The 242,281-nt window shown below is 44.5% G+C and overlaps 2 protein-coding genes and 2 non-coding genes across 17 annotated transcripts; 1 reads left to right on the forward strand and 3 right to left on the reverse strand.

The window, feature by feature from the left end:
- Positions 1-32,425: 32,425 nt before the first annotated feature.
- On the reverse strand, positions 32,426-68,163 carry CIZ1 (CDKN1A interacting zinc finger protein 1). Of its 2 annotated transcripts, none has more exons than XM_088453331.1 (16): positions 68,004-68,163; positions 57,305-57,457; positions 57,094-57,221; positions 56,678-56,841; positions 54,215-54,356; positions 47,863-47,929; positions 43,198-43,238; positions 42,741-42,781; positions 42,484-42,654; positions 41,734-41,867; positions 41,353-41,440; positions 40,652-40,765; positions 38,770-38,934; positions 36,867-36,933; positions 36,305-36,426; positions 32,426-33,418 (listed from the first exon to the last, which is right to left on the reverse strand). In XM_088453331.1, the coding sequence occupies exons 2-16, from the start codon at positions 57,439-57,441 to the stop codon at positions 33,029-33,031; spliced, it is 1,971 nt and encodes a 656-aa protein (XP_088309457.1). In that variant the 5' UTR covers positions 57,442-57,457; positions 68,004-68,163; the 3' UTR covers positions 32,426-33,028. The 2 variants fall into 2 exon arrangements, with proteins under 2 accessions (XP_088309457.1, XP_088309458.1); XM_088453332.1 differs by lacking the exon at positions 68,004-68,163 and adding an exon at positions 67,834-67,927.
- Positions 68,164-96,412: 28,249 nt separating this feature from the next.
- Positions 96,413-228,211, forward strand: DNM1 (dynamin 1). Of its 13 annotated transcripts, none has more exons than XM_088453342.1 (23): positions 96,413-96,773; positions 152,879-152,952; positions 157,327-157,476; positions 157,928-158,131; positions 159,120-159,218; positions 165,289-165,449; positions 168,943-169,085; positions 171,164-171,299; positions 172,392-172,459; positions 180,676-180,814; positions 191,314-191,400; positions 192,669-192,739; positions 193,786-193,837; positions 196,668-196,679; positions 199,277-199,390; positions 210,002-210,111; positions 210,695-210,806; positions 212,138-212,308; positions 212,913-213,154; positions 213,325-213,540; positions 214,346-214,363; positions 221,337-221,373; positions 227,365-227,401. In XM_088453342.1, the coding sequence occupies exons 1-21, from the start codon at positions 96,613-96,615 to the stop codon at positions 214,359-214,361; spliced, it is 2,538 nt and encodes an 845-aa protein (XP_088309468.1). In that variant the 5' UTR covers positions 96,413-96,612; the 3' UTR covers positions 214,362-214,363; positions 221,337-221,373; positions 227,365-227,401. The 13 variants fall into 13 exon arrangements, with proteins under 13 accessions (XP_088309468.1, XP_088309469.1, XP_088309467.1 ...); XM_088453343.1 differs by lacking the exon at positions 227,365-227,401 and adding an exon at positions 225,085-225,102; XM_088453341.1 differs by lacking the exon at positions 221,337-221,373 and having other exon boundaries at positions 227,365-228,211.
- TRNAR-UCU (transfer RNA arginine (anticodon UCU)) lies at positions 127,648-127,733 on the reverse strand. The gene is given in 2 exon segments: positions 127,648-127,683; positions 127,697-127,733. It is a non-coding gene; the product is annotated as a tRNA-Arg (tRNA).
- TRNAR-UCU (transfer RNA arginine (anticodon UCU)) lies at positions 141,237-141,322 on the reverse strand. The gene is given in 2 exon segments: positions 141,237-141,272; positions 141,286-141,322. It is a non-coding gene; the product is annotated as a tRNA-Arg (tRNA).
- Positions 228,212-242,281: the final 14,070 nt, after the last annotated feature.

Consider the following 242,281-nt stretch of genomic DNA (forward strand, 5'->3'; position numbering starts at 1 on the left):
GCGACGGTGGGTCGGCGCATTCGCGGGCTCTTAGTCGCGGTATTTTTTCTGAAAATACCGCGAGTAGAGTGCGGATGGGATCCGCAGGGACAGAGCTTTATCACAAGCTCTGTCCCTGCAAGGGATTTATAGTAAATCCCTGTGATACTGCCTGAATTCGCAATGCAAATTCACTCGGTAATATCACACTACAATTCACATTCAATATGCGGATTGTAGTAAATAGAGCCCCTTATGTCTGTCACTGTTCATTACTGACATGACACATTGTATAATTACATATCTGCCATTCTTTCTTGTAACGTCAGTGAGTATATGCCTAATACCTGTATATTTATCACAGGCACCGGGAAGACCTTCACTATGATGGGCAATGGCCATGAGCCCGGAGTGATATTTCGCGCTCTGAAAGATCTATATAAGACCATTGAGGTGCAGAGAGGGCAGAATATATTCTCAGTGTCAGTGTCCTATGCTGAGGTAATATGTGAGGAATATGTGCTTGGTTTGAGGAAGTGGTCAGGATGGGAACAGGCAGAAGGAGAAAGAATTGAAAATAATTGAAATAATAGTATCTGCAATCACTGTATCTGTGTACACTATATGGAACATTCCACTTAAGCATTTAATAAATGTGTAAAAAAAAGGGTAATGCTACTTAATAATATACTAATAACACTATGAATCCACATCTCTACCCCATGTCTGCGTTATTGTGCGCTATACACACTTATTACACCTGACATACACCTGCAGTAAATGCTGTATATCAGCTGGATGCATCTTGAGATGATTCTGGTCCAACAAGTGCATGAAATAAGCTTTATATATGTCCTCTTTATGTACATTCTGCGCACATATGCGGCCAACTATAAATGAACCCGCTACATTTAATAACATGTAATTAGGCATTACTAGCAATTACCAGGCCAATAACAAAGTTTGAGGGGGCAACTAAGATGCCCTACTCTGCTTTTTTGAAAATGCATGGGGACTGGTGCAGAACTGAGGGCCTGATTCAGACCCGGACGCTATTTGCGGACGGTCGTTCCAAAAAAGGGGCCGGCTATTTAAATTGAGCGCTCGCTCTTTGCGGTTTGTTGATGCCTCTATGTCTGAACGAGCGAACGAAAAATGCGCTCGCTATTTTGTAAAGACGCCCCTTTGCCGTTCGCAACACACATCATCTCCGGTATTTATTAGATTAATCGGGAACATCGATAGGCATCTGAACTGCTCACAGTGGTTGTGGTAGCTTTTTCCTACCGCTATCACTGCGAGCAGTTCAGGCTAAAAGACAACCAAGTGACGTGGTCGATGACGCTCCTTTACTAATTATGCACTCCAATTAAACACCCTTTTGACCGTTAGGCACGCCTGCGTTCGGATCTCCACTCCCCCGTTTTCAAGCACCTTCCCCTGTTACCACCCACAAACGGTATTCTGTCAATCAAATTAGCAGCCCCTCGCTGTTTTGCGAGCGCACGATTTCCGACCACAATGACTGGTTTGCGCATGCGCATTACGAATTTACGACCCATACGCATGCGCAGTTGTGCGAACATCGCTCAGAGCGAACGAGCGGCTCTGAATCAGGCCCTGAGAGCTAAGATGGGCCCCTGTCCTATATGTACATTCCCCCAAAAAATCTTTCTTCATGATATACAGTATCTGGAGAACCACAAGTAACACAGCCCTTTCCAGAGAGTAAATGTAGATTACACACTTGACGTGCTTGTACTGCAGACAGTGATTATTCCTTGGATCACAGAGAGTGATTATTCCTTTATTACATTTCCAAGTCTACAATGAAACCATTCGGGATCTGCTAAGACCGTCCTCTGGATGTTTGAACCTTAGAGAGGATCCCTACGGCAACACCAGGATAGAAGGGATTGCAGAGTTCTTCCCCAGCAGTCCGGAGGAGGTGACTATCATTAGCCTGTGCTACCCTTATGCAGCGTCCATGCTTCAGTACTAGTCATTCCTGTCTATATTATTATTATCTTTTATTTATAAGGCACCTCAAGGGTTCTGCAGCACTGAACAAGGGGGATACAAATGACAATAGGTTATATAAGTACAGACTAATATAAACAGTGTTGCTGTCTATAAAGAACCTATTAATGTGTGAATGAATAAGCCGAGCCCATGACTATGTGATCGCTGGTGTAGTGACCCTGCTGTAGCTATAACACATGGGCAAGTGTAACTTTATGAGATGTTTTGTGTAACCACAAGAGTGTTGGTGCATCTATATTACTTTCTTTTTCAGGCCATCGCATTACTGACTAAAGGGAATAAGCGCCGCTCTAAGGCAGCCACAGCTGCCAATAAGAACTCATCCCGCTCCCATGCTGTTGTACAAGTCACCGTAAAGCAGACGAGCAATGATGGAGTGTGCACGGGCCGGCTGTACATGGTAGACCTGGCAGGATCAGAGCGAGCATGCCAGGTATCACTTGTATTTACATATCATTATCATTTCTTTGTATTTCCCCTGCAATGCCAAAGAGGTAAATATCGTTAATTTGCTATCCTGCTGCAGTGTTCATGCTTCACCACTAGATGTCACTGTCTACTCTACAGAGAGAATATTGTCTGTCACACCAGTCCCTGGCCCATTGCAGCTTACTCTCTAAATTCTTTAACACACACACTCACATACAGGGATCCAATTTTTTGATCCGCCTCCAAGTAACCTGCTAGTATGATTTTGGAGGAAACCAGAGCACCCAGAGATAACCCACGCAGCACGCCTGGGTGTGTGCCTACTATCCGCTCTAAGGGAATGCCTCTGCAATCTAGGTAACAATCAACAGATGTGCACTGTGCAAGAGTTTGTTCCTGATCTGCTCTGTATGATGAGGAGCAGTGGTGCACCAACACCATACATATTATGCTAGGGACAACACCCATCCTCCCAACTCCTCCCCTTCACCTTTATATTCTTCCACTGCTCTGCAAATGCCGCCACCTTGCTTGGTAAAGTTAAACCCTGATAAAAATCTAGGTGCACTCGCACACAGATCCGTAACAGGGCATAATTGCACCCTGGGCCACCCCCACCCCCTGGGCACACCATGTCATGATGTTGTATGTACGCCCTGGAGCTGCGAGCTGAAATGGAGCGCTGGCAGCTGATCGCGCCCGACAGGAGCAACAATTGAATAGCTCCGTCGGGCGCGAAGGGGGCTGAAAACAATTGAATTCTGCCCTAAGTGCTTGTACCACATCCTCACTGTGACTGGAGTCAGATGTGTCTTCATTATCTTTTCTGTTTCTATATCACTAAGGGCCTGATTCAGAGCCGCTCGTAAGCGGCCGCTCGTTCACTCCGAGCGATGTTCGCACATATGCGTATGGGTTTTAGTACGCATGCGCGAACCAGTCAGTGCGGTCGAAAATCATGTGCTCGCAAAATAGTGAATGCCTACTAATTTGAGTGACAGAATGAGGCGTTTGTGGGTGGTAACAGGGGAAGGTGCTTGAAAACGGGGAGTGGAGATCCGAACGACGGCGTGCCAAACGGTCAAAACGGGCGTTTTAAGGGTGTGCATAATTAACAAAGCAGCGTCATTGACCACGTCACTTGGTTGTCTTTTAGCCTGAACTGCTCGCATGATTGCGGTAGGAAAATCCAACCACAAGCACTGCAAGCAGTTCAGACGCCTTTCGATGTACCCGATTAATCTAATAGCGGAGATGACGTAGGATGCGAGCGGCCAGGGGGCGTTTTTTCCTAAATAGTGAGCGCATGTTTTGTTCGCTCGTTCAGACATAGAGGCGTCAACAGACCGCAAAGAGCGAGCGCTTAATTTAAATAGCCAGCCCCTTTTTATGAACGAGCGTCCGCAAATAGCGTCCGGCTCTGAATCAGGCCCTAAGAACACTGGCCAAACCTTTAAAGAAAGTGGCTATATAAACCGCTCCCTTCTGGCCCTAAGGAACTGCATTATGGCGCTACGCAAGAGACCAGGCGGCCATATCAATTATCGGGACAGCAAATTGACCTGGCTGCTAAAGGTATGTTATTACTATGAGATTTCCTACACACATATGATAATACAATGATGTCAGGGACAGTGGGCCTGATTCAGAGCTGAACGCTCTGACCAGAGCACTCGCTCTGAATCAGGGCCCTCCTACCTTTTTTTGGAGCGTCCTCATGGACACTCGCATAGCTGTGGGTTACCACCTACAGCTATAGCGAGCCTCCATGACGATGGTCGCGATGGTCTTGACCATCGCGCTTGCGACGGAGACCCTGCGGTAGGGTCTCGCTGCCGCAAGCCCTGGAGTGATTTTGGCTCTGTCAGAGCCCAAATCACTCCCACTGACATCACTAGTGATGTCAGTGGGGCCGGCTTGAGACGGTAGGCGTTCCCATGGGAACGCCTCCATCTGGCAGGCACGCCCCCGGCACGCCCACCAAAGGGGGCGTGCTGTCAATCAACATCGACAGCACGCCCCCTTTAGTGCAAGACCGGGAGCGATGGTGAGCCTGTCGCTCGCCGGGTCTCGCGCATGCGCATGACGGAGCTCCCTCCATCGTGCGCATGCGCAGTGGGGAACATCGACCCGCTTGCGAGCGTCCTGCCGCTCGCAAGCGGGTCTGAATGACCCCCAGTGATTTGAGAGAAGGGCCCGTGTGCAGTCTCCATGCAGCCTCCCCCTTCTCTTACAGGCACATGCACTAATTATACTCTGGCACTGCGCTTTCTCTACTGGGCATGTGCAGGACTTTGGAAATATGGCACCCATGTCATTTTCCCGGTGACTACATTGGTGACTACAGCAGCATAGGCAGAGTGTTAAGTATAAGTTATGGGTGCAGGGTGTGCGGTGTGAGACCACTGGACATCTACACCGTATACCCTGCACCCATTATAGATACACCCAGGGGCTTATTTATAATGGGTGCAGGGTGTGCAGTTCAGGGGGGGTCCGCACCGCACACCCTGCACCCATACTTTTTTTTTTATACTTACCACTAATAAGTCCCACGGAGTAGCACTGCGGCCATTTTCCCGATGTTTTGCACATGTGCAGTAGGAAGCCACCAGGAAAATGGCTGCCACACCATTTTCCTGGTGACTTACGACATACTTGGTGCACTGTTCTCAGATATTTTGATACTATTTTAATGGGTGACAATTAGTCATTCTTTACCCATATCCGGTTAAAAAAATTGTGCAATATACATATAAAACAAATATTGATAAAATCACAAACATATAATAACCAGAAATTGCTAAGAAAAGAATGCAATCATATCACATATATCTGTAAATAGCATCTACTAGACATCACATGTCAGCAATATTGCTCCTAACACATCGTTCTGTTGTGTTATCTCAGATAATAGCTGCAATCAACCATGATATTAGTAATTAGTGCAATCATTTGTTTCTCACAAACATAGTATAAAGCAATAGTAGTAGATCTATAAGCTGCTCATTACAATGTGTAAGGATTCCTCAGTGATCTCTCCTATAACCAGAGCTTTATCTATCACAGGGGGCACTGAGTGGCAGGAGCAGAATGGTGATGATCACACACATCAGCCCTGCGGATGCTGCCTATGAAGACTCTCGCAGCACACTCACCTATGGGAGCAAGGCCAAGTACATCAAAACACTGGTGAGTAGCCCCAAAGGGTAACTGTATCTGTTACTGGGTATAACTGTGGTGGAACAAGGAATTTATTATTAAATAAAACTAACATTAGGAACATTCTAAATCAGTTTTATTAGAAGATTGGTTGGAATGTGATCTTTTAGTTTCTATTAGAAATTCAGCTGCCACTTAAAATATGTTAAAAATATCTACTACAGGCTCAATCAGTGATAAAAGCTACACCTGTGGTATTACATGTCTGTGTAAGGACACGTAGGTTACCCATCCATAATCTCCTGTCTCCCTGTGTACTCTGAGTGTGCTGGTACCCAGTAACTAAAGGTGGGTACACACCTGAAAGATATATCTGCAGATTGAGTGATATGCAGATATATCTCTTTATATCAGGGTTGTTAAACTCGGGCCATCCAGCTGCAGTGGAACTACACATCCCAGCATGCACTGCCACAGTTAGCATGCCCTAATAGCGAAACTGTAGCTTTGCATGCTGAGATGTGTAGTTCCACTGCAGCTGGATAGCCAGAGTTTGACACCACTGCTTTAGATGATGGTCGTTCATACACACGGGTCGGCCAGCTGCTGGTCCCGCTGGCAAGGAGGTTGGCCGGGGCCGCCCCCTCCCTGCGGCTGCCGCTGTGTGTGTACGGGCGGTCTGTACACACTTGCTGATGGACAGATATGTCTGCAGATATATCTGTCCATCATCTGTGCAGCACAGCCAATGCGGTATGTCTGTGAACGACACGGCCAACGGCCAGCAGATTATACTGGCCGACCAATTGATCGGCTAGTGTGTACCCAGCAATAACTCTCTGCTGTTTACCATTCCTCCTGCAGGTGGAGAGGAACCATGTTTGTGCCCCCCACAAAATCCCTGTGGCTACAAGAGAAGACAAAGTGCAGCTGAAAGACCCTTGTCCTCCAGGTATTTTTGTATCTTATATTGAAAAGTTTAAGAGGTCGGTTTATCATAGTTGTGCACTAACAATCTGCATCACCACTTAATGCAGCAATACAGATTGTAGTTACACCACAACTTACCATGCTGGGTGGTTGGGAGGTATGTACATATGCTGGTCATTACAGTTACAGATTAGGCAAAGGAAGCAACTGACCCAGGAAAAATAGGAAGAAATAGGGGTTTACACTTCCAAACTATAATCCATTGACTAACTGATGCAAAACATATACCAGACATAGTAGTAACTGTACTATTACTGTATTATTTTCCATAGAGCCAGCCCATAAGGACAAAGCCCTAAGTTCCAGTAACACTGGTCCTGTGAGAAGCTCTGAGTAAGTAAAGATATTACTGAACAATAACTAACAATGTGATTTATGGATAGAAATGTAAAATGTTGAAAATTTGTGTCATTTATAGATAAGAATAGATTGTTATGAAGTATTTGTTTAGCTATTACTATATAAATGTTAATCCTAATACACCATAATATGTAGATATGGGTACATTATTATATTATATTAACCTTAGCTATTGTTACATTCTCTTGGAGTCCTTTAGGTGCAAATGTGTCTGTTTTCTCTTTTCAGGGCTTTGCTGCCTAAATTGTCATCCGTGGTCCATATGCCAAGAAAACACCTGGCAGTACCTGAGGCCGTGGTCTCTATGCCAAGAAAACACCTGGCAGTACCTGAGGCCGTGATCCCTATGCCAAGAAAACACCTTGCAGTACCTGAGGCCGTGGTCCCTATGCCAAGAAAACACCTGGCAGTACCTGAGAGCGTGGTCTCTATGCCAAGAAAACACCTGGCAGTACCTGAGGCCGTGGTCCCTATGGCAAGAAAACACCTGGCAGTACCTAAGGCTGTGGTGCCTATGCCAAGAAAACAACTGGCAATACCTGAGGTAAGTGCTCTCAGTGTCATTGTGGTTACTTACCTTTTCCTTATGTCCTAGTATTTATATATCTCTTTGTCATACAATGTAATGCTTATTACACTGACATTTACATCTTATATTACTCCACAAGTGTCACAATTTATACACAATATGAGAAAGGAAAAATAGGTTTCTTGTAATACAAATGATCTTACAAAATCATAGTCCATTATAATTGCAAATTAAATAAAAATAATTAGTAGTGGACAATTCCATGGCCACGATTCTATTCAAAGTGATGATGAATAGCCCAGGGAGGGAGCTATCAGAGCTAATCAATTCAGCCTGATGTTTGGCCCGACTAAAGGGTTTCTTCTTGCACCCTCCTGAAATCCGACAAAAGTGCGCTAACAGCCTTGCTGCCGGGACTTCATTTCGGAGAATGCCGGTTGTCGTGACTAAACACCCATGTTAAGCCGACTTAACAGTGAATAGAATCGCGGCCAATAAGATAAGCTAAATATATAAAACTAAGAAATGTGAACAAAAGCATGAAAAACCTCCAGATAAAATTAGTGAAACAAATACATTCCAATTATATATAATATATCTAGTCATCCATTGTAGTATTATATAATTAAATACTGAAATTCTATTAGAAATTCAGCTGCCAATTAAAATATGTTAGAAATATCTACTATAGGCTCAATCAGTGATAAAAGCTACACCTGTGGTATTACATGTCTGTGTGAGGACACGTAGGTTACCCATCCATAATCTCCTGTCTCTGAGTGTGCCGGTGCCCAGTAACTAACTCTCTGCTGTCCTCCCTTCCTCCTGCAGGTGAAGGCGCACCATCTGAGTCTGGCCCACAAGATCCCTGAAGGCGCCAGAGCAACCAATGTTCAGCTGAGACTCGTCCTCCAGGTATTCTTGTACCATGTAATTAATAGTTTAAGGGGTCTGTTTATTATAGCTGTGCACTAACAATCTGCATCACAGCTTATCCCAGCAATACAAGTTGTAGTTACCCCTCAAGTTACCATGCTGGGACAGTTGGGACGTGTGTACATATGCTGGTCTATACCAGTACCAGGGACATTGTTCTTATGAGATGCACGTACGTACATTGTGCTGATATCACATGAACAATATGTTACAATGGGAATTATGGATAAAAATTTAACATAACGAAAAATAGTGTAATTTATAGATAAGAATAGATTATTATGAAACATTTTTAGCTAGTTCTATTTAAATGTTCATCATATACCATAACAGGGCCATAACTAGGGTGTAACATGCCCTGAGGGCGGAACCGGCTGCCCGACGCAATCTCTATATGCCACTGGGCGCCCACTGCTATGTATTAGTAACAGTGCACCTGGCTACATAACTGTAGCTGCAGCCCTGCCTGTCACTCTCTGGTTGCTCCGCCTCCTGACCCGTCTGCAGGGATGGGAGAGATGTCATGGCGTCTCTCCTCAGCGCCCACAGTTCCTAGAGAAGCTGTTTGTAGGAAGTTGGAACATGGGCGTGCAGGAGATGGCGGCAGTGGCGTGACAGGTCCGGCGTCAGTATCCTACATAGAAGGGCCCAGTGTGAGTGTCACTATGACACACAGGACTCCAGTGCACAGTGACAGCAGGTAAATAGGTTACACATATCACAGTGTCCTCATACTGACAGTTATACCATTATACCTATATTACAGCTAATATATAAATGTATAGTATGTATGCAGCAGTCAGGGACTCACTGGAACCACATATATTATACTATGTTACTTTATACCATGGGGATATTTTTCATCTACACAACAGATTTCATGTCAGTAATGTAATGTAAGGACACTACTGCCAGCCTGTACTATTAGGGAATGGTGTCCTACAGAGAGTAATATACTGTGTTCTTCCATCTATGGGCCTGATTCACTACAGATCACAATACTGTGTACACACGTAGTTCAACTGCGATAACAAACTAATCCACTGCGATCACAATGCAAACTCAGCACTACATAAGGACGCCCACTTTACCATACGCACATCTATAATACTCAGCACTACATAAGGTGCCCACTTTACCATACACACATCTATAATACTCAGCACTACATAAAGACGCCCACTCTACCATACGCACATCCATAATACTCACCACTACATAAGGACGCCCACTTTACCATACACACATCCATAATACTCAGCACTACATAAGGACACCCACTCTACCATACGCACATCCATAATACTCAGCACTACATAAGGACGCCCACTTTACCATACGCACATCCATAATACTCAGCACTACATAAGGACGCCCACTTTACCATACACACATCCATAATACTCAGCACTACATAAGGACGCCCACTTTACCATACACACATCCATAATACTCAGCACTACATAAGGACGCCCACTTTACCATACACACATCCATAATACTCAGCACTACATAAGGACGCCCACTTTACCATACACACATCCATAATACTCAGCACTACATAAGGACGCCCACTTTACCATACACACATCCATAATACTCAGCACTACATAAGGACACCCACTTTACCATACACACATCCATAATACTCAGCACTACATAAGGACACCCACTTTACCATACACACATCCATAATACTCAGCACTACATAAGGACGCCCACTTTACCATACGCACATCCATAATACTCAGCACTACATAAGGACGCCCACTCTACCATACGCACATCCATAATACTCAGCACTACATAAGGACGCCCACTCTACCATACGCACATCCATAATACTCAGCACTACATAAGGACGCCCACTTTACCATACACACACCCATAATACTCTGCACTACATAAGGACGCCCACTTTACCATACACACATCCATAATACTCAGCACTACATAAGGACGCCCACTTTACCATACACACATCCAAAATACTCAGCACTACATAAGGACGCCCACTTTACCATACACACATCCATAATACTCAGCACTACATAAAGACGCCCACTTTACCATACGCACATCCATAATACTCAGCACTACATAAGGACGCCCACTTTACCATACGCACATCCATAATACTCAGCACTACATAAGGACGCCCACTTTACCATACGCACATCCATAATACTCAGCACTACATAAGGACGCCCACTTTACCATACACACATCCATAATACTCAGCACTACATAAAGACGCCCACTTTACCATACACACATCCATAATACTCAGCACTACATAAGGACGCCCACTTTACCATACGCACATCCATAATACTCAGCACTACATAAGGACGCCCACTTTACCATACTCCCATCCATAATACTCAGCACTACATAAGGACGCCCACTTTACCATACTCCCATCCATAATACTCAGCACTACATAAGGACGCCCACTTTACCATACTCCCATCCATAATACTCAGCACTACATAAGGACGCCCACTTTACCATACTCCCATACATAATACTCAGCACTACATAAGGTGCCCACTTTACCATACTCCCATCCATAATACTCAGCAGAATAGCAAAACCATCAGTACAAACGAGTACCATCGCACCCATACACACACTTGCACAAGCCCTGACCTTACTCGGAAATTGCTAACAGCCACGCACGCTATGAGACCTCAGGCTGGGTATGGCTTCGCAGTGACTAATTTATGCACGCCCCTGAAATGGCGAGTGAACGCACTGGCACACTTGCATTTCCCCGACCACCCTCCACAAACGGCACTTCCTGTCAATCACTCTGCGATGGGTCTGCGTAGCCTCTGCGATCACACTCCTGATCTTAGTGGCCAGCTGGCACACTGTGATACGTATGCATGCGCAAAATGCAACAATCTGCCGATTGCGTGCGTATTATCAACTGAGATCCAAGCTGAGCAGGCCCTATGTACATACTTTCCAGCTATTAAACGCACAAAATGGTGACAAACAATATTAACAGCCAAGAGCCCCAGGACCAGCCTGGTACAGTATCATTTGCCATGGCCCCTCCAGTGTTACACACGAACAGTAATATCAAAATATGACATGGGGGGGGACACTGGCCTTCATTCAGAGGCAGCCGTAAGGTCCACGACCGCACGGCTGCCTCGATGTTTGTCAAGTGCGCATGCGCACGAGGGAGCCGGCTCCTTTGTGCGCATGCGTGAGACCCGCTACGACCGACAGCGCCGGTCGTAACGGGTCTCTTGGCAAAGGGGGCGAGCTGTCGATGTTGATTGACAGCTCGCCCCGTTTGGAAGACGGGCCGGGGGCGTGGCAGCCCAAACGGAGGCGTTCCCCTGGGAACGCCTACCGTTTGGGGGAGGCCCCACTGACATCATTAGTGATGTCAGTGGAGAGCTTCCGGCTCTGACAGAGCCAGAAGCTCTCCGGGGCTTAAGACAACTGAGACCCTACCCTAGGGTCTCGTCGTAAGCCCTGATGGTCGCGATGGTCTCTGACCATCGCGACCACCACCCTAGCGGTCATTAGAGCTGTGGGTGTAAACCCACAGCCTAACGACCGAAACAGAGGCGGCCGGTCAGGATGCAAGCGGCCGCCCAGTTTCTGAGCGACCGCTTGCATCCTCCAACCGCCTCTGAATGAGGCCCACAATGTCTAACCTTCATAGCTACCATATCTAATTACATCCCCTTTTACAGTCCACACACAACCTCACACATCGTCTTTCTCTCTCATCCTCATGACATTTGGTCGATATTCCTGTGTGACTGGATCATGCTGCCAACCAAGAAACTCTGCATTCTGGCTGGACCAAAATGCAATATATAGCACCTATCCTTGTGTATCAATGCCTATTTCCCTATAGATTGTAAGCTTGCAAGCAGGGCCTTCCTACCTATATATCTGTCTGTTATTACCCAGTTTTGTTCTATTAATGCTTACAATTGTAAAGCGCAACGGACTATGCTGCGCTATATAAGAAACTGTTAATAAATAAATAATACATAAATAATAGTTACAGCTCTGCCAAAATATCTAGTTATGGATCCCATTCATATACTAATCTTTTCATCTCAGTAACTATCATAGAGCATATTACATTTTACTGAATATGTCACTGTAATATATTTATTTTTCTGTATAATGATATAGAATAACTGATGAGTATAAAATGAGGAGGACAATGTCCCAATGACGTGTATCAGCCTCATTAAGTTGTATAATGTTCTCATGGAGTCATTTAGGTAGTATGGTGTCTGTTTTCTCTTTTAGGGGTTTGCGGTATAAATTGCCCCCCGTGATCTCTATGCCAAGGAAACATCTGGCAATACTGTAAGTGCTCTCAGTGTAATTGTGGCTACACTCACTTTCCTTAAGAATTAGCATTTATACAACCCAGCACTCGGGATCCCAGCAGGCAGAATCCCGACACCGGCATCCAGACAGGGTTAGGATACTGACACCTTTTGGTAAGTATCCTAACCCTCCCTCCCTGCACCCTAACCTCCCCCTAGTGCCTAACCCTAACCCGCCCCCTAGTGCCTAACCCTAACCCCACTACTTACCGCAGGGATGCCGGCACCAGGATTCTGAGCCCTGGCATCCCGATTGCTGGTATTTAAACTACCTCCCAATTATACATCTCTTTGTCATACCAATATAATTCTTATTACACTGACATTTGTATCTCATATTACTCCTCGTGTATCATCATTTATACACAATTTGGAGAAGGAAAAATAAGTTTCTTGTAATGGAAATGACCTGGCAGAAACATTGGGGGTCATTCAGACCCACTCGTGAGCGGCAGTACGCTCGCAAGTGGGTCGATGATCTCCACTGCGCATGCGCACGACGGAGGGAGCTCCGTCGTGCGCATGCGCGAGACCCGGCGAGCGAAGGACTTTCCATCGCTCCGGGTCTCGTACCAAAGGGGGCGTGCTGTCGACGTTGATTGGCAGCACGCCCCCTTTGGAGGGCGTTCCGGGGGCGTGCCTGCCAGACGGAGGCGTTCCTATGGGAACGCCTACCGTCTGAAGCCGGCCCCACTGACATCACTAGTGATGTCAGTGGGAGTGATTTTGGCTCTGATAGAGCCAAAATCACTCCTGGCCTTGCGGTTGAGAAACCCGACCACAGGGTTTCACTCGCAAGTCCGATGGTCGCGATGGTCAAGACCATCGCGACCATCTTGTTGGACGCTCGTATATGCTGTGGGTGGTGACCCACAGCTATACGAGCGTCCAGGAGGACGCTCCATTTTAATGGAGGTGGGCCCTGATTCAGAGCGAGCGCTCTGGTAAGAGCGTCCGGCTCTGAATCAGGGCCATAGTCCATTATAGTTGTAAATGAAATAAAAATAATTGTCAGTCTTACATTTATTGTGTCCAGCAGTGGACAGGTCCATTAGATAAGCTAAATATATAAAACTAAGAAATGTGAACAGAAGCATGGAAAAAAACTGATAGATTCCAATAATATATATCTAGTCATTCATTATAATGTTTTAGAATGCTTGTTGTAAAATATGCTCTATTTCTATTTAATTAATAATTAATTCAATAGAAATGTAATTAATCCTGCCCTTGAGCATAGTTACCCTTCCCACCTCTTCCCCAAATGCTTACCCTCTTCATGTCACCCCCTTGTGCCATTTGAATGTAAGCTCTCACTAGCAGGGCCCTCCTTACTTTTGGCTACTATACTAAAAAGAGTCCATTCTGGTCAGTACCATGCAGGACCCCTTCATTTAAAAATTCTCAGTCACATATATATTGCGGATCTTAATTTCTCCATAAATGTAACTATATTAGCATGTGAATTATACTAAGCAGACCCCAATCTGGTGGCCAGTATACTAAGAAGACCCTAATCTGGTGGCCAGTATACTAAGAAGATCCTAATCTGGTGACCAGTATACTAAGCAGATCCTAATCTGGTGGCCAGTATACTAAGCAGATCCCAATCTGGTGGCCAGTATACTAAGCAGATCCTAATCTGTTGGCCAGTAAACTAAGCAGATCCTAATCTGGCGACCAGTATACTAAGCCGATACCAATCTGGCGACCAGTATACTAAGCAGATACCAATCTGGTGACCAGTATACTAAGCAGACCCCAATCTGGTGGCCAGTATACTAAGAAGACCCTAATCTGGTGGCCAGTATACTAAGAAGACCCTAATCTGGTGACCAGTATACTAAGCAGACCCCAATCTGGTGGCCAGTATACTAAGCAGATCCCAAACTGGTGGCCAGTATACTAAGGAGACCTTAGTGTGGTAGTATGTATACTAAGAAGACCCCTATCTGGTGGCCAGTATACTAAGCAGACCCCAATCTGGTGGCCAGTATACTAAGAAGACCCTAATCTGGTGGCCAGTATACTAAGAAGACCCTAATCTGGTGACCAGTATACTAAGCAGACCCCAATCTGGTGGCCAGTATACTAAGCAGATCCCAAACTGGTGGCCAGTATACTAAGGAGACCCTAGTGTGGTGGTATGTATACTAAGAAGACCCCGATCTGGTGGCCAGTATACTAAACAGATCCTAATCTGGTGGCCAGTATACTAAGGAGACCCTAATCTGGTGGTCTGTATACTAAGAAGACCCCGATCTGGTGGCCAGTATACGAAGGAGACCCCAATCTGGTGGTCAGTATACGAAGCAGACCCCAATCTGGTGGCCAGTATACTAAGCAGACCCCAATCTGGTGGCCAGTATACTAAGCAGACCCCAATCTGGTGGGCAGTATACTAAGCAGATCCCAATCTGGGGGCCAGTATACTAAGCAAGACCCCAATCTGGTGGCCAGATTTTCCTGTAGATAAAAATTATTACTAAGAAGACCCCAATCTGGTGGCCAGTATACTAAGCAAGACCCCAATCTGGTGGCCGGTATACTAAGCAGATCCCAATCTGGTGGCCAGTATACTAAACAGATCCTAATCTGGTGGCCAGTATACTAAACAGACCCTAATCTGGTGGCCAGTATACTAAGAAGACCCCAATCTGGTGGCCAGTATACTAAGCAAGACCCCAATCTGGTGGCCAGTACACTAAGCAGATCCCAATCTGGTGGCCAGTATACTAAGCAGATTCTAATCTGGTGGGCAGTATACTAAGCAGACCCCAATCTGGTGGCCAGTATACTAAGCAGATCCCAATCTGGTGGCCAGTATACTAAGCAGATCCTAATCTGGTGGCCAGTATACTAAGCAAGACCCCAATCTGGTGGCCAGTATACTAAGCAGATCACAATCTGGTGGGCAGTATACTAAGCAGATCCTAATCTGGTGGCCAGTATACTAAGGAGACCCTAATCTGGTGGCCAGTATACTAAGCAAGACCCCAATCTGGTGGCCAGATTTTCCTGTAGATAAAAAATTATTAAAATGTATTTGCCTTAAAAATTAAGATCATTTCATTAAATTACAAATATTTTCCTGTGGATTCCGTATACTGTATAACACAATCCCATTGGATTACATATTCAAATTTGGGATAAAAATTACTTTGTTTACATAAGTAAAACTCTGATTGCTTACACTTTGTCCTTACACACTGTACTTTCCATTAGAATTCTTTGGGGCATTGTATTCTGGTTACAATTTCCCTGTCATTGGTGTTATTTTCAGAGTATTCTCACTATTATTAAAATCAGAAATGTTTAATTCTTCCTATGAGTTGATGATCTAAAACTTTCATTGAATTCCCTTTAGATGAAGACGACAGCTCATTGTAGCGCACGTTCTGTCATCCATCTGGAATGTGCCCATAGAAGGTGATGAAAAGATCCGCTTGGGCCGAGGCCATCTCCTTGCTGCATTGTCCAATAACGCCATCGGCCACTTATCAAATAACATCTTATAAAATTAAATAAACATCATTGGTGATATTAGTGGTTTCAATTCATTACATTTCAGAATTAATTTTATTGTGATTTTATTTTATTCCTTTACAACTTGAGGTGGACCTTTATAGACATGCCAAAAAGAAAGACAAGAGAGTTATACCATTGGTGTGCTCCTGGATAGAGGTAGTTGACTTTCTGAAAGATCCAATTACTCCAATTTGGATTTAATCAGAATTATTTTGGGACGGTATGCATCAATCATAGCACGCATGCCAGCATAAATAACGCAGGTATGCATGGATTAATATCGCACTGGGTAGCTCTACCGGTAGTAGTGCATACACCGCATGGGACACTGGGAGGGATCCGATAAGACCCAAAGAGAGGCTTATAGGCTTGGCTCGGACTTGCCCCCTGCTGTTGTACGGGTTAAATCTGGGCATTCCTGACCTATTTCCTTTGCTTTTTATTTTGGACCTCGATTTGCTGTGTTATATGAGTGACTTTGTCCCATCAATATATTATAGCGCTATGTTTTCCGATGTTGAGTGCTGATTACCTTATTTTTCTTTAATGTCCGGTTTATATTTGAATGTTCCATAATATTTTATCTCACCAATACTGGGGATAATAATATACTGTGTATGTTTGTACTCACCTCTTCTGTATGGTGAACTGTTATTTCTGGGTTGGGTACGGGATCCAGCGGACACTACCTACCTGTCAACATACTCTAGGTGAGCGCTTAGTGCACATTCTCTGCATCCGGGCGGACAGGAATGAAATCTTCCCCCTCGACACGGATAAACTTTAATAATAGATATCCACAGTAACTAGAGCTGTTTCTATATAGATCAGAGGCAGCGCCACAATTCTATTGTTTTTATATATATATATATCTATATAAAATTATAAATACATACATACATACATACATACACTGAGCCTGACGTAAGTTAAACACTGAAATGTTGATCATTGCAGCTGCCAGTTTGTAGTGTTTTTATTTGCATGTCCTGAGTTCTGCACCTTGTCTGCTGGGGTGTAATATATATATATACACATACACACACACACACACACACACACACAGTATATATAGAGAGAGAATACTTTACATCCACCAAAGAAGAATTTTGACGTTATTTATTTAAGTGTAAGCTAATTCTATTTGAATCACATACGTGTGGTGGCAAGGTACAGGGCCAGATTAAGGTCTGTGTGGGCCCCTGGGCAACAAATTTGTGGGGGCCCCTATATACCACCGTTTCATGTCACCCTAGGAACATTTTTTTTCCCTTTTTATTTGCCTTTGGCCCTAGTAATAAGGCCCCTCTTGCAATGCCCACTGTAGTAGTGGCCCCCAGTAATGGTCTCCCCTATCCAGTGCTCATTGTAGTAGTCCCCCTATGCAGTGCCCCCTGTAGTGGTCCTCCTATGCAGTCCCCCTTATATAATGCCCCCAGTAGTGGTCCCCTATACAGTGCCCCAGGTAGTGCCCCTTATATAGTGCCTCCAGACCCAGTAGTGGGCCCCCTATGCAGTACCCCTTATATAGTGCCCCCAGTCGTAGTCCCCCCAGTGCCCCCATGAAGAGGCCCCTCTATACAGTGACCCCTTTAGCGGCCCACCCTATGCAGTGCCCTCACACACACGAAAAAAAAAATAACTTACCTGAATCCCCGCTGACGCAACCGCCGCTGTCCGTTCCGAGTTCCGGCTCTTCTCCTGCACTATGGGAGAGACGTCAGCGTCATGCCGTCTCTCTCATCATCACACGCTGCGGGGGGAGCTGGCAGGCTCAGCTCATGTATGAGCTCCCTCCGTTGACGCAGCAGCCAATGAGAGTCTGAGACACTCTCATTGCCTGCTATAACACACAGCTGCCGCCGGCAGCTGTGTGTTTGTCACTGTGTAGTGTGGCCGCGCTCACTGCGGTCTACACTACACTATCGGCGGGGACACTAGCAGCGGGTGCAAGTCACCAGCTGTACCGCTGCTAGTGGGGGCCCTTCCAAGTGGGGGGGCCCAGGGACGGCCGCCCCTGTCGCTCCCCCCCCTTAATCCGGCCCAGACAGGGTATACAAGTAAGCTCCCCCTTACATGTATTTGGACAACTCCCCGACCCCCTAGGGGTCAGGGCATATGTGAAATCCAACATGCTAGATTTTACATGTTTGCGGATCACGATCAAAATATGTTCAGCGTTGAAAGAGACTGGCGTTGGAGTTCTGACCTGCCAGGCCCCAATTAACACTCATTGGCCTAGGCCAGTGTTGGCTAACCTTGACACTCCAGCTGTTGTGGAACTATATATCCCAACATGCCCTGCCACAGTTTTAGCATGCCCTAATAACAAAACTGTAGCAGTGTAGAGTCTGTATATCCCAATGTATTTTAAGGAAAGAATTGATTACAAGTTATATTTTAATTCATGTTAATAGTTTCATATTTCTACTAAAAATGTGACCCACAAAGGAATCACTTGCTGCATATTGACCTAGACCAATGAGTGTTATTTGAGTACTTGGTATTCGATTCCATGGAGCACCTTCAACTCATCTTACCCTGAAAATAAATTATGTTATGGGATTGGAAGACATTGCTGGTTATTTAATACGGATCTGATTTCTCTAGCGCTTGTGCGAGATATTAAGGTGCGTACACACGGGTCGATTTTTTTAACAATTTGCCGTTAACGACAAATCGTTAAAAAAAAAAAGAGTTCAGTATTTGCCCCAAAACGATGAACGAAAACTACAAATGCGCGCTGCCGTTTGTAGTTTTCGTTCATCGTCCGAACTTCCTGTCCAACCTGACGATATTGTCAGGTTGGACATGTTCGAGGATGAGGGAGGGAGCCCAGCACTGACGATATTCATTCAGGGCGCACATCGTCCCATGTGTAAGCACCTTTACTCTTGTTTGTGATAGACCTTGGGAGGACCCAGTGTTCCTGCTTCAGATCCAGATAGTACAGGTGTCCAACAGCAGAGATATATTCCTATCATCTTGAATACATTGAATACAAGGTATTAGAATTGCCTTTAAAAATGATACTACACTACAGCCCAAAAGCAAAGGCATGCTGCTTTTACATTAATCCTTATTTGTTTTCAGAGCGCCAGCCACACCTTGTTCAAAGTAGAAGGGCGCTAACCATTGTATTTAGTAGCAAAACGTAAATAATATGAGATATGGTAAGAACTTACCCTTGTTATCTCTATTTCTACGAAGTCCATAGGGTTCCACAGGATACCTCGGGTATAGGTGTGACGTCAGTCGCAGGGCACCAAAGAGTTAAGCTTTCAGCCTCCCAGGATGCACTAGGTCCCCCTCCTATACCCCGCCCCCGGGCCAAGGCACCTCAGTTAGTTACCAAGCCATAGGCCGGAGGAGGAGAAGGAAGAGAGAGAACAAAGATCTGGACACATACAAGAATCACATTCTCACCAGAGGGAGACGGAAAACCGGTGACCAGAGCAAAGCCCATCTGCAGCACAGGTGCGACAGGGCGGGAGTCCTGTGGAACCCTATGGACTTCGTAGAAATAGAGATAACAAGGGTAAGTTCTTACCATATCTCATATTTTCTACTTCAGGGTCCATAGGGTATCCACAGGATACCTTGGGGATGTCCCAAAGCAGTATCCTTTAAGGGTGGGGACGCTCCTGTGCAGAAAGGAGAATCCGCCGCCCGAAGGAAGCATCCTGAGAGGCGAAGGTGTCAAACCTGTAATACCTCACGAAGGTATGGACAGAAGACCACGTAGCAGCCTTGCAGATCTGAACTGCCGAGGCACCACGTCGAGCTGCCCACGAAGGACCCACAGACCTAGTGGAATGAGCCTTCAGAGAAGGAGGGACCGGTAGGCCTTCATGAAGATAAGCTTCAGAAATAGCCATACGGATCCAGGCTGCCAAAGTTTGCTTTGAAGCAGGCCAACCCTTTTTACGGAAGCCAAAGAGGACAAACAAAGCGTCCGACTTCCTAAACGAAGAAGTGCGGTCAACATAAGTCCTTAAGGCCCGCACAACATCCAATGAGGCCTCACCCACGGAAAGACCCGGTGAGTTAAAGGCCGGAACAACTATTTCCTCGTTAATATGAAACTGGGAAATAACTTTGGGAAGAAACTCGGGCCGAGTGCGGAGCACTGCCCTGTTCCCATAAAAAACCAAGAAAGGGGGTCTACAAGAAAGAGCCCCTAACTCAGAAACACGTCTGGCCGAAGCAATAGCCAGAAGGAAAACAGTCTTAGCTGTTAGCCATTTAAGATCCACTGAGCCCAGTGGTTCAAACGGCGGTCCTTGGAGAGCCCTCAGGACCACAGCCAAATCCCAAGGCGCCACAGGTGGAACAAAGGGCGGCTGAATGCGGAGAACACCCTGCATAAAGGTGCGCACATCCGGGATTGTAGCAATCCTACGGTGAAACCAGACAGATAGGGCCGAAACCTGTACCTTCAAAGAAGCAAGGCGAAGCCCATGATCTAGTCCCGCTTGCAGGAAGGCGAGAATCCGAGACAGACGAAACTCCCGCGGTGCATAACCTCTCGGTCGACACCACTGGAAGAACGTATGCCACACGCGATGGTATATCCTCGCGGAAGACGGTTTCCGAGCTCGTAACATGGTACGCACCACAGAGCTGGAAAACCCCCGGGACCTCAGCATGGCCGTCTCAACAGCCACGCCGTCAAAGACAGCCGAGTCAGGTCCGGGTGAAGGCAAGGACCCTGAGACAGAAGGTCCGGTCGTAGCGGCAACCGCAGAGGAATGTCCACGGACAGACCCTGAAGGTCTGAGAACCAGTGCCGTCTGGGCCACGCGGGAGCTATCAACAGGAGCGTCCCTCCTTCCTGTTTGAATTTCCGGATTACCCGTGGAAGAAGGGAGACCGGAGGGAACAGGTATGCGAACCGGAACGTCCACCGGACGGACAGAGCATCCACCAGAGACGCCCCTTTGTCTCTTGTGCGAGACCCGTACACCGGCAACTTGTTGTTGTGCCGGGACGCCATGAGGTCGATTTCTGGAAGACCCCACCTGTCCACCAGTAGTTGAAAAACGTCCGGGTGCAGGGACCATTCCCCCGGATGAACGTCCTGGCGACTTAGAAAGTCCGCCTCCCAATTGAGCACTCCCGGGATGAAGACCGCTGATATGGCCGGAAGATTGCGCTCCGCCCAAACCAGGATCCGAGAGACCTCTACAAGAGCCGCCCGACTGCGAGTTCCTCCTTGCCTGTTTATGTAGGCCACGGTGGTAGCGTTGTCCGACTGGACCTGCACCGGGCGACCCTGGAGAAACCGCTGTGCCTGCTGGAGAGCATTGAAGACCGCACGGAGTTCCAAGATATTTATTGGAAGCTCCGCTTCTGTCGGCGTCCACCTGCCCTGGAACAAGTGTGGACCCGAAACTGCTCCCCAGCCCCGAAGACTGGCGTCCGTTGTCAACAGGACCCAATTTGGAACCCAGAACGGACGTCCCTTGTTGAGGTGGGTCGTCTGTAACCACCACGTAAGGGACAGGCGAACCTCCTGGGTGAGCACAATCGTCTGGGACTTCAGAGACTGAGTCAGCCCGTTCCACTTGGACAGGATCAGGTGCTGCAGAGGTCTGGAGTGAAACTGGGCGTATTCCACCATGTCGAACACCGACACCATGGAGCCCAGTAACCTCATCGCCGAGTGTAAGGACACCCGGCGGCTGTGCAGACAACTGCGCACCCTTGACTGTAAAGCAGAGATCTTATCCTCCGTCACGAAGATCCTTTGCTGTCCCGAGTCCAATAAGGCTCCAAGATGCAGAATCCTCCGAGACGGGATTAGAGTGGACTTCTGCCAGTTGATTAGCCAGCCGTGCCGTTGCAGCAGTGCAATGGTCAGGTCCAAGTGGCGTAACAGGAGCTCTGGAGATCCTGCCACCAATAACAGGTCGTCCAAATACGGCAACATGCGGACTCCCTGCAGCCGCAGAGAAGCCGCCATGACCGCCATCACCTTGGTGAAAACACGTGGTGCTGTTGCCAGGCCAAAAGGTAACGCCCGAAACTGGAAGTGGTCGCTGCTGATTGCAAACCTGAGGAACTGTTGATGGCGCCAAAGAATAGGGACATGCAGGTAAGCGTCCTGTATGTCCAATGACACCAAGTAGTCCCCAGGTTCCAGCGCCAGAATGATGGACCGTAGGGTCTCCATCCGAAACTTCGGGACCCGCAAAGACTTGTTGAGTGCTTTGAGGTTGAGTATCGGACGATATGACCCATTGGGTTTCTGTACCAAAAATAGATTTGAATAGAAACCCTGGCCCCTCTGGGAGAATGGAACCGCCACTATAACTCCAGCCTGGAGCATAGTGTGCAATACCTTCCGCAGCTCCGTAGCCTTGTTCCGGTCTGATGGGAGACCCGTGGTGAAGAAGCGAGCCGGGGGTCTGTGCCGGAAGGAGAGGGCGTATCCGTGGGAAACCACCTCCAGAACCCAAGTGTCTGTCGTAGTGGTCGACCAACACTGGGCGAACTGTAGCAGGCGGCCTCCCACCCTGGGATCCCCCAAAGGGAGGCCCGGACCGTCAGGCCGCAGGCTTGTCATCTGGCTTGGGGGCCGGACGTCTGGTACTCCATGCCTGCTTCCGGGGCTTGACCGATTTCTTAGGGCCAGCCTGTCGAGGAAACGACTGTGGTTTGGGCCTGCCCTGGGCCCTAGATGACCGAAAGGACGATGGTCCCGAACCAGAAGGAGCAGCGGCCGACGGGAGACAGGCAGATTTGGCTGCCGCCAGCGTGGCCACAATCTTATCCAGATCCGGACCGAAGAGAACTTCTCCGGTAAACGGCAACGCTTCCAGACCTTTCTTGGAATCTGCGTCCGCCTTCCAGGATCGCAGCCACAAGGTGCGACGAGCAGCTACCGCTGCTGAAGAAATTCTAGACACCAGAGTACTAATGTCTAGAGCCGCCTCGTTGATGTAGGTGGCCGAATCACGGAGATTGCCAATCAACTCCGCCTGATCGGCCGGACAGTCGGATTCAAAAGAAGCCTCTAATGAATCCGCCCAGCGCTCCATCGCTCTGGCAACCCAGCAAATGGCCATAGCCGGCCGTGCTGCCCCCCCTGCAAGGGAATAAGCGGACTTCAGGCAGATTTCTACCTTGCGGTCCGTAGCATCCTTAAGGGAGGACATGGATGGCATCGGCAATGTGGCACTACGGACAAGACGGGTCACGTGAGAATCCACCTGTGGAGGGGATTCCCACTTAGCAAAATAATTATCCGCGAACGGATAAGCCACCGCCAGGCGTCTCTGCGGCTGGTATCTTTTGCCAGGTTGTTTCCACGCCTCCTCTAAATGGTCCACCAACTGACCCGAAAGAGGAAAGACTGTGGCATCGCCCTTCACATCTTTGAAAAAGGCATACTTAGATTTAGCCGCTGGGGGAACTTCGTCCTCAATCACCAAGGCTGTGCGGACCGCCCGAATAAGTCCAGGAATATATACTTTGGACTTAGCATCAGCGTCCTTAGTATGGAGAGGTTCCTGATCGTAAGGATCTAGAATCTCCCCATCATCAGACGTCCCTTCGTCATCCTCATAAGGAGTGGACAGAGACGCCACCGGCCTTTTATGAGACCGCATCACAGACTCCCCTTGCAACACATCCGACAAGTGCTGTACAGAACTTGTCAGGGAGTTAACCCACGCTGGCTCCTGAGAACCCGGGAGCGGGGAAATAGGGAGACTGTGGGGTACCACCAATTGTCGTGGGAACCCCTGCATGGGTGACGACACCACAGACTGCTGGGACAAACCCATCGGAGTAAACGCGGGCTGCGGAGCTAACTGGCCCACTAAAGCTGTTAACGCCTGAGCGAAACAAGCCCAGGGCGGCTCCTGTACCGGTGCTGTAACCGTAATAGGCCGCGCCATGGACAAACACTGCCGGCAAAGGCCCTCCGCGCTACCCTCCCCCTCCGCTAACGGTACTTTGCACGTGGTACACTGTAGCCGGAGGGGAAAATCACTTTCAGACATGATGGCACCACGTATGTGACCTCTCTCACCAATTAAGTATTAAATAGGCGAGAGACCACCCTGCAGCACCGCACCGCAAGGGCTTTAGCAGAAAGAACAGGGACAGTAATAAAGCTGACAGTTTAGAGAAGAAAAGATTACAGGCAGCAGCGCTAGCACAGTCACATACAATGCAGAAAAATAACAATTCCTGCACTAACAGCGCTGATCACTCAACTACACAGACACAGGGCCTGGTAGGACACAGCGCTGCATACACAGACCTGACCACAGCGGAGGAGAGGTATGCGGGGGGACCCAGACCACGATGCTTCCGTCCAGCGCTTCCAGCAGCGTTCACCATGCGTTCTGGAGAAGATGGCCGCCGAGGAGCAGAGAGGAGGCTGGCCTGGGGGAGGAGCGCTGCCACAGGACCAGTCGGCAGCATGCAGAGAGGGCTGTGTGCAGCGGGGGAGGCGCCGGCTGTGAGACAGGGAAGGCGCGCTCCCCTGGCATGCATTTAACCCCTGGGACGCCGCAGCGCTACCGCTCTGCTGCGGTCCGCTGTCCCAGGGGGTAGTGGAAGCGCAGGTTGGTCGCCTGGCTCCACGCTGCAGCCAGTCCCTAGGGAGCCCCCTGCCTGGGGACTTAGGACCATGTGATCAGCGGGGACCCACCGCGGGACCCCGCTGCTTACCTCTGTCCCCCTTGAATCCGGCCATGGTCCGGAGCATCTGGGGTCACCGCTAGCTGTGACCCCAGACGCCCACCAGCATCCCCGGATCAGTACCGGCGTTCTGGTACCGGCGGGGTGTAGGGAAGACAGCATGGACGTCAGGACTGACTGTCCATGCTGTTCATCCAGATGTGCAGCCACAGCTGCATGAAGAATAAGCTTCAGGGGCTCTTCTAGCCCCCACTCCAACAGGTGCACCCGACTCCGGCCGGGCACCAAACTAAACTGAGGTGCCTTGGCCCGGGGGCGGGGTATAGGAGGGGGACCTAGTGCATCCTGGGAGGCTGAAAGCTTAACTCTTTGGTGCCCTGCGACTGACGTCACACCTATACCCGAGGTATCCTGTGGATACCCTATGGACCCTGAAGTAGAAAAATGTATTAATTGACATTTTGGTTCCCACAGCATCATGATATATATATATATATATATATTATAATATAGAACGCACGTGTTCGCATGTGTACTGTATTAACTTCTGGCTTCACGCTGCGCTATCATATGTTCTGTGATCTGTAATTTGGCCAGCGTCTTCATTGCTACTATGTTGAACACTTTGGGATAGGGATGACAATCGACTATTATTAATCATCGATGGTTTATGGCCGATGTCAAATGCTTTTACCATTGATGGGGAAGAACCAGATGGTTTCCCTCCATCGATGGTAAAGCATAAACGAATATTTTTTTTTTGCAAGGTTCAGGAACACAGATCATAGCCCCACCCCCATGTTCTGACTGGCCAGTCAGTCAAAGAACAGGGATGACCATCAGTTGGTGAAACCATCAATGTTCATCCATTGCATAGTTGGCTACCATCGATGGCCACTTGCTAAATTACCATCGATGGTAACCACACCTTGTGAACGGTGTCTATTAGCACAAGAGTATGCACTAGGCCGCTTTTGTGACCAAATTACAGGACAGATCATCACGTTCTGGTTTCATGGCAGAGTGGAGTGCATTGGTATCGGAAAATACGTAGTTGCGGTTTCCTGTGAGTGGTGGTGAGAGGTGGAGATTGTTTGCAATAATTTAGTCCTTTAATAAATAGTTTATGGGTAAGCCATTTCTACTTTCTTCCATGATATTGTTGCAGCCTTAAAAATGGTTCATGTTGGAACCAAAACATTGACCCTGCCCATCAACAGGACGGGACATTGTTGCGGGCGCAATAAAGTTCAGTTTAAGCGCTCAAACTGATGACTTTTTGGTCATTTCTGCCCACCAGCTTGGGGGGCTGAGAGCATAAATGTCAGCGCTGGTAGCTGTGCACACCCAAAGGGAGCAACATTGACTTGCTCCACCGGGCGCAAATCTAGTGGCCACCAGCGCAGAACACACCTGAATTCCTGCCATAGCAGAATTAGCCTATATATAGAGGATATTAACGATCGCCCTTCTTGCATGAACTTCGCATAATGAATGAGTATCACTTAGGGCAGCTTCCCAGCTAATTTTTGGTGACATGTTTGGTACTTTGGAAATCAGATGCTGATGTTGTGTAGCCACATGATCTGAATTACCATAGATAATATCATCGGGTTTAAGATATTAAGGGGCAGATGTTCTAAGCTCTAGAAAGTGATAAGCTTCCAGCCACTCAGCTCCTAACTGTCATGTTACAGGCTGTGTTTGAAAAATGACAGTTAGGAGCTGATTGGTTGGCAGATTATCACTCCCCAATTGCGCACTTTCCAGAGCCTAGTCATCTGCCCCTAAGTCCTGTGATGTTATCCAGAACAATTCAGATAAGCTTCATATTGTTTGAATTCCTGTAGGCATAATGCAATAGGATACTTTTTTTCCTATGAGTAAATTGTTTTATGGTAACGCACAGATAGCTTGAGGATTTGACAAAGATTTGAGAGTCATGATGGGATTCAGAAGAGCCTTCATCTTTTATTTATTGCCAATAGGCATTAAATTGGCACAGTTTGATTAGTGTGAATTGCTTGTACCTGTTACACTGTGATCCCTCTCACCTTAATAATCCTATAACAAATAATATACATCACTAATCAAAGTCCCTTTAAAGATAATCATTTGGAATGTGGATCAAAAAATGGGAGTCATCGTTCTCCTTAAATATTACCCTCTGAGGCAGAGGTTCCCAAACGCTGTCCTCAAAGCTCCCCAATAGACAGGTTTTAGAAATATCCATGGTTGAGCACAGGTGGTTAAATTAAATGGACTGAGGTACTAATAAATCCACCTGTGCTCAACCATGGATCTCTCTAAAACCTGAACTGCTGGGGAGACTTGAGGACCGCGTTTGGGAACCTCTGATCTGGGGTAATAAAGCAGCCATTTGCAGGTTACAAAGTCTAAGTCATGGATACGGGGAAAGTTGATTATTGCTATTAAAGACATTGAATACGGCTCTATTAGAGCGGACCTGCGATACTTTTCCGCCTCCCAGACTTTTTGCCTACATCACGTGTTTTGTAGGCAGAAAAGTATCGCGCGCGTGCCCGCTTTACCCCATATTCAATATGCAAGTACGCAAAAACGGGACCCAGCGAAACTTGAACAGGCGGAAAGTACTGTCAGATTTGGGGAAATCAGCCAGACACCCCCCAAAAGATGCTCTTACATGGGGGTTAGCTATGGTTACCCCCGATTTGGCTTGCTGAAGGTATTTGGGGTTTTCAACTGGCTCAATAGCTGCTATATAGCGTTTTTGTATAAGTGATGCAGAATAGTATTCAGGATTATTTTTTGCTTAAAATAACATCCCACCAAATTTGGGGTACTTGAAAATGGGGGTCAGCATATTTAAAAGTTGCTAAAGTTGAAAAAAAAAATCATGCAAAATCCACCTTCCGCAAGCACCTGCAATCAAAAAAAACACCTGGGGCATACTTGGGGACCCTCCCAGAGTCAAGTAGTTTTTAAGTTTGTCCCCCAACATTTTTTTTTTTACGCCCCCAAATTCAGTCATTTTTTGGGGTGTTTTTTTTTTTTAAATTTACACAGTTCACCTTTGGGGGACTGTCTGAAGGCTGCAGGGGGGTTCCCGCAACGTTGCACCCCAAAACCCCAATTCTGCACATTTTTACATCTCCTATTCATAGGCAAAACTTTTTTGCCTATTACATTGCATTGACTTTCCGCCTAGGCAAAAAGTCTTCCAAATTGAATACGGAGTAAAGTCAAAACAGCCGAAAATGATGAAGTCATCGGCCAAAAACACTCGGAAACGGCTTTTCGCCTCAAATTGAATACGGGCCATAGCCTGATACCGAGTCACACGCACAGGGGCTGTAGTCGCCATCAGCCAGTTACTACTTTATGCTAATGCAAGAATCCGGAGGGCTAATGCAGGGGTTTGTGCGTCTGCAAGCCGAAATCCGTGCCGACCTTGATGTTTTACCAGACGTACTTGCGCCAGCCCCATGGTAAGAGACCTGTCAGGTACAGACCTTCCCTTCCACGTGCGCACGGAGCTATTGCTACACGCCCACGACACTTCCACGCGACGGGGTAAGTCTGTGCACTTGCATTGCTGCCGCCCCGAAGCAACCGGTGTCACGGAAATACACATCCGGCCTTGTTCTGCTGACATTGAAAAATTGGTACATTCGTATCTGTGTGCGCGCTGTATGCAAAACTCATCGTGTGCGCTTCTACTCAGAGATCCGTCCTACTTGGAATCAACCATGTAAGTCAAGGCCCCCATACATCAGTAATTGATTGTGTATAAAAATCTTTCCCTTTTTCAATCGATTGTGGCATCTCTGCAATCTACCAATCAATTGAAAAAGGGAAAGAATTTTAAACACAATCGATTGTGGCATCTCTGCAATCTACCAATCGATTGAAAAAGGGAAAGAATTTTAAACACAATCGATGGTAGATTGCAGAGATGCCACAATCGATTGTGTTTAAAATTCTTTCCCTTTTTCAATCGATTGTGGCATCTCTGCAATCTACCATCGATTGTGTTTAAAATTCTTTCCCTTTTTCAATCAATTGCAAATTGCATGATTGCTGCAATCAATTACTGATGTATGGGGGCCTTAAAGTAAATCTTACCTTGAAAATAGAACATAACCCATACCAATGTTGTTATGAATGCACCTGTAATTAAGCTAATTGAGTGTGAGCTGAAGCCATTCAGGGCAGCGAGATAGGTTGCAACCTAACGAATACTGACAATAGACTGCAAGACTTTCGGGGCTACCTGTGTATGGCCCAATAATAGCTGTCCCTGCATACAATGAACATTAATGGTCGTGCAGTAGCCAGCCGTGAATGATAATCACTCAGTGTATGAGCAGTTTAACTCCAGATTGGATTTCCTGCTGCAGAATGCAGACGCATTGCAGTTACAGCGACTGTCGGCAGTCTTACACATCAACACTCTGGGGACTACACGGCTCACGTTTGGAGCCACAGGTTGCTCAAGGCTGAGTAAGAGCCACGAAATCTATACTTCAGCGGAGCTAGGGGTTATGCATTTATATACACACAGACATTTTACTCAGACAACGCCACTCTTAAGTCACTACAATTTCATATTTATTATTCTAAAAAGAAGTTTAGAAATGACATGTAATCGCTGTAAAAGTTGTACAAGGACCATAAAGTAGATGGAGCAGAAAATTCTGAAGTGAAAACCTGTATTTCTCAGCTAGAAAGCCAAACAGCAGGTCAGTATAAAGGTCACAACACTTACAGTGCACCAGTCACCTATACAGGACGGAGGCAGCCATTTTGCACCTTGTGTCTCACGAGTCAGTAATGTGGCTAGTTCCTAGTGAGATAAAAAGCTGTCGGCAATTTCTGATGTGTCAACATTTTGTACCAGCGACTTGATATACCGAACCAAGCGTCTCACCTATGCCCACACCCAAGAGTTAGCTAGGGCAAATGAGGGCGCAAAGGAGAAGGTGCATCTCCACCACATACTCCCCGTCAACGTGTGGCATTAGGGGTGCAACAGGTTATTCATCTATAATGGCCAAATCAGTCACCAGCTTTGAACCCAATCAAACATTTCTAAAAGGTATTGTGGACCAACGCAATACTGTAAATTGCGTTTCCACCACCAGGAACCAGGCGCCACTGGTGTGACTTTATGTAAGAATGGTGCCAGCATCGCTCCAGCACATAGAGGCACATTGCCCTATAATGTCACTTTATAATGGGGTTTCCATCTTTGTTTTTGTCCACTACCTGTACCATTATAGACGGCGATTACCGCCATGACGCTGCGTAGATTATATATCACCACTACGGTAATGAAGCTGAATTTAAATATTCGACTAATCAATTTCAAAACATTACAGGCGTATTTAGTTGTTTAAACGTTCGTTCTTACTGCCACGAGAAGATTCATTTAAATAATCGGCTCAGTACAGGTAACTATTACGCCTCCTCTTTTGGAATGTGTAGTCTCATTTAAAAAAAATTAAATTATATATAAATGGTCATTCACTTGTTACTAGGATTTAGGGCAAGTGGAGAGCAGACATGCCGCCAATTGTAGATGATGATTTTATTAATACTTTTCCCCAAACACATCTGATAATTTAATTTTACCGTGTCCGTTCTCTCCAATATAGTAGAAACTGCACACCTTGGTCACATGTATATTCTGGTGCTCACTAGTGTGTTGATGCTCCAGTGAGCCAGACCTCACTACACAGCAATAATATAAGCTACCGCCCTCCGAATAGTTTAAGATTCTTACGTTATATTTATTCATCTTGACCCCTACAAAATAATGTATTTGTAATGGGGTGAGAGAAGGGATATAGGGCCTGATTCAGACCCACTCGCGAGCGGCTGTCCGCTCGCAAGTGGGTCGATGTTATGCACTGAGCATGCGCACGACGGAGGGAGCTCCGTCGTGCGCATGCGCCAGACGGAGCGAGCGAAGGAAAGTCCTTCGCTCGTTGTGTCCGATCAAAGGGGGCGTGCTGTCAATGTTGATTGACAGCACGCCCCCTTTGGTAGGCGTGCCGGGGGCGTGCCTCCGACGGGGGCGTTCCCACGGGAACGCCTCCCGTCAGAAGCCGGCCCACTGACATCACTAGTGATGTCAGTGGGAGTGATTTTGGCTCTGATAGAGCCAAAATCACTCCGGAGCTTGCGGTTGAAAACCTCAACCGCAGGCTCCGGCTCGCAATTTCGATGGTCGCGATGGTCTCGACCATCGCGGCCATCACGAAGCACGCTCGTATAGCCTGTGGGTGGTGACCCACAGCTATACGAGCGTCCAGGAGGACGCTCCATGAAAATGGAGCCCGGCCCTCATTCAGAGCGTGCGCTCTGCTCAGAGCGTACGGCTCTGAATGAGGGCCATAGTTACCATCCCGGTGCCGGAATCCCGACAGCACTCAGAATCCCGGCTCCAGAATCCCGATGGTAAGTATTAAGGGGCATACACACGTAACGATTTTTTGAACGATTTAACTATAACGACATCGTTGAAAAAAATCGTTCAGTTGCAACGAAGAACGATTAGCGTTCATGCGCGTTACCTTTTGTAGTTCATTCTGACTGACCAACTGAACGATTTTCATTAAGGAAAGTTACAAAATAGTTTGTAGTTCAGAAAATCTAACAGATAATTGTTCATAAAATCGTTGGTAACAAAATCTTTATGTGTATGCAGCTTTAAGGCCCCCATACACTGCACGCTCTACGTGCCGATCCGATGGATAGGCGCGATATAGGTGCTATATCGTGCCGTGTATGGGCACGATATCGTACCAGATATCGTGCTGCGCTCTCCCGCGGGGTCGTACATCGCATCCCCAGGTCTTTCAGCAAAACCATCTGATCTAGGATGCGATGTACGATCCCATTCAGATGAAGGAGGGGGAAGACGGCATATTGTGCGGTCTGCAGGGACCACACGATTGCCGGCAGTGACAGCACGATCCGTCTGCCAACGGACCGGCGGTCACCCTGTACGGCCAACTTTAGGGTTAGGCCACTGGAAAGGTGGATTAGAGTTAGGGGGAAAGTCGTTCAGGCGTCGGGATTCTGACTTTGGGGTTGGGGTTAGTTAATGAGATCGTAGGTGAAATCGGTCAAATCGTTGATCTAGCAAGTCTGACCGTGTGTATGCACCATTAGGGGGATGGTCGTTCAGGGGGTCGGGATTCTGACTGACTGTATTCTGACAGCCAACACCTCGACCGCCTGGATCCCGTACCCACCCCTGAGAGAAAACAAACATGTACAGCATGGCCTTTATAGAACCAAATTGACAACAGAGTACTGTTGCGGACACAATGTTTCTTTTTAATCCTCCTTCCCTCAGCATGGATTGAGTATGCTTTCTATTGCCAATCCCAATATGGCAGCCTCTGCTACGCTTCCTGACAAAAAAAAAAAATATGACGTACTAAGGTGTCTTTCTATATTTTACTGCAGGAGAAGTAAAAATTGGACATGAGTATATTTAAAACACAGTTGATTACGGGGATAAAGAATACAGCTGGACAGATATAGGTCTGCTATCTATTCCAGACAGTTGTTGAAAGCAGTCATCTTTTAAACATCTACCTAGGAAAGTTTCCCCTTCCCTATCAGTGTCCCTCTGGGACAGTGCAGAAGCTGGTATTTGAAACACACTTACAATGTAGGGAACAGCTCTGTGCAGGTTGGAGTGGGACATTAGGAATTCTGAAGAAACTTACTCGTTTGCTATGCTTTGCTATTTCAGCTCTTTGGCCCTAAATCAGAATCATGTTGGCCAATGTCTAAGAAATATTGGAGGGTTTTTTTTTTTTTTTTACTTCTCATAATGTAAGGCAAAACTACATTTTCCACTACAGCCTTATTAAATAGGAACGTTTCATAAACAAGGTAAAACTAAACTGTGAATTCTACCATCATATATAAAAACTTAATGTTTGGGTCTCGCCATCCTTTAACTACTTGGCTGCTGTATCTCCCAGTGAATGGAGCAGCCCGATTCTAATCAACAAGTAGTGCCCGGACTATTACCCCTCTATCTGACTTTGTGGCGAGAGGAACGCCTGCAGGTCGCTGAGGTTTCGTCACCGCAGGTTGTCTCTTCTTGTCTTTGCTCCGAATTCCCTTCCGCTTGAGCGAGCAGCGCTTCTGGCTCCAGCAGGCAACCCGCATCCTCCTCACTTGTACCCACAGTGTCAAAGACCGTAATGGAACCTTCATTAGTACCAGCACTGGCACCAAGCTCATCGGCCACTGCAATACTTCCTTTTGCGCAGTGTACTTTTCCCAGCTTTGTTGGTTTAGTGCCATCGCCTTCCAAACCAACAATCCCGACGTGCTTCTGGTTTTCATTTTCATCCTCCTGTGGTTCCTGGGAAGAAGTCTCAGCCCGCATCTGTCCTCGGCTCTTCACTGCTTTGCATCTCTGCAAAGAAAGTGGAACAAGAGTTACAAAACGCCAGTGCAGGAGTGAGTCCTGGTGTCCTCCTTATCAGGACAGGACAGGATGGAAGCGGTATGATTTACCGCTGGACCCCTGCCCGGCGGTTGGAATCCTGACACCAGGGGGCCGGCAGAGAAGGAAATCCCAATAGTCGACGGTAAGTATTAGCTAACCTGTTTCTAACCCTAACCTTCCCCCCCAGTGCCTAACCCTAATCCCCCCCCCTTCCCCGCAGCCTAAACCTAAGTCCCTGGGGGGGTGCCTAACCCTAACCCCCCCCCCTTCCCCTAGTCTCCCCTTCCCCTAGCCTAACCCTAACCTCTTGGGGGGGTGCCTAACCCTAAGTCCCCCCCGGGAGCCCTATAGCTAACCCTCCCCCCCCCCCCGCTGCTCTCCGCAGCGGTGCCCGGCATCAATTAGATCGGGATGCCGAGCGCCGGTCTCGGTAAAATGACAGGCGTCTAAGATTTAGGCGCCTGTCATTTAACCCTCGCTGGAATAAAGCAGTTGGGAAGCCGGCAGTCGGGATTAGGTCCGCCGGCTTCCTGACTGCATAGCGACAGGATAGTGTCCTGTCCTATCATACAGTAAACCAGGGCCAGACTGTACAGTTTCAAATTATTCTGCCGCGCTGGACGTCAGATTTTTTGTAAATGAAATACAGACGTCAGTCCCACATCAGTTTACGGCATGTAGGTGGTCTGTAATGAGTGCAATTCTCCTGGTGCTGTCCAGGTGGCATAGGCAATATATTACATTATTGAGACACAAAAGGACCATTATAATAACTGATGCAAAAAAAAAAAGTGCATCTGCTTAAAGTAACCAGATGTTCGCATTTATGCTATAAAGCACACACACACACACACACACACACACACACACACTTTGCATGGTGCCTTTTTAGTCCCCAAGTATAATGTGTCTTTCCTACCATGGGTACAGTAAGAAAGGGAGACTAACTGATCATTTATTACATATTTATCATTGTGCAGACTAAAACACATCCTGCCAGAGACATATAGACGTTGCTATAAATCGTGTACATCCTAATGTATCACACGCGCATAAGGTTTTAGGATTTCATGTCTGTAGGAATCACACTGTTATTCAACGTAGACACAAACGTTACAACCCAGAAGTTTGTTTGAAATGACGGCTTCTCACACCTTACACTTCCCAGCACAAGGCAGCATGTACCATCGTCAGGCATCATACAATTATATACCTACGTAATAGAAGGAACTAGGGCGATTCTGCACTACACTGTAAAGGGAAGTATTTGGTTATCATAAAGAAAATCCGACAATATGAGGGTATAGGTCCGCCATGCTATAGATGTTATAATGGGTCATCCCACTGAAGTTGGTGGTACCCCCAGAGCAGTGATCACTCAGGTTTTAAAAATGGTCGGGTCCTGCAGGACGCACGGTGTACGTGCACCGGAGCAGCCGGCCCAATAACATCCTCAGCATCTCCCACCCAATCACCGCGGGCGACAGAGTCTCCTCATCCAATTACTGCCAGAGACCTTAGTCCTTCCCTCCCCACCCACATTCCTCTCCGCTCGGCAATGGGCATCCTCCTTGGCAACGGCCTCCCCCTCCAGCAGCCCGCTCTCCATTCCCGACTCCTTCAGCCAGCTCTCTGCATGCAGGAGGCCAGGGAGGTGGACACTGCCCGGGACAGGAGGCAGCTGAAACTCTACACCTGGCTGAGCTGGGGCTGCTGCTCAAGCTAGAGGCTTACAACAGTGACCCAACTGGAGACTCCCAGCAGGATGAAGGCGGTAACCACTGCCCTAACTATCTACCCTTACCACCTCCCTACCCCAAGTACTGTGCCAGCTGCTATCCTGACCCCCTTCCCTGCCACCATTATCTGCCCCTAAAACCCCTCCTTGCCCCCCAGTACAGCCCCAGCTGCTATCTACCCTGCCTCCTCCCTAGCGTAACCCTCTCATTGCTCCCAGTACTGCCTCAGCTGCTATCTACCCTGCCTCCTCCCTAGCGTAACCCTCTCATTGCTCCCATTACTGCCTCAGCTGCTATCTACCCTTGCCCCCTCCCTACCCCCAGCACTGTCACAACTGATGTCTGCACCTACCCCTTCACTACCCCTAGTCCTGCCTGTCCTTACTCCCTCTATCCAAACTTCTCCCTGCCTTTACCCCCCCAGCTCTACCCCGACTGCCGCTTGCCCTTACCCCTCTACCCACACCACTTTCCCAACTGCTGCTGCCCCCCCCCCCCCAATAATGTGATGGGCCCTAGAAACAGTGGAATAGGATCCCAATTCTTTTATTTTTTGGTAGGGGTTTTCGCTGAGCACAATCAAGCAGAGTCCTGTATATATACACATGTAGCACAAAACTGCATATGCGAGTTTCAAAATAAAATCGCTATTGAAAGTTTTCCACCTCATCTTATCAGATTACCCATCTACATGTCATTGTATTGGATAGATGCCCGCCCACCTACAGTGATTGCCTAACAATCAGACAAGTGACTGTACTGTAAAGTGTGTGCCCAGCAGTATTCCCGGAGAGTCAGTATGATCGTTTACGCTTTCATCAGATCCTACTTGCTATGTGGGACAGATCTGCACTACGGTATAGAACGCCTGGCTTGACGCTGTGCACATACAAAGCTATTAATTCAACGAGCAGATGCTGAATGCTGTAGGATGGCAGGGAAATAAGCAGAAGCTCATAATGGTAATATAAAATGGTATGATAGATGGAAACACAGTGATCTAAAATAACAGCTAAGAATAATGGAGAGAGAGTGGTCAAGTGACAGCAAAGAGAGAAGTGAGAGCGTCAAAACAAAACAGGAGCCAGGCCATGCAACAGGAGAAGGGTCTAACCTGGACGTTCTGAAAATGCACCAGGGACTTGCAGTGTGTGAGCCGGGCAGCAGAGTCACTAGGATAGAATTTGTGACACAGCCTGCAGAGATAACCCGCGACGGGAACCATATAATCCAGGCCTGTGAAACGGGAGGGCAAATCACAGAATGGATATCAAAAGGGAAACACGAAATTAAAGAACAGAGAAGAGAGCGTGTTAACGGAAACAGAGGAGAGAGATGAAGGGGACGGATGGATGTTTCACAGATGACAGACAATGCACAGGACTAACGGCAGACTCCTATACAGCCAACGTGATAGGGGACAGTTCCAGCAGGAAACAGACAGACAATGCACAGGACTAACGGCAGACTCCTATACAGCCAATGTGATAGAGGACAGTTCCAGCAGGAAACAGACAAACAAAAAAGGAAGAATGTTTCTTTTTGAAAAGCAGAATGAGAGAGCAATGTCGATGGTGTAGATCTCCCCTGACTACGAGGCTTCGTCCGACCCATCAAACCTGTAATAACTGCAGTAAAAGCGTAAAGCGGACACGGGGGGGGCCCAAAGTACTCACCATAGGCGGTGTCCGATTTATACTCTTCGCCTTGTTCAAGATCAGCAAAACTGTCCTCTCCTTGAACCTGCACGAAATCAAGTTTGAAAAGCAGCTCATATAGGCTTAAAGGGAAAAATGGCCAATAGAAACAAAAAACAATGGAAAGCAATGCAATGGATATCACATGTTTAAGTCATGAGAAGGCTTCAGTGTCTGTACCACCGGCATATTGTATAGTGCAGAACAATTGTCTAGAGCAGGAGATCCACTCCAGTCCTCAAACACCAGCAACAGGCCATGTTTTGCGGCTCACTAATCAAGCACAGGTGAGTTCATCTTTTTTGCTGGGTCAATAATTATGGTAGTGTCTAGATGCCCTTCACCGAGCGGACCCCGACGTCATCAGTTACTGTCCTACATCATTCCTTACTATCCACGTGGACAGAGTAGGAATATAAACATGTGGTGAATATAGCGAGCCACTATGCCCGAAGCGTGGTGAACGAAGCAAGCCCAACAAATTTCTTTTGGTGGCCTTTATGGGCATGGAAACGCACTTCCGTCCTCACTGCACGTCACTTCCAGGGCCTTAGGATGAAGGGGAAATAAGCTCAACCCAGTCATTAGCTCTCCTGCTTCCACAGACATCCTCGGCCTGTTGGGGGTACTTGAGGGTTGAGAACCCCTGGTCAGGCGCCAGGGATTAGGAATGGTCTTGGAGAAATAATGGTTGCCTTTATCAGGTCTGCACAGATGGTGATAAGGCCCAAAGCTGGAATCTACAGATGTGTCCTCATACATCTAGCCTCGATACCCCATGGGCCGTGAGATGCCCGAGTGAGTCGCCAGGTCCTGTGCGTCTATGCTAGTGCCGGGCGTGTTTCTCGCCCCAAAAATGCGTCTAAATCACACTGTGATGCGACTAGGATGCACCAAGAGACTGCACTCATAAATTTGATAAGTGACACTTGTATATCTGTGTGCGACTAAGTCTGTATACGCAGCACAACGGAACTTGGTGTGGAAAAAGCCGCTGCCTCTGTATTGTAACACTTAGTATACAGATTCAGAGACCCAGTCGCACACACATTTAAAAGTGTCATCTATCAAATTAATCAGCAGTGTCTGCCGGTGTGTCCAAATCACATCACATTGTGAATTAGACGCATTTTCAGGCAAAGACGGCGCCCGGCGCTACCAGAGTTGTATGGGATGTGCGAGGAAACATCTGTAGGTCAAGAAGCCAAGAGCGTATACAGGGAGAACCGAAAAGCTTACAGGAAAATACATGAACATGAAAGGTGTGACTGCCTACATAGCGTGAGAAGAGGGAGAGACCAGGACCCTTGTGCAGTCAGCTATGTATAGGATCTGGAGAGGAACCTGCGCTGTTACCTAATTACTGAACGTATCAATGGCAGGCATTTACTACATCATCGTATTACAAATACGTTTCTTTACAGGTGGGGAAAGCAATTATACAATAACTATATATATCTATATAAATATATTACACATATATACAAAGACTGCCCAATATAATTCAACAGGCAGGCTCTATGCTCCAACAAGGACTTGCATAGCTCGGAAGAGCAGTTGGGGACACTTATGAAGTACACAGGAGAACAGCGATGCTGCCTGCAGGCTCTAACCAGACTGTAGTCATTATCGTAGCGCTGTTTAGTAAATAAAAACTTATTGGTTACTAATGAGCAACAAGAAAGTTGGACCTTTGCACTAGTTTTCAGAAATGTCTCCAAGTGTGTTGTTAGCGGCAATGGGATTAAAGAGCATGCATGTTTAATTCTAACCACTCCATGTGAATAATGCACCATATAACAGAATTGGTTTAAATCTATATTATACTTTAAAGACCCGTTTAATAAATGAATTTGCGATTTTTAATTAATTCATTTTTTACCGGAAGACATTCAGTGTCCTCGGAAATGTCATCTGCGCTGACTCCCTCTTCTTCCTCTTCATCATCTTCGTCGTCGTCCTCTTCCTCAAAACAGCCCACGGCGTCCACTGTGATCAGCTCCTCGGACTCCTCCAGGCTCCATGGTTCCTTCTCACGAAGCCGGACCTATAGAGGATCACACAAGCGAGTCAGTGACTTGTGACATCAGGTAAACTCCTGCAGTAATGTGTGCTGGGTTCAAGCTATAGACAGACATTAAAAAGACAAAGGGGTCTGTTTACTAAGCAGTGTTAGGAGACAGAGAGAAAAGTGATAAGGTGCCAGCCAATCAGCTCCTTACTGCCATCTCACAGGCTGTGTTTGAAAAATGACAGTTAGGAGCTGATTGGCTGGCACCTTATCACTTTTCACTCTGTCTCCTAACACTGCTTAGTAACTAGACCCCAAAGACTTATAGAATACATTTACTAAAAACTGATAGGAATAATAGCGGTAACATGTATTGGTTTAGTCTTAAGGTGGGTATACACCTGACAGATATATCTGCAGATGATGGTCGTTCATTCGTTCATACACACTGAACGGCCATCATCTGCTTGTGCCCTCGGGTCCCAGCGGCCGGGACCCTGCGGCGGGTCGGAGGCGTGTCCCGTCCCCCTCCTCGCTGCTGCCGCGTGTGTACCTGCCGATGGACAGATATGTCTGCAGACATATCTGTCCATGGTCTATGCAGTATGCAAGAAGAAAGGGAAGATTCTGCACAGAGCCGATTTTCTCAAATTCGATCAATATTATCCACAAGGGACCAACCATACGTGATCATTGCTTACAAATAAGATCATTCAGAAAATTGTTGGTGGTGCTCCCATAGCCCAAAGAACAATACATACAAAAACAAAGAGAAAAGTAGGGCTAGTTGTTGGGGCACACTTAGAAAACTATAATAAAATATAACTTTTATTCAATATATTTAAATAAAATGTGAGGTAAAACTATAATAAAATATAACTTTTATTCGATATATTTAAATAAAATGTGAGGTACCGGAATTCCCCAAGAAGAAACAAAACTATAAGAGTATAAATGTAAAATGGATCTAATAAGGTCCTGAGGTGATCCTCTGGCGAAATACTAAATAATTAATGATCGTACCCCAAGTGTGTCAGTCAGAGCACCACGAACCATACTCTTATTCGTGTATCCTATTTATGGTTAAACACCTTTACCTTTTTTTGATCACGAATACTATACCCATTGGTACGATCATTAATTATTTAGTATTTCGCCAGAGGATCACCTCAGGACCTTATTAGATCCATTTTACATTTATACTCTTATAGTTTTGTTTCTTCTTGGGGAATTCCGGTACCTCACATTTTATTTAAATATATCGAATAAAAGTTATATTTTATTATAGTTTTCTAAGTGTGCCCCAACAACTAGCCCTACTTTTCTCTTTGTTTTTGTATGCATGGTCTATGCAGCACAGCCAATGCAATATGTCGGATAACAACGACGTTCACCGACATACCGCGGGTACACACCGGCCGACGTGCAGCAGATATATTGGCCGATCAACTGATCGTCCGATGTATCAGTCAGTGTGTACCCAGCATTAGAAGATGAGCGCTAACTAAACCGGTCTCTCTCTTTTACAGCGACATTTACAGATTACCGGAGACATTAGATAAAGTGTACTCTTGCAGAAAAGCCCTTAAGCCGGGATGTGGCATAACAAAGGCAAAAAAGCCTGGGACATACAAGGTATTAGCAGTTATCACTGCTAGAAGCCAGGGAAGGTAAAACAACGGGCACATAAAAACTCTTGGGAGAAGGATTAAATATGTCGGCCCTTTTGAAATTTTGTGCGCTCTCCCCTTACCTCCTGCGACTTCTGCTTGTGCCCAGGAGACTTCATGTGCTCCACAAACTTCCGAGGGGTCTTAAAGTGGCGGCTGCAGACTGTACAGAATGGTCTCAGGGAGCGTTTTGCCATCTGAAAAGATTGAGAGACTGTCAGTGTGGATCACCGTAATCTTATGTGGCAAAAGGATTGGTGGGATTGTATCTGGCTCTAGGCCATTTACGAATATACACACGGTCTAGTCACAGGTGGCCAAGCATGATGCAGGATTGTCTCTGCTCTTAATACTGCGTACAGTATGTACCAACAGCCACTGCTCCCAAAGGAGGGGAAAATGAGTGCGCACTTAACTACTTACGCTGGGTTCGTGCTATGCGATATGTCGTTCAATCAGCCGACGAACGTCATATCGCATAGTGCATCGGTGGGTGTGTACAGACGATATGGCTGTGAACGACATAATTCAAAGACATTTCACATATCGGCCCTGCAGCACAGCCAATGCAGATACAACGGCACATCTGGCTGTGTGTACACTGGCTGCAGGGACCCACCAATGACTGACATCTCACCTGTGCAGGCAAATGTTAAATGCCCACCCAGATGTGATGTCAGCGCAGACGCATTGAGCAGTAGATTAGTAAGTGTGTATTGTCTTACCAATCTTCCGCTCAAAATTACCACTACTCACTGGTTTCCAGACATCATGCTAAAATTACCTTGTGTTCCGGAGTCCGGCGATGCTTTATAAGGTCACAGCTGAAATGAACCTGACAGACGTTGCACCATCTCATCTGTTTCTTTTTACTGCACGGAAAACAGAAATGTTCCTCATCCATCAGGGTATCACAGTAAAGTCCATGCGGCCCGTTATAGGCCAGTAGGAAGCGCTGGTACTTTTTGTGGTTCCATTTATGCCTGGTGTCTGGCAGTGCCGCCTTGTAACAGGGTCACAACCTGCAACTCCTGAACTACAACACCCCACATAAATCTACCCAACCCTAGCTACCTGGGTATTCTGGGAATGCCCAATTCTAGACTCAATTAGGAAAAGCAGACTTCCCGATTACATACTGGCACATCGCGTTTTTGGTCCTTACCCATCTCGGCACACCATGCCAACCTGGCTGTCTTTTGCAGTGGGCATAAGGGTGACCAGACAGGCGTTGCTGATATGTTGGATCTCTTGGATCTTCTGCTGGTGCTGAGCGTTCACCAGGTGAGACTGGAAATTCTGGAACAAAAATGGTTGCACGTGTCAGCACTACACCTGACTGCCCGCTTCACTTTACATTACACCGGGTTCATACAGAAGCTGCACTTTGCATTTACACTTATTGGCTCCTTTAGGGCAATGCATCTCAGCAGGCCAGGTTTTCTTATATTGTACAATACAAAGGTTACTGTCCATCCTTTACAGTAGAGTTTATATATTGCATGCTCCTACAAGCGTTTATAATAGTTCTTATATAGTACAGTATATTGTACTTAGTGACTTTTCCATTACTAATATAAGGCACACACATATATACGTGTAACAAGAGAAACTACAGCATATTTCAATGCCACAATTTTTAATACTTATCCACAATACAAAATTATTTTTGACAGTGCGAGATCAGAAGTCTATATTCATACATACACCGGTGCGCCTCGGCGCACAATCTCTAGCTTTGTCCTGCTCTATTATATACTAGCTGTGATTCGGTTCAGTCATTCAAACACCCACACACACAAAAATCTACACAAAAATGCGTATATACAATTTCTTAGAGCACTGGATCTCATAAAACCATCGGCCAGATTTACTGCGACACTTAACCCGTTGGATTTCTCTCACAGTACGATACCTGAAGAGTGTGGTAGCTGGTTTTGCAGATGTAACAGCAGAATCTGGGGCCGCTATACGCGGAGCTTCCGGACGTACCGCCTTTCTCTGCGCGGGCAGGCTGCAGGGCAGTGGTGCGACTCTCGCTCCTGCGCTGGATGGTCACTTTCAAAGCACGTCCGCCACCTATCCCCTACCAAGAGACAAAGCGCAACTTAATCATCAGGAAATGGAAGGAGCCCGGGCAATGCATAAGTCGTCCATTTCCTTCACACCAACCTCGGGAGACTGCGACTCCACACTGCGCTCCTCAGCCTCTTCTGTAATAAGGAACGCAAGGAAGACAAATAACAGAACCATTAAAGGGGTTAACGGGGTGTATTGGGAGTTGTGTATGCTGGGAAGAAGTATTTAGATGACTACAGATAAAAGTTAATTGTAACCAGTGTTGAAGATACTGGGCCTTATAGAGAGTTGATTACACACAATGGAGGCGGACATTTTGTGGGTTGAGACAATATTCATGAGAACACAAATCATCAATTCAGGAACCAATGCAATCTGACTAGGAATGCCTCAGTCACTGGTTACTAGTGAGCGGATTACTGGACTCACCGACAAAATGGCTGCCACCACTCTGTACAGGTGACATATGTGCCCTGTAGTCGAATCAAACATATGTTGGATAATTTAAGGCTCAGTCCCTAAAAACCTGACAGAAAAGATCTTTATTTACCTTCTGCGGGAAAAGCTGCTTCATCTGTAAGGGTCTCCGAGCTGTTAAGAGATCAGACATACATGTATTAGCCATATTACTGGGGTGAGGGAGAAAAAAAAAACCTATCAAAATCTCCTAAAGGATCTTGTGCTGACACCAACTGAAATACAAATCATTTAACAGCATGTGCAGAGCTTGCAAGTCATAATATATTGCTTTAACTTGATCAATCTTCCTTCTGTGCCTTTCAGTCATGCAAATATCATCAGGCTGTTATCACAAGGGTGGTTCAATAAACACAGTAGATAAAGGTAAAATGTATTCAACTCTTACATATGCATATAATCAATAGTATGGCCTTGGTACAGTATGGCCTTGTCCTCATAGTCCTTCCACCCAGGTGTTTCTTCAATCGTCCAAAGAGATGGAAATCAAGGTCAGGGCTGTATGGTAGATCCATAACCACTCACGCGTGTGGCCATGCGATATCGTGAAGCAATACGAAGCTTGTTCGCAGCAACCCAGCTTGTTTTCAACAAACTGCCCTCCACAAACGGCTCAATGTGTCTCAATAGCGGACAGAGGGGAGAAATCAACAAGACCACCACCCTCGTGGTCCCAAAACATGGTCGCCACAACATTCTTTGCTGATGAGCGGTTTTAATTTTTTTTTAAGGTGGGGACGATGTCTGTTTCCATGTCATGGATGCTTGCTTAGTCTACCGTGTCACATGATGCACCAAGGTTTCATCGCCTGTAATACGCTGCAGGAACTGCACTCTCTCCTCACAGTGCCGTATGAAGTTATGCGAACTCCTGCAAGTTGCTTCGGTACCTAGCGTGAGCACTTTTTCCTATACTATAGTTGTTCATGAACCATGTTGTGCACAGCACCCACTGAGATGTTCAGTTCCTCAGCAACATCACTAACTCAAATGCGCCTGTCCTCCTGAATCAGACCTTCAATGCGGCACAAATTGTTATCTGTGGTGGACGCGCTTGGTCGGCCGGATCGCTGCTCATCTTGAACGCCTTTCCTGACGTTATTAAAGGCAGTGAACCAAACCTGAACCTGCTTCCGTGACGTCATCACCGAACACCTTGAAAAGTTGGCGATGAATTTCAGCTGCTGCTGTGCCCTTATACACAGAAATCTGCTCATACTGCGCACCTCAATGTTTGACCACGTCTCCGCCAGCCCCGCCACCTTACATCTGACGTTAAGACAGTATGACTGACATGAGGCGCAGTTTAATGGTGGCGAGGGGAAGCAGTGGTCTACCTGCTCCGGCTTGGCAGGAAATTAGAATGAAAGAACATTGCACATGTGAGGTCTTGTTACCTTACTTATTGAACCAACCTCTTAGTTTTCATTGCCTTGGAACAGAATAGATCTCGGCTGTGCCACATGTATTGGAAAAGGTAGGTTGCTGACAGCAACTGGTATCAGGCATTGAGAATGAAAGATTAGCACAGGGAAACGGCTATGGTTAAACTGGACGCAAGGATCAGCAACAAGGAAGATGCAGGACAGCGGCGGCAAGTGGTTAAGAGAAACCTCTGTAGACTTTGCTACTTTCAACGTGGGAAGACAGAGGTTAGTCTCTGGGAGACGTAATGAGCGAATCTCAGCAGCCGGAATAGCGCATCACAGGATCTAGGACAAGATGTGTGTGAGAGAGATAGGAGTGTGCAATTTGCAGTGTGGTGAGCCACACTTAGTATGGTCACAATTATGCTACTGGTTTGTGTTGCGTCTTTTTATATAATAAAAGGGTGCATTATTTCACCCACTATTTGCCTAGATTCCTTATCTCACCCATGTCAATGTATCGAGAAGGCCAGGAAGACACATAAGGGAAATCAATTGGCCACTGGACTTAACCCAGGAGCTAAAAGCCTGCGGTAAGTGCCGAAGCTATTCAATTACTGCCCGTGTTGAGGGCTCACTTAATGCGGATTTCTGTTTGCACCTCGGGAGGGTGTGAACGGATATCTGCGTTAAGTGCACCCTCAGTGCTTACCGTGCACAGTAATTGCATAGTTCGGCAGACTTAAGCCGCGTATCCACTACACAATATAAATGAACGATTGAACAATAACGATATAGTTATCGCTCATCGTCCGTAATACTGTGCAATGGATATGCCGTCAACGACAAGCGATGCAAACTCCCGCTGGTCGTTGACGCCGTCGCTCATCGCCCAAACCTGATGTCCAACCTGACGATATCGTGTTTGTGCAGATTCGGGAATGAGGGAGGGTGGCGCACTGAATGTCCACTGCACAGTATAATGAACCATTAAACGATAACGTTATCATTCATTAATAGTGTAGTGGATACGCGGCTTAATCCCGGGATCTATGGATTAGCGTGCGCTAGCTGAGGGGTTTACAACGGGACATAATTGAATAGCTCCTGGCACTTAACCTGGAACCTGAAAGCCTGCGCTAAGTTCCGCGGTTCATTTAATTTCTCCATAAGGTCTGACCTATAGGTAGAGTAGCTGACTGGCAAGGGCAAAAAAGCTAAACATGATCCAGATATCCACCCAGGCTCCACAAACCACTATGATAATAAGTACATGACTGAAAGCACAGCGGTGTTCTCCCCAGGCTGTTTTCTGCGGGCACATCGCCGGCAGAAACAGCCTGCCGCCCGGCACTTTTCCCCGCCGACCCCTGTTGTGAAACGCTGGCCTCTGAAGTGACCGGAGGCTAAAGAAGCCTCCGATCGCTTCAGAGGTCAGTGTTCCTAGTGATGCACTGTGCGAGTGATGTCATGACGTCACCTGCGACGTGAGGAGCCTGCCCCGTGCGCCTGCTGGATCTAGTCAGATCCAGTCAGCGCGAGGCTGTGGGAGCGGCCAGCAAGTAAAGGTAAGTGCTGGGCTGGGGGGCACTGCATAAGAGGCCAGCCCGGGGGCACTGCATAAGGGACCAGTCTGGGGGCACTACATAGGGGTACTACTTCAGCCAGGGGGCAATGCATAAGGGTAAAGTTAAACTACAGGGGGCAATGCATAAAGGGGAAAAATACAGGGGGCACTGTATAATGGACACTTTTGACTGAGAGCCAGTGGGGGAGCAGCCTGAGACCTGTCGGGCTGGATTGGTAAGGGAGATACCCCTTTTCCCGGCGCGCACATAATTGCGAAGGCCACCACCCGGCTACTTTTGGATGCCACCCGGCTCGAAAAAATTTCTGGGGAGAACACTGCACAGCATAAACACAGAAAAACCTTCGTATTCTGTACAACTTGCAAAGCTCTGTACAAGCCAAAAAATGAGTCGGTTAAAGGTGGAAAACCCTTCAGAATATAGGACTTCAGCATTTTGCATTATACTCTGGGCAAATTCTTTCCAGATCGATTCTATCTTTTAGGTCTCTTAATGCAGTTTATATGTACACATTCATCAACATGTATTATACATTACTCTAAAATTCTAAAATGTGACACTTAAGGCCCCAACACATGGAACGATACAGCGGGCAATCCAACGAATTGGAACGATATAGCAGCTATATTGTTCAGCATGTAGGCTCAATATCGTCTGCCGCGCGCTCCCGTGGGGTTGTCCGTCGCTTCTCCAGTCCAGAGATCTGAAGAAGCGATGAACGATCCCATTCAGGTCTATTGGTGGGGAGAGGGGTGGGGCATTTTGGCCGGTTGGGGACCGGATCGCTACGTGTCGCCCGTCGAATCATTGGTCGCATCGCTGGGTACACATCGTGCCGTGTGTACCCAGCTTTAGAAAGATCTAACCCCACCCCACTGCCCACTGTGACAGATGTCAGGGTGGTCTAGCTTATAGATGCACAGTGCAATCTTCTCCCTGAGCCCCGCTATATTTTGGAGCTTCTTATTAGAGTGTCAGCAGCTAATTAGAGAAAAAGGTGCTTCATGCAATTACAAATAAAAAAAAACGTCCCCCATCCTTTATCACGGTAACATAGGATTGTGGAAGTTGGGTTAGAACAGAAGGATTTTCTGAGACAGGGCTACCAGCAAACATTCTCTAAGGGTGGGCACACACTAGGAACATATCTGCGCGATATGTCGTTTCCAGGCAAATTGGAGCAACATATTGAGCGGATTGTACAGTGTGTACGCCCGATTGCACGCTCCCACGGGTCATACACGATATTCTCTGGTTGGCCGTTCTGCATGGCCAAATCAGGAGATCTTGTGTATGATGTGGTGCAATTCAATAAAGAACGGAACAAGATATCGTTCCGTCGTTCATAGGATTGCACAGTGTGTAAGGGCAATCTCACTTTGTCCGGGAATTCCCCACCATCGTACAGATTGCCCGTCGTTCTAGTGTGTGCCCACCCTAAGTTTTACTAGAACAAAAAAAAAAAACCCACACAACTACAATCTGGTTGCTATAAGTTACCGCACCAGTGCACAATGCACCATTGTACTAATTAAGCTAAATATTTTTAAACGATCAGTGTTCAAGTATCAAGGACAAAGATGAAAACAAGCTTTACATATACAGGCAGATTATAGTATGAGGAGTTAGATTATAGTACACGAGTGAGAGACAAGGAGGAGAATAAAGACATGCAAACAACCACCAACCAGAACGCTAGACAACACATAACAGGAGGATGTGACAATGAACAGAGGGAGGTGTGGGAGGGACTTTAGTACAGCTCAGTTAGCTTAAAGTTACCTCCTTGCTCTCTTGGCTGATGGCTCAAGGGGGTCGGTAATGCTGCATTCAGTTAGATTTTCATTATCTGCAATGACAAGTGTGAGAGAGCCGGCAGGGTTCGAGAGCCGAAGGGAGAAAATTAGCCACCAAAAGATACAATGGGGAGAAATACAATGCAAAGACCAGCGACACCCCAAAAATAGATGTCAGTCCATTCTGTGATGTAATAGGACAATCTATAACTTCTCTATACAGCATATAAACAAGAACATAAGAAGGTGGAATGGCCTTTACTCTCCAGACCGCTCTCTGTGCTGTTAAGTGCCCCCCCTCCTTATATCTGTAACTAGGAAGCTGCACTAATCTACTTTTATTGACTAATTTGCTCCGTCATCAAGAGTTTTGCAGACAGTCCAACAACAAGTATTTTTGGGTGTTGTGTAACTGTTAAGTCAAGATACTGACGAAATTAAATCAGTTCATACAACTTGCCTTTACATGCAATTATATGGTTGTTTTTCATTTTACTCTACCTATAATTCCTAATAAATTGGATTAGATGTCTTCCTAGCAACTCAGGAAACGCAGTAATAAAATCATTAACGATACACGATAGTGAAGTAGTATGACAGCCAGTATTAGGATAAAGGAGCTATGGCTTGTTGCCATCGCATTTTTTGATGCCGGAAGCCCGGCAAATATTCGATGCCAGGTTTCCGATGTCCATCCCTACTTTAAACTGGATCTGCCAACTATGAATAACTTTATATAGTACCTACATATTATGTAGCGCTTTACAGGGAATATTTAGGCATTCACATCAGTCCCTGCCCCTGTGGACTTACAATCTAAATTCCCTGCCATACAGAGTTCTTAAATGTATTATTATTTTATAGAGTCTGTAACACACACCTCTAACTCTGTATATAGAATAGTCTTGGAGCATAAATCAGGGTTGCATAAAATTGGCTTTTTTTAAAAAATAAAATCAAAAACGGATTTGATTTAATCAGATTTTTTAATTTTTTTAAATAAACGTTTAAACATTTAAAACGTTTACTTAAAATTAAAAAAAAAAAAAAAATCCTAAGTAAACGTTTTAAATGTTTAAACGTTTATTTAAAAAAAAAAAAAAAAAAATTGAATAATAAAATCCTGTTTCAATCAAATACATACTGTTTTTTTTTTTTTTTTTAAATCCAAATTGTATGTAACCCTGGCAGCATAACCTATGATTTCATCAGAGGCAAAAAAATTGTAGGTTAGAGGGAAAAATTAGTCGGTTTTGTTAATAATTCAATGTTCCAGCAAAACAGGAGAGAACTCACACTGAGACCAACAGAGGATATAAAAGAGCTAACGGTTTTCAAATATGACTTTGTATAGAAAGACTCACGTACCTATCAGATCATCTTATTTCTTATATATACCATTGAATTTTATTGATCTCATTAAGTGATACTTTTAAGAGTACATGAATGTATCATACAGTCAGAATATTTGTGGACACATTAACTGCAGAACTGTACTTTTTTTTTTCCTTGTTTTTCAAGAGGTTTGCCTAATATTGAGCAGCTACTTGCGACCAAGTATTCTATAGATAAATATACACACTATATTATTCTTCTTCTCTGTTAATAGCCACATTTGATGCTGGTAATTATAAAACTTTTTAATTTTCACTATCATCTGATGTGATTGTGTTCTTTTGTAATTTTTGTTGTACATAACTGGGGACTACGGATACCAGCCTAGGAGACTGCTCATTGCCGTTTCCATGATATTAGGTCTCCCAAAAGGAGTCAGGGCATCAGAGTACTGGAGAGAAGCTTTCAACACCCTTGTCAGAGATTGCCTGTTTTTGCAAGGAAGGGCTCTAAAGATCCAGTCAGATAATGCCAAGGTGAAATACTTCAGTCATCATGGTGGCACCAAGAGTGCCCTGGTCATGAGAGAAACCAGCAGGATTATGTGATGGGCAGAGCAAAACTTTCAAGCCATAGCAGTGGTGATCAGCGTTGCATGGAGAACTAGGAAGCAGGTTTAGTCAGTAGGCATCTCCCTCCACAACAGGGGATGGTCCAGTCACATGAAAGTCTTCCATATTGAATTTGGATTATTAACCAGATATGGACATGAAGGCATTTTGTTGAACCACAAGCTGGAGCACCACTTCTCCAGGACAAAGTATCCAAAACTGGTCTCAGAAGACACCAGGCCGGAACCTTTGGACTTCCATTGTATATACCTATATCCACCATTAGCAATGCTTCAACAAGTGATAAGGAAGGTAAAAAGAGAGGGTGTCCAGGTGACAACTGAGGCACCAGACTGGCCGATAGGGTTATGGTACATGGACATTCTGAGCATGGCGGTTTGTCTCTCAGACCAGATCTACTAAGTCAGCGACTTGCTCATCACCAAAGGATTACCTTGGCTGGCTTAAATGGCATGGTTACTGAAGCAATGATCTTTAGCGCTAAGGGTTTCCTGAACAGCAGGATTCGGACAGAGGTCAATGTTTTTTGACAATGTTCTGGAAGACCTACATCTTCTGCTGTGAAAGGAAGAGGGTTTCCTAACTAATCTTTTAATTTGGCCACTTTCTTCTCTTGTTGCAGCACTGTTTGGAGGGGAGCTTGAGGTTTGGCTTCCTGGAAGGATCAGGATTCTGCCATATAGCCTTTATTTCAGAAACAAATAAAAAATGTAATTTCAACCAGAATTGCAGACCTTCTTAAACTGTGCAGCCTCCTGGTAGAGCCTTTGAAACCATTGGATTTGTGGGAGATGACATGGAAGACTACATTTCTCCTAGTCATCTCCATAGCCAGGAGAATTTCAGAGCTGGGGTTTAAGTCTAGTACATCTCCTGTTCTCATTTTTTATGAATACATGGCTGTTCTTTGGCCTTAGATTTCCTTGCAACCTTAAGGGGCAGATTCAAACAGATGCGGTAACATTTTTGTTTACCGTGGCTTTACAATGCTGAACGCACAATTCAATTAAAAAAGGCTCATCCCAGTAATCACATGGTTGCTTTCTACAATGTTAGCCACATAAAGTGTGGGGAAAATTGGGTAAATCAGCCTGTACCTCCCAAAAAGTGTAAACTAACATTGGATAACAGTATAGAAGTCTGTTAGTGGCCAAAAGTAAAGTATTTGGGGCTCTTAAAAGTTGTCAAGTTGCTAATTTTTGCATTTTTGTAATAGGTTCTCCACTGGGTTGCCAGCAGCTGTAATAGTGCAGTTTTATGGACATCTTTGGGATGTCCCCAGTGTTTATAGTATCCATGGATAAAATATTTTTTTGGGTGCACCCAGTTAAATATATTTCTCAATGGGGGTCAATGGACACTCTCACCCTTTACACAGTTTTTGATCTTTACGTTCTCCTTGTTGGTTAGTGTTCCTGTTGAAAAAAATCTTGTTCTCTCAGACTTGTTAAGGACACGGCTGCCACTGGAGCCCTGGAACCAGCATCCAGCTTCTGCGGGCACTTTTGAAAAATGTAAGCTTATAAAGGGGAGGGGACCACCAGTATGAACTTTGGAGGGAGTTTGAAAGTGCCCATATGATCCCTCGCATAAGACCATGCTGGGATCCATCATCTTTCACAGCCAGTATCCTTTGTCCATCACCTTAACATGCGATACGGAACTTTAAATTATGCCGCAGGACTCGCATGTTATTTTTTATTACATACAACTGTATTACAGAACCATACAAGCTCGGTGTAAAAAAACAAAAAACAAACAAACAACATCTGCATGGTGCTGACTCCAGGGATGGTGCTTGCTACGGGGAGTAGCAGATGAGTGTTACAGTAGGTGGTAGAGGTCGTTAATACTTCCACTTCTTAGTGGCTGAAATACAGCATTTACGAAAGCTGGCTTTAAACACAGAGCTGCTTGTTTTGTGCAAAGTTGAAAAGAAACAGATTTTGGCTTTTACGCTCCCCTTCTGACTTGCTTATTACAACAGCCGGCCCATGTCCTAGCTGCTTTTCCCTCTGCAACTCAGCTAACGCTGCAGAGGTGGCAATATGGCTGAAATACGGCAATTCAACTTGAGGCAGAGTGAAATATTTACTGTTTGTAGCTTCTACATAACAAGATTTGAGAAATGGCCAGTAACTTAGGGAGTGTATGCATTCAGTATACAATATTTCATACATTTCACAGTACAGGAAAGTTTTACACTTGTGTTTGTGAAACAACTAATACTGTGTGTATTTAGAATTTCAGATTTTTATATAGTTCATTTTTATAGCAGCTGGTAGTGGGTGATAAAGAACGCTCATATGCCGATCCTCAAATCGCACCGAAGAGCCCCGTGTGGCGCGCAATGGACTTTGCAACTTAGCCACGCCAGAGTCTTATTCGCCTCTCTAATGCGGCCAATGTACTATGTAGGGGTGCACTGAATAATGACCCTGGCATGCCATGTAGCTGCTGTGTGCCACTCACTAATCTGGGTAAAAAGAGGTCCAACATAAGTGACCCGCACTATGCCTCCCACCTCGTATCCTGGTCCTTAATCTGCAACTTTATACCAATTCCTTTTGCAGCAAAAGTACCAACATAATGTTCCTAGGACACTATGGGGTCGATTCAGACCCGGACGCCAAGCTGTGCTCTCTCGCAGCCAAAAGGAGAGGGGTATGCAAATTCCGCGATCGCACTGTCTGGTGTAAGGACGCCCTCTGTGTCTTAGAGAGCAACGGCAGAGTGAACGCGCGCCGGTATAAAGACGCCCACTTTTCTTTCTTAGCACACGTCATCTCCAGGAAGTGTATGAATAATCAGAACCATCGAGAGCCATCGGAGCAGCACGCAGCGCTTGAGGTAGACACTACCCCACCGCAAGCACTGCGATCACTGCAGGCTGAAATACAACCAAGTGACGAGTACAATGACGCTTCCAAGCTAATTATGCACACTCATAAAACTTTGTTTTGACGCTCAGACACGCCTGCGTTCGCAGCACCACTCCAGTGTGTGTACTACGAGCGCACAATTCCCGATCACAGTGACTGGTTTGTGCATGCGTATTTTGCCGCATACGCAGACGGGTGACAATCGCCCATAGCGTGCGTCCGCGGCTTAGCGAAAGGGTCTGAATCGGGCCATATATGCGACTAAAAGGCAAATAGGATGCAAAATTTGGGGAAAGGTACCAAACTCCAGTAATCACTACCCAGGGCGGAGCATCTAAGTCACGCCACGTGGTGCAAAAGAAACGGTAGGTGGATGAGTGACAGAAACAGACATGGGAGCCTAAGATGTGTGGAAGAACCATAGGCAATTATTTTATTTTTTGTAAACAAAAAGGTCACTGAACAAATAGCCAATTATGTTCCCCAGGGGTATAGTTACTAAAGTGCAGGTTTTTAGAAGTGGAGATGTTGCCCGTAACAACCAGATTCTAGCCATTATCTTCTAGAAGGTGTTAAGATAAATGTTAAGTAGACTCTGATTGGTTGCTATGGGCAACATCTCCACTTCTAAGAACCCGCACTTTCATAACTATACCCCCTAGTGTGATTGACCTGAAATCTATATTATTTCTACTGCAACGTTTTCAGAGTAAATTATAGTATTGCTGGATACATCAATATGAAATCTATGAAATACTTGCAGATAAACGGAGGTATTGCTATCGGTTACGTCATCTGTTATGCGCCAATGTAACCAACATGGACAGAGGCGTTTCTAGATATGAGGGGGCCCGTGTGCAGTCTCCGACACGGGCCCCCTCCTCTGTCCGGCAGCGCACTGAGCTGTGCGTGGCCAGCGCCGGAGTTATAGACTCTGGGCACTAGAGTGCGCCCAGAGTCTATATAGAGGACGCGCTGGTCACCGGGAAAATGGACATTTTCCAGTCATTTTTACAGCACCGGACCCACACGCCGACGTGGGTCTCCGGAGAGGTAAGTAATTCTATGGGTGCAGGGTGTGCGGTGAGGAGCCCCCCTGGACCCAGGGGCCCGTGTTCCTGCACCCATTATAGATATGCCCCTGAACATGGATAAGAAGGGACAGGAAAATCACTCCATCACAAATAAAATAATTAAGACAACAAAATCTCCACCACACTTTTTGGAGGTGAGCGCAATTCCTTGTATTGCTGAATGAGGTGTTAAATGACCACAGATTAAATTCAGTATACACATTATTAATATTACCCGTTAAGCTTGATGGTACAATACAACCAATATGGAACTGGATCATATATTATTGCCATGTTGTGAATAAAGCATGGTTTGTTAGTTAGGGAAGCAATACCAATAAAAAAAAGCCAATCGAATGAAAAAATAAAAGCATGATCGCTGCCTATTCCATCCATCACAATGGGGCTTTCCTCACCTTTTAAGGTCTCATCCGCCTCGGACGCGATAGGTGGAAGCTCTGCGTTTCCTCTTGCAGAGTTGGAATCGTTGTTGTATTTGGTTGGGAAGGATGAACCCTGTTCCCGATCCCTCTTACTGTCATGGCTCTTGTAGTGATCCTTTATGAAGACATAGAATTGCAGGAATTAAACTGCATGTTTTAGAGGTCACGTATGACCAGTATTAGACAAAGATGGTGTAAGTCTTCTGTAGGTTTGGAAAAATTGAATTAGACATAAGCAAAAACCATGTAAACACAAATCTAACAAGGCAATACCACCCTGAAGAGCCAGTGCGAGCCCTGGTTGGCACTCAAGGTGGCAACATTGGGTACAGCATCCTTGGCTCCTCAGACCTGGAGTATGGTATCATAGCCAAGCTCTCAGCCCAATACATACAAGCTGCTAGATGTTTTTCCTTTAGTTGTCTTCACTCTAGCACCTGTCACAACCCGTGCAGTTCCTCTTTTCTGTCAGGGGTGTCGCTCTTCTCTGGTGCTTCTAGGACACTCTGGCCTGTAGATCAGAAGTTTATTGCATCAGCTGCAGAGAGCAACACCACAGGCAGAAAAGAGGAACTGCATGGGTTGTGACAAGTGCAGGGTGCTAGAATGAACAGTACTTTAGGTCAGCAGCTGGTACTCCTGGTGAGGGCACTAAAAACACTGGATGAGTGATAGGCTACCTAATTCAGTGGTTTAGGCCTTCTAGGCAACCACCTAGATTTGCTTAATTGCTCTTGCCAGCCCTGAGGCTCTGTCCACACCATGTTGGGTGACACAGAGCATTTGTCAAGAGGGGAAGATTCTGCACTATAAGAAACTAGTGTTCCCACTAGGCTGTTTTAGCAGGGTGCCGTGCCCTACCCATTATGCAAATGCAGAAATGTGCACTGCGAGATCACAACAGAGGAGTCACCAAGTTGAAACGGTATTTGGTGCTCGATCAGGCCACATGTAGCCACATAGACTGGACCAGCCGCCTGGATATAACCTAGTTCCCTGGAAGTGTACAACACAATGGAGGAGGGAGGACTGTGAGGCTTCTTTTCAATGCTGCTGGAAAACCTAGATGCACGTCCTCCAGCACAGTAGTCTATAGGGCATGTAAAGGAAAAATAAGCTGCTCGGAGCCCCCCAAGCCTGGAGCGAGACAGTAATCACAAGATGAGCGAAGAAGACCCCACAGGAGTAAGTGCCAGACCCTTAGTCTGCTGTGCAGGGTGCGGTTTCTATATGGGGCTCATGTTGCTTGGCTGGATATAGTGAATCAATTATATGGTGTAAATGCACACGGTATGGCACAGTTAAAGCCTGTCTGCTCTATGAATGGGCTGCAGCACTGTTGCCATGTTACGGGCAGGGTTTCATCCATACACTGGGAGAATCCCTGTAATTAATAATAGCCTGTGGGTATCGGATGGCAGCATGTGGCAGGTGACATTACCATCCATCATGTAATGTTAGTGTTTATGTTCATTTATAGGTAATGGTCAAAATATTTGCCAAATGGGGGCACTACTGTGTGGCATGATCTGATTTGGGGCATTATATTACATACAACGTAATACATTATATCCGTTTATTACAATAACTGTATATTTCAGCTGTAGCAAGTCGTCACGTCCAAAATATTTCCAAATTTAAATATGACCACCTCAGCGATCAGCACCTTGCCTGAAAATAAATCCCAGAATGAGCACTAAGATCCCGATTACCTGTAAGTAAAAATGATAGCCCTTCAGGTTACACTTCTAAATGGTTGGAAGAACAACTTCACATTAATAAATTTAAACCCCAGATATCACCAAATGAGTCAATAGTAAAGAAAACCAAAAGGCAGTCAAATAGACCAACTATTTAAAGGTCAACAGTGTCTAGGTATGAATCAAATGGTCAACAGGTCAAAGCACAATAGGTCGACATGGATGAAGATCAACAGGTACAAAAAAAAGATTGACATGGTCACAAGGCCGACACTTTTTTTTATAGGGTTAGGGTCTAGAAGAGACGGTTAGGCACTTATCCTTTCAGTTAGGCAACAGGAGGGACGGTTAGGGTTAGGCACATACCCCGATGGTTAGGGTTAGGCACCAAGGGGAGAGTTAGGTTGAAGATTAGGGTTAGAAAAAAAAAAAACACGCATTGACCATTCCAATGTCGACCCTTTGTACCTGTCGACCTATTTGCCTGTCTACCGTTTGGTGTCGATCTTTTGACTGTTTATCTAAACAGTGTAGATCTTTTAATCCACACCCAAGAAAACCGTATATGGAGTTTGTTAGTAGACACAAAAACATATCGACACAGATTTTTTTTTTTTTTTTTTTTAAATATTGCTTCTGCTTAGTGACCAATGAAATTATTATTTATCTACTTTGAAATCCAGATCCGGGTTACTGGAGTCAGCAGATACATAAAAAAGGCTGTGCCCGTTCTCACCTTGTGATAAACGCGGGGCTGTTGAAAAGAAAGTGGAGGAAAAGCCATATTTGGAGCCTTCACCGTAACTCCCATGGGAGGGATACCCAGGATGGAGTGTCTTGTTCCCGCAGGAAAGAACTGAGGCATTGGGGGCGCCACCATGTTGAGCCCACGGAGATTACCTGCAAAGGGAACAGTTGCAGATTAAGCTAGTTTATTTAAAAGGGAGTCCAGAAAAGTTTTGTTAACAAGAATAAAAAGAGCCTTATGGATATTATGCTTTATTCGTTCAACGACAGACTGCGTCAGTAGGGGAAAAGAGATGGCTCTACAACGGAACTAGAGGGGTAATGGGTCCTAAGCATCATCTGAAGGCTATGAGAATTACCAAATGACTAGAGAAGCCTCCTGCATTGGACCAACACAATATTTACCCTGCATCTGCTGCATCAGCAAAGCGCGCTGTAACATGGTGTGAGTATTAAGAAGCCTGGCAGGGTTTGCTCCTCGCAGGTTCAACATCTGCTGTGACTGTTGGTGTTGACCTGGATTTGGCATAGGCCTGTTGAAGAGAGGATGTTAGTGGAAGGAAGATTAGAGGCGGATCAGCAACAAATAAGAGGACAGGGTGCGGGCTATCCTTACCTGGGAGCTGCATGCTGGGCAGGGATTGGGTGCTGCGCTGTCTGTGGATGGCGTGGAGGCTGCTGCTGCTGTTGCTGCTGCTGCAGGAGATGTTGAAGCTGCATCAGCTGATGGAACTGCTGCTGCTGGTTAAACATCTTGTCCCTGAAGAGTCTAATGGGGAAAGGACGGGAGGTGATCAAGTAAAATCAGCCTTTATATATCTATACATGAACTCCCAGTATACTCTGATTAATATCACATGCAAACATCTCCTTGGAAATCTGTCATATACAAAGTTACACAATATTGCTTCATCGATTTAATGTTGGCTATGAGACTGGAATCCTGCTGTAGTTCATGGGACAGATAGCATACGTCGGTCACATTGGACCTTTATTCATGGAAGTTACACTAGCGGTGGATACTTTTCTTTTCATACTAATAATAACATGTTCCAAGTAAGTCTTCTCTATCATACTTGCAGAGAACGTCTAGCATTATGCCACCATATGGCCTAAGAAACAGGGGTTTGATCCCACACCTACTGTAGGTGCCAAATTAGACCCTGAGGCTATTGCTCATTCTAGCACCCTGCAGTTACTCTTTCCTGCCTGGGGTGTCGCTCTCAGCTCTTTAGCACAGCTGATGCAACCGGGTTGCGTATGAAATTCCTACGGCCGGGAAGACGTCTGACAAAATCCCAACGCCGCATATACCGACTGAGGCTGGTAAGTACCCTAACCCTCCCCACCTAACCCTCCGTTAGTGGTGCCCAACCCTAACCTCCCCCCATAGGTGCCTAAACCTAACCCCCCCCCTCCCCACACTCTAAACTTAACCCTCCCGGGGTGGTGCATAACCCCAAGACCCCCCAGGAGTCCCTAAACCTAACCATCCCCCTCCAGCGGCTAAGTGCTAACACTGCCCAGCTTACCTTCGCTCGGGAAGCTGTCTGTCTAGATTTCAACGTCGGGATTTCGACGCCTGTCTTTAGTCCCGCGTCGGGATTTAGACAGACAGCCTCCCAGCCGTCGCAATTTTGACTGTATCCCGATGCAACCAACTTATGAGAAACAGGCTAGAGGGTGCTAGCAGCACCAGAGCAGAGAGCGACACCCCAGGCAGAAGAGAGGAACTGCACTGGTTGTTACAGGTGCAGGTGCTAGAATGAACTCGAGAAGCCTCTTACTGGGTTATTCAATTCCGAGGGAAGTGCCGCCTGGCATCTCCGCGATACCCGGCTGTGCACATTATCAGCCAATTAAGGTAGTGCTGATGTCACAAGTTCTCCCTCACACCTCTAGAACGCGAGGAAACTTGTGGTGCCATTGTGCGCGATTTCCCGTTCTGGAATGGCACATAGTGTTAAAGTCGGGAATTGAATTATCCCCTTAGAGCAGTTGCAAGAACACATTCTTAATATTTAAATCCATTTCTAATTATCACTAAACTGTACGATGATATGGGGCCAAGTTATCACTTACAATATAGCTTAATAACAAGAGATATGGTAAGAACTTACCTTTGTTATCTCTGTTTCTACGAAGTCCATAGGGTCCACAGGGTTGACCTTGGGGTATAGGTTGGGAACCAAATCCGGGCACCACGCAGTTAAAGCTTTTAGCTCCCAGGATGCACTGGGTCCACTCTCCCTATAACCCCACCCCCAAGCCAGAGGCACCTCAGTTTGTAAGTAGCCAAAGGCCGGAGGAGGAGAGAAAAAGAGAGAGAAAACTGGAACACTCAATAACCATACTCACCGAAATGGGAGACGGAAAACCGGTGACCAGCCACACAGCCCATATGAAGCCAGGTGCGTCAGGGCGGGCGCCCTGTGGACCCTATGGACTTCGTAGAAACAGAGATAACAAAGGTAAGTTCTTACCATATCTCTTGTTTTCTACTTCAGGGTCCATAGGGGGTCCACAGGGTTGACCTTGGGGATGTCCCAAAGCAGTTCAACCAAGGGTGGGGACGCTCCTGTGCTGAGAGGAGAATCCGTCGCCAAAAAGGAAGCATCCTGAGAGGCAAAGGAAACCAATGCCTAGAACTTTAAAAAGGTGTGGACAGAAGACCACGTGGCCACCTAGTAAGGCAAAACAGCCGAGGCGCCACAGCGAGCCGCACACGAGGGTCACATGGCCCGAGAAAAAACAAGCATCAACAACAGGAAGGCCTACCCATGGGTAGGCCCCTGAGGAAGACCTACGAGGCCATCCAAGTCAACATTTGGTTATAGGCCGGCCATCCTTTCCTGTGAAAACCAGAAATCTCAGACCACCAATAAGGAGTCCGATTTCCGTAAGGAACCTGAACGGATCACATAAATCCAAAGAGGCCAGACCACAGTCAATGAGGCCACACCAGCCGAGAGGACTGGGGACAGAATGGCCGTACCATAAGTTCCAGAATAATATGGAACCTGAAAACCACTAAGAAGAAACACAGGGCGAGAGCAACTCCCACCCTGACATGATGCCCTCCAGAAGAGGGAGCTACATGAGAACGCTCCCAATTCAGACACTCTCCTGGTTGATATAAACACCCTGAGAGAAAGAGAGAGCCTAAGCAATAGACCATGTAATGGCTATCACAACCAGCGGTTCCATTGACTGTCCCCGGAGGTAACGAAGAACCACTACTTACTCCCAAGGAGTCCCTAGGGAGGACAAATGGAGGCATAATCAAGAAAACACTCCAAAGGATGAACTGGATACCAGAGTGAAGCAATTCCATATCTTAACCATACTGACAGTGTAGAGATCCGCACTGTCAGGAAGACCAGGCCAAGTGTGAAACCCAAGCCAGCCGGAAGGAATGCCAGAATATCTGGAAATCCTGGACACCGGAGGATTGTATCGACAGGTACAATACCATAAGATTTATGGCTGCCACAGTTTGTGGTAGGTCCCAGCAAAAGCTGATCCATGTGCTCTAATCATTCCAACGATGACAAAGCCAGGGAAGCCGTAAGACCACTGTAAGGACACAGTCAAAGACAAACGACCCAGGTCCAAGGCAAAACCAAGGACCCTGAGACAACAGGTCCGGGCAGTGAAGCATCAGGGATGGAGTATCGATGTAGAGACTCCGAAGATCCAAGTACCCCTGACATCTGGGGCAAGCAGGAACCACCAGCAGGAAAGCATCTCCGTCTCGATTGAAAACACTTCCAAAGACCTCGAGGAAGAAGGGAGACCGGAGAACACAGGTACACAAAGTGGAAGGACCACTTCACCGACAAAGAGTCGCTGAAGTTTGCTTCAGAATCCCCAGAGCTGAACTGTAACACCCTAGTGTGATAAAGTCAGAAGGCCATGAGGGTCACCTCAGGGGGGCCCCCCCTGCTCACCAGGAGATGAAACCTCTCTTGGCGAAGAGACTAGTCCCCGGGATGCACGTCGTGACGGCTGAGGACTCCCGCTTCCCAATGGAGAGCTCCTGAAATGAACGCTGCCGAGATGGTCGGGAGGAGACCCTCGGACTATGTCCGAATATGTGACATACCTGTCATTGCCACCCAACGAACAGTGTTGCTAAAAAGGAAGCCACTGTCCTGACCCTGTCGGACTGAACCTTTTCAGGTTCACCGGGAAACAAGAGTTATGCCAGAGTAAGTTAATTGACAGGGTGGAATCGACAGACGTCCAACTGCACTGAAAAGGATTCGGTCCAGACACTGTCCCTAGCAAAGAAAACCCTGGACGAGATGGCCATAGCCACCCGGACAGGGACCGACTTGCCTCCGGAGAGAGCATCATCGTTTGAACAGTTATCCGACAGAAAAAACTCATTCCATCTGGAGATGAGCCAATTATGGAAAGGCCTGGAATGGAACTGAGCCCATTCCACCATGCATCCCAGAGTGTAAAGACATCTGTCGACTGCGCAGACAACCATGTACTCCTAATGGAAGAGAGGAGATTCCGTCTTACGCCAGAAGAATTCTCAGATTCTGAGAACCCAGCAGGGATCCTAGATGAAGAATACCCAGAGAGGGATGCAGGGAGGACTTTTTCCCCGTTGATTAAACGTCTGCACCCTGAAGAAGCCACAGTCATCCTGACCTGGCCGTAAAGTACCCCGGTGATCCCGCTAAGAGCAGGAGGCCGTCCAGGTACAGGAGCATTGGGATATACTGAACAGAAGAACTGTCAGAAAATCCAAAACGCTGGTAAACCCCTGTGGGGCTGAGGACAGTCCCAACAGGCAGAGCCCGAAAAATTGTAAGTGTTGCTGTGATACAGCAAACCTCAGCCCATGCTGAGGAAAGGTCTCTGTAAGTACCCGTAGGCACGCGTCCTGTATATCCAGTGATACCCTAAAGTCCCCAGGTTCCAAACATCGTATGATGGAGCATAGGGATTTCCTCCTGAGCCCAGGTAGCTTTAGGAACTGGTTCAGGGAATTGAGACAGAGAACAGGCCAAAGAGGACCATTCAGCCACCGCACCAGAAAGAAAACAGAACAACCAGTCCCTCACTGAGATAGTGGGGATGGCCCAATTAGCTCCGCTTACCGCAACAACTGCATAGCTTTCTGGATCTGTAAGGCCCTTGTAAAGAGGGCGTACCCTCCTACCCACGTAGCCGCGGCAACTTGACACTAATACCGGGCGAACTGAGAAAATCGGTATCTCCCAGTTGTAGGCCTGTCCCGTCAGACTGAAGAGATATCCGTAGGTTCAGAAGCAGGATCGGCTGGCAGTCCAGGCCTGCTCGGTACTGGATATGTCGGCCCTTGTAGATGCCGACAGTCTACGAAGAAACAGACCTTTAGGCTGACCGAGAGGACAAAAAAGACTTAACAGACTTAGTCTGAGGCCTTGTAGTGTGCATAGCTGAAAGCGGTAAACTTGTCGTTAGTAATACTGCCAATGTTACTACAATCTTGTCAAGGTCAGGACCAAACAATATCAACCCTAAAGATGGTATCTGCACCTCTGCATTCTCAGAGCGCAGCCATAGGGTATTACGGAGGATACAGTCGCAGCCGGAACTCTGAAAGTTAGGAGACTGGTATCCAATATAGGCATGTCCACCTATGACAACTGCATATATTACATGAGCGACCAAATACATTTGAACCCCCGACGTGTTGGAGGGGAAAAAACGTTACAAATGCATCAACCCAATATGCAATAGTATTAACCAACCATGCTATAGCCATGGTAGGATGGGTAACAACTCCCGAAAGCAAGTATACTGATTTCAGGCAGAGTTACCACCTACGGATCCGAAGAATCCGACCACGCAGGAATGGGAGGCGTAGTAACGTCTGTAATCAGACGAGTAACACGCCCATCCCCCCCAGGAGGGGCTCGTGATGCCCTCAGGGAATTTGGGACAGGAGGCCAAACACTGTTGTAACACCTCCTATCTGGCAACAGCCAGAGTCCCGCTATGCGATCCACCCGCTAGTCAGCAACAGGTAACCCGAAGGCACGCAATACTGAGGGTGTATGATACAGGTGCAGGTCAACATTCACTCTAACCAGAATGGACCTGCTACCAGCCCTAAAGCAGGGATAATAATACCTGAAATAGGCTTCCCCCCGTGTAAGAGGGAAAGAGCCCCGAACAGTACCCAGTTCACGGCAGAGCCAACTGGGAAGTAACCACAGGGCGTCAACCACGCCAATTAGCGTTTCGTAGAAAACGACATCCACCCAGGGTGGCTGTTGTGGTAATCCCTGCAAGGGGAATGACAGACTATTGTGGCACCAGGGGGAATTCATATACTGCAAAAAACCCCTGCAGGGAGCGGTAGTCTGTGTCACAGGGGAAGAGTGCAAGAAGCTGCGAGATACCCTGAGATGAAAAGGGCAGTATGGTGAAGTAACCCCAAGTGAGGTACAACAATGGGGCCCGCCCGGCGATCCGCAATTGAGAGGATCCCGAGAAAACAAACCGCCCAAGGGGGTCGTGAAAGAGGCCGGCACCAGATGACGCCACATACAGAACCCTTTATGAGTCAAATCCTCCGCACTAACACCTGCAGCACATGACTTGCAGGATAGTAAAAATGGGTGCAGTATAACGCTCTATCTCCTGGTCAGACATATCTGACCCATCTTGGCGGAAATATTAAGCAGCACTATACTGGTCCTGACTGATGCCAAAAATAGCTGCAGGGACCCATTTTCAGCGTATGCAACACACAGTTCCATCTAAAATATGGCAACGTGCAGCACGCAACAGTATGTGACAAACCACACAAATATTAACAAGTATATAAATGTGAGGTCTCAGAACCACCCTAAGTACAGCTGTATTAGGGCAGATAAAGAAAAGGGATAGATATACACTGACAGGTGAGAGAATAAAGTACAGTCAGCACTAGCATAAGTCACATACAATGCAGATATATACATATATACATAAACATGTCATATAATATACTGCACTATTACACTGCATTCAACTGCCCAGATTCAGTGTCTGGGAAGGCTACAGCGCTGTGTACACTGACCTGATGGTGAGGTACGCAGGGGGACTGGACTCACTGCCATCTCCAGAGATTTCTGCTGCACCACAGAGATAAAATGGCCGCTGGAGACCTCAGAAGAAGCGTGGCCCGCGGAGGAAGCAGCTCAGCGACGCCAGACTATGGATACTGAAAGGCGCGCTGAGCTGAGGGGAGGAGCCGCTGTAACAGGGAAGGCTGCCTCCCCTGGCCGGCTATTAACCCCCGGGACGCCGGCTCCCTGCACCGATCGTTAAGTCCCTGGTGGTCTAGTGGACACACGGGGTATGGGGGGCCCGCCGCCACTGCCGGCGCCTCCGGTCTGTCCCCTGAGACCGGAGGCACAGGACTGCATTTGAAATGCGCGGATCACCGCAAGCGGTGATCCGCGACCTTACCTGCTCCCCGTGGATCCGGCAGCAGTCCTGGGCGCCCGCAGAGTCCGGCTAGTACAGACTCTGGGGTCCCGCTGAGATCCCCAGATCTGTACTGGCGTCTCAGCGCCAGCGGGGTGACGGAGCGGCAGCTTAGACGTCCTATGGACAGTCCGACGCTGCCGCTCTGAAGAGTCCAAAGTCTATGAAAAAACTTTGTCCCTAAAAAAATAAAATAAGCTTAGGGGCTGCTAATCAGCTCCCCCTGCGCTAACGGTGACCCGACTCCGGCCGGGCACCAACTTAAACTGAGGTGCCTCTGGCTTGGGGGTGGGGTTATAGGGAGAGTGGACCCAGTGCATCCTGGGAGCTAAAAGCTTTAACTGCGTGGTGCCCGGATTTGGTTCCCAACCTATACCCCAAGGTCAACCCTGTGGACCCCCTATGGACCCTGAAGTAGAAACGTAGGTTCTCAGACTCGGTCCTCAGGACCCCAAGTAGTACATGTTTTCCAGGTCTCCTCACAGAATCACAAGTTAATTAATTAGCTCCACTTGTGGATCTTTAAAATGTTAAAGAAAATGAAAGAAGAGAAAATAAAATTTAAAATGTGTCAGTGAGTAATGACTACACCTGTGTATCTGCTAGGTGACCTGGAAAACGTGACCTGTGTATCTGCTAGGTGACCTGTGTGTGGTCCTGAGGACAGAGTTTGAGAACCACTGGCTTAATATAACTGCAAGCATCAAAGGTATGAAAGTGAAATAGGAGTTTAAAGATTTGCTGTGCAGGCAATTTAAGCTGTTGCTCTGTTATCTCAAACTCAGACACTGCCTGAAGTGTCCTTTAATAGACCTAAGAGCCCCACATACGGAGCGATATAGCGGCCGATCCGACGGTTGTGAACGATATCTCCGCTATATCGTTCCGTGTGTGGGCATGAGATCGTCCGCTGCGCGCCCCCGTGGGGTGGTCCGTCGCTTTTCCAGATATTTCTGCTTGTTTAATTGATCTGGGGGGGGAATCAACGAACGATCCCATGCAGTGCTATGCGGTTGGGGGAGGGGGTGCGGTCAGCCACCGGATTGCTCCGTGCGTAGGGACCGCCCCATATGTCAGCCGTCGGAACGGCCGTCGCATCGCAAGCTGCATATCGCACCGTGTATGGGGCCATTTACAGTAAGATCCCTATTGTATATTTGCATCTAAAATGACAACTGGTTTAACACAGCCAAATAATATTCTTAAAACAGCAATGATTAAAGTGGTCATCACTCTGGAAAAACAGTGTCCTCTGTGGACAGAGCCCGGCCAGAACTCCTATATACAGAATACTGGATATACAATTGGAGGGGACGGACACTTTAACATCTAAGCTGTTCCTCAATGGGGGTCTATGATCACTATTTTTAGATCTGCTAAATCTGCACTCACCACAACTTACATGGGAAAGAACTAGGGCCACTAACATGGACAGCTCATCTAAGAGACTCTAGGATGTGTTTAAAAGCCAGAACCAAAACTGTACATTGAAAAAGCCAGATCTATACTAAATACAATGGAAAAAGCCAAAACCATACTAAAAACAGTTGAAAAAGCTGGAACCACGGAACATTTAGGCCCGTATTCAATACCAGGCGATAATTTATCGCCGATGACGTCATTTTCGCCTATTGTCATTATTCCCGTATTAAATTACAAAGATGTTTCGCCATTGCGAAAAGTCAATGTAAAAAAACTCATTTTTCTCCAGCCGATAGCTGGCGAAAAAAAGTGCAGAATTGGGGTTATGGGGTGCAGGCTTTAAAAAAAAAAAGCCTGCACCCTGGGAATGGCTCCTAAAATTAATGCATGTTAAAAAAAGATTTTAAAAAAATTAAAAAAAACAGACACCCCCCAAAAAAAAAATAATTATATTTTGGGGTTAAAAAAAAAAAAAAAAAAGAAAAAATTTGGGGAAAGACTTCTAAAATAGTTACATTTAATCCAGAGAGGTTCCAAAGTATGCGGCAGGTGTTTTCTTCAATGTGGGCGATAGCTGCAGGTGCATTTTTGCAGTATTTTAAAAAATAATTTTAGGGACATAAAAATATGCTTGCACCCATTTTCAAGAACCCTAAATTTGATGGCCAGACTTATTTTTCCCCAAAAAAATAGCTAAATGCTCTTCTGCATCAACTTCTTCAAAGGCGCATTTATTCACCTGCCGTGGCTATTTAAAAACCCTACTTCCCTTCAGCATGCAAAAACAGGGGTACCCATAGTGATCCCTTATGTCTGGACATCTTTAGGGGGGTCCAAGGATGATTACCCAAAAATTTACACATTTTTTCGCCGGGTCCCGTTTTCACATCCATGGAAATTGAATACGGGAATAAGCGGGCACGCGCCCGATACTTTTCCGCCTGAAAAACAGGCGAAGGAGACGAAAAGTCCTGCAGTCAAAAAGTCTTTTCTTTTTCGCCTCAAATTGAATACGGACCTTAGTGTGGTTTCGGCTTTTCTGCGCATGTATGAATTCAGTATGGATTTCTCTTTTTAAAATATATTGAGTATGGATACGGCTTTTACCCTCTTCCGTAAAACTACATTTTGCCATTCAGTTGTCTTTGTTATTAATATCTTCATTTTTGTGACAACTGGATGAGAGTGTAATGGTGGGTACACACTGGGCGATATTACTGAGCGACTGCACGATTACGACATCGTAATCGTGCAATCGCTCAGTAATTGTGCACAAATCATGCACTTTTATGTCGGAAACGACAAGCGATGCGCACTCCCGCTGGTCGTTTCCGACATTGTCCATCGCCTGAACATGCAGCACAATCGGACGACCTCGTCAGGTTGCTGCATGTTGGGGAATGGGGGAGAGAGCCCGGCGCTGAACGATATCGTTAATGATATCGTTCAGCGGCTGTGCTCAATGTCATGAACGACACTGAGCACAGCCTGCCGGGGACACACTACACAATATCGCTCAGGGAGCATATCGTGTAGTGTGTACGCACCTTAAATGTTGTATTGTAAACTGTATGTTATGTTTAGCAGAATATTAAGTGTAACAATTAATAATACAACACTTTGAGGGATACAAAGACTGAGTCAGTATATTAGTAACAGTCAAGAAGTGAATGTTAAACATGTCTAAATACCAGCAAAAATATTGAATAATAAATCATACAAAATAATGCTCAGTAATATCTGTACCATAAAGATTTGTGATTCATTTAAAATGATAGACATATTACAATATACTCCTTTATATTCGTATGTGGTCTTCAGGTCACAAAAGGGACAGAAATTAAAGAGGAATGCAGAATAAAAAGCTATAATAAAGTATGTGTAATAGGTCACCCTCCATTCCCAATTAACATGGCTCTACACCTGCCTCCAACTATGCATGTAACATGTATGTGTTAGCACCCATCTCATAGCATGCCATTATCATGCATCCTCCTTGCCCATGAGCCACTCATGTAACATGTATGTGTCAGCCTCTAGCTCATAAGCCTGTACATAGCATCCCATTACATGTTCATCCATTACTAAATCATGCATCCCCCTTACACATACACCACTACACATGTATCATGTGTCAGCCTCCATCTCATAGCCTGTGCTTAGCATGCCATTACGTTCATCCATTACTAAATCATGTATGATCCTTTTGCACATGCACCACCACACGTTACATGTATGTCTTACCCAAGCTACCTTATACAGCATGTAATGTCATCGCTCCCTTCTTATAACATGCATGTGCTCTCCTACCATAGGACATGCATACAGCTCCCCTGCATTGTACATGCCCCCCATGGAGCCCGCCCACTACATCCATGTAATCCCATGTAAGCGGCCGCTGCCAGACCTCTTACCGGCTCGGGATGAGCGTTATATAAGCGGCTGAGCGCAGCTGGGGCTTCCTCGCAGTCCTCCTGCTTTATCCCTGACATGCACAGGCGGCGGCCTCCTACTGCTGCTGCACCACAACAGGGACAATGGCGGAGTGGCCGGGACATCCAGGCTGAGCGCCCTCTGCTGGCGAGGCGGACCCTCTGCAGACAGGCAGCATCTTATGAATCTCATTCACCTCTCAAGGGTGGTACAGTACAGTACTACAGTAACCATTACACTGTGCTCCCTCTCTGGAGGAGGCCCACAGACCAGGCACTGTCTATGTAGAGCTGTATGTATAATAGAGTAGGTCAGGCTCTTTGTTAGCACTGTACAGGTTACAATTAAGAAATTATGGTATGTGTATTGTATACTAGTCTATGCTATTTGTTGTTCACCAGCCAGCTTTCTCTCACTAAAAAAATAATGTGGAGGGTGCATGGGTGCAAATAATGTGGAGGGTGCATGGGTGCAAATAATGTGATGGGTGCAAATCATGGGGAGAGTGCATTGGTGAAGATAATGTGGAGGGTGCATGGGTGCAAATAATGTGGAGGGTGCATGGGTGAATATAATGTGGAGGGTGCATGGGTGAAGATAATGTGGAGGGTTCATGGGTGAAAATAATGTGGAGGGTGCATGGGTGAAGATAATGTGGAGGGTGCATAGGTGCAAATAATGTGGAGGGTGCATAGGTGCAAATAATGTGGAGAGTGTATGGGGGAAAATATTGTGGAGGGTGCATGGGTGAAAATAATGTGCAAAGTGCATGGGTGAAAATATTGTGGAGGGTGCATGGGTGAAAATAATGTGGAGGGTTCATGGGTGAAAATAATGTGGAGGGTGCATGGGTGAAAATAATGTGGAGGGTGCATGGGTGAAGATAATGTGGGTGCATGGGTGAAGATAATGTGGAGGGTGCATGGGTGAAGATAATGTGGAGGGTGCATGGGTGAAAATATTGTGGAGGGTGCATGGGTGAAGATAATGTGGAGGGTGCATGGGTGAAAATATTGTGGAGGGTGCATGGGTGAAAATAATGTGGAGGGTGCATGGGTGAAAATAATGTGGAGGGTGCATGGGTGAAAATAATGTGGAGGGTGTATGGGTGAAAATAATGTGGAGGGTTCATGGGTGAAAATATTGTGGAGGGTGCATGGGTGAAAATAATGTGGAGGGTGCATGGGTGAAAATAATGTGGAGGGTGCATGGGTGAAAATAATGTGGAGGGTGCATGGGTGAAGATAATGTGGAGGGTGCATGGGTGAAGATAATGTGGAGGGTGCATGGGTGAAAATAATGTGGAGGGTGCATGGGTGAAAATAATGTGGAGGGTGCATGGGTGAAAATATTGTGGAGGGTGCATGGGTGAAAATATTGTGGAGGGTGCATGGGTGAAAATAATGTGGAGGGTGCATGGGTGAAGATAATGTGGAGGGTGCATGGGTGAAAATATTGTGGAGGGTGCATGGGTGAAAATAATGTGGAGGGTGCATGGGTGAAGATAATGTGGAGGGTGCATGGGTGAAAATATTGTGGAGGGTGCATGGGTGAAAATAATGTGGAGGGTGCATGGGTGAAAATAATGTGGAGGGTGCATGGGTGAAAATAATGTGGAGGGTGTATGGGTGAAAATAATGTGGAGGGTTCATGGGTGAAAATATTGTGGAGGGTGCATGGGTGAAAATAATGTGGAGGGTGCATGGGTGAAAATAATGTGGAGGGTGCATGGGTGAAAATAATGTGGAGGGTGCATGGGTGAAGATAATGTGGAGGGTGCATGGGTGAAGATAATGTGGAGGGTGCATGGGTGAAAATAATGTGGAGGGTGCATGGGTGAAAATAATGTGGAGGGTGCATGGGTGAAAATATTGTGGAGGGTGCATGGGTGAAAATAATGTGGAGGGTGCATGGGTGAAAATAATGTGGAGGGTGCATGGGTGAAGATAATGTGGAGGGTGCATGGGTGAAGATAATGTGGAGGGTGCATGGGTGAAAATATTGTGGAGGGTGCATGGGTGAAAATAATGTGCAGAGTGCATGGGTGAAAATAATGTGGAGAGTGCATGGGTGAAAATAATGTGGAGAGTGCATGGGTGAAGATAATGTGGAGGGTGCATAGGTATGGTATGATGTGTTCTCTGACTACTTTATATGATATATACGTTGTAATGCCTTTCAATGTCCCAAATACATATACTGTGTAGAAATTGGGCCCAGTCTGATTTTGGAACTTATTTAATTTTACAGTAGGAGCAAATCCAGCTTTATAACTGAGATATAATCTGTATGTATTATTATTGGATTTGATCCTAAATGTAAATGCATGCATATGTGAATAATATGGGCACGCAAGATAGAATGCGGCAGCATCTAGCGATTATCTGCAGACTGTGCATGCACCGTGGCGAGCATACGCATCTGTGAGCAATTGTGAGTCGGACGCATCTCGGACGTTTCTCTCCGTTCATGAAATGGGCGTAACCGGGTTGCAACTGGCAGTAGCGTCACTGGGGTTGGTATCACCCAGGGCCCCTACTCACCTTGACGCCCCCACCTGCGTATCACGCCTGTAAATCCATGTCCCCCTAGTCGTATGACACTTTGGGGGTGTGACCATGCATCACTCCCCTTAACTCGCCACTTTGGGTGTTTTCCCAGGGCTTCGGGAGCTGCTGGGCCCACCACGGCCTCTCTGGGTACAGCGTGGATGAGGCACGCATGCGCACGTCATCTTTCACTGCTATCATCGCTGCTTGGTGGCACCAAATAGCAGAGCTGCTCTGCTGTTTTGGTGTCGCCCCGTCGGATGGTGTCACCCGGTGCGCTGTCTTTAGACGCATCTTCAGTCGCACCATCTGACTGTCTGAAATTAAAGAATAGAAACAAGGGCGCCCTCTAGTGCAACATGTACAGACAAACCCAAGAGTCACACAATATTCAATTGAATCTACCTTGTATACCAATATGAAAATCATTATGTAATCATTATAAGCTTAATATTATCCAACCAGTAAATCCTCCCAGTATCTCAAAGAGATGTGTATGGTGTAATATGTCTTAAAGCATCAATATATAAAAATATAGTAGGTATGCACATACTTACGTGTGATGTTGCTATAGGGCCTGATTCAGCAAGGATCGCTTATGCAATCGAGTACGCAGACGGCCGATTGTTGCATACAGTGCATGCGTATGAATTTCAGTGCGCGTGCGCAAATGCCTAATCGCCCTAATTGCATCAGCGTTCCTTACTGAATCAGGCTCTGAGTCTGGTTGACGGCAAGGGCAAAGGTTCAGGGGAGGAGTCTGAGCCCTGGCGGGTACTGTTGTAGATCTGGAGCTGAGGGAGGCTGAGAAATACAGACAAAGATAATGTAGGACATATTATGAGAGAGTTAAGCTGGGTACACACTGAGCAATGTGTACCCAGCTGATATGTACACATCAGAATGATGTAATGATCACTCGTTTCATCCTTCATTGCACTGCATGGCGCCACGTGCGATATCATCAGATTTGGTGTGCAGCACATCAAACCTGAAGACGTTGCACGCGACCGCGGGAGCGCGCATATCATGCGTACACTCTGCACAATAGCATGATATTATGTCGTTAAAATTTGTCCAGATCGACCAAATTGTAATGACATTGTCACAGTGTGTCCAGTACACACCTTTAGAATACCATGCAAAAATTCACCCTTCAAATGCAATGTTGGCTGTTGAAAATGCCATTACAAAGACTTTCTCTGCATTCAGAGCAAAGTCATGGAGGAGAGTTGTGTTTTATTTGCTATTTAACTCAGATTAATTGACCATCTGAGGCCTAAGGGTCTCATTCAGATGTTACCCAAATGCGCATGCGCACGACGGAGGCGCCTCCATCGTGCGCATGCGCGAGACCCGGCGAGCGACGGGGAAACCGTCTCGCACCAAACGGGGCGTGCTGTCGATGGTGAGTGACAGCACGCCCCCTTTGGTGGGCGTGCTGGGGGCGTGGCTGCCCAGACAGGAACGCCTACCGTCTGGGTCCGGCCCCACAGACATCACTAGTGATGTCAGTGGGAGTGTTTTTGGCTCTGATAGAGCCAAAAGCACTCCTGGGCTTGCGGCAGCGAGACCCTACCGCAAGGTCTCGTCGCAAGCCCGATGGTCGCGATGGTCTTGACCATTGCGACCATCTTTTTGGCCGCTCGTATAAGCTGTGGGTGGTCACCCACAGCAATGCGAGCGGCCAGGAGGCTGCTCCATTTTAAGCTAGGCCGGCCCTGATTCAGAGCGAGCGCTCTGGTCAGAGCGTCCGGCTCTGAATCAGGCCCTAAGACCAATGATAGAGTTAACAGGTTTTGCTGGGGATAAAGTATCGGCCGCGTGCCCACGTATTCCCGTATTCAATTAGGAATCGGCGAAAACGGGACCCGGTGGAAAGGTAAGTAGCAAAGTCCTGTCACTTTTTGGGGAAATCAGCCTGTCACCCCCCAAAAGATGTACTAACTTGGGGAATCCCTATGGGTACCCGCGAAAAGCCCTGCTAAAGGTATTTAGGGTTTTTAAATGGTGTCGGCAGGTGCTTTAATGCGTCTTTAACAAAGTAGTGAAGAATAGCATTTAGCAAAAAAAAAAAAAACAAACTAGTACCATCAAATTTGGGGTACATGAAAATGGGTGCAAGCATATTTCCCTAAAGTGAACTTTTAAAAATCATTAAAAATCCTCCTGCCGCAACCGACCGCATTCTAAAAAACACCTGCCGCATACTTGGGGAACCCCCCTGGGTCTATTTCGCTAGTTTATAAGTTTGACCCCAATGGGTTTTTTTCGCCCCCAAAACGAAAGTACATTTTTTTGGAGAATCCTGTTGAACTTTTTAAAAAATTTTTGACACAGAATACCAGTAGGGGACATTGCAATGGGTGCAGGGTACTTTTTTTCACTTTGTACCCCAAAACACCAATTCTGCATTTCTTATCGCCACCTAATCACAGGAAAAAAGTTATCCCCAGTTTTTGCCAAAGTCTTTTTGTACCTGCGAAAAATCTTTGAAATTGAATATGGGGAAAAGTCAAAACGGCGAAAATGACGTCATCGGCAATAAATTTTCGCCGATAACTGCTTTTTTGCAGCCTAATTGAATATGGTCCCATTTATTGTAGACACAACCTGGCCGAGCCCAGTAGCAATAATCTTATGTAATACTTTTTTTTTATGCAAACTGTTTTTATTGAAAAAGGACCAAGCAATTCCAAATAAAATACAAATATAGTAAATGTATACACATATAAACAATTGCTTATTCCATTTTAAACAATACAAAAAATTTTCAACATAAAAAGATCACTGCAAAAATGCCAAATATATCAATCAATAACCCAAATAAAAGTATAAGAGAAATAAAAAATAAAAAGAGTAAACAAGAAAAAAAAAAAGGAGACAGAGGGAGGATAGTCAGAAGGGATTGAGCTGGAGACAAACAGGGGTATATTAGAGGGGACAATTTATCGTTGTCTGGACTAGAATTAATGTATATACTTGTGGGTGTTCTCAGACTTAGGACGCTGCAGAAACGGATGTAGTAAGTACACCATTGAAATTATTGTATAATATGGAGTCTTTAAACATCAACCAAGGTAGCCAAATGGCAGTAAAGTCGGTAGGTCTACCTTTAGAGAAAGACACAATGTCCTCCATATCCATATAATAATCTATTCTCTTAAACCAGTCTTTAATGGAGGGAGGAGAAGTAGATTTCCATAAAACAGGAATGACGGCTTTAGCCGCGTTGTTTAGATGCCGTAATAGGGAATTCTTATATGAAGCTGTGGAAGAGGAGGTCATGTTCAAAATCCAAAACTGAGGGTCTCTGGGGACCTCCCCTCCAATAATTGACTTAGAACATTCAAATACATTCCTCCAAAATGGGACCAGGGAAGGACAATGCCACCATATATGTAGAAGGCTACCCAGAGCCGAATTGCATCTCCAGCAATTCTTTGTAACCTGCGGGAACATTTTATTTAGAAGGACAGGGTATCTATACCAGCGTGATAGAACTTTGTAAAGAGTTTCAAAAGTAGCTACACAAGATGAACTAGCAAATGTATTATTAAAAACCACCTCCCAATCAATGTCCTGAACTGTATCTTGAAGTTCTTTTTCCCATGCTTTTGTGAATAATGGGGGCAGTTTAAACAAATTTCCAATAATTACTGAATATAAAGTAGATGTAGTATGAGACGGAGTTTGTGGGGCTAAACATAAAGATTCAAATAAAGTGGGGGACCTATTGAGATCAGAAAGTTTGCATGAGGAGGTAATAAAATGTCTTACTTGAAGATATTTCCAAAATTCAGACTGGGGAAAGTCCCAAGACTCTTGGAGTTCTGTGAAAGGAAGCACCCCGGACGAACAAACCACCTGACCCATTCGAAAGAGGCCTTTAGTCAACCAGTTTTTAAAGGAAAGTATGTGGAGTCCCGGGGAAAAGTCATGGTTGCCTAAAAAGGATGTGAGAGGGGAAACAATGGACGAAATATGGGGGAGACGACAAAGTATCTTCCAACAACGCAAAGTGGGTGTAATGGTAGGGTGTGTAATGGTTGGGAGCTTGGGGAGCCAAGGGACAATTTCTGTAGCCTGACCCAGACTGCTTTCCTCCATCATAATCCACTGCTTGGAACCTTTTGCTCTGGACCACTCCAAAACACGATTAAGCATGATAGCGCGATAATAGCTAGTAATGTGAGGAAGCTGCAAACCACCATCACGTTTACGGCGGTATAGAATAGCATGCTTAAAGTGTGGTGTGGAACTGCTCCAAACAAACCTACGGATGAGACACTCCACTTCCACAAACCAAGATGAGGGTACATGAATTGGAAGGGTTTGCATAAGATATAGAATTTTGGGTAACGAGTTCATTTTCACCACGTTGATTCTACCTATCCAGGATAGACGTGAGGAGCTCCATTTAGTATAATCATTACGACTAACTTGTAATAATGGCGTAAAATTATTCAAGAACAATTGGGAAAGATCTTTGGTCAGGTAGACTCCCAAATATTTAAATCTAGTAGGGTGCCAAACAAAGGAGAAGGACTGTTCCAAACAGTTTATCAAGGTCGGAGGTGCAGTCAAGTTCATAGCCACAGATTTAGATTGATTAATTTAAAAATTTGAAAACATACCAAATTTCTGGAATTCTAGTAGAAGGTTCGGGAGAGAAATAACCGGATTAGTAATCAATGCTAGAAGGTCGTCTGCAAATAGGGCTAGTTTATGTTCCTGTCCGCCGATGTGGATACCCAAGATGTTCTTATTAAGTCGAATGGCCCTCGCCAGAGCCTCCATACAGAGAATGAATAAAAGAGGGGAGAGTGGGCATCCCTGCCTCGTGCCATTTGATATGTTGAACGAATCAGAGAGGGACCCGTTGACTCTGATTCTCGCTGAGGGGGCATCATATAAAGCCAAAATTCTATGCAAACAGGCCGACTCCAAACCCAAGTGGCGCAGAAGGCCGGACATAAACTTCCAGTCAACCCTGTCGAAAGCCTTCTCTGCATCAGTCGATAATATAATAGACTGTGAGGATTAAAGAGAGGCATGGTGTATTAAACTAATAACTTTAGTGGTATTATCTCTAGCCTCGCGGCCTAGGACAAAACCCGCCTGGTCATCGTGAATCAATTTGGGCAGAAGAAGTTTCACCCGGTTGGCCAAGAGTTTAGCAAAAATCTTTAAGTCGATGTTGAGGAGTGAGATAGGCCTGTAACTAGGACATAAGGTGGGGTCCTTACCTTCTTTAGGCAGGACAGTGATATGTGCCTCAAGCGATTGTTTAGAGAAACGAGTCCTATCTGAAATTTAGTTAAAAGCAGGAGTTAGGATGGGAGTCAGTCTATCCTTAAAAGCCTTATAGTAGGTTGAAGGGAATCCATCTGGACCGGGGCTTTTACCAGCTGGAGAAGAGGAAATCGCCTGGTCAACTTCTTCAACAAGAAAAGGCGAATCGAGCGTATCAACTTCTTCTTGAGATAGCATGAGATAATTAAGTGAATGGAGGTATGATGATATTGCTTCTTGATGATTGAAAGTATCAGAGTTATGGCCTGCGTTTTTTAAATTGTAAAGCTTAGTATAGTAGGAACGAAAGGACTCAGCAATTTTTTTAGTCTCATTGTGGGTCTGACCATTTTCGTCTTTTATGGCTTGTATGAATGTGACTGCACGCTGCTCACGTAATGCCTTAGCCAACATCTTACCCGGTTTATTTCCCCATTGATAGAAGCGATTGCAGCATTTCCGATATGACAACTTAATTTTATCAATGGAAAGTCTATGGAGGGCAGCTCTAGCTTCCTCTAATTTAGAATAATAATGAGGAGATAAAGAGGCTTTGTGTGATGTTTCTAGGGATTTGATCTCAGCCAGAAGGGCATCTCTTTGTTGTGTTTTCTGTTTTTTTAGATAAGAACCTAATTGTATACATTTACCCCGCAGAACACATTTATGTGCTTCCCAGACCGTTACTTTGGAAATGTCGTCTTGGTCATTTTGTTCAATATAAGAATCTAAAGAGGACTCAATCTGGGATTTACAATAAGCATCTTGTAGGAGAAGATCATTGAAACGCCATGACCAAGGGTTGAGCGAGTGCTGGGGGAGGGAGAGTGTAAGAAAAACTGGTGCATGAGCAGACCATGTGATCGATCCTATTGAAGTATCAGATATGAGGTGTAAATGTCGATGGCTTAAAAATAAATAATCAATTCTTGAATAAGTGTGGTGTGGGCGAGAAAAAAAGGCGAAATATGATTCAGCTGGATGGGCAATTCGCCAGGAATCAGCCAGTTGGTGATCGTGAAGGGTGCGTCTCACCCGTCTGAACTCCTTCCCTGGCCTATGAGATGCTTTATTGGAAGTATCTCGGAAAGGATCAAGGGTCCAATTTAAATCACCTCCCACAACTATAATCCCTTCCAAAAAAGTGTCGGCTTTATACAAAACAGAAGCAATAAAGGAAGGCTGTCCAGAATTGGGCTTGTAAAGATTTAAAAAAGAAAAACGCTGATGATGAATTGTGCATTTAACGAGAAGTCCTCTACCCTCAACAAGTCTATATATGGAAATATCGGAAATCGGGAGGTGGCGAGCAAACAAAATAGCAACACCTAAGGTTTTGCTCGCTGAATTATCGCTGGTAAATGCGTGTGGGTAATAATAATTCTTTAAGGGAGGGGCATGACCATTTTTATAATGCGTTTCTTGTACAAGAGCAATATCAACTTTATCCGCACGAAAAGACCGAAGCATTTGGGATTTTTTTTCTGGGATATTTAATCCTTTAGCGTTAATACTAACAATTTTTAATCCAGGCTTTTGACTAGACATAAATATTCAATGTGAAAGAAGCAGAACATACAACCCACCTAAACATATCATTGGTCATCCACCTACACAAGTCTCCCTTAGGGGTAAAGAGGTATGGGAAAAGGAGAAAAGGAAGGAAAGGGGGAAAGGTAATACAAGGAAAAGAAAAGAAAAAAAACAACATAATCGCAAATAGAAAATACACATGTAAAAGAGTAAATATAGATCAAAAATGAAACATCGGAATTCTGCATCTGGATATCCAGGAGACAAAAATCTGCTCCATTTCCAGGATATTGTAGAATGCAGCACTGAGGGGTTCGGAGGGACGGTAACAGAAACAACCCATTCAAACATAATAATATAAAATAAAGTTGAATTAACTCCTTTTAAAGAAATATCAGAAAGAACTGTACATATAGAAAACTGATAGACACATAATGTCAAAATATCACCGAAACTACTATAATTATTTAGAAATATAGTAAGAACAACATAATAAGTATTATATATAGAATTAGGATCTAAATCCTTATTAGACAAGGAAGAGTCTAATGCGAGACGAGATGATCAGGTCTCTTCTGAATGTGCTGGTATAGACAGACGTCTTGTCTTCCGCTTTGAATTGGATACTCGCTGCCAACGTTCGCCTTCTGAGGGTCGGGAAGCAATCACTAAAGGGCTGTATAAGGCCTCCCAGTCAGGAAGTGGCACTGGGTCTATACCCAAAGTTGAGAATAAGGAGGGGAGATCTGTTGGTGTATGGATAGCGATACTTTTCCCATTGTGGGTGACTTGAATATTGAATGGAAAAGCCCAGCAATATCTCAGGGAGTGTTTGCGAAGCTGTTCCATTAGTGGTCTCAAGGTTTACCGTTGTTGCAAAGTATGCCAGGATAGATCCAGAAACAGCTGAATCTCATCTCCGTTAAAGTCAACCTCTTCAAGTTGGCGTACCTTCTGCAGGATGGCTTCTTTTTGGGTGTGATAGTGAAGGCGGCAAATGACATCACGGGGTTTGTCTGTAGGTAGACCTCTAGGACGGAGAGCACGATGTGCTCTATCAAACAGGATCTCACTATTAGGGTCCAGACCAAGAATCTCACCAAAGATCTTCGTGAGTGCTTCCGTAAGATTGGGCTGAGTAACATCCTCAGGGAGGCCTCGTACTCTGATGTTGTTGCGTCTACCGCGATTATCTAAGTCATCTATACGTGATTTAGGAGAACGAATCTCGGACTGTTGATGAGAAAGAACATCTGTGAATTGTTGAAAAGCATCATCGGACGCCTCTTTATGATCTTCTCGTTCGTCTACCCTATTTGACAGTTCAGCCATATCCGATTGAATGGTAGCCACTTCTTGGCGTATAGTAGCCTGAATTCTGGTCTCCAAAGATTGGAAATCCTGTTTCGTAGGTAATGATCTAACATGAGAAAGGATTTCACTGATCTCTTCGCGTATAGTAGAAGCAGGAGTATTAGGAGGTTGAGTATTTTCCGGTGATAACCTGTCTGGGGAGTAAGATATAGTAAGGGAAGATGGCGTTGAAGTTGCCCCTGATGCATTTGTACCAGCGGACTTTAGGAACTGACGCATATCTTGATGAGATCCGCTGTCAGTTCTACTACCTACTTCCGACTTGGACCTTTGTTTCTTGTCTTTCCCCATTCTGGATTTAAGACTTACAGTAAGTATGTATCATGAGCAGCAATCTGTGTACAATTCTCATTTATTCAAACAGTTAGGAGAAAATACGGGTCATCTCTAGGCACCGTCCCTCCTATGGACCTAGGCAGCCATCTGGAATATCATCACATCATATCAGAGAACAGAACAGAACTTGACATGATCTCGTATCAGAACAGGAAGATACAACCCATAAGGTTGTCTAGATTATGATGAATTTCAATCAAGCCACCACCAGAGGGAGCTAGAGGTGCTATAATTGTGGGTGAATGTAGAAGCAATGCAGAACCACATGAAAAATTACTGTTCAGCAATATAGTTGTAATAAATGACCACAGTGTGATTCAATTGGCACTACCCTGTCAATATCTGTGCAATAAAGCACAGCACCAATAATAAAGAAACTAGTGGCTCCTGTGTATAAATTAAAGATTCACTTGAAAATAATAGCCATGTGACAGGGGTATTTGTGCAAGAGTTAAGTATTCTGTCTGTTGGTTGATAGGGGAACAACTGCTGGGTGGCTGAAGGGGAAGGGAGTGAGGATGGCCAGGAAGCAGCGCAGCCTGAGAAGCAGCAGCAGTATTATTATATTCAGCTCCCTAACTGCATCCAGGCTATGCAGGGTGTACCAAGATGGCGGACTCCCCTCTTTTGCAGACCCAGGCAGCCTCCAGGCGTCTATTCTGGACCGGGAGGGCAGGTAAACATGATCCTATGGGTACCCGGCAGCCGCGTCAGCAGGGGAGACCTCAGGGGAGACCGCAGCAGTGGGCGTCAGTGCCATCGCGCAGCCCGCGATCAGCCGGCTGCCGCGGAAATTGAGGTCCCGGCTTCTATGGAGCTTATAGGCCACAGCCTGCAAGAGGGTAGGAGACCCTCTCCGGCTCCGTTGCTGCTAACACCGGGGGCTCACAGGTGTCGGGCGGCAACAGGGAGCCCACAGGGGACACTGGATCAGGGTGAGGATGACCAAAGGGGTAATTTAATGCCTCTTTTTTTTAAGAGCCCCTTCAGACCACGTCTTCTTCAGATGGCCGCCAAGCCACGCCCCCCTTATGTAATACTTTAACGTTCACTGTTATAGATAACTGGAGTATAAATTGGGGTCTTAGCTTTAGGCAGGGCCGGCTCCAGGGGCCGGAGCACCCTGTGCCAGCCCCTCCAGTGTGCCCTCTCTTCGCGTGCGGCTGGAAATGGGGGTGTGGCCTAATTACCATAGGTCACGCCCCCTACATGACGTTATTAGGAGGCGTGTCCGCCTCCAAATAACGTCAGGCTGGGGGGAGCCTCACTAGCTGGGCTTCCCCCAGCTCTCTCCCGTCACTGAATGCATGCGCGCAGCATCCATTCAGAGTCTCCAGGGTCTGGCACCGCCACACAGCTGCGGGAGTGGGGGGTCCCCAACCTCCCGATTTAACCACCCGCGGGCCACTTCGGGATGGTGAGGAGGGGTGCGCCCCCTATGGGTGGGGCCCCTATGCGACCGCTGAGGTCGAACACCCCTAGAGCCGGTCCTGGCTTTAGGGGTGACTATACTCTTAACACACGGGTCATACTGCATTGCATTCATAAAAGAAGAGAGTAAAGAAGGGAGCTGACTGATCTGCGTATCTTTTGTAGTACAAGAGTCCAGAAGATTTGATAGATGTGGAGGTGTTGCTCATAGCAACCATTCGGTTTATAGCTATCATTTATCTGGTACATTCTAGAAAATGATAGTTAGAATCTGATTGGTTGGTTGGAGGATAACCAAGAAAGGTTATATGATTGTATGTAAGGGGAGGTCTGTATGAGGCTTTCATAGGGGCCTATTAATCATCACTTAATTTCTAAAGAAGCAAGGGAAAAAAATGACAATTTTCACCTGCAACTGTAGAATTAAGTTATCGGGCCATTCATCAAGAAGGTGAAGCAGGAGATATCACAGATACCTCCCGCTTACCTTTCTCTAGCGGATTGGCCCGCTATCCCCAAACACTAGTATCACACATATCTCCTGCTTACCCTTCCTCTTGCGGATTGGCCCACTGTCCCCATACATAAGTATCACAGATATCTACTACTTACCTTCCTCTCCCGGAGTAGCCCACTGTCCCAGACACTAGTATCACAGATATCGCCGACTTACCTTCCTCTCCTGGAATGACCTGCTGTCCCCATACACTAGTATCACAGATATCTCCTACTTACCTTCCTCTTGCGGAATGACCCCCTGTCCCCATACACTAGTATCACAGATATCTACTACTTACCTTCCTCTCCCGGAGTAGCCCGCTATCCCAGACACTAGTATCACAGATATCGCCGACCTTCCTCTCCTGGAATGACCCGCTGTCCCCATACACTAGTATCACAGATATCTACTACTTACCTTCCTCTCCCAGAGTAGCCCGCTGTCCCAGACACTAGTATCACAGATATCGCCGACTTACTTTCCTCTCCTGGAATGGCCCGCTGTTCCCATACACTAGTATCACACATATCTCCTGCTTACCTTCCTCTTGTGGAATGGCCCGCTATCCCCATACACTAGTATCACAGATTTCTCCTGCTTACCTTTCTCTCCCGGAATGGCCCGCTGTCCCCATACACTAGTATGCACACAAATCTCCTACTTACCTTCCTCTTGCAGAATGGCCCGCTGTTCCCATACACTAGTGTCACACATATTTCCTACTTACCTTCCTCTATTTTAAATTTAGCAAGGGAGGCCACAAATGCAGATTCGGCCACAGATCAGCAAATTAATTACTTTATTCTCTGTGTATGTTACCATCAATTTGATGTGTAGTAGTCTGTTTTTTAAAGTATAAAGTAGCATTGATACATTTGTAGTGTAATCCTTTTTTTTTGTTTCATTTTGTACATATATGTAATTTTTAAATTGTTTTTGTGTTGCAAAAAACATAATTTAGTTTATGCACTTTTTACCTTGCCATAACTACATTGTGCAGCAACCCTTGGCACAGTTTTCAACATTTAATGTGCCAAATTTTTTGCTATGCATGTACGGATCTGTACTTCTCTTTCAGCTAGAGGTCAGTTAGTGTCCATTTTAATATATATATATATATTTTTATTTTATTTTTCTGGGCAAATTTTATAAAAATACTTAAATAATTTGTAAAATTCCCAACAGATCCCGGATGTTGTCAGAGCTCATGATTCAAGAGCTGGAAGAGGCCCGCTTACATTTATTCCACCTGGATGGCTGCTTCCACAACCTCATATTTTTGTTGAGGAACAATTGACGGGCACATTGTATTTTTTTTATGGAAATGTACCTTGTTTTGGTATTAAATTTCGGTTTTGTTAAATCACAGTCATTATTCACTGATAACCACATTCTGAACCAACTGATTTTGTATATTTTGCATGGTAAACAATATTTTTTTTTACAGATTTAAGTTATTGACATCCATTGTCATTTCAATGGGTAACAGTAACACCACATTGCTATTGTTTTTTGTTTTTTTTTAGTTTAATTTTTTTTTTTTAAACAAACCAAAAACAAAAAAAACATTGCAGGTTAGCCCTACTACCCATATCTAGCATATGTTATGAATGCATTTTGTTAACATTGGGCCTAAGGGAAAATTCAATTTAAAAAACAATAAAGGATGTATAAGTTTTTCTGCACTTTTCTCAAACACATTCACACACACAATAATGAAATGTATCTGTATCTTGGTTTTGTTAAAAAAACAAAATTAAAATGTATGTGATATAGGAATGTGCACTGGCTAAAAATTTGAATAAAAGAAACCAAAATTACTTACAGAACAAGGAAATTTATTTACAACAACAAAAAACAAAACAAATGAGGGAAACAAAAACATCAAGAGCTGGGAGAAGATGGAACATCACAACATGTCCAATTCCATCCAAAGTGTGGTATTTCCAAATGCAACATACAATGGGACTGATAATGTGGCGATGATGGATTTTGGAGGGGAAGAAGGGATGTTGTTATTAAAAAAAATCAAATAAAATTTTAGCATAAATAAAATAAAAAGAGTTTATAAAAAAAAATTTTTAGCATACATGCCATCATTTCAATATTAAAACATTGCTAATCATCTAAACATAAATGGGCTAAATATGCCCCCAAAAAAACACAACAAATATAAAAGAAACAAGCAACAACAGCATCGCGGATGGCCCCCCTGGACACTCCCACACCACCTACCTCCGGGAGGCCATCCTCCGGCAAGGCATCCTCTGGCTGCATTGTGACTTGACTCCTTATAGCGATGTTATGAAAGATCCCACACAGGACCACAATCTTCAAAACCATCTCCAGCGAATACATGAGTTCGCCACCAGACCGGTGGAGGCATCTGAATCGGCCCTTTAATAGGCCTATACAGTGCTCCACCGCCTGCCTGGTGGCATGAAAATAATGCGGCATTATATTGTGTTTGTGGCCCTGGTGTGGAGGCCAAATAAGGAGTCAGCAGCCAGGGCGTGCAAGGATATTCACTGTCTCCTGCACAAAATGATTTTGAAAAATACTGTACATATCAGAACAAATCAGTGACATCAAGTTAATTTGAGCAACACAGCAACATATTTTACTTACCCAGAAGCCATGCATCACCAGCTTGCAGAGTGAATGCCGAATCACAAACGCGTCATGGGCACTCCCTGGAAATTTGGCATTCAGGGACAGGATCTGGAGGATGAAAGTGTTTTCTGTTCCTATAGATAGCCTCCTGCAATGCAGGAGGCTGAAGTGCTATGTGAGTGTCATCCACTACCCCTATGATGTGTAGAAAGCCAGTAATTTCTAGAAACTGCTGCTTTACCACACCAAGGGCTGCCATATTCAATGGCATACTGATAAAATTTCCAATTTTTAAAAAAAGGCATATATGATGCGCCTCAGGATCCACGAAAAGGATGGCTGGGTTATCCCAGCCACCACACCCACTGTGGTCTGGAAGGACCCTGAGGTGCAGAAGTGTAACACTGACAACAACTGCGTTAGTGGTGGGATTGCTGTAGGAATGTTAATTTCACCTTCTAGATCACTCTCTATTAATGAGAGAGCGTCTAGGATAATGTTTGTGAGAACCAAAAAGGGTGACATGTGTTCTATATATCTGGGGACTTGCACGCCTCCTCTGCCTAGGAGGATGAATAGGTAGGTAGGGGTGTGAGAGCATCGCCACAATCAAATCTCCAACAGCTCTCTGAAATGTAAACAAACATTTTTAATTTTGGTGATAATTTTTTTTACATTTATAAAAAAAATTAACTTCAGCCGAATGTAGATTAATCTTACAGGGTTGGAAAGGGACATCTTGGCTTGCTCCTACATGTTTTTTTTAAAGTAAAGAAAAAAAACAAAATTATTATTAATTGAAAAAACAGAGAAAAGAAAACCATGCCCTCCTAACAAATAAGACTGCTAGACATTTTAGTAATAAAAAACATGGCCTGCTAATAAAGATTAATAGATATTTCAATAGTGACAAACATGGCCTGCTAGGACAACATCAACACAAGAGCAGCATGCAGTACTCATATACATGTACATATCTGCCCAAAATAAAAACACAAGAATAAGTACAAGAAAGGGGAAGTCCACAAATTTACAATTACAATGTGTAGACCCTCAAGATGTATAACCCAGTGATGAAGAGACTGGCCCAAGCCAAGGGAGATGCAGGCAGAGGCAGTCACCGTTCACGAAGAAGAAGATGGAGGTTTTTGGTTGGCATGTGCATGGAGCAAATTGTCCATGCACCAAGAAATATGGGGGCTGCACAGAAGGAGAGGATTTGGAACAAGATAGCCAGTGCTGTCAATGTGGAGGGGAACATCGTCAGAACCACTATTGAGGTGAAGAGATGGTACGTTATTGAGAATCAGAATGTTTTTAAAAATATATATATTTTTTTTAAAAACTAACAAAAACAAATTCATGACAGATGGACCAACTTCAAGTACCGGCTGAAGAAGAAGCTTGCAAATAGGGCTCAGCATGCCATGGGGGCAGGTGGTGGTTCCACCCCTGAGTCGCTAGATTTAACTTATTTGGAAGAGATGGCTCAGGGGTGTGTGCAGGAAGAGGAGGTGGTCAGCGTGTCTAATATGGACACAGACATGCCTGACTTTGCAGCTCCACATGGTGTTGAAGGTAATTTTTGAATTTTACAAAAAAAAAAATTGTCTGGTTTCCAGAAACAACTTGACATACACAATATGATTATTTGTTATTTGCTTCTTTACAGAACCAGAGGAGGAAGATCTGCTCCCAGCAGATCTGGAGGGTGTGCAGTGAGATGAAGCAAATAATCCATCTGTGGACACCACTCCTGGGACACCACCCTCGCAGGCCATGGCCCTCCTCACCGAGTTGGTCAACCAGACTCAGCAGAATACATCAGTTCTGCTGAGGATGGAGGCCACTATGGTGAGGATGGTGGAGGCCCTGGAGAGATCTGGTGCCGCCCATAATCGTATGGCTGCTGCCCAGGAGCAGGCCAACCAACTTGCCATGTTGGAGCCATCCTCCCTTCCTGCTATTCCATCAAGGACCACCACCTCTGGCAGCCCAGCAGCCAGCCCCCAACCTATGCCAAGCCCTATGCCTAGGACAGAGCCATTACCATCCCGCTCTGGCCAGGCCAGTTGGCGTGTTACACGCCAGTCAACTACTGCCGAGCTTGCCCAAAAAGCAGAGGCCTAAATAAGGCAAAAGATAGCACTGGCTATCTTGTTTTTCATCCATTCCTGTGCAGTCCCCATATTTCTTGCAACCAAAACTTCCATCTCCTTCCTCGTGAATTTTTAATGATTTTAATTTGTTTTATATATTGCATTTTATTTGACTGTAAATTATTTTTTTGCCATGATTTTAAATGGCCAAAAAAAACACAAATATATTTAAAAATTAATATTAAACACCATATATATATATTTTTGTTAATTTTCAAAAAATAATACGCAGGGTTAATAATCCCAGGTAAAAGGTAATTGCTTACAAACAACATTTATACAAAAGTATAAAAAAATACTATTTTCTGGATAATTTACAATACAAACATGTTTCGAAATCCAGCAGCAGTAAATTGTTTAATGAAGCAAATTCGGACCTGCAAATGTACCTGAGCAATTGGGCACCCAATTAGTCTTGTTATTAACAACAAGTTTGCAAACTATTAGGTGTTTGCATTGTGGGCTTCTAAATAGCAACATCACTAGTAACATCAGTTACATTAGGTACTAACGAAAATACTATCGGTCTTGCGGGAGACCATACCCTACCACAAGCTGGACGATCATCCCGACCTGAAACCTGCTAGCAGAGTGACGTATTACTACTTCCGCTCTTCGTTCTCTCTCGCAGCAGATAATTTATGTATGCCCCTAAAACGCTGTGCGTATGGTGTGGCACGCCTGCGTTTTTAGACCACCACCCCCGTCACCACCCACAAACGGCCCTTCCTGTCGATCAACTATCGGAAGTCACTTCCTGCTCGCAGTCCGTATGAGCGAACGAATACCTGATCGCAAGGACTCGGTCACACATGCGCATAATAAAGCATACAAATGCGCAGTGGCACAACATCGGCCTTATACGAGCGAGCGGCGGCTTGCGAGAGGGTCTGAATCAGGCCCTAAGTTTCTTTAGTTCTCAATAAAATAATTTTATTAAAGAATAATGTTGACTCAATGCTCTTTCTTGATCAACACTAATGGAGCATACACACGGTCAGATTGTCAGATGAACGATTTGAACGATTTTTGACTGCATTAAAATGAATTGAATCGTCCAAGTCTGACTGCAAACACATCAGATGTCAGATATCGTTATCTGACCATCGGGAACGCGCATCGTTCAAATCGTTCATCTGACAGATATGTCAGATTTTCCTTCAGATATGAACGATTTAATGATTTTTTTAAATCGTTATCGTTCAGATCTGAAGAAAAATCTGACCGTGTGTATGCTCCATAAGTGTTAGCCTACAGTATATAGCAATAAATGTCAATTATATTCAGTAAACCGGACATAAAAGGCATCTTTTAAAGATGCATGTCATGCTGTATTAAGATAATACGTCTTTTGGTTATCCTAATATGGTAAATAACACAGCATGAATCATATTCTTGAAGTTTACTCTATGCTAAGTTATAATTAAAGTCTAAGGGCTCCTCTCGGGCCACTTACAGCTGTGTTTAAACTCTGCAGAAAATATAATTATTTCATCAATATAACAGTGTTTAAATCGTGTTCTTAATATCACACCCTTTTACGTAATCAAAGCTCAACATATTCACATGTATCATATAATGTAACACCGTTATAGGGCTGTATTCAATTTGAGGCGAAAAGCCATTTTCGCGTGTTTTTGGCAGAAACTTTTCGCCGATGACGTCATTTTCGCCTGTTTTGACTTTACTCCGTATTCAATTTGGAAGACTTTTCGCCTAGGCGGAAAGTCATTGCAATGTAATAGGCGGAAAAGTTTCGCCTATGAATAGCAGGCGGAAAAAAGTGCAGAATTGGGGTTTTGGGGTGCAACGTTGCGGAAACCCTCGTGCAGCCTTCAGACAGTCCCCCAAAGGTAAACTGTGTAAATTTTTTTTAAAAAGACTTAAGAACATTTTGGGGGCAAAAAATAAAAAATTTGGTGGGACAAAGTTAAAAACTAGCGAACTTGACTATGGGGGGTCCCCAAGTAAGCCCCAGGTGTTTTTTTCATTGCAGGGGCTTGCGGCAGGTGGATTTTTTAAACTTAACTTTAGCAACTTTAAAATATGCTGGCCCCCATTTTCAAGTACCCCAAATTTGCTGGGATAAGTTATTTTCTGCAAAATAAACTCCTGAATACTCTTCTGCACCACTTATACAAAAACGCTATTTAGCAGCTATTGAGCCCGTTTAAAACATCAAGGGCCCCATTTACAAACGAAGGGAAATACCAGCGGGAATTTTCGTTTAGTATCACTGTGATACAAACGAAAATTCCACTGGTATTTAGTAATACTTACCCCTCCGGCGAGGTCCCGCGAAGTCCAGCGGAATCCTCGTCCTCGACGAGGTCCTCTGCTGGGCTGCTGGCAGCCTAACGCTGCCAGCGACGGGACTCCATTTTTATGCGCATGCGCGACGGTCCGTCTGCGCATGTGCATGACAGGGAGACCCGGCAGTGCCTGGAAGGCTTCGTTGAAGCCGGAAAGGCACCGCCGGGTCTCCATTGCTGGCAATAGGGCCCGCATCGCTCTCACCATCTTTTAGATGGCGAGAGCGATGCTGTACAAACAGCGGTAATCTTAGATTACCGCTGTTTACTAAATACAGCAAGAAGGTATAACCCCTTTAGCGAACGCTAAAGGGGTTATATTTCGTTTGTAAATGGGGCCCCAAATGTTGAAATGATCCTGAAATACATTAAATCCATTAAGAACGAATATGTAACAAAAGCGTCCTGTTTGCAAAGACAACCCAGTATTAAAAATACTATGGGTGATAGCTCTTCTAATTTCTTACAGTTGACACATGATACAGCGTATAGTATGTGGAACTATGATATATGCTGCCAGAGCGGTTCGCATATACTGCGCTATTTGATAAATTTATTAAGATGATACTCAATTGTTATTCTCAATATAATATACAGTAACTTTAAGTGATCTAAAATGCTGTAATGTCCGCTATCAGGTGTGAAGTGCCACGGCATCCGCTTACAAGCGACACTACATGCATTATCCGGTCTTTAAATGAGGTACCAGACACTTTATATACTTTTTCCTTTTTTTACAACATAGCAATTCACAGTCTTATTAAAATAGGGAAACACAAGCAGCGTGTCCTCCCTAGCCTGACGCGCGTTTCGCCAGTAGCTTAGTCATAGGAGCCAACCCGTACTGCGGGCTGTCATGCATTTTAAAGGGACAGACGAGCAATCCCTGTCCTCCAAGTATGATTGATATCTCTCTCCTCCTGTCCCATGTGACTGACAGGAGTTTCACCAAATAGGACATACCTGTCAGCTTTTTCATTGGCTGCTCATCTTCTGCAGTGAAAATCATTCTACTGAGATAACGAACAGAATTGTACATAATATTTATAGGTAGAAATACTCAAATCCTTACTATTGCCATAAAGTGAGTTAGCTATTATTCATAACTTTACTGTTTATCCATGATTTTTATAATAAGAAATTCATATATTATTCACTTAAATATTCCTGATGTAAAACTTAATTCTCAATTTAATAAATAATTAAGAGGGCTATTAGTATAACCATTCCCCATAGCGACTAATTATAATCTATATTACACATCATATGTGATAATATTAAATCAATTGTGTATATTTATAAATTCAATCAATCATTCATGTTATATACAGTACATATCTCATATATTGATACAAAAAGTGATAGCAGTATAGTAAATACATACTATTATATGTGTACATAAAGTGATAAAATTATAATAATAATATAATTAGCTTATATTGTGTATGTGTACTATAAGTGAGTGTATTCTACTAATAATTATGTGTTTTTGTAGCTTTATTGGTTGGGAATTATAATGTGCAAATCACATCAACCTCACAGTGAAACCAATTATGCAAAATTAATAAAATTATGATTAAGAACCCAAGCAAGTGTATAAATGATAAAATAAATTATTTATGTTTAGTGATGCGTCATAACATATTAGACATGTAACATATTAAGATCCATCTGTTATGATGAATAAATTTCATGTTATCGAATCACTTTTCGAACTGCATTGTCTTATAAAAAGACACCATAGTTGATAAATTCATTGAGTCCTATTGGGTTCATTCCTCCCATCTTATATGTCCATCTACTTTCTTTACGTTATAAAGATGAAGGGAAAAAGGAAGGGGATGATCAGTTGGCGCTGACGACCAAGCGTCTGGTTCAATGGAGTAGTCAACTCCCAACAAAGGCTTGTAACAAAAAAGAGAGGGGTGTGAACCGCGCTAAATATATCTAATGAATACACTGATATATATAAATGAAAAGCACAAATAATACCTTGTACAGATCAATGAATTAAAACATGAATAGTAATAATATTCTGTCAAACATAAACAATTAATATTCTATATGGCTTGATCGATATAATCAATGTATTTAATTCCTCAAAATATAAAAAGTACATTTATTGGTGTGCACAAGGAGGTTTAAACATATCTGGTATGTAAACATACACAGGCACAGATAAAAAGTATTTGTAAAAAGAGATCCTGAAATCAAGAATCTCTAGGTATAGATGACCAATTCCGTCCACAAGATGATAATTATATAAAAAATCTCTAAGAAAGAGTAATAGTCTCAATCCAAATGGTGGTGCCAATTTGGTGCCAACAATCACTGGCCTAGGGTGTCTCCGGAATAATGTCCAGCTATTATATTATATAATGTGCTTTTCATTTATATATATCAGTGTATTCATTAGATATATTTAGTGCGGTTCACACCCCTCTCTACTTTCTTTACGTAGCAATTCCTGTGTGAGGTCTTCCCCTCTAATACCAAGTTGGACTTTTTCGATACCGAAGGCCTTCAATAGATAAGGATTGTTCTGATGAGTCATGGAAGTGTCGTGCAACAACTTCATCTTTGTCAGATCAGAGATACTGTTCCTGATGGTCCCCACATGTTCCAATATCCTCTGCTTTAGAGGTCTTGTGGTCATACCTATGTAGTTTTTATTACATGGACATTTGATGCAGTATACTACCCCTGATGTATTACAGTTAATATACTCCTGGATTTTATGGACTATTTGGAATTTATCCGTGAATCCCTTAATTGTTTCCATAAATTGACAGGCCTTGCATCCACCACATTTATATGATCCAATTATTGTTGGTAGTCTTTTGTGTTTATTGGTAAAATGGCTGTGTACAAGATGGTCTCTCAAATTGCGCGTTCTTCTCCACGACATCTGGATTTTTGATTTAAGGGTCTTTGCTAGGTCCAGATCAAGCATTAACACATGCCAGTGTTTTTGCAAAATTGTTTGGATCTCTCTCCATTCCTTACAGAATTCACCAATGACTCTAACCTCTATAGAGTCTTCCTTCTTGGAATAAATCAATTGTTGTCTGTTCTTCTGATCTACTTCAAATTTGTATTTTTTTTTATAGATCTTCTGCTATATCCCCCTATCAATAGGTCTGAGACTTAATTCTTGGCATCTGGTCTTATATTGTGTCAGGTTAGAACAGTTCCGCTTCAGTCGCATAAACTCTCCCTTCGGTGTCCCTCTGAGAATAGGGGGAAAGTGGGAACTATTGTGGTGGAGTAAACTATTAGTTGCCACTAGTATCACAGATATCTCCTGCTTACCTTTCTCTAGCAGATTGGCCCGCTGTCCCCATACACTAGTATCACAGATATCTCCTGCTTACCTTTCTCTAGCGGATTGGCCCCCTGTCCCCATACACTAGTATCACAGATATCTCCTGCTTACCTTTCTCTAGCGGATTGGCCCGCTGTCCCCATACACTAGTATCACAGATATCTCCTACTTACCTTCCTCTTGCGGAATGGCCCGCTGTCCCCATACATTAGTATCCGAAAATACAATATTTTCAGAGATTGACTGCAGGAGCATGCGCCATCCAAATATGGCATTTGCTCCCACTTGTGTATTGCAACCCACTCCTTCACTATGGGAAGGAGGTTCGGGTTGCGGCCGGACGTCAGGGCTCTTGTGCGCATGTGCGACCTGTAGGTCACGCATGCGCACTTGTCTCACTGCTCCGAAAGGAGCAGTAAAACACTTTAGGGAGACAGCTTATTTTCAGATCAGCTGTCTCCGTGCCGGAGCAAAGGTGAATTGCTCCTGCACTCGCGGCGAGATGGAATGTTAATTATCGGGGTCCCAATAATTAACATAATGAATAGGCCCCATAATGAGAACATTATGCAATGACAACAATGCGGCAATGCTCCCCACTCTTCAAAATAGTTCAGAGCTACAATATTTACAATATCTACATAAACAAATCACTTTGGTGCTTACATATGTCATGGGGGCCTCCTCTTCTAGTCATTGCTGTGTTAATTAATACAGACTTAGGGCCCTATTTAACAACAAGTGACAAGCCGTTTATCACTCTTTTTTAAGGCTGTGGGGCCCATTTATCAAAATTTATTTTAAGTAAAATCCCCGGGGGTTCACCTCAAATACTAAGTATCCCCGGATGTATTATGGAGGGACCACAGCAGGTATCTCCATTACAAAGCCCCTCCCCATGCCGGGGTGTATACAGATGGGTCACCGGGTCCGGGAGGCTTGCCTGCCTTTCTGGGGGGAGGGGGGGGGAGCGGCACCCGATTTTCGGGAGGCACCCGGACGAATCTGGAGGGTAAGCAAGTATGGGTTAGGGTTAGGCACTAGGGAGAGGGTTGGGGTTAGGCATTAAGGAGGGAAGGTTAGGTTTAGGGTGCGGGGTGGGGAGGTTCGGTTTAGGCACTAAGGGGTGGAGGGTTAGGTTTAGGCACTAACGGGAGGGTTAGGGGTAGGAAAAGGGTTAGGATACTGACCGACAAGTGTCGGCGCCCTAACGCTGTCTGTGGGCGTCCTTATGTTATTCAGCGATCGCAATGCAAATACAACCATTTACATATCACCATTGATATTAGCAACTGCATTGTGTGCGTATAAGCAGAATAGCGACCCGTAGTGAGTCAGGCCCTGTAACAGGAAGTCAGCTGGTACACCAGTGACACTGCATAGCAACTTTGGTTGCATTTCACATGTGGCGGGAGTATATTGCGGACGGTGCATTAACCCCAATGCTTTCACTTTTGGTTAACATGAGTAAATAAAGCAGATAGCGTAAACATGGGTCGTAGACACCGTTTAAGTGCACATGTTCACATCTTCTTATTTTACTAGCGTTATAGAATGCTAGCAAGTGCCCGATTATTGACGCTAATGGGTAAGGAAGTGTCCTGATCCGGAGAATGTTAGTGCTCTGAAAAATGCGATGAAAAAAAATCTATAGCTGCTGAAATATTTCAGCTGTCATTTTCTCTGGGGTTAACCCTCATTTCATACAAATAATTGGGTCTATTTATTAAGCAAGGGTGATTATGTCACACTGATAGAAAACCAAATGTCATTGATGAACAGAAGTACACTTACCACTCACCAGGCCAGTGCAGAGAGCCTATGCGAACGCGAGAGTCGGCATTACAGAGTTACATATGCACAGGCGGAGGGACGACTGGAAATAAAAAATGGGTTTTCAGTTCCACTTGTTAAAATAAAAAGTATGAAAAGAAATTAAACAGAATAAGTGAAATTTAGTTTTTTGGGGGGTTTTTTTCAATTATTTTAATATAGAGGAAACATTTCTTTTTATTGGGATGTAGTTTATAGACCGGTGGGCTAAATGCCTCCGGTCTATATTCCGACAGCAGAAGCCCGACAAGAAGCCCAGTACTGACGCCTATCTTAATCCCGACACCGGAATGCTGTAGGACGCCGGACTGATCGAGGTAAGTCTAGCCATCCTTAGCACTTAGGCGCAGGGGGAGGTTTAGTTTAGGCCCCCCTGGGGGGACTTAGGGTTAGGCACCCCCCAGGAAGGGTTAGTTAGGCTAGGGGAAGGTGGGGTTAGAGTTAGGCACAACTTGGGGGAGGTTAGGGGGGTAGGCACCCCCCTGGGAGGGTTAGGATTAGGCACCCCCGGGGGGGGGTGGACTTAGGGTTAGGCACCACCCTGGGAGTTTTAGGGTTAGGCACACTAAGGGAGGGTTAGAGTTAGGGAGGCAGAAGGGTAGGGTTAGGGTACTTACATGCTCCGTCGGGATTCTCCTCTGTCGAGCTTCCGGCGCTGGCTATTGAGCCGCTGGGATTTCATACCCAACCTTTTTATTTGCTGTTTAACTCAGATTAATCATCCATTTAGTATTATCCCAGGCCTGATGACCAGTGATAGAGTCAACACGATATAGACTAATTCATATAGACTTAACTTCGCCCAGCCCAGTAGCAAGATCCCTATGTAATACTCTAAGGTTCATTGCTGGTATAAATAACTGGAGGATAAATTTGGGTCTTGCTTTAGGGATGACTATAATTTTAGCTTTTCTAGCTAGAGTCCAAATACTGGCTTATTCTGTGGTTGCAATTAGTGTGTTGTGCAGTGCAGTCATAGGGGGGGATTCAGAGATAGGCGTAGCGTACACAGCAACTCTATGTTTGTAGATGCTGCAGGAAGCCTTTTGTATAAATAGGAGCCTCTTGTATGCTTGTGTGATCCGCTGCTGTCTCCCGAGTACACAGCATCAGATCACTTGCGAGAACATCGACCATCTGGATAATAACCCTTGGGTTTGCATACAACTCTAAATCAGGCCCACTGTGTATATAATAGGGATGGCCATTGAATGGGTGACTATCGATGCCGTTGGTACTTTACACCAATGCCAGGAAACCATTGATGGTTTAAACTTCCGATGAGTATCGCAATTGTGGAACCCAGGAATGCAGCATGCCAGTCAGGGAAAGGGCGGAGCATCAGTGGTGGAGCTAAGCGATGCACGCCATGCAACGGAAATAAAAACCCATTGCTGCATCTCTTCCATCGATGGCGGAGACACAACAGACCTCCACCATTGATGGCAAAGCCATTAACCATCGGTATAGCATATACTGTATGTGCAGCTGTTTTCTAGATGTTTATTCCCAGTTCGACCCTGTAAATTGCAATAAAGACTAATCTATATGTAAAAATGTATGTAAGAAAGACTGCAAATATGTAGATGTGTGTCTAGGGGTTAATTTCACACCAGTATACACAGGAGTGTATCTAGGGATCCGTGCACCCCTGGCAAGGTAATGGACTGGCGCCCCCCTCCCCCCATAATTTCTGGAAGTGCCCTCCAGTAGTAGTCCTCCCTATGCAATGCCCCCAGTAGTAGTCCCCTCTATGCAGTGCCCCCAGTAGTAGTCCCCTCTATGCAGTGCCCCCAGTAGTAGTCCCCTCTATGCAGTGCCCCCAGTAATAGTCCACCCTATGCAGTGCCCCAGTAGCAGTCCCCTCTATGCAGTGCCCCCAGTAGTAGTCCACCCTATGCAGTGCCCCCAGTAGTAGTCCCCTCTATGCAGTTCCCCCAGTAGCAGTCCACCCTATGCAGTGCCCCCAGTAGTAGTCCCCTCTATGAGGTTCCCCCAGTAGTCCACCCTATGCAGTGCCCCCAGTAGTAGTCCACCCTATGCAGTGCCCCCAGTAGTAGTCCCTTCTATGCAGTTCCCCCAGCAGTAGTCCCCTCTATGCAGTGTCCCCAGTAGTAGTCCACCCTATGCAGTGCCCTCAGTAATAGTCCCCCTAAGCAGTGCCCCCAGTAGTAGTCCACCCTATGCAGTGCCTCCAGTTGCAACTATCCCCCCCATAACTTGCCCCAGTAGCAGTTCCCACAATACAGTGCCCCCAGTAGCATCCAACCCCCCCATAACGTGCCCCCAGTAGCGGCCCCCACAATACAGTGCCCCCAGTAGTGTCCATCCCCCCATAACGTTCCCCCAGTAGCGGCCCCCACAATACAGTGCCCCCGGTAGTGTCCATCCCCCCATAATGTGCCCCCAGTAATGGCCACCTCCTATACAGTGCCCCCTAGTAGCCACACTCCCCCACTGTGCTGTGCCAGAAAAAATAAAAGCAACTTTCCTGATCCCCGCTCCTGCCGACGACCGCCGCTGTCCACTACTCTGGGCCCACTCTCGCTCTGCACTATGGGATGGGAGAGATGTCATGACACCTCTCCCATCACCTGCTGCGGGGGGGGGGAGCTGGAAGGCGGAGCTCATGGGTGAGCTCCAGCTGGCTCCCTCTGTGGACGCAGCAGCCAATGAGAGTCTGTCTGACTCTCATTGGCTAGCTGCTATAACAAACAGCCACCACTGGCGGCTGTGCGTTTGTAAACTGTGTAGGGCAGACCGCTCTCACTGCAGTCTGCCCTACACTTAGGGCCCGGGGGACTAGTGGGGTAGTCCACCCATTGGCTGCTGGTGGCACTGCCGGATGGCGCCCCCCCCCCCCCCTTTTGGCCGGCGTCCCTGGCGAGTGCCATCCTGGCCAATGGGTAGATACGCCCCCTGAGTATGCACAATACAGCAGGCTCTATGTTTCTGTGTAAGCCACCCAGGCTTCCAAGCTGGTTGCGTCGAAAAAGCATCAACATCATCAAGTAAAATGAATAGAAACAATGATAGAACTACAGTTCCCGTGATCCTCCATGGTGGCCTGCGGCTAAGTCTGCGTTGTCATTACCCACTCGCGCCCCCTGCCGGTACAAGATGGTCATGGCAGTTTAAATCCCCCAGGAGCTGCTCGCTGGCTACGCTTGAGCTGGCAGTCTGGGGAAGCGCTAAGAGCAGAGCCAGAGCAGAAGGAGAAGCAGGACCGGCGAGATCTCAGGGGTCCTGCACATCCAGCTGCGACAGTCACCGGGCATAAGGTGCCAGAGGCCAGTACCCAGACTGACACAGCCAGGAGGCAGCCTGCAAGATGGGCAACCGAGGGATGGAAGAGCTGATTCCGCTGGTAAACCGCCTCCAGGATGCCTTCTCAGCCATCGGACAGAATGCCAACCTAGACCTGCCCCAGATCGCTGTCGTTGGGGGTCAGAGCGCTGGGAAGAGCTCTGTCCTGGAGAATTTCGTCGGCAGGTAAGCAGAGGCAGCCTTGGTATGTGTGTGTGTGTGCACCATTCATTGCAGACTGGATTAGAGAAAGCAGATTTACAGTATATGGAGCTGTGCTATTGTGTCCTAGAGGTCCCTGGTACCATGTCTCTAGCTGCACAGTCTATAGCTGCCCTTTAACAGAACAATGAATAATGCATATCTACAGAAAGTGACACCTTTGGCATTATTCACCTTGAGCCTTTAGTGACTGATGATAGAGAGCAGGATTATCACAAGGGGGCTCCCTACATTCATTCATGTCAGCACTCATCTTATTGTCCTGCTCCTCTTCCTTCTCGGGGGCTTTTGTTGTGTTTTATACATATTATCGTTTAAGCATCATAATATTTATTTTCTATGTAATATTTATCTCAGAGGTTAATGAGCAAAAGAAAAAGAGGGGGGGGTTTAGAGGAAAAAATGGAGGAGGTCCTGAAGGATACAGTACAGTATGTCACTCCTGCAATGGAGGAGAAGGGAGGGGGCAATGACCAAACCAATGTCATCTGTTCACAGTGCATGGTGCATTTATTGTATTCAGTCTCTTTCCTTCCATGGTAAATACACATACGGAATATACAGGGGGGGGGGGGGGGTCAGTCATGGTGGTATGGCAGGGATGGGGAATTCTGAAAAATGCCCACTTACCTGTCGTACCAGAAAATCGTGTATATGTATCCATGAGTAAGCATATGTACATGCAGACACACACCATATATATATATATATACTGTCTGCTATCCCTAGCTATAATTTGTGGTTACTCATAATCGCACACATTGTGTTTGTGATTGGGACGTGGACACTCTTTGTGTTGTGTGTATGGAGCAATAGGCGCTAACAGACATAAGGATGTGTGTCCTGGATGTGCTTTCAAGGTGACACACGGATGTGCAGACTCCATCATTGTCCATGTTGTCACATGTACACAAATATATATGGATGGGGGTAGGACGATCACATACTCACCAGCACGCGTTTTTTCTCATCTTAATAGGATATGTCGCAGCATTTGCAGTCAGACAATGCAGCATAAACATTTATACTGTACAATCAGTACAATCAGGCTCGCACAAGGACGGAGGATGCGATTCCTGGGTATATCTTGGTTTGCTGTTCTTTAACAGAGGGTTTAGCAGAGCATTGACGGGTTAAATGGGATTACATACTGTGAAGGTACAGGCTCTGGGGATCTGACAGCATAGAGCTGATAGCAGCTGGTGCCTGCACAATATTCCTGTGTCACAGATTGTGCGTGGAAGTGTGTGTGAGATGTGTCTATAACCACGCCATGTGTGTCCTGCGTAAGGGAACACATCATAAATGTTTGTGTTTATACTATCTATCTATCTATCTATCTATCTATCTATCTATCTATCTATCTATCTATCTCAAGTCTATCTATCTATCTCATATCTATCTATCTATCTATCTATCTATCTATCTATCTATCTATCTATCTATCTCAAGTCTATCTATCTATCTATCTATCTATCTATCTATCTATCTATCTATCTATCTATCTATCATCTCACATATCTATTATTATTATTATTATCATCATCATCCTTTATATGGTGCAATAAGGGGTCTGCAACGCCTTACAAGGTACATAAAAAGATATAGTATGAACAAAACATGAAAAAAAGAGATGTACAGTACAAAACATAGCAGAACAAGGATAAGGTTTATTAAACATTGCTGCAGCAGTGGTCATAAGACCCAAATAAGCAGCAGGGCGGCCAATCCCAAAGGTTTGGTGCCGTTGTTGGCGGTGGGTAAGGAGATGATAGTATAAGTGAGGGAAGGAAAAGCACATGAGGGAAGAGGGCCCTGCTCGTGAGAGCTTACAGTGGCCGGCAGACAGGGGTGACACTGAGGAGAGACGATGAGCAAGGAGCATGGAGCTGTAGGTTAGGATGAGAGTTTGAAGGCTTTAATGAAGAAGTGAGTCTTGAGAGCACATTTGAAGCTTTGTGGAGAGCCTGATAGGAAGAGGGAGAGAGTTCCAGAGGTAGGGAGCAGCACTGACAAAGTCTTGGAGGCGGGAGTGGGAGGAAGTAATCAGTTGGCAGGAGAGGTGGCATTCAAGGGAGATAGGGTCAGAGATGCAAATGGGAGAGGAATGGGTGAGGGCTTTGTAAATGAGTGAGAAATTTGAATTTGGTTCTGAAGCGAATTGGGAGCCAGTGTAGGAGAGGGGAGGCAGATGTAGTGCGTTCGTAGAGGAAGATGGGCCGGGAATTCTGCACTGAGGACAGATTGGAGAGGAGAGAGTTGGGAGACATGGAGGCCAGATAGGAGGAGGTTACAGTAGTCCAGTCTAGAGAAGACCAGTGAGAGTGGATGAGGATCTTAGTTACCACCAGTGTGATGGAAACGGCAGGATTGACCGACTATCTATCTATCTCTCTATCTATCTGTCTGTCTGTCTTCTGCAGATCTGTGATAAACTCCGACTCTATAATTAAAATGATCTGGATAATGTCAATAATATCTACATTTCTTTATGCATTAAGCTGCCCAAGAACAGGTCTGTGCTGTGTGTAGTACTCTTGAGTTGCAGGCGTCTCAGGGACATGTGTCAGAGTGTGTATATTTGTAGGTGGTGATAACACTTGTGTCTTATAGTGTAGCAGGATACACAGCTCACAGATATGTACAATGGTTGGTCCGAAATATCTTTTCCTGGAAGCCACTGTGCCAGGATGTCTGCAGATAGAGGGGACCCTGGGGATCCTGCCGTGCAAGACCATGTTTTATGGCTCCTTCTGTTAAATAACGAGAAGCTGTAATATAACTATTACAATAGCGTACATAGAATAGTGCACATTAGAAGACCATATTACTATGTCAAGGCGTCCACTTTGGTCTAATCAAGATGTCACTTGGATGGGTGCTCTGTCCCTGGTATCACAGTATTCTTAGCATTTATATAGAAAGCGACAATATGTTATGTTGTTCTTTTAGGGGGTCACAATACAATCAAATGATGTACGAGTGCATGAAACAGAAGTTACAGATGGCCTTGCTCATATGAGATTATAATCTAAAAGGTGTGAGAACAAGTGATACATAAAGTAGCGGGATAACAATTGTAGCTGTTCATTCTTCAGATTGATTAAAGGCCCCCATACACGGTGCGATATAGCAGCTGATCCGATGGATTGGAACGATATCGCTGCTATATCGTTCCCTGTGTGGGTATGATATCGGCCAGTGCGCGCTTCCGTGGGATCGTACATCGATCCACCAGATCTTTCTGCATGTTCAGTTGATCTGGGGAAGCCATGTACGTTCCCATGCAGCGCTATGCGAGTGGCGGAGGGGGGTGCGTGGGAACCGCCCGATACGTCGGCCATCAGATCGCAATGTGCATATTGCACAGTGTATGGGGGCCTTAACTGTTTTTGTTTGTTGGATTGTGAGGGCAAAATTTACAAAGCGGCGGTTTGACGGCGGCTTCCATTCTGTTCTAAACCCCGGCGGTTTGGTGGCGGGTTCTATTCTGTTCTAAACCCCGGCGGTTTGGTGGCGGGTTCTATTCTGTTCTAAACCCCGGGGGTTTGGTGGTGGTTTTGCAGCAGTTTCTAAATGACAGCCCTGTTCTATTCTATTCTAAAAGTGTTTTGATGGCAGTTTTGCAGCGGTTTTGGCCTTAGTAAATCTGCAGATAGCAAAACCTCCACCAAACCACAGTCAAAACACATTTTAGAATAGAATAGGGCTGTCATTTAGAAACTGCTGCAAAACCACCACCAAGGTTTAGAACAGAATAGAAACCACCATAAACCCCTGCTTAGTAAATGTTGCCCTTAGTATTATTATTATTATCAGTTATTTATACACTCCGCAGCGCTTTACAGAGAATATTTGGCCATTCACATCAGTCCCTGCCCCAGTGGAGCTTACAATCTATGTTCCCTATCACATGTACACACACATACACACTAGCGATAATTTGTGTTGGGAGCCAATTAACCTACCAGTATATTTTTGGAGTGTGGGAGGAAACCGGAGCACCCGGAGGAATATACAAACTCCACACAGGTAGGGCCGTGGTGGGAATTGAACCCATGACCTCAGTGCTGTGAGGCAGTAACGCTAACCATTACACCATCTGAGTATCTGTACACAGTGTAGCATTGACCAGCTAGGTAGGTTGCTTCAGCCAGGTGGGAACATTGCCCAGTTTGGTGGGAGCTTCCAACAGATCAGGTCTCTCTTACCACCAGCTTTATACATTTTCGGAACCCATGTTGTCTTATGCTATCCCACACCAGTCCTCATTACAGTCTCATCACTCCCTATCCTGACCTGCAAGAGATTGATGCAGGGTTGGTTAAGGCAAGAGCCACCAACATGCAGGAATACATTGCAACACAGCGGCCGCACAACTTTTCCAATCTTGTACCCCCTTCCTTCTGAGACCCCAAAAGCCATGCGCTGGCAATGGAAGTCGAGGGTATGCGTCCAAAAGGCTCCCACTGCGGGGGGAGATAAGACAGACCTAGGAGAGGACGATCTGCCACCGGGAGCGGGTAAGTAGTATTGTAGCAGAGGGGTGGGGGAGGGGAGAGCAGAGTGTGGGCAGGACGAGCAACTGCAGCACCGCGGGGAGCGGACGGCGTATGCCGAATCTAATATACTAGTATATTATAAATATATTATTTATTTTTATCCAGGGGTCTTCAACCTTGGCCCCAGCTGCTATGGAACCACAGATCCCAGGATGCCCTGCCACAGTTTTAGCATGCTGTTATATCAAAACGGTGGCAAGGCATGCTGGGATGTGTAGTTCCACAGCAGCTGGAGGGCCAAGGTTGAAGACCCATGTAATGTAAGCAAACAAAATTAATGTCTCCTCTTAAATTTTTAGGCCTGTTTAAACAGACATAATAGTGATTACTACTTTTCCTTTAATAACAATGTATTTTTTTTGTTAATCAGTTTCTAGTGAATAAAACTTTGGAGGTATTTTTGGAGAGAAAAATACTTTAGCATTAATATATGGCCACCAGGGCACTGTTTCATTGGATCCATCTCCAAAAAATTAGTTACAGATGTGTCCTTACACACGTTTGCTGCAGCCGAGCGAAAATGCCCCACCTGGGCGCGCCAGGTCCCGCGAGACTCTGCTAGCGCCAGGCATCTTTTTTTTACCGAAAATGCGTCTAAAGCTGGGTACACACTGGAGCGATGTCGGGACGATTTGCTGGTTCATACAGACTAATCGCCTAGTGTGTGCTCTCAATGTGCGGGTGCAAGCGGTCGCTAGCAGCGTCAGGTTTGACGTGCTGCACATCAACCCCGCCGATTTCGCATGTGACCTTATGTATGTTAATGAAGAGCGGAACGAGTCAGTGGTAAAGTAGAAATAAATCATTTTAAATACTTTTGCGCTGCGTCGTGTGAGTTTGCTATTATCTTTTCTTTATTCCTCTGTCATATCTCTGAGCGATTACTATGTAACTGTGTGGAGGAATATTAAGATACAGTACAGTATTTTAGAAGGATAAATGCTACTGTAGAAATAACATATATCTGTAGTAGCAGGGACTATAAAACAATATAACCATAAATGTAAAACGCGCAGGAAGTCAGCTAGCCCTCTCTGCGGCTCTGCCCGAGCAGCGCTGCAGTCACCAAGCACCGGCTGGAGAATAACGCATTTTACACGGGGACAGTCACAAGTAACAATTGATGATCATCTAAAGCTAGAAAACCTAAAGATCGCCACATGCTAGAAATGTAACGTAGCGAGAATGCAGTACAGAAAATACAGGCACCTTTCACTGCTTGTACTCAGTCTATACTCCATACTACATTTCCCTTGTATGATTTACAGTCATTGTAATAAGGGCTGTATTCAGAGGCGGCCGTACGGCCGCCTCGATGTTTGTCTAGTGCGCATGCGCACGAGGGAGCCGGCTCCTTCGTGCGCATGCGTGAGACCCGCTACGACCGACAACACTCCCACAAGTCGGGGCAGTTATATGCGATCAGATTGTCACTGCCCCGAAAAGCCTAATTTCACGGAAAGACAGATCCAGCCAAGTTCCGTATGACTTGGAACAAGACGCTCAATCAAAACAACTGGCCAGATTTAACCACCTCCCTGATGCCTCCCAGTCACCGACCAGGAACGCCTCCTACACTTCTGCTACTGTGCGTCCATATCTGTACTGTGACTGTGCATGTACAACATCGGGACGCCTGCGTGGTGCAACTCAGACGATTGCATAACATACTTATCTACTCTCCCGGAAGTTGCGGGATTTTCGGGGAGCACCCCCGTTAGAGTATCCGAATCTCCAGTGTCCTGCCCACCTAGTGAAGGGGGCAGGATGGGGAGATAATTGCCGGGAATAGCAACATAAATGTTGGGCATTGCGTCCCCATATGGAGAGGGCGGGACTAAATTACGTGAAAATGCGTCATTTAGCCTCCTTGCATGTTTCACGCCAGTTTGCTGTGATGGGGGCGGGGCCTAGAGACATAGGAACTTGGCCCCGCCCCCCTAAAGTGGCCTGCTGTGTCTGCTCTCTGGGCATCTCTCGTAAAACATCGCTCCACCGCACCCGACATCGGCACTGCGACCTGCTCAGAATCGGACTTGTACTGTGCAATAGACTATGTAGAATGCTGAGTGTACCTCAGACCAGCTTACAATTATGTTTATATGGGACTTGATACACTGAAAATGATACCACATATTTTCTATAGTTAACAGTTTCAAATATGATTCAAGTTCTACACTTACCGATCACCTGGGTTACCGTGAGATTTTACACGGGCTGAAAACGATTTTCACACATATGTGTCATAAAAGAATTTTAATGGCTACTTATGGTTGGGATGTGACCATCCACAGCTTGTGCGAGCGGCCTGGCAATGGTCGCGATTAACGCAACCATCGGGCTTGCGACGATACCCTGTGGTAGGGTCTCAGCTCCCGCAAGCCCGAGTAGACTTCCTCTCTAATAGAGCAGGAAGTCCACTACTGACATCACGAGTGATGTCAGTAGGGCCGCCCACAAACGGCAGACGTTCCTAATGGAACGCCTGCATTTGTGCAGCCACCCCCCCTCCCCGCCTACAAAACGGGACGAGCTGTCAATCAACATCGACAGCCGCCCCGTCTTGTAGCAAGCCCCGGAGCGACTGATCTTCAGTCGCTTGCTGGTGCTCGCGCATGCGCAGAGGGGGACCATCAACGCGCTTGCGAGCGGGTCTGAATCAGGCCCTGTGGTTGTAATTATGATGTAGTAAGGGATAGGGGAGGGGGCAAAAAGAAAAAAAAGGGGGGGAGGGGATTCGCGCACAGGAACTGTAGTGTACTGTATAAAGGGCCTGATAGACGCTAATGCGATTTTTACGCAGATCGAGTGATTGTTTGATATTGTACATGCGTATAAGGCGCACGTGATGCAATTGTCTTGCAATTCCTCACGCACAGAAGATCCACTCGCAAAGTCAGTGACAGGTTGTCAGCGTTTGGGGAGGTAACGGGGAGAGGGTTAATAAAAGACAGGCGTGTCTGTTTAACCGCCGTTACATGGGCGTGCATAAATTATCCCTGGCAATCTCCTACGCAGCATGAGAACCTTCTGGTTAGACCTGCTGCAAGGGTACAATGGCCACTCAATGTGCATCGATGTTACCGATTTTTACGCAGGTAAGCGACGACATATGCATATGAGAAGGCAGCGGTGGGCGTCCCTATGATCGGGTAACCTTTGGTACTATTAGCATATTTTCGCAGCTACGTTCCAGGCGAAATTGCAGCTGTGATCGCATTAGCTTCCTTCGCTGAATCAGGCCCAAGTACGTAGATACAATATGCAAAAATTTACAGTGTTCTCAGAGGAAACAGCCCACTGCCCAGCACTTACCCCCACCGCATTCCCGGTCACCCTCCGCCTCCTGATGTGGAACGCTGGCCTCTGAAGTGACCGGAGGCTAAAGAAGCCTCCAGTCGCTTCAGAGGCCAGCGTTCCCAGTGATGCACTGCGTGGGTGACGTCATGACGTCACCTGCGACGTTAAGAGCTTACTCTGCACGCCTGCTAGATCCAGTCACAGCGAGGCAGCGGGAGTGGGATAGCCGCGCATGTGCAGGTAAGTTCTGGGCTGGGACCAGTCTGGGGGCACTGCATATGGAGTCAGTCTGGGGGCATTGCATAAGGGGAAAGTCTGGGGGCACTGCATAAGGGGCCAATCTGGGGCCACTGCAAAAGGGGCCAATCTGGGGGCACTGCATAAGGGGCCAGTCTGGGGGCACTGCATAAGGGGCCAATCTGGGGGCACTGCATAAGGGGCCAGTCTGGGGGCACTGCATATGGGGCCAGTCTGGGGGCACTGCATATGGGGCCAGTCTGGGGGCACTGCAAAAGGGGCCAATCTGGGGGCACTGCAAAAGGGGCCAATCTGGGGCACTGCATAAGGGGCCAGTCTGGGGGCACTGCATATGGGGCCAGTCTGGGGGCACTGCATAAGGGGCCAGTCTGGGGGCACTGCATAAGGGGCCAGTCTGGGGGCTGGAAAATTTTTCTATGGAGAACACTGATTTATATAATAATGCAAAAAGCTGTCCACTAAATAAATTAAGATTAGAGGGGCCCCCAAAGTTATATATTGTTAGGACACAAGGCAGCAAAAGAAAACTCTCGGTAGAGGGTCACACTCCAAACAGTAAATGTAGATTTCTGATAATCAGTGAATAGTTATACATAAATCTGTGGTTGAATTATTTTTCCTTGAATCTTTAATAAAAAGTTAATTTAATGTCATAGAGATAATATACAGTTTGGAGTGTGCCCCCCTACCAAGAGTTTTCTTTCTTTTGTGTTGTTGTAATTAATAAGTGCACATACAAAATCCATTACAAATAGCACAAAACTGCCAAATGCAGCTGCTTTCTGTAATAAACTGTAATTGACTAAAACTGTAATTTGAACAAAAGATTCCAGGCGCGCCAAATTAACAGTAAGCACTTTATTAAATGAAAAATAATCTTTCTTTCTTATTGTTTAGTCCGTAGAAAAAAAGAAAAGAAAAGAAAATGCAATATTCCATTTATAAAATGACCCGCTCGCACAATGTCGCTGACTGGCGCTATATGATTAAAGTCTTTACCGCAAAGATCTTCTTGCGCACTCTCCGCCCGCCTCCTTTGACTCCGCCTCCCTCTCCTTTGCAGTTTCTCCAGAGCAGTTCTCCACTGCAGCTGTAATCAAAGGCCGGGAGCCCCCCTGAGAGACGGTATGGGCCAGAAGCTGAGATGGGCACATGTTGTCCCCTGTAAATTTAGCGTGTTGAACCCCATATGCTGAGTCACACGCATTGTAAGAGGTGTCCTGCTCCGCACCTGTAGCAATGTGTGCCAGGTTTACTTCAGTCATATGGGTATTTGCGTGCAGCATTTTTTTCTTTTGAGAAACACGCAGTACAAATGTGCGCATTTCACACTACTTATACCCCCCAACTGTCCCGACTTTAGCTGGAGAGTCCCTATTTAAGAACATTGTCCCAGTGCCATAATCGACCAGGACTGAATTGTCTGGGAGGTATGTCCGTTCGCTGCTGCTCTGCGCTGCTGTGTGCGGCAGTGAAAGGGCGGTAGGAGAGGGATGATAGAGATCACATATGATCTGTATGTAACATGTGAGGTCCTGTAATGGGATGGGTATGGGATCCCGCGCTCGGGCACCTGGCGGTCAGAATTCTGATACCGACACCTGACGGTAAGTATCCTAACTCTACCCCTACTCCTAAACCTAACCCTCCCTCCCCACAGCCTAAACCTAACGCCCCCACAGCCTAATCCTAACCCTCTACCCATCCCCCTTCCCTCAATGCTTACCGTCAGGATACTGGATTCTGACTGGTGTTGGGATGCCGGATTCTGGCTGGTGTTGGGATTCTGGATTCTGGCTAGTGTTGGGATGCCGGATCCTGGCTGGTGTTGGGATGCCGGATTCTGGCTGGTGTTGCAATGCTGGATTCTGACTGGTGTTGGGATGCCGGATTCTGACTGGTGTTGGGATGCCGGATCCTGACTGGTGTTGGGATGCCGGATCCTGACTGGTGTTGGGATGCCGGATCCTGACTGGTGTTGGGATGCCGGATCCTGACTGGTGTTGCGATGCCGGCTTCTGACTGGTGTTGCGATACCGGATTCTGACTGGTGTTGGGATGCCGGATTCTGGCTGGTGTTGGGATGCCGGATTCTGGCTGGTGTTGCTATGCCGGATTCTGACTGGTGTTGGGATGCCGGCTTCTGACTGGTGTTGCGATACCGGATTCTGACTGGTGTTGGGATGCCGGATTCTGGCTGGTGTTGGGATGCCGGATTCTGGCTGGTGTTGCTATGCCGGATTCTGACTGGTGTTGGGATGCCGGATTCTGGCTGGTGTTGGGATGCCGGATTCTGACTGGTGTTGGGATGTCGGATTCTGGCTGGTGTTGGGTTGCCGGATTCTGACTGGCGTTGGGATGCCGGTATTCTGGGCGCTGGCATCCTGACAGGCGGGACATAAGCTACATCCCCCTGTAATTATTATATGCTTGTGATCACTGTGTTGCATCTCAATAAATGTAGATTAATTCCACTTACAGACGCATTTGCAGACCCCTCACTGATGACGTTCTTCATTAGTTTCCTTAGCTAAGGCCCAGAGGTACTACAGCTGCCATTTATACTCTTGACACAAGAAACGTGGCCGGGGCAGGGTGAATTTCTAATATTAATGGTACTGAGCTCAGGAGAACAGCTAGTGGTTACATGAGCTTTAATGCACTGTGGGCCTGATTCACTACCGTACGCAACTGCGTATGTAGTAGCGATTACGCGCGCAGTTCAACATCGTTAGCATGCTAATCCATTGCAATCGCTATACCGTCGCAGTGCTACATAAGGACGCCCACTTTGCTCACCACACATCCGTAATGTTTAGCAAGACTGCAAAACCATCGGTACAATTGAGTACCATCGCAGCCTCGCGCACACTTACACAAGCCCTGACCTTACTCAGAAATTGCTAATAACCACGCACGCTATGAGACCTCAGGCTGCGTAGACCATTGCAGTGGACAACGTGTGCAATGGCGTTGAAATGGCACGCCTGCATATTCACCCGATCCCCCCCCCCCTCGGTCACCACCCCAAACGGCACTTCCTGTCAGTCACTCTGCGATGGGTCTGCGTAGTCACTGCGATCGCAGTCCCGATCGCGATAACTAGCTTGCACACTCGCACTGCGATGCATGCGCAGTACGCAACAATCAGCCGACAGCGTGTGTAATCACAGTTGCGTACGGTAGTGAATCCTTGTGGCAGTGATAAACCCTTTTTTACTTTGTGGTCACAATGGGATGCAATTATGGGCCCGATTCAGAGCCGCTCGTTCGCTCCGAGCGATGTTTGCCAAACTGCGCATGCGTACGGATCGTTATACGCATGCGCGAACCGGTCAGTGCGGTCAAAATTCATGTGCTCGCAAAATAGCGAATGCCTGATAATTTGAGTGACAGGAGGAGGCGTATGTGGGTGGTAACAGGTGAAGGTGCTTGAAAACGGGGAGTGGAGATCCGATCGCAGGCGTGCTTAAAGGTCAAAACGGGCATTTTATGGGTGTGCATAATTAAAACAGCAGCGTCATTGAGCACGTCACTGGGTTATTTTATAGCCAGAACTGCTCGCAAAATTGTGGTAGCAAAAACCAACCACAAGAATAGCGAGCAATTCATACCCTGGTCGATGTACTTGATTAATCTAATAAATAGCGGACATGACGTAGGATGCGAGCGGCCAGGGGGCGTAGTTTCCCAAAAAACGACCGCAAGTTTTGTTCGCTCGTTCAGACCTAGAGGCGTGAACAGACCGCAAAGAGCGAATGGTTCATTTGAATAGCCACCCTTTTTTTTGAACGAACGACCGCAAATAGCGACCGGCTCTGAATCAGGCCCTATGTCAATATTTAAACACTCACGGGTATATTTACTAATGTTTGATTTTTGATCGAAGTTGTGTTTCTGGGGCTAAATTACACATTTACTAATACTTAAAAAAAAAAAAAAAATTACAAAATTGTCTGTTAGTAAATGTGTGATTTAGCCCCAGAAACACAACATCGATTTTAAATTGCTTAAAATTGACCTTTAGTAAATATACCTTTTAGTCTCCCCTCTCCCTGTTTATTCAGTTCTTGAGGTGCAAGGCAATTTGAATCTTCTAATTTTAAAACATCACTTATTACAACAGAGATATACAAATTAGATTCTGCTTAGCAAAAATTGCTCTCAGTCGGAAAAAGCCCCCCCCAAAAATAGTCACGTGGATAATGGATTTGACGGGAATTGTCGAACCTACTTGTCAACATTAGGCAACAATTTGTCAGCTAAATTATAATACAGTACTACAGTACATTGGGTTTATGTACTACTGACACACATGGCTTGCATTAAAAAGGGTTATGCTCAATTTAAATCCATTCACTAACCTTCTATTTAATGTTACTGCTTTCTTATGAAATATATTAAACGAGATGTCCAGTAATTATTTAGGGTTCTATTTATTAATACTGCTACAAAATGATTTTCTGTTGCGGCTTATTGCAGTGGTAGTAAATCGTCTTTATAGAGAAAAAAAAAAAATTGCCGGGGCACCTGAGCTCCTAGTTCCAGATTAATAATAATAAAAATAAATAAAAAATGTTTCTTATTAATTAGAAAAATTAAAAAAAAATTATATATATATTTTAGTTTTTTTTTTTTTTTTTTAATAATAAATCTCCTGCTTACATCATCCTGAGTTAAGGTTAAGCTGGGTACACATCAGTGACGTGTGGTGAGGTGAATGGCTGGGGTGGCACACATGGAGATGGGTCTGAGTGCTGGGAGCCTGTCTCACCCTCTACTCACTGTAACTCTCCCCTCACTACACTAATCTTAAGTGTCCATTGATTCTCCTACCTGCATCACTGTGTCTTCTCTTGCTGCTGCTGACTCCAATCTCTAAACACTGCAGTACACTTCCTGGTCACATGACACATCCAAGGTGCCCATCAGTGCTCAAGGCCCCACCCCATAACTCAGAGGCATTCCTCTATTAGCTCTCTTTCTGTGCAGCTTACTGGCCGTGGTTTGGCTCCGCCCCCAGCTCTGCAAGCAATGTCTGACTGACTGACTATTCAGAAGCGAGGCTGAGCTGTTGCTGCCTCATCTCTCGCTAATCAGCTGAAATATGTATAGCGTGTATGTAGCTGTGTTAGCCTATAAACGGCTTCAAATGCTCCTGCAACAGTCAGATCGGGAGGTCAGGATCTGATGGACTGCACACGCTATGTCGTTCCCCATCTCTCGATCCCGTTGAAGACATCAAACACTGGGCGGGATCCATCCCTCCACTGATTGCATGCAAAGCAATGTTTATTATCACCATATGCATGAGCATTTGTGGTTAAAACCGCAAAGGACAACTCTTCTGATAAGAGCTGTCCTTTGTGGTGTGAGAACTTCCGGGTTTATGACCCAGGAGACCTATAGATGGCGTGGTCTATCGGGAACAAGCTCGGGAAGGTTTCGCTTTCTGGGGCTTGATGCATATTGGGAATGCGATCCCTCCTTCATACATACGGGGGATACTTAGTATTTGAGGTAAACCCCCAAATACAGGTGTTTTCGGGGATTTTACCTCAAATACACTTTGATAAATGGGCCCCTTAATGAATCCACTATCAGCGCAGAGAAACAAATGTAGTTATGTACATTTCGGCATCCTGGTCGCTCCCCACAGGTGTATTTTTCCGGCCATCCCCCATGCGTCATTGTTTGCACGTGTCTGTGGGCCATTTGTCAAGTACATTTCATCTCACAATAATCTGCTCAGAGTAGAAAAGGCACAGGATTTCCCATAGTAAACAACCAATATAACATGATTTTCCACCATGTTACTTCTCCTCAACTTCCCCCTGTACCTAATGTTATATTGCATGCAGTTCTGTCTTTCTCTGTCATTGATGTTTGAATTCACACTCAATATTGTTATATATATCTGACGTTTCTCTAGAACAGCTGGCTTGTATGAGACAATCATACAGGTACCCAACTAAACTGCAGAAGGTCCTGTGGCCAGGTTAGTGTCACCCTGGTCTAATAAGTAGTTGGAATGGACTAGACTGGTGATACAAGGGGGTAGATTTACTAAAACTTCTAAAAATAAAGTGTTGGTGTTGCCTATAGCAACCAATCAGATTCTGTCTATCATTATCTAGGATGCAATACAGAAATTAAAGCTATAATGGGTTACTATGGGCAACACCAGCATTTTTTAGAAGCTCTAGTAAATCTACCCCAAGGTCCAGGAAGGGGTGTTATAATACACAAGCAATGACGGTGTCATGACCTAGTCCTTGAGATTTCCAGTTAGGGTACTGGGAGTCGAGGGGACTAGATGGGGAGGCAGAAGTAAACGAGGAGGAAGTATATAAGGCTTCCTCATCGGCTAATTCCGGGTGTTTATGAGACCTGACCAGAGGCATGGGGTCTAACTCGTTGGTGGTTTTCACCAGTGACCCCTCCAAGTGGGATATGGTCTAAGCTGCGCCCAAGGAGCAGGTTGCGGCCCACTGGTCAGGGACCCAGGATTTAGCAACTGACAGGAAGATAGCTGAGTGGCTGGAGATTAACACTATAGAATATCAGTAGTAACCGATACTCAATAACACCGTAGAATATCGGTGGGAACCGAAGTAGGATAACTCTGGAAAATATCGGTAGTGACCAATGTTGAACAACACTGGAGAATATCGGTAGTGACCGATGTAGCACACTGGAGAATATTGGTAGTGACCAATGTAGCACACTGAAGAATATCAGTAGTGACCGATGCTGGTAACACTGGAAAATATCAGTAATGACTGATGCTGGTAACACTGGAGAATATCAGTAGTGACCGATGCAGGTAACATTGGAGAATATCAGTAATGACTGATGCTGGTAACACTGGAGAGTATCGGTAGTGACCGATGCTGGTAACACTGGAGAGTATCGGTAGTGACCGATGCTGGTAACACTGTAGAGTATCAGTAATGACTGTTGCTGGTAACACTGGAGAATATCGGTAGTGACCGATGCTGGTAACACTGGAGAATATCCATAGTGACCGATGTAGCACACTGGAGAATATCGGTAGTGACCGAAACTGGTAACACTCGAGAATATTGGTAGTGACCGATGCTGGTAACACTGGAGAATATCGGTAATGACTGATGCTGGTAACACTGGAGAAACACAGTACAGAGTCTGGAGTAGCGCCCTAAAGATACAACAGCGTGGAGCCTGGAACAGCGATCCGATGCAAGCAACTTCCTGTTCCTGGAGTCCTGCTTTATACCCTTAGGTAGCTGGTCATTGGACGAGATAGTCAGCTGTGAGACTGCAATGCTACCATTGGTGGAAAGTCTGGTCAGGTGAGAAAGACAACATGGCTGCGCCCATGACTGCAGCCGTGGGAACTCCGCAATAGAGAATCGCATGGAAGTCGCCCTGGGGAGAATACTCAGCGTGTCACCTGCCCCTGACGCCCACCACGCTGCTAGTCAGGGAAAGCCGGTGCCTCGGTGAGTAACAGCCTATCCCAGGCTGAATCCTGACAGACGGTAGAACAACTTCCTGTTTCCGGAAAATTACGTTTGTTGTCTATTTACGAAGACTTGGATGGAGATAAAGTGAACGGAGATAAAGTACCAGCCAATCAGCTCCTAACTGCCATGTCACAGGCTGTGTTTGAAAAATGACAGTTAGGAGCTAATTGGTTGGGACTTTATTTCCTTTCACTTTATCTCCATCCAAGGCTTAGTAAATAGACCCCTATTGAACAACAATATAGCAACCTGGATGGACCATGTTGCCGGATCCCCAGACCACTACATCACACCAGAGGGGTCCGGAGCAGCAGGAGGAAATCCTTTGTACAGAACCGATTTCCCCCTTTATAGCCAGGGGACAGAAGCGGACGGCACGGTTACATGGGATGCGACCGGGTAGGTGAAAGCCCAACTGGCTGCTGTAAGTGGTTAATGGGGCATTAGCACATGGTCTAAGTTTAGGAAGGACGTATGGACAGAATTGCAGGCTGTGCAGAGTTTGCATACACGATAATACACCTATTATCTTTTGCACCTGTGATAGGACTGGTAATACGGACACATAGATACGTGCAACTCTTGATGCACTTTTCCTCGTGCACACAATGTGGGTGTAATTGCCCCTGATTTGCATTCAATTTTGCACCAGCCCCAATAGCTTCAACTTTCAGTTAAATAAAATGGACGCCTTATTTTACTCCCTGTCCTGTTCATCTTTCACATTCAGCTGTGTTTCTCCCACTTTTAGATGCAGCGCCCGCAATGTGACATTTATCTGTAATGACAGTCTCCACTTTGCTGACTTGTTTCCATGGGAACAGATGAATTTTACTCCCCCATCAGTTTCTGGGAAGGAAACGAGAGTCCTTAGGACCCAGCCCAGCCATGTTATTGGCTGCAAGGCACTCGTGTCTTATACATGGGATATTTTATTTTACGGGGGCTGGGTGGTGGAAGCAACTGCTCATCCTTGGTTGTTTATATCTTGTATATAGCAGTTTTGTTCTCACCGTAATCCTTGTACAAAACATACATCCCTGCAACTCAGAGCCCTTTCAATGATAAATAGCATGTACTTGTTATTAATAACAACATAGGATAATGTCACGCGGGGGCTTTATACAAACTATCATTATACTAGTATTTTTGACCCATCATTCAATGGGTTACTGGGCAGTGTGGTCGGCGCTGCAGGGTTCCCTACATCCCTTCGCTCTTATCCATTTTCAGACTTTTCCCATCTCTCCTCCGCAGCAGTAGGAGCGGGTTACGCGCCTCCTCCCACTGCGCATTTTAGAGACCGGACAGAGTATTCATGATTATTATAGATATTTTGATCAAGAAACATGGCAGCAGCTGTCACAGTAGCTAAGAGACAATGGCCCTCATTCAGAGGCGCTCGCAAGAAGCCAGAGCTCGTTCTGAATGAGGGCGGCCGCTTCTATTTTTTAGTGCGGCCTCCTGGTCGCTAGCTAAGCTGTGGGTTACTACCCACAGTTTAGCGACCGACCAGGGTGATGGTCGCGATGGTCAAGACCATCGCGACCATCGGGGCTTGCGACAAGACCCTAAGGTTGGGTCTTGGCAACCGCAAGCCCCAGGGAGCTTCCTGCTCTGATCGAGCAGGAAGCTCCCCACTGACATCACTGCTGATGTCAGTGCGGCCGCCCACAAAACGGCAGGCGTTCGCTTCCGTTTGTGTAGCCACCCCCCCCCGCCCCGCCTACAAAACGGGCCGAGCTGTCGATCAACATTGACAGCCGACCCTTTTGTAGTGAGCTCCGGAGCAAGAGAGTTTCTCTCTCGCTCCGGGGCTTGCGCACCATCGACCTGCTTGCGAGCACTCAGGCACTTGCTTGCGGGTCTGAATGAGACCCTCTGTCACTAGAGGTGGAACTGGCTGTAAAACACAGTTGATGATTTGGTATAATATGGCACTTCTCGATGGGGGGGCCTATTAATGGGAGGTCGTTTTCCAATTATTATATTCCTTTACACCACACGTTTTGTGGAATGCGCCAGAATTATTGACCCTTATATTATTAACTAGGTTTTTTTCCATGATTTCGTACTATAATTCTTAACTGTATTTTCCTGTTTTGCATTGTTGGATTGCAATTTCCACTTGTTGCCTTTGAGTCATGTTGCTCTCTGTCAATAGTTATGGAAGTCTATTACTGTAGTACTCCTGGTTTGTTCTTTATGGTGGAGTTGTTTCTTTGGTAATCTCATTACTTCCTTATTTTTGATATTTACAATATATTTATAACTCTATTCTGTTTGTTGGAAACTAAACGTTTCTCTTCTTTATGTGTGAATTAAACATTTTATTTAAAAAAAATAAATAAATTGAGAGATACTTGGAAATAGGTGAGAACCTCATAGAGCCATTATAAATCCTGTCAGGATTCTGGATTTATTAAAAAACAAACTGTGGTTTACCAGATTGGCTTACCTGTAATGGGTGCAGTATGTGCACATAGGCCCACCCCGCACCCATATAATTTTACTTACCTTACGGGAGTTCTGGGTTGTCAGGTACTACTGAGGAGCAGAAATCACCGGCAAAATGGGGGGTGGCAGCCATTTTCCCGAAGATTTCCACATGCCAGAGGGGCATGTGCTGCCCCTTAAACTGCCCCTGCAGATGGACAGTGGTAACCCTAGTCCTAGTGTTTATGTTGCCTATGATCCGCAGGCAAAAGAATAAATGCCATGTTTCAATGACTAAATCATGTACATGACAAAAGCCAATATGTTTCTTTCTATATTTTAATGACATTGATGCAGGGCCCCAATACACTGTTATCTTGCTGGTTCCTTGTGTTCTCACCTTGCATCAAGTGACATTACAAGTGGAGGTGTTTATATTACTGACGTTTTGGAGAGACAAAAAAAGCAAAAAAGGAAAATAAAAAAAAGGATAATGTGATTCCCTTTGGAAAACCCACATGATTTTCTGTTGGAAGTGTTGGAGATAAATCATATTAGCAGTTATGTTCACTTATATTTCATTAACAATGATGTAGAGATATTGGGTAGATCAGGGCATATTATTAAGTTATGTTCTTTTGATGTTCTGTTCTAATTCTGTCCACACAGATCAATAGGAGTTTAATCTCTCAGGAGGCCTGTGAGGAGGGCTTGTGTTGTTTCACTAGTATGTACAATCCAATGGCATCCTGTGAGCAGGAAAAGCAATTAGCCGGAGAAGAAGATTGGTAAACATAAAACCTTCATCTATGTTTGCATATAGAGAACTTGAAGAGGTTTAGCTGATACCAAAACAGCAGGGGTATGCAAACAGCCGTCTGACCAAATGGTGTGACTGAACCTAAGCAGGGATCAAAGGCATCCCCATATTCTGTTTATTTTTGACTACATATTAATATTTCTACCACAGCTAGGAGTTCCAAAACTCATAGACTTATACCTGAAGTCTGGATGCTGGGCTGGCGTGAATTGAGAGTCCCTAAGCTGTATTGTTTGGGGGATTTGAGGTATCTGACCAATCACACATCCCAGTGCAGTCTTGTTTGCAATTATTTTGTAGCTTAAATAATGGTGGTTAATGTGAACATACCATATTTCATGTGGCTCTTACACAGGGGAAATTATGTACAGTTATTTGTATTTAGGATTAAAAGCTACATTGGAGGTCCTAGCATGGACCCTCAGTTTTTATTCAACTAGCAAGTCATCAGGGACTGGGTTATAACATCACTATGGGGGGGAAGTATGGAAGCATTTTGCTCTGTGTCAGACTTGGGGGATCAATTCTAAGTTGAAGCCTGAACCTGCATTTCCTGCCATTCCCCAGACCCAGAATAAACCGAGTGTAATTTTGTGTACGTCTCTCCTTATTGTTTTGAAATTGCAACACACGTTTGTCTATGTAATCTTCAAATCTTTTTATTCATATAATTTCTGAAACTAAGTATTGTATTTTCTCTGTTAATAAAGTGTTCCGTTTATTAGTCTATTTTCTTATATACTCCAGAACCCAGTCTTTGGAGAAGCTATTAGATTGCTAAGGTTACGCTATTACTATTACTGATTGCTAGGAGAAGTGGGAGACCAAATGATTCCAATCCGGACGCAATTGTATTTCTGATTTTGCTGCCTTCCCATATCCATCCGATGACATGCAATAATGTAAACATCGGAAACATTGATGCAGAACGGGTGCCCAACGAACTTCTGAGTAAGTCTGACCTGTCTCAAACAGAGTGAGTCTCCTGACATGCAGAGGATTCTCCAGCTGTGAACATGGATCGCAGTGGCTAATATATGGACTTTTAGAAAGTCACATTTGCGGGACGAAACGTGTCAGACTCCTCCCATTAACTCTTTTTATCTTGTTCCTGCATGGAGTGTTTAATTGATTTACTTGTATTCCTATAAACCACTCAGAGGTTTATTTATCCAGATGACAGCTGAACATTCAGCATTCTTAATATGTTGGCATTAAAAGCACTGCAGGTTGAGTCTCCCATATCCGAAAATCCAAAAACCGAAATATTCCAAAAACCGGAATATTTCAGGGCATCTGTGACGTCACGACGTGACCTAACGTCATGACGTCACTAGTATAGTGGCCAATGAATAGCGGCGTGGGCGTGGTCCACATGCCAGGCCACCCCCAGCAGCACCCGCCGGACCCCCAGTGGCAGCCGCCGGACCCTTCTGCGTCACCCGCCGGTCCCCTCGTGACACCCGCCACACCCGCTGCACCCTTTCACCTTACCCGCCGGACCCTTCCGCCTCACTCGCCGGACCCCTCACGACACCTGCTCCACCCGCCGGACCACCACAACATCCACAGCACCCGCGCGACACCTTCCGGACCCACCCGCAGCACACACCAGGCCTCCCGTTGTGCTCCCCCTCAGGTATTCCGAAAACCGTAATAATCCAAAATCCGAAATGCTCCTGGTCCCGAGCATTTCGGATATGGGAGACTCAACCTATATTATCTTAATTATTTTTCCTGCCAATATATGGACGTCCAGAAAACAGTGTTTAAAGGACCCAACACGCCTGCGTTTCTATAGCCAACCCCTCCCCCCGTTACCTCCCCAAACGCCAACTATCTGTCAATCAGATTGCGAGTAAACCCTCTTTGTGACCGAAATCGCAATTCCAACGCTGCTCGTGCACAATGCGACTTATAGGCATACGCAATGGCGGACAATCGCTCAATCTGTGTAAAACATCGACTTTGCACCCGGATCGGAATCAGGCCTTGAGTGTTAGTTTGTGTCGCAGAGACTGCGCCATTGTGATAGAGTATAAGAGGACCAGTGGCCCCTTCGTAGTTTCCACGGTCTGTGGAAGAAGAGAGGTGTATGGTATAACGGGCAGAGTAATAGAATATTAATTGCGAGTATTATTTTAGGCTGTGCCCTCACTACAGAAGGACTTGGGTACCTGTGCGATCGCAGTCCTGGCACTAGTGTAGTACCAGTCAGGGTGATACGGTTATTGGTTCTGACCGAGTCTCATCAAATCAGGGATACCTATTGGGGTTCCTGAGCAATAATTACATACTTTCATTCATACACCCAATGAAAACAACTAAAACATATAATATTTGGTAACAGCTTTAATGATATTTCACATCACATGCCAGGGCCGGATTAAGGAGGGGGGGGGAGACAGAGGCGGTCGTTCCAGGGTCCTCACACAGGGTCCATGTGACCCTGCCGAGAACAGGTCTCCAGCGGCACCTGTTCTTGGATGGGGCCGGGCTCAGAAGCTGCGGCTATTCTATTGCATGCAGCAGCACAGATGCACAGCGGCTCCCGAGTCCCCTCATCAGTGTCATGTGACACATGTCTGTGACGCTGAGGAGGGAACCCAGGAGCAGCTCTGCAGGCCGGGACACATCAGGTAAGAGAGGCTCCGTATGGGCCTAGAGGGGGGGGATGGGACGTAGGCACAGGCGCCGTGTGGCTTGCGGGGGAGGTAGGCACAGGCGCCGTGTGGCTTGGAGGGGGCCTCCACAACTTAGTTGCCCCGGGGCCTCCACAAGCCTTAATCTGTCCCTGTCTCATCCCGTCAGCGATGTCCTGGCAAACTGCAAACGCCACACTCATTTTAAAATTTCTGCAGGCTGGACAATAAATTAAGCGGGATGCACTGGGCTTATGTAAGTCTGGAACCAGGAAAAGGACATTTCCTGCCCACTCACCACCTCAGGAGTGTCTTGAGAGACAGCGAGAGATATTTGCAAGAGGATATTTCAGGTGTGACCAGAAATAACAGAGAATCATATCCTGGGGGCTGTTTGTTATGTTTGATAGATCACTTGGTGCGCCATGTCCGGAATTGTAATTCATCGCAGAACCTCATCTCAGGAAGGCTAGGCGGTCCAGGAAGAATGTAATAGGAATCCCAGATTCCAGATACTGAGATGAGTTGCTGAGGTGAGAGGAAAGATAAGATGACTGCGGGTTGGTAATAGAAATCCACAGGTCCCGGTATAATTAACAAGAAAGACTCAGGAACGGCTGCCTACTCATAGGCCTTGGCACTGTTTAGCTCTCCCTTGGACCCCACTAAAGGGGGAGTGGTATACAAAAAATAGTGTATGGATATTATCTCTGTTTAAACTTGAATATAAATGATGCACAGATTTGTCGCAGGAGCCCTAGGGGTATATTTACTAGTGCAGGTTTTTAGAAGTGGAGATGTTGCCCATAGCAACCAATCAGATTCTACTTTTCATATACCTAGCACCTTCTAGAAGATAATAGCTAGAATCTGATTGGTTGCTATGGGCAACATCTCCACTTCTAAAAACCTGCACTTTAGTAAATATCCCCCTGAAGTAAACTCTCGTTTTGGGGGAGATGTTTCAAATCTTAGAGAGAGATACAGTGGAGAAGTTCCTCAAAGCAACCAATCAGCTTCTAACTGTCTTTTCATAGACTGTGTTATATCAATGACCGTTAGAAACTGATTAGTTGCTATGGGCAACTTCACCATTTTATCTCTCTCCAATGGACCTATGTATCAGTTATAATTTGCAGGTGTTTTTAGCGAGTACCCACAAATAGTATCCCCCAAATGTATCTACAGAGGACCGCAGCAGATATCGAATATCGACCACAAAGCAGACCCCATAGGGAGCTGCTTTCTGGCCGAATTTCCCCGGCTCCGGAATGTGATGCATTCCATTTCCCGTCCCTACATGTGTGAGATGATACATGTCGACGGTAGATAATTTCATATTGCCCCGAATAGCTGTAATAAGAATATAATGATGGGCTTAAAAAGCCGATAATTAGTAAATGGGCCCCCAAGGCTTAATACAGCTCCTCTCCAATCTTTTTCGTATCATGTGTGATAATTATTCATGTGATCCAGGCCATGCACAATGCATAAATTCACTAACGTGTATTATCGTGTTACCATATAACAACCTTCTTAAATACAATGTAACTTAACTTCTAAAAATAAAGACACAGACAACAGTGTTGGCGTTTAAATATTTTGTGAAATGTATTTTTGACAAGTCATTAAATTTAGGCTATAAGTTAATACTAATAATGGTGATGGCACAAAAAGAACGCACAGGACAATAACAACCAAACAGCTCAAACAAACACACACACAAGCCAAGCATTGGTGATCAACTCTCCTTTACCTTCAATCACTGGTCCAGGTGGTATAGCCATTTCCTGTCCAGGACAATTGGCTGTCGCCTTACTCCACTTTAATGAGAGCGCACCCACTAAGCCTAATTATTAACATAAAGTAACTCCAAGTGTCGTTCTTTTCCGCACCCATCAAAACCAACCATCATACATTCAACAAACAAAAAACAAAAAGAGGGAGGGTGGGAAAAACTGGAACAAAGAGGCAGATTAACATTCAACACTCCATTAAATACTCTTAGACCACTCCCCATGGCACATTCATTGGCTGCATAAGACCAGCTAAACTTAAAGGGGCAATAGCCAACACGTTATTAAACTGGCAACACTCAAAACACTTGTGGTTTAATGTCCCTCATGCTTAAATGTCAGTCTTCGGGCTTATGTAGCTGCAGTGCTGTTGCTGCGCGTTCGGCCCTGAAATGTCTGCAAGGTGCCATGACAAGCTAGTCATAATCAAACAGGTCACTATCACAGTCAAACAGATCGCTATCAAACGGATCACTATCACAATAAAACGGATCACTATCACAATCAAACAGATCGCTATCAAATGATCACTATCACAATCAAACGGATCACAATCAAATGGATCACTATCAAACAGATCATTATCAAATGGATCACTATCACAATCAAACGGATCGCTATCAAATGTATCACTATCACAATCAAATGGATCACCATCAAATGGATCACTATCAAACGGATCACTATCACAATCAAACGGATCACTATCAAATGGATTACTATGACAATCAAACGGATCACTATCACAATCAAACGGATCACAATCAAAACTACCAGACGTCTTTGGAAGATGGCAGCTATTTGTCTGGGCGTCTTCCGACTGCACTAACAGGACATAGCTGTGAGTAAACTGTACATTAATCGGCGCCAGAGCTAAACAGCAGGATCGTATGATGTTATCACAGGTATTTACCCAATACGTGGCAGAATGTACAGCATGGCCCTAAAGACTGGATCTCATATATACGAAGGGATGCTTTCCGCAGCTTCACCGCGGTGGGTAAATATTTCCAGTTTTTAGAGGTGAAATTACCAAATTACGTGTATAAACAAAGAAAACAAAGAAAATGCCTTATATCATAGGGTGTTCCTCCACACATACACATTCCAAGGGAAATGTCAAATTCTAAAGGGGATCTGTTTGTTTGGTGAAATTAAGTGAGACCTGTTGATATTAAAATTGAACCTCTATATACCCCTGCCTGTACCTTCTAAAATCCTAACTATAAACCTCTAAGGATGATGCTAATTTGTGTACGCAGTCATACCATAAATAAAGACTTAGACGTGGAATCTGTGGTTCCAAAGCACAAGTGTTATTCAGGTAAAAGTTCAGACAGTTACACGCAATTGATCAAGACACAATTTAGGCGCAAAAGGAAAATTATACAGACCCAAGTACAGTATACATACGCAGGCGCTTCCGGACCCGGAGATAGGCATCAGCAAGAGACCCCTAGTCATACAGCATTCAGCACGAAGACTGAGAACCAGCGTTCGTGCACACATATTTATACCCCCCCAGAATAAACAGGACAATAGGGAAGTTTGTTGCTTATGCCATTGGTTCCCAGGGGAGAAGCATCTGTTACAGCACATTTAACAGGCTAGTTCAAATAGACTCTCCCTGCCTCTAACAGCTGGGGATCTTCCTCTTCACGCCCCTTGCAACATCCTAACAGCTGTTCCTAAAATATACATTTTGTTGCTTGTAGGCTCTGCGATCCATAACTCGAGAATGCATGATGCGATCTCCCCACTGATAACACCGGAATACTGTAAAAAGAGTACGCATCAGTACAACTCCAAACATGACTTGTTTAGCATGTATAATACCTTAGTTATCAAATATCTTTATTTCTCAGCATTTAAACTAACTGAACCAACTTAAATCATACACTTTAAAGCTTATTAAACCTTATGTGTGAATATGTAATGTGTGAGTATTCGGGGTTTGATATAAAGACGTATTAATGTGTGTATGAAGATGGATGCACTTTAGCAGTGTGACATGCTGAGCCAGATAGTTCCACATGCCCTCTGTCAGCAGGCCCCCACCTTTCCTGTGTTCAAAGGAAACTGTGTTATCATCTCAAGCTGTGAAGTTGGGGCCATCCTGTCTGTGTGTGGGGCTAAGACCTGTTTAGGATTCAGACAAATCCAATTGTGTAGATCAATGCCTGGATTATATTACAATTGCCACAACTATACTTTGTCTGCATCCAGGGATTCCCAATTTGTATACTTTGTCTGCATCCAGGGATTCCCAATTTGTATGTAAAAATACCCATTGTCTATTCTATTTACTTTTACTCAGGAAGCTTGTTCTTCCAGTTGCCCTTGGTAGATTAACAAAAACATTGCCATCTGTTCTTAGCTCCTGAGTTGTAACTTGAAGTGACGCTGGTCACAAAATGGCATCTTGCAGATTCTTGTTTCTAAAATGGAGTCTAGCTGCCATTTGCAAGATTACGTCGCGCACGCTTCAATTTTAAACTGATCTTGTCTCAGCCAATAATCCAGTTTTGACAGACCGAACCTGCCCAATTTTGAAAAAAAAACAACAACTCTGTAAACTAAGTGCACCACCAAAGGACTGGTCCTGCACTGCCCAAAGGGGCTGTGCCTAGTGGTATGTGTCCAGCATCATTCAGTACCCCCCATGCTACTCAGACCTCCTCACATGCCACTAATGGCATTGTATTGATATCACTCATTTGATTAAGGAGCTCATTCAGACCTGATAGCTAAGCAGCAGCCGCTCGCTGTTGCCGATAATTGCACATATGTGCATGGTTCGCAAAGCACGTGCGCAAGCCAGTCTTAGCGATTGGGAATCGAGCGCTCATTGCACATAGACTGCCCTCTACTTTGAGTAACAAATTGCACCGTTTGTGGGTGGTAACGGGAAGGTGCTTGTGAACGGGGGTGTGGATGTGTGAACGCAGGCGTGTCTGGCCGTCATAACGGAGTTTAATGGGTGTGCATAATTAGCAAAGTAGCGTCATTGGACACGTCACTTGGTTGTTTTTTAGCCTGAAGTGCTCCAAGTGCTTGCGGGAGGGTAGGGGCTATCACAAGCGCTGCGAGCAGCTGCAATGGCCCTCGATGTTCCCGATTAAATACACACTTCCTGGAGATGACGTGTGCAGCGAGTGACAAGTGGGAGGTTTTATAGTCGTACGCTCACTGGTATCGCTCTCTAGGACATAGAGGGCGTCCTTACACCGCAAAGTGCGATCGCTTGATTTGCATACCCGGCCCCTTTTGCAAGCGAGCGTCCGCTGCTTAGCGATCAGGTCTGAATGAGCTCCTAATATCCTCCAATTGGCACTGGATAAATAAGATTCACACAGACACTGTCTGTTGCCTGAATTATTAGGTCCTTGGCTGCCTGCTGTGATCATTATATGTGCTGCTGCAAAGTGCAAACACACAGGTACTGATGTGACTACATTAAGGGAAGAGAAGTGATGATAGGGTCTCTGCTGAGTAATAAAGAGGATTGATGCACGTTTTAGGCATCGTAAGGTTAAATTAAATAAGCCATGGCATATAGCTTCTGTCTCACCATCATTATTTGCCCTAAGGGCTCTATTTATAAAGCTGTGAAAACCCCTTTACCCAGGATAAATTCTGATTATTGCATTACTTGAAAGAATCATAATATTATATCAGGAGAATCAGAACATTATATCAGGATGGTGTTGGAGAAAGAAAGCTGAGAAGTTCATCCTTCTGCTTCCTCCGCGTCCGGGTTAGTCTGTATTAGCGGTATGCAGTGGGGAAGCCAGCGGACCTAGGGCCTGATTCAGAGACGGACGCTCTGAAAGAGCGCTCGCTCTGAATCAGGGCGGTTTTTCCTGGCCACTCGCATAGCTGTGGGTTCCCACAGCTATAGCAATCGGCAAGGTTGATGGTCGCGATGATCAAGACCATCGCGACCATCGGGCTTGTGACAAGACCCTTGTGGTAGGGTCTCGTGGCTGCAACCCCCAGAGAGCTTCTGGCTCTAACAGAGCCGGAAGCTCTCCCACTGACATCACGGGCCGCCCACAAACGGCAGGCGTTCACTTGGGAACGCCTCTTTTTGTGAAGCCACCCCCCCGGCCATGCCTGCCAAACGGGACGAGCTGTTAATCACCATCGACAGCTCGTCCCTCTTTGGTGCGAGACCCGGAGCGATAGAGCACCCGTCGCTAGCCGGGTCTCGCGCATGCGCGTGCGCATGCCCAGTGGGCAAACATCGACCCGGTTGTGAGCGTTCAGCGCTTGCGACCGGGTCTGAATCAGGCCCCTAATCCCGACAGCCGGCTTCCCGACTGTTTAATCCTGGCGAGGGTTAAATGACAGGTGTCTAAATCTAGAAGACCGGCGCCCGGCATCCCGATCGAAGGGACACCGTGCCCGAGCGCGGATAGCCGTGGGGGGCAGGGTTAGGTTTAGGGCTCCCGGGTGGGATTTAGGGTTAGGCACCCCCCCGGGAGGTTAGGTTTAGGCTCTGGGAAGGGGAGGTTAGGGTTAGGCACCCCCGGGGGGGAGTTAGGGTTAGGCACCCCCCCCGGGGGACTTAGGTTTAGGCGGCGGGGAAGGGGGGGTTAGGTTTAGGCACTTAGAGGGGGGATTAGGGTGAGGCACCCCTAAGGGAGGGTTAGGGGAGGGAATTAGGTTAGCGATACTTACCTTAGGGACAATCAGGATTTTCACCCATGTCGGGCAGCCACTGTTGGGATTCCGTATTAGCAGTGTACTGTAAGGTGTGACCATGATGGCGCGGTGAACATGGGATGGTCACAATTAATTGCATCTATTTTAGAGCTTACATTGGAAATCCAACAGCTTTTCGCAGTGTTGCACTGAACAGCAGATTCGCAATACAACTCTCAAGCTAGGTACACACTTGTCGATATATTGTTGATATATTGCGAGTGCATCGGTGAGTGTGTAAACCCAATATGTCTGTGAACGAGGTAGCTCATAGACATATCAGGTCGACCCCGCAGCACAGCCCACCCATGACGATATATCATGCAGATATATCGGTGCATCTGTGTGTACGACCCAACGCCCACCCCGTACACTGGCTGCAGGGTGCACTGACATCACAATAGCCCTTCCAGTTGTGATGTTTGGCCAGACACTTTGATTGCCAATTGGTAAGTGTGTATAACTTACCATATCAGGTCGGGTAAGTGTGTACCCAGCTTCAGGGTAAATTCTCATCATTCCACTATTTAATTTTTAGTTCGCTGATTCTGGAGAATACTGTATTAACACAATATTGCAGGCAGATGTCCATGTTTGGTAGCTCACAAAAGAATTTCAACTTTTAGAGTAGATCACTGAGCCAAAAGTCTTGCTGTCCCTGGCTTACCCCCTCGATGGCCATCCTTACTCCTGATGACATACGGAGACACTCAGCACATGATTGGGTTGTTCTGCTGCTTCCTCAACTAGTCCCACCCCTGCCCTCTGCTAACAGCCCAGTGTAGTGCACAGACAAGACGTTTTTAGTGCCCAGTGACAGACAAGTTGTGCAATAGTTTTCAGCACCCGGGGGGTGGGGTAGGGGGATGGGAGTTCTGGGCACCAGGAAACCCACCTAAAGGTGCCACTGCAAGAGAAAGTGACACATATTGAGCTCTCGGTATAATATGAGAAACTGCAATGGTTTTTAAACTCATGCTCTTACGTGGTTTCACATACAAGCTTTTGGAGGGGGAATTGGAATGGAATGGGTGCAGTTGCAAGGGTTAAACTTTGTTTTCCTGGGTGCTCCACTGTGTACTGGTCATAAAAGGTCTTCCACTCCGCTCTTCTCTTTTCAGCATCCTCATCGTAATACAGGGGACTTAGACGAGGGGTAGTGGGCCACGGATGGTGACAAACGTCATTAACGTGGCACCCGCCCATAGCGGTTAAACAAATTGCATCCATGAAAGTTCTGCCACTGCACTGCATACATAGAATATATACACAAGTATGGTATATATGAACATAGTATAGTTTTTCAAACATTACTGTATAATAAATATGTAGAGTTTAAATGGAAGGTATTTGCATCACCTGTACCATATCTATACATGTGAATAACAAATAAAAGCTCCTAGGGGGTATATTTACTAAATCAATTTTGATCGATTTAAAAATCAATGAAAAACATCGATGATGTGTTTCTGGGGCTAAATCACACTTAAAAATTTTTTTTTCAAAATTGTCTGTTAGTTAATGTGTGATTTAACCCCAGAAACACAACATCGATGTTGATCGATTGAAATCGATAAAAATCAACCTTTAGTATAGTGTTCACCTAGAGAAAGGGCACATCTGCGCGCTCCTGCGCCCAAAAAGGAGGCAAGGCCAAGGAAAAGGTGGCGCCTCCCCATTTCGTCACCCTTGGGGGCGTGCCCGACACTTACAGACATGCCGGGCTGTCCCCAAGCGCTGCTATCAGTCTGAATGGATGCTGGGTGCATGCGCCCGGCATACATTTGCCGGCGGTGACCGCTTCACCGCACTTTTCCCCACCTACGGGACACTGCGATCCACAGGGGGAGACGGCACCCGCAGGTTGTTTCAGCAGGGCGCAGCGCCGGAGGGCAGGGTGCTTTTTGCCCTTTAGAAATAGAGCAGGGTGCGCCGCCCGGCTAAAACAGCCTAGTGTGAACGCTATTAGTAAATATAACTTCTAATATAGGGTGAAGATACTTTAGGATTACATAGGAACTATTTTTTAATTGTAAATTATATACATTAGTTGTAATTTGGCCCGGGTTTACAAATCTACTTATATGTCACTGTGACTCTGGTATTATTTCTTACAAAGTTTAACATTATTGTGTCAATAAAATGAATTGTGTCACAGATGTTGGGGCGTGTCACGTCAATAATACTGTTATGAGCCAGTGCAATAGCTAAGATCAGCCTGCTTTGGTGTTATTTACAGAAATCTAGAGCAATGACAGATTGAGGCTCAGGCCTTCTATTTACAGCAATAATGACCTGGAACAGGAATTTCACCACCGTCCTGCACGCAAAGTTTATCCTCCTTCAGGGGTGATCTCTAATGTGTGTTCTCATCAAACAAGGATTTGACGTTTCCAGGCATAGGATTCGAAATAACGACCTGTTACTGACAGAGTAGTAAAGGGGTGGATGATAGCATGATGGTATGAAGAGGAAGTGGGGAAGGACCTGATTGACCAAAAAAAAAGACGTAAATGGAAAGTAGTATTCATCATCATATTATTACAGATTTTTTTTCTTAACATAATTTATTTACTTTTTTTTGTGCCAGCATATTCTGAAAATTTTTTGATTCAAGGAAATTTTGTGAAAGGCTTCTGGTCAATTTGCCTTTACTAGATTCGGCAATTAGGAAATCCCCCTGTAAAAAAAAACAATCATAATTTTTTAGAAAATGTACAGTAGATTTTTGCAAATGGATCATTAGTAGATTTATTTATAGCATTCCAACGTGCCTTTAGAATTCAAAGCTCTTTGTGACAACAAAATTCGACTCTGGTGGGACTCGAACCCACAACCTTTGAATAGCTATATTACTCTAGAAGTCCAATGCGCTATCCATTGCGCCACAGAGCAAACTGTTGTTTTAGAAGTGTTACCAACGATATGTGGAAAGTGTAAGTTTGAAATAAATTCTGAAAGATTCTTTTTTTTTTTTTTTTTACAAAAGTTTTAAATAAATTATTAAAGTTAATTTTTGTTAAGAAAATATTCTGCTGTCACTCATACTTTGGGGTATATTTACTAAATTGTGTGTTTTTAGAAGTGGAGTTGTTGCCCATAGCAACCAGTCAGATTCTACTTATCATTTATTTAGCACCTTCTAGAAAATAATAGCTAGAATCTGATTGGTTGCTATGGGCAACAACTCCACTTCTAAAAACCCGCACTAGTATTTTATGTCACTTTCATTAATGTTTTTGTTCACTTTGTTTTGTACTTTGTAAGGCACTGCGGACACCTTGTGTCGCCATATAAATAAAGGATGATAATTATAATAATGATAGTAATAATAGTAGTTATATCCCTTTGATGTTTACAATTCTATTTAACTCCGATTGGCCATTGTAGCCATGGGTACGGATTAAGGGGTTCTGGTAAAAGTCAGTGTTCTCATTTATCAAAATTGCTGTAAATGGCTGGATGAAAAATAGAAATCTTTACCTCAAATCTCTAATCTATGTTCCAGCGATTTTTTCTCGCTTTCCGTATGTTTTGAAGAAGATTAATTCACCAGAATGTCAGACATTTGAACATGCTGCAGGTGTCAGTTATATTCCAAAGGATACTACATTTTATTGCATTTTTCATGTTCCCAGAATTCCCTGCAGCATTATTTGCCTTTTCATCTGTCAGTAGTGATTTGCTGCTGGGTGCAGCAAAACACAATGACACTGATTAAAACAGAACACACAAAATGAACTTTTCCACAGATGTGATTTCCCAGATCTCTGACATAATTATAATTTTCAATTGCAGATTACATTCTGAAAACCTACATATAGGGTTATATTTACTAAAGTGTGGCCTTTTAGAAGTGGATATGTCGCCCATAGCAACCAATCAGATTCTAGCTATTATCTTCCAGAACAGGGGTGGGGAACCTTTTATCTGCCGAGGGCCATTTTGATATATATAACATTATTCGAGGCCCCGGTGCTGGCCACGCCCCTTCCGTATGATGTCACATGGACCGGGGCCACACTCGCCGGTGATTACAGCATTGCCCGGAACAATGATCCAGGGAGCTGTAAGGGCAGTGGTGTGATCGTCTGAAGCATCCAGGCAGCACTGCTGCATAGATTCTGGCTGCAGGGTGCCATTCTAGGCACCCTGTTGCCCAGATGAGGATAGCAGAAAAAAGCTCAGAGGGCCAGACCAAATGATTCCGAGGGCCTTATACGGCCTGAGGTTCCCCGTCCCTGTTCTAGAAGGTGCTCGATAAATGTTAAGTAAAATCTGATTGGTTGCTATGGGCAACATCTTCACTTCTAAAAACCAGAACTTTAGTAAATACACCCCTTAGAATCCTGCAGTTGGCAATTTTAGAAAGGTGATGCCATCATGGTGCACAAATGACAGACTTTTCCTTAGATAGACCATATGGCTAGCAATAAGTAACTCAATAGAATAAACATTTCACATACAATTCAATTCACCCATTCATTTCAATGGAATTAATAATGCATCAGTGGAAATAACATTGAAATGAATAAGCCCTTTAATTTCAATACATGTAACCAGTGCTATTTTTGCAGAAAAATGGGTACAGGAGATCTTGAGGGGGATCAGAGGTGGGCGGAGCTGTGGATGGAGCTACAGTGGGGGTGGGGCATCAATTGGTATGCAACCAATTAAAAAAAAAATTGTCAAAAGTTTAGGCTGTGGGGCTGGGTGTTATTATAACATGTCAATCTAGCATATAAGTATATACAGTCAGGTGCATAAATATTGGGACATTGACAGAATTTTCATATTTTGGCCTCTATTCACCACCACAATAGCTTTGAAATGAAACAAACAAGATGTGCTTTAACTGCAGACTTTCAGATTTAATTTGAGGGTAATTACATCCAAATCAGCTGAACAGTGTAGGAATTACAACGGTTTCTATATGTGGCTCCCACTTTTTAAGGGGCCAAAAGTAATGGGACTATCAACTCAAAAGCTGTTTCATGGACAGGTGTGGGCTATTCCCTCCTTATTTCATTATCAATTAAGCAGGTAAAAGGTCTGGAGTTGATTCTAGGTGTGACATTTGCATTTGGAATCAGTTGCTGTCGACTCTCAATATGAGATCCATGGAGCTGTCACTATCAGTGAAGCAAGCCATCATTAGGCTGAAAAATCAAAACAAACCCATCAGAGAGATACCAAAAACATTAGGTGTGGCCAAATCAACTGTTTGGAACATTCTTAAAAAGAAAGAACGCATCGGAGAGCTCAGCAACACCAAAAGACCCGGAAGACCACGGAAAACAACTGTGGTGGATGACAGAAGAATTATTTCCCTGGTGAAGAAAAACCCCTTCTGAACAGTTGGCCAAATCAAGAACACTCTCCAGGAGGTAGGTGTATATGTGTCAAAGTCAACAATCAAGAGAAGACTTCACAAGAGTGAATATAGAGGGTTCACCACAAGATGTAAACCATTGGTGAGCCTCAAATACAGGAAGACCAGATTAGAGTTTGCCAAACAACATCTAAAAAAGCCATTACAGTTCTGGAACAACATCCTATGGACAAATGTATGGCTGCCAATGGAACTGGTTCCCTTGTATTTATTGATGATGTGACTGCTGACAAAAGCAGCAGAATTAATTCTGAAGTGTTTCGGGCAATATTATATGCTCATATTCAGTCAAATGCTTCAGAACTCAGACTTCACAATTATTTGAAATGTAAAGGATCTCCTGTCTGTGATCACAGCCATTTCTAAGCAACACACTCCTCAGTATTATCATAACCTGGTGAAAATTAAGACCAATCTCTACATGGATAAGTTCATGGCTCCACAGCCCACCCCCAAGGCAAATCGAGCCAGGGGTAGTAGCAAACGTACAGATCAACCTACAGACCCTGTGGAAAACATGCCACACACACATAGTTCCGAACCCGCTACTACCCATAACACAATGGGCCCGGTTCCTGCTCCTCTCTCATATGCAGAGATAGTTAGAGCCATTAAAGAAACAGTGGAACCACTACTGCAAAACCAAGCGGATAAATTCATGGGGGCACTGGCGGATATTAAGACGCAAATGTCCTCTGTCTCACAACAAGTGCGTGAAAATGAAAACAGGATCGGAGTCAACTTTCATGAACTTTCGGAACTAAAACAACAAGTTGCTACCATGTCGACCACACAACAACAATTACTATCCAAGGTAGACGATCTGGAAAATAGGTCCAGACGCAACAACCTGCGACTTCTGGGTCTTAGGGAAACGATTAAAGGCAACGATCTCACTAAATTTCTTCAAACCGATCTCCCTGAGCTACTCGGCATCTCGGCTGAACTGAATAATTTTGAGATAGAACGAGCACATAGATTAGGTCCTTTTCGCGATTCTAACATCTCACGCCCTAGAGCTGTTATCTTCAAGTGCTTAAATTTTCGTCACAAGGATCTGATATGGTCAACTGCTCGACAGAAGGGCCCTCTTCAGTGGGATGGCCAACGTATCCTCTTGTTCCAGGACTACTCCGCGGAGGTTGCCAGAGCACGCAGAAATATGTCCCCTGTCTGCTCTCAGCTCATCCAATCAGGGACTCGCTTCGCGCTCTTATTCCCAGCTAGACTTCGCATTTTCTCATCTCAAGGCCCTAAAGATTTCACAGAAGTTGCTGACGCCCAGGCTTTCCTTAACGAAGTAAAAGAGTCCTCGGACCCCTCCACGATGGACCATAATGATTGATTACGGGAAGATGTCCCATACCTATTTTGATGCCTTTACCAGGTTTTACCCTTTTCTTCAAAAATATGTTTATAGTCTGATTTAGGATTATAATTACATATATACTTGTGACGTTGCTTTATAGTTATTATTAAGACTATTGTCTTTTTTTTTTTTTCCTTTTCAATAGGCTGAGATCAATGACTATAGTTTTGGTTATATGTTTGCATTTGATTCGCAATCTATGCATATCAGCGTCTTTCTTTATTTTCTTTTTATGTCTATGTCCATTTGTTTATTTGTTTCTTTATACTGTATGAATCACGAAGCTCATGCCCTTCATAGCTTATTTATGACTTATACTAGAGCCGACATTCATATTATTATGAACCTACCTAACACCAACCGGTATTATGGGGAGTATATTAACATTTATACTACACTTTTTTACTATTTGCATTACCTAATTTCCACACCTTGTGATGCATTCCCACCTTAGGTTTTGCACCTGGAATGTCAGGGGGATTCACTCACCAGTGAAAAGAAAGCGCATATTGACATATCTTAATAAGCTTAAATCCGACATCACTTATTTACAGGAGACTCATTTAACTCCCACAGAACACGCCAAGCTAAACACACTGCACCACCAGGTACTGGCGTCATCATCATTTGGTTCTAAGTCACGTGGAGTGGTAATCCTAATACGCAAGGGTATTCAATTCGATATTCACTCCTCTGATGTGGACCAAGAGGGCCGATACATTCTTATGGATGTCACGCTAGACGGCACTAGATATTGTTTGTGTAATGTCTATGGTCCCAATATATATGATAAATCTTTTTTCTTAGGATTGATTAACAAATTATATTCTTTTGCAGATTCTAAGATTATATTAGGGGGTGATTTCAATCTGGTCGCTTCCCCAACCTTAGATAGGAAAACTTTCTCTCATTCCTCCCCCAAACAACCAAAAATAGGTTTAAATTATATAGCCAAAGAATTGAATTTATTAGATGTGTGGAGAATGAGACACCCCACTGATCTGGAATACACGTACTACTCAGCCACTCATAACGCCTTTTCTAGGCTTGATTATTTTTACTTATCTAACTCAATATCCCCAATGATTATCGATACATCGATTGAAACTATAGCTATTTCGGATCATGCGCCGGTGTGGGTGGATGTACAGGGGAAATTCCTTTTGGGTTCATACTCCCAATGGCGATTTCCGGCAAAATTAGCCTCATCCCTTAAATTTAAGTCAATGCTAGAGTCTGCTTGGGCCAATTACGAAATGAACAACCAAATACATAAAGATAACCCAGGTTTATATTGGCAAACTGCTAAGGCGGTGATTAGGGGGGAAATTATCTCCTTTATGACAAAATATAAGGCTGAACAGGACGCCACTTATAGATCTGCACAGACGGCCTTAACATCCGCATTTCAAGCTCTAAGAGCTTCACCCTCACCGGTGACTAGAGCCGCATATGGTGAGTGCAGGTTACACTTTGATCAAATCCTCACTCAAATGGATGATAAATATGTATACTCAGGTAAATTACATTTCTTTCGATACGGCAACAAACCTAGCCGACTCCTATCAAACATGCTGAGAGGTACCAAGCCACATAATAATATTGCAGCTCTCAAAGATGAAAGCTCTGCCATACAATTCAATGGCAAAGATATCGCAAATATCTTTTTCCGTTACTACCAAAACCTCTATTCCCAAGACCCAATAGATATCACTAAAAAGGAGGCTTTTTGGGAATCACACACCCTGCCACAGATTTCATCTGCACAGGCTGATATATTGATTGGCAAAATTACACATGAAGAGGTAGATCAGGCTGTTAAATCTCTCAAGACGTTCAAGGCCCCAGGCCCAGATGGTCTGAGTGGGGAGTTTTTCAAAATATTACGTCCCCAAATCACAGAGACTTTAACTAATGTATTTAACTCCATAATGGATAGTAAAATAATCCCTCACTATTTTAATTCGGCCATTATAAAAGTTCTGCCGAAGTCAGGCAGAGACCCCCTTTTGCCTTCATCATATAGACCCATTTCTCTACTTAACGTAGACTATAAATTATTGACAAAAATTTTAGCAGAGCGGTTGAAGTTGATTCTCCCGTCTATCATACACCCGGACCAAACCGGGTTTATTTGTGGCAGAAATTCTGTCACAAACATTAGGAAAGTCCTTACGGTGCTGCAGTCTCTGCATATGGGCGAGACGGGTGATCCCAGGTTCTTGTTGTCTTTAGACGCAGAAAAAGCGTTTGATCTGGTAACCTGGGATCACCTGTTTGAATCTCTGCGTCGGTTTGGTATGCCCGCCCTTTTTGTTGAGATCATACGATCCTTATATACTTCTCCCCTTACTCAGATTCTCACTAATAGATATTTATCACCTGTATTCTGTACACAGAGAGGGACGAGACAGGGTTGCCCGCTTTCTCCACTTTTGTTTGCAATTGCGCTAGAACCATTGGCAATAGCAATAAGACAGGAAACGGAGGTAAAGGGTATTACTATCAGAAACCAAACATGTAAATTGTCTTTATTTGCAGACGATATGATGCTTTTTATTCTGACCCCCTACGATCCATCCCTACACTTCTGGATCTAATTACCACATTTGGATCATTTGCAGGTTATCGCATCAATGTGAGTAAATCTGAGTTGCTCCCTATTGATGCAGCTACTTTTTTAGCTACACATCCCCACATAGCCTCTCTTTTCACAATTGCAACACATAAATTAAAATACTTAGGTATATTTATACCAGCTCAATTATCCTCTCTATATGCTTTTAATTTCTCTCCATTGCTAAATAGATTAAACTCCCAACTCCAGAATTGGAAAGATCTTAAACTCTCTCTACTCGGACGAGTAACTGTAATAAAGAGTGTGGTGTTCCCGAAACTAGCCTATCTTTTACAAACTTTACCCATTACTTTAACAAGAGTGGATGTACTGAAGTTTACGCAGATCTTTTTTAAATTCATTTGGCAGTACAAGAAACCCAGAATGCCGCGTTCCCGAGCTTACCTATTGAAAAAAAATGGAGGGCTGAGCATCCCAAGCATCTCTGCATTTGCAAAAGCTGCCATATTCCGATATATAACGGATTGGTTATTACATACCGATCACTATACTAATCCTGACTTGGAGGAAGCATTATTTCACCCATATGCCCCAGCAGCCTTGTTACACACCCCTAAAATACACATTCCTAAGATATTTCGTTCTAATATTTTATTCTGGGACACTTACACTACGTGGTTGAAGGTTAATACACATTTGGGGAAAAATCCTTTTTCATCCCCGTACATCCCCTTATGGGGTAATCCCTGTTTTCCCCCTTCACTTGACATTCCTCTTTTTAAAATGTGGAATCAAAAGGGAATCATGTCCATCAAAGATGTATTTGATCCGGGTGGCAATTTGCTCTCCTTTGTACAATTACAGGATAAATATGACATCCCTCGTACACAATTTTTTATGTTTCTACAAGTACGTCATTTCATTCAATCCTTAGATAATCCTTTATGGATCTCAATTAACACAGATACAATGAGTCGCATTCTACTCTTATGTCGCTCAACCAAATTCAGAATAGCTCATTTATATAAATACCTGATTGAAATTCCTATACATGCTTGGGCACCAGTTGCGGAAGCTTGGCACACAGAGATACCCGAATTATGTGACTTGGAGCCATTTGTTGCGAATCTGGATTGTGTTTTACCCTGCCTTAAGTCAGCGAGACTTCAAGAAATTCATCTTAGAATTTTAAATCGTACATATATGTCCCCGGCCCAACGGAGACATTTTGTGCCACTGGAGGAGGGAAATTGTGTGAAATGTGACTGCTCTAATGCCTCTCTCTCGCATAACCTCTGGTACTGCAGAAAGATCCATAGATTTTGGAATAAAATTTTGTGTTATCTAAATAATACGATACATCTTAAATTGTCCAAAAATGCGGCAGCTCTTATTTTCGCAGAATTTTCAATATGGGAGTCTGAGTCCTCCTTGGGCCCATGGAAACCTGCTCTGAGAGTCATGGTTACAGTAGCTAAACAACTTATCCTTAATTACTGGATCTCAAAATCAGCACCTACACTAATGGAATGGAAAACTGCGCTGCTGGAGGTAATTTATGCGGAGAGACGTATGGCTATCTTTAACATCGAAAGAGGGGTACGGATTTTTTCCAAAAAATGGGAACCATACATACAATGTTTACCGGTCCAGATTCAGAATAACATATGGAAAGTCTTTGATCACACGGAATGGTTTATGCTAAGAAATATCACTTAAAATGCCCCTATTTGTGCTATTTATATGTAGCTCTCTGTGAATCCCCCCAGACAAGGTATCTCTCACCTTCTGTCAGTGATTCCCCCTCTATTTCTATTTCACCTTTCTTTCTTCTTCTGTTTCTTTTATCATTTTATTCTAACTCTCCCCCCCTTTTTTCTAATATAATTCTGCATTGATGTAGATTATATTGACGCAACGATTGACTGATATACCGAAGTTGATGTGATAATTGGTTAACTCAAAATTCAATTGCTGCTTACACTGGCTCTATAAGTTGCATAGTTTGAGTGACATTGATTGTATATTTACTTGCATTTCTATACGGTGTACTATATTGATTTTTTTATACAGTATTTGTAATTTTGTAATTTTCTACATTATATTATATTCAAGTACTTTGTTTCTTTGTACTTTGACATAATTTCAATTTATATTTGTACTATTTTCCAAAAAAAGTTTGAAAAGATTAACAGTAGTTTGTATATTGTTTGTTCCAAGAAACAGATTAGTCGTTTATCAGACAATTTTATTTTCTCTAATTCTTGGATTGTGCAATGTATAACTGTTTTATTGCTGTTCAATAAAAAGATATTTAAAAAAAAAAACAAATGCTTCAGAACTCATTGGACGGCGCTTCACAGTGCAGATGGACAATGACCCGAAGCATACTGCAAAAGCAACCAAAGAGTTTTTTAAGGCTAAAAAGTGGAATGTTATGAAATGGCCAAGTCAATCCCCTGACCTGAATCCGATTGAGCATGCATTTCACTTGATGAAGACAAAACTGAAGGGAAAATGCCCCAAGAACAAGCAGGATCTGAAGACATTTGCAGTAGAGGCCTGGCAGAGCATCACCAGGGATGAAACCCAGCGTCTGGTGATGTATATGCGTTCCAGACTTCAGGCTGTAATTGCCTGCAAAGGATTTGCAACAAAGTATTAAAAAGTGAAAGTTTGATTTAGGATTGTTTAGTTTGTCCCATTACTTTTGGCCCCTTAAAAAGTGGGAGGCACATATAGAAACAGTTGTAATTCCTACACCGTTCACCTGATTTGGATGTAATTACCCTCAAATTAAATCTGAAAGTCTGCAGTTAAAGCACATCTTGTTTGTTTCATTTCAAAGCCATTGTGGTGGTGAATAGAGGCCAAAATATTAAAATTCTGTCAATGTCCCAATATTTATGCACCTGACTGTATAACTACAAATACAGAAATATAGGAAGGAAAACTGCTGTAAACTCACACCTAGGGAAAACCAGAATCCATACAAAAAATATAGGGAAAATCACATTAAGCCACACTAGTACATATAGAAGAAAAACAAGATCCATATTAATATTGAAAAAGCCAGATCCACAAAAAATATATTGAAAAAGCCAGAACCACATACTATAAAATACATTAAAAAAAAACAAAAAACAGATTGACATGAAAACATTGAAAAAGCCAGATCCACATAAAATACTTTGAAAAAGCCACTTCCACATAAAATAGGTATTATGGCAATACAAGTACCACCATAACACTTGTACAGTTCATATGAGGAAGCCTCCACTGGCGAAAACTGGCAAATTTTACTGCCGTCAGGGTATTCACCAGCAATAGCAACGTTAGAGGGGAAAACAAGTAAATCAGAAGATTGTGCTTACCTGCCATGCTCAGATTTCTCCACGTCGCTTCTGATCATCAGCCACCAGGACTCCATTACCTTCAGCAGAAGGGATGGTAATGGATGAGGAAAAGAGAAGTGGAAGATGAAAGGGGTGGCAGGAACAGAAAAAGTGGTTTGCGAAGGGCACAGGGGAAAAGTGGGTGTTGGGGGCACAAGGGAAAGGTGGGTGCTGGGGCACAGGGGAAAGGTGGGTGGAGGGGAAATATATGAGAGACCACTGATAACTGGATATGAGAGGGCTGCAACTGGAGGGTCAGCAAAGACTAGACCTGGGGGATACAGGGCAGGGAGAGCTGGACCAAAGGGGTATGCAGGGCAGGAAGGGCTAGACTTAGAGGACGTGCAGGACATCGGGGTCCGGACCGATTGGTGCACAGGGATGCCTAGACATGGTTGGTGTGTGGGTGGCACAGGGCAGGAATGCTATATTTTAATGGGGGGCATAGGGCAGGAAAGGTTGGATGTGAAGGGGTACAGGGCAGGGACTGCGGGACCAGGGGGGGCACATGGCAGGGAATGTTGTACTAGGGGGGCACATGGCAGGAAACGATGGACTGGGGGGCACAGGGCAGGGAAGGCTGGACCTGGGGGGGCACATAGCAGAGAATCCTGATGCTGCACTAAGGGGGCACATGGCAGAGAATGCTGGACTGGGGGGCACAGGGCAGGGAAGGCTGGATCAACGGGAGGGCAGAGGACTGAATAAAATATGGCAGCGAAGGAGGTGGATTGATGCCGCCCAGGAGCTGTTTCTATCCATTTACAGTAATGACATGAAGAGACACTGACAGCTGCGGCGACCACGGCATTTCATATTTGGCGCCGGCTGAAAGCCAATCACAGCTCGCGGACCGGCAGCCAATCAGGAGCGGCCACTTCTGATTGGCTGCCAGGTCAGCGAGATGTAATTGGCTCACAGCCGAATTCATATTCGATATACCATTGCGGCTGTCAGTGCCGCTTCGTGTCATTAGTGTCCCTGGATGGATGCCTGGTGCGTGATTGCAGTGCTAGCAGGTGGGTTCCTGATGACGTCATTTTTAAAAAGAGTTTCAGGAATGGTATTCCGGACCGTTCCGCCTCAAAAATAGCCCTGCATGTAACTACATAAAGTTGTTTTTTTCCATTTCCCTGTCTAATCTTGAGTTTCTGGAAATTGGGCATATACTTATCACGTTGATCTGTGAATTCAATGATTTTGCAATGTTTGGTGCTTTGCTTTGTAGGTTTGGAAAACTGGTCGATCTGCCTTTAATAGATTGGGTGATTAGGGAATATATCTGTAAATCAAAAAGCTATTTTATCAGTTTTTCGGCAAATTGACCTTCAGTAGATATATTTTATAAATATCCATTTGTATAACATAAGAATATGCCAAACGTTTTGGGATTTAAGGACAATTTATAAAAAGTGTTGAGTTGATTGGCCTTTTGTAGATTAGGAAATTGACCTAACAATAAAATAAAAATTCATAATTAGTAGATTTATTTATTTTACTAACATCTATTATTATTATTATTATTATTATTATTATTATTATTATTATTTCCAGTCATTTATATAGCTCACACATATTATGCAACACTTTACAGAGAATATTTGGCCATTCAAAATCAGTTCCTGCCCCAGTGGAGCTTGCAATCTGTATTCCCTACCACATGTATGCACACATACATACTAGAGATTATTTTTTGTCAGCAGACAATTTAATAGTATATTTTTGGATTGTAGAAAGAAACCGGAGTACTGGTGGAAACTCACGCAAGCACAGGGTATACAAACTCCTAGTGCCAGCATATATCCTAACCTTTGGGGTTCACAGACATCTTCTAAAAGGTTTTAAGACAATTTGCCTTTTGTAGATTTTTTCTTTAGGAAGTTGGCCTCTAGATCTAAAAAATTTTTTTTGCAAATGTACCTTTTATCGATTTTTTATATTTTAATATCATTTATCTATATAGTGCCGATGTGATCCATAGCTTTTGTAATGCAAATCTCGTGTATTAAATGTTGGAGTTTAAGTGTCAACAAAACTAGACTCAGTGGGATTTGAACCCACAGCCTTTAAATGTCAATGTTGCTTTAGAAGTCCAGTGTACTATCCATTGCACTACAGAGTCAACCACTATCTTTGCAGTGTAACTAACACTGTGTGCAAAGTCTTAATGTTATGACATACTCTCTGAAAACTTTTTAGCAAATTTGTTAATAACAAAATAAGAGTCTATTGTCACTCAAACTTTGATGTCTATAATGTTTTTGAAACCTGACTTGTACCTGCAAATGTACAGATTAATGGGAAATTTGTAAACATCAGTTTTCCAACTTGTTTTTTTAGGAAGTGATCAAAAGTACTATAAATGAATTGGGGGAAAAAAAAGAAATATATATATCCTAAATATCTATTTTATGAAACAGAGATTTTTAATGATTTCTGTTGATCAAGTGATCAAAAGTGCTATAAATGACCAGTGCAAAAGTGTATATATATCCCAAATATTTAATTTATGACAGATTTTTAATGATTTCTGTTGATTTAGAAAATATGTTTCCTAGAAATGTTTAAGACTAAGGGCTGTATTCAATTAGCAACAAAAACTGATTTTTTTTTCATAGGCGAAAACGGATGTTTTTTGCCCCCCAAAAAAGGCGATATTTTCACTAAAAAAAACAGGCGAAAACGCAATTGGCGAAAAAAAAAACTGGAGATAAGTTTTCTCTAACCCAGACCAGGTGAAAAAAAAAAAGCAAAATCCCTATTTTTGGCTAAAAATGTGGGGATTTCCTTCAGGCGAAAACACATAGGATATGGGATAAGTTCCCTGACCCATGTGTTTATGCATTCGCGGCCACACAAAAAGCCACTTATTAGGGGTTTTGTTTCACCTGCCTCCGTGTAGGTGAAAAAAAATTCTTGATGGTGCCATCTTCCTGTCAGCAGCTGCAGAGCTGCAGTGGGACGAGGGAGACTTCTGCCGCTGAGCAAAAGTCTCCTCTCCTCTGTAGGGGTGGGGAGTGCGATCACACTGATCATGGCTCCCCCGGATCTAGCCCTGGCTGAGGGGCACAGCCCCCTTTTCAGCACTGCCATTGGTTATTTTTTTTTTCTCTAAGGGGGGGCGTGGCCGCACCTCCTGTGATAAGGCCACGGCCCCCAATAATGTCCCGAGTTTTCAGGGCTAACTGAATTAGCTCGGGGAATCAATTAGCCTGCGGTAAAGTACAGTGGCTAATTGAATTCCATCCTAAGCATTTTGGAGAAACTCCCATTCATTTCAATGTTCTCATTCATTTCAATGTAGAAATTCTATTGATCTGATTAGTTGCATTAAAATGAATAGGAAAGCTCAGTGTGCAGATATTTCCATTTTTTTAACTGAATGGGCTAGTTATAGAATAATCAGACATTTAAACATGCTGCAGGTATGAAATCTTTTTTAAATGATCCTGCATTGGACTCATAAATCAAATAATGTTGATCCATTTGTATGCATAATTTTGCTGTGATTTACAGGTAGAGCTTTATGTTTCTGCAAATAAACCTTTAGTACATTTACTTATTTTATTAACATTTATTTAAATAGTTCAAAGTTTTTAAATTCTAGGCACTACTAAATGGCATTCATGATTTTAAATGTTTGAGCTTAGGTAAAAACAAAACTCGACTCTGGTGGGACTCGAACCCACAACCTTTGAATGTCTACAATACTCTAGAAGTCCAATGCGCTATCCATTGCGCCACAGAGCCAACCGCTGATCTGGGCATGCTACCAGCACTGTGTGCAAAATTTGATCAATTGGAGAAAAAAAAACCTCAGAAATCGGTTTTTTTTTTTAAATTTTTTTTATTTTTAGCAACAAATAAAAATTCTACAGTCATTTCAATGTTAAAAAGTTTACAATTTTTTTTTTGTTAAACCTGATTGAACAAATATAAGTAAATGTACAGTTTAAGGGGGGATTATGTAAAATTCAAATTGACCAAATGTGCTATAAATGACCGGAGGAACAAATGGAAATATTTGTCCTAAATCTCTCATTTATGACACAGCGATATCTAATCTAACGGTTTATGTTAATTTAAAGAAAGATGTGTTCACTAGGAATGTTTTAGCATTTTGAAGAAGCTCCCATTCATTTCAATGTTTCCATCCATTTCAATATATACACTAAAGTTAAAAATTACATTAAAATGAATAGGTGCATTTAAATGAATAGGAAATCTCAGAATTTTCCACTATTAAGTGAATGGGCTTGTTATAGAATAATCAGACATGCTGCAGGTGTCAGACCTATTTTAATTAATTCTGCATTTTTGTTTTCGTGTTCCTGGGCTTCCCTGCAGCATTATTTGCCATTTCATTCCATCAATAGCAATTTGTAGGTTACTGCTTGGGTGCTCTAGGAACATGGAAACACACCCCAAAAATGTGTATGATCAGTTGGAAAACATCTGACACCTCTATCATGGTATCCAAATATCACAGTATTCCTCAGAAGGAACTTTTAACTTTCATTTGAGTTTTCCCATTAATTTCAGTGGGGCTGGTAAATTATGAAAGGAAACATCTGACACCAAGGGGTTTATTTATTAAGCATCGGGTTCTAATATATGACTCTTCCGATAGTGTTTAAATTTAAATGGGCAATTCTTTCACTAGCCATATTTTGCTAGTAAAATAATTTCCCTTTTAAATTTCGGGTATACACAGGATCAGAAGCGTTGGTTTTTAGAACCTGATGTTTAGTACATAAACCACCAAATGTCAAAGGTTTCTTTTGCTAGTCTGTTTAGCTAGTAGTGGGAAACTCCACAGAACGAGCTTTTCACGTTCATTTCAGTTTATCCATTCATTTAAGTGGGGTTAGGAGAACATCAGTGTAAACAGCATTGCAATGTAATGATCCCACTCATTTCAATACATGTACACACATAAAAGTTGTTTTGCTTTCTATATTCCTGGCTTTCAGTTAATCTTGAGTCTCTGAAACCGGTGAAACCATTTCATGCCGTAGTCATAGAATTAACAGCGTGGCGACTGGCAGCCCGTGGGCAGAAGAGATACAGGATTCAGCCAGCCACCGTACTGCAGCGGCAATGGCTCCAATAGGAAGCACTGTTGATTGTTGCGTTGATTGCTGTGATTTGTGTGTGACTGTGTATAGGGAGTTTTTACTTTTCTGTAGCAGTGTGTTGATGACAATTCCCTGCCCCAGTCTTGATCTCTCTTTTTCTGTCCTCTAATCCGGATTTACCTTAAAGGTACAGATTGATATTATGCACAACGAGATTAGTTTACCAGATAGCCGGGGATTATACTGTCACAGTTCCATTCCTCATCTTTGTAACTTCATAGGTTAAAGGGAACATTGCCTCCCTTGGGCTTCCAAGTCACTAGCCAGGGCTTGTTGCTTTTGAGCTATTTATTTTAGTATAGAATTCTAACACACCATACACCGAGGTATAGAATTCTAACTCATCGAACATGACTGTATACTATATAACATGTTAGCCCACCTTACGCTGCTGTGTATCGTTTTAATCCAACGTACACAGGACCTCATTCAGAGGCGCTCGCAAAATGCGAGCGCTCGCTCTGAATGAGGGCGACCACATCTAATTTTCGGCCCGGCCGTTGGCCGCTTGCTAGGCTGTGGATGACCACCCACAGCTTTAGCGAGTGGCCAGGTTGATGGTCGCGATGGTCAAGACCGTCGCGACCGTCGGGGCTTGCGACGAGACCCTTGTGGTAGGGTCTCGTCTGCCGCAAGCCCCAGTGAGCTTTCGGCTCTATTAGAGCCGGAAGCTCACCACTGACATCACGAGTGATGTCAGTGGGGCCGCCCCCAAATGGCAGGCGTTCCGTCGGGAACAGCTACGTTTGGCAAGCCACCCCCCCACCTCGCCTACAAAACGGTGCGAGCTGTCGATCACCATCGACAGCCGCCCCTTTCGTAGTAAGCCCCAGAGCGAGAGAATTCCTCTCTCGCTCCGGGGCTTGCGCACACGAGGTGCGGCCGCTGTTCGTGTGCAGGGCCTCTACATCGACCCGCTTGCGAGCGCATAGGCGCTTGTGAGCAGGTCTGAATGAGACCCACTGTTGTATAGTGTATTATTTAAGCCACGTTCCTCTTATATCCATTTCACTTTGTCTCATCTCCTACTCTCTGTTCTTCCTCTCTGGCAGTGTAGTGTTGTGTCAGAGGATACATCGGTGGCTGATGTGGGGAGCAGTGCAGAGAGTAATCTACAGACAAACTCTGCTCCCCTGGACTCAAATCTATGATGGGAATAGTAAAGTCAAGTGTCCTGCCAATAGGGATGACCTCCTATGACTTTACTACGAGGCCTGCCTGGAGACCTTGCCCCTGAGTGCCCTGGCTGATGCTGATCTGGAGGTATTTCCATCATGGGAGCATTGCATCAGGCAAGAATGTAGATTTGGGACTAGTATCTTTGGGACTAGGACTTTGTGGTAGAGCATATCAGGGGCAGAATGCCCACCTGTGCGTCTCTATAAGAACCTGGTGGCACAGAGGGGGCCCAAAATGGTTTGAAGTTTATATACTTAAAATGTCTCTGTTCCCGACCCCCTATTACCACTGCCTGCCCGGTGGTTGGATGTTAAGATAATAGCACTAAGGGCTGCATTCAATTAGTTTTGCATCGGCGAGAAAGTTTTGGACGCAAAAACTTTTCGTGCACACTCTCGATTTACTCCGTATTCAGTTGCCAAACAGGCGAAAACGGAACCCAGCGAATGTAAAGCAGGCGAAAATAGCAGGTTGAATTGGGGGAATCACTCTGTACCCCTGAAAAAGGTGGACTGACTTCGGAAATCATTATGGTAGTTTAGTATTAGCCCTAATTGAACTAGTTGGGGTACTTAAGTGGTGGTAATAGCTTGCGACAGTATTAGCGTCTTGGTAAAGTGTTGAAGAATGGCATAAAACAGTGGTTTTTGGAGCAAATAAGTAGTTCCATCAAATTTGGGGTGCTTGTAAATGGGTACTAGCATATTTTAATGTCTCTAAAGTGTAGTTTTAGAAAAAGTGAAATTCCTCCTGCATACAAGCACCTGCAATCCCAAAAACACTCGGCCCCTTCTTAGAGCACCCCAGAAGCTTAATTCGCTAGTTTTTGACGTTGTCCCACCACTTTTTTCATTTTTCGGCCCAAATGTCAAAGACGGTTTTTGGGATGTTCCTGGAATTTTTTCAATATTTTTTTTGGGTGAGTTGACAATTGGGGGGGGGGGTGTACCAAGGGTTTTAAGTGGTTTCACAACATCAGCACCCTAAAATATAGATTTTGCACTTCTTTTCTCCTGCTATTCTGTGGAGAAAAAGTATCGCCTATTTCAGTGCATTCACTTTTCGTACAGGAGAAAATGGACTGGAATTGAATATGGAGATATGTTTTCAGGCAAAATTTTCGCCAAGAACCTTGCAAAAACGTTTTTTCGCTCCAAATTGAATACGGCCCTAAGTTTCCCTTATAGCAGTGTTGGCTAACCTTGACACTCCAGCTGTTGTGGAACTATATATCCCAGCATGCCCTGCCACAGTTTTAGCATGCCCTAATAGCAAAACTGTAGCAGTGCATGCTGGGTTATGTAGTTCCATAACAGCTGGAGTGTCAAGGTTAGCCAACACTGCCTTATAGCATGCTCATTGGACGCCTGTACTTGATCCTACCAGGAAGCCTGAGATTTCAGTTCCACTACGCGTGTTTGACCTGGCAAGCTGGGCCACGCGTGCATATATCGTCTGAGACTAGCCAGGCGAAGCAGTAATTTAAGCCGTACTACTCATGGCCTGTGTGCCCCATTGATATTTTATTATTAGATTGTGGAGATAATTGTTCTTCTATTGCTGCAATAAGGATAGATAGAAAATCAGCCATATTGCCAGATTAATAAATAGGCCATTTTATATCATACTATCTCACAATACAGTACTGCACATTATTTACACCCGTTATCCTATTGTCCTGACCCAGAGTACAAGACTTTTTATAACGCTAATCCACAGTGTAGTGCTGTGTAACACACCTCAGTTCTGTACTGTTCATAGTTCTGACCGATAGTATAGTGTATCATACCTTAATAGACACTCACACAGGACCTCATTCAGACTCTGGTCGCAAGATGCGATCGCTCGCTGGCAAAAAGGGGCTGGATATTGTAACGAAGTGCTCGCACTGCGTCTCGTAAGGAAGCCCACTATGTTTTAGCGAGCTACGGCAAAGTGCGCTCGCAAGTGTCTAAAGACGCCCCCTTGCCACTCGCAACAGACGTCATCTCCGGGAATTGAAGGATTAATCGGAACCATCGAGAGCCATCGGAGCTGCTCGGAGCCCTTGGGGTTGCCTTAGCCTGCCGCAAGCACTGCGATCAGTGCTGGCTGAAATACATTCAGGTGACGTGTACCATGAAGCTACTTTGTAAACTATGCATGCCCTTTAAATGGCGTTTTGGTAGCCTGACACGCCTGCGTTCGCACAACCACTCCCCCGTTCACAAGCACCTTCCCCTGTTACCACCCACAAACTGCCTTTCCTGTCAATCAACTATCGGGAGTCACTTCCTGCTCGCAAGCCGTACAAGCGACAGATTTTGTGATCGCAAGGACTCGTACGCACATGCACACAACGAAGTGCACGCATGCGTGGTCTGTTAACATCGGCCGCGTACGAGCGAGCAGCCGCTTGCAAGAGACTCTGATTGAGGTCCACAGTCCAGTGACTTATAACCATAAAGGACTCACAGTACAGTGTTTGGTATTGTCATCCAGGTATACAGTATGTGCCTGGGCACTGCACACATACTACTCACCTTAGTGTTTCCTGACTGGCATCCAAGAACCAATGAATAATTAAGTAGAGTGTACTTAGACAAGGCTCCGGTACGAGCAGAGGACACACATGATCTTGGGGTATTGATTAGGTTGCAGATGGATAAGATATATATATATATATCTATGTGATCATAGCACTGCATGCATTAAGTTTGGGCTCAGAACTAGGTGTCACTGTCAGCAGCTGCCAGCCAGGCATGGTAAATTAGCTCTTTACTGTTGTATGGCATCTTTGTTCTTCATTGCAAAAGAAAAGCTACATATGATATAACCATTTTGCTAATTAAAATAATTTTAAACTATTTTTGAGTGAGACACAGGTGCACACGCAAACAGTAAATTAATAAACACGTACAGCGCAGTAATATACACAGATATGCACAGTACTTTAATACACAGGTACATGCACAGTGCAGTAATACACAGGTATACACAGCACATTAATATGCAGGTTCATGCACAGTGCAGTAATACACAGGTATGCACAGTGCTGTAATGCACAGGTGTACACACAGTGCATTAATATGCAGGTACATGCATAGTGCCGTAATGCACAGGTGTACACACAGTGCATTAATATGCAGGTTCATGCACAGTGCAGTAATACACAGGTATACACAGTACATTAATATGCAGGTACATGCACAGTGCCGTAATGCACAGGTATACTATACACACAATTCATCAATATGCAGGTACATACACAGTACAGTAATGCACAGGTATGCACAGTGCTTTAATACACAGGTACATACACAGTACAGTAATGCACAGGTATACACAGTGCTTTAATACACAGGTACATGCGCAGTGCAGTGATACACAGGTATGCACAGTGGGCCTGATTCAGACCTGGACGCTATCCGCAGTGCGCTTGCTATTGCCGATGGTTGCTAATCTGCGTATGCATCGCAGTGCGCATGCGCAAACTACACAGTGCGTTCGCTGATCCCTCGCTCGTACAGCAAAGCCAGCCCAGCAGAGTGAGGGACAGGAGAGGCCGTTTGTGGGTGGTAACAGGGGCAGTCCAGTAAAAACGGGGGAGTGGAGGTGCGAAAGCAGGCGTGCCCGAGTGTTTCAACGCCGTTTTAGAGGCGTGCATAATTAACAGGCAGCGTCATAGTACACGTCATCAGCCATTTTTTTACTCTGTTTTCCTCGCAATGCTTGCGGTAGAAAAAAGCTACCACAAGCTCTGCGGTCACATCCGATAGTGGTCGATGTACCAATGATTTCATAAGCTTCCAGGAGATGATTTGGGGCAGTGGGCGTCTCTGCATTCGCTAAGGGGAGTCTGCATACACAAAGCGAACGCTCATACAGGTAAGATGGGCGTGCTTATGCCTTGGTGAGCGATCGCTCCCCGCCGCGTCACTTTCAAATATTTGCATACACATCGAGCGAGCGTACACTCATAGCGACCGGGTCTGAATCAGGCCCAGTGTTTTTATACGCAGGTATATGTACAATGCCGTAATGCACAGATATACTATACACACAGTGCTTTAATACACAGGTACATGCACAGTACAGCAATACACAGGTATGCACAGTGCTTTAATATGCAGGTACATGCACAGTACAGCAATACACAGGTACACAAACAGTGTTTTAATGTGCAGGTACATGCACAGTGCAGTAATACACAGGCACACACACAGTGCTTTAATACGCAGGTACATACACAGTGCAGTAATACACAGGTACACACACAGTGCTTTAATATGCAGGTACATACATAGTGCAGTAATACACAGGTACACACACAGTGCTTTAATATGCAAGGTACATACACAGTGCAGTAATACACAGGTACACACACAATGTTTTAATACGCAGGTACATGCACAGTGCTGTAATACACAGGTACACACAGTGCTTTAATATGCAGGTACATGCACAGTACAGCAACACACAGGTACACACACAGGACCTTATTCAGAGGCGGCCGTAAGGTCTACGACTGCACGGCCGCCTCTATGTTTTGCCAGTGCGCATGCGCACGAGGGAGCCGGCTCCCTCGTGCGCATGCGTGAGACCCGCTAAGACCGACAGCGCCGGTCGTAGCGGGTCTCTTTCCAAAGGGGGCGAGCTGTCGATGTTGATTGACAGCTCGCCTCGTTTGGAAGGCGGGCCGGGGGGGTGGCAGCCCAAACGGAGGCGTTCCCATGGGAACGCCTGCCGTTTGGGGGAGGCCCCACTGACATCACTAGTGATGTCAGTGGAGAGCTTCCGGCTCTGACAGAGCCAGAAGCTCTCCGGGGCTTACGACAAGTGAGACCCTAACCTAGGGTCTCGTCGTAAGCCCCGATGGTCGCGATGGTCTCTGACCATCGCGACCATCACCCGAGCGGTTGTTAGAGCTGTGGGTGTTAACCCACAGCCTAACGACCGCAACAGATGCGTGCGGTCAGGATGCAAGTGGCCGCCCAGCTTCTGAGCGACCGCTTGCATCCTCCGACCGCCTCTGAATGAGGCCCACAGTGTTTTAATGTGCAGGTACATGCACAGTGCAATAATACACAGGCACACACACAGTGCTTTAATACGCAGGTACATGCACAGTGCAGTAATACACAGGCACACACACCGTGCTTTAATATGCAGGTACATACACAGTGCAGTAATACACAGGTACACACACAGTGTTTTCATACGCAGGTACATACACAGTGCAGTAAAACACAGGTACACACACAGTGCTTTAATATGCAGGTACATACACAGTGCAGTAATACACAGGTACACACACAGTGTTTTAATACGCAGGTACATGTACAGTGCTGTAATACACAGGTACACACAGTGCTTTAATACGCAGGTACATGCATGCACAGTACAGCAATACACAGGTATGCACAGTGCTTTAATATGCAGGTACATGCACATTACAGCAATACACAGGTACACACACAGTGTTTTAATGCGCAGGTACATGCACAGTGCTGTAATGCACAGGTACACACACAGTGCTTTAATACGCAGGTACATACACAGTGCAGTAATACACAGGTACACACACAGTGCTTTAATACGCAGGTACATACACAGTGCAGTAATACACAGGTACACAGTGCTTTAATATGCAGGTACATACACAGTGCAGTAATACACAGGTATACACACAGTGCTTTAATACGCAGGTACATGCACAGTGCAGCAATGCACTGACGCTGCGGTCAGAACTACGTACGCAGAGGCTACGCAGAACGACAGAGTGATTGACAGGAAGTGCCGTTTGTGGGTGGTGAAGGGGGGTGGTCGTGCGAACGCAGGCGTGCCAATGCGCGGGCGTGCATAAATTATCCACTGCGCTACCAGATGCCTCCAGAGTACTCATAGCGCGCGCAGAAGTTAGCAATTCCTGAGTGAGGTCTGGGGTTCCCTAACTCTGCGTTTGGATCCGATGTTACCGATTGTTTCGCTATGTTGGGCAAGTTTACGGATGTGAGTAAGGGGAAGTGGGCGTCTTTATGTCAGGCTGCGATCGCAATGCGAATGCAAACATTTAAATAGCACTGATGATATTAGCAACGCAGCTGTGTGCGTATAAGCAGAATAGCGATCTTCCTGAATCAGCCCCACAGTGCAGAAACACACAGGTACGCACACGGTGCATTAATACGCAGGTACATGCACAGTACAGTAATACACAGATATGCACAGTACTTTAATATGCAGGTACATGCACAGTGCAGTAATACACAGATATGCACAGTGGTTTAATATGCAGGTACGTGCACAGTGCAGTAATACACAGATATGCACAGTGCTTTAATAATCAAGTACATGCACAGTGCAGTAATACACATATATGCACAGTGCTTTAATAATCAAGTACATGCACAGTGCAGTAATACACATATATGCACAGTGCTTTAATATGCAGGTACATGCACAGTGCAGTAATACACAGATATGCATAGTGCTTTAATATGCAGGTACATACACAGTGCAGAAACACACAGGTACACACACAGGGCCTGATTCAGACCCGCTCGCAAGCGCATATGCAGGTACATGCACAGTGCCGTAATGCACAGGTATAATATACACATAGGGCCTGATTCAGAGCCGAACGCTCTGACCAGAGCGCTCGCTCTGAATCAGGGCCCTCCTCCATGAAAATGGAGCGTCCTCCTGGACGCTCGCATAGCTGTGGGTGACCACCCACAGCTTATGCGAGCGTCCATGATGATGGTCGCGATGGTCAAGACCATCACGACCATCGGGCTTGCGACGGAGACCCTGCGGTAGGGTCTCGCTGCCGCAAGCCCAGGAGTGATTTTGGCTCTATCAGAGCCAAAATCACTCCCACTGACATCACTAGTGATGTCAGTGGGGCCGGCTTCAGACGGTAGGCGTTCCCATGGGAACGCCTCCGTCTGGCAGCCACGCCCCCGGCACGCCCACCAAAGGGGGCGTGCTGTCAATCAACATCGACAGCACGCCCCCTTTGGTGCGAGACCCAGAGCGACGGAGAGCCCGTCGCTATCCGGGTCTCGCGCATGCGCATGACGGAGCTCCCTCCGTCGTGCGCATGCGCAGTGGGGCAACATCGACCAGCTTGCGAGCGTCCTGCGCTCGCGAGCGGGTCTGAATGACCCCCACAGTGCATTAATATGTAGGCACATGCACAGTGCAGTAATACACAGGTACACCCACAATGTTTTAATACGCAGGTTCATGTACAGTGCTGTAATACACAGGTACACACAGTGCTTTAATACGCAGGTACATGCACAGTACAGCAATACACAGGTACACACACAGTGTTTTAATGCGTCGGTACATGCACAGTGCTGTAATGCACAGGTACACACACAGTGCTTTAATACGCAGGTACATACACAGTGCAGTAATACACAGGTACACACACAGTGCTTTAATACGCAGGTACATACACAGTACAGTAATGCACAGGTATACACACAGTGATTTAATACGCAGGTACATGCGCAGTGCAGTAATACACAGGGACAGTATGCACAGTGCTTTAATATGCAGGTACATACACAGTGCAGTAATACACAGGTGTGCACAGTGTTTTAATACACAGGCACATGCACAGTGCAGTAATGCACAGGTACACACACAGTGCATTAATATGTAGGTACATGCACAGTGCAGTACCACACAGGTACAGTATGCACAGTGCTTTAATATGCAGGTACATGCACAGTGCAGTAATTCACAGGTACAGTATGCACATTGCTTTAATATGCAGGCACATGCACAGTGCAGTAATGCACAGGTACACACACAGTGCATTAATATGTAGGTACATGCACAGTGCAGTAATACACTGGTATGTACAGTGCAGTAACACACAGGTACACACAGTGCATTAATATGCAGGTACATGCACAGTGCAGTAATTCACAGGTACAGTATGCACAGTGCTTTAATATGCAGGCACATGCACAGTGCAGTAATGCACAGGTACACACACAGTGCATTAATATGTAGGTACATACACAGTGCAGTAATACACTGGTATGTACAGTGCAGTAACACACAGGTACACACAGTGCATTAATATGCAGGTACATGCACAGTGCAGTAATACACAGGTACACACACAGTGCATTTTTGCAGGTACATGCACAATGCAGTAATACACAGGTATACACAGGTACACACAGTGTACTAATACACAGGTACATGCACAATGCAATAATACACAGGTGTGCACAGTGCACTAATATGCAGGTACATGCACAGTTGAGGAATACACAGGTATGCACAGTTGAGTAATAAACAAGTGTGCACAGTACACTAATATGCAGGTACAGCGCATAGTGCAGTACAGGGATGAACTGGGGCTTTAGCTAATTGGGCATTTTACATGTAGGATACTCACGGAAGAACATAACATTTAGATTTAATAAAATAAGATCCTCACACAATGCAACTGCAACATTAAAGTCAGAATTTGTTTGATTCCTATGGGCGACATCACTGTACAGTGCAGGTATCTGCACACAAGCTGTTCTCATTTACCCATGTTGTCTTACTTCAGTGGTGCATCTGGCCATAAGTGAGATGCAGAGGAGAAGAGAAGTTTCCATGGATCTCTGATCCCTTTGAACAAATAAAAATAAGGATTGAAAGTGCCATGTGATCTCCTATCTCCCCTATGTCCTTCATAAAGTCAGCAGGGGTATATAGTACTGTCACTGGCTTTGTGTCAGAAAACCTGAGCTTCTGTAAGCTGTGACAGAGACACCACATCCTGGTGATACAGTGTGCACAGTGACATTACCTTGTGCGTGAGAATACTACATATACAATTACATTACAGGGTACTGCAGGGGTAGAGTGTGAAAGGTGCAGCTACAACAGAATATCACGTCATCTACGGCGTGCCTGATAACCCTATCTGCAAGACAATGTGTTATATTGTGGAATATTCCCCTTATCGTCATTTTTTGTTTAATTTCAGGGATTTCCTGCCCCGTGGATCTGGAATTGTCACCCGCAGACCACTTGTCCTGCAGCTGGTGACCAGCCCGACAGGTGAGATAACTAAGACCCAGGAAGGGATTTAACTTGGTCATGCTTTCATAACATAGGGTGATATGTAAAAAACCTTCTAAAGAGAACACTTGGAGAAGTTACCCATAGCAACCAATCAGATTATTGCTATCATTCATCTAGTACATTGTATAAAATGACAGGTAGAAGCCGATTGGTTGCAATGGGCAGCTTCTCCAAGTGTGCTCTTTAGAAGGTTTGATACATGTCCTCCAATATCCTACAATCAATGATTCCTTATTGAAGGCACAAATGACCTGATTTATGCCACATTCACCTGAAAAGAAACACAGAAATCCCTACGGTTAATGTGATCCTAATCATATCCTCGTGACTGATGGTCTTAAACCCAACGGTTATGTGTCTGTATTTTCCTCCAGCATTCACTGTAATGGGTCTGATGTATACATCATAGGTGTGAGTAGTGTGAATACACCTAGCAGCAGCTGGGAAGTACATGCATTGTCTTTGTCAGCCTGTGAAACCACCAGTGACCATTTTAGGACATTCCTCACCTGTGCCATAGAGCGGAAAAGATGGAATGCTTCACACTTGTCCATATACTGTGTTTGAATGATACTTTCGGATTCTCTTCTTCATTCCAAATTTCCTACATATAATTTACCTCAGACTTTACTCTATTCCCAGAAGTCCCTGCCCCTGCACAGTCGTCTCACAATATAAAGCTCTGTCACATACTCATAACATTCGCATATTTCATAAAAAAAATAAAAAAATAACAACATCATTTGCTGGGTTCCCCTTGGCAGGGCCGCCAAGAGCGACCACGGGTCCAAGTACTGATGGGCCGTGGCCAAATCTGGGACCCCTTCACAAAAAGTCCAAATATAGTTTTTCGACGCCGCTCGGCCGCACAGGGGGCACCAGTACAATGTCCCCCTTAGCAGCTGACTCAAGCCGAAGCCCTCCAACAAGCCCAGGTAAGTAGTACCCGCTCCCCCCCCTCTCAACGCCCTTGCCCCTTGGGCTGCCACAGCGTATGCGAGGTAAGGGCAAATCCAGCTCTATCTCCTCAATAGGGTTTACTGGACCCCTGTCCGGCTTCATGGTTTTGGGGCTTGTCTTCGGATACCTATCCCAATTGTGCAGCCCCTTCTGCTGATTTCTGGCATCCTGTCCTCAAGTTGTCTTTTTCTGGTCTTAGGTTGTCACTATAAAAGACACTGGGATACGGATTCCCCTACGCGATCCTCATGTTTGTCTCTTTGGTCTTGGCCTGGCGTATTTGCTTAACTCCTCCTTACAGTTATATGTTAATAATCTTCTCGTTTTGGCCTGTGTATGTATTAACCGAACCTGGATGGCTCCTCATCCTCCCCATTTTCCCTTCTGGGTGAACCTGGTTAATGTTACCGTCTTAATAAATGCTTCATGTACCTTAAGAGAAAGTGTCCTCTTACATTTCATAGAGTCTGGGCCCTCTGGCAAACATTTGGGTGAGCTCTTGAGTCTCTTACTGCTGTATAGTTTACTTCCTTTGGACAAGTTTACTGGGTGTCTCCCATCACCTTGTTTTTTTTTCCTTATCTGTTTTATATACTTCTTTTTACATTTTTCTTAAATATTATAAACAGTATTGTATCTTCTTTTTGTTCCGTGATCTACAGTATTAAGTTTATATGCTTACTTAACCCTCCTGTTCGGTGATAGCCCCATTTAGTATACATTATAATTGTATTTGTATATATCTTTCTTTATACATTGCTCATATCAGTTCCTTATCTGTGCTCGCATTTCATCTCATTTTACCAGTTATTTGATCTACACTGTGTTATGTGTCTGTTTGATGTTTTCTTTTATTTGTTCCTTATTATAAAACCTTCAATAAAAATACGTAATTGAAAAAAACAAAACAAAAACAACATAATACATAAAAATGTAATACTGAAATATGTCGATGTTTGTCATGGAACTGCTAATCGTGTACAAAAATTAACAGAAGTCACCACAGGTTTCGTTACCTATATAAAATCACTTCGACAGCAGCCTTGTATTTATATATGGACATGGTACTCCTCAGTGACTCCTAATTGTCTTACATCTGACATTAGGCCTGCATTATAGTAGTCTGTAGATTAGTGATTGGTATTTATGGCCAAGTATAGTAAGTTGTGTTTTATGGTATTAGGAATCTGAACACCTTCCAATATGTGCACTTACTCACTAAGCCAAGCTAAAGAGTGGCTGTTTACACAGAGCTTAAGTGTCCTTCTTTAGTTATATAAAATGTCGGGAAGTATGTAAAACTTTCAATAAGCCCTTGACCATAGATTTCTCTCTTATAACCCTTCCCCCTCCTGCACGCTTTATGCACAGTAAGGTCTTTCCTTGGAAGTTAACGTACAGGATATAGCATTGTAGTTGCCTATTTGTACTCTTTACTAAATTGATCATGTCTTTTCGGATGGGATGTAGTTATTATCTCGGCTGTCAGGATGCCAGAGCTCAGAATGCAGGTGCTGAAATCCCGACACCGGTCAGAATCCTGGCGCCGGCATCCTCACAGTAGGTATGGGATGCAGACAGAAAGCCGACAGTCGAAATGCCGACCGCCGGCTTTCCGACTGTCTAATCCCGGCAGGGGTCTAATGACAGGCGGCAAAATCCCGATCGAAGGTAAGACGGGCGGCAGGCGTGGAAAGCTGCGCTGGGGGAGGGTTAGGTTAGGGCAACCGGGGGGGACTTAGGGGTAGGCACCCCCCCAGGAGGGTTAGGGGTAGGCTAGGGGAAGGGGGAGTTAGGGTTAGACACTTACAGGGGGGTTAGGCACTTGGGGGGGAGGTTAGGGATAGGCACCCCTAAGGGAGGGTGGTTAGGTTAGTAGGTTAGTAGGTTAGGTTAGTAAATACATAAAATACTTACCTGTCGGGATCTTCACTGCCGGTCTTCCAGCATAGGGATTCGAGTCCAGTAAGTATTGGGGTTAGGAGGAGAGTTAGGGTTAGGCACTGGGGGGAAGGGGGGGGGAAGGGTTAGGTTTAGGCTGCAGGGGAGGGAAGTTAGGTTTAGGTATTGGGGGGATGGTTAGGTTTAGGCTGCGGGGAGGGAGGGGTAAGGGTAGGAGAAAGAGAGTATACCTACCTCCTTCTGTTGGGCTTGTGCCCCTATATCCTGTACTGTGCTCCTTTATACTGATGATATAGTTTATACTGCCTTGTGATGGCTTGTGCCCCTATATCCTGTACTGTGCGCCTTTATACTGATGATATAGTTTATACTGCCCTGTGATGGCTTGTGCCCCTATATCCTGTACTGTGCGCCTTTATACTGATGATATAGTTTATACTGCCCTGTGATGGCTTGTGCCCTTACATACTGTACTGTGCACCTTTATACTGATGATATAGTTTATACTGCCCTGTGATGGCTTGTGCCCCTATATCCTGTACTGTGCACCTTTATACTGATGATATAGTTTATACTGCCTTGTGATGGCTTGTGCCCCTATGTCCTGTACTGTGCGCCTTTATACTGATGATCTAGTTTATACTGCCTTGTGATGGCTTGTGCCCCTATATCCTGTACTGTGCGCCTTTATACTGATGATATAGTTTATACTGCCCTGTGATGGCTTGTGCCCTTACATACTGTACTGTGCGCCTTTATACTGATGATATAGTTTATACTGCCCTGTGATGGCTTGTGCCCCTATATCCTGTACTGTGCACCTTTATACTGATGATATAGTTTATACTGCCCTGTGATGGCTTGTGCCCCTATATCCTGTACTGAGCACCTTTATACTGATGATATCGTTTATACTGCCCTGTGATGGCTTGTGCCCCTATATCCTGTACTGAGCGCCTTTATACTGATGATATAGTTTATACTGCCCTGTGATGGCTTGTGCCCCTATATCCTGTACTGTGCACCTTTATACTGATGATATAGTTTATCCTGTCCTGTGATGGCTTGTGCCCCATATCCTGTACTGAGCACCTTTATACTGATGATATAGTTTATACTGCCCTGTGATGGCCATTGCCTCTCTACAGCTCCATGATGACTTGTGTTCCTGTATTCTGTGCTATGTAACATACTACAGCGATGTCACATTCTGTCTGTAATATCCAGTGCCCCTGTATACTGTGCTGTTATATTTTACAGAGGAGCGGGACCCAGTTATACATTTTACCCAGAGACTAGAAAGTTTCAGTTACGTAGGATTGTGAATAGGTATTTGGCAGTATGTGTTTTGCACCTCTGTGTAGTCTGTAACAAAGGCTGTCCCCTCATTTGTATGCTATGCTTATGTGTTTTGTATTAGCGCTGATGTACGGTATAAATGTGTGTTCATTTTTAGCTTTTCTATCCTGATGTATTTATGTATTACAGAATATGGGGAGTTCTTGCAGTGTAAGGGGAAGAAGTTCACGGACTTTGAGGAGATCCGAATGGAAATCGAGTCTGAGACTGATCGGCTCACCGGAACAAACAAGGGCATCTCTCCTGTGCCAATTAACCTTCGGGTCTATTCTCCAAATGGTGAGTCTACCAATCATTGGACCATATAGCCAAGAAATATGCATCTAGTTTATCAATGGACAAAAGGCTTAAAGGCTCACTAGCCGCTCACTGGAGCAGCTGAGTATTGTTGTTTAATTGTGACAATAAGGGATGTTATCATTTGGGCGATAAAAATCCTACATATCGTCGATTCATTGCTCTGGATATTTCTGAACAACTCTGTAACACAGAGCAAAGTGTCAGAGATATGTGACATGTGGCTTTCCGGTTATTATCAGACTCCGTTGTCCCCTGGCAACCAGTGCATGCTCTAAGATGGAGTTTGGCAATGGCTCTTGGGCCACAGGTGGCGTAAAATAAACCTGTCAAACTGGCGGTGGCCATTTTGTGTGCTGAGCCAACCCCTGCCTCCACTGTGTCCAATGCAAGCCTAAAATATAACCTTTGTTATTTCACCTTTCCTCCCCAGTGCTTAACCTGACTCTGGTCGACCTTCCGGGTATGACCAAAGTCCCAGTGGGTGACCAGCCAGCGGATATCGAGTTTCAGATCCGTGAAATGCTCAGTCAGTTCGTTACCAAGGAGAACTGCCTGATTCTTGCCGTATCTCCAGCTAACTCTGACCTGGCAAACTCTGATGCCTTGAAAATTGCCAAAGAAGTGGATCCTCAAGGTCTGTCCAAGCAATTGGCACTGCATGCGCTGCCACCTTACCCATTGCTTCGTTACTTTCATCGCGTATACTTCTGTTTCATTATGCTGGTTGTTCTATTGCTTCTATGAATTCGTCCAGTTGAAGCCATAGTGTCACTAATATAAACTTCCCATCGTCTGAGGATTGACCTGCGTGTGAATCAGTGACAATAACATACTCAATTGAAATAAAGACACGGAGACTTGTATTTGGCAGAATTTGTTAGCTATTTATTTAAAAACTTATAATGTATTAGTTACTATATTAATTAAATTAATTTAAATATGGTGGCAAAGAAAGAACGGCTAACAACAATAGCCCAAGCCTAACACTATAAACACTCCAACCACAACACAATACGCTCAAGCCTTCTATCTTGACTACCCACCCGGTAAGGTGATGATGCTGCCCCCGGCAGGGTGGTCCAGCAGACTTTATGAGTCAACGAAGGTGAGCAAAACAATGAGTAAACAAATATTCACAGTGCTAATAGGTAACCTGCCGTTCTTTCCCGCCTAAAATAGCCAACGAAACAATCACCAAACCCAAATCAAAAAGAGCCCATAAAAATAAACTTTAGGGAGGGAGGGTGGGAAGACAGGAACAAAAGAGGCTGACTCCGCCTCCAACAAACTGATATCCCTGCTAGAAACTACAACCCTAAAAACCCATTGGCCCTACATGACACATGATTCCCCACTGCAGTCCGCCCCCAGCCTAGGAAGTTTAACCCTCTCCACTCCTATACAGTCATTTCGTTTATCTAATAGCATTTTTTGTATTAATTATGGTTATTACTATATATATGCATGTAAAAGCTCATGTGAGTGTATGTACAATACATTATAATGTATATTTCCCCATCAACATAATTCCTAACATACATCTCTGTTCAGTTCTGAGAACACTGTACATGGAGTGGGCACCATAATGGAAATATAACACCTCTGTCCCATTTCTTGTGCAGGGCAACGCACAATTGGTGTCATAACCAAGCTGGACTTGATGGATGAAGGAACTGATGCCAGGGATGTCTTGGAGAATAAGCTATTACCTTTGAGAAGAGGTGAGAGGCCACTACATTCTACAAATGTCTCACCAAGGCAGCTGTAGGCCAGGGGCTTTTTAAGAGAGGAGGGGGCTCGTGTGCAGACTCCTTGCGGGTCCCCTCTTATATCTAGCGGTGCAGTAGATTCCCTGCACCCATTATAGATACGCCACTGGCTGTATGAAACCTTGCATCTTACAGGTCTTGCAGGAATATTGTCTCCTTTCAGCTAACTTGCAATGGGATCAGAGTAAACAAAAAAAAAATAATATATGAGAAGTCAAGTTACCCGTATTTGGTTTTTTAGCTTAAATGGACTCTCATCCCATATTTATTTTCCGTTTTATAAGTCAATATTGAGATACAAATATATCTATATTATTATTTGATTAATAATGATTATTAATAATACCATTGTGTGGAGGTGTGCCCTAATGGTAAGCAAGATCATCATTGGAGGCGAGGGTATAACATCATGGGGAAGGTGGCCAGGAAGGACATCATGAAAAATATGGCATAGTGCAGAGGCAACCCACTGAGTGTTCTCCTAGCCTGAGATAAGAGCTGTTTTAAACATATACATTTTCCTGCGCTAAACACATTTGATTCAATGTAGAATATATTTGTGGTTTCCGCTCTTTTTAAATCTTTCGCAACTGATATTTTTAAGCACTTAACTGCACTAGCTGCCACGTTTCAATGATATGTTTAGGTTATGGCAGTGGTTCCTAAACTGGGTGCCGTGGCACCCTGGGAATCCGTAGGGCACTTGCAGGGGTGCCACGGGTTGGTAGTCCAGCGCTACATCAAATTATTTATGGTCAGTGTGGTAGTTCAGTCAGACTGACCAACTCAACGATTTTCATTAAGGGAATATGCAAAAATCGTTTATAGTTAAAAAAAAAATCGTTCATTACATTTTGTAAATGAACGATTTTCGTTAACGATTATTGTTCATTTTTCCCTTGAAAAAGTGAACGAAAATCGTTTACTAAAATCGTTCATTTACAAAATCGATACGTGTGTACGCAGCTTATGGCTACAGTAGCAGAGGTTTATTCAGCCGGTCTCAGGTGTTTCAGCAATTTCCATCATTTCCAAAATGCAGAGGTTATTGAACTATACATGAGAGTCAGTGGGAACAGTGTTTCAGTGGGTTTTTTTTTTTTTTATGAGTAAAATTCAACTTTTTATTCATAAAGATAAAATAAGAGGTTTCATTGCTACTATATTTTTGTCTTTTTTTCTTACAACAATATAAGCTTTATTAACAAAATCAAATACAAACAGGGACAGGTATTGGTGTTTGTAACAGAAGTAAACTAAAGCACTGACCACTGTGAGACCCCTGTCTTGCTGCGGACTCACTTACAGTAAGCAGCAATTTCTTGGTGCTCGATCTTGATTACATCAAGTTGTTATAATTATTCTAAAATGGATTCCTCTGAGGAAAACTATATAGAGGAGACTATTACTGACGATGTGGAAGAAGATGAAGATCCTGAATTCTATACTGAGTATCAGGAGGTAGGAGAAGCTTATGAGGAGATGTATGGCTCTGACAGCGACGTCACATATGAGTCTGCTGCCCAGAGTGTGGAAGAACAGCAAATTAAGGGGTCTATTTACTAAGCAGTGTTAGGAGACAGAGTGAAAAGTGATAAGAAAGTGATAAGGTACCAGCCAATCAGCTCCCAACTGTCATCTCACAGGCTGTGTTTGAAAAATGACAGTTGGGAGCTGATTTCCTGGCACCTTATCACTTCCTTATCACTTTTCACTTTATCTCCTAACACTGCTTAGTAAATAGACCCCCGAGATGGAGGAACAACAACCTGTCAATAATGTAGTAATCGCGGAGTTTAAGACCCAATATGATGGAGAACATCTAGGTATAGATTACCAATACTGTTTTAGACAGCTGACTGATCTGGCAGATGAAGAGGAGAATTTAAAGGTGACCACAGAGGATGATAAGGTTGAAATCTCCATGTTTGGTGGCACAATTTACCATCATAGGAACCGCTATAAAGGATGGCAGAGAATGCAGATGGAATATGCATCGGTATGTACCCACCATGAGAGGCAGCAAAGTGACAGCGCTGACATAGGAGAACCCATAGGTGACCCCCACTGGGGGAAGACCACAGCAACATCGCCAATGGCAGCCTGGTTACAGAGAGCGAGTACAAGCAGGAGGAGACCATGGAAACGGTTGAGGACAGAGTGAAAGCGCTAAAGCAGCGTAAAAAAGACCTAAAAGCCGAAATCAAACAGAAAAAAGCTGAATTGAAACAACTGCAGCAGGAGAAGGATGACATCACCGAGAGGCTCAGGGAGGAGACATCGCGCTTTGGGTGGCGCCACATATTCGGAAGAATCAGAACATCAGTGATAAATTTGTTTTGCAGGTATAATAGGGTCGTCATACCTGTTTCATAGATTGTCACCAACTCCCAGCGCTAACATCAACACCCAGCGCTGCCTGCAACTCTCACCTCTGTCACCATCACACAGCGCTATCACCATCACCCAGCACTGCCTGCAATAGTCACCTCTGTCACCAGCTCTCAGCGCTATCACCATCACCCAGCACTGCCTGCAATAGTCACCTCTGTCACCAGCTCTCAGCGCTATGACCAACACCCAGTGCTGCCTGCAATAGTCACCTCTGTCATCAGCTCTCTGCGCTATCACCATCACCCAGCACTGCCTGCAATAGTCACCTCTGTCACCAGCTCTCAGCGCTATGACCAACACCCAGTGCTGCCTGCAATAGTCACCTCTGTCACCAGCTCTCAGCGCTATGACTAACACCCAGTGCTGCCTGCAATAGTCACCTCTGTCACCAGCTCTCAGCGCTATGACCAACACCCAGTGCTGCCTGCAGTAGTCATCTCTGTCACCAGCTCTCAGCGCTATGACCAACACCCAGTGCTGCCTGCAATAGTCACCTCTGTCACCAACACCCAGCGCTATCTTCAGAACTCATCTCTGTCTCCAGCTCCCAGCGCTGTCACCAACACCCAGCGCTGCCTGATATTTGCAGTCACCCATTTACATGTAAATAAATAAAAACATATAGTAAATCAAATTATACAAGTGAATTGTTTTTAATATAAATCTATAATGATATCATACATAAGCATTTCCATTATATGTTGGTACTGAATGTGACAATATAACCTCAGGTTAGAACACTGCTGTCAGACCAGGAAAGGTCCCCAAATCTTATACGTAATACGCAATTTAATAGATTTGCTGATTACAAGGAGGCACTTATGGCATATAAAATTGAGTTTTAACATTCTCAGTCACAAACAGTCGCTCTCTTGTTTCTTGCATAGTATATTTATTAATAGACAAAATGTATACTGTATAATTTTACCATCAATACAGCTGGGATATACAGTACTGGTTTTGGTTGAATATCTATCTGACACTGGATGGTTCTGAGCAATAATTGTCCATTAGTGCTGGAAAAAATTTGGAAAACGGTTCTTCCAACTCGTTGGTTATATCAATCATGTTTGGTGTAACCAAACCAATCAGCCAATTCTTTTTCCAATGATCGTTTGCGGCATCAGCATGAAGACGCAGACACGACCATGACTGATCCCTCCTCTGTATCACGGCCCATGTCACAAAATCTTTTATAAAACCTAAAGATGGATTTTATGCACGTGAAGTCATTTTTGTTTTACAAAATGAATGAGCTTGTGCCACAGAGACTTTTTCCTGCACAGCAAACAATCACATTCAGATTAACGGCTAATTATGTGGACACAGTCGCTGACGTAGAGTTGGATCTCCAACTGCATTATTTACGTAAAATTTTCGTACAAGCGCACCAGATAAATGTTCGTATACATCCGTATGCAGATATTGTAGCCTCTTATGCTGGGTATGTACTAGCGATATGTCTGTGAACGATGTCGTTCAAAGACATATTGCGTTGGCTGTGCAGCACAGTTAATGGGCAATAGATCTGCAGCTATGTCGGCATATCGTGCTGTGTGTACGGGCAGTCAACCGCCTACCCGTACACTTTCCACAGAGGCCGTCGGTGATTGATAGCTGAACTGGGTGGGCACATGTAAAAACCCACCCAGTTGTGGCGTCAATCATGTGCCGGCCAGTGACGTGCGTTGAGGTCAATGGCTAGGGAGGCACACATGTATATGAAAACTCTGGAGCATGACAGGGAGCAGGGGCGTTTCAAGAGAGGCAGGGGCCCGTGTGCAGTGTCTGTCCCGGGCCCCCTTCTCTCAGTCCGGCGGCCGGCAGCGCACTGAGCTCAGCTGTGCCCAGAGTCTACAGGGAAAATGGTCGGGGCGGCCATTTTCCCTGTGTTTTCCATACTGAGTGCACAAAACGCTGGGAAAATGGGTGCGGCAGCCATTTTCCAGGCGTTTTTTTTACAGTGCTGACACTGGCCCCGACGTGGGACTCCAGAATGGTAAGTATAATATGGGGTGCAGGGTGTGTGGTGCACCCATTATAAATACGCCCCTGACAGGGAGTATGATAGTGGAGGGAGTATGACAGGGGAGACTTTGCCTACCCTGACTACATGTCCCTGGTGCCGGTGATTGGTAAGTGTGTATGCACCTACCAATCGTCATATAGGGCCTGATTCAGAACTGAACGCTATTCCGCTGTTCTCACACTTGAGCGATTATCGGTGGTCTGCACATGCGTTGCAGCCGCATTGCGCATGCGCTGCGAATGAATTGCGATAGCGCACGCTGTGAGAATTCACTCGCAACTGATTGACAGGAAGAGACTGTTATGTGGGTGGCTACGGGGAGTTCCGGCCAAAATGCGGGCGTGTCGGGGTCATTTCCTGAGTATGCACTAGCTAGCGTATGCGTTACCGTCCATCTCTGTATCAGGCCCACAAGGCCGATCTGTCGTCCTAGTGTGTACAGAATTATCTAGCTGCAACTGATTGACCTATGGTGGACTGACATCTCTACCTGATAGTTATTAAGGGGCCTATTTATCAAGCAGTGAAAAGCGTGGAGAAGTGTGCCAGTGGAGAAGTTGCCCATAGCAACCAATCAGCTTTGACTTAGCATTTATCAAGTGCAGTCTATAAAATAATAGGTAGGAGCTGATTGGTTGCTATGGACAACTTCTCCACTGGTCCACATCTCCACGCTTTATACTGCTTGATAAATAGACCCCTTAATCATTAGTGTGGCTGTTACATTATACGAAGTGGAGGCCGCCTAGGCTATGGAGGGGTGCAATAATACACATTTGTTACTTCGGCTTACCCCTGGGGTACATGTTAGTCACGTTCTGCTGGACCGACAAAAAACATATGCATGGAAATCAGCTCTTTCTGTGCGTTTGACTTTTCCTGCACACATTCAGGGAGCCCCAAAATGACTGATTAACAAACCGAACCTTATAGAATGGGGTGTGGTATGACTGGTCGACAGACTGAAGGTCGACAATCAGACGATCAACACCGGAAGATCGGCAGGTACTGAATGTCCACAGTCAGATGGTTGACCACTAATATGTAGACATGTATTTAAGTCGACATGTTTAAATGGTGGACACATTCAAAAAGTGGACATGTTTTTTTTTTTTATTATTTTAGCCTAACCCTAAATATCATCAAAAAACCATGTTGACATGTTAATTGTTGACCTTTTGAACGTGTCGACCATTTAACCATGTCGACCATAACCCAATTCTACATATAGGCGGTCGGCCTAATGACCACTTTAACCCTTTGACTGTCGACATTTACAATGTGCCAGACTTCTTCATGTCGACTAGTCAAATGGATACCACAGAATGGGGGAGGGGCAGGTGCTCACAGAATCACTGGCCGAATTACTGAAGGTGACGATAAAACAAGCATCGGGAAAGTCGACAATATTATTTTCTCCATCTCCCTGAACCGTTATCTGATTCTATAAATCAGCCATATTAATTGTTCCTTTGTCTCGATCTGATTGGTTGATTTTAGGTAACTCCCCTAGGAGTGTGGGTATCTATGTGAAGACATTGGGTGCCCTACTGTGCTTGTATAACCTACTGTAGGATTAATTCACCCTGTACCCCACAGGCTATGTCGGTGTGGTAAACAGGAGCCAGAAGGACATTGATGGTAAGAAGGACATCCAAGCTGCCTTAGCAGCAGAGCGGAAGTTTTTCTTGTCTCACCCATCTTACCGCCATCTTGCTGACCGCATGGGGACTCCATATTTACAGAAGATTCTCAATCAGGTAATGGCAGAGACATGTGGGTCAAGCAGATTGTACTTGCAAGTCATATTTTTTATTTATATTTCTTAGTTGATAATGAGATCATTTGCAATTAATATATATTACATTTTCTGCAGTTTTTTTTAAATAATATGTGTATATTACATTTGTTTCTAACAAACTGGTGTTGAATTGTCAATGGCAAATCCACCGTAACCCTCCACCTCCCGCTCTAAAAATCACTCCAATATAGAAGACGTCACTTCCTGACTTCTAGTAATAAAGTCACTAATCCATACTGCGTAAATAACTGGAAATCTGGAACGTACAAATCTCTTAGGTGTAGAATGAGTACTCCCGAAATGATACTGTTCTGCCTTTAAAAAAGGAAGAACTGAAACTATCAAGTCCCCTTGATGGGATGGAAGTAACTGCTTTGTTGGAGCTGCAGTTTGAGATGTTAAATTGATAATGACAGCAAAAATTAAACAGACGTAATACAGGTTGCCACCTGAATTGCTGGAAATCTTGTAGAGCACAGGTTCTCAAACTCGGTCCTCAGGACCCCAAACAGTACATGTTTTCCATGTCTCTTCACAGATTCACAAGTGAGATAATTAGCTCCACCTGTGGATCTTTTCAAATGTGTCAGTGAGTAATGACGACACTTGTGCTCCTGCTGGAAAACCTGATCTGTGTGGGGTCCAGAGCACTGAGTTTGAGAACCACTGTTTTTAGAGAATCATGTGAACGGCTGCTGTTAGATAAGACATATCTTAGGATCCCCAGTGACCGGCCAGTCTTTCAGCTTCAAGCAGGAATCAGTATTAGTCGCCGACTAAAACCGTTGGCTGGCACTTGTGTTTCCTCATTGGAACTGACGCGTTTCGTTTTGTTAATACAGGAATAAAAATAAAACACACTGCCACTGAGATAAGACTGACAGTATACATACTATAACATCTACAAAGAGCATAATGTATAAACAGTGGAGAAAGATAAACTATGCATTTATACCACGATAGACGTATGATGAGCCATACCTGAGCTTGAGAGATAAACCAGCAAGCCAGCATTTAGACAAAGCCAAGGTCACGATTGTGTTAGTGACCATTGTGCTTAGATCACTGGATAAGCTACAATGCTAAATAGTAAATAGTGCTTGTCAGTGGCAAACGCAGGATTTCTAGAGGTGGTTTTCCAAATGCTTGATATTAGAGTGAGTGTGGCCAGTCCATGAAGAGGGTAGAATTAGTACTTAACCAGCTTTAATATGCGTCATGCAAAGTATATTGTGTGTCCTAATTCCAGCATATAGAGGACCAGCGATCACAGTAAACCATTAAATCCGGCAGTATGGCCGTCCTGCCTGAGCTGAATGTTTTTATTTTAGATGTGGGCACCATTCCAGAGTATTAGAGCAAGTCCGGGAGTCTGGGGGAGCAGCAGAAGAACTTAGCACTGCCCTGGACATAGATGTACATATTGGGCTCTATAGCAGTGCATCCCTAACAGTGAATGTTTTCCAGATCTCCTAGTTGGTGCACAGGTGTACTTATTACTGACTGATACGTGTTAAAAGATACACAGATGGTGCTAATTATTTCATTTGTGATACTGTGAAGAACATGCAGCACTAGTAAAATTCTATTGCATTACTATTTCTATTGTGGTCATAGTGGGCTGGGGAGGGGGGTTTCCAGGCAGACGGAAACCCCCCCTGCGTTTGCCTATGCTTGTTTGTCTCTCATGTCAGACAGCATCTCAGTGATCAACTCAATAGATGCAAGTTAGACTTCAGCCAGACAAAGGAACAATGTGGCTGGGAAAGAGGGAAATGATGGTCCCCCGTTCCCAACGCTTTGTTATCAGTTAACTATACTACATGCATTCCATGGATTGAGTCTATTAATCCTGACTACCAGTCCGAATTTCCTTCTAGAAGACCTCTAAGCATTATCCTGAATGACCAAATTAACGCTTGGTTACAGGAGGCATCTCTTGCAGGAAATGTTGGCTCCTCCATCTGTCTCAGATCATCCATCCACTTTAATCATCCATTCTCTCCACGAAGGGACTGTTACAGACTTGGGATGAGAGTTGTATTAGCTGCAATCAGTAAATGTGGAGCTAAGGTTTTCTTCCATTTCAAGGACGGGAAGATTAATCCTGACAAATATCCTGGGGAATCTCTGTCTGTAGCAATCCCAGGAGGAGAAATGAAAGACAAATTCCATTCACATCAGATATTTATTTGTATTAGGTCCCTACCGTCACCCCAATGAGTAGAACAAGAGTTCCGGATAGCAGGGGCTATTTGCCCCTCGGTGCTTATGGTTCAGTCCCTGCTACTGAAACTATTAAGTAGCTGGTTGGAATGTTGCAGCCGTCATCCAATCAGCTGCTCTCGTCATAAGATTGTCTTTTGGGGGAGGAGATGTTTGGGATCATGAACCATTACAGAGACACTAGGAAATGAGTATATCCCACACATAGGGGGTCACTTTCTTTGGACACCTGCAAGACCTATATTTGATGAGCTTTTGTCAGAGTGCAAAAACAATCTTAATTCTGCAGTCAGAGACTATGGGCCTGATTCCGACCCGCTCGCAAGCGCTACGCACTCGCAAGCGTGTCGATGGTGGGGCATTGCATACGCGCGGCGTGCGCAAGCCCCGGAGCGAGAGAGAAATTCTCTTTCCGAGGCTCGCTACAAATGGGGCGGCTGTCGATGTTGATCGACAGCTCGCCCCGTTTTGTTGGCGGGGTGGGGGGGTGGCTGGACAAATGGAGGCGTTCCTGAAGGAGCGCCTGCCATTTGTGGGTGGCCCTACTGACATCACGAGTGATGTCAGTAATGAGCTTCCGGCTCTATTAGAGCCGGAAGCTCACTGGGGCTTGTGGAAGACGAGACCCTACCACAAGGGTCTTGTCGCAAGCCCGATGGCCCATCGCGACCATCACCTGGCCGCTCGCTAAAGCTGTGGGTGACCACCCACAGCTTAGCGAGCTGCCAGGAGGCCGGGTTTTTTAAAACAAAGCGGCCGCCCTGATTCAGAGCGAGCGCTCGCTTTTTGCGAGCGGCTCTGAATCTGGCCCTATGCCCCTACATCTGCAACAATTGCAACATGCCTGTCACCTTCACTTAATGGAGGCAGCCATTTTGTGGGCCACCAAATATTCAATCAATCAATTAATTTTTAACTAGCGGCATCACTGTGTGCGTATAGGCGACTTGTACACCTTACAGAGTTTAAATGGCGTATTGGATAACTAGATAACCCTTTATGGTGATATCTTAGAAGATCATCTTTTTTGTTTACAATTTTATTTAATATTGACCCCTGTCAGGTACACAAAATGGGGTGTTGATTTTGGAAACTATAAAATTATCACTAAATAAGATCTGAAATTTTTTTCTCATATAACACAAAGCAAATGGGAGGTGGAAATATAGAGTATATATAGAAGGTAGTGATGTATGACTTTTAGCAATGCACTTATCTTCCTACAGCAACTGACCAATCACATCCGGGACACCCTGCCGGGGCTGAGAAACAAGCTGCAGAGCCAGCTCCTGTCCATTGAGAAGGAAGTGGACGAGTACAAGCATTTCCGTCCAGACGACCCAACTCGTAAAACTAAGGCTCTGCTCCAGTGAGTGGGGATCACAATGATTATCTCCCTCAATCTGTAGGCCGTCCAGTTTTTAGTACAGTTCACCTTTGCCAGCAGCCTTGCTGACTTTAATACAAGTAGTGTGTGCAACACAGTAAAGCTCATTTAAAGGGTTGTTTACTTATAGTCCCTCTCTTTAGAGTTTGCACCTTACATGCAATGCTATGCATCCCCCCTACCCAGGGCTCTAAAATTACCTTATGGCAGCCATTGGTTTCAGACAGAGAAGTGAGGAGCTTTGATCACAGAAGGTGATACTGGGTGTGTAATGATAACAGCAGTACCAGAAAATGCAATATCAGCCCTATTTATTACACACATCCATAGGCATGTGCAGAAGCTGGCACAGGGGGGTGCCGCGTCAGGATATATCCCCCTCCGCCAAATAATGGACTAATCTGCCTCCCCCCCCTCTCCAGGACATAAATTACTCACCTGGCCGCCCAAGAGAGTAGTCTATGTCCCGGAGGGAGAGGAGGAGGGTGGGTTGGGATAGTCCATGACCCGGCATAGGGAGAGGTTCCATTGCAGCACCCCCTGTGCTGACTTTGCACCCACCTATGGACACTTCTCATTATAATGGCTGAAATGCAACAATGGGATTATCCTCTGAGTTCAGTGCTTCAATTAGGGGTCAGTGTTGGTATAAGGGATGCAGATACTTGGTCGGAGCATTATAAGAAGAGAAAGGGTCACCTAAATGTGGGCATCCCCATTGCTGAGCTTTACTACGTTGCACAGCTTCCATCAATTTAGTTGAAAGGGGAGTGCACTACTGCGCAGACTTCATGTTCTTCCAGGGAGGCTTCATTCCCTGTTCCAAAATGGCTGCTGATCTAAGTACTGCACATGCACGGCGCCATCTTGCCACTGTGTTAGAGTGCCACAGTGGGAGTCAGTAGTCTTCGACTTCGCACTGGTGAGAACTTTGATTACTTGCATCCAAAGCGCTTCCAGCATCCAGGACCCATACCCACAAGCTGCATACACTCACTGGCTGGTGAGCTGTATGTCATCCCGCTCCGCTCTATGACTGTGTATAACAGTGAGTACGGCTGTACACTGTGTAACACCAATAAGACACTCCACTGGTTAAGTAACTGGGCTGTTCGTAGTTGTAAAGTACCTGCTGGTGTGTACAGAAACTTTGCTATATCCACAAGCCTGTACACACATATTTCCAACAAATTTAACCAACAATGCCGGTACTTTTTCCATCTTTGTTTTTCCTTTTTGTAAGTCTCCAAATGTTTGTTTAGCCAATAGAAAACTCTCAAAGGCTGATTCACCTTCAAATTTACTGGCTTTTATATGTCCTTTTGCAACTTATATTTAACACATTGCTGTTCTTTCCTAGGTCCCATTAATGCTATTGCCAAACAGAGCCGATCATAGCCAGGGGCAAAAAAATAACAAAATACACGGTTAGATAGTCGCTGAGGAAGCTATAAAGAAGTTGCAATATAATTAGTGAAAGTTGCAGGACGATATGTACAAATCAATAAATTATTGTTGCCTGGAACCGGAGAACCAATTTTACTCAGTGATTATTTTTTTTTCACTATTCAAGACTCCTGGGGGTATATTTACTAAAGGATGAATTTAATCAATTTTGCTCAATTTAAAATCGATCAAAATATATTTTGTGTTTCTGGGGCTAAATGACACATTTACTAATACTTAAAAAACAATTGTCTGTTAGTAAATGTGTCATTTAGCCCCAGAAACACAACATCGATGTTGAGCAATGTTGATTGATTTTAAATCGATCATATAAAACCTATAATTGTTTGCCAGAGGTGCAGTCCTTGAAGGTTCATTCCTAATAAAGAATTATCTGACGTGTGTAAGGCCTTTTGTGTTCTCCTACATAATACGGTTTTGGCTAGGCTCATTGAACCTCTTACAGGCCTCTAGGCCATTGATACATTTAGTAGTGCTTATTTAGAGCAGCTTTGTAGCTTATATTTATGTAACTGTCTCCCTTTCCAGCGTCTTTCTTTATGTCATTTATTTGCCACAAATCCCATAATTACCACCTTTATTCTCCCCTTCAGGATGGTGCAGCAGTTCGCTGTTGACTTTGAAAAACGTATTGAAGGTTCCGGGGATCAGATTGATACTTACGAGTTGTCTGGGGGTGCTCGGATTAATCGGATCTTCCATGAACGTTTCCCCTTTGAGCTGGTGAAGGTACGGCTTAACGGTTCCTGTTATTCTCTGTAATTTCATTCTTCAACAGCCAAAACGACCTGAAATCCATATGTGTTTTCAGCATTGATTTACCCGGGATGGCCAAGTAACATATTTGTGATTGGTTCCACAGTTGCCCCAGACAGACATGCATTTAATGGTTGTAAGAATCAGTCCAGCCCACTCAAATGATGTCATATACGAGTGTCCGACCACACTTACGGGAAAAAAAAATAGGCGTGAAATTTACTTTGCTTTTGCATTACTATGCAAATAGGTAGATCCATTGCAAGAGCCGCCATTTATATTGGACCGATACATACATGACAGCCCTGAGCCAATGCTTCAATTTGAATGGTGCTGTGTTAAGGGCTACCATTTATATACAGCGCGTTTCACTCATAGGAGGCCCGGACCCGCTGCCCACCACAGACACAATATACAAACAATCTGGTTGCAGCTCCACGAGTACCGACATTGATAGACGCATTTTTAAAATGCAACACTGCTCCGGTACATCTCGTCTGCTTGGCGCCAACTTCAACCGTCGCGTTTCTCACACTCTAATAAGCTCAGCTCTCAGTTTGGGGCCTCCTACGAGTGAAATGCCCTGTAGTATTCCTTGAAGTGCTTGGTGTTGCAGTGGAGCTAAATATTTGTATACAATCACTACAGAAAAATATTTCTATGCTTTGTTATCTCTCTTTGATTTGTTGTATTGTATATGCTATCTGGCAACATCTACTGTACACTTTTTTTTGTGTCGCATCCCTAGGTAATGCAAATATGCCTAATGATATAAATGTATGGCTAGAAAATACAAAAAGATATAGAAATGCGTAAAGTAAAGGTAGCAGTATAGTGCATTCAAATCAATACATGAAAGCCATGTGTAAACAGATGATTCCTTTAATAGAAACACTGCTTCTTGTCTTCCTGAATGATGGTTGGCTGGACATTAGACGTTGTAACTGCAGCAATGTTTAAAATATTGGCCATTATACCTTTGTACTGGTTTATGAGCATATTCTTATATTCATCATTGCCATATGTTCCATGACAAGCCACTAAACGACCTTCCATTGAATGCAGATGGAGTTTGACGAGAAGGATCTGAGACGAGAGATCAGCTACGCTATCAAGAACATTCATGGCATCAGGCATGTATAGCATGAGAAATGTTGGCATGGCATGTATCCACATTTTTGCGCTCTGATCCCCAGTAGCACCCTTCCCTATAGGACCTCCTTTTATACTCACTAACCCCACTGATGCCTGTTAAGAACCTTCTCCTTGTGATGCCTCACCCTTCTTAGAACCATAGGCGCAGCCGCTGGGAGAATAAGGCAGCAATCTGACTTCTGCACAAAGCTCAGTATATCCACGCGTTTTACAATGGGATCTCAATCACGCATTTCACACATTATAAGTGCAGTAAAACATTTTTTCAAATTTATACACAGCATGTCAGATCCGATCCAATAATAATCCATCCTATGACAAAATTGTAATACATTGGGGAACATTTATGAAATCTATTCCACAGGTAATTGTGAGAATAATGAATTGACCATGGTAGATTCTAAGGGAGACATCTTATAAAAGAGGGGGTATCTGAAAATGTTCTTAAACATGTCTTAAACAATAAACCATTTAACACCATGTTCCATATTTTACTAAAAAGTCTTTAGGATGTAACATTTATTTCCTTTTAGTAATTGTTTATACTTTAACAAGTTTTTTATTTTTATTTCAGTGCTTTATTAAAATATAATTCATTATTTATTACTATGGTGAGCTGATTTGGTTACGAAAAAAAAAAAACAAACAGAACAAAAATGATCAACAAAACATTAACTTAAAAATGGTATTAAATGTTGTTGTGTTAATAAAACTATACCCACTCTTTAGTCTGTAACACGATTAGACTAGAGCCGACATAAGCTGGTGGAGTGCAGAGGGAAGGATGATCCTAAACACCAGTCAACAAAACATTTACAGTACATTGCCAACCTCTTTCATAGAATATCACCCTAATGTAGCAGCTAGCTCGGGATCACTGATTGGTAAAGGAGAGAGAACACGATTCCAAGACAGGAACTAACCGTATAGTGTTAAAAGCAAAATGAGCCTGCCAGGAGTTGATGCAAACATATAATGGACACACAAAATGGACAAGGCTAAGAGAGGAAAAACACAAGGACAGGGGACATAAAAGATCTGACACCCAAACCACTTCTAATATCAGCATGCTCTTAGGAGGATAGCAGCTGTCTTTTGCCTAAGGTCTGCCTTTGGGTACTGAGGGGTATATTTACTAAGAATTATGTCTGTCTGAGATTAAACAAACTGGGTCCGGATGCAGTACGAATCACTATTGCGATGGCGGCTGCGATTACGCACGTAGTCTACTGCGTAAATATGCTAATGATTGCAATCGCAAAGCCGTCGCACAGCCAGCATAGCGACGCTCACTACCGCTGTCTCACATCCGTAATACCTTGCAGGGCTGCGGATACATCGGGAACATCGAGTAACATCGGCCCTTCACGCACAATTACAGCAGGTCTGACCTTACCCAGAAATTGCTAACCTCGCCGCACGCAGTGAGTACAGAAGCTGCGTATGCCGTCACAGTGGCTAATTTATGCACGCCCAAGTAACGACGTTCAAACTGACCATTCCCCCGTCACCACCCCCAAGCGCCGACCTCCCACCACTCACTCTGCGACGGCTTTCTTTCTGCGTGCGTGATCGCAGAGCAATCGCAATGCTACCTAACGCACCGCCATGTATACACATGCTCAGTACGCACCATCGACCGTTCTGCGTACACTGTTGAAGTTGCGATCCGTTCTGAATCAGACCCTCTGTGGATTGCTGGGACACGTGTGAGTTTTTCCCAAACAAACTCACAAATTTACTAAGAATCGTGTTTGACCGAATCGGGTTTGCCGATGGCGTACGCAATCGCGTTTGATCGTGTGCGAGTTCAGTCGTATTTGGATGAATAGAAATGGCTGTGAGCCGTGTATATATCACTGAAAGCCCAGGGCTCTTCCCTGCACTCCTGGTGACGGTGGGTGCAGAGGTAATGGGCTAAACATCAGACTAATATTGTTCTTCACAGTAGGACTACATGTCTCAGCAAGCCTGCCCTGCGGCACTTGTAGAACCAACATGTGGTGTGTGTACTGTTTTTTATTAAATATTTTTTTGTCAGTGGGAGTACAGCTGCCAGCGGCCTGCTGGCACTTGTAGTTCTAAAAGTTCCGCAGGGCAGGCTTGCTCTGACCTGTAGTCCCACTGAGAAGAACAATATTAGTACTATATTAGTACTATATTTAATTCACCAGGGCTGCAGGGAAGATCCTCCGGAGGGGGGCGGGGCATTTTTTTTGGGGGGGCACACTTTCTGAGGACTGCCAGTCCTGGACTGACCAGTTTTGGTCTGATTTACATTATGGCAGGGAGACCGCACGCTATAGTGTATTATCCTCCCCCCGCTGGTTCAGCCCGGTGCTGGTTATGCTTTTGGGGGACCCCACACTTTTGTTTTTCTTCAATTGAAAACTTTCTTAAACCTATAGCACACAGAAGCACTGCACAGATCACACTGATCTGTGCAGTGCTTCTGCTAAACATGCTGCTGATGAGATGGTCTATTTTAAACTTCTATTTTGGCCCAAGTGTGCTTCATGTAGGATCGTGTTCAGAAACACAATTCTTAGTAAATCCTTGTGTTGTGTTCCTGTCTATGAAAAGTACTTGCGAGCGGGTTCGATGGTTTATTTCTTTGTACAAACAATTTTTATTGAAACAAATCAGCACAGCATACATTGTGACCAAAGACGTCCAATATCAGGACACAATAAAAAAGAACAATGAAAATACAATAGACAAACATTTAAACCAAAGTTCTGCACATAGTTATAAAGAGTCCTGTCGTAACAACACAATATATTGCTGACTGAATGAAAGTAGATACATTATAAAACAATAATGAAAAGAGAAATAGAGTAGAGCAAAACAAAAAAATAAAAAGGAAGGAAAAGAGAGACAGAGAACAGGAAAAGGGAGATAAGGGAGGAAAAGTCACCAGTATCAATCAAGGTCTCATGGGGGGAGAAGGGGTAATGTGCCTACCATACTCTGATGTCTCCTTCAAATTCAGCCAACTATGCCAGGTAGCCGTAAAATCAGAGGAAGCCGATTTCAAGGCAGAAGAGAGATCTTCCATGAGCATATAATGATCTACTCTCTGGAACCACCGAGAGATAGGAGGGCAGGTCGAGGACCTCCAAAAGCATGGCACAGTTGCTTTCACAGCATTCAACAGATGTCGAAGCAGAGATTTTTTATAAGTCGAAATGGATATATCCATTAAGTTAAGCAACCAAAATTCAGGCATATTCGGTAAGGGGTCAATGGTGTGTTTAATGGTGTATTGACTTCTATTTGTGCGTTCGCCCGTGTTTTGCTGTTAGAATTGTGTTTTTACACCTGTGTTTGACTTCAGTAAATCTCCGTGTTCGAAAATCAGGCAAAACAAGCCCGGGAATGCAATTTCGGACAGAAACGATTCTTAGTAAATATACCCCTAAGGGAAGGGAATCCACAATAGCTAAACAAGACCTTGGAGCACAGGGTGCAATGATTGTGGATTCATGGAGTGCTGGGTAGAGGTATTGTCTATATAAGGAGCACTTGCTGAAGTCATTGTAGATTTGTGGAGCGCCGTGTGGTGTCCCTGGGTATGTCTGGTTCTGATTGGAGCAATTTGTGAAACACTGGGTGACATCATTGTGGATTCCTGGAGCGCTGGAGTACCTGTGGAGGTTTAGAGTGTTGCGGGAAGAGATTTGTGCAGCGCTGGGTGAACAATTGTGGACTTATAGAGCGTTGCAATGAGTGAATTTTATCTTTTATGCATAAGGCATCACAAGGGTTTCCTAGCTCCGTGCTATGGGATGAACTAACAAAAGGACATGTAGTTGCAAACTAATACATACACTATATAAACTCATATATATACATAATTGCCAAGCAGTTAGCATATTTATGTACAAAATACAAAGTTCAGAGGGACTTGCTCGTTTGACCTTGCAATCTGTAGGTAGAGTTGCTACAATATGCCTTTAATCATGGACACATATGAATTACACTGGCTGACTTTGAGTCTGCATATAACCTGGTTTCAATCAGCCACAGAAGCTTGTAATTCATGTGTCCCTGATAAAAGGGCTATAAGGGATAGGGGTGAATATAATGGGAGAGGAGGACCGAGGTATTGTGAATCCTACTACTGTAGAACTGAGATGCAGACAGTGACTGTATCTACGAAGCCACAAAGTAAGACAAGAACAGAAAGCATAGGCCACAGGCTACGCCATAAGCCACCATACATCTGCAACGGATCGCCGCAATCCTGCGCTCCTGTGATCCCGGGTTCGGGGGATTGGTGTAATCCAACATGTTGCATTTCACATATTTGCCAATCACGTTCAAAATATGATCGTGATTTGCAAATCTGTGAAATTTAACATGCATAATTTCACCCATCCTCCGACGGATCGTAGAACATCGATGGCCTCCGGTCAGCAATTCCGACTGGAGGATTGGTATTTCGGATCCCATCGCAGGATTGCAAGACCTGTCGTTAGATGTATGGGGGCCATAACCCTCAGACAAAAGCAGAGCAAGTATTTAGCAACAACAAAAGATATATAGGGCCTGATTCAGACCTGCTTGCTAGGATGCGATCGCTCGCAGCTGGCCGATATTTGTGTTCTGCGCATGCGTATGTATCACAATGCGCGTGCGCGAACCACTGCGACAGATCGGGAAGCGCTCGCTCGCCCAGCATAGACAGTACGGTTGAATGAGTGGCAGGAGAGGCCGTTTGTGGGTGGTAACGGGCAGGCCACTAGAAACGGGGGAGTGGAGGTACAAACGCAGTCGTGCCTGAGTGTTTCAACGCCGTTTCATAGGCGTGCATAATTAACTGGCAGCGTCATTGTACACGTCACCTGGTTGTATTTCACACTGAAGTGATCGCAGTGCTTGCAGCCAGGTATAGTCAATCTCAAGCGCTGCGAGCACATCCGATGGTGCTCAATGTACCGATGTTTTCATGCTCTTCCAGGAGGTGACGTGCGCAAGTGGGCGTTTTATGACTGGCTGGTGGGCGTCTGTATACACAAAGTGATCGCACGCCAAGACATAGTGGGCGTGCTAATGCCTTGCCGTGCGATCGCCTGCCGCGCTGGATTTGCATACGCTGGGAGCGAGCGATCGCATCTAGCGAGCAGCTCTGAATCAGGTCCATAGTTTGATGGTGCACTAGGTCACAATAAATTAAAATATAACTTTTATTATCTTGTTTAAAAATTAATATAATTTTTGCCACGTATTTTAAGAATATTTTCTCACCTTGCTTGAACATTATACAATATATGTGGGGTTATATTGGTGTTAAGATTTTATAAATTATATTCATTTTTAAACAAGAAGATAATAAAAGTTATATTTTCATTTGTTGTGACTAGTGCACCATCAAACTATGGGGGCGATTCAGACCCGGACGCTAAGCTGCGCTCTCTTGCAGCCGTCAGGGGCCGTGTATGCAAATTCCGCTATCGCACTGTCTGGCTTAAGGACGCCCTCTATGTCTAAGAGAGCGAGTGAGCGCACGCCGGTGTAATGACGCCCACTTTTCTTTCTTAGCACACGTCATCTCCAGGAAGTGTGTGATTAATCAGAACCATCGAGAGTCATCGGAGCTGCACGCAGCGTTTAAGGTAGACCCTACCCCGCCGCAAGCACTGCGATCACTGCAGGCTGAAATACAACCAAGCGACGTGTACAGTGACGCTTCCATGCTAATTATGGATGCCCATTAAACGCCATTTTGACACCCAGACACGCCTGCATTCGCAGCACCACTCCCCTGTTCACAAGCACCTTCCCCTGTCACCACCCACAAACGGCGCTATCTGTCACTCAAAGTAGCGTCCAGTCTGTGTACTACGAGCGCACGAATCCCGGACGCAGCGACTGGTTCGCGCACACGTATTTTACCACATACGCATGCGCAGACGGGCGACAATCTCCCATAGCGAGCGATGGCGGCTTAGCGTCCGTCTCTGAATCAGGCCCTAAATCTTTTGTTGTTGCTAAATACTTGTACTATATAGTTGGTAGCACCTCCTTGGGGGGAAATAACATCCAACTCAATGTCAATCTTAAGGAGAGGGTCACACACTGGTGCGGTTTTCTCCTTTTTGAGCAAAAAGCAGAGCAAGCACAGATAGAAAATATCCGGAGTAGTGTTGGACATGAGGATATACCACAAAATGTTCCAGCAGCCAACAATACAAGGTACTGACAGGCTTATGTACTAATGGAGGTTACTGGGCGAGCACTACTGCTGGGGATCATTAGGGCAGATACAAAGTAGGGAAACACTACAAACACAAAGAGACCTGTGATAGAGATATAGGGACCTCATTCAGAGTCGGTCGTACGCATCCGATGTTTCCAAACCATGCATCCGTACGGTTAGTTGTGCGCATGTGCGTACGAGACCTTGAGATCCAAAATGCTGTAGATCGTACGGCTTACGAGCAGGAAGTGGCTCCCTGGAGTTGATTGACATGAAAGGCCGTTTGTGGGTGTTGATGGGGGTGGTGGTCTAAAAACGCAGGCGTTCCTCACCGTTTTCAGGGGCGTACATAAATTTCCTGCTACGACCGACATAGAAGGCCGGAAGTAGTAAAACATCACTCTGCGAGCAGGTTAGAGGCCTGGCTGATCGTACAGCTTGAGGATGGGTATGTACTCTCGAACGTGACAGATGTTATGTCTGATGTTTCTATTTTGTGCCACACAATGCAAGCAGCTAATAATCGTTTGTTACTGCTAATAACACTGCTAATTGGCTTGTAATTGATTCAGTTGCGTTTGCATTAGCGAATGATAAGAATAAATAAATTTCATGGGAATGGCTTATTCTATGCGTTTTTTTGTTAATTTTTGGTGTAATTTGCACACAAAACAAGCGGCCGCAACCAGCAGAAGAAAATTAACATACAGCGACTGACAACGACTGACAACAATCGACTCAATCGCTAACTGCTATCACTCGTTAGCTAGAGGAGGTGCTTTCTTCATGTATGGCCGTCACTTTGGTTGCGATCGCCCGGCGGTGCGATTGTTTTTTTTCTGATTCTCGATCGTTAGGCGTACGACCGAGCGGCCGCTTACGACCGACTCTGAATGAGGTCCATAGTGCATGGCTTTTCACCATTAGCTGCCCTAGAGGCTAGGGGCCAACTTTTGTATAACAGAAATTCTAGGTTCATTGGGCCTGATTTAGAGCCGCTCGTAAGCGGCAGTACGCTCGTTCCGAGCGATGTTCGCCCATCTGCGCATGCGTACGGTTTTTAATACGCATGCGCGAACCAGTCAGTGCGGTCGAAAATCGTTTGTTCGCTATATAGCGAATGCCTGCTATTTTGAGTGACAGAATGAGGCGTATGTGGGTGGTAACAGGGGAAGGTGCTTGAAAACGGGGAGTGGAGATCAGAACGCAGGCGTGCTTAAAGGTCAAAACGTTTTATGGGTGTGCATAATTAATACAGCAGCGTCATTCACCACGTCACTTGGTTATTTTATAGTCAGAACTGCTCGCAATATAGTGGTAGCAAAAACCAACCACAAGAATAGCGAGCAGTTCATACGCTGTTCGATGTTCTCGATTAATCTAATAAATAGCGGACATGACGTAGGATGCGAGCGGCCAGGGGGCGTTTTTATCAAATAAACGTCCGCATGTTTTGTTCGCTCGTTCAGACATGGAGGCGGCAACAGACCGCAAGGAGCGAACGGTTCATTTGAATAGCCAGCCCCTTTTTCTGAACGAGCGAGCGCTAATTGCGTCCGGCTCTGAATCAGGCCCATTGTCAGGAAAAATCTTGTGCTTCTTATGTCAAAGTGCAGTTGAAACAAATGAAAGCAAAGTGTGGTTGGGCAACAATACTTCTTCTACACCGATACCTAGGAACAGATTTCATATGTGTCCCCCATTGTTTATAATGTTCCGTTTCTGTCTCTCCTTAGCTAGGATTTATCTTAGTAAATTAGTGCTAGAATATTATGTAACTAATACATTACAGTATACTACAAGTCTGGGTCAACATTTTTTTCTGCACTATATATAGGATTATATCAATGTATAAGTACCTTTCATTTAGTCAAACTGCCTTGTGGCTACCAGTGGCATTGCCAGAATGTTAACCTCCCAAGCTCATCCCCTTGTCACTGGTGTGTAATCCTTATTCTCCTTATTACCGGCCTCACTTTGTCGGGTGTTTAGAACTGGGCTCTTCACACCTGACATGGCATTCGAAACCATCGTCAAGAAGCAAGTGAAGAAGATCAAAGAGCCGTGCTTGAAATGTGTCGACATGGTCATTTCCGAACTAATCGGTACCGTTAGACAATGCACCAAGAAGGTAACCCTTCTGGATTCAGATCCTGGGCTGTGCACCACTTCCAAAATGTGTGATGTCCCCAGCCTCAGCATGAACTGGGGATGCAGCCAATCAGAAACCCGGTAGCCTAGTGTGTCACAAGCTTCTGACTTCTGATTGGCTGAGTCCCTTCTATCGTAGTATGCTCCCTACAGCATAGTCGTCATTATTTTACTATTGCATGGCCTGAGTGTCACAAGACAGTATCATAGAGCCACCAGGATTGTGAGAGTGTGTGAAAAATGTATGTGATAATTAAGCTGCAGAGTAAGAGTGTTTATATCAGATTATCGGGGAAATTTAGCACGCCTTCTAAAGAGTGGAGAAGTGGACAGGCGGAGAAGTTATCCAAAGCAACCAATCAGCTTCCACCTATCATTTATCAAGTACATTCTAGTAGAATCTGGTTGCTATGGGCAACTGGTCCACTTCTCCACTCACTAGAAGTCTTCATCCATCTCCCCCCTATCTTACCCTGCTTAGTGACTGTTGCCCTTCGGTTTCTAATTGTTCCAAGAGGAAGCTGAGTATGCTGGAAGTTGTAATCCAACGACAGTAACAACTAACATAGCACAACCTTTTTAGCTTTTAGAAGCTGTGCCCAGAAAAGGGTCCCACTTCTACTACCTTTTCATTACTTGTCATTACATTCAAAATATTTAGCACATTTCTCTATCTTCCTGTATCTTATCTCCAAAACTCTTCTCTTTCTATGTCCTCCTTTGATGGAGTTCACTGTCTGTCTCTAGCTGGCCACAACCATGGCCCAGTATCGTCACGTGTATGGCCAAAATTGTAGGTGATCGTGTCGCCAGGTGCTCAGGCTTAACGTGACCAGCATTAGCTAACAAAACCACACAGTAATCCACAGGTACCAGCCACAAAATATCTATTACAGTACTATTTATATTTTATTCTCTATGAGCGATCGTAATCCCAACTACCTGTAGAAAAAGAGTTAACAAATGCTTGCGTTTAGAGAGTGAAAATAATAAAATCTATATTGCGTATTATGTAGTTTACAGCCTCTGCAGTACATTTTAGCTTTATCATTAGATGCAGGATGTAGTTGCTAAGTAACTGGGTTCTTTCTCCGCCTCCATTGTGTCATAGTCCCTAAATTGTGCACAAAGGAGTTAAGACACGTCTGCCTTATCCCCCCTAGTGTTCGGCCCTATGGCTCCTAATGAAGGGTTAGCTTAACGGAGAGTTATTTACTCTCTACCCCCAATACCCCCAGTCCATTTCCTCATACTGTTGTTGCCCACCAGCTATCTGCCCCTCCTTTCCTTGCACCGTACCCTAGTAGTGCCCAGACATTTTTGCCTCATGTATATCTCTGTTTTTTTTTTCACTCTCTTTTCCTGCTGTGTCTATCGGTTACCTTCCACGTCCACTGTCTCTGTTGTTATCTAACTCATCCTGATTCACTGGCATCTCTCCTGTCTATCTGTCTCCCTAACCTTCCTCTGGTCTCCCCCTTATCTTACGTTCGTCTGCCCCTTTCCTCATCAAATGGCCCTTCCTTCCCTTCTGATGTCTCATCCGCTCTGTCTGTCCTCCCTCTTGTCTTGATGTATGTCCCGACCCCGTTGGGGTTCACCTTTGACTGCGCAGGACTGGACTCTTTACGCCTGACCTCGCTTTTGAAGCCATTGTGAAAAAGCAGGTGCAGAAGCTGAAGGAGCCGAGTCTGAAGTGTGTGGATATGGTAGTCAATGAGCTGACCTCCACCATCCGAAAGTGTAGCGAAAAGGTAAACCAGCTCGGGGAAGGATACATGCCACAGTGCAGTCGGTTACTCTTACAGCACACAGACATATATAGGTCAGGAGGCTGCCATAAAGCCTTCTTTGGGCAGAGTGGTTTGCAACACAAGACTATGCGATTGTATCAAAGAGAACCTGTGAGCAGCCAGGTTCTCTTTTAGGTAAGCACAATCTGAAGCCTTGTACTGTTTGCTAAATAATTCTATGAAACATAAAGAACAAATCTATTTGGTCAACTGCCCTGTTTTAAGATGTCCACACGTAAAGTGATTAGACAGATAGTTTTGTTATTGTCTAACAAACTGGCAGCAGGTGGCACCATAAACAAATGCCAAGTTCAATCACCATGAGTGTGTGTGGCCATTGTCAAACTGCACTAATTGGGCCTCAGGGCTTGGTCATCCCCAGAGCCATATTTATGTCCAAATGAACATCGATTATATGAATCACAGTCAGTGCACACCAATATACTACTGAAGGAGTCACAGTACCTGGTGCAGGTGTGAGATGTAATTCCTTCCAGGATCTACAGTCAGTGTCAGCAACAAGAGAAAAGAACACAGACAGTTCTTTTATAGTATCTTTATTGAGGAAAGCTAAAATGTCATAACGTTTCGGGGATGTGGCCTCTTCCTCACATGTAAACAGTTATTAGTGCAGGCTATATCTACAGTATAACAGAAAACACAATCTTATAAAGACAGATATATTCAACCTTTGAAATACTAATGTGCACTAGACAACAACACACTATGGAGGAAGCCATTTTGTCTGTGGAAATATTAGCAACCTATCACCTCTGTGGGAATTTGTGACATCACTAGTGAGGCAAGAAGCACTCAGTTTTGAGGCAATAAGCACTCACTTTTACCTCTTGATTCTATTAAATTGCTTTTCATGAATATTATTTGAGGCCACAAAATGGCAGCCTCAAGCATATGTGCAATTAGATATGTATTAAATATACTGTAAAAAAGGCATAAAATAGTACTTACAGTACAATACTATTTTTGTACAGGCATTTTACCTCATACTATTTAGAATGCCATATTGATGGTAAAGAACATTTTAAAATTCTACTTGTTTAGTGAGAAGACATCAGGAGTTGAAATTATCAATGCAAAACAAATTTTTCATAAAACAAGCACTTAATTCAAATGTGTAGTGATATGAATTTAAGAAATTATTAATAATCCAAATTACTCTATAAAGCATGTTTACATAATGTAATCAGCCTGCTTTATACTGTAGCACTAACTGAGATGAATTGTGGGATATGTATAACAACTGTTGCACAAGTAACTGGAATTGAGATGCTGTAACGCATGTTTTCAAGTTCAGTAAGAAAAGAATAATTCCATGTATAATTTATTATCACACAAAACCCAAATATCATCATTGTTGGATTTAAGATTACTGCTATACATACAGGGGCATATCCAATTACAGTAGGTGCGCAATTTTAGTGGTACTTTGTAAGGCACTGTGGAACCCTTGTTTCGCCGTATAAATAAAGGATAATATAATAAAAATTATTGTGGCCATTGCAACTATTTTTTTTTTTATTAAAACGGGTATGTGCGCTTCTGATTCCCACGCTATCCAATTGAAAAAAAAATGGCTGCAGTAATTTTTACCACAAATACCACGGGGAAATAAAAAAAAAATGGGGATCAGCCTGTACCCTAAAGAAATGATTGGGTAACAGTAATAATGTTTATTACTGTCCCAAAGAAAAATATTTTATTTAAAACTGCTGCAAATGACTGATTTATGCATTTTTCTTGTTAAGTGAAAGAAATTATAAAAAAAACACTTTTTTTTCTTAAGTACAAACAAATACAATGAAAGATGCAAATAAAGTAGACCTGCTTTGGGGGTAATTTCATGCAAATTTAAAAATGTAAAAAAAATTATAAAAAGCAATTATTTTTTTTTAATAAATTAACAGAAAACTTTTTATTTAACAACCAATAATAACATGTAATTATTGAACTAATTAAGCCACAGTAATTGGAAACTTCCAATTGCCTAATTAGTCATATGGGGTGGTGTCCAATGTCTGAAGAAAGTCCAGACATTTTTTCTTTGTGCAATCAATATTTCATAGCAATCATCAATATACAAAATAAGAACAGGCACAGTATGAATGCGCTTTTCAAATATGTAACAAATAGAAAAAAAAAAAAGACACATGGAAAGGGTTAGAAGGAAAAAACACTGAGTGTAGGAGAACCAGGAAACAGATTGGGAAAAAGGAAGGATTAAATCCAGTATATAAAAATAAAACAAAGTCGACAACATTTAAGAAAATAAAAAAAACAACAACAAAAAAATAAGGTGTCTAAACCCACCCGTTTTATCTGATCAGATGATCACGATTTGCAGCAGAATCTTTATATTCCAGCCAGGCAAGCCAAGTAGTAGTAAACTCCTGGCATCTCCTGGCTGGATAGAAATAAATCCTCCATATCCATATATAAATCTATTCTGTGCAACCAAGCAGATATGGGAGGGGCATGGGGTGCTTTCCAAGAAAACGGAATAGTCCCGACATTTTTAATTTAAAATAGGGATTTTCCCTGACTGCTCAGGGGCTGCGAGAAATAAATTGTGTTATAGAAATTACCACAACTGATTTTCTCCTTGGCAATTTAATAGGAAATTTAATAGGAAAAACCTGTGCTAGATAAAGATAGCTAGAAGCTGATTGGCTGATATTGACAACATCTCCACTTTCTCTCAAGGTTTGATACACCCCCCCTGGATATACATACAAATAACACAGTAGGCAGATAATACTATCAAATGGTTAAACTGAGATCTCTTAATCTGAGTCAACAAGATTCATTTGCTGATGGTTTGTGAGAACCTTAGCCCAGATTAATCTCTGGCTTGCAGTACCTGTGTATAAAGTCAGGATGGAACTAGCACATTAATTCTTATTAGATATCTACAGTACCAATAGTGTTAAAATCACATTAAAAAAAATAATTATATAAATATATATATATATATATATTTATTTATTTTATATATATTTTTTTTTACGCTGAACTTTTTTCTGCCCCTTAAACATGCTGCCTGTATTACAGTGTGTTACAGACCTCTTTGGTTTCAAGCAGGGTGTAATACTGGATAGGAGGGACATAAAGTGGGTCATGTTGTGTTAGTAGGTCTTAGGGAAATAGGGTTGTTACAGGGGAGGGGGGCTGTGTGCACCTGATGTGTGAAAGAATCCTGATCTGATTCATATTCATGGTGGCTCCACTCATCCTAATTCACAGGGACAGGAGCAGACAATGCTATCATTATCCTACTTTAGCAGGAACGTTATTGTGTGCTGCTAACACATGTATCTCGGCCTAAATGTCTCACTTTATGGTGAGTTTATGGGATCAGCTCATTGATTGGGGTGGGGAGAGGCATCTTACAGGTTTGCATTCATTGCATTCCATGTACCCTAAAGACCAAAAACCCACACATATGGCTGCTTTGGTCAGGGGTAAATTTATATTGTGGGATTCATTGTGTACTGTAGCTGATCCTATTGCAGCCTGGAGATAGCTTATCTTACATAAGCTCTTATGAGCTCCATTAATTCACAAAATGTCATCTACTATCTATACAAACGTTAATAGGTAGAATGCATACAGCACACAATAATTTATGTTGCTGTATTGTCTATTTCAGAGAAAAAAAATAAGTATACATGTGTGTGTATGTATATAACTATATATATATATATATATATATATATATATATATATAATATATATATATATATTATATATATATACATCCACGTACATACATAAATACGTACATACATGTATTTGTCTGCGCCTTTCCCTGAAATAAATAAAAGTGACCTGTCATTCTTGAATGTCCTGTATGTGCTTTATCCGTGTCTCTAGGTATTATTGGTCTTTTGTACACGGAGAGTGGTTCTGGGACTCCATTACTTTCCAAGAGAATGCCATTTATAAATCTGATTTTCAAGCCATCATACCAGATTCCCAGGAGTTTAAGTTCAATTGAAGACTTATTATTAGACCTTATTACACCTGACTAGTCAACATCATCCTGACCCATTTCATATGGGAACTATCAGTCTTTCATATACTTGCCACTAACTCTGAAATATGCTCTCTGACTGAAGTCATTTGGGCTGACTTATGAAGTGACTTTAAATTAAATAATAAAAAAAAAAGTGTTTTTTTTTAGCAGTTAATGAACTGTGGGCCCACTCTGAATCAGGGCGCTTTTTTTTTTTTTCGTGCGTCCTCCTGGATGCTCGCATAGCTGTGGGTTGCCACCCACAGCTATAGCGAGCGGCCATGATGATGGTCGCGATGGTCAAGACCATTGCGACCATCGGGCTTGCGACGAGACCCTTGCGGTAGGGTCTTGTCTGCCGCAAGCCCTGGAGTGCTTTTGGCTCTATAAGAGCCAAAAGCACTCCCACTGACATCACAGTGGGGCCGGCCCCAGACGGTAGGCGTTCCCATGGGAACGCCTCCATCTGGGCAGCCACGCCCCCGGCACGCCCACCAAAGGGGGCGTGCTGTCAACCACCATCGACAGCACGCCCCCTTTGGTGCGAGATCCTTAACGATGGCTTGGCCGTCGTTATTTGGGTCTCACGCATGCGCACGACGGAGCAGCCTCTGTCGTGCGCATGCACACTTGGGCAACATCGACCCGCTTGCGAGCGCTCAGCGCTCGCGAGCGGGTCTGAATCAGGCCCTATGCCCATATTATGTCAGTTAGAAAATGAATGGAAAATACTGGGGCAGTCAATTATTTCCTGAATGAAATAGGTCCAGTTGACACAGAGCCGTAAATAGACTTTTTGGTGCCCTGTGCCAGAGATAGCATTGGCGCTCACCCCCCCCTCCCCTTAAATAGGGACAAAAGATAGTGCACCTAAAAAAGGGCCATGGCCTCATGGGGAAGGGCCAGGGAAGAGATAGTGGAGGCCAGGAGATGCTGGGGATAAAAGAAGAGGATGCTACAAGTGAGAATGCTAATAAACTGGAAAATAGACAGGCCCAAGCAGCACCCCCTGCCCTGCAGTGCTCTGTGCCATGGCACTGGTCGCACTACCCTAGTTACGGCCCTGAGTTTACATCCCTTAATGCAGCATATATTTTTGGGGTTGGGTACAGGATGCCAGCACTCGGGATCCCGTCGGTCAGAATCCCGACAGGATTAGGATACCGACACTTGTCAGTCAGTATCCTAACCCTCTCTCTCTTCCTAACCCTCCCTTCCTGGTGCCTACACCTAACCTCTCCCCCTAGTGACCAGACCTAACCTTCCCACACCCTAAACCTAACTCTCCCCCCTTAGTGCCTAACCCTCCCCCTAGTGTCTAGCCCTAACTCCTAACCCTCCCCCTAACCCCACTACTTACTGTCGGGATGCCGGCACCGGGATTCTGATAGGTGTCGGAATTCCGGCTCCTGCATTCCAAGCGCCGGCATCTCGACTGTTGGGATTGTGACCTGATCCCTATCTTTGTATCCTCCCAGTACACCCTTCACAATGGTTTGGTCCACAGCCTCCAATTCCTGGACCACCTCCATTATGAAGTTATAAGCCACCAATAGTGGGAATGGTAGGGAAACACAGGCCTACATTCCATTCCGGAATTGCACAATGCTACCATCAACATCACTAGTTTTCCCTCGTACCCCAAAGAAGAGTGCAGGAAAATGAGTGACGTTGATCTTACCATAATACGGAAACATATGCACTGTCGGACTTTCGCGGGATGCTTGGCGGCATATCCACGCTAATAGAATGAACCCAAACGCAATGACGGCGCTCTCCACCTTCTGCGGCCCTCAGCATCTTCCTGCTTTATTGTAAGATTTATTTGTTACAGCTTGTGACACTTGTTTAAAATGCCTGCTGATATTACAGATAACCGTCTCTCAGTGGCGTCACAAGGGGGTGCGGGCCGCACAGGCTGGCCCCCTGGGCAGTCCGCATCTCCAGACCCTCGTAGTGACTAAAACAGGGGTTCTGTCCGCAAAGTCACGCCCCCTACCTGCGAGGCCACGTCCCCTTTATACCAGCCGCGCACACTACTGTCCTCTCCGGGGCCCGCACTGGGTATCACCAGGGTGAGTGACCCCACTGGTGTCTCTTTCTGTCATTAAATGTATTGCTGAACTTATTACTGAGATTAAGGGCAATGTAGTCCCTGAACTGTGTCAGCTTCCCTATCTATGCTCTAAACCTGGATTTGACAAAGCCACTACCTAAAACAATCCTGCACAACACTAAACCATCATTAAAGAAGGTGACAAATAACTGTAAACCTATAAATTACATGTAACATACAAATGGAACTTTAAATGCTGAAAACTGGGGCTAAGAGAACTCTTTTCCTTTCTAAATCTGAGCCAGTGCAACTCCTTACAGTCTTACTATTATAATCATGATGATACTGTCTGGAAAATCAGAATTAAATGGCAATTTCTTATTGATCAGTGTGTGGGAAACGTGCATGGACCCCACACTGTCCTCCAATCTTATTTTGCATGACCCTTCTGAGAAACATATTGTTGGGTTATTGTTGTTATACAATTGCATTGATACATGTGAGAATGTATTTAGTCTCTTTCATTACTAATATATTTTGCATAGGTCTGAACGGCATGACTGACATTATAACATTACAACATAAAGTTAAAATGAATTGCAACACAGAGTGTACACCTAATTTATTATTTCAGCTCATCCCACAGCAACCCTCTGCTCTCCAAATAAAGCCGTAATGGAGATTTTAACATAAAATGATAATATGCCTATTTGATCGTGTATTAAAAATAAGAAATATCCTTTGTAACCAATTAAATGAATCCCACAAATCTATGCAGCAACAGTATAACCCTCTATGATAATCCAGTGTCCCTTAATGAATGAATATAGAAATGACTTTGCAAACCAGTAGAATGTACACTTCTTTACATATAGTATATTATATAGCATAGTTTAATTTACATATAATGCCAGAGGCTCCCAAATAATTTTACAGCTCTTTACAACATTTTCAGTGTTGCAATAACATTATTGAATAGTGTAGGGCTGGTTAATGTGGCTGGTTTAAGGACGTATAAAATTAACCAAAATGGACACTTTGGACTCGATTCTATTAGGTGCAGAAGGGCGAGTTGCCACTACAGTGTGTCCCGAACTCGCCCTGGACCACAAATTTTTGTAAGCAGTCCTATGTGGCACCATAAGTGCTGCATACAGCTGCACCGCAAACTGATTCGTGGCTAATAGGACTGAGCTCTCATGCTGCGTAGGAGATCGCAATGGCTGATTTATGCACCCCCATGTAACAGCATTTAAACGATAAGACACACCTGCATTTCTAACCACTCCCCGTTGCCTCACCCAAACGCCGACTACCTGTCACTCACTTTGCAAATGGCTTCTCTGTGCTTCCGGAATTGCAAGACAATCACTGCACGTGCGCAGTGTGATTTTGACTCATACGCTATAGCAAAGAAAATCGCTTGATCTGTGTAAAAATCGCCATTGTGTACATCTCTGAATCAAGCCTATAGGCTACAATTTAATTGTCATTGACCATTTGAGCAGGATGATTGGGGACCGAATTATATTGTGCCAGCGTGGTATAATTTGAGGATTACCACTGGAGAATCTTGCATTGGTCCCTTAAGGAAATCTGTGATAACCTCACTGCTGCTCTATATTCCCAACTTGTGTCTCCTGGATTCCCCTGAAGGAAACAGGAAGACATGTTGCCATGACAACGTGGGAATCTACACTCACAGGCCAGGCAGTCAATGGTAGAAGTGTGATAAGACCAATGACCCAAACGCTGTTATGACAATCAAATTACGAGCTCCATAGACCCCCATATGTATAACAAGACTGATTCGCCCGCAGAGGCCTTAAAATGTAGTCCCCAGACCCCAATGTCATTTACCATGTCTTGGGATTCAGTCCCACCTATTAGCATGGAGGGAATACTCATACCAAGAGATCTTGTTGTATTTGATGGTGAGCCCAGTAGAATAAGACCGTGACTGCAGAAGAAGGGCAATTGGTAGCAGCCGAGTGACTTATTCATGGCGGCACCCTTTATGAAAATGGCTTACTAGGAGTACCATCCCTGGTGGTTCTGTGTATAACTATATATATATATATATATATATAATTATATATATATATATATATATACTCCAACAAAATCCAGCACTCATTAACATAGATGTACTAACGTCACCCCGTTGCCAGCACACAAGCGTCCAGTCCAGACCCGCTGCAGTAGAAATAGCAACAGGTGCGACACCCCGAGGATTCAATATACCCGATGTATTAACTCCTGTGGTCAACGTTTCAATGAATCAACATTTTCATCAGGACAAAGTATGTAAAACAAATTCACCCTTACATAAGTGCCCACCCTTCACCATCCTGGCGCGCTGCCTCCCGCTGGTCCCGTCAGAGGGCGCGCTCCTGATGACAAGTGCCCCTATAACACCATTTATATAACCACTCTGGCATCTAATGACCAAAATAGTATATTTGTGAATAGTTAAAAAAAAAAATTATCCAGATTAATTTTGTATATGGTCAATCATTCTTAATCCATGATGACAACCTATACTGTATACTGTATGAGAGCCATTGTCCCACAAAGATCTGCACTTTCTTCCACAGCTGAGTCAGTATCCCCATCTACGGGAAGAGATGGAAAGGATTGTCACCACTCACATTCGGGAGAGAGAGGGGCGCACAAAAGACCAGGTGAGAATCTGAGGGAACACGCTGTATTATAGTTTAATATTTTAAAGTTACTGTATACTGAAGGGCATAGACATGCACAGGCTCAGGGCAAGGGGTGGGTGACAACACTCTCATTCACGCATCTCAGCTGGCTCCCAGGGAAGAGACAGCTTCGTTTTGAATCCAATATGGCCTTTGAGAAACTACTATATTTAGATACAGCAATTTCACATCAGTCATCTTGGATTCAAAATGAGGCTGCCTCTTCCCTGGGAGCCAGCTGAGATACTGGGAGCACATGCTTTAGGTAACAGGTTGGGGCAGCTCAAGGGGTATGCAGGTGCACACCCATATGCACGCCTATGCTGAAGGCACCATTATCTATGTCATTTCTGCTTTGTGAAAGCAGTTATTACCTTGGAGTTCCCTTTACATAGGACGTTCTATTGCTATTTACTTTTTTTGAGGCTTCTACCGAAGCCCTAGACGTGGGTTGGCCGTTAAAGTTGCCAAAACTGGACGCCAAACTTAAATTGACCTCATAGCATGCTCACATGAAAACTAGCTAAACCATCACCTAAATAGTTAATGAAAACTATATAATGCGTTTGATAGATAAAGTATAATAAAATTATCTATACAATGGACTCAAGTAGATTTACTAATTCAACACTTTTTTTTTTATAATCAGACCTATTCCTACATGTCAGCCCCCACTATGGGTCCAATTCTGAGTCACAAGCAAGTCCAATAGCAGATATTTCTCCCAGTTATCAGCAGACTACACAAGCCGTCCTAGGGGTATATTTACCATAGTGCTGGGATTTTAGAAGTGGAGTTGTTGCCATAGCAACCAAGCAGATTCTATTTATCATTTATCTAACACCTTCTAGAAGATAATAGCTAGAATCTGATTGGTTGCTATGGGCAACATCTCCACTTCTGAAAACCCTGCACTTTACTAAATATACCTCCTAGAGTGCTGCGACCAGTGAATCAGGTGTCACTTGACATTTCTACTAGTAACCAGTGTATTGGCATTTCAGGCTTTCTCCTGCAGTAGTCCCTGTACAAGTAGTAGTCCCTGTACTGCATTGTGCAGACTAGTCATTAAGAGTGTCTATTTCTTTTCACAAAGCAAAACATGAATCCCTTGCATAGCTAATGTTCCATTATAAGCATTAATAGAGGTGCAGCGGTTTCTGCTATAACCGGACACTGCACCATCTTCTAAAGACTAACAAGATTCTTTGGAACAGTCTTGTAACAAGTGATGTTGTGTCCAACAGGTTATGCTGCTGATCGATATAGAACTGGCTTACATGAACACAAACCATGAGGATTTTATTGGCTTTGCCAAGTAAGTGATTATTGCGCGACATTTACAATGCAGGAACAATTATTGATTATAAATTCAAATCACGCTTACATTTACCACAATAGCTATTTGTCATTGTATGAAAATATACTATGCACTATGTTTTACTCACCAGTGGGTGAATGAGAAGATTCCACTGGGGCGACCAGACATTACTAGCTGAGTGACGACACTACACTCGATATCGCTCTGCATTTTATATAGCTTTATTATCCAGAGTATTATATATTCCTAGTGTCCAGTCTAAAGACCTCTACTGCCCTGCTATTCAGAATACACATATATCAGAAAGCCAATTATCAACTTCTGGATTTACATCAGCAGTAGCTATAAGTGCTAAACAAGCCCGATTTAACATCTATTGTTATTTGTCTTTTTAAAATCAGTGGTCAAAGCCAACAATAATCGGTGGCTTTGATTAGCCCTTGTTTAGTAAATATACCCCTTAGTCATGTCTAAATTATTTAGAAAATTTTTTTCATTATATAGAATTTTTTTTTGTTCCAGAATTTTACTTTCACATTTGAAATAGCTAAAACGTTTAAATGAAATCAGAAGGCCCCTATGATACTTATTTAATTTTGAGGATAAAAGACTTTACAGAATTTTGTTTCCAGTTTCAATGATTAATAATTCCTTTACATATGGAATTGAGTAATCTATACTAGAGAGGATGATACATAACTAATTGGTTTTATCATATACCATTAAAAGAGAAAGATGTTGGAGATTATTTATGGACATGAACACGTCCATAGGAATTTGCTTCCATTAATCTGTACTGGACTGATCATAGCTAATTGCTGCCTGTTTGCCATGGTAAATAGCACCATAAAACTGTACACCTATACAGTATGCGTTAATAACCTCCAGATTACCATAGACCTGATACGAGGGCCATGAACCTGGTTGTCCACCTCATTTCATTTTCCTGGCCAAATTTTTTTTTGTCAAGTTTGGTTGAAGAGCGCACTGGCCGCAGGGGGTCTGTAGAGGCAGGTGACTAGCTCATTTGCTCTTCATTGTAGTGCGCAGCAGAGGAGCAGCCAAACGAACAAGAAGAAAGCATCTGGAAACCAGGTTAGTATAATGTATGCATCCGTATCTGGATATATCAGAGTTCACTATCAATCAGTTCCTTGGTGTAGGCTGAACCTCCAGTGTTAGTGGTATACTGTGCCAGGTCAGCATGGATGTAAAGGGTCAACAGTGCTGGATTAACAACAAGGTGGCCTGCGCAGGTGTCCAGGAGACCTCACACACAGGCATCAGACTGGCCCATGGAGGTGCATAATTTGAACAGGGGGCACTGTGTGGCTTAATGTGAACTGGGGACACTGTGTTGTTTAATATGAACCACAGTTTGTTCCATACATTTGTGGTGCTGGGAGTATTTACACATTATGCTTTTTAATAATATCACCCGTATATATCATTTAAACATTTTTATTGTTAGGGGACCCCACAAGTTAGTCATTTTGGGGCACTCACAAGCCTTAATCCGGCCCTGCCTGTCAAGTAATACAAGATTGCAGTTGGGGGAATAGCAACTGAAATGCTGGTGGAAATAGCTCTCAAAAATGGTATTAACAGCATAGTTCCATATTTTACATGCAAAGGGTCCATGGAAGGAGGTGTGGAAGGTTTTGGGACACGGTGGCTGGATTTTTACTTTAAGATGATTTTTATGACCTTTTCCTACATTAAAGGGGCTGTCTACATTTAGATAACCCCTCTTAAGTGCAATAATATAAGAGAGGGACAGATTTTAGGTCATCTCAAATTCTCAAACATCAGTAAAGGGCTGATACCCATCAGTTAAGAGGCTGTTTGTGTTCTTTTCTAATTATGCAATTAACACAGTTATACAACATAGAGGCTCTGCAGGGCTATCGCTGTAACACAAGTAAGTACAATGCAGATTGGTGCATTTCTCTGTAAAATAGAAAGCACCAGTGAAAACCCATGTTTAAAAGGGGCAATCATTTTCCCAACCTAGTTTTGCCTTTTAAATGATCGCCCCTTTAAAACATCGGTCAGACTCGCTGGGAACTCGCGGATGCCTGCATCTCATAGGTTTCTGCATGTACCCATAGAATCCATTGATACTGTATGTGTATGACTAGTGTCAATTTTGGGAACATTGGCCCTCATTCAGAGCCGTACGCTCTGAGCAGAGCGCACGCTCTGCATGAGGGCCGGGCTCCATTTTCATGGAGCGTCCTCCTGGACGCTCGTATAGCTGTGGGTCACCACCCACAGGCTATACGAGCGTGCATTTTGATGGCCGCGATGGTCGTGACCATCGCGACCATCGAAATTGCGAGCCGGAGCCTGCGGTTGAGGTTTTCAACCGCAAGCTCCGGAGTGATTTTGGCTCTATCAGAGCCAAAATCACTCCCACTGACATCACTAGTGATGTCAGTGGGCCGGCTTCTGACGGGAGGCGTTCCCGTGGGAACGCCCCCGTCAGGGAGGCACGCCCCCGGCACGCCCACCAAAGGGGGCGTGCTGTCAATCAACATTGACAGCACGCCCCCTTTGATCGGACACAACGAGCGAAGGAAAGACCTTCGCTCGTCGTGTCTGGCGCATGCGCACAACGGAGCTCCCTCCGTCGTGCGCATGCTCAGTGCAGACCATCGACCCACTTGCGAGCGGACAGCCGCTCGCGAGTGGGTCTGAATCAGGCCCATTATCTGTTCCAGATTTCCATTGGTAAAATAGAATATAATTTGGGAAAATTGTGGCACATGGGATCTGCTACTTAGTTTATGTTGGATAGTATATGATGTATTACATGTTATTAACATTCATTTTTAGAGTACAGAAATATTAGATCTACATACAGAGGCCGCACATATGTTCCATTCTTGTATTGTTGATTTGGAAGTGATTTATGCACAGTTGCCCTATGAAAAGGGGGAAATTCAGAGCCGTAACTAGGGGTGTGTGACTGCTGCCCCTACAAAGAGCACTGCCCCACGGGCCTTGCTTCTGGCTAGCAGGGTGCCTGGGACGGCTCCCTGCCACGTGTACAGCAGCATCATGCCAAAAGGGGGCAAGGACGGCAGGGCGCTGTTAAGCCTGTTACGGCCCTGGGGAGATGTATCAAACCTTCGCCAGCATCACGGATAATTGAATTGCCCCAAAAGGCCAAGTACACTTCAGAACAACAAGTATCCTAGCCAACTCGACGCCCGATGGAAGGATATATATCGGGCGGCAGCACACACTGCGCGATCCGGTGTACAACCGCACTATATAACCTTCCATTTACCTGCATGCCGTCGTCAGCGTGGTCGGCCCATCTGATGTGCAGCACGTCAGATGGGACGACATCGCTGACAACTCACATGAACAAGTGATGGTACAAACTGAGCGATATGGACGATATGTCATTCATATTTGCCTCAAAAAGACATATCATCCAATATATCGCCTGATATGTACCCGGCTTTAGAGTGCAGGACGGAGGTGGTCTAATGTCCGGTAGATAGTAGGTACAGGTGGTCTTAACAACTGCTTTCCCTGCTCAATGGCCAGTGCTATCATAACCTGGTTCTGGTTTGACATTTATTTCTTTGCTGCCATCTGTGACGTAATACAGTAAAGCCCATTCGGATCATATCACCCGGCTGGCACAGATTTAGCTGGCTGGTTGCAGTGTCAGGCTGTCCATGGCATTAATCTACTGTGCAACATCTTGGACCGCAGGCATGGCAAGTGTGCCTATATGTGTGTGTGAGGTGAGAATGTGCCGGACTGGCATGTCATGCACGGGGCTGTGGGTACTGCAGCAAACTCATAGTCGGTTCTGCACCTGCGCTGCTAGTAATGTATATCCCTCTTCTTCTGCTCCTGTCTCTCCTCTCCACTCCGCTGCTGTTGCTATGGTTACCCTGTGCAGGATGAGATCCTGGTGAGTAGTCAGGCAGCGGCTGATCGCTCGAGACAGAGAATGTGCATCAGGGCAGACATTTGCACGCCCCTCCGCATCCCCGCACACACACAGCCTGTCGCAGTACTCTGCTGTAATCACTGCAATGCCTTCACAAATCACTAATAAACCTGGAGAACCTAACATTCATTGAAATGTCAAATTGATTGCTAAAATTTGGCGCATATAATACACCAAAAACAATCCAGAGAAAAGAGCACATTTTACGCTTTCTCCAGTAAAGTGCTGTAAACCAATCACACCGAGGGGTATATTTACTAAAGTTCTAGCAACCAATCAGATTCTAGCTATTATCTTCTTGAAATCGCTAAATAAATGAAAAGTAGAATCTGATTGGTTGCTATGGGCAACACGTCCACGTCTATAAAGCCGCACTTTAGTAACTATACCCCCTGGAGTGATACAGACTGACTGTGTTGCTGTTCTTACTGAATACATTTTTTAAAACATATTTGCAAATTGCAATATATATTCTCAATACTTTCTTATATTCGTATAATTATGTATTACAAATACCACTAAAGAATAATCCAACTGATGTAAACACTTGCAAAATAGGCACTGATCCCATTAAGAAGGGTGCTCTTATTAAAAAAAATAAAAATAAATACATTGCACAAAAACCCCAGATGCACTGTCTCTTCGTGCTCAGTCCCCCCTCCCCTGTGTGTCCTCATATCCTTTCCTCCTGTTCCTTTCCTGCTATTAATACTATTTGTGAGAGTTACGCTCCAGACCTTGATCAGTATCCATAGAATGAAGACATCTTACAACTGGCCCCGATCATAAGACCGACCTCTTACCGATTCTGAGGCACTTCTTAAACATGAACAAAATATAGATCCAGCCCTAGTAATAATAGTTTGAAGGTGAATATAATATTAATTTTATAATAATAATAATAATAATAATAATGGTATGACGATGAAGTAGTGAGAAAGATTTGGCAAGTCATGTTAGTAACTATATAGGCACTGTTCATATGAATTCGTTTTAGACGTCTGCCATCATTACTTCACAGTGCATTTGAAAAGACAAAATGGCTGCCAAATCCGGTCATAAGATTTTGCATTTGAAAAGAGTCCGACAAAATGGCTGCCAAATCCGCTCATAAGATTTTGCATTTGAAAAGAGTCCGACAAAATGGCTGCCAAATCCGCTCATAAGATTTTGACAGAAATATTGTTAACTTTAAATACCGTGTTAAATTGAATCTTGAGAGGCTATGCAGTGTATTGATAGTTAACAAATTGGTGACTGAAAATGAATATGTTTAGCAAATTTTGATTCAGGAGGATTAGTGACACCAGTGGTTGTGAGGTAAACAAAATACTGCATTGCAGCAAGATCTATAGAGAAGAAAGAGTGTCAATCATTTCTCGTAGTGTTTCCAGCTGCTGGTAAACATCTGAAATTTATCCTTTTCAATATGGAGAATCCTAGAGGATTAGGATTAACATCGGGCCCTGTTGTATGAAGAGCTAGATTGCAGTATAACGCTATAGAAGGCCTGGAGTTGAATATCTCACAGACTGCAATTCCATCCATCGGCTTTGCTGGAAATGAGTAGCGTTCCGGAGATTACTGATGTGAGATTTCGTGATTTACTGTTTAGTGATAAAGCAGAGTCATACAGTACGTGTGCTGCCTCTTCTAGCAGAGGAGGTGTTTGCACTTCATCACTCGGCTTGGCCTGGCTCAAACAAAATGGCCGATGCTTTGCTGCTGTGTAATGCATTTGCACTTTTTTTTATTTTGTCTGATGTGTGTGCATGCGTCTCCTAATCCTGACACTTCATGTTCCTGCACATAAACAGTGTAATGACTCCATCATCACTCATGCTTAGCTTTTCCTTATGTGGTTTCATAATAGTGTAATGTTGACTACCATAGAGCCAGTGGGCCAATTTACCTCTCTTTTCTACCATTTGGTTAAATGTAATTGCTGTATAATTATGTGCAATGAGACATAGTTAAACCAAAATAGACAATACATTCACAATGGTTATCTTTACACCAAGGCTAAATATTCAATTATGCCAAAATAAGTCATTTCAGTCAGTAATTTAGCCATAGCCACATTTTAATTTTAATTATTATATTATTTTTAAGAAAAAATAGTTCTCAAACTATGATTTTTATTTTTTTTTAATTTTAATTACTACTGTCCTTGGCCTAATACATTAGCATTGCAAACTTGTTTAAACTCTTTCAGTGAAACAAAATGGTGGCCGATACTGATATGGCGAGAGAGGAGATCGTTTTTCTGACATAATTAATAAATAAAACTTATACTTAACAATTTACTATCTGTTTTCTATGCTGTGAATTCTTTTTTTTTCAGCTGTGTTTATATAGTTTTTTTGTTTTTTGCAGTGTTAAATATTCTGCTGTGTTTCCCTAATGTGTAATGCATGCAGAGTGTTTTTAAAGCTTGTCAGAGCTTCTCTGTAACCCACAATCCTCTATAAAACCCAATACGAGGAATCAGTGAAGGCAGGCCTGCGTTTGTACCCCCGGTCCCACCACCAGTACTAAGATCATCTTTTGTTGAATAGGTCATCCGGAAGGGCTGGCTGACCATCAACAACATTGGTATAATGAAAGGAGGTTCAAAGGAGTATTGGTTCGTCCTAACTGCGGAGAACCTATCCTGGTACAAAGATGATGAGGTATGTGCTTCCATCTTTTATATTTGCATTACATATATTATATATAATATATATTATGTTTACATTCCATTTTTGTGGAAAAAATTAGGTTTTACTTTTGTATCAGATAAAAACAATTAACCATAAATGCAGTGACCTACGAACAAAGATGTATCTATAGTGGGTGCAGGGGATGTCATTGCTATGTGGCCCAGAGGCTTAGGGAGCCCACCTCCCCTGCCCCCAACTCACATTGGCATCAGTGCCGTAATCAGCACTGTGGCAACACTGGTGGGGAAGACGCTCTCAATGCTCCTCTGACGTGGTTGATGCCATGTCTGCTGGCGGATTCTCCGTGTGTCTCTTCACTGACGCTGAAATGATTACACTAGCGCCAGTGATGAGACATTCGAGGGAGCCACCAGCATGAAGACACACCACAAGACAAAATAAATTAAGAAAGCGGGATGGACAGGGCCTGCGCGGGGTTTGGAATTAACATGGGTTGTGGCAGCTGCATATTGGGGCACTATGGGGTTTATTATTTACTGGGGCTGGGGCACTACTGTGCAGAATACTATACATAATTAGCGTTGTGTGGTTGTTCAATATTCTAATATATATAATATATTATGATGGAAGAAGGTTATGGTGATATGAGGGGATGTGACGATGCAGAGACTTGAAGATGGTAATGCATTAATATGCTAGGCGTTATCAAGCACACCCGCTGTTTAGCACTAGGCATGCCCACATTGGGGAAGCGCTGCAAAGAGAGGGGTCTCTCTCACAGCCGTAGAGAGCTGTGCCGGGCCCCGGTAATTTTGGGGGGGTGCATGTCCTAATGTAAGTATGCGAGGCCACACGTGCTTTTAAAAAAAAATATTTGCCACGCCGCGTAGGGGGGCATGCACAGGCAAATCCGTGGGTGGAAGGGGGTGCGACCAATGTGATTGCTACCCTTTCGGAGACTGCTGCTGCTGACAGGTAAGGACCATCCCCCTCCATCAAGTCTGGGCCCATGTAATTAATACAAAGATTACTGGACCCGTGTGGATCTGTTAAATTGGAGGCACCCTGCAGCAGTAAAAAGAGGTATGCCAAACCTCAAAAAACACAATGAAATAAATAGAGAAATACTGCGCTGGTGTGTCCCTGTCAGAAATAACAATCAATTGCATCAATGGTAAAAATCACATGTTTTAATAAAAATAAATTAGATACAAATACATACATAAAACACTAGACAATAACATTGAAATTAGCTTCAAAGAGCTTATAGTGTATGATGGCTAAATTTATCAGCACATTATCATTGGTAATTGTGTGTGCCACAAGGGTATCCAATGAAGGTAATAAAGTGGCAATGTCCCATATGTTAAACACGGATTAACAACCGTGATAATAAAGGAAATCCAGCACTTGATTGAATAAACGTATCATATGATTGGAACAGTCCTGGCCCGCAAGTGGGATAAGGGAAAAAGGACAGTCGGACAAATCCGATGACACCTGTTTAGATGGTTGTTTAGCCTCCCTGTGTTCCTTCAACAGGAAGAGGAATTATCCAGCTTGATAAAGGCCATTGCCGAAACGCGTTGCTGTTTACCTCATTGATCTATTTTATCCAGCATTTTGATACCTGATATTGGAAACGATTGAAGATCATTTGGATACTTTGTAATTCAAGTCCTCCCAGCCAATACTGAGACCGGACGCTGTCTTCCATGTGTTACTTGATTACCATCACAGCTTCTGGCGCGGCGGAGTACACAGAGACTTCCCACTTGTATGGTCTGTCACAGAACGGAGGCCGCTCGTCCCCTCTCCGCCGGCGGAGAGAGTGAGAGAGCGAGACTGCTGCAGGCACTCGAGGGAGATTTAACCGTCCACTTTACCTGCTACATGTGGAGCATTGAGCCAGAGACACTCAGTGAGTAAATCCCCTGCATGGGACTCCATCTACTAAATTTCAAGTGCGTCACAACCATCTAAACAGGTGTCATCGGATTTGTCCGACTGTCCTTTTTCCTTTATCCCACTTGCGGGCCAGGACTGTTCCAATCATATGATAGGTTTATTTAATCAAGTGCTGGATTTCCTTTATTATCACGGTTGTTAATCCGTGTTTAACATATGGGACATTGCCACTTTATTACCTTCATTGGATACCCCTGTGGTACACACAATTACCAATGATAATGTGCTGATAAATTTAGCCATCATACACTATAAGCTCTTTGAAGCTAATTTCATTGTTATTGTCTAGTGCTTTATGTATGTATTTGTATCTCATTTATTTTTATTAAAACATGTGATTTTTACCATTGATACAATTGATTGTTGTTTCTGACAGGGACACACCAGCGCAGTATTTCTCTATTTATGCCGATGTAATTAATACCCGCTCCCACCCCCCCTTCCCCTCTCGGCGCCCCTGGTCTCTCTAGGATAATAGGGAAGTTCCTTATAAATGTTGGTTTGCGACCCAAAAAGCCCATAAGAGGATAGGATCAAAAAGAACTTCTATGGTTATTATCAGCCTGCAGCAATTATAAACTGTTTCGTTTTTTGTTTTATTTTATTAATAATTTATTTTCAGTAGTAAGAGTATAATCTTAGGGTCCCATTTAATAATAAGTAATAAGTGATTTATCACTCAGTTCTAATGCAAAGGGGTATTTAGACACCTTTCGGGTATCAATGCCGCAATTTGTCCTGATGTAGTGTGCAGCGCTCAGCACCTATATCTTGCCTTTAGAAACAGTAAGGGCTTTGTATTTAACAATGAGCGGTGTCTGCAACTTACCTAACTCGCCAGGCGTCCAGACAAGAAGCTGGCATCTGGGACATTACCCACAATGCAGTACTGCAGCTCTGTCTCCCAGCCCCACTCTCTGCCCCCTCCGTCCTGATCTCTGCCATCTCCCTCTTTCTCTCTGCCCGCTCCCTCCTGCTCTCTGCTATCTCCCTCCCACAGATCCTCTTAATTAATTTATCGTCGTCCATTAGAAAAAAAAAAAATCGCCGCCAGGTAAAACAACACTATCACTCGCTGCACTGTAAGATAGTGTGAAAAAATACCAGCAGCAGTTGGAGCCCTATGACTATTGTAATTGCATAATTTATCACCACCTTGCCGCCTGCCTTCCCAATATAATCACTAGTTCACATTGTCTTCCAATACTGGAATAATGCACTAGCCCTTTTCTGCTGCAGCAAAAATGCCCTGCATTCAATAGCTCCCCACAAAGGTAAGGCGCATATAGACTACACGAGTGTAGAACGACTGCACGATTAAAACATCGTAATTGTTCAATTTATCATACTGTACAGGGGATAATGTGCCCACGATATGTCATTCAGTGCAGGCACCCTCCCTCATCCCCGAACATGCACAACCTGATGATCTTGTCGGGTTGGCCGGCATGTTCAGGCGATGACAAATACCGACAACGACCAGCGGGAGCGCGCATCGCTGGTCGTTGCCGGCGTAATTGCTGCACGATTAATGAACGATTGAACGTTAACTATGTCGTTATGGTTCAATCAGTCATTTTAATCGTGTAGTGGATATTTGCCTTAAGAGAGCAGATAGGTGATTGCACTTCGTAAACTACACTCTCAGAAACGGGATTACACAGAGACCATCAGTACAGAGCTACACTCCCAAAGGCACCGGTGTTGATATAGCATTATGGTTAATTCAATATTGTTTTACTTCATTTGCAATGAGTTTTGAGAATGCGAGCCTAAATGCTATATAATATATGGAGACTGATATAGGTTTAAACCAGAGTAATAGAACATATGGTTCTTATACTGTGGATAACTAACTCTTTCCATAATGTATTGCCATTCGGATGACGGTGAGAGTCAGTGGAGGCGCCATTCTTGCCTGATTAATATTCATGAGGCCTGACTAATATTCATGAAGTAGCCTACCGGTTCCTAGTGAATTGATAAGCTCTATTCTCGTGAATATTATCTCAGCCTACAAAATGCCTGCGTTTCACGGAGGTGACGATTACCGTTAAAAGTGTCAGATAGGAATTTTTTTTTCTAATTTTAAATACATTGGTTTACTTGCTGTAAATTGTGAGCTGCATCAATCTTATTTACATAGAATAAGCAAAAGGCATACCTCCAAATCATCTTGATTTGGGCAGGACAGTCCCGGTTTGAGGGCTCTGTCCCTACATCAGAATTGTCCTGATCTGTCAGGCTGTTGGAAGGTACATTTACTGCTGCTCTGCTACTGGTGCAAATGGCAGTGAAGAGATGATGGGAGGGCATAAGAGGAGATACGGGCCAGCCTGTTGGGGATGGTAGGCACACCTTCATGGCGTGACCATCCCCCTAAGTGGTGCAGTCATGCCACTATCCTGATCCTAGCAATAACAGTGTCGGGAGGCAAGGCAATTAAATAAATCTGTGGGCAGTAGTATAAACCCTGGCACTTATGTAACATTACATAGCACATTGTGCTATATATTTTTTTTCCTTCACAAATGATCCCCGATGTCTGCTAGAAAAGTTTAGGAAGATATTAAGAAGTCAATGGAAAACCTCAAAGCCGGCTTCTATCTGATGTAACCATTATATTTATTTTTGCAACAGAAATCCTCACTAGCCTTGTATAAGCTAACAGCAACAGCTATAATTTTATATATATCATCAGGACGATACAGCAGTGTTTTTGTTGTCAAGTTTCATCTTTTACTTGTGCGTCGCACTAAGGGGTCTATTTACTAAGCAGTGTTAGGAGAGTGAGAGTGAAAAGTGATAAGGTGCCAGCCAATCAGCTCCCAACTGTCATATTTCAAACACAGCCTGTTAGATGACAGTTGGGAGCTGATTGGCTGGCACCTTATCACTTTTCACTCTGTCTCCTAACACTGCTTAGTAAATAGACTCCTAAGTCATAGTTTGGGCTTTAACTCAAAGAGAACCTCGTGATCTGCTGACACGTTAATATATTCCTGTAACTGCTCTGCCGCAATTACTCACAGATGGAACAGCTGGATTACACCCCTTGTGGAATTTCCTCCCTGACCTCACTGCAAATAGCTTTTCTTAAAACCCCCTCTCTGCACCGCTCAGCGTATAAACCTGGGATGCACCAAGGGAAATTTATTTTTATTTATTTATTTGTCTATTGTTCTCCAACTAGGCCAGATGCACAGTCCAGAAAGGGGAAAACACTGATTTCCAGCCCAGAAAAGTGGTGATGCTTTTACTCCACATATATACTCTCGGCAGGATGTGATGCAAATATATTCCTTCCTCTTGGCAGGGTGGCGTTACTTCCAGTTATGTCATAGTTTTGTTTACAAGAGGTATAATTATAAGTAACTAGAACAAATTTTGTACAAACAAAAGCATTATATAACTTAGAATAAAGATCACTTTTTTTTGGAGCTGCATCAATGAGGAATTGTACAACGCTATGGAGTATGCTGGAGCTATAGAAATAAATATTAATAATGTTGATAATGAAGATCTGACACTCTCATCTGCCAAGAGGTATTCAGAGAATGCTAAATGTTTTTTTTTTTCATGGGATGCAATAACACTATTAGTGCCCATACAGGGTGTAAATAGCACACATGTACTACTCAGCATGGGGCTGATGTTGAGTTTGAAAAATTGCAGATTTACAATGTGTTCACCCCGCAATAACGTGTTCACTAAAAAAAAAACAACTCAATTATGTGCATATGCAATGTATGTAGCAAAAATTGTGGAATGTGTGCATGTCTGCATCAGTAATATATGCGTTAGGTTTACATCAGGAGTGCAGCAAATACACTTAAAAACTATTTTTTAAATATTTGTTTTCATAGTGACATTCAGGATGTCGACACTGGCATAATGTTAACTTTGCCATAATTGGAGCAATGGGTTTTTCTTGTCGAAATTTACTTTAAGGTTAACTTTAACCCTAATCTAACCCTATCCTGAATCTAAACCCTGACCTTAACCCTACTTGCAGCTTAATATAACTCTAACCCTAACCTTAAACTAATTGCAGACTAACCCTAATCTAACTCTAAACTTAAACTAATTGCAGCCTAACCCTAGTCTAACTCTAACCCTAACCTTAAACTATTTGCAGCCTAACCCTAATCTAACTCTAACTCTAACCCTAACCTTAAACTAATTGCAGCCTAATCCTGGGTACACCCTGGCAGATATATTGGGCGATCAATTGAGAGTCCAATATATCTTGTATCCATCGGCCAATGTGTACCAGCGATAAGTCTGTGACCTCCATCTTTCACAGACATATCGCGTCAGCTGTGCTGCACAGGCGATGCCCAATATATCTATAGACACCCCTTCCCCTCCCCGCAGCCAGATGACAGATCATGGTTGTATGATCTCCAGATATATCTGTACCATGTGTACCCAGCATAACCCTAATCTAACTCTAACCCTAACCTTAAACTAATTGCAGCCTAACCCTAATCTAACTCTAACCTAATTGCAGCCTCCCCCTAAATCTAACCCTAGCCTTAAACTCATTGCAGCCTAACGCTAATCTAACTCTAACCATAACCCTAACTGCAGCCTACTCTAACTCTAACCCCAACCTAATTGCAGCCTAACGCTAACCCTAACCTAATTGCAGCATTACCCTAACTCTAACCTTAACCTAAGTGCAGCATAAACCTAACCCTAATTGAAGTTTAACCCTAATCTAACTCTAAACGTAGCCTTATTGTAGAATAAAATTAACCCTAATTGAAACCTGACCCTAATCTAACTTTAACCTAATTGCTTCCTAAACCTAACCCTAATTGCAGCCTAACCCTAATCTAACGCTAACCATAACCTTAACATAACTGCTGCCTAAACCTAACCCTAATCTAACACTAACCCTAACCATAAACTAATTTCAGCCTAAACCTAACGCTAATTGCATCCTAACCATAATCTAAGTCTAACCATACCTAATTGCACCCTAACCATAATCTAACTTTAACCCTAACCTAATTGCATCTTAAACCTAACTTAATTGCAGCCTAACCCTAATCTAACGCTAACCCTAACCTTAACATAACTGCTACCTAAACCTAACCCTAATCTAACGTTAACCCTAACCTTAAACTAATTGCAGCCTAAAACTAACCCTATTTGCATCCTAACATAATATAACTCTAACCCTAACCTTAACATACCTTCTGCCTAAACCTAACCCTAATTGCAGCCTAACCGTAATCTAACGCCAACCTTAACATAACTGCTGCCTAAACCTAACCTTAAACTAATCGCAGCCTAAGACTAACCCTATTTGCATCCTAACTTAATATAACTCTAACCCTAACCTAATTGCAGCCTAAAACTAACCCTAATTGCAGCCTAACCCTAATCTAACGCAAACCCTAACCTTAACCTAACTTCTGATTAAACCTTACCCTAATCTAACGCTAACCCTAGCCTTAACATAACTTCTGCCTTAAGATAACCCTAAATTAACGCTAATCCTAATTTTAAACTAATTGCAGCGTAACCATAATCTAACTAACCCTAACCTTAACATAACTTCTGTTTAAGACTAACCCTAATTGCAGCCTAACCCTAATCTAACCCTAACCTTAACATAACTGCTGCCTAATGCCTAACCCTAATCTAACCTTAACATAACTGCTGCCTAAACCTAACCCTAATCTAACCCTAACCTTAACATAACTGCTGCCTAATGCCTAACCCTAATCTAACCTTAACATAACTGCTGCCTAATGCCTAACCCTAATCTAACCTTAACATAACTGCTGCCTAAACATAACCCTAACCTTAACATAACTGCTGCCTAAACATAACCCTAATCTAACGCTAATCCTAACCTTGAAATAATTGCATCCTAACATAAACTAACTCTAACCTTAACCTAATTGCAGCCTAACCCTAAATCTAACCCTAAAATGCTGTGTTGACATTCTGAATGTCGACAAACTGACTGCATAGCCATGTAGACAACAGTCTCACTTTAACACAAAGGGTAATGGAATAGGAAATAACTGTAAGTGAAGAATGTATAAACCAGTTTGCCCTTGCAGTCCCTGCTTATAGGAGTGTACAGCAACACCTGGAGATGTGCCACTAACAATAATTGGAAACTCATGTTATTCTAAATACTGCCCACTGAGTTTTCCATATGTGTCCGCTGCTCCGGGTTCATATTTCACTCTCATGCAATTTCCTCTTTATTTGTTGCCTGCTGCTTGCCTGCGGTAATTAGACTACAGCTCTATGTATGTGGCGTTACCGAAATATAAACAAGTGCACAGCGTGACGGGAGCCACAGATTGCTGAGGACTGAGGTGGCTGGTGAGGTGACACACACTTTGGAATGTAACCGTATAGGCACGCTCAGCAGGCCTACCTTCACCTTCTGTCACAGAGTAGCTAGTGAGATTTATTTGTTCCATAAGACTAAGCACGTCACTTTAAAAACCCACCGATTCCGTGTAAACTGCAGAAGCAATGGGTTATTTTCCCGCGCGCCAACCCGATTTTGTGGGCGGTTTTTTAACGCAGACCTTACCTCATAGCTCCATGAGCGGCGAGGTTCAGTCTGACTTCAGGGACTCGCTCTGTTTGCGAAAACATCGGCATAGAGTGTAACTCTAAATCAGATCTATAGCGGTTAATTACATTCCAGACTAATCATTTGGCCCAGTAGCTGTTGCCAAATATATATATATATACTTTAGTGTGTCAAGATGGTGGCGCGTGCAGACTATTACTCCTTCTGATGGTAGGAACTGAGTGGATCCAGGCTTTCATTACCAGAATGAAAGTGGGATAGCCATACGAGCACGCCATTTATCGTGTCCAAAAGTGAAAATAAGATATTATGTTGTTATGTCACCGTAACTCTCGGCGATGTGCGTAGCTGCATATTAAAGTCTAACATGGCCGAGAATTGATTTGCCCCCTTTGGGCCTGATTCAGACCCACTCGCGAGCGGCTGTCCGCTCGCAAGTGGGTCGATGGTGTGCACTGCGCATGCACACGACGGAGGGCGCTCCGTCGTACGCATGCACGAGACGCGACGAGCGAAGGACTTTCCTTCGCTCGTTGTGTCTGATCAAAGGGGGCATGCTGTCGATGTTGATTGACAGCACGCCCCCTTTGGTGGGCGTGCCGGGGGCGTGCCTGCCAGACGGAGGCGTTCCCAAGGGAGCGCCTACCGTCAGAAGCCGGCCCCACTGACATCACTAGTGATGTCAGTGGGAGTGATTTTGGCTCTGATAGAGCCAAAATCACTCCTGGCCTTGCGGTTGAAAAACTGAACCGCAGGCTTCTGCTCGCACTGGCGATGGTCGCGATGGTCAAGACCATCGCGACCATCATCCTGCACGCTCGTATAGGCTGTGGGTGGTGACCCACAGCTATACGAGCGTCCAGGAGGACGCTCCATATTTATGGAGGTGGGCCCTGATTCAGAGCGAGCGCTCTGGTCAGAGCGTCCGGCTCTGAATCAGGGCCTTTGAGTTTTTATGGATGCTATTCTTACTTAAAACAGTAGGGGGGGAATGTATCAAACCTTGGAGAGAGATAATGTGGAGAGAGATAAAGTACCAACCAATCAGCTCTTAACTGCCATTTTACAGGCTGTGTTTGAAAAATGGGAGTTAGGTGCTGATTGGTTGGTACTTTATCTGTCTATACTTTATCACTCTCCACAAGGCTTAGTACATATCCCCCATAAGGTGGGATGTACTATGGGCAAAAATGCGGTCAAACCCCTGAAAATGACGTTTTTGGCTGTTTGACCGTCTTTCTCATGTGAGCGCGTGTCGCTTTGCGCATACGGACTTCTGGGTATTAAACCCGGAAGGCCCTCTATCCCAAAGGACAGCTCTTATCAAGAGAGCTGTCCTTTACAACTTTATTCGCATTTCTAGGTACATACCGGCCTAATTAACGGAGATGATGCTAAGTACATCCCGCCCATAACATTATGAAGCAGCCTGATGATTATTTACTAAGGATTTTATTTAATGCTTGCCGACATTCTAGCTGCTCCTTCCAGGATGGGACGGCCGGTTCGGCATAGTGAGGTGGGCGTGGTGCTCCACAAGGGGGAGTGGCGGAGACGGCATGCTTTATTAGGGGCGGAGCAGGGGGCATGACCACGTGACCGCTTCATCATAGCCACGCCCTAGCTACACAATGCCGAGATTACAGGCATTGTGGAGCAAGGGGCGAGGCCACAACGACCTGATTCAGAGTGAATACCGTAATCGGCCCCTCCACTCCCGGCGTGTTTGAGTTTTGGTGCGGGGGAGGTCCGGGGTAGGTGGCTGGCCGGGAGACTTGTCCACCTTTCCGGGTGGCCGGGAGTGACACCCGATTTTCAGGAGGCTACCGGCTGAGAGTAGGCAAGGGAGGGTAGGATAGGCAAGGCAAGGGATTTCGGGAGGGTAGGCAAGTATGTTTTATTTGTACAGATTTAGGGATTTGTGCTTAGTTACATCAAGTTATAGAAACATTACCCAAAGTGCGAGTGTCGATTCATGTGACTGACCTTATAAAACACTACAGAGAGACTTGCAGTTCTGTACTCACTTTTGGATCTCTGCCGTTGTTGATATTGAAGCTCTTTGTCGGCCCCTACAGGAGAAAGAAAAGAAGTACATGCTGCCCCTGGATAACCTGAAACTGAGGGATATTGAAAAGGGATTTATGTCCAGCAAGCATATCTTCGCCCTGTTCAACACCGAACAAAGGTAGGTATATGCTGGAGAACGCCAGTATTGATACGTTTACTGGACTTTACTGGACATTGTGGGCCTGATTCAGGGATGGATGCAGTGTCCATGCCACACGCAGTTGGTCGATATTTTAATCCTGCGCGTGCGTCTGAGTCACTATGCACATGCATCTCGATGGTTACCGCCATCAGATAATGAGGATTTCAGTAGACATTCCTGGGAGGCAACGGGGTGCTTAAGCGGCCGCGGGTGTCAAAAGACGTAGTAGTGCTGACACTGGACGCCATGTTTAGACAGAAAAACTGCTCCTGCATAGGTCTGGTGCAGCTCACGGTGCATCGAGACGGATTAGCGTCGCTGCAAGTGGGCGTCTCAGCATGTACAGAATCAACTGCAGCATTTGCATAAAGACGCAGACCCGGCTGCTGCAAAAGCCACGACCGCTCCTACATCCACCTCAGAATCAGCCCCGAAATATGTTATTTCCTGTAATAGGGTAACAAGGTAAAGGTTATCAGTTTCTTGTCCATGGGAATCAGGGGTACTTAGCATCCTACCTAATAGCAAATGCCTGACTTGGATTCTGTGGTGCTTGCAGGAACGTTTACAAGGATTACCGTCAGCTGGAGCTGGCCTGTGAGACCCAGGAGGAGGTGGATAGCTGGAAGGCCTCATTCCTACGCGCTGGTGTCTACCCGGAGAGGGTCGGGGTATGTACACAGTTATCTGCATGATCATGGAACCTGTTATGTTATGTCCGTGTTGTTCATCGTATGTCCCCTTTTTTTTTTCATAGAGGTGTGAAGGACATCACCTCTGAATATAAACATGGGTATTATTGGGAATATGCCCCTCACTGTGTGTCAGGACGGTGATCAGACTATCCCTGCTGCTTGAAATACAGCGATAGTTCTAGTGGATAGGACCTGTGGCCTAGTTGATATCAACCCAGACTTTAATGTATACTGTGATATTTAAATAGGTTTCGCAGTATTTTCATGTAGCTCATCCCTACTAATGGGAATGTACAGTCCTGTGGAGTAACTTAATTTCCCATAGAAGCCAAGAGTGCCCACCACCACAGTTATCAGCCCTGGAGCACACCTCTGAGGTGACATTTTGTGGTGACTCTTGGCTGTTCCTCACCAATCTCCACACTCTGCTAATTTCTTGATTAATTTTATAAAGTTGAGGCCCAAGGATCCCTCCTTAACCACTAACTATGGTGTTTTTCTATTTTGTCCCCTTTTGTGTATTTTATTTTATTCTGTTGTGGCTCAAACTGACCTCAAAGGACAAGGATAAAGTAAGTTCTGGAATCAGCTCCAGGGGGGAGACTTCTGCTTCTATAACAACCTCACTTTCCTTTTCTTTTGCTCCCATGAGAGGCCCCTTGTGGCCCAAGACAGATTTTTTTCAGGGGGGGTGGGGGTGCTGTCTTCCCTCGCCGTCCTCATCATTTGTTTTTTTTTTGTTATCCTTAGTTTCGTCTTATCTCCAAGTCTGGTCAGAACTTTTAATTTTGGGTCTCTCCCTCTTTTTTTCTCCTGGTTCTCCCGAACTCTATCCATTAACATTCTATTTATTTTGCATGCATGACACCAGACATTGAACCGGACCAGCCCTGTTAGAGCCTGAAGATCCATCTAAACTATTGTCCACCAAAGTCCTTCTAATGCTCATATATATTACCTGAGCTTCCCCCAAACCGTGTAGGTCACCAAAAGAAGACTCTTGTCCAGTGGGTAAAATAATAAAAATATATAACATATCTCTTTAGCACTATATGTACCTCAGAGAACATGATGTTAAAAAACAAACAAAACAAAAAAAAAACCTGTTAGATATTTGCTTCACCTGCTCCTTTCCACTTAATTTTAGTTGATAAATGATCTGGTAAATTTGTCATTTGCCCGCTGGTTCCCTGGGTATTTCGGTTCAGTGTCGGCAACAAACTATACCATGGACGCCATTTTGAAGAAGCCTGCTTTGCCCATGCTGAGCACTCGTTCTCTCTACCTTTGTTCCCCTTGTTCTCCAGGCTAGTGAGTCCGAGGAGAATGGCTCGGACAGCTTCATGCATTCTATGGATCCTCAATTGGAGCGACAGGTGGAGACCATCCGTAATCTGGTAGATTCCTACATGGGCATTGTCAACAAGACCATCCGGGACCTAATGCCAAAAACTATAATGCATCTCATGATCAATAATGTAAGCAGCTGACTATGATTTAAACAAACATTTTGGGCAAGTTCTTTGCAGTATATTCATTAGTAAGTGCGTATATGTATATATATATATATATATATATATATATATAAATAAATATTATTTGTTTCTTATATACTGTATATATACACACACACACATATATATATACTGTGTATATATATATATATATATATCTATATATATATATATATATAAAACGGTCTGTGGTCTGGCACTCACACCTTGTATGCTATTACAATGAATGCTGGAGCGATCCTTAGGGTTCCCACTATCATATGGGTAACCCAGTAACAGCCAAAAGTAACTTCACAGATTGCGGAGATTAAGGCACTCTCCAGACTTGTTAGTTCACAATAATTCATAAGCTTTATTAGCTTGCATGGAAATAGTTGATACGTTTCGGTCCACATTAGAACCTTTACAAGGCATAGTACAATAAGAGATACAGCTAAGGGCATACTGGCTAGAGCAAATGCAGATTAGCAGGGTAACGCACATGATTACTACCTATTACATTTGCTCAGCGATGCCCCCTACCTATACATAAATTATTAATTATTTCTCTGCTTATTCTCCTGGACAGACAAAGGACTTCATTCACTCAGAGCTCCTGGCCAACTTGTACTCATGCAGTGACCAGAATACACTGATGGAGGAGTCTCTAGAACAGGCACAGCACAGGGATGAGATGCTGCGTATGTATCATGCCTTGAAGGAGGCCTTGAATATTATTGGGGACATCAACACAACGACCACCAGCACCCCTATGCCTCCACCCGTGGATGACTCATGGCTACAGGTGCAGAATGTACCAACAGGGCGCAGGTAAGCCGAAAGGAACTTTTAATAACAGTATTGTTGAAGTGAGCTGGAGAACAGAGGTGACGACCAAGATGGTGATAAAATTGATGTTTGCTGACTTGTACAATGGACATAATCTAGTAAAGTCCAAATGGTTTTGAGCTGTGATATCTAATTGCGTGTTGTAATTTAAGGTCTCCTACATCGAGCCCTACACCCCAGAGGAGAGCGCCTGCTGTACCCCCAGCCAGACCTAGCTCACGAGGACCAGCGCCAGGGCCTCCACCACCGGGTACCACACTTGGGAGTGCACCACCAGTTCCCTCCAGACCTGGGGCTTCCCCAGACCCATTTGGTCCTCCTCCCCAGATTCCCTCTAGGCCTAACCGTGCCCCTCCTGGTGTCCCAAGGTAAGTTTGTCTGATCCAAGCATAAATTACTCAGGGCTTTCAAAGCACAGCCTTAATATAACCTGTATCATGCATTTGAAAATTGTGTTATGTCTTAAATGAGTATTCCGTGTCCTCTAATAATCCAGGATTTAAGGCTGAGGAGGACATTTTGTCCAGCATAACAACTTGTTACCTGAAGAAACAAAACAAAATGGAAGCCACATCAAACTGGGAAAATGTTCCTTTTTCACTTCACAATTTTTTTGTGTTGGTATCAACATCCTATTCACTACAATTATCTCCTGTAAAACTTCATCCAATCACTCTTAGCAAATATAAACCCTAATTGAAGCCATCCATTATTCAAGCTATGTAGGTGGAATATCTCACGTCTCTATGATTGATCTCTAAACAGAAAGGACGGCCTGATGTTTCATGCATCATATTGTGACTTTTTTATATTCATCTTTGATATAGTGATATAGAGTAGTCCTAGGCTTAAAAGAATTCAATAATAGGGTTTATCAATAATTAGGAGTGGTGTCCATCTGTCAGTGATGAAAGACCATTCCTGATTGGCTGGCAGTTGTCAATTTAAAATTCAATAACCGTCCTTTTTATTAAACTGTTTCAGAAATTGCTCAATCCTGTTAATTATAATATAATTTTTAAGTATCTCCAATTTTTTTAATCACGCTAACACAATTTTTTCTAAAAAGACAGATATCCTTAAATCCTGGATTATTAGTAACTTGTGAGTAATATAAAACCTCTGCTGTGAATTTTTACTTTTATACTAAATATTGTCTCTCTTGGGTGCTAGCATACAGCTGGTTTGAAGGTACTAAATATTCTTGTACTGTTACATTACATTAATTGGGGAATTCTATAACAAGTGCTTCCATGTGAATGGGAAACAGCATTTCCCATTGCATGGCTCTTCAGGAGCCTTTAGCAAATACCGATCACCCATGTGCCAGAGAACCTTCGTTTTCAAATTTCCCCAATAATACAATGCCTGCATAGTCTCCTTGCACAGGAATAAGAAGTTAATGAATAATTCTGACCAACTCTCCTCTTCCAATGATTAGTCCTTTTGGGGTCTATTTACTAAGCCTTGGATGGAGATAAAGTGAACGGAGATAAAGTACCAACCAACCAGCTCCTAACTGTCATGTCAAAAGCTGTGTTTGAAAAATGACAGGAGCTGGTTAGTTGGTACTTTGAGGGAGATATATTATAGTTAGGGATGTGCAGGCTCGGATTAGTTCGGATTTTCCCGCCAAATTCTTCTTCTTTTTTCCCGCCAAAAATCGGGTCTCAGAGAGAGGGGGGGTCTCAGAAAGAGGCAAAACGTCATCTTTCATGGACAAACATCATCTTTCATGGACTTTTTGTCCAGGAATAATGATGTTTGTCCATGAAAGATGACGTTTTGCCTCTTTCTGAGACGCGAGTTTTGGTGGGAAAAATCTGAACTTGGTGGGAAAATCCGAACTAATCCGAGCCTGCACAACCTTAATTATAGTGGCACTGATTGTGCTGCTATAACTCTTCCTGCTTCGCCTCGTTACCGAGTTGAAGCTGGAAGCAGCCTCTATGACATGTATTAACATCTCATCTGCCAGAGCGGGGGAGTGAAAACTCCTCACATGCAGCCCAGAGCCGGCAGACGCCGCAGCAGGGGCAGTGCTATCCCTCCTGTGGTGGTAGGGCAACGACAGCTGCAGTTGTTCGATATTGTTAGCTGCAGCTGTCGGAACGGTCAGTGCCACTGGCCGGTAATACATTACCCTGCATATCGGCACTGCTATCTTGAGATAGCAGCGCCGATAATGGCAGGGGCGCCCCTGTCATTTCCCACCCAACCCCATAATAATACATGGGAGAGAAGCGGTATCAGCGCACATAACTTGTGTTGATACCACTCCTCCCCCATAGCGACAGATAATACATCTACCCTTTTTTATCTCCGTCCACTTTATTCTCCATCCAAGGTTTAGTAAATAGACCCCTTTATTTGAAAAGACGGGAGCGGTTTATTTACAATCTTGCAGGGTACTGACAAAACTGTCATGAATTAAAATCTAACTAAAACTAGGATACAAATTGATACAAGAAAAAGCATCTTATAACAGTAACAAAAGTACACAGGTAAAACCATGGCAGAAGTCAAAGTATTCCAGGTTGGGGCAGCCATGTTGTGCGTAGAGACAATATTCATGAGAATGCTACCTATCAATTCTATGGCCGCGTTTCAATTCCCCATGATGCTGAATAGCTCCGGGAGGGAGCTCCCGGAGCTATTCAATTTACCGAGCTGTTTGCTTAGTTGGGAAGTGGTTAAGTTGGAGAATGCCGGTTCTCACGACTTAACCTGGGTGTTCAGTCGCGAGAACCGGCATTCTCTGATTAAAGTGCCGGCCACACGGCTGTCATTGCCGCGCTAAGTAGGAAAACAACCACTCGGCCTGCACTTTAGTCGAATTTCTCCTCGCACCCTCAGGGGGCTGCAAGAAGAAATCCTTAAGTCCGACCAAACAGCGCGCTGAATTGAATAGCCCCGGGAGCTCCCTCCCCCGGGGCTATTCAGCATCACGCTGAATTGAATTGCCCCATGTGTAACAGGGACATAATAGAAGCATTAAGCACTTTTTACCTCACACTTCAGTGATATCACGAGTTCCTAGAGAGTTGATAGACTGAATGTTGTTTCATTCCACAAAATGGCTGCCTTCAGTGTGTGCAGACAACATGGACACTGTGTAGCTAATTGCAAGCTAATGCTGTGTAGCTCTTAAGCTATTACTTACACATTTGTGAATACTATTAGTACCAATTTAATGTAAAGCCATTTGCATTTAAGTTTGTATGGTTCCTAAATAGGTCTACTCAAAGCAGGGTCTGTACAATCCTGTGTAATGTAAAATCATCATTCTCCATGTTTCCTGGATAATTATGACCAGGGAACAGCTGGGGTAGTATGAAACTCCTATAACCTTATCAGAGTAACTCTTAAACAAGCTAAACTATGACTAGATTCATAGTTTAATAAGTGGGGAGTACTTTCTTTTTTAATAAGCAGGGAGCATTTTGTCCATAATAAGTAGGGAACATTTTGTCTGTAATTATTAGGGAGCACTTTGTCTGTAATAAGTAGGGAGCATTTTGTGTAGATCATTAGCTCATTCCCACATCTCCAGATTCACCATTTATCTTGTGCAAAACTGCATGTGGCTGCATTATGTGCACTATACACTATCCACACCATGTCATCCATGCTCTCTCCTTATTCCATCCTCCTCTTCCCAATGGCTTATACTTGTACCCATTGTATATGGCAGCCTCTCTATTCTATATACCGCTCCCGTCCCACTTCCTGTCCTTCCCCTCATAGCCAGCGTTTACAGGACAAACAGGCTGTAATAACCTGGAATATGGTTATTCAGTCATGCGATATTTGCTTTCTTATCAGATTTATCATAAAAATAATATTTCTATAGCTGCTGTAACAGGAGCTGTTTTGAATTTCCAAATTAGCAATATGACGCAATCTTATACATTTGTGTAGTAACACACAGGGGGCTCCGGATGGTTTTGGTGTATGAGGCCCGGACTAATCAGGAGGTCCCAGGCTGATCAGTGGGGCCTCGGCCCACCATTTGGTCTTGGGTCTTCCAAGGGGGGGCCCAGCCAGATACTTAAGAAGATGATGTTACCACGCCCTCTGCAGCATGATAGTAGCATTGCAACGTAGGTAGCCATTTCCGCCAATCCCAGGCCCCCGATAGATCTCCCAGCAGCACTGATAACACATTACATTTACCTCCTCCTTGTCATGCAATAGTTCAGGCCAGGCCAACCTGTGGCTCTCCAGCTGTTGAATAACTACAAGTCACAGCATGCCTTGCCACAGTTTTACTGTTAAGGAATGCTAAAACTGTGGCAGGGAATGATGGGACTTGTAGTTTCACAACAGCTGGAGAGCCACAGGTTGGCCAGGCCTGCAATAGTTCATAAGTGTAAGGGGAAAAGCCCCATTCAAAAGCCCCAGTGTGCATTATACTAAGTACTCAAATCCATCTGATCAAGATAGACATAAGTAACCAGGTAAACGTCACATTTATTTATTTAGGGTTCTTATCAACAGTATTTTTAATGAATATAGAAGCTACAGATTCACCTATACCTGCATTGACCTACCGGGGTAATCTACAGTAAGTATTACTTACAAATGCAGTTAGTGGGTTACAGCTTCCTACAAAAGTTGGTGGATATTTATTAAAACTGATGCGTTTAGAAAAAGAAGCTACTGTTCTATAACCCATAGCAACCAGTCACATTTTATCTGTCATTTTTCTAGTACAGTTTAGACAATGTCTGTCTAGTTGCTGCAGGGCTGCAAAGAGCTTGGTCAGTCCTCTGTACCGAGGGGGAGTGGCCAAGGGCAGTGCATGGCTACGCCACACCGATTTCCCCCTGTAGAAGCTGCGCTAGCTGTGTGGCATGGTCATCTTGGGGGCGTGTTAAAGCTTCCTGGCAGGTCTGGGCATCCAGAGAGGACCGGGCCTGGGTACTTTGTACCAACCAGCCTTCATTGGCTCCGATGGGTTGCTGAAAATTTAAATACCTTTTCCATGTGCCCAGGTTTTTATAAATATAACCCATTCCTTGTTTTAGCTCCACAAACAGGGTTTATATAAATAACAATATGTAAGGATAGCAACATTAAACTTCACTGGCAATACACCCGTTGAGACATTAAATCAGGGGCGGGGAACCTTTTTTCTGCCGAGGGCCATTTTGATATATATAACATTATTTGCGGGCCTGGTCTAGGCCATGCCCCAGGGGCGTATCTATAATGGGTGCAGGGTGTGCGGGGCACATGGGCCCTGCACCGCACATCCTCTCCAGAGTCCCACATCTGCGTGGGGGTCCGGCACTGTAAGAACGACTGGAAAATGTCCGTCGCGGCCATTATCCCGTCATTTGCGCATGCGCAGTACAGGGAAAATGGCCGCCACAGCTATCTTCCCAGTGACCGGCACATATTCTATAGACTCTGGGTGCACTCTAGTGCCCAGAGTCTATAACTCCGGCGCTGGCCGTGCATAGCTCAGTGTGCTGCCGGCCAGCGGACAGAGAGGAGAGGGCCCGTGTCGGAGACTGCACACGGGCTCCCTCCTCTCTAGAAACGCCCCTGCCGTGCCCCCTCCGCGTGATGTCACATGAGGCGGGGCCGCAATAGCTGGTGATTACAGCAATGCCCGGAGCATCCTGAGGATGTTCCAGGGAGCTGTAAGGGCAGCGGTGTGACCGTCTGGATGCTCCAGGTAGCACTACTGCATAGATTCTGGCTGCAGTGTGCCATTATAGGCACCCTGCTAGCCAACTGACGCTAGCAGAAAAAAGCTCTGAGGCCCAGGCCAAATGATACTGAGGGCCTTATAAGGCCCCGGCCAGGAGGTTCCCCATCCCTGCATTAAATGAACATCACTCCCATTACATAGATATCCACATTATGTTACTACCCCCGCTACTTTACATTAATATCTGCCATTACACTTATAGCCCCACTATATAACCTGAATAGCGTCCACTACATATCACATTATAACATTGCATAAATAGCCCGCACCAGCTCCACCCTTACATTAATAGCCCCACTATATAATCTTAATAGCAATCACAAGCATAATATAATCTTAATAGTCCTCACAAGCATGCTTTACATTATATAAATATACGATCACAAACACTACACACACATTACATGAATATCATGCACACGTAACATTACATTCATATGACACATGAATACCCCAAGCTTATGGGCCTGGGTTCACAGCAATACCCAGCACCTATGGTGGATACACCTCTGCGGACACCTCATGGCTAAATATTCATGAGGTACTGCTTTCTTGTAAATTTATAGGCTAGAATTTGCATTAATTACTCGTTCAGCTCAGAAATTGATTGCCGCCACTGGGAGTATGGGAACCGGTTCTCCATAAAGTTCCAGTAAAGCTAGCAGATACTATATACATGTTTGTGTCTGTTCTTGTTCTCCCTCCTTCCTGCTTCTATTGTGTATAGAATGAGATTCATGATCAACCCCTAGACTCATCAATGACATCACAGTGACATCACCTGGTTTTGATTGTTCAATTCTAATCTGTCAATGTTAGCAAGTCCCCCTTGATCAATGTCAAACTCACAATTACTTCACCGGGGACCTGGTCAGGCGACACTGACATTGTTTATATGATTAGCTGTTAGGAGTTGGAGAGTTAACAGTGAGGGAATCTGTGTAAGCGGTTAGGTACGATATCCTGTTGGTCAGAATCCCGACGGTTACACTGCCGGCTCCGGAATCCCGATGGTCAAAATCCCAACACATGTTGGTGAGTATTCTAACCCTAGACCATCCCTCTCGCAGCTTAATCTTAACCTTCCCCTTTGGCAGCCTGACCCTAACCATCCCCTCCAATAGCCTAATCTTAACCGTCCCCCACCGCAGCCTAACTCTAACCCTCCCTCTAGTGGTTAACCCTAAACCTAACCCTAATACTTACCTTCGGGATTCTGACCATCGGGATTCCGAAGTTGGTAATGCGATGACCATCAAGATTCCGGAGCTGGCATTGTGTCCATCAGGATTGTGACTGCCAGGATTACATCCCTGTGTGAGGATATGTGACCATTTTAACAAAAATAAACATTATAGTGCAGTGTTTCCTAAACCTGGTCCTCAAGGAACCCTAACAGTCCAGGTTTTAAGAAAATCCATGCTTGAGCACAGTTGACTTATTTAGTACCTCAATCATTTTGGTTTATCCATCTGTGCTCATCTTGTCATTGGTTAGAGGGGTGTGCTAATGCTGACATAGAGCATGAAGAACCAACCTATGATGACCATTCTTGGCAGAAGAACGGTCAGTCACTGTGTCGCTCATTCTTCAGACTGTGGCAGCTTTGCTTAGAGATTGACCAAACTGCCCTACTATAGAGATGTACGATTACAGATATACTGCCTCCAGCTGTAGTATATCTTCCATCTCCTATAGTGCCATTCATGTCACAGCAGAGTAGGACTGGCAGGATTCCTCAACAGAGGGGGAGATTGACCAAAACCTTCCAATGCGGACATTTTTATGTGTTGCCCAATGAGATTGTAGCTATCACTTTATAGAATATACTACATAAATGATAGCTACATTCTGATTGGTTGATATGGGCAACACCTCCACTTGTCTGATAAATCTCCCCCAGGTGTAAATATTATCACGTTTTCTTATACAGTGACTAATTCACGGCTTTGTAGCTGTGTGTGTGACAGGGATTACATGCACATGTGCTTTATATATCGATGCAGCATGACTACACGTGATGTGTATATATCTTCATGTATGCGTGCTGCTCAGATAAAGTTGACACGCATCATAGGTATACGATAGGAATACGTTCCCCGGAGCTAGACTGGATTGAATGCAACATATATGTTCCACTACAGAGGTGTACAACATAGAAGATCATCCACGTGGACTGGTGTCACGGCTCATGGCCACCCACAGGTGTTTCTCCAAGATGGTGGCGGCGGGAGGGTTCTCACCCTTGACAACCATACATATGTTTGTGTCTCTTACACAGATGTTTGTGTGGATATGCATGTAGTCAAACTGTGGCAATATATATATATGCTTGTATGTATATGTATCACGGTCAGCCATGGTTCTGTGTATGCATACATGCCCCGTACATGCTTCCGGTTGTGGCTGCCCTTAGCCTCTGACTTCCATGTTATTTTTCAGAATAACTATCAGTGACCCATGAGGAAAACTCGTCACGGTATGTCACGCATCTCCAGTCATGTGACCTGTGTGCCTCCTGTTACCTTAGTCATGTGATCTCCATGTGTGTTACGCACACGTTCTTCCCACCCATCCGCTGTCTCTTGCCCTGTTGCCAGGCAGTTTTTTTTATTTTCTTATGTAGCATGGATTCTTTTACCACCTTCAAGTCCAGGTCGAGGTCCACACTCCCAGTTCTATGTGCTGGGACTGGATTATTAAAGGAACTGGGTTGGGAGCTGGCCTCCCGAAACACTCAAGGGGGCAAGTAGAAGTGTGGCCCTACCTTAGTAACCAATCAGGTTATAGCTAACACTTTATAGAATGTACTAGATAAATTAAAGCTATATTCTGAATGGTTGCTAGGGGCAAATGTTCTCCCCTCCCTCCCAACCCCCCCCATAATCTCTTCTAAACTAGGGGCTCTTGTAACCTGTGGGTCGGATCTGAAATATGAAACTACATGTGATTTAAGGGTGAATATCCATGGTCCTTTGCAAATCAGTCATAAATACCAACTATTAATGCTTAATCTTACACCAATTCTATAATAATAATTTTGTATTATTTTTATTTGGTACCCATCCCCAATTCCCTACCCATTGCTATAAACCATAATACATGTTAGCAGATTGCAAATGAAAGAAGAAAGTACATTATTAATTTTACCTGAGCCATGCTAAATCACAGATTATATGCTTCTCAGCCGAGAGGTTAAAAACCTCTAAATCGTGTAAACTACTATACGCCCTGTCTACCTAATTGTCCATATAAACCAATAACTAACCACAGGCTTCTCAACAGATCCCATCAGAGAACTAATCATTTTGTGTGTACAGTAACTGAGGAATTATTTCAGATTGTGAGGATAGAGCTGCAGTAGATCCATCTGATACCTGACCCCAGACTCTCCTCCCCTCAACCCCAGAATCCCGCTGTCTCTCTTGCCTATAACTCCACTCCTCCCTCCTGTAACTGTGCTTTCCTAACTCTAGGTTCCAGTGAAATAATTATCTTATGTTTAACCAATAAAATATCATGTGACATGCCAGGTTGTTATCTCACTGGTGGTTTGAGCTGGATGATGCCTCGTCTTCCCACACCTGACGGATACCCTGCTGCCGCCCTTCTATACCTGTACGCTCTCCTTTCCCAATCCCTTTCCAGATATCTCACTCTCCATCTCCTTCTTCATTGCTTTTTGGTATCGGTGTGCTCTGCTTGTTATGGATATGATAACCGTGCCTGGCAACTCGGACTGGTTGTACCTCACCCTTTCACCGCTACCTTATGTAGCTGACCTAATGGCACTCTCTAGCCCTCCCTGTCACTCACCATACCTTTCTCCTCTCACTCACTCTCACCAGCACCTCCTTTCTCCCATGTACTCACCTCCCTACTGTATCTAACTCAGCAGCCCTCTCCGCCTGTCATCTTACCATCATGCCCCCTTCACTCAGACCCTTCTCATGGAACGTGTTGCATGTACATTGTGTGACTAACAGTCGTAGTATTGTGACCGTGTTGTGTCTGCTCCTTATTCTGCACACACAGTCAGCCCTCCTAAACCTGGCACGGATAGAGCATGATGAACTTGGGGGGTCTCATTCAAACACGCACCACAAATGTATATTGTTGTGAGACGCAGGAAATAGCAGCCATCAGTGACGGTGGTAGGGCCTCCTCTCATCTGCTTATACAGATGTGTCCACATACATTTATCCTCTGTGCGCTACAAGTCACACCACACATAACGCGGGAGCTCAGTGTGACTTGGTAGCGCTGAGCATCTTTTGTGCGACTTTTTACCTTCAAATGCGTCTTATTAGTACGTGGTGCCAGATATTTTAGCGCTGCCGTGGACAAAGTGACTACAGATGAGTCCTCATGCATCTAGCCTCCTTGCGCGTTAAAGAGCCCTTCTAGTTGCGCCATGCCGTGACTTGGTAGCGCTGAACGTCTTTTGTGCGACTTTTAACCTTCATGTGCGTCTTATTCGCACAACGATGCAAATATGTAGCACAAGCAGGGTCTGCTGATTAAAATGATATGCGGCATGCCTATGTTCTGTGTGCGACTGCGGGTGTATCTGCATGCGAAATGCTACATTACAGTTTTACAGCCGCTGACCCTGTAATGTAGCATTTTGCATGCAGATACACCTGCATTCATTCACAGAACATAGGCATGCCGCATATCATTTTACTCAACAGATGCTCCTTGTGCTATCTATTCGCATCGTTGTGCGAATAAGACACACATGAAGGTTAAAAGTCGCACAAAAGACGTTCAGCGCTACCGAGTCACGGCATGGCGCGACTAGAAGGGCTCTTTAACGCGCAAGGAGGCTAGATGCATTAGGACCCATCTGTAGTCACTTTCTCCACGGCAGCGCTAAAATATCTGGCACCACGTACTTGAAAGTCACATTCTGGTTCGTAAATTCAAAATTGGCGTACACAGGATTCTAAGAAAGTAAAGCCAGGCCCATGTTCAGAGGTGTATTTATAATCTTTATGTTTCTACACCATTTCTATTAAGCAGCAGTAACCTGGAGGGTGACATAATAGACATTTTACCTACAATTGGGCTTTTTGCAGATGAAACAAAAATAACATTAAACAAAATTATTATTTTGAAGATAAATTTACGTTGAATCGCCTTTGTTAGAAAACATTCATTAGCGACATATTCCTAAATTTCCCAGTTTTAATGTAACTGTTGCCTCAGAAATAGGTCATTTGCCATGATAATCGTGTAATTGTTGTAGCTTTAATTAGGAATTAGGTATCACCTATAAATTTAGTTTATGATGTTTCTTTAAGACCAAGGGAGAGAGATATCAAACCTTCTAATAAGGACAGTTGGAGAAGTTTCCCATAGCAACCAATGAGATCCTAGCTATCACTTTGTAGAATGTACTAGATAAATGATAGCTTTAATCTGATAGGTTGCTAAGGGCAACGCCTCCACCTGTTCTCTTTCTAAAGTTTTGATACATCCCCCTCAAAAGTATTAGAATGTCAACTTATGGCTTCATAATCTGGTGATAACATTTTATTTTTTGCCATTTATTCTTTTCTTTATTTGATAGTGTGGTAGACCATCATTGGGCATTTGTAAAATGCAAAACAAGAGGGTAACACGATACCCATTATATTAATATTTTGTGACAGAGTTTCTAAATTAATCTGTTTAGTTTCTAAGCATATTTTAAACCATTTTTCCCTTAACACCACTTTTGAGACTATGCCCCACATGTTTTAGCCCCTTGGTTAGGCAGACCCTGGCTGTATGCAGGAGATCCTGTGTGATGTCTGTGGGATCGTTTAAATGGATCCAGGCCATCAGCACAGACATCACGGTTGCGCTCTGCAGTAAATAGATGTGAGATTTATGCTACAGTCTTATGTGTAGGTGGTATGTAAGCATTTTGTAAACCCTTCCCACCACCATTTTACTTCAGTACACAAATTCTAAGTTCATATTCTTCTCCAGCAAATATTTGTGGTATTTATTCCACATGTTAAAAGTAGATGTCATGTCCAAAATATATATAACCTTGTATATGATTTTTAAAGGAAGTTACTCCAGGTGACAGGGGGATCTGGGCTGACTGTCTCAGGTCATGAATTATGCTAATCATGCTTCTGTGTTCTCTTGTCTGTTTTTTTTTTTTTCTTTTGTTTGTTTTTTTTTCACTCAGCAGGAAGGCTCCCGCCTCACCTACACGACCCACCATTATCCGACCTGCCGACCCGTCCCTCTTAGATTAATATATGGAGACCTGGCTGCCGAACACAGCTTTCTCCCCAACCCCCTCTCCCAATTCCCCATCACACTTTCCAGGCATGGTGAAAATGTCCCTCTACTTCACTGTGTTGTAAACACTGGCTCAGTGTTACTGTGTATTGTATTGTACAGATGTGTCGTTTTTGTCCCTTGCCGCTCCGCATTGTGATGCTGAAACACCTGCAATGTCTGGTTAATATATATGGTTTTTTTTATCTTTTTGCTTACTTCCCAATGCCACTGCACTTTGTTCCATCAGCTTATGGAATTAATTTACCTCACTGTGTCTCATGCCGTTCTTTTTTTTTCTATTTATTTTTTTATTAAAGGATGCAAATAAAAAAAATGCAATTAATAGGCAAATACTGGTAAAGAAAGAAATCTGCATTCCAAACCTCCCCCCCCCCCTTTTTTTCCACTTTTCTATTTGTCCCTTTCAATGGAATTGTTGATTTTCATGTTTCTTCTGCCCTCTTGTGGTTCATTTACAGATTGCATCCTCTTTCTCTGGCGTAGAGAATCTAATGGCTTTCTCTCCTCACCAATATATTAAATAGGGTTGTGGAGTCATCACTGACAATTTTGCTTTAAAGGTTATGTAATTATCAGATACAACACAGCAGACAGATTCCTTCCACTCATAATTAAAAAAATAAATACTTGAAATATTTAAAATTAGCGTATTAGTGCGATCATTAAGCAGCATCTTTTAATAGAGAGCTACAAACATGCGCGATCTAAAAGCATCCAAAGACAAGGGCCAGAATGGTGCTCTGTGGACGAGGAAACCTCACTGGCAGCTGTAGATGATAAATAATAAAAATATGCCTTTATTCTCCCAATAACAAATGGGTTGATGTAAAGGATAGAATATGAACTATATAACAAATACTGCCGGGTATAGGCACTGCATATTTTAATTTATTTTTAAGCAATCCAAGGGAAACTGAGAAACAGTCTATAATGGCCACAATTAATAATAAAAAATTAAATAGGTGTAAATTTCAACAAAATGTTCATAGACGGGAAAGTGCAATCAAAAATTGCGTAACACTAACTTTTTCTTAAGATACATGGGCAGTTATGCAAAAAGGTCCTTGCCTGACTGATGCACCTTGTTTTACGATACAAAGGATAACAGGGTGGGTAGTATCGGACAGCAAAAACAAGGGCCACACTGCTCACTTTGTCTGCTCTCAGGTTTGCCAACACCATTCGTACATAGTTTCTGTACCGGATTACGTACATTGGGCTTGTTTCAGCAACGATCGCAACTGTGATTACGCACGCAACCGGACGATTGTTGTGTTCTAATCATGCCTATGCATCTCAGTGTGCTTGAAGACTCCACTGCGATTGGGACGCAGGCCCATCGCACAGTTATTGACAGGAAGTGACCATTTGGGGAAGGTGGCTGGGAGGTGGTCGGCGAAAAGCAGGCGCGCTAGTACGTTTGAACGCCGTTGCAGGGGCATGCATAAATTATCCACTGCGATGCCCTACGCAGCTTGGGCATTCACTGCGCGCAATGAGGTTAGCAATTCCTGAAGCTGTGTAGGGCATCACAGTGGCTAATTTATGCACGTCCCTGTAACGGCATTCAAATGCACAGGCACACCACCCCCAAACGGTCACTTCCTGTCAATCACTCTGCGATGGGTCTGTGTAGTCCGATGGCTGTGGAGTCTTCGCGCACGTGCAATGCATACGCAAGGGCAGACCGGAACAAACGTCCGATTGCGTGCGTTACCGCAGTTGCGATCGGTAATGATTCAGCTCCATAGTTTCAGTACCGGATTACGTACACAGTTTCTGTACCGGATTGTAGTCAGTCTTACTTGGTTTAAATTAGCTAAAGTATATGGCAGTGATTACAGGAGCAGCTCTGCAGAACATTGCAATGCAGCAGGCCCGAGGAGTGGATGTCTCACAACACTCAGCAAGCTTACTATGCTAAGCTTTTTCTGCACAGCAATAAATGAGAATCTCCAATTTAGAGCTACAGACAGGACTACTGGTAATGCAGGGTTTGCAGAGGGCGCCATCTTCTGGTTACTGCACAATAACACACTGAGCACTTTTGTCGTAATTCCCACCTGACTGAACTATGAGTGTTATCAATGCGATCTCTGGCTGACATTGTTGTTTACCACTCTTTTTTTCTCCTCTCTTTGTCTCTTTCTGTGACTGCGATCAGAGCCACTCGTGTCAGCCCATCAAGGCCAGAGAGTCCTAAGTCTCACTATGACCTGTAAGCTTTTTGGGCTCAGACTGTTGCCTGCTTTCTAGCTGTTCTGTCTTGGAGTGTGTGACACTTACCACACTGTCTGTTCTGTTGTACAATGGTCGTGCTACACGCATATCAAATGTGATTATTGATATGAATAAAAAAAAGAAAAACAATCATATTGCTTTAAAAGATAATTACACCTTTATAGTGTAACTTCTGAATAGGTACTCCCACCCTGCTTGCTCCCACTTACCTAAATGATTGGGCTTCCTCGGCTAGGACCCCTCCTATGCACCGTCGGACTTTATTCGTCATTGTGCCAGTTCAGGTCGATGCCCACCACGGTCTCCTTGCTAATGGTGCAATGCTGGATCCTCAATGAGACCAGTAGAAGCAGCCAAAATAGGGCCCAAGTTAGGAGCCCTCTTTATTCAGGTCAGTGGGGACAATGGCGGTGGTGGTGAGTCACATTTCAAATTATCTAATATAGAGTTGGAATTACCCTTTAAGGCACTTATCATGTCTGTGGTAGTTGCATATCCTTATATAAATATACTATAAATAATTCTAAATATATATATATATATACATATATGAGATCTTCAGTATACACCTTTAAGATATGTAAGCCATTGTGCTTCCATGTGAATTTTAGTATATGGTAGGACAACGGGAAATGACTGGATGTCCATCATTTGGCAGCTGGATCTGTATCTCTGCATGTAAAGGAGCCTCGTTCGGGGAAGAAGTTCTTGGCGCTGGTGTTTAGCTGTGATAACTGTCAGAGCGTTGAATAAAATATGTTTCTGTAAAAAAAAAAGTTTTTTGTCTTATTCACTAAGCTTTTTTTTTTTAATGAATGGTGATTGGGGGTCAGTCGAGCCGTTAACCTATCCTCATAAATTACTGGCACATAAGTCATACAGTCTGGTTAGTGTCGGCGTAAGAGATGATCCTGCAGCTCTCTTTGATGTAATTTGCCCCCTAAACACAGTGGAGGCAGCCATTTTGTGGACTGACAATAGTCATGAATGCAGCCAATCATTTAAACAGAACCTAGTGATATCGATCACATACACCAGGGGGGGTTCAACAGATGACCCTCCAGCTGCTGTGGAACTACACATCCCAGCATGTCCTGCCACAGTTTTGGCATGCTCTAATAGCAGAACTGTGGCAGGGCAAAGCTGGGATATGTAGTTCCACTTCCTGCTCGCCACAAGCAGTATCATTTTGCATTGTATTTTCTAAGACAGGGCTCGACAAATCCCGGGGGCCAGGTCTCCAAGGCTACCAGATTTTGCTGCCTGGCTTCTAGATTTTGCAGTGAGGGAGGAAACAGATCCTCATCAGCTCCGGCAGAGTTTCATGCCTATAGTATTGCGGTGTTCATATCATGCTCAGGAGTGCATGTGCTGAGTGTCGCCTGCGGTGACTGCTGTGCCTGTGTCCGTCCCGCCCTGCGCTGATGACTCCTCTCCATCCTGGCCTGCTCTGATCCCTGCTGTCTGTCCCAGTCTATGCTAATCCTTCTGTGACGGCTGTCTACTGTCTCCTATCTCCGGCTGCATAGATCTCTCCGGTTAATAGGGTCTATGGTGTGACCACGAGAGGAGGGGGATTTTGTTGTACTTTCTGGCACCATTATTTTATGTGAAATGTGGTTCGTTATTACTGGAGGGTAGGGGGGGGGAGCAGGGGAGCTGTGCAGAGCAATGAGGGGGCCTCCATTTTACTGTATCTATTTAATTGCGTACATTTTGTGGACTAGTATAGTGTAGTATAACAGTTGCATAACACACAGAGCTGTGCTCCTCACTCCTGTAATTTTTTTGGGGGGACAGTGGTCTGGCTCCTACACTTTCATCCTGGCTCCTAGATTTTAGAAAAATGTGTCAAGCCCTGTTCTAAGGCTATGAATCATGGTTGTCAATCACCAATACCTGTACTTATAAACAGAAATATGGGGCGAGTGCAATTAGGGTCCAAGTTTTCTTTGCAAGACAAACTCGCAAATAAAGTTTGTCCCTCAACTCTGCAAATGTAATAGCTTGTGAGTTCGAGGCTATTACATTGTGCGAGTATACTCGTATAAAAACTCAGACCTTGTAATGCAACTTTCATTACAAGGTCCGAGTTATACAGAAGTCTTCACAGATCAGTGGTATCCATGAAGGCTTCTGCGTGTAAAAAAAAATATTAAAATGCAAAAAATAATAATTTTGTGGGGTTCCCCCCTAAAACACGACCAGCACCGGGCTTTTTTGAGCCAGTCCTGGTTGTGAAAATACAGGGGGGGGGGGGGACGTAGGGATCCTCTGTATTTCATTAACCAGCACCAGGCTCAGTGAGCCATTCCTGGTTCTGGAAATACAGGGGACAAAATGAGTAGGGGGTCCTCTGTAATTTCCATAGCGGGGGGTGTAATGCCACAGCCGGTGTACCTTTTCAGCACGTCCCTCGGCCAAAGAATTGACACCTAACCGCTAGTCAGCCCAGGTGGGGACCTCCCCAATAAAGGGGTTCCCCCTCTCTAGGGCACACCAGGCCTGGGCTGATAGCCCAGGGCTAGTCCTGCGTGGTGGGACCCTACGTTTTGTCCCCCTGTATTTTCACAACCAGGGCTGGCTCAGAAAAGCTTGTTGCTGGTTGTGCTTTTAGGGGGGGAACCCCATATTTGTTTGTTTTGTTTTTTTGGGGGGGAAGGGGAGGATACATTTTACTATTTTTTTTAAACACAGAAGCATGCAGGGATCTCACAGATCTGTGCATGTTTCTGTGTAACATGCACCAGCTCAGGCCAGTCTCGCTCGCTCGAAGCAGGTCTGGTTTTTTTGGGTTTTCAGTCAGTAATAGTGTGCGAGTTAAACACTCGCACTCCATTACATTGCTTGAATTGTATCCTCACAATGGCAAAACATCTGGATACGTGTTTTGCTGTTGCGGGGGTGTGAGAAACATGCAAGTTTGCATGTTCCCGCACGTTATTACATAGGGTGAGTTTTACAAATGTGCGAGTATAGCGCTATTCTGGCGCCTTTTCAAAACTCGGACCCTATTACATCCCGTCCATGATATCTTAATCACAATACTACACTATACAGCAGCTGTAGTTGACCTGAGTATGCTGTTCTCCAACAGTGTAAAAGATGGAATCAGTGCATCTGGCGGATCGCCCCGATAACAGTATAGTGTATGCCCGGAATTACTAAGGTTGCTGTTACCACCCTATCTCCAGTGTGTGGCTTATGGTCTCTATTGCTTCTCTTGGACACAGGGGTTTACCTTACTGCATCCTCACAATGTAGGGATGTTTGACCACACAGCTGTGTAAAACATTTTTTTAAAAAGATGCTTTGCAAACATATTTCCAATGCTAAACTAAGAGGTGTATTTACTAAAGTGAGGACTTTTAGAAGTGGAGATGTTGCCCATAGCAACCAATCACATTCTATGTAACATTTATCTAGCAGCTAGATAAAACCGGCACTTTAGTGAATATACCCCTGTATAAGTAAACACATCTAAAATACAGAATTATGGTATAACATACCTGGGATAATTATTTTTCTTCGAGGTCCATAGGGTCCACAGGATCTACCTTGGGGTATGTAGTTGGATCGCATCCAATGCACCAAACAGCAAAGCTTTGGAGCTCCCAGCATGCACTGGTCCTCCCTCCGCCCCCAGCCACAGGCATTCAGTTTGTAACCAAGCCTAATGGCAAATGAAAAATTGTACAAGTAACACTCAACATACGAAGAGGGAATCTCTGAAAAAAGGCTGAAGAACAGATCCCAACTGAGGCCAGGTGCATCAGGGTGGGTGCCTGAGGACCCTATGGACCTCAAAGAAATACAAAATTATGGTATAACATACCTTGGATAATTCTATTTCTTCTCTGGGTTCCATAGGGTCCACACGATCTACCTTGGGGACGTCCTAAAGCAGTTCCCTTATGGGTGGGGACGCTCCTGCACAAGAGAGGAGAATCCGCAGCCCAAAGGAAGCATCCTGGGAGGCAAACATATCAAAAGCATAGAATTTGATAAATGTATTAACGGAAGACCAAGTGGCTGCCTTGCAAAGCTGTTGAGCCGAAGCGCCATGTCTTACCGCCCACGATGGTCCAACAGACCGAGTGGAATGTGCTGTTACCTTGTTAGGAACAGGGAGAGCAGCCTGTGTATAGACGTGAGAAATAGTCATACGAAGCCAGCGAGCTAACATTAGTTTGCTGGCCAACCTCGTTTGTGAAATCCATATAACACAAAGAGATAATCTGATTTCCTGATGGAACTGGTCCGATCTATGTAAATACGAAGTGCTCGAACCACATCCAAGGAAGCTTCACCTGTAGACAGGTCTGAAGACTTGAAGGCCAGGACTACAATTTCCTCATTTATATGGAAATGGGAAACCACCTTTGGGAGGTAGCCCGCCTTGGTACCGAGGACTGCTCTATTTGTATGACAGATCAAATATGGAGAACAACGTGACAATGCTGCCAAGTCAGAAACTCTGCGAGCTGAAGAGATGGCGAGAAGAAGAAGAAGTGTGTTCGCAGTCAGCCATCTGAAGTCCACTTTATCCAAGGGTTCAAAGAGATGCGACTGCAGTGCCCTGAGAACCAAAGACAAATCCCACAGTGCCACCGGTGGGAGAAATGGAGGTTGCAGCCGCAAAACCCCCTATTCTAACATCCGGCAGAGGAGCAATCTTGCACTGGAACCAAACTGTCAAAGCTGAAACTTGGGGGCATATTCAATAGGCTGCGAGAATAGCAACAGACCCGCACCTGCGAGGTTTTTCCTGCTGGTGCGGGTTTTTTTGCTATTCTATTATGGTGCGTGGTTTTTAATTAAATACGCGTCAGAAGGTTTTTTTCACGCACCTCCTGAGCAAGTGTGATTTTTCCTAAAATCGTTGATTTTAGGTTAAATCACCGACGCTTGCTCTGACTCCCCCGCAGTGGGATGCAATCGGGAAGCCGGTTGACATTATACAGACAGCCGACTTCCCGACTGTCATATCCCGGCGAGGGTGAAATGACCGGTGTCTAGATGTAGACGCCGCTTATTTCACCGACGCCGGGAGACCGGCGTCCCGATCGAAGGGATGCCGGGCGCCGTGAGCGGACAGCCGCGGGGGGGTAGGGTTAGGTTTAGGACTCCCGGGGGGGACAGGGTTAGGCACCCCCCCAGGAGGTTAGGGGGAGGGTGGGTTAGGCACCTCTGGGGGGAGGATAGGGTTAGGCACCCCCCCGGGGGACTTAGGATTAGGCAGCGGAGAAAGGGGGGGTTAGGTTTAGGCACTTGGGGGGGAGGTTAGGGTTAGGCACCCCTAGGGAGGATTAGGGGGGTAGATTAGGTTAGTTCATACTTACCTGGGGACGATCGGGATTTCCAGCGCCGCTGCCGGGATCTGTTCCACTGTCGGCCTGACACTGCCAGGAATCGAACTGCCGGCCATGCGGCCGGCGGTATTACATACCAATTCCCCTGCAGCACCCCCCCTGAGGACTAATTAAGCAATTGGAAGTATCCAATTAGCTTAATTAGACCTTAATTACTTACCTCCAGCAGTGCTCTCTTCTTCATCCAGCGTCGGGAGCCAGCTCTTCTGCAGCAGTGGTATGTTAGTGTTTGTGGTGTATGTAAGTGTGTATGAATGTGTGTGTGTGTCTCAGTGTCAGTGTGCCCCCGCAGTGCTAGTGTGGCCCCCCTGGAATGGGCACTGGGAGAACTACATCTCCCAGCAGCCCTTGCTCCTCCCACCAGCCCCTGGGACCCCCAGCAGCCCCTCTCCAGTAAGAAGAGAGGGGAGGCCGCCGGGAGCCGCGGAGGCCCCGGTAAGGTAAGTGTTGTTTTTTTTATCAGTAAAAAATACACGCCGCAGGGTTTTCAGAACTGAAAACCCCGCATCCAGTATTTTTGGAATTGAATACCACGGGTATTGAGAGCGTGCATACCCGCGGTATTTCCAAATTGGGCGCAAGGTTTTTACCTCGCTAAACATCGCGCCCAATTGGCTACACCCCTTAGACTCTCAAGGTAGCCAGGCGAAGACCTAAGTCTAATCCAGCCTGAAGAAAACCCAGTATGACCCTAAAGTATAACTTTAGGGTCATATTTTCTGTGGGAACACCAAAGAAAAAATGAACGCCGAATTCTGTGATAGATGTGAGCAGAAGCAGGCTTCCTTGCTCTCAGCATCGTCTGAATCACAGAAGCAGAGAAACCCCTGGTGTTTAAGAGCCATGCAGTCAAAGCCAGCCGAGGTAAATCCTAGTAAAGACAGGGACCCTGCATTAGCAGATCCTGTCTTAGAGGCAGTGGAAGTGGATTGTCTACAGATAGACGTGTCAGATCGGAGAACCAATCCTCCTTAGTATCATCCTGCCTCCCTCCTGCTTGAACTTTCTGATGACTCTTGAGAGGAGGGAGATTGGAGGAAACAGGTATGCCAACATGAAGTTGTATCTCACTGCCAGAGCGTCCACGAAGGTGGCTGAGGGGTCCGTTGTTCTGGACCCGTACCTTGGGACCTTGTGGCTGTGACGTGATGCCATGAGATCTACGTCCGGTAACCCCACCTGCCCACTAGGAGTTGAAACACCTCTGGATGAAGAGCCTATTCTACGGCATGTATTTCCTGGCGACTTAGGAAGTCCACCTCATAGTTTTATAACAGGTGTGTCTTGACACGCACCAAACAAAAAAACTGAATGCCTGTGGCTGTTTGGGGCCGGGTATATAGGGTGGAGGACCAGTGCATTCTGGGAGCTCCAAAGCTTTGCTGTTTGGTGCATTGGATGCAATCCAACTACACAGCCCAAGGTAGATCCTGTGGACCCTATGGAACCCGAAGAAGAAACCTATTTTATTATTATTAAACTCACAAGACTATGTTCTGTTGGAAATTGGAAACTCGTCATTCAAGCACTTGTTGGCGATTGGAAGCTGCCATGATGATCTGTATTAATTTGGGCGCCACAACATAACACAGAGACGTCTTCTATAAAGGAAATACATTGATTGTGTTCTGCTTTATATAAATGCAGCGCAACACAACGATAACTCAAAGGGAGCTCAAGTAGTCTTATATTTGGCACTGACAGACTATAAAGTAGCCAATAAATGCCGGGTAAGTGTATAAATTAAAACGCAACATTTATTGCTTAGATTTAATATATAAGGTGAAATATATAAACTATAAGAAAAGAAAATACAAATAAAGTGTCATAATTTGACATATCTATTAATATCCATTAGTATAACCATTTATTTTTTCCTTATATACCCATCTTATATTTATTGTGGTACCATGTGCTATTAGGATCACAGTCTGTAAGACACATCTATAGTTCATTCAATATGCTCCTTAGGGGTCTATGTACTAAGTCTTGGAGAGAGGAAAAAAAAAGTGTATAAAGATAAATTACCAACCAATCAGCTCCTAACTCAATTTTCAAACAGCCTGTTAAGCTACAGGAGCTGATTGGTTGGTACTTTATCTCTCTCCAAGGCTTAATACATAAAAAAATATATATATTTACTTTAATAAGAAAGTTTTTGTTGTTGCCGCTTTTTTGGTTACTATAAGGCAGGCTTGCCGACATTCTGGGAGCCCCCTCCGGGAGGGGGCAGCCATGTCGGACAAGCAGGGGGGGTGTGGTGCGGCAGAGGGGGGCGTAGCCAGGGATTCTACCCAGCAATGGGGCGGAGCGGGGGTGTGGACACGGAATCGAGTCATTATTGCTCCGTCCCCGCTACACAATGCCGAGATTTTTGGCATTGTGAAGCAGGGGGCGGGGCCACGATGACGCGATTCAGCGCAAATCGAGTCACCGGCCCCTCCGGCTGCAGGGGTTTTATTGTAACCACAGGGGTGGCTGGACGGTTCGGCAGCCGGGAGGCTTGCTTGCCTTTCCGGGGGGCCGGAAGTGGCACCCGATTTTCAGGAGCTCCCGGCCGAAACAGGAGGGTAGGCAAGTATGTTATAAGGTGAAGTCTGAGACTGTCTTCCTCCTCTGGGTATAACCAGCCCAGCATAGTGTATATAGTGGTGTCTGATAATTCCCATGTGTGGCATGGATTCAATGTGTACTGCACCTATTGTGCTAAACCTACTGCATTATTCGTTGTTGCATGAACTGGTACATTGGGAGTCCCTATGTCTGTATTTGGGAGGAGTCTGATGTAGTCACTATATGTCCGTGTTCATAGGGCGGCCAGATGGAGCAAAGATTGCGGTGTTTGATATGTATATTTGTTTATCATCCTTGAATTTTTTTCTTGTTTTATACTTACAGAATATGTGGTGTGTATATAGTACCAGGAATACCAGTGAACTCGATCCTTTTAGGTGCAAGTAGGGTTCTGCAAGCCGTTCTCTTGGCGAATTTTTGCATGATGCTCTCTGTAGTCCTAGAGCGAGGTTCAGCTCTTTATTTAATTTCAATATTTTTTATTTATTTTCAAGAAAACAAACATAACCACTAGTAAAAATAATAAAATAACTGTTTACAGCACATTAGACAGTCTATGTGTGGTCATTTACATAGAATATACCCAATAATATAGGTCCAACAGGACATATTGCAATGAAATTTCACATTTGCATTTAGGGCACATATTGTATAACAAAATTAAGACAAATACATATATCGCAGTTCATGTACATATCACCTCTGTTGCATCGTATTGGGTACAGGGAAATTAAGTACTACACACAGTTATGTCCCATTAATTATCTGCATCTGATCAAGTCTAGACTCTCCCACTCTCCATACATACATCGAATCCAGCCATCTACCCCAAACAAGACGAAATTTCTTCTCAGCCTTCCTAGCTAAATACACAAATTTCTCATGCGCCAAGGTCTCATTTAAAAGTGCTATCCACTGTCCTATCGTTGGGCCTTCAGAAACCAACCATGTTCTGGCTATGCAAACCTTGGCTAGCATACACAAATTAATAACATATTGTGCAAAATGTATATCTAATGTATCTTTTTCAATAACAGCTAGAGTACACACCATTGGGGTTACCACATCCTGGGGAACACCAGTGGACACCAATATAGCATTAACCTCTTCCCAAAAGGAACTGACAGTAGAGCATGACCATAATAAGTGCCAGAAATTGCCACCAAGGGAATTACACTTTGAATTCGGAGGTCGATCTGATTCAAAATGTCCAAACAAGCGATCTGGCGTTAAATATGTTCTATGCAGAAGGAACAACTGAATTTGTTGAAACCGAATTGTTGTAGTAGCCATTTTTGGGCTACTCAGGGCCCCTTTCCACACATCATCTGGCAATATTCCAAGGTCAACCTCCCATTTTTGCCTAATAGATGGTAAATCTGTAACATGATGTTCTCGCATTAAAGCTGCATACATAACAGACACCAAGTGCCTTGGTCCAGCAGCTTGTAATAGAATTTTAACCGGGGAATCTCGGAACATTGGAGGAGCATCCACAAATTGTGCGTCTATGGCATGACGAAGCAGAAGATATCTATAAAAGTAATGTTTTGGGGTATTAAACTCACACTGCAGCTGTTCAAATGACTTAAACACCCCAGACATATATAATTGTCCTAACGCGTTCACCCCCCATTTCCCCCAGGCCTTATTAATTTGCAGTAAAGCCAGTTCCTCAAGCCCCCTGGTATTGTGTAGGGGGGTATCAGGATCCCATCCCTGGCCCTGAAAAATCCGTGTGACCTGCCTCCAAATCAAAACCTCTTGTCTAACCAATGGAGCTCTAACACCCTTCAAGTTGCTGCTTGAGTAATACTTGAAGTGTAGTATGGTCCCGGGAGTCCACCAGAATAGAAGATAATTCATCGACCTCCAAAACCTGTGTCCATGCCTTCAATTGCGCCACTTGTGATGCATAATAATAAAACTTAAAATGAGGTAACGCCAATCCCCCGGCCTCCCGTGACCTAGTAAGTGTATTCAACTGAATACGGGCTCTACGTTTAACCCAAATCAAAGAGGATAACAATCCATCTATTTGTCTGAACACACTCTGAGGGAGATAAATTGGGGAATGTTGCAACACAAAGAAGTTTGGGTTGTAAAATCATTTTTACCAGGTTTACTCTGCCAGTGAGCGTTAAGGGCAATTTCCCCCAAGTATCCACCCGGGATATTAAATATTTTATTTGCGGCTTAATATTTAACGACACATAATCACGAGGGTCATTAGTTATCCATACACCTAAGTATTTGAACGAGTCTACCCATTTTAGTGGGAGTGGTATAATCGGAACAACTGGATACGCTCCTCTAATGGGAAGTATACATGATTTGTCCCAGTTTATTTTCAGACTCGAATATTTCCCAAAAGAATAATTGCAAGGGCATTAGGCATGGAAATATCGTATTCTGAGACAAAAAGCAGGATATCATCAGCATATAATACTATTTTATCCGATCTAGTTCCCATGGAAAATCCCTGAACAGCAGGACTAGCCCTAATCAAGCAGGCCAATGGCTCAATGGCCATGGCAAATAAAACAGGTGGCAAGGGGCAGCCCTGCCGCGTACCCCTCGAGAGAGAGAGAGAGGGAAGGAGGATGAAGTAAATCCATTTATCGATACCCTGGCCATAGGCGCCAAGTACAACAATTTAATCCATTTAATGAAGCCAGAGCCTATCCCAAAGCCACTCGTTTCCCATAAAAAAGGCCACTCTACAGAGTCAAACGCCTTAGCGGCATCTAGTGACACAATTATTTTGGAAGAGGGGTCTTCATGCGAGATATGCAATTGGGTAAAAAGGCGTCGAAGATTAAGCGAAGTTGATGTTCCTGGCATAAATCCAGTCTGATCCGGATGTATCAACTGGGCAATCACCCGATTTAACCTAATGGCCAGGACTTTAGCAAGGATTTTGATGTCTGTAGGGAGGAGAGAAATAGGCCGATATGACTCCGTCTGCTTAGGGTCTTTCCCCGGCTTTGGTAACACTACTATAAGGGCTTCCGACATAGATTGAGGGAGAGAATTACATTCATACAATTTATTGAATAGCTCAAGTAAGCGAGGCACATAAAACTGGCTATGTTTTTTATACAACTCCAAGGGAATTCTATCTAACCCTGGGGCCTTACCATTTGGGAAGGATCTTATAGCTATATCAATTTCCTCTATAGTCAAAGGGGAATCCAGGAAATCCTTGGCCTCAGAGGACAACTCAGGAAGAACTATATTCTTAAGATAGTGACACAGTTCCACAATATTATATGACATTCCAGAACTATATAATTGCTGATAGTATCTAACAAACTCCTGTGTGATATCTGGTGTTTGATTATAAATTATACCCCCTGAACCCACAATCAAGGGCGGTTCTAGACATTGTGGAGCTCAGGGCGAAAGTTCACAGTTAAAAAAACAATAACTTTTTGTAGATGACGTTCCTCTGCACGCGCTGAAAGCACACGCACTTCCGGAAAGGGGGTGTGTCCTTGCGGAACACCCCCAATTCATCAAACTGTGGGGCATGGCCAGCACTTATGAAGGTGCTGGGCTTCCCCCAAGCTCTCCCCTCGTGGCGAATAATTGCCATGTGCAGTAATGCCCTTTATAAATACATTATGCCACATGCAGTAATGCCCTTTAGAAACAAATTATGCCACACGCAGTAATGCCCTGTATAACACATTATGCCACATGCAGTAATGGCTTTTATAACACATTATGCCACATGCAGTAATGCCCTGTATAACACATTATGCCGCATGCAGTAATGCCTTTACCTACTTACCTTAGGCCCCGCTCCTGTGTCCGCTGTCGTCCGGTCCAACCACGGCTCCACCACGGATCTATGAGAGAGACGTCATGATTTCATGACGTCCCTCCCATAGTGCTCTATGAAGGAGCCCGAGTTCTGGAGTGAGCTTCGGCTGCCTTTGCAGGGAGGGAGCCGGGTGCCCGCTGATAACAAATATCAGCGGGCGCCTAGCAACGCAGGGGCGACCGGCGCTGTTTTTTTTATTATGGGATTTTTAGGGCGACTGCCCTGTTAGCCCACCCCTAGAGCTGCCACTGCCCACAATCTCTACTATAGTTATTGAAGGGCGTTCCAATCTTGCCAAATTGGCCAAATAACTACCAGGTCTATCACCTGTTGCATATCTAGAGTGCGAGTTGAATAAAAGTTTATATCGAGCCTTATCTGTCAAACAGTCGTTCCATACCCTCTGCGCAGACAGCCATGCAACCCTGGATGACTCTAATCCATCAGTGAGGTAGGTAAGCTCTAATGATTGGCAAGAGACCTCCAACTCGAATTCCTTTTTTTAGTAGAAAGACCTTAAATCTGCAACACGTTTAATCGAAGTCCCCCTAAGAAAGGATTTAAATGAGTCCCATAATATCTGATCTGGGGCCGTACCATAATTAAGTTCAAAATATTCCTTCCACATTTCTTCCAGATCAGAACCCGCCCCCATACGAGTCAACCAAAATTAATTAAGTTTCCAAAATGATTGACCCCTTTGACATTCCAGATCTAAGCTAAGTGTCAGTGGAGAATGGTCCGAGATTCCTCTGGTCTCATAACGCACAGACTTAATTCTTGGCAGCATATCCCACGTGAGCAGCGCCAGATCAATCCGGGAGAACGTGAGGTGAGAATACGAAAAACAGGAAAACTACCTTGTAGTAGGATTTTTCGTCCTCCACGCATCGACCAAGTCCAGCCCAGACACATAAGCCGAAAACCTGTTGCCTTGTGATGAAGGACTTTTCTGAGCTGTACCCCTTCTATCCAAATCCTGATCCAGAACATTATTGAAATCCCCAACACAGATTGTAGACGTTCCCGAGGACAGGGCCATAAACTCTGCTACTTTCTTTAAAACTACAGAGGAATGAGGAGGCGGTATATATAATGCTAACAATAAAAGTGATAGATTATTAATCCTACATTTCAAAAAGACATAGCGACCCCCTGGGTCAATCTGCACCGACTCCAGTATAAAAGGGACCGATTTGCGGACAAGAATAGAGACCCCCCCCCCTGGAAGCGGACGTATGTGATGCATGGTAGGCCTGGCCCACCCACGGTTTTTTAAGGGAGAGCAATTTCCCACCTACCAGGTGTGTCTCCATAAGACAGACTATATCCACTCCATAATTTTTAAGTTGTCTCAGCACTAGGGAACGTTTTATTTTGTCATTAAGACCTCGTACGTTCCAAGTGAGAACATTAATATTAGCTTGCGTCATAGTATTCCAGCTAGTATAGCATCTCTTCCCAAAATATGTAACCATAGAGCAATCCCATATAGACCCACAATACAAGCATGTCTTGGACCAGACATACAACAGTGCAGTATATAATAATTTGAGACCACATAAAAAAAAATCAAAGAAAAGAAAAAGGAAAAAATAGTAAAACAATAAAACTACAACCCCTATCCCTTCTGTCCCCCCTCCCTGTATACCCAACCCCAACTGCGGCATACCTATTCCCACTCCCTTCCCTCAACAAGTAAACAGCAGCAGATTAAGTTCACCAAATGAACATATAAAGAAAAAAAAATATCCCGTATACAGGGTGAGGCAAAATATATAATGAACCCTAAAACACAGGGAACCCTCCAATATTTCACACCCCGGGAATAAAAATAAGAAGAGAGTCTCATTCACACCTGCTCGGAAGCGGGTCGATGTTATCCAAATGCGCATGCGCACAACGGAGGCGCCTCCGTCGTGCGCATGCGCGAGACCCGGCGAGCGACGGGGAAGCCGTCGCTCGGGGTCTCGCACCAAAGGGGGCGTGCTGTCGATGGTGATTGACAGCACGCCCCCTTTGGTGGGTGTGCTGGGGGCATGGCTGCCCAGACGGAGGCGTTCCCATGGGAACGCCTACCGTCTGGATCCGGCCCCACTAACATCACTAGTGAAGTCAGTGGGAGTGTTTTTGGCTCTGATAGAGCCAAAAGCACTCCGGGCTTGCGGCAGACGAGACCCTACCACAAGGGTCTCGTTGCAAGCCCGATGGTCGCGATGGTCTTGACCATCGCGACCATCTTTTTGGCCGTTCGCATAAGCTGTGGGTGGTCACCCACAGCTATGTGAGCGGCCAGGAGGCCGCTCCAATTTTAGGTAGGCCGGCCCTGATTCAGAGCGAGCGCTCGGGTCAGAGCGTCCGGCTCTGAATCAGGCCCAGAATACTGTCCTGGCCTAAAATAAAATATTATTAGGCTAAGGAGCTTGGATACTATACAGATATTTAAGGAAATTATCATTATATCAATCAATCTACACCATCGCACAACAACTGAAACATCAATATGCATAATCGCAAAGGAAAAACATTTGATTATGATGGCAGTCACATATATAACATAGTTACGTGCTATGCAAAACAGGAGCATTAATCCATGTTCAGTCATTTACTAGCGGCCTCCTGGCCGGGGCACGACTATCCAACCACAAAGCAGCCTCTCTTGGGGTGAAGAAAAATTTTGTTTCGCAATCCGCAACCACTCGTAATTTAGAAGGGAACAGCATGGCGTATGGAAGATTGAGATCTCGCAGACGACGTTTGACTGAAGAAAACTGTGCCCTCTCCTTTTGAACCTCAACGGAGAAGTCAGGGAACACCGAAATCCGTGAGCCATTACGTTCCATAGGACCTTTAGTGCGAGCCATTCTTATCACAGTATCCCGATCCTGACCGTGTAGGAATTTGGCAATAAAAGTACACGGAGGGGCTCCAGGAGGAAGCGCTCTGGTCGGCACACGGTGAGCCCGCTCTACTGCAAAGTGTGAGGTAAAGGCCTCCTGACCATATGTTTCCAGCAAACCACTTTTCCAAAAATTCCTCTGGATTTGAGCCCTCCTCTTTTTCCG

Source organism: Taudactylus pleione, unplaced genomic scaffold (genome assembly GCF_031769625.1).
Source record: "Taudactylus pleione unplaced genomic scaffold, aTauple2 ptg000579l, whole genome shotgun sequence".
NCBI classification, from domain to species: Eukaryota; Metazoa; Chordata; class Amphibia; order Anura; family Myobatrachidae; genus Taudactylus; species Taudactylus pleione.

Bases quoted from the DNA above. Each gene is read 5' to 3' on its own strand.
- CIZ1 (XM_088453331.1), bottom strand. From the start codon at position 57,441: ATGTTTAACCAGCAGCAGCAGTTCCATCAGCTGATGCAGCTTCAACAT. The intron at 41,868-42,483 runs GTATCGTACTGT...TTTTTGTTCCAG, and splicing joins CCAGCTACCACACTCTTCAG to AATTTCCAGTCTCACCTGGT. The intron at 38,935-40,651 runs GTAAGGGGAGAG...GATCCTCTATAG, and splicing joins ACAAGCAGAAGTCGCAGGAG to GTCCGGCTTCGTGAGAAGGA.
- DNM1 (XM_088453334.1), top strand. From the start codon at position 96,613: ATGGGCAACCGAGGGATGGAAGAGCTGATTCCGCTGGTAAACCGCCTC. The intron at 172,460-182,449 runs GCATGTATAGCA...TTGACTGCGCAG, and splicing joins AAGAACATTCATGGCATCAG to GACTGGACTCTTTACGCCTG. The intron at 182,589-191,313 runs GTAAACCAGCTC...TTTCTTCCACAG, and splicing joins TCCGAAAGTGTAGCGAAAAG to CTGAGTCAGTATCCCCATCT.